General features: G+C 40.7%; 7 protein-coding genes and 1 long non-coding RNA gene across 20 annotated transcripts in view; 6 read left to right on the top strand and 2 right to left on the bottom strand.

The window, feature by feature from the left end:
• PKN2 (protein kinase N2) overlaps positions 1-29896 on the top strand; it is a 54525-nt gene extending 24629 nt beyond the window's left edge. For both annotated transcript variants that reach the window (XM_053984916.1, XM_053984917.1), the window contains 20 exons: positions 7041-7192; positions 11501-11618; positions 13191-13336; positions 13429-13642; positions 16296-16481; positions 16766-16875; positions 18782-18925; positions 19064-19139; positions 19463-19637; positions 19884-20013; positions 20475-20611; positions 20704-20779; positions 20860-20951; positions 21877-22053; positions 22689-22751; positions 22849-22925; positions 24297-24439; positions 25676-25783; positions 27338-27418; positions 27499-29896. In XM_053984916.1, the coding sequence (XP_053840891.1) occupies positions 7041-7192; positions 11501-11618; positions 13191-13336; positions 13429-13642; positions 16296-16481; positions 16766-16875; positions 18782-18925; positions 19064-19139; positions 19463-19637; positions 19884-20013; positions 20475-20611; positions 20704-20779; positions 20860-20951; positions 21877-22053; positions 22689-22751; positions 22849-22925; positions 24297-24439; positions 25676-25783; positions 27338-27418; positions 27499-27702 (2609 nt within the window). In that variant the 3' untranslated portion in view covers positions 27703-29896. The remainder of the gene's footprint in view (positions 1-7040; positions 7193-11500; positions 11619-13190; positions 13337-13428; positions 13643-16295; positions 16482-16765; positions 16876-18781; positions 18926-19063; positions 19140-19462; positions 19638-19883; positions 20014-20474; positions 20612-20703; positions 20780-20859; positions 20952-21876; positions 22054-22688; positions 22752-22848; positions 22926-24296; positions 24440-25675; positions 25784-27337; positions 27419-27498) is intronic.
• Positions 29897-32608: 2712 nt separating this feature from the next.
• Positions 32609-54925, bottom strand: GTF2B (general transcription factor IIB). 2 transcript variants are annotated; one of them, XM_053984850.1, is made up of 7 exons: positions 54155-54925; positions 51588-51694; positions 41156-41289; positions 35513-35659; positions 35247-35376; positions 34388-34669; positions 32609-32801 (listed from the first exon to the last, which is right to left on the bottom strand). In XM_053984850.1, the coding sequence occupies exons 1-7, from the start codon at positions 54169-54171 to the stop codon at positions 32668-32670; spliced, it is 951 nt and encodes a 316-aa protein (XP_053840825.1). In that variant the 5' UTR covers positions 54172-54925; the 3' UTR covers positions 32609-32667. The 2 variants fall into 2 exon arrangements, with proteins under 2 accessions (XP_053840825.1, XP_053840826.1); XM_053984851.1 differs by lacking the exon at positions 54155-54925 and adding an exon at positions 53681-53739.
• A 3332-nt stretch (positions 54926-58257) lies between these two features.
• Positions 58258-80421, bottom strand: KYAT3 (kynurenine aminotransferase 3). Of its 5 annotated transcripts, none has more exons than XM_053984846.1 (15): positions 80287-80335; positions 77890-77925; positions 75897-75988; positions 72669-72727; positions 71318-71462; positions 69997-70146; positions 68695-68781; positions 67189-67311; positions 66977-67097; positions 63060-63136; positions 62188-62277; positions 61422-61608; positions 60333-60406; positions 59871-59957; positions 58258-58550 (listed from the first exon to the last, which is right to left on the bottom strand). In XM_053984846.1, exons 3-15 carry the CDS (start codon positions 75984-75986, stop codon positions 58488-58490), a joined length of 1353 nt encoding a protein of 450 aa, XP_053840821.1. In that variant the 5' UTR covers positions 75987-75988; positions 77890-77925; positions 80287-80335; the 3' UTR covers positions 58258-58487. The 5 variants fall into 5 exon arrangements, with proteins under 5 accessions (XP_053840821.1, XP_053840822.1, XP_053840820.1 ...); XM_053984847.1 differs by lacking the exon at positions 80287-80335 and adding an exon at positions 79628-79913; XM_053984845.1 differs by lacking the exon at positions 77890-77925 and having other exon boundaries at positions 80287-80421.
• A 21103-nt stretch (positions 80422-101524) lies between these two features.
• On the top strand, positions 101525-107685 carry LRRC8B (leucine rich repeat containing 8 VRAC subunit B). 2 transcript variants are annotated; one of them, XM_053985390.1, is made up of 4 exons: positions 101525-101581; positions 102389-102487; positions 103147-105305; positions 106270-107685. In XM_053985390.1, the coding sequence occupies exons 3-4, from the start codon at positions 103173-103175 to the stop codon at positions 106540-106542; spliced, it is 2406 nt and encodes an 801-aa protein (XP_053841365.1). In that variant the 5' UTR covers positions 101525-101581; positions 102389-102487; positions 103147-103172; the 3' UTR covers positions 106543-107685. The 2 variants fall into 2 exon arrangements, with proteins under 2 accessions (XP_053841365.1, XP_053841364.1); XM_053985389.1 differs by having other exon boundaries at positions 101531-101581; positions 102373-102487.
• An 18857-nt stretch (positions 107686-126542) lies between these two features.
• LRRC8C (leucine rich repeat containing 8 VRAC subunit C) lies at positions 126543-149654 on the top strand. The gene is made up of 3 exons (XM_053985388.1): positions 126543-126637; positions 140968-141109; positions 143541-149654. Exons 2-3 carry the CDS (start codon positions 140972-140974, stop codon positions 145809-145811), a joined length of 2409 nt encoding a protein of 802 aa, XP_053841363.1. The 5' UTR covers positions 126543-126637; positions 140968-140971; the 3' UTR covers positions 145812-149654.
• A 19070-nt stretch (positions 149655-168724) lies between these two features.
• LOC128811629 (uncharacterized) lies at positions 168725-181880 on the top strand. The gene is made up of 5 exons (XR_008438410.1): positions 168725-169025; positions 172124-172295; positions 175395-175731; positions 179964-180012; positions 180593-181880. It is a non-coding gene; the product is annotated as an uncharacterized LOC128811629 (long non-coding RNA).
• A 668-nt stretch (positions 181881-182548) lies between these two features.
• On the top strand, positions 182549-232082 carry LRRC8D (leucine rich repeat containing 8 VRAC subunit D). Of its 5 annotated transcripts, XM_053985383.1 has the most exons (4): positions 182549-182629; positions 194050-194189; positions 214233-214299; positions 229215-232082. In XM_053985383.1, the coding sequence occupies exon 4, from the start codon at positions 229217-229219 to the stop codon at positions 231776-231778; it is 2562 nt and encodes an 853-aa protein (XP_053841358.1). In that variant the 5' UTR covers positions 182549-182629; positions 194050-194189; positions 214233-214299; positions 229215-229216; the 3' UTR covers positions 231779-232082. The 5 variants fall into 5 exon arrangements, with proteins under 5 accessions (XP_053841358.1, XP_053841357.1, XP_053841361.1 ...); XM_053985382.1 differs by lacking the exon at positions 214233-214299; XM_053985386.1 differs by lacking the exons at positions 194050-194189; positions 214233-214299 and having other exon boundaries at positions 182577-182629.
• A 21355-nt stretch (positions 232083-253437) lies between these two features.
• On the top strand, positions 253438-276963 carry ZNF326 (zinc finger protein 326). Of its 2 annotated transcripts, XM_053985084.1 has the most exons (13): positions 253438-253510; positions 254014-254088; positions 259582-259708; positions 261763-262168; positions 264862-265060; positions 266808-266842; positions 267741-267828; positions 270126-270240; positions 271285-271432; positions 271756-271855; positions 273073-273203; positions 274093-274188; positions 276147-276963. In XM_053985084.1, exons 1-13 carry the CDS (start codon positions 253495-253497, stop codon positions 276306-276308), a joined length of 1698 nt encoding a protein of 565 aa, XP_053841059.1. In that variant the 5' UTR covers positions 253438-253494; the 3' UTR covers positions 276309-276963. The 2 variants fall into 2 exon arrangements, with proteins under 2 accessions (XP_053841059.1, XP_053841060.1); XM_053985085.1 differs by lacking the exon at positions 254014-254088 and having other exon boundaries at positions 253443-253510.
• The last annotated feature ends 11395 nt before the right edge of the window (positions 276964-288358 follow it).

The following is a 288358-nucleotide window of genomic DNA, read 5'->3' as shown; positions in this document are numbered from 1 at the left end:
TGAAAGCAAATTTCATGAACTCTTCCAGTGACTTTCTCTGAATTACATTTTAGACATCAGCATTGATTCACCTTTTTACTCAATGCAGGAAAAATTACAACATTTATACTTAAAATTTTTCTTAGTTCTTGGTTTTTTAAATTTAAGACATAACTTAGAAAATATTTTTTCAGTTGTGCTGTTTTTTAACTTACCAAACATTTCTTACAGTGACATTTCTTACAATTTGTTTAGTTTCCAGCCTTTTCCACAGCAAAGCTACTATTTTAAAGACAATTTGAAATCGTTTTCACAGAATGGTTGTAGTTGATGGTTTTAATTAGTATTTTCTGTGGCATGGCAGTTAGTCAATACTAATTTTGAATGTATTTTTAAAAAATACCAGGATTGGTATTTTAAGATGGAATGTTGTGAAAGTAAACAGTCTTCTTTCAGCTTTGTGGAATGGCCTGGGAGATACTGCCAGCATGGTGATTTCACATTGCACAGACTCCTCTTGGCAAAATGTTAATAATGTGCACAAGCCGTGTCCGATTCACGTGAAGTAAATGCCAAGCCTAAGGAAGCTTGGGCAGTAGAATAAAAGTCTGCATCATCCTTGTGATGAAAGGTTGGTTACAGTGAGAATTTAGGAAATAGTGGTGGGTGATGTCAGCAGTTTATAGTCTGGCCCAGTGACATTCTGCAAAGGTGTTCAGGTGTCCATGGTGGCCTGTGCAATATTCTTTTTTGCATTTCATCTGTGTGAGGATACAAGAGGTGGAGCAGGGACACAGCTGGAGCTAGTGAGGCTAAGTGGTTGCTGCAGCATGAAATGGAAATGAATACAATCATGTATGCTTCTAGATAGCCATTAGGCTTTTGGTAGGCATGAAGCATTCTGGTCCATGTCAGCTAAAGTTCATGAAAATCTGCTTCAGTGTTGACAGGACTGTAGCTTTTAAAGGAACAGGAAGAGTTGAACAGAAAAAGAATTGTACAGAAACTGTGTATAGACCAAATATTAAAAATCTGTGCAGACATAATTTGCAAAATTCTTCTAGCAGTAGAACTTGAAAAGTGGATAAGCACAGAAATACTCTTGTTGGAATGCTTCCTTCCAGTGTAGCATTTTTAAAAGCATTATCATAAAGAGTTAATGAGCAATATTGTCATTGTGCAGGTCTTGGGAAATGCAGGAGAGATTCAAAGGATAAAAGATCATGGTTGATCTTATGTGCTTCTACATGCTTTTGATGCATGCTGAACTTCTTAGGACTGTGTTTTTAAATTCCATTCTGTTCTAGGTGTTAGTGGTAGATAGATTGTACATTCTTAATCATGGAAATATGCAAGGAAAAACTTGCACATTCTGTTGAGATCTTTATATTCTCTGTAAAGTATCACATCAGGTATTCCCATGCAAGACCCATTTTAATAGAATATTTAGCATAATCTTCTTAAGGGAAAAAAAAAAGTAATCTTTAATTCTGTTAATACCTCTTTTTAGAGAAAAGATTTAGAAGCACCCACCCTCTGAAGTTGAAGCGCTTGAGTTTTTTGTAATGTTTGCCTTGTAATTTAAGTGCTTGTCTGCTTCCTCGTTCATGGTCAGTGGTACGTGGAGGGGCCACACTACCAGAAAATGTTGTCTGTCTTGAGACAAATGGCTGCAAATCATCTTGGTGATATTTTGATTTTTAATAGTGAAGCCTTAGGCTTGGCTTAAGGTATTGGCGAGCTTGGCCTTTGCAAAATAAAGTTGGTAATATTAAAGTTATGACATGCCACATACATACACACACATGATATTGAGGAAGTACGTAGATACATAATACATAGCCCTGAAGGTTCTAAGTAGCAAAGTCAGGATTGAGATTCATTGAGCTGATCCCTTTGACTTGTCAGGCCTGAACTCTTGAAGATTTTTTGACTGTTCTGTTGACTGGTTGAAAGACCGTTTTGGTAAGTTAGAACAGTTACTTAATCTTCCCATGTTCCCGTATCTGAAAAGTGGGTGTGAACATATATTTGTAAAGTGCTCCCAATATAGAGCTGAGAAATGCTGCACAGGCTGTTGTGACTTTTCCGTTGCTTGTGGTATCGAGCAGTAACTTGTATTACTTTTTAACAAGCCACTAATTTTTAGTGTAACTGCTTTGTAATCAGCAAAGTGTAATCAATACATGTTGAAATCATTAAATGTAGCATTAATGAATCTACTGTAGAAAAATCTGTTTTAATAATATTCCGTTCCAAGCAAATTTAGATGTTTTTGGGGTAGTTTGCCTAGAGCTGAAAGCTCACGATTATTTGAAGAATTGGTGCTAAACTTTAACCAGAAAGTGCAGTTTGTCAAACACCTTTATTACAGCATGTAAGGGTAGATTTGACAGTGGGTATGTGATTCAGAAACAACTTTTAGCACAACATAGGTGTACTTTACCTTATAGGGATTGCTGATGAATCTAAGTTTGTTTTAGAAGTGGGACTTTGTACCCAAGTCTGCCCTTGTTTTGCAGTGTATTAGTCATACAAGGATGCAGAATTTAAAAATTTGTAGGTCAACACTTAAAAGTTAAACAGAATCCAGCAACACAAAATGAGTAGGACAAGCCTAGCAACCATTATTGCTGAAAGTCTGAGAGATGTAAGGTGCCACATGGGGATGATTACTTCCGTTTCAGAGATGAAGAAATTTTGTGTCTAGAAAATAGACTTCTGTACAGCAGCAGAGATTAAATTGGTGGGTTTGTGTTTGTGTCAAAAGTAGCAGTACAAATTGTGGTTTCTAACATGACTCAGGGAAACAGCTTACCTACAGCAAGTTAGTGATTTAATTAGACATATAGCTAATACATAGAAAATCTATAAATTGGCCAATTGGTCTTTTTTGTAGAGCTGAAGTTAAGGGGGATAGAGAAGTGCAATGATAGGAAAACCTTTGAGCGAATTGATAAAAGTGAATCAAACACGGACAAAATTAACTCAAAGACAAGTTCATGCCTTTTCTTCCATCCTCCTACTGACATGGAAGCTATCTGCTTTACATCAAATTTGGCTGTAAGCGTTGCAAAGGAAATAAATGATTTTGTTTAAGAATATGATTAGCTGGCTGTTTGGGGGATTTCTTTGTCCTTACAAATGACTAGGTTAATTTGTTAGACACTGAAGTGTCCACATAAGACCAATTACTGGAAACTGGTAGAGGTAGCAACCAAACTGGTAATAGGTAGTGACTTTTTAGACAGCAGACTCCACCTACAAGCTCATATCCATAGGAATTTCGTGATCACTTTTGGGAGCCTCAGAGTAGAATAATATTATTGATGCAATTTGTAACAATCTCCTGTCACTTTTTTAGTAGTTAAAATTAGCTGTTACCTAATGGAAATTCAATGGATCTTCAGAAGTTTCCAGGAGGTCAGCACTGGATGTTTTCTGAGTGCAGGATGTCCACTGCTGCCTTGGACCTACTGATGACTTAGTTCAAGTGCTGATCCAAACTTCTGACTCCCTGAGAAAAGCCTGACAATGCATCTTTCTTCCTCCCTTCAGCAATACCTAAATGCATTGCAGGTATTTCTGTTGGGTATGATTAAAATTAACTGTTTACCAAAGGGTACTTGCTGCTAATTGAGTACTTAAGCAGCACACTGCAGTACCATCTGGGAAACCAAATTCAGAAAGTTATGTGGGATCCTCAATTTCACACTGAGCTTACTGAAGAAATAGTATATGTAGCATCTGGGGAGGAGATCCCAAAGGAATGAGCGGCAGTCTGAGAAGAGTGGAGTTATGTAACTGCTCTTTATAAATATAATTTAGATGGCAGTGATGGGTAAAAGGCAATTTAGAAGCAAGAAGTTTTTGCTGATGAGCACTGTACAAACTCAAACTGAACAGATTTTCAGAAGAGCAAAGATCACAGTTCAGATAAGCATTTCAGACTGAAAACTGCCATTGTCCTCATGTAATCCAAATATTAAATAAAAAAACATCCCTATTAACTTACTTGAAGTCTGGTGGGTATATTTTTATGAAAACAGGGTATTTCAGGTGCTGGGGAAGGAGCACTGCAGCTCTTCCACCAGCATGGATGTGTGCTAACAAGCTGCACAGAACTCAATAGTGTTAAGCAACAACGTTCATAGTTGTTCAGCATAATAAGATGCCTATTTGCTTGAAGTCGAGTTCACTTGAAATGCATCTGTTACTTCACTTTATACTCACTGTCAAGAGGAATATTTGGGCCTAGGAGCCTGAACCTGTATCCCAGCAAAGCCCTTGCTGTCTGATGCAAAGCTGTACTGGAACATATCAAAAATGGCAAGTCTTGTACTGCCCTTATTAACCAATACATAGGGCAAACTGGAGAATCTCTTCTGTTCCCCAGTCCCTACTTTGAGTGAAATATCAATTTGGTATTAGTACTTAACTCTTGTTTAACTTCAGGCATATACATAAATTCCATTGATTGCAGTTACCTGGATGAATTTATTACTTATTTGTACTGTGAAGATAACTAAATGCTTTCAGAGGAGATTTGACCCCCTCTGTAAAGTGCTTTACATAAATAAATCTGAGATAACTAGCCTTGCAAAGTCATTACAACCTTCCAGAACAAAGAGAAAAAGAAACAGCTAATACAGATGCAGCTTGTAGTGTTGCTGCTAAGACTGTCAGTGCTTTCTGTAATAGAACCGGTTTGTCTGGCTGATTTAAAAATTAATCTGAATTCTGTAAGAAGCTGCCTCGAGCTGCTTACTGAGTAGTAATGGGGAGATTGGTTGGGGGGATGGTAGAAGGAGTCCCTTGGAAAGCATCTCTGAAAAGCTATTGGTAAATTTTTTTTTAAACATAATATGTTACGAAGCATGTTGTTCCATATTTGGGAGTTTAGTGAGCAGCCCTTATGCCTGAAGGCAAAAAATTACATCTTCCTAGCAATTAGTCCCTATTGCAGAAAAGTTTCCTTTGCTATTAGTTACTAACAAAGCATATAGTACAACAATTTTAACTAAGTAGTAGAGGGTAGGTTACACCCACAAGTGCAGACCAACTCTTGAGATGACCCAGGTTAAGTGGTGTGGTTACACCTTCACAGCAGAGACATGCAAAAGCAGGTAATAACAGCTGCCTGGGCAGCCTGAAACATGGTATCTCTAATTAGTCCTTAACTTGCAACTTGTATGTTGGTTTAATGCAAAGAAAGGCTGCTTGTGTGCATCTTTAAAAGCTGTGAAAACAGACTTCAGGAGCCCCACAGCCTTCACAGGGGTCATCAGAAGGCTGGGATCTTTAAGTGGTAGAGGCTTGTATCATATATATATCTAAAGTTGGTAAATATTCATTTATGTGATGAATCTACTTTACAAGGAGACTTGGCACTTTTGACTTTCAAGTTCATGTTTGTTCTCATTTTGAATAGATGATTAGATGAGGATTAGTAGAATGTAAAGACATAAGTGATAGAAAAGCATTTTGTTAATATTTGTTTTACTAATAACAGATTTAAGGTAAAGCTGTTCAAGTGCAGTTCCACAGAGGAACCAACATTGAGGAGAGGATCAACGACAAAACAGCTGAGGAGTAATGCAGATTTTTATTTTTTTTTTAAACATCTGGTATTTTCTGTGCTACCTTTAAGTAGTGAGGATGCAGCAAGAGACTTGAAGTGGCTTGAAGTAAAGAGTGAATTAGCAGCAGAGGAAATTAAAACTCCTTACTTGAAATCTGTATGTAGCCTCGGCAAAGATTTCAATTTAGGAGGAAATTACCCAGCAAACTTGGAAGCAAAATGTATTAAATCTCCAGAAGTAGTTATCAGGAGCTTTTACAGAAGAAGTATGAAATGGCAGATAAGACATCTCCCCTTGACACCTCATAAGTAAAAATTTATAAGTTACTAGTGCACTGCCTGTGTTTTCTGATAATTGAGGATTTCAGGATTCCTCATCCTAGTTTTAATACAAGAGTATTACAACTGGAAAAAAGATTCTACTGTTTGTATTCAGTAAATACTGTCTTCCAGGAAAGCAGTGCCATTTTATCCATAGAGAAGGTATTCTCTCAGTTCTTGGGGTAGAAGAAATTTTATTTTTAATTATTATGGTGGAAATAATTTGTCCTCTTTTACCAAAAGGTTGGGAGAGAAGTCATTGGGACTGCTAGGGAAGATAGTTAGCTCTAAGGACAGATGTGTTGAAAATAGTCCAGTGGCCACTTTTTTTCAGTTTACTAACAGTTTGTGTTGCAGAAGCTGAAATATGAAGTTATAGAACAGATTGGTTATGAAAAGTTAAGGGGTTTGACTTTATAATTTAATTGATAAAACTAACTTGCATTCCATGAAATTAATCCAACAAGAGGGAGACACAAACACTGTCAAATGAAAAAGGTTTCTCCTTCCCATATACCAGTCAGTTGTTCTGCCTGCATCTGCCTATATATCCAGTTATCCCAGATTTCTGTTATGGCTGCAGAGCAGAAAACATTCAGCTTTACAATAAGAAAAAGGCTTGTTTTATCTGTTCTTAATTTTTACATAAACAGTGTCTGCAGTATTCACACTAAAATGAATGAGGCTCTACTCAAGAGCTGTATTCAGACAGTGCTCATTAGTACCTAATACTATTATCCATATTTTTTGTTAAAACACTTGGATTTAAAATCGGGAGTATAAGGAAGCTTAATGGAAAACTGCATTTTTTAATTAACTCAAGACATTCTAGAAGAATTAAATCTCCTTTGAAATAAAAATAGGCTTAGCAGCAAACCTGCCTGTTTGCCCACTCCCGGAAGTGATTCATGTGAATTAGGACGTGTAGGAGTCACAGGGCTCTCGGGAGGCTTTTCATGTTAAGGCGCATTTGCAGTGCTGTTGCAAAGTAGCTCTGGACAGGAGGGACACTTAATTCTCAAGTATGATGTTCTGTTCAGTCTGTAACTTCATAGAATAGAGTGTAATATGGGTTTTGGGGGAGTGGTTTGGGTGTTTTCTTCCTGGGTTTTTTTTTTTTCCTTTTTCTACATGCCTACATCTTATCTTTAATTCACAGATTGTCCTAGCACTCCTGATACTCCAAATAGTGATCCTCGGTTTTCTACGAACAACAGATTGATGGCCTTAAAGAAGCAGTTGGATATAGAACTGAAGGTAAAACAGGGAGCAGAAAATATGATACAGATGTACTCAAATGGCTCTTCAAAGGTAAGGCTTTGGAATGCTTAAAAATCATTAAATGAATGTGGGTTTTCATATTGCTGTGACTGTACAATGTATAAACAGTATGCAACTTCAGTATTTTTAGTTTGGGCTGTATTTTTGTTAAACAGTTACATCAAATCTGCAACAAATTACTATACCATTTTTTTGTTGTGGTTTGATACCCACTGAAGTGATTGTTTTATCAGTTTGTGCAGATGCAGTTCAACCTAAATAATAAATCCGGCTTACTAAATTTAGTACATCTAGTAATCTTTGACCATGTGGGACTCACTTAGCAGCAAAGCTTGGTAGGACTGACTGGTGTCTGGTGTTTTCCCTAGCTCTAGTGAAAAGAAAAAGATCCATTAGTTTAACATTGTAATGTGCATGATAATTAAAACAAAGGCCGTATTGCCAAAGGAAAATTTTGAACTTGTCAAAGTTGTAGTTAGCAGTAAAAATATCTGTGCCAAATGCTTCAATAGGATGTATGTAATGTTCTGATAGAGATGTCATAGCCTGCACTGATACACACACACATACACATTGAAATAATTTCTTTTTATGGAAGTGTGGTAATCTAGAGGTAGCAACTGATAGAATAAAGTGAAATTAAAAATAAAGCCACATTTACTATTATATCTGAATTTTAAGTACTTGCACTCACTCTCTTGTTAGCACCAGAATTTTTCCAAGGAGGTGGAGGGAAAGTGTTTGCTAACTTCTAAATGGGTTCGACTTACTACATATTCTTTTCTGTGTAATAAAATTCATCATACTCTAAGGATCCCTTAACTCAAGTGAAAGACAATCCAAAACTTTGAAATGAAGGAAAACAAAGCAAAATCAAAAAAAGTCAACAAAACTAAATCCAGAAACTAACAAAAAAAAAACCCCAGCAACACATTTTGTTGAGTATAAGGCAGTCATAGTTCTCAAATGAGAAAAAAGTGAGGGAAAGATCCTCTACTTAGATTCCCCTTCACCTTTCATTCATTACTCATGAGCTGTTCTTTTCATTTACTTGTATTAAATCATTAAGGAGATTAATTTCCAGACTAAAGGGAAACACAAGAGTAGATCTAACAAATAGTGTGTAGTAGCTCGGTTAGATGTTTTTGTGTCCAGACAGTAGTAAGTAAAATTGAAATGTTTTAAGATCTTAGCTGAGCCAGCACCTATCTGGGTCAGTCAACTTGCTAAAAGGAAGTGTTTGGCTAGAAGAGTAGGAATCTGGGAATTACACTGCTACCCCTTAGAACTAATTTTAACTAGAAATTGTTGGAAAGGATCTTCATGTTTTTATATTTTTCCTTATACCTTGAAAAAATAGCAGGGAGCATGGCTTTCTCCCAGAAAATGAGTTTAGACTCAGTGGACCAGAGGTGCCATCAAGTTCCTTCTGTCCCAGGTAGCCTTATCTGAAAGTGACCTGTAACATAATAGCTGGGGGCAAATAGGAGAAATATCTGGAGTGCACATTATGACTAAGGTCCTGGGAATGCTGTCCATCCACCACAGTCCCTCAGCTCCTGGAAACCCTTCGAGTCTACATCCTCTGGGGCCATGTACTTAACATCAGGTAAACATACACAACTAATAATTAGCTGGCCCAAATGGATCAAAAGACATACATGAATTAGGTTTCTAATAAACCCTTGGTAAGTAACCTTATAACAGGCTGAAAAACTTAACTAAACACTCAGGCTGTAATATTAGACATTGTTAGCAGGCTTTGATCACACTAGGTAGAGAAGATAAATTCTGGTTTGCTTTAGATTGAGGTATGTAATTAAAATCTATTATTGAATCTTTTATTTGTGATTGGTAAATGCTTAAATGAGCCTACCACATTGGGACTATATAGTAACTGGGCTAGAGAGAGCAAACTGGAAAGCACAAAGGCATTGCCAGCCACTTCAGCAAACAGGATGGAAATGGTGGGTATTCATTCTCTCTTTTTTTTTCTGCTCAGTAGTGAGTTATTTAGCAAGTTTGAACTGTAGCCTTGAGCATGTTGATTATGTTTTAAAAAGCAGAGCTTAAAAGAATCCAGACATCTGGATGGGGTGGGCAAAAGGAGCAGAAAATCTGCAGTTTGAATCCAATCCCAGTAATCCAGTAGTTCTTTAAAAAGTAGTCATAGGATCATCTTTAAACATATTAAACTAATTTGTGACCTTTCTTCAAGTGTACTATATGATCTAATTTCAAATCTGTTGCATTATTTTGAGACCTAAATTTAATGGAGGGAGGTTATAATCTGTTTTCTAAAAATGAAAAAGCAGTCTGTTAATAAACCCATCATCTCGTGGGAAGCTTTTCCCTTTGTACTTTACTCGCTTCAGTAACATTCAGCTCAACCTATTTGGGCTTTAACATTTCTGAGATAACGATCATCTTTCCTTGGATGTGTGTAGGTTCTCTGAGATCCCATGACAGCTTTGCAGATCAGTTTTACAGGCACTGTCAGTTCTTCTGTACTCAGAAGATGCATTGAAATACTTTGTATTCAGCCTCCAACAAGAGCTGCTGAGCATTACACATACATTTTGATTTGGAAGATGTGGTCTTCTGTCTCTTTAAAACGTAAGGCTATCTCTGTAATGCTGGACTGCCTCCGCTCTACACACTGCAGGGCTAATGTTGCTCCTGAGCAAGCAGATCCATTCCAGTGAGAGACTATGAGGGATAATCAAGAGCAGCAAGATCAACAATAAGATACAAGTGAAGATACAGACAAAGAAACACTTCCAGCATATTTATACATTAGAATGATGCATGGATATGGTTTCATACAGGATTTTAGAGTGACTTGTAATCTGTTACTTAAATCCTATACTCTGCTAGAGTCAGTGATTATTCCAAAATTTCACATCTGTACTTGAGAAAGTATTGATTTAGGAAAGTCAGTGTGATCATTAATTGGATAAGTAACAGGGAATCTTAAAATATGAAAACTGTGGTATCTCCCTGTAATGTTGACTAATACTCAAACTTAAAATCCAGAGTTGTGAAACTATGGTATGCAGAGGGGGCACAATTTCTTTCCATGAAACCAGTGTCTTTTTATGTTTAAATCTTGGTATATCTACCCTGCAGAACAAAGGGCAGCATTAAAATATCTGAGTGAGTAATATGTCAAGGTGTGAGGTCATAGAGGAGCTCTGGAAGGTCAATTTCTCAGCATACAGATCTTTCTTATAGTATGCTTCATGGTGCCAGTATTTCCAGCTCTGGGATCTGAGCTTCGCTGCTGTTCTTTCTCTTGGTTATGGCAAGGGAAGAATTTCATTTCTTTAACTTCTTAAATAGTTGATAACTTCATTATAAAATTAAAAATACAATTATAAATCATGTCCATGGGAAAGTAATTTATTAATGAGGTTATAGAGTGGCTACAAAATGAGCAAACCAGAATACCCTTTGGGTTGTAAGGGTGATCCACATCTGCCCTGACTGATGTTAATTACTGTGATTGATTGGTACTGCATGGACAGGACAAATACACTGCCTTAAATTCTTATACCTTGTTTTTGTTGTTGTTCATACTGCAAGTCAGATCACCTTTAAGCTATCTGGTAATTCCCAGAGCCACGTGGCAGCCATAGAAGTTTATGGAAGTTCATCTTTAGGAATATTCTCTTCTAAACAGCTTCTTGTGATACTGCTTTTGAAAATGAAGCTTAGTTATCTTAGTTTATTTAGATGAAAAAGTGCTGTACTGTACTTAGATTGCTGATGAAATAGCTAATGAAGTAGCCCTTGTTTGTTGCATGTTTATTGATGCAAAAAGTCTTCAGCTTTCATTTTTACAGAAAAATGTACTGCAGACTTAATGTACCGTGTAAGCAACATCATATTTCTAATTTTAGTATTGAAAATCAACTCAGGTTAAATAGTACAATTACTTTTATGTGGACTTAGTCTAGCAAATTTGTCTATTACAAGAGTTTTATCATACTCAAAGTAAATTGAGACATTCTACATAGTTTTGGAAGTATTTTGCACTTAATATCTTCTCCTTTCTTTAGTATCAGATTACAAAATATTAATTTACACATGTAATGTTTCTAGATCATGCCTCCTTTACTCACCTTGAAACATGATTTCCCTGGGAGTGGCTTTAATCAACCAATGCCTCTGTCCTAACTTAATTTTCACTAATATCCTGATGTGGTTAGGTTGCCTAATGCTAAATGAAATGCATAGATTTAGTTCTTGTTCCTGGGTATGTGTGTTTTGAAACTTTCAGTGTGTCTTATTCCATGAAGAAGTTTCTGATTTCAACTTGTCTGTTTGTTTTAATAGGATCGAAAACTTCTTGCCACAGCTCAGCAGATGCTTCAGGACAGCAAGACAAAAATAGAAGTTATAAGGATGCAGATTCTTCAGGCAGTCCAGACCAATGAATTGGCTTTTGATAATGGTGATGGTGTAGAAAGCAAATATGAATCATTAATGTCAGAATGCCATATAGATATATACCCATATGCACACAAACTTACCATAAATTTCTAGTAGGAACGTTTGATATATCTTGCATGAACCAAAAATAACCAGAGACTAGGCAAAACTTTGTGTGTCTTGGGGTGCCAAAAACATCTGTCATGAAGGAAAATACCTTCATTGTATTGAAGACAAATACCATCTCTCTTTATCATCCTTTTTATACTTTATGACATCCATTTTTGCTTTGTGGTCTACCTTCCCTCTTCATGCATGCTTTCTTTTGTCTTAATAATTAGTGAATTTTTATAGCATATAATCTTTATATTATGATGCTAAAAAAAAAATCTGATGCCAGTACAAAGCCTGCTTGTCATACTATAATAGACTGACCTTATTATTTCTAGTGGTAGGACAGATGAAGGAGAATTTTTCCTGTTTTTTTAGGTATTTAGGCTAGACTGATTGCTAAACAACTACATTTACAGCAAGGAAAAAAAAGTGTTATTAAAATGACCTGGCTTGAAATACTCATGCTGCATTTCAGAAGTATTTTTAAACTTGCATTTAGTTGAAAATCTTCAAATAATAAAAAAAAATTACTCTTGAGCTCTAATAGCATGAGTGTACTTGAAACTTACAGGCATATGGGTATATCTCTAAGTCTTGGACTTTGTATGCATTTCTGAATATTGACATTGTATGACAATGCTTGTAATCAGGGCCTGTATATATCCTAGGTAATGAAAAACGTGTGTGCATGTTCTGTTTTGTGGTGTGTGAGGTGTTTGGTTTCTGTGTTTGTTTTTCCACACCCCTTTTTAACAGCCCATTTTAGTACATGGATTATGTATATAATTTGTTTAAAAGAAAAAGAAATTCAAGCTACAAAGGGCTTCCAAATGCCTTTTTGTGTTCCTACCACTCTTAGTGCTTTAAACAGAAAGGAGTATATTCAGGAAGTGTTCTGGTTAGGATATCTAAGCACTCTAAGATGTGGACATTAGAATGGTTAACCCAGGCCACTTGGCAAAGGCAGTGTATGGATTCTCTCACATCTCTCTGTGCTGGCAGAAGCCAGATTCAATGGGATTTCAAGTGAACCAGGGGGATTATCAGAAACTGATCAGGGATCTAATTGGCTATAGAGCAGTTGAAAAGATAAATGCTCACGGTGTAATTCAGAAGTGTTAAAGTCCCAAGACTTCCTTGCCAGCTGAATACTTGATATATTTCTGTTTTGTCCCTTAACTCCCCTGAAGACATTTTTTTTCACATCTTCCAGCAATTACAGCTCTTCAGGAAGTAGAAGCTGTTTATTGAATTGAAGCCCTGATCAGTTATTTCTTCATTCAAATGCAGATATTTAAAATATCACTTTTTACTTTTATGACATACTTCAGGTTTCTCTTTGGACTACCAAATATACATCTGTCCTGTTTTTTTCCCTTTTTCTTCTCCCCTCTGTTTATATGGAGGAGGGGTTGATACTAAAGAAATTAAACCTGGTTGTTATCTTCAATGAAGGTTGTTTGTTTATATCTCTTTGCAGCAAAACCTGTGATAAGCCCTCTTGAACTCCGAATGGAAGAATTACGGCATCATTTTAGGATAGAGTACGCTGTAGCAGAAGGTGCAAAAAATGTGATGAAATTACTTGGATCTGGGAAAGTTACCGACAGAAAGGCACTTTCAGAAGTAATTTGTCATTACAATTTCTGATACTTTGTTTTAAAGGTTCTTTAAGGAAAAAAACTGAACTATTTCAAATTTCTTTTTATTTAAAAAAGGCGCAAGCAAGATTTAATGAATCAAGCCAGAAGTTGGACCTCTTGAAGTATTCACTGGAACAGAGATTGAATGAACTTCCTAAAAACCATCCCAAAAGCAGTATTATTATAGAAGAGCTTTCATTAGTCTCCTCACCCACATTAAGTCCTCGTCAGAGTGTAATATCTACTCAAAACCAGTATAGTACACTGTCCAAACCAGCAGCTTTAACAGGTATGATTTAAACAGACTTTTTGTTTTTCCTTTTTGATCTTAATTAATGATTTAAACAAGTCTTTAATGCCAAATGTATTTCATACTGGACATATGTAATTGTTGTTCTTTTCCTAGACAAAGGCATTTAGAGTTTCCAAGTGTCTATACACTGCAAAAAATGCAGATAAGTTTCTTTGATTTATTTGTTTACCTTTTTATAATGTTACTGAATATGTGACACTCTGGAATTAAATAGCTCCCTATGGAATGATATTGCTAGCATTTACCAAATACCTTCCATCTTGAGATTATCAAGTGCTTATCAACAAGGTGGATAAGTATCATTATACCCATTTTACAGACAGAGAAATTAAGTTGCAGAAGGGTTCAGTGAGTTGCCCTGATTATACAACAAGTAGGTAACAGAGCTGGAGATAGGCACCCAGCTTTTCTCCCAGTTCCTGTTTTACCCACTGGACCTCAATGGATTTCTGGAAGGTGAGATTTATACTACCAAATCATGCCTTACATTTGTAATCCAAAGAAGGAGGTCCTAACAAACATACGTGAAACCATGGGAGACTCTTGTTTGTTGGTGTCAACTGTTTTCCTTGCAAATAAGATTGGGGTGAATTTTTTAAGAGATTTAACCTACTGTGAGGAACTGCATTTATATATAAATGTGACTTAGGAACGTCTCACAGTTTGGGTTCACCTGGAATTGTCCTTCATTGAAAGTAAGTTTTCAACAGATGAACAATATTTTAACAAAGGTCTTGAACATTTGCCTCACAGCCTTCTTAAAGAAAAACATGCTTTTGACTACTTGGGGGTATGTTGCTGTTCTAAATTTTTTTAGTCAGTGGTCTAGAATTCCTAGGTTTGATTTTATGTTTCCTAACACATTTTGCATGTAACTATTAAGCCTATTATTAACAGAATAAGTTTATAAGGAAAAAAAAACTGTAATTCAAATGTTACTCAGGATATACATGTAGAAATGAAACAGAAGTTAATTTTGAAGTATCTATGGGGTTATATTTTGAAACAAAAATAGGAACTCTTCTGCTAAACTACAATAATAATAATAATAATAATAATAATAATATGGAGCAAGTCTATTTCCCTTGCATTGTGGTTTATCAGGACCTCAGCCAAGAGTCCTTGTAAAGTTGTGTGATAAGAACTTTTTGCATCAAATAAAAACTCAAATGATCAGTGACTGTAGGCAGGAAGTATCATGCCTTGAGTTTAAAACAACTTGGGTTTTTTTTTCTGTTTCCTGTAGCACATAATCAAGAGTCAAATACCTTATAGTGACTGTAATTTCTCTTTAAATGTGATTTACTGATATATATGAAAACTTTTTAATAGAAATTGACAAAGGTACATGCTTATGAAGTTCTTAATAGTTTCACTTTCATATTGCCTACACAAAGAGCTTTTGTATTGAGCTGGATTTAAATGAACAGTGTCTCTGTGTTTTGCCTCTAATGCTGAGAAATAAAATAGAGCAGGGCTACTGTCATACATCTTAAAGTGCATCAACATGACTTCCTGATTTGCATCTATTCCTTATACAAGAGTATAGCTTTTCTGCTTATTAATACCTGTTTTTTTTCTAAACAGAGTTTGGGAATGAAGTATTCTTTTACCTTTTAACCTGTTTCAGAAGCCAATAGCATCTCTTTGTCTTCATAGCCTAATGCTTAGCTGTCACTTACGGCTGTTAGCTTCCTACAGGTTGGGATTTCTTCTTAGACTGGTTTCTTGCTGTTTGTTCTGTGGGCTATGATGTTGCCAGATCATCTTAAGTTTTAAGTTCAGAGCTGCATTTCTAACTGATACTGATTATGAACTGGCTGATTTCACCACTTCTAGTAGTTGATTTGTCAGTCAGTAGTGTCACAGTTTCATAGATGTTATCTTGTACAGGATGAAGCCAGCCTACCATTCTTGTAACCATCTGTGGTGTTCAGATGTTTTTGTGCTGCTGGAGGAAACTCTTCAATTTGAACAGCAGCCTCTATACCTCATTTGGTTAAAGATGCAGAAGATTTGGAATAGCTTGTTGAAGAGTAGCTTCTTGTCTCAGCTTTTATTAATCCAAATTCAGTCAAGTTGGAACAATTGAATGATTTTAAATTATGTACTGACACAAATGTGACTTTAGCATGCAGCAGGCAAATGTGATTTCTAGTGTGTGATTTCTTACACAAATCTGCAGTCTCAATAGTTTGTTAATTTTAATTATATAAAACCCATTAAAAATTGTTATTGCTCCACCTGCAAGATCCATTGCTTTAATAAAAAACTTGAAATTTGTCAGTCTTAAAGTATGACATTGTTTACAATTTGAACCCAAGTCAGTTAGGTTCGCAAGTGAAGAAAACAAAAAGACTTCTGAGACACAGAACAAAAACTTATTTTATGTTATCTTGGTGAACTGTTGCTCTTTTCTAGAAGGTTGAGTCCCACATAGTTGACTTTTAATACTTTTATTTTCAGTATATATGTGTGTCCTGGATTTGTCTTTTGATTTCATCTGATCTTTCTGTTATACCCTGTGGGAGTCAGAATGTGAGCTATTGCCATCAATCAGTCATTAGTCATTCACTTGGTTTACTTAAGAGCAGAAACCTTTCATAAATCATTGTCCATCTTCTTCTAGGTACCCTGGAAGTGAGGCTCATGGGCTGCCAAGATATATTGGAAAATGTCCCTGGTCGATCAAAAGCCACATCAATTACATTACCTGGTTGGAGTCCAAATGAAGCCAGATCATCTTTCATAAGCAGACCCAGCAAAAGTAAAAGTGGGAGTGGTAGAAACCTTCTGAAAACTGATGACTTGTCCAGTTCAGTATACCCTTACTTCTCTTATTTTTATGCATTATCTTTTATTTAAGTTTTCATGGGCATGATATGTTCTGTAATTTAAAATATTAAATTGATTTGAAGCTTTAAACTTTAAATGTTTCTTCACCTGTTAAGCTGTTAGCAAAAGCACAACCACACTATTATGCCCGTAAGAACCAATTAAATATGAGATTACATTTCTAAGGGAAACTAACTGGAGATTTTTTTGTTTGTGGAAAATCCTCTTAAAGATTTAAGCTGAGTTTGTGTACTTTACTTACAGATGAAGTCTGTGCTGTACTGAAGCTGGATAACACCGTGGTTGGTCAAACTAGCTGGAAACCGATTTCTAATCAGTCATGGGATCAGAAATTTACACTGGAACTAGACAGGGTAAAAATGTGGCCTGATTTCATTGACAGCTGTAGTTGATTCTTGTATTAATTTCATGTCACTTTTTTCCCCCATTGCTGTCATTTTGTTCAAATTCCGTAAGTGCAGTTTTCCTGCCTTTTCTAGAAAGAGCTCCCTGGACTCAAGCTGTTGTGCTGGTCCAGCATTCTAGAAAACTTACCTTTTCTGACTTACAAACTGATGTAATATTTTTGCCAAGATGTAACCCTTAGTGGGTTTTCATAGATGGGAGACAGGAGAGATGGTGCTTATCTTTTTATTTGGATTATCAGCTTTTAATTATTTATCAGTGAAGTGTGATATCAGATCAGTTTGGATGTTTTGGTTAAACCGTGTCATAGAATTTTTAGTATTTTTGTAGAAGTGTTCTCATGTAAAGCTGGTTTCAGTCCTTCAGGAATAATAAATTCATTAATAGTTCTTTCTTATAACTTTAAATGTTACTTAGAGGGTACAAGTATTGTGTTGATACTTTTGAAGTAGAATTTATGTTATATAGATTTAATCAAGTAATTTTATTTAGATACCTGATAGTCCTAGTACTTTAAGGTACAAGGTTTATTTTTTTCTGAAAATTAAACTATATTTTAGGAGCTTAAATGTTATCTCCAGTACATGCTTACTCCAATACATGCTTCTCACATGAGAAAAAATAACAGCCCCTTTCCTGTTTTTTTGTTTTTGCTCCACCAAGCCCCAGTCCAGATTCCCTCCATCTAGGAAGGAAGCAATTTTAGACTTGCAGATAGAGAAATTCAGGTTAGTGTTAGGAGTAGTGCAGAAAAAAACCAAGCAGCTGTAGAGCCCTGAAGTCTCAATTATTTTCAGATTAAGACTGGAACTACTCAGTGTAGTAGCTGTTCCTGCCAGCCTCATATGTGTTGTGGGCTCTACTTAAGAACTGAGTTTTGGTGCCAGAAAAGGACTTTGCTTCTGCTGTTCCTGGCCACATATCCTGAGACTGGTCAGAAGGTCAGAGCATGGTGCCAATAACACCAGAGTATGGGTTCAATCCCCATATGGATTATTTACTTAAGAGCTGGACTTGATGATCCATGCAGGTCCCTTCCAACTCAGAATATTCTGTGAATCCTTCTGTGCTTGAAATGCACAATCCAAGCCCCATTAATCTTTAATCTGGTGCTTCTTGATTGTTACTTCTTCTAACACCTATCATAGCTATGGTAGACAGTAAATTGAGGTATCGTGTTGGAATTGAAGTAGTAACGTATGATGGTGCTGTTACATTACAGGATTCACATGTATTGCAGGATTCTTCACTTCTGGGACAGGTTTTTGTAACACACATGTAAGATACTCTAAGAATACATAAATCACATCAGCAAGATAGAGCAGTTGCTCCTGGTAGTTCAGAGTTTTTGGCCTCTCTTTACAACCACGTTACAAAAGGTGTATTCATTTCTAGAGATATTCTGTAAGGTTTTGCATCATCGTGTGTATGCGGGTACTAAAATGTTTGCAGGCATGAAATGAAGTTGGTACTTGTAAAAAAATTCAGAAACCACTAAAATTGAGGTTTCTAAGCATAAGTTAAGGTTTGTTGTCAGAGCTTGAGCTAAAACATCTTGAATAAGCAGTGTTGTTAGACTGACCCAAAAAGTCTGGTGACTGTGGCTCTCTGCTTCTGCTCTCAGGGAAAATTTTACACCTATGCTTTTATTTGTACACTGGAGATCTCATCTGAACTGAAGTGAAATGCTGTGATCATCAGAGCTTCAGTCTGACTGGTTAGCCCTGACAGCCTTTTAAAATAACAGCTCTGCATCTTGATCCTGGAGTTCCTTGATCTTAAAATTGTACTGTGGTAACTCTTGCAGAACAATTACTAATAAGTGATTTCCTGTGTCTGTGTTTCCTGTCATAGTCACGTGAATTGGAAATCTCAGTTTATTGGCGTGACTGGAGATCTTTGTGTGCAGTAAAGTTTCTGAGGTTGGAAGATTTCCTGGATAACCAACGGCATGGCATGTGTCTCTATCTTGAACCCCAGGGCACTCTGTTTGCAGAGGTAAGAATGTTTCTTTGAAGCACTTGAACATACTTGAAAGTATTACATGGCAGAATAGTTTAACAAGTTTTCCTTGAACTTTTAAGAATGCATTTTGTTCTGAAACTTGAACTGTAACACATGTTATTTGAATTGCAGGTTACGTTTTTTAATCCAGTTATTGAAAGAAGACCAAAACTCCAGAGGCAGAAGAAAATTTTTTCAAAACAGCAAGGTGATTCTTTAATATAAACATGTATAGCTTAAAAATTGTATAGATCTGTGAAATTTTTTATACAGAGGTCTAATGTTTATCTGCAAATAATGCTGTTTATAATGAAGGATTTGGCATTGCATTTAGAAATATTTTCTAGTAGAATTCCTTATTATGCATTAGCATTTAATTGTGAATAATTAGAAATTGCCAAGGAAAATTACAAATTTAGTTTGTTTTTCATAAACTATAAATTAATTAATATGGGGTTTTTTTTAATTATTGGTTTTGGTAATGAGTAAGGAAATTGCTTGCACTGTTTTCTTTTTTCACAATATCTATAGGCAAAACATTTCTCAGAGCTCCTCAGATGAATATTAACATTGCCACTTGGGGAAGGCTGGTAAGAAGAGCTATTCCTACAGTGAATCACTCTGGCACCTTCAGCCCCCAAGCACCAGTGCCTGCCACGGGGCAGGTGGTGGATCCCCAGCTCGCTGAACTGACCCTGCCAGCCAGGTAAGTCACCTCTGCAGCTCTGCAGTACCCCAGAGTGCAGGAGGGAGCACTGAGAGCCTCCTGCCCTCACGTACACAATGTGTGCAGAGTCTGGTTATCCTGCAAGGCTGCACACCTTCCCATGTCTTAGTTGTGGAGAACTATCCTATAGCTAGATCCAGACACACAAGGTTTGGCTTAGGAGAAATCTACAGGTATTAAAATAGTCTTTGCTATACACTGAGGAGTTATTTATTTTCTTGTCAGTGACTCTCCTGTAGCCAAATTGGACTTTGAACTTGAGCCTGAGCCTCCACCTGCTCCACCCCGTGCATCTTCCCTTGTGGAAATATGTGAATCTTCCTCTGAGATAAAGGCTTCTGATGTGCCTTCTCAGGCAAGTAACTTTTAAGAATCTTGGGTTATACAGTTTAACATGGTTGTAATATTGGCATCTTTATGATGGATTTCTGCCTTTATAAATCAGCACATGCTCCCTTAACTTCCACACACAGAATTGTGTCAATAGAATGCTCTGATTGCTCTTGGTGGCAAACTGTTTCTGTGGTTGGTGTGTTTAGCACTCCATGTATTAGTTCTGCCACAGAAAAAAGTCAGAGCTCCAAAACTAATATTAGAGTATTCAGGATAAAATGGTTTTATTGAGAAAGAGCAGAATGAGTGGAGCAGTAGGTTTCATCAGTCTGCTAAAATTTTACATAGCTGTATCATCTGGAAATTTGCCATTTTAGCCTAGGCAATGGGTGTATTAAGAATTTCATACGCTTACGGTAAAATGTCTGCATTCATTTGCCTTCACAATCAGTTTTAAATTTTCAGTTTTCTTGTTCTTCACAGGATGAAGTAACAACTTTTGATTTTGAAAATGGCAGAAATAGTATTGTTCCAAAACTCCAGCCTGAAATAATCTGTGAGTCTGATGTTCCCCATTCAGACATGAAATACACCAACACCAGAGAGCCCGAAGATAGAAGGTAAAAAAGCAGTGGTTTTCCTGTTTTGATTTGAACAATATTTCTTAAAGCTAACAAACTAGAAACTTTGTGACTAATTTTTATTTACATAGATCACAACAAAGATTCCAGTTCAGTCTGAAGGATTTCAGATGCTGCGCTGTACTGGGCAGAGGACATTTTGGAAAGGTAAATGTCAAAAGACTTTCAACTGTCAAGGCTTTATCAAAAAGTATATACAGCTCTTAAATTCATCTCCTCTGTTTTAGGTGCTGTTGGCAGAATACAAGAACACAAACGAGATGTTTGCTATTAAAGCCTTAAAGAAAGGAGATATTGTGGCTCGTGATGAAGTAGACAGGTCAGTTTGTACATGTGGATTCCATAAACCAGTTATGTGCTCTACCAGGGAGTTGTTGAATTGAGTGGAAGAGCAAAGTCATTGTCATCTCCCTGCCTAGCAGGCTGCAGTAGATGTGTATTCTTGTTCTGAGGCAAGGAGGGAGCAGAGTAACCCCTGGTTTGTTTTAGTGCCCTTCTTATGCCTGAACTACAGCTCTGACTTAAAGCTGATCCTGTTTTTGATTTTCAGGTTCTCTTGCAAGTATTTATTCAAATTATTTCTAATTACTTCCATCACATTAGGGGATAAAGCTGTTTGCTTTACTAGCAGAATCCTTGTTGTATTTCTGAACCTGTAATCATACTGTCATGCTCTGTCCATCATATTTTCCCTTTGTATACTGTTGGGTGTTTTTCAATCTTTTTGACCCAAAACTCAGGTTCTGTTTTTTTGGGGTTTTTTTATTTGCTTGAATGAGAAAGGGCCATTACAAAATTTTTCGTTTTAGTGCAAGAACATGTTTTTACTGTTGCTTAAGAGTGACTGTATTCATTTGCAGGAAGAAAGATAGCTGTATTAACAATAACCTACAACTTAAACAAATGGTTTAAGGAGAAATAACCAGGAATTACTATAGTTAGATATCTGTAATACTGTCACTGGATTTCCACTTTATGTCTTGTAAATGATTAAAAAATGATTGAAATGAACTGTCAGCACAGTTTTCATCGGCTGCTTGGTTTCCTCTTTTCATTTGGGAAAGCTAAATATAAATTAATGAAATCCTGATATTAAAACCTCTCTCTTGAACAAAAGAAAATGTTCTTATCTAATCCTGAGGAATAGAGTAAAAAACATAAAGTATAATATACCAGTAATTTCTGAGAATTGAAAAACTGTTGTTCGGCACTGAGCTTTATATTGTTCCTGATTTTGTTTGCAGCTTGATGTGTGAAAAGCGAATATTTGAAACTGTGAATAGTGTAAGACATCCCTTCTTGGTGAACCTTTTTGCTTGTTTCCAAACCAAAGATCACGTTTGCTTTGTAATGGAATATGCTGCTGGTGGGGACCTGATGATGCACATTCACACTGATGTCTTCTCTGAGCCCAGAGCAGTGTGAGTATCCCTCCTTTCCTGTGGCATTAAGTGAAGGGTGCTTTGCTCAGTGGATAAGAACTAACATGAGAACTCACTTCATCACCACATGCCACCACATTATGCCACTTCAGTAAATGCCACTTTAGTTTTTAAAAGGGTTGGTTAACTGATTTTGTTGTTTGAAGATGACATGCAGGTTTAATGTTCCTGAATCTAAACTGAATTTAAAATCTACATACAAGTATTCAATTTTTATAATTTTTTTTTGGATTACATAAAAAAGCTGAATGAAGAGTTAAAATAGTAGACAAGGCTAAAATAGGAAAGAATAAGCTGATTTAGAAAACCTTCAATGCTATAGCAGTGAACACTACAGAAAATTTATCCTCCAGCCCAAGCAAACATACTACAGTTTGAAAGCTGCAAGTCTAAGTGTTTTTGCCATCTGGCTTTAAAACTCTGGCCTTGTATAAAACTAATCTGTACCCAAAAAAAAACAAAAAAAAAAAACAAAAAAAAAAAAAAAAACCAAAAAAAAAAACAATTGGTAATCTTCAAAGGATGGCTCATAAAAATATCAATAATAATAGACATCACATTCTGAAAAGCAAGACAAAATTCCATTGAAATTTTAACTTCAACTTTTTCAACAGATTTTATGCTGCATGTGTGGTTCTTGGACTTCAGTATTTACATGAGCACAAAATAGTATATAGGTAAGTAGTCATTTCCAGCAGATGAATTTCAGCTGTTCTGAATAGTACTGAAGAAACACATCAAGTGATGCAATTTTGTTCTCAAATGTTCATTTAGAGATTTGAAGTTGGATAACTTATTGCTGGACACAGAAGGCTTTGTGAAAATTGCTGACTTTGGTCTTTGCAAAGAAGGTAATGGCCCTTAAATTTTCTTTCTAGGGGAATTCCATAGTCTGTCCTACTCTTGACTGTTCCTTAACAGTTTTGGACTGCCACATGTGCATAGGGTCTATTTACCATGTGTCATTTGAAGGAAAATAATACACCTCTGTTTGTACAAATGTGGAGATAGGAAGAAGTTCCTTAGCAGGGAAATACCAGGAGCACGTGAGCATTGCCCTGTTATTTTTATTTATTTATTGTCAGTTGTAAGCATCACCTGTTCTGGCTCTTACTTCATCACATCTCTGCTTGTTAACAAGGCAAACTGCACATTTTACAAGTAGGAAAAGCATTAGGTGGTTTCCTCATTCTAAACATCTTGACACTGCACAACAAAATCGAGTGCCATTATAATCCATCCTGAGTTCTTGCTTTTTTACACATAGATTATCTATTTTTTTAGCTCAGAAACAGTTGCAACTCTGAATATATGGAAATGTGATTCTGTGTGTGATTCTTAGGAAAATGATGTGCAAAGTATGCTACAGCTAAAATTGAGAGATTGTCCGAAAAGGGAAGCCTAGAAAGTTACTTTCAAGCATCTCACTACTGGCAAATACAAATAGAGGTAGTTATTACAGTGTTTTTCTCAAAACCCATTGTGTGGGCAAGATCCTCTTTCAGTTTATCTAGCCTGTCTTCCATATCTTTTCCATTAAGGTAGCCTAAGAGGGAATTGGGTAAACTCAGTAGGTCTTCAAACATGAGTGCCAGGGCAAGTCCTGTGACTGTAGCTACAAATAAGTTCTGTAAATGACAAAATAAGAAGGAAAGTGCTTTCCTTTACTGACTGCTGCAATTAAAGGTTTTCTCAAGTTTTCTGCAGCAGCTCCCCTTGTCATGTCACATCAGACCTGGTGGTGCTGATGTCCCAAACTGTGCCCTTCTGGCAAATCCACAGGGCTTATTTTGCTCCACATTCTTTCACTACACCCCATGTTTTACTCTACTATATGTAATTTGCACTACAGAAGCATCCAGAGGGGCACATTTGGCTAAACTAGTATGTACTGCTTTTTCTTGTGCTAACTGGTAGAAATGGAGCATAAGATTGTATCTTTCCAAACAAAGATAACTGGGTAACAGAGGTGTAACTGGAACCTTAATCTGGCTCATTGCAGATAGCAAGGGTTAGAAAAATTTGAATGGAAGCACATGTGAAACAAAGGTATGGGGAGGAAGAAGGAGGGAATGTTTTACCTTGTTGGCCTGAGCCTTCAGGACACAGGCCCTGGATCTACAGTGTCAGTTGAAGTTGCTCTGGAGAGAGATTCTGCTTGGAGGAATAGGTTGTGGAATGACAGAAAATACTGCTTGCTTTTCATTATCTGTAACTTTCAGGAATGGGATTTGGAGACAGAACAAGCACATTCTGTGGCACACCGGAATTTCTGGCTCCAGAGGTGCTGACAGAAACCTCCTATACAAGAGCTGTAGACTGGTGGGGTCTTGGTGTTCTTATCTATGAGATGCTAGTGGGTGAGGTAAGTTCTAGTAAGGTACAGTGGAGTCATAAAAAGCAATGTTTAAAGGTTACAAACCTCAAGATAAGTCTGTTAACATTTCATATGTCCTACCTGCCACACTATCAGTATTCATTGTACAGCATGCATAGGCATACCCAGCTTTACATTGAGCATCTTAATGTCAGTCACAAGAAAAGGAAGTGTGAAATACTGAGCAGCTACTCACCTGATATTGGCTGCTGTAACACTGGAGAAGATGGCAAGTCATGTCTGGAGCTTGAATTATCAGCAATTGTAGAAGCCAAGTTGTAACAGATTTTTGCTTTACTCTATTTTTAATTACATCATTATGTCTTAAATCAAATTCCAGTAATAGCATATTAATATCAGTATTTCTAAGTAAGAGTACAGTACATGTTTGGGGCAGCTAGGTTTCCAGGACACATCTGTTACCAAATCTGGATGTGCACAGCAATATCAATCTTCCACTTTCAAATGCTTTTGGGGAAAAAATAAAATTCTTAACTGCTGTAGCTTGAACGAAAGCGAACTTTAACACATAAAACTGGATAGCAATGAAAAATTATGCCAAACACACTAAAATAGAAAGCCTCAGTTCCATGTAAATGAGCCGAGGTATAAATAAATCACTGCTGAGAAGTTTATTTGCCATTGTATATACTGCTCTACCTTCTGGTCCATCTTGTAACTGTATCTCCCAGGTGGCACAGTGATAACCTACATGCTAAAAACTCATAATTTTGTTCTTTTTCAAAAAGAGATTGTCTTTCAACTTACTTTCATTTCCTTTCAGGTAAAAAAGGACAAAAAGCTTGTACAATGTCATCTACATCTGTCAGGCCACTTCAAAACAGTTTGAAAACCCTTGAGCTGCAACATGCTAAAGATTTTACAAAAACAAATTAGTCTTCCCCACACTATTTGTGAATGGCAGCTACCCCCAAAAAAGAGCTGGTAGATAAATTCCATGTACATCTTGAGTTCAAAGAAGATCCCAGTTTTAGGTGTTTCTACATCTAAAAGCACATTTTTAAAACACAGTCCTTCAGTAGGAATTATGGGATAATACCAACTTGCCTTTTCTCTCTTCCTTATCAAAAGCCATGTATCTGTTTCTGGGAAGGAAGACATCATTTCAGGCTATCTAATTCCAAATATTCAGCTGAGTTTATGTTGTTTTCAATTGTGATTTTAAGCCTATTTATAGTGTTTTTTTAATTACTTTCATTATAGTCTCCCTTCCCTGGAGATGATGAAGAAGAGGTGTTTGACAGCATTGTAAATGATGAAGTAAGATATCCACGATTTCTGTCTACAGAAGCCATCTCAATAATGAGACGGGTAAGAACATTTTAATAATTATTACAGTATCTCCCTCTTGTCCTTTTCCAACAATTACTTTTGTGAGGAACAAAATAGTTTAGGAACCTGCACTTGGTATTTTTTTTGACAATTAAATTTCAGACTTGCTTCATTTATGCTGTGCCATGCTGCCTGTCACCTTAAACAAAAATTGTCTATGACATTCCACGTTATTAGGAGCAAGTTTTTCTTTTTAAAGTGTAAAAAACACTTAAGGCTCTATTCTCTCTCTGAACTAAATTTCCTAGTTTGACCTAACTAGAGCAGTTCAGCTCTCTTTTCCTAGCCAAACACTGCTGCGTTGACCTATTTGTTAGATTAGCCTTGTCACATGAATATTTTAATTCCAAGACTTCTAAATCTTTTTGGTTTCATTCCAGCTGGGGCAAGGAACACTGTACACATGGCATCTGCATTCCTATTCTTGGCAAGGATCAGCTGATTTTGGTTATGGCTGTTGTTAGTGCTATTCCTTAGTGAGATGTGTCGGCTTATCGAAGGCAGTTGAACCTAAGTTAGTACCTTATCACAGCTGATAGAAAAGGCAGTACTGGAGGTGGTTCCAAAGCCTTTGGAATCAGCCTCTCCACATAAATGCCTGATGCTGAACTATCAGTTTAGCACCCAATTCAGCAATGTGCTGTAGCACAGTAACTACTGTGACATAACTATCTAAGTAATAGCATAAATATTCGGTAACTTAAAACAATTGCTTAGTCCCAGGGAGAGTGTTTGCCTGGAGGAAGCAAGCAGAATACAGTTTTAAGGCAGTACCTGGGGAAGGTATTTTTGCTGTGAAAATTCATGCCAGTGTCCACAGGGGACAGGGTGCTGCTACACCACACCCACAACACATGTACTAGGAACTTAGTACTGGCAGTTTACTAGTTGGAGCTCTGTGCATGCTCCTTCCATCATAATTTCATTCTCAATATACTAGACATTATTTTTCAATGGCTGCATCATGAATGTCAACCCACCCTGCTGCTGGGCCCTGGCCCTGCCTGGAACAGGGGCTTGCTCACAGCAGTACAATTCACAAGGGGGAAGCACCAAACTTCTGGGGGTAACTAGGAAACCCTTTCCTTTGGCTGAATGTATGAAGCAGCTTGAACCCTCTCCAGGTAAATCAACTGCTGTGAAGGAGCTGAGCACTGAGACAGCAGGGTAATTAATCTCTTCTCTGAGCTGAGCAAGAACCACTAGCTTATGTAAATCTGTACCCTCACCAGCAGAGAGGAACTTTGCACTCTGTGACTTGCCCCAGATCACCTCCAGTACCAAGACACGGCAGCACAGCTCTGCAGGGAGACAGATGAGTCTTCTCTGGCACTGGTCCTAGTTTAGCTGCTGCTGAAACTGTACTGACAGGCTGAAAGAGCACTGCTAAAAGCTTTGTCCATTCCTTCAAGGGGCAAGGACTGCCCACAGGTCAGGCAGTATGACTTTCACTGTCCACCTTATCTTGGTGTGGGCTCTTACACAGTAACACTCATCCTTCCTCCTCCTTTTCCCTCCCCCTGAATTTGTCAGCTGCTACGAAGAAATCCAGAGCGTCGTCTTGGAGCTGGAGAGAAAGATGCTGAGGATGTGAAAAAGCATCACTTTTTCAGGGTGAGTACAAACTAGTATTATTTCCAAGGACACAAAGGAGTAGAGATGGGAAACTAAACATCAGTTCATTTATTTTACAGCAAATTGATTGGCATGCTTTACTGGCCAAGAAAGTCAAGCCTCCTTTCGTACCTACCATTAGAGGAAGAGAAGATGTTAGTAATTTTGATGATGAATTTACCTCTGAAGCACCTATCCTCACTCCACCTCGAGAACCAAGGATACTTTCAGAAGAAGAGCAGGAAATGTTCAGAGATTTTGATTACATTGCTGATTGGTGTTAACTTCCACACACTGTGAAGCCCCAGCTGACTGGCTCACAAGAATGCCTCTCTCTGAAGAATACTGACCCTTCAATTGCTTTCTGTGCCACCTGCAGCTTCTGGGTTTTTTTTTAAATCACATGAAGATCCTTTTAAGTACTGTTTTAACACTCTTTTGAAGAGTGGCCTCTTTGTATATTGTTTTTTATCTGAGCACTGGAAAGCAGGTCTATGGCGTTCCTAAGCTGAGTTGGTGAACCCAGGCTGTGCTGAACTTCCTGCACATGGGCGCACGTGGATCTGTACAGTTTCTCTCACCCTTCCACAGCAGATAATACCGCTTCTTAAAGTATCTGCCTTAAGTGGGAAAAGCAGACTTTGAGCTAGGTAATCTCCACTCAGCCACACTGAAGGAAGTTGGGATACCGGTGACACACACAACCTGGTTCTAGTCAGAGAAGGCAAATGATTTCAGCTACATATTGTGCAGTCTTTAAAACTACACATTTTTACGTACACCTTCATCTTGCGTTCCTAAAATAATGGTATTGAGAACAGATATGCCTTGTTTTGTAAATTTTCTATGGTATTTATTAGGAAAAATGTTAAACACCTTGCCTTTGAGATACCAACTGTGTAAGTGCTTCCATTGCAAAGAAAAACCCAGAAAAATCCGGAGAGTTTACCAAAGTCACTTGCCAAACAGTTTTGCCTTCAAGCTCCTTGAGCACGGCTTAAGGCCCTGGTTGGGATGAGGAATGTGAGGACACTGCTCAGTGTAACCCCAGAGGGGAGCAGCTGCAAGGCCCAGGCCCGGCCCCTTCCATACTCACCTCGAGCCTTTCCCGCACCCCGAGGGGGCAGAGAAGTTCCCAGTCCGTATCTAATCCCCTCCATCCTCCTCTGTCTGCTGTACAGTATCACATCACTTAGGAAAAGTAAGCATTTTCAATGTATACATGCTGTGGACATGTATATTTGGATGTTGTAATGTATTCTTACCTCCAGGCAAGTAATTTAATTGTACCACTTCACCGATGTTGCATAGTGGCCAAGTGAACAAAAAAATGTATCCATGTAGGCCACTGAGCTCCAGCCCCTGGATTGGCAGTTACTGAGGGTAAAAAGCAATATATTGTAATAGAATGTATAAATATTTTTGATAAAAACAGTGTATATTTTATAAACCCCTTAACACTAAAACCTGTACCTCAAAAGTTGAAAAGTAATTTAGACCAGACACTGTGTGTATTTGTAAACCAGGACCTATTTTTGGCATCTGCTGTTCTGTGAGCAAACATTGACTCTTGGAAAATAAATTTCCAACCTGGTCCTTACCTGTAGCACTATTCAGCACTGTAACCTCACAGGTTCATCCTGGCCAGGAGTTTGCTGTTCATGGGCTAAGGCAGCGAGCATCGCACTCAAATGAATTAAAAACTGGTGATTTTATTAATTTAAAGAAGAAATGCAAACCACTGGAGTATGCAATGCTAAGGTGGTCGTTTAAAATCAAGATGCTGGACAGACCTGCAGGGTTAGGCAGGGAAGAGGCTTAAGAGAGAAAAAAATAATTGTTACTAGGTCTAAATCAGGCCAGTCCCCCACAGGAATGGGGCAGGCACCTTCCTCACTGCTGCAAATCATGTTGGAAAGAGTGAGTCAACTCCTCAGCATTCCTTGTTTCCAAGTTCTATATTGACTAGAAACAAATTATGTTCCTGTATCTAGCTGAAACCAATACTTTTGAGGTACAGTCAGCTCGTCCTTTTTGGTTCCCAAATATATATACACACAAGCATCTCACAGGGTGCTTAATACTTGCGAAAGTATCCTCAAACGTACCTTTTTGTAACTACATCTTGTACAGAAATCTTTTTTTAATCTAAGCAAATCACTAAAAAAAAAAAAAAAAAAAAAAAAGAAAAATTAGAGGGCAGGGTATGTTGACCCAGTTAAGCTGAAAAAAGCACTAATTTTATCTCTGTAGTTTTTTAAATATTTTTAGGCAGATTAAGATTTAAACCCTAGATTGTAAATATATTTTGCTATACTTTATCTGTATGTGGCTGCTCAAGCACTTTGTAAGGAAATTAGGATATTTTAGAATGGTACACTATGCATTAAATGAAATGTGCCTTTAACAAATGTCATTCTAAGTGTTTTGCAGTCATTAATATCACAAATTAAAGGTCTAAATAGAGTAATTTGTAAATTGTGTCGCAAACATGATTTTGCTGTTTCTTGATTTGCTTCTTGGTCAAGTCTTCCCCACAGGTAACTTTGGAAAAGATCTTATTGTCAGGAGAGGACCCAGTCTCTTGGTGGCAGCTCAGTAGGCTTCCATTTTTTATTTTTTTTTTAAAAACGTTACAAACTGCCTCTGAGCAGTCTCCAGCTTGGAGCAGTCCTGTCTGCTGGGCTCAGCATTCTCCCTCCCAGGCTTCCCCTGAGGGCAGGGGGGAGACAACTGAGCCTTGCTCCTGGGTACTGCTTCATTCCAGTCTCATTCCTGCCCACCATTCCTTAGCAAGCTGTGTAACCAAACCACAATCTGTACCTACCCACCCCTCACTGAGCTCATTCTTTAGACAGTCTAGAGGATGAAGCTTTCTTCTGAGTGCATTCAGAACAGAACTCTTTACTTCTAAGAGCCAGATGGAATTTTACACAGCCATTTGGCCCAGAGATGGACACTTCGTACCTGGCTAAACAATCATTCCAGAAAGGGCTGGCCCCAGCGTTTCAAGGATCTAATCTGAACTGATGTTGAATTAATGCTTGAAGATGTTCCCCACACACTTGAGTGTGGGGAATGCAAGCCTTCATCGTGCTGCCTTCTCCCGGGCTGGCTGCTGAGCAGCCCCCTCAGGCCCATCCCAGCCCGAGGGTGGCCGGTGCCTCCCCCGGGCCCTGCCCCTGGGCCTGGCTGACACAGGCAGGCCAAGAGCTACCACGGGTCAGAGCTGCCTAAAAGTTAATTCAGAGCTAGGCCATATTTTTTCCTGCTATGCTTCACATTAACAAGTATACTGCAGCCAGCAGGAAGAGGCCTTCAGAATATACCTGCCCCTTCAAGCAGATTCCTAATTCTGCCTCTTCGTGCTGCACAGTTACTCCCACACCCTGGGAGATAGAGGAACTGCTTATGGAATTGCAGGGTCAAGGCAGGATTGCACTTCCCTGCCTCCATCTGCTGCACTTCAGAGCTTTGCACAGATGTATTTAAATTCCTCTCCAAGCAATCTTTGCTGTATGCAACAATTTCAACTGCAAACACTCACCCGTCACATGTCAAGTGTCCGTGCCTAATGCCTGAAAGGATTTAAGATGAGCATTACAGGCAATGTACATTTCAGTCACTTTTAACCTTCATGAAGCAGATTTAATCCACAGATCTATGCTGGAAAGCAACACTCACAGTGAAAGCAATTTCCACTTTTGATTTCCCAAGCTGTAGCAATGCATTAATGGTCAGGCCCAGCCCATTCAAAGCATCCCACCTTCGCTCACAGAGGATGCAGGCAGAATAGCTCAGACCAAGACCAGGAATGCCCAGATAATAGAAAATGTTGCAACAAAGTCAAAGGCAATACATCAGACAATGAATACGTGCCCTGCCAACGACTGAGTATACTCCTAACACCTGCACCAGAATCTTTCATGGCTGCAGCCAACAGCTCCTGTAGTGTAACAGGACTGTATAACCTACAGAAAAAAATGTTCTGTTTTCACATTTCCAGTATCTACTGGCAGAAGAGGATTAAAGCTCAACTAGCAAACAAATAGTATGGGCTACTGGCAATTCGTGAGTGCTATCAGCACTGGACACAGCCTTCCCTCTGGCTGGCTTAGGGCCAGATGTGCAGCAAGCTGACCCCTCAGCTGTTGTGTAGTTAAACTGCATTTGCACCTGTGATACAAAATCTCAGGAACCACAAGACTCCCAGTTAACTGGGACATTTGTTGCTTTGTACACAAAGGGACACTGTCAGGAGGCAACCGGTGTTCAAAGCTCTTAGTCTGGGCAGGGCTGAACAACTTAAGGCCTTCACTCAGCACCTGGCATATCAGCTGAAGCAGCAAGTGCTCACTTAGAACATAACCACAGGCCAGCCAGACTGCAGGGTGGGCTGGCAGGTCCAAAATTTAACAAACTTACACTATAAATACTTTTTACTTTTCTTTGTACAGTACTAAGCATCATGAAGTTACCAGTAATTCAACTAAAGTGAGTCCTCATGCTTCTCAGTAGCTGCTTTGTCATTACCTCAAATTCACAGCAGAAAAGCAGGGACAGTGAGAATCAGGGAGACTGTGCCAAGGATGGGATTAATCCTTTTGCAACCAGTTTGGAAATATTCTGCAGCAGTTGTGCAAAACTTGGAATGGCTTTTCAGCAACTGTTTATATTCTGTGTGCAAGCACCCACATTATAGCTCCCTACAAGTACCAGAGCACTCCAGAAATCAGAAATTGTCCATAAAGTGAGCATTTAAGCAGCCTTGTGACCAAGCCCACAAGTATGAAGCTCACTCCCCACCACTCCATGGACTGCATTCCAGTTCTCAGCATGTACAAGAGTACATGCATGTCACATTGCAGTCATACCACAAGATGGTGTTTTTGGAAAAGTTTATTTGGTAATTCCACAATATTTTAAATTCTCCAAAATACATCTTACTCGATCCCTACAAAAGAAATCTAAATAAGTACAACAGTATCAAATTAAATTTGTTGCAACAGATATTAAATATTTACTTCCACTAATATATACATACAAAATGCCACACAATGAGCTTGTTTACCCTTGGAATGTATGCTGCCTTCCAGCAGTTATGCTCCATCTCCATATCCTCCAGTTCCACAACACGAAGACCCAATATTAACACTTTGTACAACCTTTATTATAGGCAAAAATAAAGAGTTTGTTTTTGTTGTTTTTTTTGGGGGGGTTGGGTTAATAGAAATTAACCCTCTGCCATCTCACAGTTGTGGTAGTTTGTCTACTGGGGTATCAAACTTGAAGTCTGCTGGGAAAAGATCTGGAGCTCGAGGATAGATCAGCCTGTATGACTGTCTAATCGTAACATCGGCCACACCAGCAATATCACCAATTTCTACAACAAAAAGCAGAGAAGTGGTTAGTTTTTACTTTTGCCATTTGTATTCAAGAAACCAGCAAGCATAACTTATCAAGAGGCATTGGACACTTGCTTCACTTGCAACTCCCCCAAAAGCCTGTTAGAAATGGTTTTAACTGCAGTGACTAATATTTTGGATACATAAGTCTGTCTTCTTATGTGATACAGTTCAGCTTAACCTATAAATTATGGAATAACAAACTTCAAATTGGAAGAGGGCTAAGAGTGTAAAAGTGATTAGAAACATTTACTATATATGGCCACCAATATTTTAATAAATCATCATCAACTTCTGGATCTTCATTTTTATGCTTTGATTAAATATAAGCAAAAACAAGCAAAAAACTGAGTCACAGACAGAAACTAATACCTTCAGTTAAGCATGAAATATATTTACCTTAAAATGCACCAAGAAATAAGGCAGAGGCACACAGCACTGTCTAACAAGCTGAGGGAACACTTGTTTGAGATGCACAGAAACTTAAATTTATTCAAGAGTTAGTCAAGTCAGGAATTTAAACCTTACACTGCATGAGAGCCTTCAGTAATGTCTGAAAACACTGGAGCAGTGTGGAGCCATGGTGTCCATGGCAAGCAGCTGTATTTTAATTATCACTCTTAAGAGATGAAATCCAGTAGCTCACAACAAGCAAGGATGAAGGTACTGAACTTCCTGGCCTCCAGATCACTCACAGACCCAGCAAAGTGCCAACAGTGCTCCAGGGACATAAGCAGTTACAAATGCAGAACAAAACACCACAACCTGACAGACAAAAGCTATTCTTTATCCAAAAGGAATGCTCCATTAAGAAATTGCTACATTTTCAACATTTCTGATCTGGATAACTCAGTGGAGCACTTGGATCCATTTCTCACATCAAGTTCTACCCCCTGCAGCCTAAACAAATGTCTTTCCCGAGATATTGCTGCCCTGTAGCCTCATTCCCTTGAGCCCCAGGGACTGATTCATGCTGCTCTGTGGCTCAGGAGCCCTGAACTCCTTACTGGTTCCCCACAGGCTAGCCTAACCAGCAGGGAATCTGCCCCATCTGGTCCACAGCAAACCTTGCCATTTCAAACTTTCCATCTTTACCAGGCTCACGTTAAGTCAAGGACCGTGTACTAATGCAGGCAATTCCCTGGCTGCAGGAATGATTAAAGATTCAATGTAAGCCAAAGCCCAAGTGCTCCCTGCAACTGCCACCAAGCTCCTGTTTGGAATATTTTAGAGAAGCAAAATGGACACACAAGAATACTAGCATAGGTGAACTGAAATTATTGTGCTCATTTGAATGCACTGGTCCATTGCATTCAAGAATCCAACTCCTAATACCAGAAGACAATGAACACAGTTTACACTGAGTGTAGCCAATTACTCCATTTCATTCTGGGGTTTGGGAGATCCTGGTTTGGTCCTTGTTGTATGCAGTTAGAATGGAGCTTATCACTGTTTGCACAGACCTCATCCAAGTTTTACAGCAATACTGAAGTTTCTTTCAAGAAGAAAGACATAGCAAACTAAAAACAAACCAAAAAAAGACCAAAAAAACGTCAAGTTTTACCTTTTTGTGTCCTTTTCTCTGAAGAAGCCTGTGATGCCATATAAATAGCTGCAGCTGCTACAGAGATAGGGCTTCTCCCAGGAACCAAGTCTAATTCCACAGCTTTACGGGCAATATGTGTTGCTGCCATTTGTACTTGTTTGGGAAGACCCAGATTAGAACAGAATCGTGACATGAAGTCTCCAGTTGTAATCAAATCAACACTGGTTTCCAGAGCTTTCAAAATAAGTTTAAAACACCGGCCTATTTCTTTCTTTGAAATCCTGGACACTGCACATATTTCTGAAAAAAAGAGTATAAATTAAATCTTAGGCTTCACAACATTTGCTCCTCCCAAAGTAATCAAACTTGATTCTCAGTATAGTAAGACCCATAAAGAGAGCCAATGTCCTGAAGGCCACCATCATGAATAAGCTCTGACCATTTGTGAAAATTCAGTCAGTGCACACTTACCATAAAGTGCTAATTAATACAGCTCACTTAGTATGGGAAATTTGGTACTCAATGCTAGAGAATTGCATCTCTGTCAGGGAAAAGTTGCACAAATTTACTACAGAACTGCTGGTTCAAATTCAGTTAAAGTCAGTTACAACAGTCTCCACCATCCTCCAATCAAAACAATGCCTTTTAAGTTTCACCAACACTCAAAATATCTTTCAAATGCCAAAACCTCCATGCCCTAGAGCCTACTCCACAAATACAACAAATTCCCACAGACCCTTCTACCCTCCCCTCAAAGGTGAGCTACAGCTGAGAACAATTTGACAAAGTCCAGGAATAAGAAAGCCAACCTCCTACAGTGACAGTAACTAAATCTTTCCTTCATAGCAAAATTGAATCTGTATCACTGAAAACTTACCTTTAAATGTTCTTGGAACGCCCTCTTGCCTACAGGCTATGTAGAGACAAGCAGAAGCAATAGCATCATTACTTCTCCCCTTCAGGCTCTTTTGCTCATACACTTGCTTGAATAAATTATTTGTTCGATCCTTCAACGCAAGAAGATGAAATTTAATTAACTCTAGGCCATTTAATTAGCAGCAATATCAAAAATTCATGTGCTCATTATATTATGCTAACTAAGTCAATGCCAGAACAATTTAAGGAAGGGAGACATGAACTTACAACTATATTTCTAGGGAGGTTGATTCTGTCTGCCATGTTTGTAATTTCTTTAAAAGCATTCATCATCGCACGATCAGAGCTGCTCATAGTTCTGCGATTTTGGTACTTTGAATTCCCAAATTCATCAAAACTTGCTGCACCTGTGCCCTGAAAAGAAAAATGTGTATCATCAATAATACAAGCAACTAAGCAACTTCCTGCTCACTTCAAGAGCAAACATCTTCCAGCTTTATACAGCTTAATTCAAGGCATCAGTTCCAACAGTTGTGTAAATAAACAACACTGAAAGTAACTCATTCAATCGAGCATTGTTCCACACAAGTTCTACACTTTACACCAGTCTCAAATTGTGAATTGCTTCCCAGAGACTGTGGATTACACAAGGGTTTTTTCTTCCCTTACATAACAATAGTCACAGAGTCAAAAAGATAATATAGCCAACGTGTGCATCTCAATACTCCTGTCACCAGTGCTGAGGTCCAGGATGATATTCTATGCAACTCTGGTCTGTCCTTTCGGCTGCATCTGTGGCAGACAGGCAAGTCAGAAAAACAATTTTATGGTTAGCTGGAGACCAGTTGTTCCAATGATAACCATCTTAGTGAAGGCATGGGCAAAGAGAACACACAAACCAATGCGCCAGTCCAACCCAACTTGATACGGTGCCTGTTAGAAGCTGCAAGCCTCAATCAGAAAATGGAAATACCCATGTATTTTGACTTTGTGGGAAAATCATTCCTGACCCATGTTCTTGGGAACTGCCCTTCTATTTTTACACAGGCTATAACTCTATCATCTCTGAGGTGCACTTCTGCATTTAATACATGTTTTCTGACAGTAACAACACTCACTCTTGACCATTCACTTACACTTTTCCCCTTCCCATGCCCAAGGCCTCAATGACACCCCACTTCCAGCAGCCCCAGTGGATCCCTCCCTGCTGAGACACCATCTGTGGTGCTCACACACCTTGACTCACTGTGGCAACTGACGACTTCGGCACAGAACCCTCCTCACAAGTCTCCCTAGCTCCTTCAACAGGTCTCTACGACAGATTCCAGAACCCTTCCTGGCTTTTTCCTACTACTCCAAACATCCTTTAATACAAAATAAGCACCCAGACATGATCCTGCCACCAACACAACAGAGGACTGCTCCAAAGACAATCCTACTTCCTTGGCTGGATGAACACCTCCAACTATTCAAAGTTCCCACTAAGATGAAAAGGTAAACAAAGAGCAAGAATAAAGTACAACAGACTTCAGGCCACAAAGAGCAATACTAGGCCCTCCATTCAAAAATTATGCCACAAAGTATACAGAAGTCTCAGGTCAAAAGGCTCCTTGCTGGCATTCAGTCATACCCCTGCTCCCTGCAGTGTGTTACATTTGTGTTTATCATGGCCTCCTAGATCAGTTATGCACATTTGTTATGCACAAATGCTTACATGGAACTGCATGAGCTCAAACTCTTGTAGATGCCAGAAGAATGAGCACGAACAACAGCAAGTCCCCAGGTCCTTGTCTAGTCAGGTTTCATATCAGAGATTAATCTACCAGGAAATACTGCTCTGTCCTGGAGCCAGCAAGGATTCCCCTTCACCACAGGGATTTTCCCTGGTCCACTGGTTAAGGAGAATCAAAAAATAAAATAAAATAAAAATTAAAAAAACCACATCTATTAGGTGCCATGGAGTGAAACTAGACAAGGATTTTACCCTGCTGATGTGAGCCCTCTTCAAGAGCCATGCCCAATACACAACTCACAACTATAAAAAGGGTGGAAAACTCTTCCACCTCAATTGCTTACATAAACCACAGAAATTCTCCCTGCATTTGTTATTTAAATGCACCATCTACTTTCCTTCTGGAGCTTTGAGGGACAATGCTTTGTTGATTTCAGCCCTTGACAACCATGTTAGGAGTTCCTTTCCCTTCATGGAAAAGGACAGAAGCCACAGTTTTAACTGAAATGAAACTGACTTTATGAATCATACGGTTCGCTGTTGTGGCCTTTGAGTCAGGAGTTCTTCCTGTTTGGCTTTTAAACAGAACAGAAACCTTACGGATACAATCCTGGAAACACCCTTCAAGGTAACTAAAGTGAAAAAAATGCAGTCAAGTAAACAGTGACAATCTCTGAAGGGGCTCAATGGATGTCAGACTTACAGTGCTGGCATTCAACAGCTTTGTACCCCAGTATTCCCCTACAGCAGCAGAAAGTGTAAGTATGACCAGTATCATCCACATCACTGATTTGTGGTTAACCACAGCACCAAGGCATGCCCCCAAATCCAGCAGTCTTCTTGCCCAGTACAACCAGCTCATATGGATCAGTCTGATGGATCCTGTCTGATTTTTCAATCATCAGCCTCTGATACAGTCTCATTGCTTATCAATACAGCACTTCCAGATTCAGGCCATGCAGTTTAACAAAAGCCAGCTTTCTTTCAGAGATATCTGATCAAAGGATAGGTATTCTATGCCAAGAGATTGCATTAGATCTTTATTCAACCAATATAAATTCTCTTGCAGTTGCAGTTACTACAAAAAAAGGAATCAATTTAACTAGCAAAGGTGACAAAAGACATCTTCCACAAGATAGGAAACGAAACTAACAGTTTGCTTTTAGACCCCTAGAAGAGAGCTCCCTGTATCAAAACAAAACTAAAAGCTGCTTGTTCAGTTTTTTTCTTTAATTTTATGTTAGAATTTTAGAAATAACTATAATGTTCTGACAATCAAGTCACAATGTGACACCTCACCATGCCTCCAATTGATCTGCATTGTAATCAGATCAACTGCAGCATACAGTATCTAATTTCAGAGTTCCAGTTCTGTGCCAGTGTCCTGAAGACCTGCCTGTGGAATTCAAACCACTTCCACCACTGCCAATTATGCTATTCACCCTCTTCTTCACAGGCAAATCTATCTTTCTTCCAACACAGGCTGCTGCCTCAGACAGATGGGTTCCTTAAGCATTAAAACCAATTAGGAATTAATCCCTTTGCACAGGCAGAGCAGCTAACACATACAGACCACAGGAAGGGGCCCCAGAGCAGCAGCTCCTGCCTTCCCAGAGGAGAGACAAAGCATTCTGTGAAGCAGAACTGACCCTCTTCCTCTACTCTTACAAAGCAATACTGTTGTAACTGGCTGAGACTCTATTTCCACCTCTGTCCCCAGGAGTCTACAACAGATCTAACATGATGTGCCATAAGCATTATCAATATCAATGTCCTTCCCTTTTGGATTTCCCACAACACAGATTGTGTTTTAGGGGTTTTTCTGGTGGGGGTGTTTTTGCAAGGGTGGAGGAGGTCAGCTGTAAAGATTTTATTATCTGCAGTCCTACCTCAAGAAGAAAGAAAGAGCCCTGGTCCTGTCCCATATGAAAGGTTAAAGCCATCTCTGGCACACAAATATGGGGTCCACTCCAGGCCATTCTAACACCTGCTGTTAACTGGGAAGGTAATACTCTTTACCTTGCTTCATCCTCTGGAATTCACAAAGGTTGTTCTGTACTCTGTCAGGTACTACTTACCCTCTTCAAGACCACACCAATTTCACCCTTGCTCAACCACTGAGTCTATCTAGGTCAATCCACATCCCAGCCTACTGCCAGCAGGGACTTCAGATGACTGCTTGAGAAATGTACTACTTTCTTGCTGCAAAATTCATGCCCTTTCTGCACTGACAGCAGATTTCTTCGGCATCTTCTGGTAAAAGCCACTCACTTCCTTCCAAATGACTGAAAAAAAAGCAGCCCCTGATACAGAGCTCACATCAAGGAACTGACAACACAGAGCTCCTGCTTACCAGCAAGACAAACACAGGAACTCCTGTGCAGAAAACATCCTGGTTTGTTAAAGAGACTCTCAATCTCCCATAGAAAATAATGCACCTCTTCTGCAATTCCTCCCTGTGCAAATAAAGTAACCACAGTTGGACTGACTGCCCCCTCTACAATCCCAAACACACTCCTGGCAGCTCCAGCACTTTTTACTCAGTTCTCATAGGTTAAATCATGCCACACTAAAACTCTCATCTTGTCTTTATGGAATGGCACTCTTTGTTACAACAAGTTTGCTTCTGCCTATTCTGGGATGTTCTGGTTCACAGCAAAACTTTAATTAGTTCAATGTCCAGCTCTGAAAGTCTATCATTTTCATGGGCAAACAAACTTTTCATAGAGGTTTGTGTGTGGCTTTAATTCTCTCACTGAGGTTGCTATCCCCCTTTATTCCGAACTAGGATCTGAACCTCCAGAGGGAAGGGGTTAACAGCACAAGTCACTGATCACCTGGACACAAAATCTATCCTTAGCTGAAATGTCTTTTGTCTTTTCCAACATGCAGGTTCTAAAGGAGCTCAGGTCATTCTAAGGACTGAATCAAACGGAGCTCCCAGAAACAAACCTTGTATTTACACAGCCCAGAGTGAGAAACAATGTGAACCTGAAGCAAACAGCCCATTTCTCCATCTGATCTTTATCACAGCTGACCAAATTAGCAACTGAAGTCCAAGCCCTCTGAACTACAATATTTCTGATCCTATATAGGTGGTATTAGAATTCCTGTGACTTCTACAACACTGCTTTACAGAGCCACTTAGCAATGTCAATGTTTGAATGAAGCAGTGCAGAAATCTGTCTGAATGTACTCCAAAAGCCACCTATAATCCTAAAATATGATAGGGAGCAATGCTTGGAATTGTCCAAAACATAATAATCTACTTGGACAATTCTTCAAAGAGAAGATTTCTTTTTCACTAATGGTGAAAATTAACTGCCCCATCAGTATTCACTTGTTGATTTCCTCACTTTGAACAGTTCTTGGATGAAAAGTATGCTGCACACTGCCCTATACATACATATTTAGGCTCTTCATCCTAGCAACATCCTGGGACAAAAACCTCTGAGAAAACACATCAATCAGCAAAATGTTTTTAATCAGCAACTGCACCCCTTTTCACGAAACATTCAGGAAATCTGCAAAAAAATAATTTGGATCTTGCAGTAAAAAATGAAGAAGAAAGTACAACAATTAAAACTTACCTAGGTCACTACTTCATTAAAGGGAATGCATCTGTGTGACTAGTCCTGCTTGCTCTCAGGAGAAACAGCAGGACATAATAGCATCACAAAATTTCAACCCAAGTATAGACTGAATACTTTCCTTTGGGGCACTCACACCATGAAAGAATTCTACATTTAGTGCTTTAACATTAATTGAAAGAACATGTACAATGTGAGAGCTGCAGGTCTCCAACATAAATCTGATACAGATTTTACTACCAAAAAAAAATGGCAGCACTAGCTATTGAGAGCTCAACATTAATTTCAGAACCACTTCAAATACACTTGCTAAGTCAAAGTATATACTTCTTTTTAAATTGCAACATCAGCATTCCTATTTATATCAACATATCAAAAGGTAGCAAGTAACCCCACAGCACTGCAAACTTTTTGCAAAGATTGGCTCTTTCTTTCTATCCCCAGGAAAGGGCCACATTTTATACACTGTTGAAACGTGCAACTTCAATCCAACTTCAAAAATATATATGTTATATAGTTTCTCTACAGACATACAATCTGGTACTTGAAATAAAAACACTCAGCAAAATTTATTATTTCCAGTGTTACCTTGCCAATCATTGTACTCAAGTCGCCATCACTGAGCAAAGGATTCTGGGTATCCCCGACTCGAGATGGGTCCTTGGTTGCTTTGTCATTGCTGAACGTTCTCCACTCCGACCCCACGTCTATGACCCGGTCACCTAAGAACACAAGGCAACACAAAGTCTGCATTGATACAGTGCTTTATAATATTGCATGAAAACATGAAAACAGGTATCTGAGCTGTGCACCGTGAGGAGGCAGTCTGCTGGCATTCCCCAACACAACAGTAACTGGCAGGAGAACAAACCCGAATGTTCAGGATCTACAATGGGAAAAAAAATGCAACTAGAGCTACACAGAAGGCATAAATAACTAAAGAAACACATCCAGAAACCAGGAGCCATCACCTTTATGGATTATCCATTAAGAACATCACGGCATTTCCAATACACAAAGGAATCAAGATCTCGATTTCAAGCTGAAGTCAGGATTGCCTGTGGATTGTTCTCAATGAGTTAGTTGTTGTAACTTAACAAGTTCTATCACACTTGCCATGTGTTAATAGTGCACATATGAATTACCTATCATGCACAATCCCATCAAGCTATAGTAAATTACTTCTCTTGAATCATTTCTAGGTCCTTTGTACTCTCAATTTTGTACCTTCTAACCCACCACTGATGACATTTTGCAGTTCAATTTTTGTTCTTGAAGACAGTTGTGACCCTGTCCAATTTCATGATACTTTACAGTATCAACATAAAATATATATACTCAACTACTTTTTCTTAAACACAATCAACCCTGTTAAAACTAGAAGATTTTCAGTACAGATTCAGAATAAACAGGAAAAGCATCACATTTTCTGAATGAAACAACTTTCCTTGCAGTCTTCTCTTAAATTCACATTCACCTAAACTTTTCCTACAGCAACTTACCAGTTTGAGAAGTAATTCTCACCAACATTCTGATGCAGGCAAAAGCCCTACAGTAAACACAACAATAGAAACTTGGGGGGGGGGGGGGGGGAGGGGGAAAGAAACACAAAAGAAAACACAAACCCCGGCCCCAAACCCAGCATAGTTCATTGTATTCACACATCTGATAACAGCTGCATTGCAAAGGTGTTGCCTCCAGAGCAATACTACAGAATTTTTAAGAACACATGTACAAAAGAACACAAAAGGAACACTTTTCTTAGTGTTCTGCAGTAAAGCAGAATACAGCTCAGAAGAAACTTCAGAATAATTGGTATCCTTAGCTAAACCTGAGGAAAAATTCACCACCTTCATCAATGTTTAAGTTTGTTGTGAGAGAAATGTCTGTAAAAAAAAGTAGCATTGACTGCACAGTTTACAGTATGGAAGTCTTAGAATGAAATCACAGAGGCTGATTCTCTGTCTGATTTTCTGTCTGAAAACAGACAGAAAAAAAGCACTCTGTAAACAATACAAGATCTGAAGCTGGAGAAAATGCAGGTGTTGACAGAGTGATGCCACTGCAGAATTCCTTGGGGGATACAAGGGGACTCTAATTTGACAGAATAGATCAATTTTTAACATCAAATTATGCAAGGAGGATGCTTGAAAGCTGTGAACCCCCAAAGAAATTGCTACAACAAAAAATAATAACTTTAGGTTAAAGGTGTTCTCATCAGTATCTGTCAGACCTGCTCATAACTATGGCTCCACCTTTATTTACTGCTCTAATAAAAACCAAGAGGAAGAAGAAAAAAAACAACCACGAAAAGCTACAGGGTTACAGATAGGATGAATCTGTGCTACCTTTTACTCTTTCTGCTACAAAGGTCAACCCCCACACCCTTGGCAAGCTTGAATTTGCAGACAGTGTGCTCCTCTGACTCCTGGACTCTTTGTAAATATTTGATTCAGTAATGCTCCTTCTATGGCCTAGCAGTAACTTTACTTTTAGACAAACCACCAATACTGTTTACAGCATCTAAAAAAAGCAAAATGTACTTAAAATTCTGGCATGGTATAAATAGAACACTGAGTACAGAGCAATGATGTAATATTTTTCCACACAAGTGGGAATGACCTAAATGACTCACACAGGGATCTGCCTCTTGTGAGTTATGAACCATTCCCGCTCTAACAAAAAAAGTTCTACATCACTGTCTGCTTTGATAAACACATCACAACCAGAAGACTGAGACTACTACGTCAGAGTAAGAAAAGATTAGGTAGAACAAATCACTGAATATAAAGCATTAATGTAATTAAGATGCAGTATGCAAATTTCTTCGTTTTGCCAAGAAATTTGCTACTACAGAAAAGCAGTTTTACTGTATACTGTCAATGTCACTGAAAATATACAAAAATCCTAGGCAGCACATTCCATCTTTCAAAAGCCTTCCACAAACGTGTGACACAAGCTAGAAGTATTAATGAAAATGGAACAAATAAGCCCACGGGTTTCCATAGATGGAAAACGTATTCAGCTACAAGCATGATTAGCTGGATTATCCCATTCTACACGAAACTAAAAGAAACAAAATGCATCATTTATTATCTTTAATTCTTCAATACATAAAAAAAACACTTTAGAACTGTGGTATTAGTACAGATTCAATTAAGCCCCACACTAAGTGGTCAAAGCAAAACTTTAAAATACTAAGTTTAGTCTTACAAAAAACAGTGTAAAAAAGCCTTGAAAATTGGTCCTGAATTAAGATTAAGTTCTAAACTGAATTTGCTAGGTCATACCCTACTGACTGGCTTTCCTAAACAAGCTGGAATATGGGTCCAACAGTCCAACATGAGAGTAAAAAAATCTCCCAATAAGTATACTATACAGTTGTCTCTGCTTTCTCACATTTTATATATAAACCTTCTAAAACTGCAGTAAGGATGGGAGTGCCCACATATTCCTTGGCTACTTCCTTTTGAACAAAAGGGTTTCACCAGATACAGTCACATTAGATACTCTTTTATTTGATTTTCCTCTAACAGATGAGTTCATCTCCTCAGCTTCCTCCTCTGAAATACATACAAAAACAACAGTTTACAGGACCAAATCCTTGTGAAATGCATCTCCAGGCTGATACCCCAAAGCATCTTTCTGAACAGATTAATTTTTCTCCACTGCTTCATTTCTTTTCATAAACTACTCTTCAACTATTCAGTTTCTCTTTAAAATACAGTCTAACAGACTAACACACAGGCTCCAGTGCAAACACACACTGCCAACTTCCCTGGTCAGTAACCAAATTCAGGTTACTCAATCTCAAAAGCTCATTTAGTAAAATGCAGAAGTGCTACTCAGAACGGAAAACCTCAGGCCAAGGTTACTTTTCTTCACAACTGACACATGCAAAGAGCATGTGCTACAGATATTCAAGACCAAACTCAGGTCAGACTCAAAAATTAAAATAGAATTTTGAGCAGTTTTTAAAACATAGTATGAAATATCTACACATCAAAACTTATATATGTTTACTCCTCCCCTAAAAATAAAGTGATATCTCAGAGGAAAGTATTTTTAAGCAACAAGTCCTGAGTTTTCATTTACATATTTGCAGAGAAATAATACCAGCTATTTTAATGCTGCACTCCACTTGCAGTAACTCATAAAACATATGTATTTTCTTCTCCTTCTGCATTTTGCATTATCTGTTATAAGACAAGACAGCTTAAAACTGAAGATTTCTAACCAAAACAAGAAATATGATGACATGCATGAGCAATGTAATCTTCCATATCCAGTCTTGAAACACTTCTGGGAAGGCATGTTCTTAAGTTCCTTTCAGAGGAGCTCTAATGTTAGCTGCACATTGTATTAACTTCTGCATATTATTAACTTATATTTTAATTTTAACATAAACACAGTATTAAAAGTTGATTTGCACTCTGAAGTCCCAAAATACCAACTGTTAGTAGAGAATGCTTCATTCTCACAGTTAATTAAGGAATCTGCTGCCATCTAGTGAGCACATATATTATACTTTTAATTAAAAGCATTTTACAATGCCAAATTTAAATATAAATATGTATATGGATATAAGATTACACTTAAGCTTCAGTCAGCTCCTTATTAAGCAGAGTAATGAGGTGCTGTGACAAACTACAGTGAAAAAACTAATGAGCAGGCTACAAGCTGGGGAGAATCATGAAGACATGAAACTGCACAGAGCCAGGCTGAACAGAGTAGATCAAGCTTCAGCTCTCAAGACTCTCCTAACTCCTAAATCACTTCTGCAAACTGCTTCTGGACTTGCTCCAGCAAGTCTCTCTCTTCCTGATACAGAGAAGTCCAGAGCAAGACACAGTACTCCAGGTGTATCTACTCCACATTCTATTTATTAGCTTACATACTGCCCCATATGGTAGCCCAGAACCTTTTTTTCCATTTTTCAGCCTTAGAACTTCTCTTAAGGACCAGATGTATTAAATGTTACCACAAAATAAACTCATGGGGGGGGGGGAATAAATAAACACACAATTTTACAGTCACCATTTTTTCCACAAAATTTCCAGCCCTTAATAAGACATTAGTATTCTTTATAAAAGTTATCTTGTTTTCAATGAATTGTCACCACCACAAATTTACCATCACAACCAGCAACACCAGCCTATTCACAAGACAGTTAAAATAACTAAAGCAGGCTTTCAGATGGCTAAATAAAACATAAAAAAACCCACAAGCAAGCAAGCAAACAAAAAAGCCACAGGTGATTTTAACTAGTTGCCAGACATCAACAGCATCACACCAGTACCAAAAGGCAACTATGGATTAAAACAGACAGTACAGCACTGCAGGCAAATGGCTGCTACAAGAACAAAGGCTTAGCAGCTCCTGCATATCCAAATGATGACAAATCTAAAAGGACTTACAGGCTTCCTAAGCCATCAGCTTGCATAATAATTTTGGAAGAAGCAAATGAGAGTAGAAATGCTAATGATCAGGTGGATAAGTCTGGTCAACTGAAGTTACACCTCCCCAGGACCTGAAGCCTTTAAAAGATTAACGACTCACATACTTGTGAAGGATGCTCCAAACTACAGAATCTCAATTGAAAATGTTGTGCCTGATCTATTCTACATCACAATATTTGAGACTCTTTTTCCATCAGAGGAGTTCAGACTGTTTCCAAGCCCTTATTTGCCTAATTACCTTGTCAACCTGGTAAGGAAGTAAGTTGAGAACCACTCCCTAAATAGGATGATTCAAAATGTTACTGTTACTTACTAGAAAAATCTAATACTTCACCTAATAGAATCATTAGTGGCCCTCAAATACCGTAGGTCACTAGCCAAAAACCCACTAAAGCCTCCTCCACCCTCCAGGAAATTTCATGCTAAGAGCAATGCTTATTACAAAGCCTGACAAAAGATGCTAACTTTTAACATCTAAAGTCTGTTTCCACTCTTACAAGCATTACTGCTAAACACCTAGAGGCATCACCCTTTGCCTTTAAAGCTGAAAAGGGTTAGAATTAAAACAGACTATTTGAAATGCTGGCTGAGAAAGGCAAGCAGGTTACCTTCATCATATTATAAATTTCCCCTATAACGTATCTGTGAATGCTTATGCAAGAGTCAACTATTCAGAATGGCTTTAAGCATCAGTATCCTTTATAATTAGCTTTCTTCTGAATGCAGAGAGTCTTTTCCAAGGACCAACTTTTCAGACACTTTTTGGTAGTCTGGACACCAAGCATGTAACAGCTACTAATACACATCCGTATCTAAAGATTTTTGCCTACTTTTTAAGCAATACTTTGAATAAAGAATTACTGTTTTAAAGATTGACAATACTTGCAGAAAGGAATAAACCTGAATGTACACCCAAATATTAAAAGATTTTTCCCCTATTGATGTAACTGCCCTCTACTGGATGCAAGTCAGAAGTACTTGAGCACCTTCCCCACTTACTGGATACTACAAACAGCTGCAAAAATTTTTTTTTTTCATTTTCAGAAAAAACAAGCAGCTAACAGAAGCAAGCAATCTTATCCCTAATAACAGACATCCTGAGTAATGAACCAGCCAGTTCATTACTGAACTGAGTAATTCAGCTGAGAGGCAATTGTGAAACCCTTTCCTAATGGTTTATTATACTGCCAAGAAAAAAAAAAAACAACCCGTAGTATAGTCAAATCTCACGTATTCTTCATGGACCACATTTGAATTTACAATGCACCATTTTGATCTCAAACTTGTCAGAAATATCAGCCAAACAAATCCTCAGACAGATTTTTGTAACGGCCTTAGTACTGACAACAGCCTATTGAATATTTTTCCCTAAAATTCTTCAACTGAACACCCAGGTATACACAGAACACAGCAGAAATGTCTGAATATTGGTCAAAATTTGATTTAAAGCTTTAACGAGCTGATATGTGTCCAAGGATCCTCATCAGCTGGAGACAGACTTCTGCTTTTTTAATCAAAGAAGGCTCCCTAGAACAGAACCACACAGGAACACTGTTCCTCTCAGCCACACTTGCCTAGTGAAGCAGACAGAGCTAACTAGTTAGAGAAAATCACTTACTACGCACTGAAAATAAATTCCTCACTGCTTAATTCCTGCACACTAAGACAACATTTAATGAAGCTATTTATACAGAAGTTTAAGGAATGTCTTCAAAAGGTATTCCTAACCTGAGGTATTCCTTATACCTGAGATACTACATAGCACTACATGCCACCAGACTTGTTCTTATCCTCCTCTGAAATTCACATCATCTTGCAACATCAAGAAAATTCAGTGCTTTGTCTTCCACTTTCACTCTGCTTTCTTCAGACCCTTCTGGCATATGAGCTGATTCCCAGCCTTTTTTACTGCCTCTAAGGTAGAAAGCAAAATATCTGCCTGTCAAGAAAGAGGATTTGCTAGCCTTCTGTTCTTGAACAACACGCTTCTCCCTCCACCAACCCTGCCAGGAGAATGAGATATGGTGAATGTTTTAAATGAACACAGAACTAAGCCCTAAGAACTCTGTCCATGAACTCTCCCACCAGCCCATGAACCCTTACTGTAGCACATAGCTTAGAATGACTGGAGAAAGGCAGGGATAATAAAACACTATTCTTGTCACAGCAAATAAACCTGGACAGAGTTGTTAAGTCTCAAATGCATGTCAATCCAGACTAATGTAAGAATTTCTTGGATGATTATAATTTAGGTCTCCAAGTGCCTTTCAAGCAAAAAGCAAATAGCAGAAGGAAAAGTTAACAAGTTGGAAATAATTATCATGAGAAGACAGAACACAAACTAATCCACAAAAAGTAGTAATGAAAAGGCAGATGAGAGGTTTTAGTAGAATGAAGCAGTATTTTGAAACACTAATACTCTCAACACCACCTTCAGTCATAATGACATTACAATATTAAATTATTTTAATACTGCACAGTAAAACACCAGTTTATTTAGAACACATAGAAAATACTGTGCAAAAAAACCCAGCATACTAGACTTAAATTTCAATCTTATTGAGACTCAGAATAAAACCTGTAAGTAGAAAACAACTTTGATAAAAAATCTTTCTCAAAAATCCCTTTAAAAAGTAGAACTTGCAACATACAGCCCTGCCTAAAATATGGAATCCACTTAATAAAGAGATCAGCTGCTCTGTGTCCTGGCCTCCTGCTACCCCAAAATTTTCTATTGCTTTACCGTTTCAACTGCAGACCTGATAAATGCAAGATCATTTATAATAATACTAATTTAATCTCCTATTCCCAGAAAATTGATTACAAACCTGAAAACTATCTATGCATCAGCTATTTTATCCTACAATACAGTTTTACACATAATAGTCTTACACTCTTTCCATAAATAAGCAACTTCAGTACTTTAACATAGCAAGCAAGAAAAATATCAAATGCAAATACTCTTAGTTAAGTCAAAGACTATTAGCTCTGTCTACAGCTAACCTGCACATACACACACTTAAAAAAAAAAAAAACAAACCAAAAACCAGTGAACTCACACCAGTATGTACTTTATAGCAGTAATGCAAGAGCACAAATTCTGCATTTACCATTTACCATACACCAGCAGTGATCTGCAGACACTAAAAACCAGTATTTTTATATAAACCTGTAGCACTTCTTTGGCTCCACGGTATATTGATTTTTGCATGAGGGGGGTTAACTGTTCTAAATTATCCCCTTCACTGAAGGATCCCAGTAACTTTTAGTCCATCCCAAACTGTATTTTCAGTGGGCTCTGCTCACATGTGATCATGACGCATGCAAGCCCTGAAACAAAACTTCTCAATGTAAAAACAGGAAATGAAATCACTACTCTCTTAAGGGGAACGTGTCCCATGGAATCTGCTACAAATACACAAAAGTTGCATTTGGAACACACGAAAGCTAAATTTTGTTTTCACTCCTTTAAAACATCCCTACTTCACAAGCAACTCCAGAAAGCAGGCATCAAGGATTGGATCTGGTTTACACCACCTCTAAATTTCTTATCAGACCAGGTGAGAAAATATTTAGTGCTCACACTTCTCTTTGGTCACTTCCCTTCAATTACTTATCATCACCCTATTTAATTGGTTTTCTAAATTACCTGCTGGATACCCTAGCTAAGGAATTGGACACAGAGGCAAGCTGAACAGCTGAAGGAATGCAACACAAAATGAGAACAATCAGCACAAGGCTGTTAAAGCCTTTTGGTGAGAAAGCCACAGAATGCTTACCTAAAAAACATTCTTTATCCTACCAGTACTGTAGGCAGTAAACTACGCTAAGACAATTGCAAACACATATTAAAAACTCAATTCAGAAACAGTTTCTACTAATATTCTAATGATCCTGCTCATTGAAATTGCTAACATTCTGAACTAAAGAATTCACCAATGCTATTAATTCAGAAAAAAACAGGATAAACTCTTCAGGCAAGAATTCCTTGTGACTAGGTAACAGAAGGTACATGAATTGAGACTTCTGACAAACTCCAAATTCCAAAAAATTACATTTATGAAGAAAAAGCTTTTCCTCTTCTCCCAATACCAGAACTATCTTAAGTTATTAACTGATCAAGATGGGCTTTTCTAAACTTTTGCTCAATCTCTGTCACAGCCACGCAAAGAGCTGAACATGCACCAAACTATTTTTAAGCAGTAACTTAGAAGCTCACGATCATATTTCAGTAGGAAATACTGCTGTGAATATTTGAATTTTTAACTAGCAAATTTGTTCTGATTAACTGACCTTTATCAGAATTTATGCAATTTAAACCTGCCCTTCTTTTTAACAAAGCAGTTATAAGCCTTCCTTTACAGGTTTTAAACAGTTTCATAATTTTAAAGAAAACTGGTACTTAAGTTTAAATGTTTTAACATTTACTCCTACATTTATGTAGGAGTTTGCCTTTGTATAAAAAGGCATATTTTAGTTGCTTGGCTAAACTAGTACTACCTTCACCACAAATTCCTTAACTTTCAGCTTTTTATGAAAATTTTTAAATTCAGCAAGGCAAAACAAAACCACCAGAGTCTAGGAAAGAGAGGTATAAACAATTTGAAATATTTAGCACCACTGAATGAATCACACAACCATGTACCCTCAAGGAGGATTTTTTCACGCAATGGCCTAAAACAAATTAACAGAAATCAATGAAGTTTAAAGGATGATCATAATATAAGCTTGTAAAGTTTCCCATGATAAAAGGAATAAATACAGTAAGGTACAGTAAGGTAAGGACATTAAGGCAAGACGCTGATCCTAGAAAAGATACATAAAAATGTATGTAAAAGATACATAAAAATATATATGCAGCAGGTTCTATAGCAACTTCCTCTTTCTCATTCAAACAAAAGACAATGCTTAACAGGCCTTTCATTTTAAATATTCCATTATACTTTAAAATATAGTTTAGTCTGTGGAATTGCTGCTACACAAACCAAGTAAAAGAGTTCCACAAAATTCCAGTGGGAAAACTTAGGATAGCTTTAAAAGCCTCGGGAGAAGTGATTAACAAACACGCATGCTGGCAACCATATAAAGATAAATCTTTCAGGGCAGAAGATAACTATAGCTACTGGGAAACTGAGGTTGATTGGGGTTTGGTTTTGTTGTTGTGTTGGTTTTTTTCCATATAAGCAAGTTATTTCAACAGAGAGCTTTTATAACATCTCTTACACTTTCCTGAATGAAAGAAGAGTCATGAATAAAGACAGGACATGGGACTGGACAGCACAATACTCTAATTCATATTACAGCACATTTTAGATTTTCAGTCTTTAAAGAGAGCTTGATTATTTTCAAAGTGCAAGAAGTTACTGGAAGACAGGCTACGCAGAGCAGTAAGCTTTTAGCAAACAGACAATCACAGAAGAACCTAAGCCCCACACAGAAAACCAAAAACAAACACACACCCCATCAAACCTACCACTCACACCTGGACATCAAGAGGGCACAAACCTGCACACACCATTTAGGTTACGTGGCAATTTATAAAAACATGAATAATTACTTACCTACTACTAGCCCACACTCAGAACAAATCATATCACCAGCTCTGTAATCCTCCACTAAAATGGAATCTGGATGATTTGGGCAAGTCACCCTCGGAAGTACATCCAAACTAAGAAATAAATGAGAAGTATTCATTACTATTAAACAAGCAGGCTGCATATCAAAAGCAAAAGAGTTCCTTGATGATAAGAACACTTGTAGGATAAGTGCAGTAATACAGCACTTAATGATTTAAATTACAGAATATTAACTTGATTACCTGAGCTGCACTTTTTATTTGAATGCTGTAACACTACATTTGACAATCAAGACTTCAGATCACCTTAAATTCCAATTTTTTTGTAACGTATCTTGTACCAAAATCACTTCAAATCAAAACATTAAAAATCTACATAACACACTTGATTAAATGCAGTGTAACTCAAACTACTGCTAAATGAAGTTTCCCAAGAAGTTAGTGGCAATTTCTTCATTCCAAACGAGCACTTTCACTCCTCCTACTCAGAACAGTATTATTTACCAGGATCTTAACTCAGGAAGTAGTGCACATACAACGTGTATGTTTGGAAAACTCCCAATTCAAACACTGGTTTATTTTAAAGTATTTGAACAATAAATTCCATTTTAAATTAAGCAATTAATAGCAAAATCTTAACAAAAAGTAATCAGCTCCTAAGGCAATTACATGACAAGAAGTTCTGAAAACAGGGATCTCTTTCACACCCATGGATCTTCAAGAATTACAGCTTCCCATAAAGCATTAGCATTACTTAATACAACAGCTTTTGTTCACTGACTAAAGTAACAGCCAGTTGCTTCTAACCAAACATTTTTAAAGTAAATACTTCATATTAACAACTGTTACATAGTTCTATTAAAACCAATTATTTCAAAATTGTAGTAAAAAGTGTTTACAATTGTGATCCATGTATTCCACAAAGCCATTCTGGTCAAGCTTAAAAGCACAAGAGTACAGAAGTTGATCTCAAAAAATTTATCATGACTACTAACTTCCATCTGATTAAACAAAAAAACAATTTGTAATCCATTCAGTTGTAAAAAAATTCCCAACAGAATTACTGTGAGTTCCCCCATTTACCACTATTATTTTTGCTATTAATTCAGCCTAACCTATACTTCCCATCTTAATTTTCATTTTTCGATATTTCTGATGAGTCTAGAATACAAAAAAGTCAGACATTTTAATCCACTGACTGTTCACAAAAATGTCTGCAATCCAAAACCAAAACTGAAAATCAACATAACTATTAATATTAAAACTTCCAGAAAACACATGTCAACACAAGACCTTCAGGTGTAAATTATGTTCAAAACAGTACATGAAAGCTCTTTAAACGACTTTCCTTCTATTCCCAGCCACAAGTTTCATATGACAACACTGTTGACAAAGCATTCACAATCATCTGACATTTGGTATTACATAAAAGGCAGTGACACACCAAGCAAAAGGAAAAAAAAAAATCCAGACACCCCAAAGAATACCAACCATGTTTTGTTTCAGACTTTACCTTTGTAAAACAATGCAAAAATTTGTCTTCCCATCCCCATTTAACTCGGTTTATCTACCTACACATATATATTGTACCCCTTGCAATGGGTTCAATTTAATAAGCCAGCTACACGCAAGGAAAATGCATGGCACGTGTGTAAAGGCCCATCTCAGCAAATAACTCCCGAGACGCAGCAAGATCACTCGGAAGCACTTCCGAGATCCCAGGACAGGTTTAGCAGGAGTTACAGAGTCACTCCAGTCTGCTCCGTGGGCCTTCCTGACTAGAAAGAAAAACTCGGCATGTCTCCAGGAGGCAAGAATTCAGAACCCGAAACCCGTCTGGTCACCGACTAGCGCCCGTACGGATTTAGGGTGGGAGCCTAAAAGTAGTTTCCAGGCCCCGATAAGGCGGAGTCAGGCCAGAGAGCTGCACCTCGGCTCAAGGCAGCGCTGAGCAGGTGGGACACGGGGGCCGCACCAGCCGGTGCCCGGCCGAGGGACACGGCAGGACGGGCTCGGTACCACCTCAGGCCCGCAGGGCACGGCACGGCCCGGCCAAGCCACAGCCGCGCTTGGACAGACCGGGCCGAGTCGCCGTTCGCGCCGAGCTATGGCTGACGAGGAGCCCGGCACTCAGGTCATAAATCCCCCAAAAACCTCGGCGTCTCCTCAGAGCGCTGCCCAGCAATAGCGACACGAAGACGCGAAGGCGGCGAGCTCGGCCCCTTAAAGGCCGCTCAGCCGGGGGCCGCCCGGCCCGGCCCGCACGAACAGACGCGAGCGCCCTGAGGCCGACCGCCCGCCGCCCTAAGGAACGGCCCTGACAAACAGGACACCGGAGAGGGGCCGGTGCGTCGTGCACTGCGAGAGCCGCGCTAAAACGGCAGCACCGGGGCCGGGCAAGAGCCGCGATGGCCGCCGGTCAGTCCCCAGGCGGTCGCGGGGGCGACGCAGCCATCTTCTGTCTGTGCCGCGGGAGCGATGTCGGAGCGGCTCCCTCTCCTCCCTCGGGCCCCCCGCGCCCAGACCGCCCCCGTACCCAGACCGCCCCCGTACCGGCTGGTGGACGCCATGTCGGCGGAGCTGCAGCGGTGCCGGAGATCGCGCGGCCGAGTGGCCCCTGTAATTAAATCCCGAGAGCGGCGGGCGGGGCCGCCGAGCGCTCCTACGGGTGCCGCGAAGGGGCGGGCGCACGCGCGGGGCCGGCCCGGGCCCGTGCGGCTGCGGGCCCGCAGGGCGTGGGCTGGAACGTTCCCCTCGGCTCGGGCCGCAGCCCGCAGACCCCCCCGCACAAAGCCCACCGTGCCGGCCCCGGGGCGTGGCTCAGCCGCCCTTGTGCACGCTCCGGCAGTTTGGTGAATTCACACAGAAGACAAGCGTGAGCAAAACTGCCCCAAGGTTGCGCAGAAGTACATGGGGTACAACGCGTTCTCTTAGTCTGAAACTAAGCAGACACCAATTCCCAGAAAGGGGAAGGGAAGTTTAGTTCCTCCTTGCTGCCATCGCCTGCCACAGCTGTTGTGGTTTACTGGGCTGAGGATGGACGAGGAGAAGCGGACGCCTCTCTGGGCAGGACCCGCCGGTGTCGGGCCGGCTGTGACTCGGATGCCCTCGGCAAACAGGCCGTGCTCACCCGCCCGGGCTCACTGCAGCAAACACAAAGCCCGCAGGTGCCTGGGGGCTTCCCTTGTTCGCCGCACACCTGCGTGGTGTGATCAGCTCCCCTTCTGTCTCTGCCCCTCGCATCCGGTTTGGCAGAGAGCGTCAGGCCTAAGAGGAGGAGAAACCACAAAAACTGGTCTTAGCAAGACCAAAGCCCTTCAGCACTGGACTCGAGTCCTGGCTTTCACTGCCCAAGAGTTTATCTGTATGCAAAATTAGTCTGTAGAATGTGCAGCAACAACTGCTTTTCAAGCCCAAGCTATAAAACAGTGGAAAATAAATTTATTCCTTCAGAATGAGCCTACCCTCACGGAAAGAGAAGCATAAATGGCACAGGAGGGCCTATAGATTTTGTAAAGTGCCATTATTTCAATGCTTTAAAGTGATGAGTATTGAAATCTCTCAACAATTACAAATTTGCTATCTACTAATCAGATACACAGAACTTTTCACACCAGTTAAGCCAATATAACAAGAATATTTTTCAATTTACTAGCTCAAAGGAAGAAAATCCCCTGTGGTTGAAAAGATCTCTAATACTTGGCTAAAATTGAGTCAAAATAATTATCACACAACCTCCAAACACTTCTCTACCAACTGCAGTTCTATTTGCTGGTTGAAAATGGGCAGGTTTAAACTTGATAGCAAATTCCTTAGGCTAAAATAAATAGAAACCTTTTGGAATATAAGAAAGCTGAACTATTAGAAAATAGAGATGCTGAGATACAAACTTAAAAGTTTTTTTCCACTTGAAATAATATTTTTCAGAAATGCTCAGTAAGCCCAAAAGATGAAAGAGTAGTGAAAAACAAATCACTGTAACTGTTGGTGTGAATACAGCACGTGATATAAGGTTTCTCCATAACCTCTGAAATATGTGTGGACCAATGACTGCAGTAGATGTGCCTCATCACCACAATGAGTCCCTTTCAAGCTTTCCAGGTTTGTCTTGGTTTCTCCTGCATTCTGTTCTACAAAAAAGATGTTCTGCTGGCAACCACTGTCAACCCTCCCAAGCCTATTCTCATTAACTTAGAATTGGAAGAATTTCATTTTCACCACAGAAGGACAGTGATTTTCAGAAATGTTGCAAAAATACAATAGATATATCATGGTTTCTTTATTCCTTGTCTGCAGCAATTTTTCAAGTAGCAGACAAAAAGCAGTTGATGTGGCAGATGGAAATATCACCATTAACACTCTCTGTCAACAGATCATTTTAATAATACACAAAGTTTACCTTGTTGTCCCCAGCTGTTCTTTCCCATCACTGTAGTCACACCAATAATTCTATTTTAAAACTTGCTTCATTGGTCATTCTGGAGTTTCTCAAAATTTCACACCAAGTTTCTCACGCTGGTTACTGTCAGTAATAAAAGTGTTTCATTAAACTGCAATTCTTGCATTGCTAATACTACCAGCATCATTTCAAAAAGAATGCACTGGGATATTCAGACTCCTTTGCAAACACAATGAACAGTACATTAATGAAAACAAATCACTGGTTCTTATTTGTATGTCTAAAGGACCTTTGTAATGGTTTGTTGATTTACCATGTAGTTCAATAGCCTGTTGCAATCTCAGTTCCTGCAACACCAAAGCTCCCCAGTGCAACTTGCATAAACAGATTTTAAACTTCTTGTAAAATAGAGTGTAGGTTTCACAGAAATTTAGTATCTAAAAAGAAGTTTATCCGGTAATTTAATATAGGAATTTTTAAATTAAATTAATTCTGAAATTTCAGCTAAGTAAATCTAATTACTGAATTGATTTTTCTACACAAAGACTACACACCACTTTCAAAATACCAGCCAATCATCTTCTGCTGAGATTTGGGGAATGGCTGTGCAAGACAGCTACAAAGACTACGGAAGTCCCTGCTACTGGACTCCCAAAAGCCCAAGACCAAGAAGTATTAATGAAAATATCTAGCAGCTCTTCTCTCAGGCCAGTTTCTATACCTTTTTTTAGGTCCTGGCCATGATTACAGTCTTATGGAACACAGTTAAGAGTCCAGCTATGTGATCACAGAATGAGTAAAATGCTGGCAAAACAAGTTAGTGAATTTGTTCAGGCTTTGCACCATAAGAGCTGTGTCATTGTTTAAGCCCAGGTGTTCACTCACCCACCACCCCAGACTGGTGGAATGGGGAGAAGAATCAAAAGTAAAATCTGTAGTTTGAGATAAAAACAGTTTAATTATTGAAACAAAGTAAAAAAGAACAACAATAGTAAATAATAATAATGATAACAAAAAGGATTAAAAAAAAAAAAAGAAACACAAGTCATGCACAATGCAGTTGCTTACCACCCACTGACTGATGCAGACCCCATTCCTGAAGCCCCGGTCGGCTCCCCCTTGCCATAGCTCCCCAGCTGATGTACTGGCCATGACATTCCATGGTGTGAATATCCCCTTGGCCAGTTTGGGTCACTTGTCCAGCTATGTTCCCTCACAGCTTTTTTTAGTTTTTTGCTCCTCCTCACTGGCAGAGCAGGAGACACAAAAAAGTCCTTGATTTAGGATAAATGCAACTTAGCAACAACCAAAACATCAGTGTGTTATCAATATTATTCCCATGCTGAATCCAAAACACAGCACTGTACCAGGTACTGAGAATAAAATTAATTCTATCCCATCTGAAACCAGGACAAACTGTGAGAAGAACATGGAAAGACCATGGAGGACATAGCACACAGCCTTAAAAAGTCACCTGGATTGCTTTTGATAGTGGAAAACCCATCCACAGATTAAAAGATTGCAGAAAGAAGTGAAAAAGGAGGAAGCTGTAAAGGAATTCTCCATATTGACTTCTTTTGAAACAAGTCCTTTATCTACTGTGCTTGAAGCCAAGCTAGTTGAGCTCCATAGAACAGCATTAGGCCCACCTCGATGGCCCCCTAGATCTACAGAGTTTGAAGTAAGTTTGGTGTTGACATTGCAAATGTTGTAACATGGAAAGAAACCTAATGACACAAATAATTACAGCACTGTACATCTGATTGTAAAGGAGCCTCTAAAGTAAAGTAAAAGTAAAGTTTTGCTTTGTAGATTCATCCATGTAATAAATACAAGGTAGCCATAAGTAAATAGAATGCCTATTCCAGATGCCACTTTTATAATTGTATTGAGGACTGAATACTTTCAGAACACCACACATGACTATTGTGGGGAATAAAATAGTAATTATGTAACTTAGCACTTTTCACTTTATTTAAACTGATGCAATTTCTGCAGACAGAGAAGGTAGGCAGGTATGTAGAGAGTCACTGCAATTATCTAATATGAGCCATGGGTCTTAATCTTTCTCTACTGCAGCTCATTGGTTTCACAAACTAAGGTGTTTCCAAGTCTCTCTCTAGTTCCCATACTATTTCATACCAAAAACACCTCCCCCTTTTTACTTGAAAGCTTTAAAACATCTATATAATTTATTTATTTTACACAGAATCCTATAAATCTTTTCTTTCAGTAAAAGAAATTAATCCCCTTGGAGTTTCTTTAAGAGAAAAGCAATTTATTTTAAAAAGTCTGAAAATAACCTCTGAGTTGCATTACACATATTTCAGTAAATCATTGCTTTAACTCCACAGCAGGTATCAGTAAAAAGTTACTTACAATGTCATATTAATTCTGTACTGTATGAAGTTATTTTTTCTTAAATTTCCAATTTAAAAAACCCTACTATTAGATAGTTATACTATATGGAAGAGTTAATAAGAAAAATCAGCCTGTCTGTTTATTCCAGTTCTTCAGGATCACTTCAGCTGCATCTAGTGTGCTGTCTTTCTGCAAAACAAGAAACAACACTATTACTGCAAGTATGGAGTTCCTGAAAAGAGTCAGCCATGATTGTATCATCTCAAATCAGTATTTGGTTGTTTCAGTTGCATCCTGTAAATATCTTTTCAGCCAGTTTTTCATTGACAGTTGTTAGCTACAAATCTGAATTATATAAAGAATTCAATGCTGATTCCTTGAAAATATTTATTAGATATATTTAAAAGATATCATCTCAGCATTCATTTTATCCCATTTAATGAAAGCAGTATTTACATAAATTCATGGCATTAATGCAGTGATGTAACTTAGCAGCTCTGGTTTGGAGACATGCTAGCACACTTTCCTAATCCCTGTGAGTACAGTTGGGATTTTTTAATCTCCTTGCAACCATGTTATGCTGCAAACTACTTAAACATAACCCCTCCAAATGGTGTAGCTTGGCTCCAGCCTGGTGAGTCATACAGGTAGTCTAACTTGAAACCATTAGTGCTGTTTATCACCCACAGGTACAACCAGTAACTGCATCCTGGTTGTTACTGGTTCAGTTTTTACCATAGACTTTACACCTCATCAAAAGAAGTAACACAAGGAGAAACTCCCCTTCATTACTGTTTCAGGCTAAGGCTTTGATCTTTGCACAGAACAGCTCAGGATTTGCACATGCTCCATTATGTTGACTCAGTTCTAGAACAATGGGGAAACATCTTAGGGCTTTGGGCTAGTCAAGTTTACATACCTGTCCCCAAAGTCTTTCAGCCTTTCAAGAACACACTTAACAAGGGGAAGAATATGTGCAAAGAAGGTGCTCACAAAATGGCAAAATTCAGCCAATTCACAAAAAAACATGTTTTCTTTTGTACTTTGGAGCGCATGTGAAACTGTGTATTTTCAGGCAAGCGAGCTAAATTTGAAGGTGACCTCTTCACTGTTTTTGCTGTTGGACATTGAATGGGCACGGGGCACACACTCTGTGTGTGTACAGTTATACTCTGCTCTGGATTATGGGTATCACATTAATTGATAGCTTACCTGTCTCAATAATTTTCACTGTCACCACTGGTCAAGAATGTTTTTAAAAATCAATACAATAAGCTTAAAAGGGCTACCCATCCAGTTATTTTCTGCCAGTTGCCCTTCCTAGCCATGCCACATACACTGATGGTGTAAAGGCAAAAAAAGACAATTGAAGATACTTTCTGCTGAATTTTACATCAAACTAAGTTTATGTTCCTAAAAGCTTTCAATACAAGAAATCCTGGGAAAAAATATAACAGTCAGTCTCTTGCAGATTCCTGTACTGCGTTGATTTTCAAGACAAATTTTTACCTTAATGAAGCAAAAACGTATGTATTTTTCAAACTGTTTCTTTGTCTCAAGACCACAGAATGCTGAAAGAGGAATTGCTGACAGCTTCTGAAATATAAAACAAATAGCATTTACTTATTTAAATGTGTATAAAAAATCTGGTTTAAGCATGACAATTTTACTGTTCTGTTTCTAGAACTCTCCCTCCCAACACATGAGGGAAAGATAAGGCAAAATATTTCAAAGGTACTTTTGTACAACTAACACTTAAGCATACTGAAAGAAAAGTGCTGGGATGTAGCACAAACCTACAGTGTACAATTTCAACATACTTAAAATATTTTAGTCACACTATTATCAGCAACACCAAATAATATTTTGAGTGGAACATCTCTACTACATTATTTAATAACTACAGTTGCACTGCTCTAGCTTTCAATAGAAAAGCATTTCTAAAACTAGAGTATGACTAAGACATCTTACCTTAGATGCTATCATCCACTTGACAAATTTATAATCATAAGGTTGTTTCTCATCTACATCAGAGAGATCCACATCTAAATGTAAAACAAATATGTTGTAAGATTTCCTAAACTCCAATGGAAAGGCATTCATTAACAGCATTTCATTACAGTTAATACTTAAGAATGAAGATATATGTGTTATTTTAATATATCATTTTAAAATTATACTCTAAGAAGAAAAATAGGCCAACATATTGAACCTTTCCCTTCTGATCTGAGCATTTTTTTCCATCCAAAGCAAATTCAGACATGTAGCTTGGAAGAAAGCCATGTAATACTCCAAGTAGTCCTGAAGTCTGGGGTACTGGGGGATCAGGGCTATGAAGGGTACTGAAGAGTGCATTTATTGCATGGACAGCAATAATCCTGAAAATGCAGTTTTCTCATCTGTGAAATCAGGTACCTACAACTTCCTGACACATGATTAAACTGTGATATCTTTCTGTGTTTAAACGTTTCTGTCTGAATGACAAATGCCATTTAGAACAGTTAGTGAAAAAATGTGGAACTAAAAAAACCATTCCCCTGTGAGAAGTCTTTCTCTAAAGCTACCATAGCCTGAATTTTCAAAAGGTTTGTAAATTTTGGTAGCATTTTACAGTGTTTAGAGGTCAAAATGCTTTGACCTCTAGAACCTTTAGGGTGTGACTTCAGATTAGGAAAAACAAAGAAATAAACAGAAAAAAGACCAGAAAGAAGAAAATACAAATGGTATGAATATAATGGTATATTATCCAGGTGCTTGGCTCTCAAACATTTTCATAATCATAGATGTTTTGAAAATAGGAATGTTTATCTACCTCCTTTATCCTCCCTAAAAACTTGTCAAAGCTTTGCAAAACATGGACAAGCTAGGATCACAAAGCTCATAAAATCTACCTTACCAGCTAAGGTGAAACTGAAAATGTCAATCCCAGTTAGTACTCCTCACAACATTATGCACACATATGTGTGCATATGAGATGAGAATATAGTTTAAAATCAAAGCTGAATTTTCTGATTAACCAAATTTACTTTCCATACGCTCTTTAATAAACTTTATACTGACTTAATGTGGAAACATCAACAATCATAAAGTATCCTCCATCTGGAATGACAGGCTTTAGTCCAGCCTCTTTCAGTAGCTGAGCCATCCGATCACGCTTGCTCTCCAGCTCTCGAGACAGGGAGTAAAAATAGCAGTCTGGGTCATCCATGCGCTTGTAGTCCATCCAAAATGCTTGTGCCAAAGCCTCCTGGAAACATAAGGTCCAAAGTACTCATTAAACACTCAGTAAACTCATAGACACTCCCACTTCCTGCTGAAATCACGTGGATTTTTTTTTTTTCAATCCTGGCCCATATTAAGCAAATCACCACACAAATTACACAAAATGCATCTGTAATCTGTTTGTTACTTTGTGCTTTAGTAACACCCAAAACACCCAATCTTTTGCTAGGCGCTAATCATATACAGAAGTCAGAGTCCTGGACACAAGGGTTTACAATCTGAAGTTAAATTTAATTGTTTGATAATAATGTACCAGAGAATACTAGACACTAGTAGACAGAACTTTCATTTATATTTTCTAGGAAACCATTAAGATTGTCATGTTTTATGCAAGAAGTAGTTTGTAGGTACAAGATGACAGAATCTGCAAGACTGATTTTTTTAAATGTTTCTGGTGAGCTGATCAAATTTGTTTACTCTTCTTACACCCTAAAATATGTATCTTGACAACTAAAAATTCATTGTTGTGATTACTCTTTTATTACATGAGGCCAACAGGTTTCTTACAGCAGAAAACAATCTCCTTTGCTCCATCTGTACCTACCTGTAATGGAGTTGGGCAAGTATATAGTGTATTTTGGTGAACAACTTGCAAATGCTTAATCAGGTACTCAGGACCAATGGACCAACCAAGCTAAGGGAGGAAAGCATGCATATATTACATTTAGGGGCAGTGGTGCTAGTAAAAGATAACAAATAGTAAAAATTAGCCAATGTCTCGAGTTTTTCTATTTTAAGAATTTGTTTTGATAAATTATTAAGAAAAAGCTGGTTTACACGAAGCTTCGCGTATGACACCTTTAAAAATGGTAGATTTGAGACAACAGTTATAGTTTCCCTTATCCCTATCTCTCATAGGATACTGAGCAAACTTATAACTCTTCATATAACAAGGGTTAGAAATCCAACTGAACATTTATTAGAAATGTTCTTTCTAATTGGTTTAGAACCTTTCCATCTCTTAAGCTCCTGTGTCAAAGCCAGTTTGAATATAAAACAAAAGCTCACTACTACATCATATATGCTGTGGTTCCCTTTGAACACAGGTGATGAAGAATTTAGTTGCTAAAAATAAAATTTTTTCCACTTTCTGATACATATTTAAAAGTCAAGATGGGAGAACTGGGAAGTTAAAATATCATAATATCCATGTTTTCTCCAAGAATCTTTACTGATTTTGAACAAATCATAGTGTGGTGGGTTTTTTAGTAATTTATGCTCACAAGAGTTAATCAATTAAGAGACAAGAAGATAATTAAGACATGGGTGTTAAAGACAGGTAATTGCTTCAACTGAATGGTGCTATCACATTTTAGAGTCATGAAGATTTGCCAGAAACTTTCAGAACACAGGTCATAAAAACAGGTGTTTTTAGAGTAATAAATGCATTCTGTCATTTATATTGATTCTTCTTACCTTCCAGCCAGTTACACTGTATGTTTTCCCAGCACTTCCTATAGTTACTGTTCTTTCCCACATACCTGGCAACGTAGCTGTACATAAAATAAAATTAATTTGGTACAGGTGCACTCACATATTCCATGTAATTTGAAGAACTGCACTGCCCCTAGCTCAGAGCTGTATGTTAATTGCAGCATCTTAAGCAAACAACAAGAATATTCTAAAATTGTAGCAATTGTAACAAATGAGAAAGGATATATGGGCCAGTGCATTTTAGCATGAAAAGAAGGTACGGATGAATGAAAGAAGAAAGAAGAGACAAAAAATAAGAGATAAATTTTGAAAACTACTTGTTACTTATCCTCAGCAAAAATGCACAATTATCCATAAGAAAAATATGATCTAAGGCTACCCATTCACCCCAGGACAGATTGTTTCTGATGCCTGGTAATAGTACTATACACAACATTAACTCAGGCACTGCAACCCACTTTGCTACAATTGTCCAGTTCAGTGTCACTGGCTGTCTCAGACATCAGAAAAAGAAAATAATTACCCAGAACCAAACAACAAAACACCAGAAAACTAGCAGAGTGAGTAAATAAATTATGCTGTATTGTACAATTTGAACAGGCCTGAGACTGACTGACAATAGCAGTTAGCTAAAATGTCTGCAAGAATTAAGGGACTCACAGAGGCCTGTCTCTGTCTTTGCAGTTGTATCTGACAGGATACCAAAATCCTTTGTTCCCTTTCCAAGCAGATAACAGAGCAAAGGTCTCTTCCAGTAGTTTGAATTCTTTTTTCTCTATACAGCTTCTGCAAAGCTCTACTTGGACTCTAACTTAATTAATTTCAAGAGAAACAGACAAATCCAGACTCACGTAAGTCTGAGACACAAAATCAGACAAGGCTGCAATTACAATAGTCACCAACATCTGACCACCTCATTTGCATACTAGAACCACTACCAGTGAATCTGTCAGTTGTTAAATCCCCTCTCTAGCAAGACCAATGAACAAAGATTTTCCAAATTAAACCCCTGAATTTCACAAGGAAGTTTTTGCAGCAGTTATCGGCATTAGATACAGTATAAGTCTTTCAGTTATTTGAAAACATGTATTGCAATTTTTTGAACAAACTTAACAAGAGAGACCAAAAAGCATGAAAGAAAGTGATTTTTCTATTAGCTTACCCATACTCATCTACTCTGTGACCTTGAAAAGAAAAAGTTGGAACAGATGTGTCTTCTACCAAGCTAGGCCAACAGTATAGATCACTTCCTAGAGGCACCCAAACTAGCTCTCACAGACTGCAAAAAGAATTGCCTTTCAAAGCTAATGGCCTCTAGCAAGCCTGTTTTGCCACATAGTCACAGGAATTCAACCTTGGAGATAGAATGTGACAGCATTTCAAACAATAGCAACAGTACAAGGGCACAGAGAAAGAAGCAGCTCCATTGCTTTTACAAACAAGTTTTAAATAGAGAGGGAAATTTCCCCATGCCACTTGGCAACCATATATGACATCATATGACACCATAACCAAGTCTGACTACAATTTAAAAACTAATGAAGTGCAACTAACATATAAGTTGCACTGGGATGGTACTCAGCTTATTGAGTGACTTGTTCAGAATCCTCAGTTATGAGGTGCAATCTCCAAATCTGTCAGTGCAACCCTAATCATTATGCAGAGGAAGTCCACGTTTTTACAGAAGTCAGATGATGGGAAACATGATGAAGTGTTATACGCTACAGAAAACTGCTTCAGTGCCAGCACAAAGACTGTACTAATTTTATGAGCTGTGGCTAGCAAGCCCTGCTAAATTGTATGAAGGAACAACTATCAGATCCTGTAAATTGATGTAATATCCATTTTGTATCTCCCACAAAAAAGTGTCTCTGCATTGGATAGAATATGTAGAGGTTATTATGGAAACACAAGAGTTTATAGAGAAATAACATACTCATTTTTATTGTATTATTTTTGTAGACTTAAAAGTAATAAGGAATATGAGAAACTTAAGTAAAAAAAGAGCAGAGTCTGTTTCTTTCACTGAAATAATGTTATTGTTTACAGTGTTACCCTGAAAATTCTAGAGTACTTTTAACAATAAAGTTAAAGATGATATCATGGGATCCGTTAAAGAATCTGTATCTAGTTGACTAACTTTCTGGGCTTTAATTTGCATTTTCTTTATACAGTACTTTTACATTTTATGTTAAATTACAGAATGCCTTTGGTTTGGGGCAATGTTTGGTTTGAAGCATTAAGATGCTAATGACAATGGAGATACTGCTTCTGAAGAATTCACCACCTGTCCATAAGATGAAGTGTAGCTGACAATGTGTTTGGACCTGCTGCTGTTGAAAGGAAAAGGGATTACCTTACACCACACTCAGAGATTTTGATTCTGAAGACAGCTTTGCATGAAATGCTAAGGCCATGAAACACCTGCTAAGCCCACGTAGAAATCTTTAATCCAACTGACTTCACTTTGCTGCTGGGACACGTGATCAATTACTGTTAGGTTACCTGTTAAGATGCAGTGACTCAGATTACTATCACATTAATGTACCCAAAATGTTCTCCTTCTTCCATGTCTGAAGGTCTTTGAGACAGTATCACTACCAAGGCAACCACAACAGCCATGGAATTAGGTCACCCTCAAACCAGACTCACAGCCTATGCATGGCCTATACAATCAATGTACTGCAGCTGGATGATCAGCAACTGTGCAGCTGAGCTAACAAGTATTGCAAGGACATTTAGATTTAATTTTCTTTCTATTACTTATAAGATTCAATTTTCACAATGATGTAGCCCCCACCAATGGATTTTATTGTCACTCTACAAATATGGAATTGAAGCCTAGAAGCAAAGTTATTCAGCATTCAACCAGTGGCAGAGCTAGGAAAAAAGGTAAGTCTTTTCATGTCCAATTTATATGTCTTGATTTCATTGTTTAATCTTAACTAGATGCCTCCATTGCACACGACTGAAATGTGCCTTCAATACAACAAGAAGTACATCAGAACAGGTAGTTCATGCAAGATGCTACCATCAGAAACAAAGTATCTGTACATATGAGAAGGAAGTTTTGGACTTTTCAAATACATCAGCAGAGCTAACCCAAGGCCACCAGACTAGAAATTTTCACAGAAATACATAGCTGTAGCATTATAGAACTGGCAAAGGAGTTCAGTAAACTAGGTTAAATTGTTAAATTGTTCTGAGGCAGTGGGAGTGATTCCACTAACTTCATTGAAACTTGGATCAAGTAAAACAGGAGGATCAGGAACCCGGCATCATTATTTGTTTTTCTGGTTTGTTCTTGCAATGGTGCTTTACCCCTGTAGCAACACTACCTGAAGATTTAACAGGCTTTCATACTGCACTTGCAGGACTTACTTCACTGAATTCAATGTCCAGTATTTAACCCTGTCTCCATCCTTTGGAGGGACAGTGCTCATGCACTATTTTTTAGTTTTTTATAATTAGTGGAGCAAAAATAAATGTGTTCCTCATTGTCTATGTCCCTTATTGATTATCTCTACAAAGCTTTGAGAAGGAAGTCCTAATTCCTGTTCCTTCTATTAGTTCTTCAGCAAAGCACTGTCTAATACACATACAGTAACAGCAGCTATACTTGTCATGACCAACAAAATAACTGAATAAGGATGGCAAATTCATATGATCATAACTGACTTACAAGCATCAGCCTCACTGGTTTCTATTCTGAAAATTCTATTTGGAAATTATTCTTTAAAATAATTTTTAGAAGAAAGAGGGCTCTCCTTCTTAGAGCCTAAACATTGAAAAATTTCAAAGCCTGAAGTACGAGCTTCTTCCAGCAAGCATTATCCTTGGGAGGCAAGTTCACAGCATCATTCCACAATCACTTCAAAGATGCCACAAAAAATCAGTACCTATTTTAATGTGTTTATTCCCTTTATACACCAGCCATTCATACACCTCATCGCTGATGCACAGGGTGTCATGTTTAATACAGAGATCAGCTATTACTTGGAGCTCTTCTAGGGTAAAAACCTGGGATACAGAAAAAGTAAAGGAAAAGGCATTAATCACAGTATTTAAGACATTCTTTGAAATTAAAGTGGGGTTAAAGCAGGACTCTTACCTTGCCTATTGGGTTATGTGGGGTATTCAGAATAATTGCTTTTGTTTTGGAATTAAATTTATTTGCAAGTTCAGCAGGATCTAAGACCCAATCAGCACTAGATGCAGAGTTTCCATCATTTTTCTAAAAAAACAAAACAAACAAACAAAAAAAAACCACAAAAAACAAAACCACAATAATTTTATCCGTGACTTTAATACATGTTGCAGCCTAAAAAGTGCTGCTTAACTTACCACCCTCAAATACTTTCATAACCATATGTGACAACCTATCCAATCTGTCTTGCTCACCTAAGAGAAGGTAGTTCTAGGAACAGGCAAACTATTATGACAGTGACTGTCCTGGCCACTGCCTGTCTTAAGCCCCTGCAGGAATTGGTTTCCAGGATCTTGTTGCACACATGCTGATTATTACAGTGTGTAATGCAGAAAGCCCAGTCGCATGGCAGGAGAGTTTACAGACTTGCCAGACAGTAGAGCAAGTGTGTGCTTGCTTGACTGAAAAGACTGATCACCACTGGGGATTCAAGGTCTTTTCCTCCTCCTTAAACTAATGAAGATGACCAAAGAGCTAAAAATCTGCACTACTGAGTCTTTGGAGCTTATATAATACACAAGTATCCCTGAGGTATTACAAATGGTTAAGAAGTTTGGGCCAGTTGGTACAGAGAACACAGAGCATGGCCACACTACCCTTGTGACACCTGCAATGACTGGGAGAGGGCCAGACCGAAAACAAGGGTGTGAAACAGAAAATGCTTGGACGTGCCCCATGATTCGAAACATCCCTAGAAGATGGACTTCCAGAGGAATAGTCTCACCTACTCCCACTGCAGTCCTGGAGGTTTTGTCACTCTGTGTTGTTCTGATTTCATGGCGTTGCCCAAAGGGCCCCTCAGCCCTTCCCATGCAAGGCTGCCAGTTGCACACGGCACAGTTGGCAGACAGAACAATCCTTGCAAGCTGTGGGCATAATGCCAGCAGTACTTGTTTGACAATTAACCCATAGCCTATTTAACTATAAAGGAAGCAGTAATTCTTGTATGTATAGCAAATACATCTACTACATGATCAGTCCTTATTTAGCAAGCATATTTTGGAAAAGAAACTGAATTCTGTCATTGTAGGAATTGCTGCAGGGATCAGGAATCAAACCTTTTGAAAACCAGCTGACAGAGAAATTGCACTGATACGTGAATCCCCCTTCCATAATTTGCACTGAAAACTGAAGAAAGTAGTTTTAATCAGCTTTCAGAATGTACAAATTAAAGCAAATATGACACATTGTCGCACCTTCTCCAACACTAATAAATTATTCTATCTCTTTTGGATTACCATTGTCTCAGACTTACATTCTAGCAATCTATCTCATTTTTATGTAATTTGATATTACAAAAAACGATACAGGAAAGCATCATATAGGTGCTTTCATATAGGTGTTCATCAAGCTGTATTGAATATGGATGAGAAACTTTATATAATTAGTAATTTTTAAAAAGTTACTCACACATCTTAGTGGGATAAAAACAGGCTTTGCACCCGCCATCTTTACCATTGGCTCATAACAGTCATAAAATGGCTCTATTATTATTACCTGAAATGACAATCATCAGTATCAGAAACAAAGAGTTTACCATGCATGATACCATCATATTTATACATTTGCCTTGGTGCCATAACTTGATCATGTTTCTGGCACTCCAGGTTTAATGTTATAACATTGCAGAATATTCCTCCTTTTAGAGTACAACACAATAATGCCCTCAGGCTAAGCACCACTCATTTTTGACAAAACACAGAGGCTGTTTTTCTAGTTACACATTACAACTATTGAGTTATAATCATAAGAATGTTTGAGTTCTACACACAGATTTGAAGGCACAAGGCAAAGATGCAAAGATGGGAAACAGCAGTGGCAAATTACTGAACCACAGCAGAGCTGCTCTAATTATGCCCATGAAATTCCAGGATTTCCAAGTATCTAGAAATCTCAGAAGAACAGTTAAGTCTTCAAATTTTATCCGACAAAAATTCTCAGGTAAAGAAAGAGGAAAAACTCAAGAAAAACTGCACAGAGGCTAGACAATAGGAAAACAAAACAAACAAAAAACCTACCAAAAGCAAAGGCTTATAGAACTAGTCCAAACAAAAGAGAAGTGACTATCAGAGCAATAGAAAAGCAAGATGAGAATACAATATACAAGTGAAACAAATGAAACACTGAAAGCAAAATACATGACAACACAAAAAAAGTTTTGTCCACTATGGAAAAAATATTCCTGTAAAATGACTTTTTATATCATTGTCAAAAAGGCAGACATCAGTAATAGTGAAGAGCTGAGTCACCACAACTACCACGGTACCTAACATGCTTTTTTACTACCTACGCTGCCACCGTGCAATGGCCCTAAACAGAGCCTGATACACAATGGTTACCCAAACACCAACAATTCTTTGTGCCACCCTTAGTTGTCTGTTGCAGACAACATCCCACATGTTTTCTCAAATAAGAAATCAGTGTGTATTGTGTCACCTAACAGTAACAGTGATAAAGAAACTGCCACAGATACCCTAAGCATCAAAAAGGGTGCTTTTAATAAATTGATGAGTGGTAGGAAGACATCCAAAGGACAGTCTCCTAATTGCAGCTTCTGAAATCATAAGTCAGATGTACAACAGTAAAAAAATCAAACCAATAGGGACAGAAAGAAGCCCCAACATTAACTTATATTTAGAAGTAGACAAATAAGAAAAAGAGAAAGATTCTCATGTCTGCGAATATATGTGAATATTTCCAGTAAAAACTTACTTCATCTCCCTCTTCAATAAGTGCCTGTATTGTACTAAAGAGAGATCCATAAGCTCCCACAGTCACCAGGATATCTGTGAGAGGATCAATCTTTCTTCCACAAACTTTCTCATAGACTTGAGACAAGGCTTTCACCAGTGATGGATGTCCCTGTTCAAAACAAAAAAAAAAGGAACTGATCACAGTGTGCCTGACAATGTATAAAGCCTGCATTTGTTTTTTTTTTTCTACATGTATTAAACTATTACATTTTGAAATAGAAAAATACAACATTAGCCCTCAGTGTTAATGGCTGTTAAAAGGTAGCAGGGTTTAAACTTTTTGCACACTAGGAAAGAAAAGTGTTTTCAATTTATTTGTATCTACTTGGAAATTCTTTTTCTATCTGGTGCCTTTTAATTTCTTTCATATTATCACATCTCAGAGTAGGTCCAGATAGCCTATAGTCTAGCTAGGACAAGAGACAGAAGGAGAGAAGGGAATACTCTGACATCAATTCACCCTCACCTCCTTTTGAGTCTCTTTCAGCTCCTTCTGTTTCCTTTCTTATCTTTCAACTAAAAGTATTTGGTGCAAGGAAAATCTTTTTATTATATTTATATATTGCTGATAAATAGCACTTCATAAATAGCACTTTGATCAAAGTATTTATTCATATAGTAACATCCCAAATCTCAGAGTACCATTCACCGTTTGTGTCCCCTCCAGGGACATGGCAGTTAACATACTCTTCTCAAAATGTGCAAATAAAAAGAAAACAAACATGAAACAAAGAGCATATACAACACAGAAATAAGAAAGCACAATTCCGCTTATTCAGGAAAACTGCAGGATTCCTACTTCAAAAATATTTTTTCTTTTGGGATGCCAGGTAGAAATAGAAAACAGCTCCTTGAGAAAATGCAACTATGTAACAAAAATCCTCTCAAATATTGAACATTATATCTTGATACACAAGGCATTAAATCATGAACCCTTCAAGTGGTACCAAGTATTTCTTTCTCATTCTCCCATTGTACTGTTTGATTCATGTTCCCATTGACCAAAGTCAGAGGTAAATGTATAACCTACATTCTTTAAACTGAATCAACTCCTCAGAGACAGTCTATGCCAGACTTGCTCTACCATTCTGCTCTTGCTAAAGGATTCTGCCTCAAAGAAGCCTATACAAAGGAAGTTCATTAGTAATAGACAAGGCTACTAGATGAACTTAATTTGGGACATAAGACTGTGATCTATAGATAAAACTAATTTAAAGTCAATTTTTTCCCTGTGGCACATTTTCCACTGAACTTGGGTCCTGGAGTTCCACAATACTTACAAAGCCTCGGGTGTACTGGTTCAGTCTGTCAACTGCTGCTACCTTTGCCAGCTCTTCTTTAACATAGCTGGGAGGGGATATATCAGGAAGGCCTTGACCCAGATTAACAATTGAGGGATCTGCTGCCACTTTTGTAAATTCAACCCTGGAGGGAAAAACATCTTAAAGTTAACATACCAGATAAAACTATCTTTTTATTCATTAACACTAGAAGGCAAAATGGAAGTATTTCAGTTTGCCAAATTTACAGCAATGGGAACACTTTTAAGTAGAATGGAGAGCTGAGGGCTGAAATAATGTAAGTGATCACAGGAGTCAGAGGGCACCCAAGAAAAGGTTGATGTTCTGCATCCATAGAATTACTTTGCTGGCAGAATTGTGCTCAGATGTGCAGATATACAAACAGATATACAGTTACTCTGGATATATGCAGAAATTGAATAACAGGACATTAAATATCTTAAAGATTAAATTCAGTCAATTGAAGGTGTTATTTAAACTACCCAGTCACCTCAGAGTGCTATAGTTTTTTAAAGTAATTTTAGGCAACAGACTGTTTCAGGCTGCCTTAATTAATTGTTTCTAAAAGCCTGCAGGCTATTAGAACAATTTTTCCTTCCTTCCTTCACAGGTCAGCTTTACATTTTACTCCTTCCTCCATACTGAAATGTCAACAAGATTTAAAAAACTAAACACAACAACCTTCTCCCCATCATAACCCTCCCCACATAGCATCACAGTCCTGTCAAAAATGAATACAAATTGCTAAAAATTAGCTTGAGGCTGAATAATCAAAACACCTTGTGTATATGTACACACAACTAATGCATCACATACATACAACTAAGTTAAGACCAAAACAGTCTTTTTCACCAACTAAGAAAATTCCATATTTATCAGTGATGGCAATATTGCTTTAAGACTAATTTAATACCTAGAAAAAGATGCATTAAAAATAATGAGCTAAATTATAAAACAAGTATAATGGCTTTTAAAAAAAAATCTGACTTGTTTGGTAAACATAAATCAGGTGTAATTGAAACACATTATTCAACAGAATTAACATTTAAATTTGAAAATCAGCTATACTACCATGCCCATGAGTTATATTTGTCTCACATGGTTTAGTAGATGAAGAAAAGCCTAAGCCTAATATTTAAAGCTCAAAAATAACAATTAATCATACCTTTAATTGAATTTAATTCACTGCTTCTAAACAGGTGCCGAATGTATTCCAGCAGAGACAGCAACTGCCATGTACCTTATTATTACCAATAATTATCTTTTTGGAAAGAAAATACATCAGCCAAGGACATTTTCTGAAATTTGCAGATATTTTCCTCTTACTTACCACACATTGCTATCAAGGCCTTCAATTCGTTTTGTATTTTTGTGTCTGAAGGGCATTGTCTGCAAGATCAAAACGTACAGACAGAAGGGTTTTGTTAAGAAAGACAAAGTATGATATTGTCGGATTCAGCATGAAAACCCTCATTCATGCTTTCTCAAATAAACCACTGCCAGCTGAATTCGGTAGTTACACAGAATTAGAGACATGTTTTTTCATTAAAGCTTCCATAATAGCTTGAATTCAGACAAACAAGAAAATACACAAAAACGTCCTAAATTCTCATTCATCATTATCTAAATCCACTAAACCTTCAGCAAGGATGGAGGAGGGGCATAATTTAGCTCAATAGCTTTAAAAGATGACCTTAAAAGAAAATAATTAATGTACATACTTTCTTTTTCTTTTCTACAATATGCTAACAGCTTAAAGACTATGCTATTTCTACTCCAATTCCTGCTCAATCCAGTTTGGAAAGTATGCATTTGCAACGTAATTTTATTTGTTAAATTGATGGGTAAGAAGAAAATAGCAAAGACATTTCCTATTTTCATTCAGATTTTTTAAGCTTTAAATATCTACCTTAGAGCACAGCAAAACCAAATCAGAATATGTTTTTTTCTGTGTATTCAGACCTTAAATTAAGGAATTGGAAAACTTCTGTAAAATAGGTGTATAATAACTACTCTATATGGAGGCAGAGAAAAACCTACTGATAGTTGTGATATTTATAAGCTAAAAATGGAAAGAAAGTTAGGAAAAATAAACACAAATTTATTTCTATGCACAAACAAAAAAGGTGCAAGTTCATCTCTATCTTTGCAAACTAGCTTGATACCAGAGAAAACATTACATATAAATTACATAGTCCCTCAGCATTCCAGACACTCCTGTTTCTTTGAGTCATGCTACAGATTTTTAGTTACTTTTACCACTGCCAGCTATTGATATTACCAGAAAGATTCAAAAACCATATTCTCAGCACATCTGAGATGAAAATGTCTGCATTACCACTACAGTCAAGTTTCCACTTTGAATCCATAGAAATGACTCCTAGAAGACACAGTATGCAATGCTTGCACTCAACCTGCTTACAGTAATGAAGCCATCTCATATGTTGTGATATGAAGAATGGGAAGCTATAAAATTAAACAGAATCTTCTCTGCTCCTATGTCTTGTCAACAGATCTGATTCTGACCTTCTTGTGTGACACGAACACAAGAGGAATCAAACACAGAACACTTTTTAGTTGTCCTCAGGAAGAAATCCTTTAAGATCACTAGACAGTTCAAGTCAGATTTCTTAACACAGAACAAGAGGGAGTTAAGGGAGAGTCCTGACTAGGTAATCTGTATTGCATTCATTTAAAAACACACATATATCTTAGAAGATTAATCCAATTTTACGGTGTACATTTTGGTAAATATGATTAATGTTCAGCTGTACTTTAAAAATACAAACAACACAGGTAATACTTACAGTAAGACACACGTCTTTTTTTACATGCTAGGCTACTTCTTGTAGAGGGAGGAATAAGACTTACCTCAAATCCTGCTAATTAACAATGACAATTCTTTATGCTGCCATAAGTAAATTTGTTCCATGCACTGCCTCTCCTTAAATTGTTTCAATTTGCTAAAAAGCTAAAGGCTTATCAACTGCAGGACTTTGATAATTAACTATAATTTAAATCTTAACTGCATTGAGTCAGCTTCCCTAGCTAAAAAAGTATTGACAATAAAATAAGCCTTCACCTTACTGTTCCATACTATACAAGTTTAAATATATTTAACAATTCAAGTCTTTTTATTTCTTTCTTTCTTTCTTATCTTGGAACTTGTTTTAAAACAGAATAGCAGGACTTGCATTAGTTTTCAGGTTTTCACAGATTCTGATTACAGTGGTGTTCAGGTCAATCTTACTACTTTGGGGAAGCCAACTAATTAAGTGAGATTTTAAAATGAAACCTTCCTTGGTGTTCTTTTTTCCAGAAGGTCGTGACAAATCTTAAAAATCTTTTTCCTTTCAGCCCAGTTATGTCATCACCTGATAATTTCCAATCCATTTTCAGGTGCAGGGCTAGGATTTCCAGGAGTCAAAAATGGGTGTTAAGCAGGAGACCCAGGTCTTCATCAAGCTCTAACTGACCTCCTACTTTCCCTAACACTTTCTAACAAGGGAAGCACCTGATAGAAAGCCAGGTGCTGCTTGTATTTATCTTTTTTTTCTTAATTCAGAGAAACTTGTAATGAAATTGAATGTCAGTAAGTTTAATAGTGTTGAAAGCAGACACTCTGACATGGTACATAAATAAATTGTAGAATACACTGTCAAAAGCTACAACTTAAGTCAAGATCTTAAGAAAATTAAAAATTTTTTAAAAACAGAAAAACAACCAGTATTAAATTTGAGGACATTTAATGTGACTATCCAACTCAATTAAATAGAATAGAAATACATACAGCATATGAAAAACTGACTCAGGCAAAGGCTGACCTACAAAGTGGCTTGCACACTAAAAGAAACTTCTCATATGGGCAAAATATGTTGCAACTTTCCAGTATAATGACTCAAGCGTCTATTTTGAAGGATCTGTCATTGCCTTAGTTGACCCAATTTGTTGACTAGATGACTGGGAACACAATTTACATTCCAGTGTTCTATATGGAATGCAGAGTGCCATCTCCAGCTGCCTGCCATGTTGCAAAACTGTTTTCTCTCAACATAACTGGAGGCCTTAAAATGAATTTACACAATCTTATAAGCAGTTAAGCTGGGAAATGGCAAAGATTCTATATAAAATTAAGGTACTTATAGATCCCTTGTTGTTGCAGCATCAAGAAGCAACATTACTGTCATATCATTAAAAGGAAAACTGAGATAAAAATAAATAAATTGTCTTACCAAAAGCCTGTGATAAAGCTGAGATTGAACCTGTCCCCTGTATCTCAGGCTTCTCTCTAAAAGCTAGGGAGTCTTTCGGGTGTGATATGTGCTAGATGTGACTTTAAAGACTGAAAAGGATACACAAAGCAATAATCACCAAATTCTGTTATGCTAGTCTGGTGAATATTTGACTGATTCAAATACCTTATTTTGTTTTTTATCTATAACAAGAAATAAACCACAGCTAAAGCATATATATTTACAACATTGCAAAATTACTGCATCTCTAAAACATTGCATGAAATATGAAATAGTTTTCTCTATGGAGCTGAAGGAATACTTACTGCAGAGGTGGAATGTTTGATGGATTTGGAAAGCAAATCTGTTCTTAGCTTAATGCCACAGCAACAGAAGTTTCGTGAAGCAAGAAACATGCCTGCATAATAAATAAGTGACCTGAAAAACCTTACAGATTCTAAGGAGTTCCTACACATCACTAAGCAATTTTAAGATAAGATCATCTCCTCTTTCCCCCAGTGATTTTGTTTCAATTAAGTAAGTGCCACTAAATTATTACCTTGTCACAGATGTAAGCATAGAGGATGAAACTCTCTTAAGTGACAGGGCTGAAAAAATGTTTCTGAGTGTCATCTCAAAGGAAGGTTTCCTTTATATGACAACATTGATCTTATTTTCTTTGAATAATAGCTAAGACTAAATGCAATTCAAGCTTCAAAGTCTCTGTTAGAATTCTTGTGCAAATGTGTTTGTGTAATAAAAATTGCTATTAAAATTGCTAATATACAATAGAAAAATGGCCCAATTTTTTAAAAGTTACACATCTTTAAAACTTGTCTCCATTTCCAAGTGTTTCAAATCAGGTATGCTGAAATCAGGATAATTAAGATGACCAGTCACAATGGCAAGGGAGACCTAGGAACATTATGTAACTACAATAAGTTTTGTCACAGTGACTTGGCAAACATTAAATATCTCCCACAGCTGAAAAGAGCTAGAACAGAGACTTTGTGTAGAGTAACATCTTTCACAGACTGGAGAAAATGAAAATCAAAAAAGAAGTAAGAACTGGTACTTCATGCAACTATTTCCAGAGGATACTATAAAACATATATATTAGATTACATTGCACAATGACTGAAATGTGTTAGACACACGTAACCTACAAATCTAATGTAAGAAACACAGTAGCCACAGCAGTATAATTATTAACTTTGTTTTCCATCATTTAGTCATTAAAGGGTATATAACTTCTGTTTCCCCCGACTTTGCTACCTGAGAAGGGGAAGAGAACAAAAAAAGAAGAAGCTATACTATTGGTATTAGAATCAAAGGAATGCCATTGCCTCTTAAAACGATACCATGCAAGCCTCATGAACAGAAAGAAAAAAGGTAAATCAATAGCACAGTAAAATATGATGTCTTCATTAAGAAGAATGCTTTTAGTCCAACAAGAAAGTATCTTTTACACTTATTAACTAATAGAAAAGGCCAGTCAAAGATGCCTCAATACGTAAGTTTTAAAAGTATGCTGATTTTGCCTTTTTCTTACTGCTGTGCTACAAACTCACTCTCACTTCTGAACTTAGGGTCTTTCTCACACAGTACTGAGTTGTGGCTAACTCAATTAGACCTTCAAAATAGCCCCATAATCCCATTGCATTTGGCAATCTGTAAGTAAACAACTGATGTTCATTTACAAGAAGAAACTCTGCTAGTCTGAGGATTAAAAAAAGTAAACAGCAAGAAAGTCTTTGACACTACTCAGCAGATACTCTGAAAGACACAGAAGAAACACATGTGCTTAAAAAAGACCAGAAAATCCATTTTAAGTGATTTCTAATAATACCACTTAGCATATTCAAGGTTATCTTTGGGAATAACTATGCAAAAACAAAAAGATTATGAAGGTCTCTATTGCTCTCCTTGTTTAAGGTTACAAAAACTATTTGTGTAACATACTGATGCTATCTTAAAACATGACCATGGCATTGGTGCTATTCCCCAGGGTAAGACCAAAGACAGCATAACTCTTGCAGCCCACTGTGAACACTTGCAGTAGTTAGTGCAGAGAGACAAACATGCATACACAAGTCTCTGAAAAATAAAATCTTTGCCTGTTTCATTTTGTATTGAGAAATAGAAAAATTAAACAAAAAACGTGCAAGCCTTACATGCAGAACTAACTTTCAAGTAAGAAAAACTACTGACAGCTGTAAATAGTTCCAGCATTAGTGCCATGGTGCACCAAAAAACAGAACCATTATTTGACATGAGGCAATCACACAAACCCAGCACACTGCATGAGCAGCAACACACCTGTGTAACTGTGATGTGGTCAATCTCTGCAAGTGCCTAAAATACATGAAGAAAAAATTATATCCCCCTTTAATACCACAGAAATGTAGAAACTGTGAAAACTTTATGAGGAACATAATGGAAACGACTTTGCTGAACAGCCTCAGTAAGAACAGGCACTGGCATGTAACACTTCTCCCACTGTTTCTATCTTTGTGACACTTTTCCAGTGAAAACTGAACAGCATTTGTTCAGACTCAAGAGACAAGACTACTGGACACTAAATGAAAAAGTCTCCTAGAAAGTATTTTTACGACTTCTTTCATTTCTAAAAATGTCTCTTTACTCATCTCTAACTGAGTACCTTCACTTAGACTTCGAAGATGTAAAGAGAAAGGCCTCCTTAATATAACCAGATACTCTCCCACACACTGATCTTAAAAAAAAAAAAAAAAAAGCAAGGCCTACTCCTACTCTTTTACTCTTTTTTTCTAAACACATTCCCAGTATAATTTATATGACATGTTAAGACATACCACAGGCTCAAGAGAATTATTTCCTGTTATTTTTAAAATGAATGCACTCTCATTTATTACCCCTGTACGTGTTTTAGCACAGCCAAGTATGTGTAAGGCACATCAATCGGATGGTTTATATTATCCTAAACTGAGTTTTTATCATTGGGATACAAAGTTTCTTCCAGATCAGGGGAGTTACACAATGCCAGGTAGCTACAGAAGTACTGCAAACCCCATTTCAACTCTCTTCAAGATCTGTAAGGTTCTTCAAACACTGAAAATGCACTGATCTTTGTGGGGGAATTAAAAGGTAATATTAATTTCTTGCTTAGTCTTATTAATGTTTCTTTTTTCAATCTTGGAGTCAGACATCAGCATTTTGGCCAAGAGTCATGTCTGCTAAACCCAGAAATTAAATTAGGAATTCTTTTCATCCCATTCTAATTCTCTGAAGCATTCATGTAGTCAGTCCTCCTGGAATTCGGGCTTGCATATCCATAGAGAAAACAGGAAAATTAACATGTTAGAGGAAAAGGGATAACAAATGACTACTCCTACAGCTTTCTATATTTTTAGGGGAGTGAGAAGCAAACAAGGCTACCAGAAAGATCAGTGCAGTAAATGTTTTTTAGTGGGACTGGTAGCAACATTCTGGTTGCTAATTGGGCTGAAATTCAGGTTTGGTACTTAAACTAGACTGGAAGATACAATTTAACTTGGTCGTGGGAAATAGATGAATACATCTGTGTACTAAGAATCATTTAGTTCATGCTGTGCTTTTTAATTGTTCCAGCATAGATAAAATCTTTGAGTTGTAGGCTCTTCTGCTCCCTTCAGAGCTGCCCAACCTCTTGGTCATACAGTACCCTGACACTGGGATGCTGCTGAACCTCTGGGGCATTTTTAAAAAGTTACAATTTTGTAATTAATTCATTTTTCTCCTTTGAAACAAAAGGCCAAATGCTACTGTTCCTTCATTTCTAAGCTTCAGTTATTCCATCTCTAAAAAAAAAAAAACACATCACAGAGCTTGAACGACACTTGGTCAGACCCCTTAAGCTGCTGCATTTTTTCAGGTAACAAATAGCTTCATTTTACTGTGGAGCCTCAGTGACAAACATTACCACAAACACTGAAAGCCTGTCTGCCACCACAGTAATATCATAATGTAAATATAATCCCTGTTATATTTGTGCTGGGCTTAATATTTTTTGGATAGGAAAATCTGGAAAATGTTATACCTCAGCTAAATGCTGTCAAGTCTTCGAAAGACTGTCTCTTCTTATTGTCTAGAGGATGAAGGTGCCATCTTACCAGTGGAGGGCTCCCCAGGACTTTTTTTCCTACCATCTATATGCAATAGATGGCTTAATGAGCCAAGAGAACTGTTGCCAAAATCACTGTACTCAGGGAAGTTGGGCAAAGGCACTGAACTTAAAACCTTCTGTATGAGATAGATTCATCATAGTAGTCAACATTTTGTCATTTCTTCTTTCATAATCAAATGGAGCAAACTGTGTGCGGAGAAATGAATTTTACCATACGGATTAAGGAGCGGGATGAGGTTGTGGGTTTTTTTCTCTACTTTTTTTTTTTTCCCCTCGTAGAGCATCTCTACCATGTAGTCACACTGTGTTGCACTTACGATCCCACCCACACGTGTTTGCAACCTGCAGCACGGGGTTGGGGAGGCCGGAACCTGCCGGGCACCAACGCCGCCCGCCCTCACCCACAGGCCCCTCGGTCACAGCCGGGGCTCCCCGGGCCCGGCCCGGCCGCTCTGCGGGACAACAAGCGCGGCCACCCCGAGCTCGGGCTGGGAGCCGCCTCCCCCGCGGGCGCTCGGCAGAGAGAGGCCCGAGGGCAGCGCCTCCGCCCCGGCCGGCGCCGCCACACTCACCACCCCGACACCGCCTCCGCCTCCGCCGGCCGCCGCGATCGCTCCCGACGGGGCGGGGCCCGGGCCGCCCGTCCCGCCGCCCTGAGGGGCGGAGAGCGCCCATCCCTCCCGTTCCTCCAGTCCGAGGGCCGGAGAGCGCCCGTCCCGCCCGTCCTGCCGCCCTGAGAGCGCCCATCCCTCCCGTTCCTGCAGTCCGAGGGCCGGAGAGCGCCCATCCCTCCCGTTCCTGCAGTCCGAGGGCCGGAGAGCGCCCATCCCTCCCGTTCCTGCAGTCCGAGGGCCGGAGAGCGCCCATCCCTCCCGTTCCTGCAGTCCGAGGGCCGGGTCCGCCCGTCCCGCCCGTCCCGCCTGCTGAGGGCGAGAGGACTTCGCGCAGTGCGGAGCAGCAACGGGGCAGAACCAAGGCTTAGAAATGTCTCTCCCCGGTACTTTATGGAGCTACACACACACACATGTACGTAGCATCTCCCAAGTATCATAAAACTTGGCGCTCTCTTGGGAAAGCTGAGCTAAATGGTTGCCTTTGTTGGGCTTTGGCCTTTCTGGATGGAATAAAGTGTCAAAATCGTAAAAAAAAAAATCTCATGCCTAAGTTAACCACTTATAAGGAAAAGAATGAGATTTCCAGATTTCTTAAGGTATTTAATAAACTAACAGAATCGGCATTTTTAAGGTTCCCCTTCACAATCAGGACAGAGACTTACTCAACTTGTAAATTAAAAAGTTCCCTTTAATCAACCTATCATCATCACCAAATCTGATTATTCAGTTAGAAAAATGTATATATTTGCAATGTCTTTACAGCCTACTTTTCCTGCTCTTAGAAATCTTTATAAAACTGGTTTGCCTTAATATCAACACCTTTGTACTGATTGTTTACATCATTGTACATCACTGTTTAAGAGAAAGGCCATACAACTCCAATTAATTTTTTATTTAAGTCCCATTGTGATTCTGCAGAGCTGAAAGAGCCACAGGCTCAGATTTTACAAGGGCCTGGCATGACATAGTGTTAAATACATTTCTTGTTCAAAAATGTCCAATAATACAGAGAAATATTTTTGAAAAAACTGTACAAGCCAGTGAGTCTAGCAGGTCTTCATTGTTTCCTTTTAATGTGGATACTAGAAAGTTCTCTGATGTGTCAGTAAGAATCACAAAGATAACAATTACAGGCAGAATGCAGATACAAAATGGGATGTATACACTATTTCCATATCATTACCATATGTATTGTGTTATGTATATAATCATTGTATATATTCATAGAAAATGAAAGAGTAAGAGCTGATTGAAGAGAACCAATTTCATAGAACAAACTAGAACACTACGTGGATGTAGAAATACTCTGACAAGGCCAGAACAATACAGCAAAATTGAGAAAAAAGTCCTAAGACACACAAAAAATGTAACACTTTCTTCTTCTTCTTCTTCTTTTTTCTTTTTTTTTTTTTTTTTTTTTTTTTTTTTTTTTTTTGGTTTGGTTTGGTTTGGTTTTGGTTTTGGTTTGTAATGCTTCTTGAGAATTCTCATGGTCTCCAAATGCAGTCCTCTGGACATCTGCAAGCATGCACTGGAGGGCAGCAGATCCCAACCTCTGCTATGCCATGAGGAGCTTCAAAAGGGGGAAAAAAGAAACTTTAGCCTACCATTGGCCTTTTGTTCCATTGATGCACATATTTTTCAGAGACTTGTGTACAAAGCAGATGTCAAGGGGTAATCCATGAACTGTGATACTCCCCAGGCTTCTGCATCATCCTGTCTGCTGTAGGCCCATGACACAGACAGCTGAAGGGATGTTGGTGAGATTCTCCTGATTCATCCTCAGATGATGAAACAAGCACTGTTTGAGTTCTTACCCTAAGTGCTGCTCAGTGTTTACCAGATCAGCAGAGACAGTCTGCTGGAGTACAGGAGGTTTTGAGTCTTGTCTGCTCCAACTGGCACCGACATTTCCTCTCTTGCAAGACTGTGACTCTTGTAGGTGTAACAGAATCTTTAATGTGAGTTAATGGGATCCACTGCAGCTTAACTAACGTGGCAAAGACAGTAGTGTCTGTTCATTTAGTTACAATTCTGTAGCCTCTGGTGCAACTGTTTTGGTTTAAATTTCAATAGAAGTATGAAAATCTTATAAGAGGTCCAACTTCTGCAACAATCAAAGTCTGCTGTAGTTGTGGATGACTGTGAAAATTGTTGTTGCCACCTATGTGCAGTAGCAATTTTTCAAAATGTCCTCCCAAAACGACAATTTTTTTTAATGTAATGGTATTTTGTGCTTTAAGCAGGAAATCCTCACCTTGCATATCAGTCAGATGGTCTTGAAGAGTCATCAGTGTTAGAGAAACTGAGTAGGCAGTCCAGCTTTCCTACACTTTGAGCAGTATGTAGGTCCAAAACTTCTGTTTCAAAGATCACTAGCTTGAAAGAATTTTACCAGTTCTGGCACAGCAGGGAAAACAGGAACACTGAGCCTAATGATTAAATACATTGTCTGATGAATACAGCATGCAACAGTTTTCACAAAATTAAATCAGTCCTGAAACCCATGGCTCAGCTAAAATAATAAATTTAGGTGTGGTGAGGTATTTGCTTTTTTAGATTTATCTTTCATACATAAAAATAACATCTATTTCTATATTTTAGAAGTATCTTTGCCATCACCCAAATTTAATTTTCCTGACCTTTTTTAAGGACCCCAAGTATTTTGTACTGAGGTTCAGTTTGGAAGCATCTCATTCATTTTGTAAGTGCTTAATAATACCTCCTCAATTTTTGATAGGAGTCTACCATGGCAACTTAAGACATTCTCATTCATTAGAATGAGTGCATTTTTAGTCTAATTTATTTTCATATAATCAAGCTCCATCTTTTTTTTTTTTTTTTTGTAAATAGGAAAGGAGGTCAGAAGTTTCTCCACTTCAAAACTGATTAGTGAGGTTTTCAATTGAACTGATTTCAGTTCAATTGAAAAGGACAAAATTACTTGACAGAATTTGGGTGCCCAAGTACACTATTAACAGTCCATAAAAAATCAGCTGACTTCAGTTATGTTTTGTTCATCAGAGTTTTCAGCCCCAGCTGCAGTAGATAAAACTCGAATAAACCTGTATCTTGGGCAAATCAAAGTAGAAATGAAAAACATAAAAATTAAATCAGCTTTCCCTTGGCAGATAGCCAATACTTTCCAAAGCGGTATTATACAAATCATAAAAATAAAACCCTATATGTGGCAGTTCCAAAAGACAGGTATGTGTGGCAATTTCCTTTTTATATGAATTTAAGGCCCTAAAGATTTTTTTCATCAACAAGAAAAGACATTTAATTACTGATGGGACACACAAGTCTTTGTCACAGATTTGTTTACTAACAAGAAACAGACAAAAGCCTATTTTTCTCATTATAAAATCAACTGGACAGCAGATGAGAGAATCTCTTTGCTCACAATTCCTCTTCTTAGTATTTTCCTCAATTCCTTTGCTCCCTCAGAATTGCCCAGCTATGCTTTTCAAGTCCTGCTTTTCAAGCAAAAGCACAGAAAGGCAGGCTGTGCAGCAGCTCGGTGTCCTGCAGTCATGCCTGTGCAGTGGATTAGGCAGGACACCCACACACCTCTCAGCCATGGATAATTTGGAGTCTCTTGGGTGGGAGGGACCATCTTTACCCTTGGCCCATGGCCCTGCTGCCACTTCACAATCTGCCCTGCTGTGGCTGCAAGCCCTGCACAGGAAAGACAGTGAATCTTGTCTTTTGCAAATCCTTATTTGCGGACATGAGGAATTAGTGTGCCATCTTGAAAAGAATGCATGATAATACAGATGAAGAAGTACAGCCCAAATATCTCTCAAGCCCAGCTTTGTTCCTAAAGGCTGAATCCTGACAGCATCTGGATTGGAGAAGAGGATGTGACTCTGCTCCCACACTGTGTGACTAACACTGGATTGCATAAGGGAAGTCTAGGAAGCTGGAAGTACTTCAGTGAGAATTTTCCATATTACTCAGAGTATGGAGCATTAAACAATGCATAGGATTTTTCAGTCATTTGGGGTGAGCTATATGACTCATATCTGACTACATTGTTTTGTGATTAAACATTCCAAATATATGCCAAGGAACTCCCCATAACAGGTTGTGCTGTATTTTGATTCTCATTAAAAAATAATGAGTTTTTCTTTTCTTTCCTGGTAGGCTGCACTGTTACAATTTGCTTATCAGATAGTAGTTACTGTATAAGCTTGGCACTGTTTTAAAAAAGGCATAATGGCCAATTAATGTGATCCTGGAATTCAGATTATACTTGCTTTATTGCCTCTAAAGAGATAATCTTAGAAGGTGCTGAGAGGGCTCCAATTTTAAATTACCTCATACATTTTTAATGAAAGTATGAGAAAGAAAATTGAATGCAACTGCAGAGTGAAGCAGGTGTTGGAAAGCTCTAGCATTTCTTAGCAGTATCCACAAACAATTAATTTATTTGGATATTTTTCATACCGCCAATGCTGATCTTATATTGTGTCTATGGATCTTTGACTTCTTTATAAAATTTAAAATTATTATAAAAAAGCATTTTTATGTAATGAGGGTTTGTGGACAAAATTACCTTTCTCCCACCGTAGAATCATGCCATTAATAAAAATAAAAGAGGGTATGAAAATGGAAGTATTTTCTGACATATTCCAGAGGTACCTTCCTTGTATTTGAATTGAGGTAAAGATACTTTGGTATAACAGACCTTCTTGTCTTATTTTTCCCATGCTCTCTAGAAGACATAAAGCAAGTTTCTGTTGAGATGTAGAAAAGACATTTTTTTCTTATGGGTTCCTCAAGTTAGCAGAAAGTGATTCTGTGACATTTTTTCTGGCGTGGGGGGGGGGGCTTCAAATAGTAAAGAATTGATGTGTACACTCTCTGGAGGGATGGCCAGGTAGGAAGTGTGGCACTCAAATAAAATTCACTGTAGCACCATCTTAGTTTTCATAGAGTCACAAGAGGTGCATGCAATTTTTCTTAACTGTCCTTTTCCTTCTTCTTTTTTTTTTTTTTTTTTTCCCTGCATGGCCCTATATATTTACACACTATAAAGAAATAAACGCCTGATGATTTGGGTAAATGGTATTTTTAAATATTGTTCTAATTTCATCTGGCATAAAGCTGTCAGGGTTTTGGAGGGAATATGAAATACCAGACCCTGAGACTCCCAGTTTTCACATTATCTATGGCTTTGAGGTACTCCTGTCTTGAGAAGAAAGTATATTGATATTTCTGTCCAGTTGATACTCAGTGAAATTTTTATGATTATTCTATTCATCGGATGAATTATTTTGAGCCTTGCTAGTTTCGCACTGTCCCGCGCAGTCCGGGAGGAGCAGGGGTCTTGTCGGAGCGACAGGCAGAGGAAGGCGTGCAGGTCCCTCCGGGCAGGCAGAGCTGTGACTGCCCACAGGTCCGGCAGAGGGAAGTGTTGTTCTAAAATACCTGTCCCTGCAGGAGAGCCTTTGTTGGTCACTGCGAGCACTAGGAATCAATGATCTGGAGCGTATGGAACATGTGATTTATAAATTGTCAGTAGAAGACAAAGAAGGTTTAGCAAATGCCAGAAAGAGCAAGTGAGATAATAATAAGGATGTGCCAGGGAATTAAATGAAACTATATTAATAACTATGAAGCTTGCATGTTTTTTATTCTCTTGAGGAGAATAAATGGTAGTATGGAGTTTTAGGAGTTAAAGAGTTGTGGTCTGATTGTTCATGCTTCACCTAAACATGCAGCTATAGCCTTTCATATCGAAAGACAGGATCCTGAGAATCAGATAGACAGAAACATACTTGGTGATTGCAAGGCAATTGTCATAGGGTGCTTTATTTGCAGAACAGGCTCAGCTTCAGATACTGCTGCCAGCATGATCACTGATCAAGATGCTGCTGCTCCTGCAACTCCAAGCACTGCTGGAAGGCTAAAAGACAAGAGAAATATAATCTCTGTAATACTAAAAAGATTTTTCAATAGAAAATATTTTTAAGTTAAATTTTGACTGTATTGCCCTTTTAAATATACAGCACTTTCCTATATAGCTTTCCTTTTCTTACTACATGGGATTTCCCAAAATTGCACAAGTGAAGGGGTTGAAGCAGATGCTCTGGATACCCAATAGTCAAGTTGAAATAATTATTTTTCATATATATATTCAAAGTTGTGTTTGTGACATCTAAATAGCAAGTTTAAAAAGATCAGGGGACAGCAGGATGTGTGAAAGGAAGCCCAACGTTCACAGTATTGTCAAGCTGTTGTTTTTCAGTACCTAATAGATGGCTGTCACAAACAAACAGAAATGGGTGTTGGAGCTTGAAGAACATTTTCCAGATAATGTTGCTTGAAAAAGACTGGAAGAAATTCATCCTGAAATAATTGTCACTAAGCTAACCTTAAAGATGAGCTTGATTGGCTAGGTATACAGTGAGTAGCTGCACTGCTAAAACAGTGCTGTTTTTGAGTAAGATGTTAACAAAATATTTCCTTTGCTCAGAGATTGGTGTGGTGTGACTGATGGGTTGAGTCCTCCCCTTGTGCTTCCCTATGAGCTACTCAGTATCAGAGTATAGAACTAAACCTAGATAATTGTGCTGCAATCTTCTGCTCAAGCAATTATGAACCTTATGAACATTAACTTCCATGTTCTGACTTAATTCAATCTTGGCTTTATAATTTAGTCAAACATTAATTTGTTGTCCTCGTATATTGCTGACAAAACCAAAATATGGCAGATCCCAGAGAAAGACTTTTCATTTTTGTGTTAGTAGAAAGCAAGTTTATAAAACAAGATGTACTTTTATTTATTTTGCTCATGGATGGGGAAATAGTCCCTGTAAAACGGATTAAATAATTCCTCAGGGAAACCCTAATTGAGCAGAAAATTTGTCTTGATGATACAGCCAGCTAAGGAGGGCGGCAGGTCATGAGACAAAAGGGAATTGGTCTCCTGGGAAGAGACTGGCCTGCTCTCTGCTGTTTACCAAACCTCACCAATGACTCTTGGAGCGGTAATTGCAGACAATGCCACGATGTTGACATCTTTGTGGTGACAGAAGCTGTTTCTCTGAGGTTAGATTACTATCAGTGTACATACCCTAAGTAGAAACTCTGAGCCTAAAACAAATACATTCCCTGCTAGGCTACCACCGGGACTGCAAACCAGAAAAACAAATGGTCTTTTTTTTTTTTTTTTCCCAACACACCTCTTCATTGGTATTTCTAAAAATTTGCATTAAAAAGTGAAGTCCCCTTTGGTTTTAATTATTTTCACTTTTGGCTCCAGTGCAATGCTGGTGCTTCCTCGAAAGTATGATATATTTTAACATCTCATTTAAATTGAAATTAACATTACTAGCTAAATGTGTACTGAATACATATTTGAAAACTGTGAATACAATTTAAAAATTGTTAGCTTTTGTAAAATTTAGTGTCTTTACTATTTAAAATGAAGGCGGTTTTGTACAGCTGCAGAGAAAAAGGATTTTTGCATTTCACAGAGGAAAAGCAATATTTTGAAAATAGTCTTTTTTTCCCACGAAATTGATGACTAGACAGAGAATAAACATTACCATAGCAGAGCCAGTGTAAGGAGTAAATAGAGTGTACTGTAAATAGAGTTTAGACTAGGTCCTTGCAATGACGTTACTAATAATGAAAATATGTCAGGACAATTACTTGAATAGATTGAGCTGTTTGCACGACTAAGAGGAGGGAGACAGAGCCCATTTGTCCCAGTTTTTGTAGAAATCTAGGTAGGAATCAAAATGTTCCTTCAGGCTTTCATGCCTTTACCCAGCAGAACTGGCCTCTTCAGACATCTGGAGAAGGGAGCTGCACTGCCCACTGGAGGAGGTGAAGTAGGAAAGTCCAATGAATTATGACTTTTTTAAAAACGTTGTGTTTAATTGTGAACTTTGTAATATCGGGATCAGGTTTTCGGTGGAATTAAGAGCCATAGAAGAGTCTGGCCGCACAGACTTTTGACTGTTCCTGTCAGAAAGGGTGGCCGGCGTTGGGTGTCCCTGGCCCGGGAAGGAGACCCCCGGTGCAGCAGGACGGCGGTACCGCGGCTGGGGCGGGAGCTCTTCCCGAATGCACCCGCGCGGTACCGCTCCCCAGCATCCCCAGCATCCCCAGCATCCCCGCTCCTTCCGCCCGCCCCCAGCGGGGGTCGGGGCCGCTCCGGGATCGGCACCCCGTCCCAGCCGAAGCCTCCGGTGGGATTAAATTGCATTTCGCGAGTGTCACCGTCTCTATTTTTATTTGCTAACGGCCGGCGACAATGGCTTTCTCACTTCCTCCACCTCTTCCAACGGCTCGGCTTATTTAAACGCCGGCACGGAGGTGGGGGTTGCTGCCTGCGGACCGGCACGGCCGCGGCGCCGCACCGAGGGGCTCTGAGGCGGCCGGGCTACCGGGAACTCCCCACACGGCCGGGCGGGGCAGTCAGGCAGCGCCGCAGGTGAGCGGCGGGGCCGGGCCGGAGCCGAGAGCGGCGCTTTTGTCCGCCGCAGCTCCCCGCCCCGGCCCGTCAGCGGCGCCGCCGGCCGCGCCCCATTGGCTGCGCGGGCGGTAACGTGACACCGGCGGGGCCCGCCCCAGACGCGCCGGTTGGAGCCGGTGCCTCGCGCTGCGCCGGCGGCTGCCGCGCGGACGGAGCGCGCGGACCCAGCGCCGCTGCGCGGGCGGGCCGGGGGGCGGCGGCGGCGGCGGCGGCGGCAGGTAAGGGAGGGGCGGCTGCCGCTGACAGGTGCCCCCGGCCCCGGCGTGCGAGAGACGCACGGGCGGAAGGAGGGGGAGCGGCGCGGAGCGGGGCTTTCCGAGGGCAGCTCTCGCGGTCCCCGCTTTTCCTGGGGTTCCCCCTCCGCCAGCGGAGTGGGAGGGCGCTGCCGTCCTGCGGGGTGCCTGGCGCCGCTCGTCGGGCGACCCGGTGAGCCGGCGTGGCGGCCGCCCCGTCCCTCGGCGGCGCCCGGCAGCGGGGCCGCTCACCTGCCGTGGTCCCGCGGGCCAGCCGAGGCAGATGGGGGACCGGGCGTGGGGCGCCGAGCGGGTCCGTGGCCGCCCCGGGGCCCGCGGGCGGAGCTCGGCGAAAACCGCTCTGTGGTTTGCGTAACCGATATCTGCGCGTGTCCTCGAGTGACCCGGGCGCTACAGGTCGCCTGGGGCCGCTCTCCGCCCCGGGCTCGCCCGGCTGGGCGGCAGCTGCCACCCTTCGGCCCCGGGAGTGCAGGCGGCACCTGCCCTCGAGCAAGGGGCAGGCGGGAGCCAAGTCCCAGCCTCTGCGCAAGGGGGAAAAGAGTTAACTGAGTGTTGAGGCCTGACAGCTCTGCGTGTCGAACAAAAACCGTCCTGTTGTCTTCCTTTCTCCTGCCTAGCCAATGCGTTTCTTGTTCCAGCTAGTCAGGGATCTTGTAGCAGCCCTTTGCGTGGCAGCCTCTCTTTGTGCCCCGGCCGAGTTGTGCAAGTGGCGCCAGGCTGACTTTGTGCCCGTCTTCTCAGGGAAACTGGGGCAGCTTCCTGGCTTTGGGTCAGAATTTGGCCGTAGTGAATGCTGCAGTTGACCAGTTATGTAGGACTGATTAAAGCAGATTTCCCTAAAGCTTAATTTTATATTAAGAATGTAATTAATTATGCTGCTAAGATAAACTGTGTTTGAATTGACCCCCAGTGTGGTCATTTAAAACTATACCTGTGAGGTTGTCTTTGAACAAGCTAGAAGTGATGCGGTTTATTGTGGTTTCAAGTATTTATGCTATATCTTCTGCTTTCTTTTTTTGCTGAAAGGATAAGGTAAGGCATCAGTTGTTCCAGGTATCTTGGAATCTTTTTCTTAAGTACCTTCCTAGCAGGAAGGGCAACAGATTAGGCCTTACTCGCCTGTCTTGTTTAACTTAAGGAGAGTGGTGAAGGAAAGCCCATGAGGTTTAAGTAGTGAAATCTTACAGTACTTGTAGAATTTATTAAGTATTGTCCATCTATATTGTGCATGTTTTCTTCAGAATCCATGTAGCTCAGATGACAGTGTGGGGAATAGAAGAGGTAACTTTCCTTCAGTATCTGTGGCCCTGAGCAGCGCAAAGGACATGAAATGAAAAGAGAGTGGAAATGAGAATGATTATAGCAGAGAACCAGTAGTTAATATATTATACAGGGGGGATTTTTAAAGAGTTTTCTTGAGTGTTTAAAGCATTCTGTTGTAGCCAGATAACAAATGTTTATTGGAGAGTTTTACACTAACGTATATTATTACATTCTGATGAATTTTACAGTCACATAATGCAATTGACTTATAACTTCATTAGGATTCATGTAACTTTTAGAAATTGTGCAATATTAACTTGCTAGTTCCCTTACACTTTTGAGAGAAGGGAGTTGCTGGTCTGGCTTGTATTTGTTTCCTCTTTCGGGAAAACATGGTTTTTATGGGGAGAAAATTGCCTTTTGTTTATTGCAAGTTACCAGTACAGCTGTTGTTTGAAGTTAATGAAAACATGTTGAATAATTTTTAGAGAGGGATCAATAGTGCTAAAGAAACATCCATCAGTATTTCAGCATTGTAAAACAAACCTCGTAGAGCAGTATGTCACTGTCAAGTATTTTTCTAAGGGGTTTCTGAAGGGGGATGGACGGGAGATCTTGTCTTGCTTCAGCTGCTGCTGTGCCTGCTCTGCCTGATGCGCTACAGGTAGCAGAAGAGACTGTGGCACTAATAACACTACTTCAGCTTACAATACCTACTGCTAAAGCCATAAAGCTTTACTCAGCTAGGATTAGAAATGGATGTTTCATGTGACTGAGGGGATAAGGTGTGGTTTTTATGGGTCTCTGTGCTGCCTATCTAATGTTTCATGTTGCTCTCTGTATTCTAAGTGCTAACCTGTGGGCCATATTTATCCTTAGGCATTCTTGTAACAGCTGTTCAGCTTTTGTCTTGTAAATAGTGTTACTCTGCCAGTTGCTTTTGCAGTTACTCTTTTTAAAGATAAGTTAGCAGTCTGTGCTGTGGTCATGAAGCTATTTGGTTCAGATATCATGGGTCGCCATATAGAAGGTTGAGAAATGTAAAGTGGAATTAATATTCTAAAGTTTACATATGCTCTCTTTAATGTTTAAGTGGTATAGGTTATAAAATTCCAGTTAGAGTTTTACCAGACTTGGTGAGTGGATTTCAGTTTATTGTACTTATGCTTGGGTTTGGGGATTATTTTCCCCAGGAGTTGTTAGTCTTCTACCAATGAGTTCTGGATTTAATTTTTAGCTTGTTGAAATCAAATTGTAATTCACTATTGAACTAAAGGGTCATAATACTTATGAATAGTTTCCCCAGATATTTGATTTAAATTTGCCAATATGAAAATATGTGCTTTGTAGTGGTGTAGTACCTTGGAAGGAAGGCAGATGATGCAGCTCTCAGTAAAGCTGTTACAAATGCAGTTCAAGGGACAGTGCTGACATACTCTCTTCTGATGTACAGCCATGCGGATTCTAGGGTCTTTCAACAATCAGAAGAGAATTGTGGAGAACTTGTAATGGACTTTTTCAATTTAATTCTCATTGTTGTTGCTCTGTTTAAAAATAATATATAAATTATGTGACTGCATTTCCACCGTAAGAGCTCAGCCTCCAAGTACGTTTAGATGCTGTAAACTAAAATGCAACTTCTTATTGTGAAATTGAGAATTTAGTTGACTGTGAGAAACTAAAGGGATTAAAATGCTGGAAAGGGGTCCAGTGATACCAATAAGAATATGGTAGTAACACAATCTGGTTGCTACTAATTATGAGTAGTATTTAGACATTGTTACAAACACTTTGTTTCTTTGTGAGACAGTAGTTTGAATTGTGATTTTAGTTAGCAAGGTTTCAGTTTTGTGACATAACTGCTACAAAACCGTGGTCATGTAGTTTGCTCAGGCTTAATTAAAGTGACATTGATTTTTAGAGCTCTTATTTCAAACCCCAGAAAATGTAACCCCTTATTTCCCAGACATTATTGCCTTAGTTTTCTGGGGAAAATACCAGTATTCTGTGACTAGTTCAGGTTGTGGAATATTTATTTAGCTACTTTCTAGTAGCTAAAAAAATCATCTGCATCCAAATATGAGGAGCTACTGAGCTGAAATTTACTAATAGCACATTGTGATTTTAATGCTGAAGTATTAGTCCTTTGAACTAATTTTTCCATCTGAATGAAAGCAAAATCTTGGTGTGCATTTATTGTGTAATCCAAAATATTTGAAGAAGGGAGGGAATTTGAAAAATTTTAACTAAAAACTGTTTGTTTCTAGCCTGTTTTTAAATTACTAACAAGATAAACTTTAATTTCCAACCTATGCCAATGCAAGTGTGAAACTGATTGTTGCTTTTCCAGTGCCTTTTCCAAGTAAACACTTTTTATTAAACATTAACATTGTTTAAATACTAACTTTGCAGTGACACTGACTACAAAGTTGGGAAAATTATTGCTTAATTGAAGTGGGATGGTATATGTCAATACTCAAGTGCTTTACCGAAGAGGAGTTAAAAGCAGTGTCTGCTTTACTTCAAATTATTATTTAGTATCTTACAAATATGGGGCTCGGGGTTTTTTACTTCAAAGTTCTTAATTGATTCAGGTGATGATAAAACCTTGACTCTTGTTTTTGTAGTTTTTAAACTTGGCTTCCTACCAAAGCGTGTTTCTGATTAATACTGCTATCTGAAAAACCTTCCCAGCTGTTGGGTCCCTTCAGACAGCCCGCTCAAAAAAGGAAATTTTGCTCAGTTGGAGACTTGCACAGCACACTTGGGTTTGATGGAAGCACAACGCGTGAACAGAGGTCCTGAACTAACTTTGTGTTTGTTCAGGAAACAAAGCAGGATTACTGTGGATTTACTGTAGAATTCAAGTCTGATCACTTGTTTGTGGTTCTGAAACTTAGCATTGTTCTAGGAGATGTGACTGATAGGTACAACACAGCTTTCAGCTCTCCTGATCCCATGCATATGTGCAGCTCTGAACTGTACAGTTATGTTTAGGCATGCAATTTGTACATACACTACCACACAGGGTGTGCAATGTGAAATTTGTCTTTCAGTCAGTTCATTTTATTAAAAGAAGAGATGCAGCTGGTTGCTTTATCCAATTAGTAAATACATAATGCAGAGTAATATGAATAGGAAGATACTTAAGAGGCTGAGGGGGTTGTGCAGCCAGATTGCACACTGCTGGAGGATTCGTAAAGCCTGTTCAATTTCCATTTCAAGCAGGCTTGTATTTCACTCCAGTCTCAAGTTTTTCTTTTTCTTACTTTGGGGTGGGGATATTCTTTAAAAAGATAATAAGATGAGTTTCAGGAGAGCTGGCATACAAAAAGAGTGTCTGAGTTTGCATCAGATATCAATTGGAAATCAATTCATCTGTTCTCATTATTCTATTTTAGCTGTTTAGACCAAACATCTAGAATCGAGTGTTTCTGCTTGTCAGGCTGGCATTCCCAAGTAACTGTCTTTCTTGTTAAACAAGATGAAAACCTGCTCCTTCTAAAAGGAGATATGAGCCATTACTGAAAATCAGCTTTCTGATGTCAGAACTAATAGAGTGAAATGTGTTTCTGTATTGCTGCCCTGATAATTATATTTTCCTAGATGCAATTAAGTTCTTGTCTGTGGAAGTAATAATATTCCCTTATAGAATGTTCTCCTTTAATCTTACGCAGCATCAGGAAAACTTAAAACTAAAAGACTATTTTTTGACCACTCTTGAATTTTGTGGTTATATTTGTACATGGTAATAATTATCTTGCAGAGACAGAATACATTTGGTATATATTTTTTGTGACCTCAGTTGCTGTTTCCATTCTCGACATCTGCTATCCTGAGAGAATGCTGCTTAGTCTTAGCAGTCTATAGATGTTGAAAAAACTTTGGTATTGTTTTTTCAGCCAAATGTTGAAATTTTAAGTTATTGGACTAGATAACTGTTCACATTTTAGAAACATCAGAATTATTCTAGATAGAATGAGGACTGCAAATACAAATTAATATTTCTGAGATCGAACAAAGGTGATAACTGTTTGACCACTATTAGGAAAAGGAATAGCATGTATTTCCAGCTCTCAGAACCAAACAGAAGCTTAGTACAATCCAAAACAGCTAAATACCTAGTAAGAAATTATTACTGTTTAATATTCCTCATTTAAATAATTTTTAGAGAATAGCAGAAATGTTACCTTAATTTTTCTGTTGAGAAGTTTGAGTTGGAAAGAAATAAAATTACTTGCATGAAGCGATTCAGCTGTCAGAAGTAAATTATTAACTCAGTTAGGTATGGGTATTGTATTGGAAAGCAATGTTTGAGCTAGGAAATTAATGTAGAATGGAGGTTCTGAATAACTATAACCACTGGATTTCAGTATTCTGCTCTCTGCAGAAGTAGTATGGAAAATGTTGGCACCTTCCATCATTGTCTAAATGCAGTGTGATTGAATTCCTTATTCCTTTACTTAGAAGAAGCAAATCAGAATATGAACCTGCTTTAGTTAATACCTGAGTACGTGTGGTATTACATTGCCATGTAACATCATTTGTCATTACAAATGATGTTGATAGCCTAGTTATAGCAACATGATGACAAAATTGACCCAAATGCTTACCTGACTTCTTAAGTAGGATTTGTAGTCAGTGTACTTTATTCTGCTGTGACAGCAGCACTCTTGATGGTGCTTGAGAAATTAATTCAGAGCTGCTTCAGGTTTGTGGACATATTTTCAAGTTCTTCCTTCTGAGAATATTCTCTTATTTTAGACTGGTTTCCAGTAAGGTTACTGAAGTTGTCTTGGCTGTTTCAAATGTCTTTGGCCCTTTATGGTTTTATTGAGAAGAACACTGAAAATGGAAAGAGGGTATATGAGCAATTCCTTGCCTTTTCCCAAGGAAAGAGGGTCTCTTGTTATATAATTCTTACTGTTTTATGCTGCTGGGTCCTTTGTATTATTATTGCTCTGGAAGATTGAAGAAAGTAAGCTATACTATAAATAAAGAATCTGCTTGTAGAAAAATCTAATAGTATTTAAGTTGTGAATATTCTCTAGTGTTCTCTCTGCTTTGTTTTCTGATGTCCTGAGCATGGCAGCACAATGAATTGATATCATATCTCTCTGACTTACAGAAACTAAAGGGATAAAAATTAATTTTCTATTGTAATACTTATCTTGGTGTGCAAAATAAAATAGATACCATTGATGCCCATTCAGAATGCTGGAGAGATACTGCTGATACCATTGTCTTATGGTTATGTAGTCATACTTCCCAGCATGACAGAGACTCAAAAACATGGTTACAAGAATAAAAAGGTATAATAAGCAAACTTGAAAAATCTTATTTCATGCAGTTGGAAGGTGTCTGTGTTAGCTGTGTTAGTACTGGGATGAAGGACTTGATGTACTGTTGTGTAAGATGGTTTCTGGGAGAGCCACCAAAGGTGCAGTTAAAAGACCTAGGCTGGAACTGATGAGGTTGCTTTTGGTGTCATCGTGCTTGTTTAGGAAAGAACACGTGAAGAACCAAGGAGGCTTTTCATATTTAATGTTCCAAACTTGCTCCAAGATTTCTTTGGAACTTGGAAGTAAAGACTGTAGTATCTTTAGAACTAAGTTACTGACTTTAAAAACTAATTGGGAGATGAGGGAATGACAAAGGAGGCCTGTTCTTCTAGATATCACTTGAGAGTGTGAACTGTGCCAATTCCCTGATATCTTCCTTGACACATTTGGGCTGGAATGCTTGACAGCATGGCATGCCTGCAGTCATCTCTGGAGAGTTGTCTCCTGTGGTTTAAATTAGCATTAGCTGAGCACCAATGGACTATGTGCTTCTGTCCTAAGAAGGCAGATGCATTTCCAATACAATTCTCTCCCCTTCTCTCCATCCCCACTATATTCTTATTCTTCTTTCTCTTATGCTAGAAAGCCCCTTCCTTTAGTCTCCTTTCTTAAGTCACCGTTCCTTTGAGCATTCTTAGTCTTGCAGTTCTGATTCTGGTTTTGTTGCCTTTTTTTAATTGAGACAATAAGGCTCTTTAGACATCCAGATTAGGTTTGTATGAGGATGGTGCCTCTTGTTGCTGCAAGTATTTTTTTGGGGTATTAGTGGACAGCCTTTGCTGCTTTGAGAGCTGCATCATTGCTGGCAAGTTCCTCCAATAATTTTCTTTTCAAAGTCGAATATGTGAAATATACAGCTGCTTGGAGAAATGTTAAATTAATGGAGAAAACAAGAGTGCTAGATTTTCCAATGAACACAAATTATCTAAGTTATTAATTAAATATTGGAATGAAACTAGGTAAGTATCTATTGTATGATCAATATAAAGCACTCTCTTCTGAACAGATGCTTGCATTGATATTTATTGTAGTCAGTATTTTAGAGGCTGATATGTCTCAAATTTTAAGTTATAACCTTAATTTATATATTTTAAAAATGCGTCTCTGAGTTTGAGAATAGTACTGAGACAGCAAAGCTGTAAAAAACATTGCTTACTAGAAATGCTCAGATTTGATTCAGAGTCCAGATTCTGCTTGGTTCATTAGTGATCTCAGAAAGCACCATGGCTACAAATGGAGTTATAGACTCTGGACAAGTAGACAGCTTGTTCTCAAAGAGATCAGCAATGTTGATGCAATTACATGAAAACAAAACTGGTCTACCTTTCATTTTACTGTATTTTCTTACCATTAGGAGTCTTATCTATTTAACTCTGTAACACTTTTTTTCAGAAACTTAGGTTTGTACCTACTTACCAATTTTTCTACATTTTATTTTGTAGGGTTTTTGTGTAAACTGATTGTCTCACCGATCTCTGGTTTTAAATTTGGGTTTAAACTGAATCTTCTTCTCACTTTCTAGGAGCATAGGTTCTATCTCAGATAGAACATGATCCTTCATTAGAGGAGAAGGCTGGAGAAAGTGCTTTTACTAGACAAAATATTTATATCTGAATGTGAATTTGTATTTGAAATTTCTCTATGGGCTAGACTAGAATGAAATAAAAAGCACACTTAACTTTTAAATGCAAATCTTATAATGCAGCTTCATTACAGAGTTTAATCTTCAAAACAGTGGACTTGTTTTTACCCTCCCATCTGCTAGTGAGAGTTAAGCTCAGGTAACTTCATGCACTTGGGCAGAGCTAACCAGTGTGGTCCGTTATCTATTGTGGCTCACAGGTATGTCATTTTGGGCAACTGGAATGTTTGATTGTGGTCCCTCTACCTAGTGAGTGTTTGAACAGTGACAGCTTTTACAGCCAAAGTTTATCTCTTGAGTGGCCTTCCTCGAATAGAGAAAAGGTCCAATACTTGGATATCAGTGATATTTAATGAGAAGTTAATATGGCTCAAGGAAGACAGTGGTCTTTTTTGGAGGCTACAGGCATAGGAAGGAAATTCATAATGTAAAATATCTAATCCTGCACAGTCAGATTTCAAGAATAAGTCTTGTGCTTGTAAAGCAAATCAAATTGGAAAAAGGCATATTTTCAATTTACATTAGACTGCAACTTTATAAAGACTTTAGACTATATGAAGTATTTTTCTTGCGTTAAGTGTACCAGAGAGAAAAAGAAGGGTGAAACTGCCTTTTTTTTTTTTTTCCCACCTAAGGCCTTTTGTGTTGAACTTGGGAATGTTCAAGCTTTTAGGTAGTTCAGGAAGCTGAGATATATGTGCCATGTTCTACTTTTGTTTTCTCAGCTTTGTGAAGATATGGTAGTGGTAGAGGTAGTAGTTGCTTGATTTTAAGATTTTTTTTTTATCAAATTATGGGTTGTGCAGTTAACTCTGAAGCTGTAGCAGAGAAGGGTACATCTTGTAAAATAAAAATGTTAGTGTAGCCTAACTCACTAAATTTTAAACTGTGTTTACAATTCTTTTCCCCCAGAAATTACTTGGCTATATAGATTCATGTAAGCCTTCCCCAGAGGGCAAAGACTGGTTTTTAAGCAGTGTAAAACTTTGCTGTTACTGTTCTACACCTTATGTTCAGCTGTCTTGAGACCAGGAGTGTTTAAGATAGGCCTCTAGCCAGTCCAGGTACACGTGGTTGAAATTATCTGTAGTTGTAATTTCTGAGTATTTGGAAGGATTTTAGGTCTTTGATTATTTGAGAGATTGATATGGCAAACTTGGAATAATGTTAATGTAGTGTTGAAGATCCACTGCTTGAGGAACATGCTGTTTATTGTAGGGTGTGGGAATGTCTTTGGATTTGTTTTAAATACAAAAGGATAATCACTTATACATGTTTAATTGTCACCTGTGATCTTCTTCAGAAGGAGATTGAAAGAAGCTTTCTCTAATCTTGTTTGTGTTGTTCAGCATTCAGTGGAATACAGATTCAAAACCACAATCCCTATCAAAAAGGTCCTACAACTGAATCTGTGTATGCACACAGGTGACCAAAGTACAGATTCTGAAAGAATCACAGCTTGAAAAAGGGAGAGGTAGTCATGTAAATCCTTCTGCTAAGACTAAGTATGGCAGCATCATTCTTTATGGAGCCACCTGCACCAGAACTCTTGCAGTACCTCACTGTGGTTTTACAGAATACTTCAGAAAAGAAGCAGTAACATGCCAATAAAAGGAAAAGGTTTTGCCAGTAAATATCTGGTTTGGATGATGAGTGTGTGTATGGGTAAAGTTTGTTTATTTTTGTTCCTTTGGGAATTTTCATGAGGGTTTATTTGTAAGGCTCAGGCTGTGCATGTGAAACCATAAGCAGGTACTGGGAATCTCATAGGGGATTCTCAAAACTGCCTATGAAGCAAAACTGATGATGTGTTTAGTTTATTGTCGGACTTGATTTTCCATCCAAAACTTGAGAAGAAAAAGTGATCTATTTAAACTAGCTAGAAGCTAAGTTGGTACCGTAGTTCAGGAATGATTTTTGATAGAAAATTGATAAAACAGATACATTACTTAGTGTGTCCTCATCTCCTTCTCTAGGCTGAGAAGCAGCTGCAAGATTCTAAAGAGACTGCCTGAAAACTTGGTGTGTGTGTTACTTCGAGGGGGAGGGGGAAAAAGCAAGACAGAGGGGCCAGGGGAGTATCTGTTAAGTAGTTGTATAAAGCTTTAGTTGTATAAACCTATTTTGATTATATTAGTATGTCAGAAACACCAGCTGAATACTCTTTAGGGAGGGCAAGCAAAGTAATTGCCTTCCTGCAAAGACATCTCTGCCCCCTGACTAAATGTGCCTAAAATTCTGTGAGCAATGACCAAATGACAGAGTAATGCAGTACTAAGTACCCTTTTGGCAGGTGGGGGTGGTGGTGGCTGTCTGATGCTTTTAGATAATATTTTTCAAAATGAGAACCTTTTAGTCACATTCTGGATATGTTTCTGTTGCTCTGATTTAATAAGTCTTGAAGTAACTAAAAATTACCTCGATATTAGTGATCTTTATTACTTTATTTTTCTGGCCTGTGTCTCTGCATTGGTCTGGAGTAACTCTCCTGAAGTCATCATTTTGCCTGAAGCTAAGCTTCATTCTTTCTTCTTGTAAGAAAGATTGCCAATTGAGTTAGGCCACTTTGAAAAGCTTTTATGGCTTTGATATGGGTTGAAAGCTGCTGGAGATGAGGTTTATCAAATCCATTACAGTTCAGCATAATTCCATTTGATTAGCCACTCTTGGCATACGGATAGGATTTGAAAGAAAAATGTCTTCAGCAAAATTATCAATAATTCACATTTATGTTACAGTTGTATATACTGCGTACTTCTCCCATGGGAAGCTTTATTTCATAAACATAGACTTGTAATGGATACACATTCTTCATTGGAAGACTTCAAAAAGTAGCCATTCACCAGACCAGCTTTCAAATATTTAAATACTTAATATTGTGACATTTGCTTTCTGCTAGAAAGCGTTGTAAAACCACAGCAAGAATGTAGTCTTTTTTCTAGAATGGGGACAAACAGCTTTCCATTGCAAGGCAGAGAGGTGACAAAGGACTTTATAGAAACAGACCTCACAAAGTTACATGGGTCAGCTTCAGACTGAATTCATAGTCTGTACAAAAACAAAGCATTTTGGTTTTTTAGCATTATGTCATTAGTTGAAAAAGGTGTATTGAGTGATGCATACTCTTAAGTATACCAGCATGATTTTCACAGAATTGGCTTAAATTTAAGTTTCTGTTCTTTTTGTAAAATTTAGGGAAAGTGCTTTATCAAAGAGCATTAACTGTTTTATTGTACTCTGAATTTTGTCCTTTGTACTGAGCAGGTATACCTTATTCCCCAAGAATACTCCAGTAAACATTTAGTTATATGAATCATCTTGAAACATTAGTATCTCCCCAAGTCCCTGATGAGGTTTACACATTTGTCAGGAAAAGAATTGCTCCCATCCTCATGCACATTAGACCTTTCACACTATGTTAAACTCTCAGCCAATTTAATGATAATTTTGACTTTTCAAGTGCTTTTCTTTATTAAAAAATTGCTATTTTTACTTTTGATCTTACTTTGTTCCATCATTCAATATATTAATCTTAGTGTGTTCTTTACAACTTTAACAGAGGTCCCAAGTCTTTCATTTTTATAACATTTTTATAACAAACTTCAAGAAAGAAAAATTGACTGTTTTAAATTTTAGGCTGGAAGGGAAAAAATGTTTTTGATTTTCTTCTGTTTACATTCAAATCAAGCATGCTTGGCTTGAGTCACGATGTGATCCAGGTATTCTTTGCAGAATGAAAGCCTTAGTTTGAATGGGTTTACTATCTCTTTGTGCTTTTATACCGACAAATTTGTATTCAAACCACAAGAATTATGTCAAAAGAACTCATTTTAAAGGCGTTTGAGATGTGCTTTTGGAAGTCGAAGTGGAGCGATTAAAGAAATTGCTATTTTTCAGCTGTGTAGAGCATCTCAGCTGCAGAACTTGTAACTTTATGTCAATGCAAAAACTGTTGAGCTCAAATGGCTTTTAGTGCTTAGAAGGGGCACAGTGAGAGAAGCCATTACTTTCTCTACTTTAGGAAAAGCAGCTTTTAGATAGTGAACAAGTAGATAATTTGAAGGGGGTGGCATCTTGTAGCTCTTTCGATCTTTTACTCATAGATGTTGGCTCTTTGAAATGCTGTTGTGGAAGCAGTAATGAACTGCTGTTCTAATACTCACAGTTTTTGGAGTCCAAATATTTCACAATTTATTTTCCTTATAGGAGTGTATTGTAACCATCCAGTCCTTCTTCAGCTGCTTTCCCTTGGGTGGGCCTGGTAAGTTTTTGTATTCTATTATAAATAGCTTTGTCATTGCAAGAAGGGTTAATTTATTTTCGGTCATTCTTTCCACTTGAATGTGGAGTAAGAATCAGGTTCAGCTACTGTTTGACTTTTTAATAACAGTTTGTCATCTCTGTTTAAAATCGAAATGTACAGCATCAATATATTATAAACAAGAGCCAAGTGTGCCCAAGTAAGGCCAATGGCATCCTGGTCTGTATCAAAAACAGCGTAGCCGGGGGACCAGGGCACTTCCCTGTGCTCAGCACTGGTGAGGTCCCACCTCGAGTGCTGTTTCCAGTTCTGGGCTCTTGACTACAAGAAAGGTATTGAGGGGCTGGAGTGAGCCCAGAGAAAGTCAGTGGAGCTGGGGAAGGGTCTGGAGCACAGGTTCTGTGAGGAGCAGCTGGGGGAGCTCATCCAGGAGAAAAGGAGGTTTGGGGGAACTTACCAGTCTCTACATCTGCCTGAAAGGAGAATGTAGCCTGGTGGGGGTCAGTTTCCCAAGTAAAAAGTTCATAGTTATTTGGGGGAAAAAAAATTACTTCCTTGTTGAAGTGGGGCTTAGCTGTAGGCAATTTCCCTGGGTTTTTGGGGATTTTTGTGTTGATGTGACTGCAAAACTTTGACTTTGCATGCTGCATGATCACATATATACATCCTGTTCCATTTCATGTAACTGTAGTAATGCAGAGCTTAATGGAGGCATAACGAGGCAGCAGTTGTAATGAAAGCTGAAATGTTTGCTCTTTGTTTACATTAAGCCGTTAAATAAGCGTATTCAGTGTTTTCTCCATCCAGAATGAAGACAAATGTAAAGATGGCATGTCCAAGGAATTTTAAAAGGTGTAGACCTCCTGACTGAGCAGTGCTGTGTTTTTATTCTCTTTAATTAGTAAAGTAAGTATGAATAAAACCTATGCTTCTGGGAGTTAAATATATATATAACAATACTGAACAATAATACATTGTGCCACCTTAATTTTAATTCTGCCAATACGCTTAATTCTCTTGATAGGAGATGTGGAATTATGTATAAGAATATGTAATACACAAAGGCTTTTTGGGAATTTGTGTATTTTTAATTGGGCAGAATTATTTAATCTGGTAGAAAGTTCTAAATTACAAGAGCCATCATGTTAATGTACCACTCTGATTTTGGAATTCTTCATAAATAAGAAATCACTTATGTAAGTTTATGATGGTAGTGAAGGACTGCTAATAATACATCTGCCACTTCTTTGCCTTACACCTATTTGTTGCTTATACTGCAGCAGTACCCAAATGTTTGGTTTTAATATACCTTCTCTCATGCTAGTTTCACTCTTTAAGTTTTTGCACTCCCGAGAAGCTTTCCTTAAAATAAATCAATGAGAGGATGGCTGGGGTCAGGTCCCAGAAGTTCTTGGATCCTTTTGCTGTGCTCCGGAGTCCAGGCCACATGTTACACATATTTAGAACTGTGAAAACAATAATAAACTTCAAGTATATCATGGTGAGATAAATTGCTTTTAACAATTCTCTAAGAATGTCTTTTCTTTTCTTTTTTCTTCTACCAGCTGCTGTTCTCTCACAGGTGAAAGTCATGATCACGCTAACAGAACTCAAATGCTTAGCAGATGCCCAGTCATCCTACCACATACTAAAACCATGGTGGGATGTCTTCTGGTATTACCTCACCATGATAATGCTGCTAGTTGCTGTGCTTGCTGGGGCTCTCCAGCTCACTCAAACCAGAGTATTGTGTTGTCTTCCTTGCAAGCTAGAATTTGACAATCATTGTGCTGTGCCTTGGGATTTAGTTAAAGCCAACCTTAACATGTCAGCTAGCTCGACAGCACCGATAATCATCCCGCTTAAAATCCAGAATTATCTCCATCGGCAGCAGTATTCCTACATCGATGCAGTATGTTATGAGCGACAGCTTCACTGGTTTGCCAAATTTTTTCCATACCTAGTGCTTTTGCATACCTTTATTTTTGCAGCTTGCAGTAATTTCTGGCTTTACTATCCTAGTACAAGTTCCAGGCTTGAGCACTTTGTAGCTGTTCTTCAGAAGTGTTTCGACTCTCCCTGGACAACGCGTGCCCTCTCAGAAACAGTTGCTGAGCAGTCTGCGAGGAAGTTGCCGATAGCCAAATCAAAAACAGTGATTTCATCACCTCAGAGTTCAGGAGACATAGGGGCCAGCAGACAGTCCCTGCCATATTCACAACATGGCTTGGAAACAACTGGAAGAGAAAATTCCAGTGTTCTTGACAAAAAAGAAGGGGAACAAGCTAAAGCTATATTTGAAAAAGTGAAGAAATTCAGAGTACATGCCGAAGAAAAGGATGTCGTATACACAGTGTATATGAAACAAATTATAGTGAAAGTCTTTGTAGTTGTCATAATAGTAATTTATGTCCCCTACTATTTATCGTTTATTACACTTGAAATTGATTGTGTAGTTAATGTTCAAGCCTTTACAGGCTACAAAAGGTACCAGTGTGTTTATTCGCTAGCAGAAATTTTTAAAGTTTTGGCTTCATTTTATGTTGTTTTAGTGATCTTCTATGGATTAACTTGTACTTATAGTTTGTGGTGGATGTTAAGAAGTTCACTTAAACAATACTCTTTTGAGAAGTTGAGAGAGAAAAGTAATTACACTGATATACCTGATGTGAAGAATGACTTTGCATTTATTCTTCACTTGGCAGATCAGTATGATCCTCTTTATTCCCAGCGATTCTCAATATTCCTGTCTGATTTGAGTGAAAATGAACTCAAACAGATAAATCTTAACAATGAATGGTCAGTGGAAAAACTGAAAAATAAACTAGTAAGAAACTCCCAAGACAAGACTGAACTTCACCTTTTCATGTTAAATGGTCTTCCAGACAGTGTCTTTGAACTGACAGAAATAGAAGTTCTAAGCCTGGAACTTATTCCTGAAGCCAAACTTCCTTCAGCTGTGACCCAGCTTGTCAATCTCAAAGAACTCAATGTTTATCATTCATCACTAACAATGGATTATCCAGCAGTCAGTTTTTTAGAAGAAAATCTGAAAACCTTGCGTTTGAAGTCTAGTGAGATGGGAAGAATTCCATTTTGGGTCTTTCATCTAAAGAACCTACAAGAATTGTGTTTAACAGGATACTTCATGCTAGATCATCACAACTCCATATACAATGACGGCTTTCAGGGGCTAAAAAATCTGAGATCAATTCACTTAAAGAACAACCTTTCCCGTATACCTCAAGTGATTACAGATCTTCTGCCTTCTTTACAACACTTGTCTATCAACAATGAGGGAAATAAACTGATAGTGCTAAATAACCTGAAGAAGCTGGTAAACCTGAGAACCTTGGAACTAATCTGCTGTGATTTAGAGCGCATTCCCCATTCCATTTTTACCCTAAACAATTTGCATGAAATTGACTTAAAAGAAAATAATCTCAGAACAGTGGAAGAAATAATTAGTTTCCAACATCTTAAGAATCTTTCTTGCTTAAAATTGTGGCACAACAGTATTTCGTATGTCCCAGTGCAGATTGGCGCATTATCAAACCTGGAACAGTTGTATCTAAATTATAATAATATTAAGAATGTTCCATTGCAGCTATTTCTTTGTAGAAAGTTACACTATTTGGATCTTAGCTATAATAAGCTAACCTCCATCCCTGAAGAAATCGGTTATCTGACCAACCTGCAGTACTTGGCTTTGACAAAAAACCATGTAAGTAGAACTTTGAATTACTACTCAAAACCAAAAACAGACTTAAGCTGCTATTTCTTCTGGAATAGACTCTAGCTTTTGTGATGTTCACGCTTAAAGTAAATTCAGAAAAAAGGGGTGGTGCTTTTTTAATTACTAAAGCTTTGGTATCAGCAAAGCTCACATAATACTGAATAAGTACTATCCTGATTTGTAGCTGCTTAAGGGCTTTGATCCAGAGAAGGTATAGGGTTAGCATGGCTGCAGAAACAGATCTTCCCTTTCCCTGCAGTTGTCAATCCTATGTAGTATTTTAGTGGAAGTGAACAGTTTTTAATGTTTACCTTAAAATGTCAAACTGAAAGTTAAAGTAAATGAACAGGTGGTTGATTAGCAGCTCAGGTGTGTGACAGGGAAGAGGGAAATAATTATGGTTGGTAACCTCACAATCAGTGCTAAACTGTCTGGCTTGTTAGTGTGGAGCTCAGGCTTGTGACTTTTTAGTTTTCATTGCTGAAGCTGGTTTTGGATGTTAGGTGCCAGTAGGGTGGGCCAGGACGACTGTACTGCCCAGATAACTGCTTGTACAGCTTTCACAACACAGCAGCTGCTAATGTCTCTCCACAGTCTGTGCTTGTTCTTCATTAAGGGATTCTTAGGAATAGTAGGCTCTTCCTGTCCCCTGCCACCTGCGCACGCCTGCGTGCAGTTCTGCGTGCATGCGTGGATGTGCTCCTCCTTCCAGGCTTGGCTTCTGCCAGGAGCTGAGCAGCTTTGTAAGAAAACAGGGATAATAAAACCATTGTAGTGCTCTCAAGCACTTGATCACATAATGATAGAGGAATTACACTCTTCCTTTTCCTTTCATAAACTAAGAGGGGTTTTTACCCTAAAATAAAAAGAGGAAATGTCAAAACGTGCAGCTGCACATAGGCTAACACCTTCTAATGTACTTTATTTTTCTTCTTCTCTTTTCTTTTTCTAGATTGAAATGCTGCCTGATGGATTATTTCAGTGCAAAAAGCTGCAATTTCTTCTTCTGGGAAATAACAGTCTGATGAATTTGTCCCCTTTTGTGGGTCAGCTACTGAATCTTGTTCAGTTAGAGCTCATTGGAAACTATCTTGAATCACTTCCTGCTGAACTGGAAGAATGTCAGCTCTTAAAGCGAAATAATCTAATTGTAGAAGAAAGGTTGTTAAAAACACTTCCACCTCGTGTAAGAGAGCGTTTGCAGGCATGCTCAGATAAGTCCTAAGTTTAAAATGAAACTGCATTGTTGCATTCTACAAGTCTTGCTTAATATCTCTCTAAAGATCTGTATAGGTAGAGAGGAGTGAAGGAGAGAGAGCAATTTAAAAATCAATCTTAAACGTAAATGCATTGAACTGAGTTGATTGTATTGGAAAAGAAAAAATTATCCAGATTCAAACAAAAGATGCAGCCTTTTACAGGTAAACATGTTTGACTTTTGGAACTTGAATTGTTGGTTAGGTTCTACTGATTGAAATAATTCAGCTAAATTGTTATGGTAGTATTGAAAAAGAAGAGATCATTGCCTGGCCATAGTGACAGTGTATATACTTATTTCCTATGAGAATTTTTTCTGTTGATAGTGATGATTTAAAGTAGTTTTATTCCTGCCATATGAGGTCTAAGAACTGTCTGGAATTAGTTTCTAAATATGAACTCTTCTCTAACTTAGGATTTATTAAATTAAAAGTTTAAACTGTTTGAGCCATTTAATTGCATGGGGTATACTGAAAGTAATTTTTCAGCATAAATTAATTTTTAAAAGCTTTTGACAAATACTAAGCATTAATTCTATAATTGTGGAAGATGCCATTTGAATCTTGCTGTTAAATACCTAGAACTGGTTTCAGCATTTTGTCTTAAAAATAGTAAATACAAAATTAATTGTTGCCTAGAAATTGGGAGGAATCAGAAGAATCTGAAGTAACTGTTGTGCGCATGTCCTAGAGAAGCAATCTGACATTACTGATTTTCAGAAACAATGATGGCAAACAGAACACAGTATAGTTGCAAAGTTGTCTTCTGTATGTTGTGAGCATCCCAGGTGTTAGTGTAGTGTATGTTGCTGGTTAATATTTTTATAACTTCTCATTACTGACTGCCTCAGTGCAGCTTCTCCACACCCAGTTATTGGGGAGAGGATGAAGGAGGTTTGAGGTTTGTATTAGATAGGGACAGAAAGACACAGATAAAACAAGCTAAATAATCAAACAAATTATAAGTATTTGGGAGGAAAAGACAGGAAGCATTATAAGCTTTGCCTCTTCTAGGGATGTAATAATTTCGTAAATCATAGTGGTGAGATAAACTCTTATGCCATCCTTAATACTTGCAAAACTGGATGGAAATAAAATGTTTCCTGACTTCATTCTTCTGCTGTGCGCTGTTTTATTATATTTGAAGTCTTAATTCTCATTATGTTTATCATGTTCACCAGAAACATAAGTTATGCCCCTGGGGAAAGGTTAGCATTCTTTAAAAAAATACATTTTAAAACTTTAACATAATACAGTTTTCAAAAACCAATCTCAGTTATGGGTTAAGCAGATGAAGTAAACTGCCCATAATGACTTTGTGTTCAAGAAGTGTGCTAACAAACTGCATTCCAGTTTGTAATAACAAATCATAACAGATAAAGCTAGTTTTAGTGCTAGACTACTTTTAGTAATCTCTTGCTCCCATTCCACTGCCAGTTTTGTGGAGTATAATACTATTTTGAATGAAAATGCCCAAACAAGTCTGATCAACATGAAAGTAGATGTCTTTGCAGGAGCAGTGCAAGAGGTGCATGTTTATCCACTGTACTGATGGCATTCCAAAGACCTTTGTAGTTGGAGCACTTTTCTTCTCAGGGAACCAAAATGGTAAAACTAATTGCTTTCTATGTAGTTCTAGAAATGTTTAGTTTAAACTGGTTAGTTGTGTTTATGTGCAGACCAGTGCTGCTTGAACAGTGTTTCCTAATGTCCATATGTAACTCCTCCAAACTCTGTTAACTAATTTGAGTTGTATAACAGTCCCCAGGAATTGACATGGTTCATCAACAGAGCTAGCTGTGGTACATGTGATTAAACCACAGTGCATTGACTTACACCCCTGTGGCAAGACTTGTGTTAATAATTGCAATAGGCCTATCTGGACTTCATAACATAACATTAAAGAACACTTTATTCCAGAATTTGACACTTAAGAGTTGCAGTCTAATAATTTTTATCAGATTAAATGAGCATTTTCTTTAAAGCTTTTTTCTACTTTAGGAAGCTGTGTTGAAAAGTTAAATCAGCAAGTAATTGACTTGGCCAGTAGCCTCAAATTTTAGGAATGCATCAGTCCTTTTCCATAATCAACCAAACTGATGAAGATGAAAAATGATCTTAAATGTGCATTTTTATACTAGTTCTGTCAGGAGTGAATTAACAGAAATAACTTTTGGAGAAAGGTACGTAATTTCTAAAATGGTAGAGGATTTGAGACTCAAATGTATAATTAATAGTAATATTGTTTTATAGGCTAAATGGGTTACATTTTTTGCAGACTTTAATTTGTTCACTCTTCACCCCTTCAGGAGAGTTGGATTATTTTAGCTGCATGTTTTGGTGTTTTAAAAACACCCAGACAAAAGCCAGAACATGTAAAGGCTATGATATCTAGCCTTGTTTTCAAACCACAGTGTGCCTTTACTATCCCTTTTGTACCATGAAACCTAATCCAAGTGCTTAGAATTGAGGATGGAAACAAATGTAACTCTGAATTCCTTGAATTTGCTTCAGCCATTACCTTAATGTTCACTATTTCTTCAAAACAAGGGAATTTTCAGGGAATCAATTTATGAATCCACTGTCAAACTTTGTACAATAATATTGTTGGCATCTAGTCTTTGTATAAATAATAATTTCCAATCAAAAAAAGGCTTTTCAACTTGTTTGTGTTATATTGTGTTTAAGAACTTTGTATTGTGACCTTCCGTATCATGAACGTTTTGTTTAAAGATTAAATTTTTGTTTGCATTACAATTCTATGAACTGTTCTTTATTTTTCGTCAGAGATGTTGCATTTAATGCAAAGCTCAGAAGTTTGCTTCCAGCTGTCTGTATCTATGTGGTAGCAGGTCTATCTTCTACAGGATAGTGTGGAGAAAATGAAAAACGGTGGGAAATGAACACTATGGTCCATGTCAAAGGAGTTTTCATATTCTGGATTAGGGGAGAAGTTCTTGTGTTGATTTAGAACAAAATTTCCTTCTTAATTGTTGCTACAGAACCTTTTCCAAATCTCCCACTTTAATTTTTGTGAGCTGGGTAAGTATCAAATGCAGACTGGATTTGTACTGGGGGAAGCAGGTGGGCAATGATTCTCTCCCCAGCTTGGCACATACAGTTGTTGCATGGCTAAACTGCCATAAATAATGCTGCTCATGGTAAATCATGAATGTATTTGAAGTATTGCATGTGATGTTAGCTCAAACATCTAATTTCTCTTGAAATACAGGATGATACCTGATGGCTTTTTCTGCAGGCCTGGGTTTGACTCCATGTTCTTAAAATAAGGGAAAAAGCTCAGACTTGCAAGTAGTATTACATATTCAAGTGAAAGTAAAGTATTTTTATTTTTCAAAATGAGAACCTTCCTAGTAAATTTTATGGAGCTGTGGCCCTTTTTTCTTGGGCATGAAATGAAATAACTAATAAAATTGATGCAGCTTACCTGTTTTGAGGAGGTAGTGCTCATAAAATAAAGCAGATGATGATTTTAAAAAATGTTTTTTCATGCTTCTACAGATTTGTGTATTTTGTTTTCATGGCAACTTATTGTCACTCTAATAGTTAAATTTTTTTTAGTTGATAGATCTTCATCATATTAACATACTTCCTTGGTTATGTGGCTTTTTCATCTTCAAAAATGTAATCTGAAGTTTGTTCTGTAACCATTTCTAATAAGTGACTCTTTCTCTCTTCCCTTTCTACCCCCATAAATCCAGGATTATTGAAAACAACGTGGGAGCAAATATATGGCTATAAGTTCTGAAAGCAGGAGGTAGTTCACATCATCCTGTGGATGGTTTCTAGGAAGGATTTTGCAGAACTTTTGACTATTTCTGGACATCAGGAATTAAAACAAGCTCTCACACTTTATTTGGCCTTGTTGGGTGGGCAAGTCCTCAAATGTGCAAGCCTAGTACTGCATTTCCCAGAGGGATTGCAGAGACTGCAGTGTAGCTCCAGCCCGATAGCGAGTAAAGTAGGCTGTGGCAAGGGAGGGGGAATGGTAGTTGTTAGGAAGAAGTAAGCAGTGATACATACTGTGGTCCTTTATGCTTACAGGATACAGCAAAGTTTCAGGAATTCCTGTGTCTGGGGAAGTCTCCTGGCACTGCATGAAGAGTTTCTCCCAGTGCTCCATTGCTAGGACATGTAGGTGATGCAGGGGGCAGTAGCAACCCACTCTGGGGCTGGACTGGCATCTGAAAGGGTTCAGGCATTATCTCAGTCTAGTGTGTTTATTAAAGGACCATTACATCTTTGTCTTGTTGCTTTTTTACGTTGCTCCATTTATGTGAATATCCATTCTCCCTTTGTTCGACTTCTAATAACCAATAATCTGTTGTTGTTACTTTGTACAAATGTGCACTCTGCTTTGTAGGAGCCAGCTAAAAGACTTGGGTCGTATGGATATGCAAGTCATGTGCATTTAACACTTGGAGATGTGGAGAAGAGAGGATGAAAATGAGTCCACCTTCAGAGAGAGGAGAGAGGAATAATTCCTCCAAGTACTGGGAGAAGTGGTTATTACTGCTTTGCCCAGCAGGCTCTTGGGAAGTGTTTCCTGGGAAGTAGAGCTTGCCTGTAGGCAGTTCTGGCAGTGTGGTGCTTAACACAGGGAGGTATCAGTCTGTAGTGCTGTTAAACAAGTACATTTATTACTTGCTATTGCTTTCTTCCTCTTATAAAAATGCTATTTCTATATTTACTGCTACCGTTTATAAGTGTTACTTATAACACCCTGAACAAAAGTTATTTGTTTTCATTTCCCCTACCTCATACTTGCATATCTGTCTATTGCAGAACCAATACTCTTGTCAGAAGATGTTGCAAAGCAAGTATTTGAAAAGTGTGGAGGGAAAAAAGCCAGTCAGTGCAATCTCCCTGGCAATGCAACCCAAAAATCTCTCAAGTCAGGTTTCAGGCTTCTAGTATATGGATGGCAAGGGGAAGAAGGAATGTAGCTCATTACTCTTCATTGCAAACATAGCTAACCTACAAGTAAATAGTGAATTGATTGATCATTTGAAATTGTCCTTGCTCAGTAGCAAAAATGCATAAAATTGTGATGAGACAGTTGGGTGGGGTTTTTTAGAGAAGCTGTTCATTATAGCTAAAGGTTTTCATCACTCTGACCTCTGTGCTTTGGCCCTCTGGTCTAACCATTGTTTTTGGCTTTGCTGGACCTTATGCTGAGCTGATTCTGTGCAAAAGCCTGGCAAAATGCTTTAGTGTACTAGTTTTCTCCTGGTTTAGCAAGCTGAATTAGCCTGGTACCATCTGGCAAGTACCAAAAGCAGCAGAACAGGACAAAGATCAGTACCTCTCCTTATGATAACTGCTTAGGGTGCAACTTTGTATTTGCTTGCAGAGTATCCTTGGCTGCCTCTTTGGTTTTGTTTGCTTTTTTTAATTAGAGTGCAACATTACAACCGAATGGGCATGGCTTCTTTACATTGATCATAATACATATATATAGCTACATATTTGCACATACATAGATACTGAATGACAATCTGGTATTAAACAGGCTTAGGACACACAAATATACTAAATACGTTTATCTAAAGTAAAAATCTTAAGAAGTGGAAAGTGTAAGGATAGATGTAAAAAAACTCTTCAAGAGTTTGTAAATAGCATGTCTTGAACTGTTGTTATCAGATAACAGATATGCTCAGTTGCTATGGCTGCCTGAAAATTTAGGAACAGAATGGAAAATAATCACATTTCCATGCTGTGTAACCCATGATTACTGGTGAATATGTGGGCTCATTAATCCCTAACACTCTGTTTTCCTCAGGTTGCTTGTGTTTTATCTAGATTAGTGCTCTATTACGGAACAGTGATAGCAGTCTCTGTGCTCTGTATAAAACTTTCTGCTACTTAGGAATGATTCTGGTTCTCCAGCAGCAGTTGCTGAATTGTATTTCAGTGTGTGTTAAGATGACCCAGAGTTGGCATTGCTTTTTTTGAGATGGACAAAGTGGCTGTGTCAAAGCAACAGAGTGTAGTGTAGTGGAGGTGGGAAGCTGAAGAGGGGAGAAAAGCTAGAGCAGGAGCTAGTCCAGCTGTTGTAGAGAAATCATTTGCACTGCTGAATCTGGCTGATGAGAGCTACTGCTAGTTTTTCCTTCAAAGCAGTCTGTCTCATTAAGGAAAACTGCTGAAGTAACTTGAGGGCTGTGCAGGGGATTGATTCTGTAAGGTGCTGAGTTCTTCAGTAACTGCTTAGTGAGTGTACTTGACTCCCACCCAATGCTAGCAGAAGTTCACAGTATTCATACCATTCCAAATAACTCTTTCAAGTTATTCAACTAATTCTTTAAGATGTGTTGGTAAAAGGATCTTGTAAAACAAAGATTTTTTTTTTTCTTTCTGTTCTGTGGTTGTAAATTAAAACATATGCATGAAAAGGAAATAGGTAAGCTTTCTGGTATAAAAAAATAGCTAGAAACAAGCAACAATGTCAAAGGCAAGCACTTATGAATCTTACTTGATTTAAATCTGTTTTTATGCCAAGTGGGTGTGGTTTTGCTGGCTTGAGAAATAAATCCACTAAAGAGTCTGAACTGATAACGTATTCTTTCCTGCATTGCTTCAGAGAAAACTGATAAGCTTATGTACAAAATTTTAAATTTGCTGAGTCTTCCTTTCAGCTATAGCTGCCTGTTTTTCTGGATTTAGTAATGCTAGCATGTTATAACAACAGGTTGATTTTCATTGCCATAGATTTACACAGATCCACCATGATATAAACCGAGCCTGCTATTCCATAGCAGAGGAGACTGAAATTCTACATAACATTTCAGGTTGCAGCAGGCTACCATACATAGTTACATTATTTATTATATTAAAATGGAGGCATTTAATAAGTTAAGCTCACAAATAAAAATTAATAGTCAATAGAGTAGTTCATCTGATACCTTGATGAAAAGTGGTGCATGTTTTACACTGCCCTGCACTTAGTTCTTAATATATCAAAGATGTTTGTTCTGGAAATGCACAACTGTCAGAAGCTGAAGCAGTGAGCAGATGGGGAAGTGGAATATGCACACGAGCTGAATGTTCTTGAGTCAGCAGTGAAGTAGCAAATAATGCATGACAACTTGTCTTTTAAGACTTCAGGGGTAATCTGTTCAGATCTCAGTCATTTGCTTCCTTGGAGTATTGCTCCAAGACACTGCAGACTCAAAACAGAAGTGGAGCAGAGTACAAATTGAGGTTTGGGATTTTTTTTTTCCCTGAAAAAAGCTGCTGTTTTGTTCTGTTTGGGGTTTTTAACAGAAAAAATAGTTGTGCAGCAGAAGTCTGCTATGGTTAATAAGGCTTTGAGCTCCATTAAGTTGCAATCCCTCTTGCATTTTTCAGAGGTTTCTGTCTTTAACTGTGTGCCATTTGATTTCAACTGCCTTTTCTCATTAACAGCCCACCCCTAAGTGACTTTTAATCATAATAATAATTCCATAGGGCAAAGGAGTCCCCTAAAGCTTCTAGATGACAGAGAAAATCATCTCCTGTGTGTCTAGGTAAACATTCCTTTGGCTTCTGTATTGAGGTCAGGGAGATACTAAATCACTGTGGTTGCTGTCTCTCCCTTAGGGTCCAGCTGATGACAAAATTACAACCTGGTATGTAAGAGAATTCAGGCTTATGCTGGCATGAGAGAAGGACTGGGAAGGGCACAGTAGGACTGATTATTTCAGTGGCTGTACCATTTCTGATCATCCATAGATAGAACCACATAGTGGCCATGCATAGTGACCTACATAGTAGCCATATCCAACTGTAAAACATGGAGTAAGAAACATACAGACTGGGAGGAAAACTCAGTCATTCTAGAGGCTGTCCCTTCTATATGCTGAAAGAATTGAGCTGGCAAAGGGTACTGGAAAAATACTATTTGGAAGGGAAAGCTTTGGTTGTAGGTCAGAGTCTCCCCTTACCAGTATTTCTTCTCGCATCCTTAGCAGTGTTTAGCTAACAGCTGTACTTTTTGCCATCTTCATACAGTTAAGTCAATGGCTCCTTGGCAGTTATTTAAGTCCAGAGGTCAGTGGGGAGGGAGTAACATTTACCTGAACTTTTTCTCAGCCAAAGTATATGCTAGAGAATCAGAAGCTTTTTAGTGTAAACTGAATATACTGATACTGAATCACATTGCCAGTGAAGCATGGAAAATTCATCCTGTGCAACTGGGGACCTGACATATTTGTCAAATCATGTCTTTGCCTTTCCCTCCCAAAATGATAATGTATCCTAAGAACATCTCCAGTTGAAAGAGAAACTATTTGCTGAGGAACGCTAACAAAAGGATTGCAGTCATTTACGAGCAGTTACACAAATGTAAAAGGTATGTGTATATGATAATTAAAGATTCAAAAATTAAGCTACTAGTAAAGTGTTCAGAAATGAGCAGATATTGCCCAGGAAGCTAAAGCGAGCATTTGAAAGGCTCTGCAGTGTTTTGTTGTTTCTTTTTTTTTTTACTTTTTCATCTCCTATTGAGATGCCAATTTATTTCAGCTTTGAAATGCTCCAAGAGCTTGCATAAGGCGTTTCTAGTGCATTCTCGTACTTTCCACCGCCTCAGGCAATTGTACCTCGCGTCTCCCCCTGACGGCGCTATTGCCCGGCTGGCAGCCGTGGCAGGGCTTCAGGTACCGGCATCTGCTTTGCAAAGACCGTCTGAAAAAAGCATTTAAATGAATTAAATACAAATTATAAGGTAAGCTTCTTGAGGTTTGACTGTAAACACACCCTTGAGTTCCAGTCTCTGCGGTATGGAGCAGTACACTAGAAACCAGAATGGAAAGCTTATGTGGGGGCAGCAATACCAGTTTGTCCTCACTGTGTGCAAAGCAAATGCACTACCCAAATAGCAAACCACTAAGGAATTCCTTATTTTCATGTGTGGATTTGAATGAAGAATGTGCATTTTTAGTTTACTTTTTCCTGTCAGGGTGTCTGCCCAGTTTTGATGCTAACCAGTCTAAGCTGAGAAATAAGCTGGGTTATTAAGATGGATGTTACTATTACAAAAGTTGTATTAAATGGAAAACATCTTGGGAAATGAGAAATCCTTTTCTACTGAGAAACAGCTTAATTTTGGAGGGAATATAAATTCTGTTAATCTTCTTCCCACTTCTAATCCATGTCAGAATGGTTACCTGGAGGCATGCTCTGCTCACCTAATTTCCCTTTTGCTGGTATCTCTTTCTGCATGGGCCACAAAGTCACTACATCGCTTAGGCTGTGTCACTAGGTTGAAATGTACTCTCATTTCCAGTTCTCAAATAATTTTTGTTGTTAAATCTTTTCTTGAATATCTTATTTTCTTCAGATATCTTGAGTGGCTCTGCTGGAAAGTGTTTTTTCCTTCATTAATTTTGAGTAAGTGGGAAAATAAAACACTTGCTGTTTTGAATCTGTAGATAAATTCTGAGTAACTTCCTGAGGTATCATGTATTGTCTTTGGGTTTTATTCTATGAATGTGAAATATAACATAAACTACATGATGTTCAAATGTAATTGAAAAAGTGGTTTCATTATGTAGAATGAATGAGACTTAAAAATCAAATGCATAGCTTGTTGGTGATGAATTTTTAAGTGTCTAATAATACTTTTCATTTTCATTACTATCTGGCAAAATGTTGTGTCTGTTGGGTTATGTCAGCAAACAAATAGACAGTGGGTTAGTTGGGGTGTTCCTGTGCTGTTTTGCTTATTTGCAGTGAATCCCAATTGTCATTTTTTGCTTCATTTCTCCAATTGTCATTTTTTGCTTCATTTCTGTGTTTTGAGAAATCTATTTAATACATTGCTGCCAGCTAAGGTGCTTTCTTAACTGACTCCTCACTCTCTGATTTTCTCCTGGATTATACCATAATATAATAGTCTCCATAGACTGCTTTGTTCAGTCCTTTCACTCTGTGTGCATTTTCTCTTTTGAGTTTGCAGCCACTGTGCAGTTGTCCTCTCGTTACATTTCTCTGTGTACATATTTGAGGCTATAAAGGAGACTTTTGGGGGTCTTTGTTTCAGCTGGGTGTTTCTGCTCCATGGAAGGGATGTGTAACTCCTCACTTCCATGAAGAGGGTGACTGTGTTCATGTGCCAGCTTCAGTGAAATTGTTGGCTAGCTGCTCCCAGAAATCTGTGATCATGCCACCAGGCATTGCCAGACTAGTCACTAGAGGTCAACATCATCTTCAGCTGGAGCACCAACTACCACATCGTTATAGGATGGTTGCTTGCTTGTAGGAGAACATGCTCCAAAATGCTTTGAATGTTCATGGAGGCATATTCCTGATCCTGCCACTCTCCAAGGTTAGGAGGACAGAAGATGAAAGACTGGGGTTAGTAATTTCTCAGTGTGAGCTTTTTAAAGGTACCAGGAGCAAAAAAATAATAAATCTGAAGGCCTTTGCCTTTCTGTGCCTGAGGCAGATTTTGGTGAGGGCCTTGGGGAACAGTGGCAAAGCCAAGAGGATGGAACAATACGACTGGTCTGGAGCCATAGCTGTGTGTCAGAGTTGTAGGTCTTCAGCCAATGCGTGTAGCCAGGGGCTCCTGTCAGTACAACACATGCTTCATCAGTGTCAGGATTCTTGGGGATCCCTAGGATTTTCAAGACACACAGGTATTGTCTTTACATTCCTACCTGAAGATGATTTTTACTGTTTCTAGCTTGGAGATGCATGCAATCAGTCTGAAGTCTGACAAACTATTTCATAACTGGAAGGAAGCTGAGAAAACTGAAACCCAGGAGGAAAAGTCTAATACTGCATCATTTCATAAACAGCTGAAGGAATGAAGCCTGGTCTACAGATCAGTGTCCCTGAAGATTTCCTCATACTTGAGTTATTTAAAAGTGACCTCCCTTTTACAGGTTTTCTGGTTTTTAACTTAATTGTTGAGGCTTTTTCTTGGCTGGAACACTTTGGAAATACTGTCTTCCTCCCTTAGGTAGCCACTTATCTCTCTTCATCCAACTTGAAGGAACTCCTGTATAACTGAGACTTCTTTTGGTATATTTGTTTGAAGTCAACCGGCACATTCAATATTTTCTAGAGAAATGACAGAGATTGCATCATTAATGTTTATGCTTTACATAATTACCTCTGGGAATATAATGTAAATAGTGTTTCTCCTAAGAAATCTGCAGAAACTGTATTTGTTACTACAAATGCAGTAACCTCTGCCTCAATGCATCCATTCCATATTTAATGACCTTTGAAAGAGGTGAAGAAAGCAATACTTTAAGTGAGAAGATGGATCAGAGTTTCAAGTGTGCATCTATACATACCAAATCTCCTTTCAGCTTTTAACTTTATCAGCAAAGTCCAACATAAACAGATGGGAGAAGAGAAAAGGAAGATGGACCTATCGAAAGGCACAAAACAAGATTGCCTGGGTGATCTTGGGTGTAATTAATCAAGGCTTTAACTAATCAGGGGTTTTGTTGTTGCTGTTGCTTCTGCTGGAAGGTTGCTCATCATTTCCTGTCTTTCTGTTTTTTCATAGTGAATTAATGTTCTTGTCAAATTCATAGAATTTGAGCCAGTAGTGTGGTTTTATTTGTTAGACTGGAAGAAAAAGGAACTTAAACAGTAATTGACAACCTTTTTTTTTTTTTTTTAATCCTGTAGGAGTTCTCTCAGTTGTTAACAAACATGCCAGAAGAGGGAATGCAGACTGCTCTCCATTCTGGCTGCCTGCATTGCTGTCTTCCTTTTCAGCTAATGCAGCTTGACTGTTTCTGGGCTATAAGCAAAGGCCTGTGGGCTGTGCCAGGCAGCTCTCCCAGCTCCTCAGGACTGGCTCAGTACCTCTGCACAGTGGTGCCTTGTGTGGGGGAATTGTACTCTGATGCATGGACTGAGGGCCACACCACTGAGATGCTGTGGAAGTAATGGCAAAATACAGGTGCAGGGCAAAAAAAATCCCTTCCTGTTCTTTGTTCAAAGCTGGTGTATCACTTTTGGTAGGCTGGCACTGCTGCATGTTTTCCCAGTGTAAGCCTGGAGGAGTTCTATCTATCTGGCATACAGTGCTGTTGTCAGGGCTGAGCTGAAGTTCCATGAATAGCAGAAGCTGGCACAAGCTGATGATTCTGCTGAGGGAGGTGGCTCTGCTGCCCTCTCCTCCCTCCTTCCCTCCCTGCAGCTATTCCTGCAGCTGTGCAGAAATGCACGGGTAAGCTAAAGCAGCACTGGGCGTGGGCCCAGGCGCTCGCACGCTCCCCATTCATCCTGCATGTTGTGGTGCAGCCATGGCACAGCTCTGGGCTGGGCTGCACCCCTCCCTGTCACACTCTGGGGCACAGAGGCCAGGGACTGTGTCCTGCTGGAGGTTTGGGTGTAGCTCTGTTGGTGGCAATGAGGGAGTTTAGCTGTATGGATACAGGCTGTTCTTGGCAATATGTGAATATGAAAAGTAACTCCAGTATCATATCCTTGTTTAAATTTTGATAAGCTGCCTGTGGCTAGTTGCTCATCCTTGGATGCACATAAGTGGGCTTTTTTAAAATTCCTGCATCTCCTCTTTGCTGCACCAAAAAGTAAATAAGTAATAGAAATATGAGAGCATTTGAAAACCTGTTTCATGAAGTGCTATACGTTGCTTCTGTGTTCCATCCAAGCATCTTTGTACATTCAAGTACCTCCTGAAACAGGAGGAACACAAACACTGAACAGTAACCCCAATGTCACCTGAGTTTGACACCTGATGTCTAAGTAGAAGCTGCAGACTTTACTCACTAATGACCAGTGTCAGGACCTGAGTTCTGCTTGATAAAGCTGAGAAGCAAACACTTCCAGGGTTGAAACCATACCAGATTTTGTACTTGTAATAGTCCACTTATTTTTACATCAGGCTTCCTCCAGTATGTCTCTCTGAAGAAAAAGAGCAAAAAGCTCTCCTGGAAGGATTGCTTTTGTTAGATACAGAGGCCAAATTTTTGCACATGCTATGTGGTACTTTCTTCTGAAAGTTCTCTACATAACCTCTGCTTCAGAGTAGGTCCTAGTCAGCAGAACTGATTTCTTAATGAAAATGAATGGTCAGATTTCCTGTTGCTTGTGTGCCCCAAATCAATTGTGCCAGTTTCTCCTCAGAACTGCAGACTTCACCTCTTTCTATATAATTATTGCCTTTTACCTCATCATTCTTTTATTACTGCTGAATGGAAGTATGGACATAAAGCTCCTAACCTATTAGGACTTCATTCAAGCTAAAAGTGGATCTGGTTTATAAGATAAAATCACAGAGAAGTTATATTTTATGCTGAGATAATTTTGTACTGCTTTGTTTCAGAGTCTGCTCTTGACATCTAGGCTTCCTGTTAGCCTAGCAAAGGTCTTACAGCATGTCTATTTTCTTCATTCTTCTTTTCACAAACTAAAATAGCCTGGTGGTGTAGACACTGTCAGCATTACCTTTGTTCCTTCTTTATACTTGTATTTTACACAATAATCTCCAGGAAACAATCCTATTCCTGGAAATTCATCGCATTCCATGCAGTTGTGTGGCCTCTCTGATGGAGTTTTTCAGCTGCTTTAAGTGAATCAGTGGAACTTCAATTTGTGTTTGAGATTCCTGGAAGGTTTGTCATATACAGTGCTCTAAAACCACAATACAGCAGATGAAGGCAGGCAAAGAAAAATGCACAATTCTGTCTCTTAAATTATTATTAACCAGACTATAGGGGAAGTTGTTTGAAGCATTGAGTTTTAAATGTCTCAAGTGTAGGTATATAATCAGCCTCTTGCTGAAAAAAAGAGTCAATATACCACATCCCCATTTCAACCAACAGCTAGACCAAAACAGCTTGCATGGATGTTTCATCCCCTTGTATTTGTGCTATAGTGAACAACCCTATCTCTTATCCCAGCTGTATGAGGGCTTGTTTTATATATGTATATGGAAATACAGCCTTAATTCCGAAAAATGTGATAGTTGTTCATATTGATAGAAAGTTTTGGCAATGCAGCCTGGACTGCTTGTACAACAAGTCTGCAAATCACATCCACCAGAAACACCTCCAGCTGTGAGAAGGGAAGACTGGAGCCCTCAGACTATCATATTTTACTTGTTTGAATGGCTTACAGCCAGAACATGGAGGATACAAAAGCACTTCTAGAAATAATGATAGAGACTTTTAAATGTGAAGTCACTGACTTGGCTGAATTTGGTATAGTCCCAGGAGAGACCAAACCACTGACAATCAAGGAAAGGTGAAAGTAAAAATGAAAATATCAGGTGCATGCTGTGTGTATGAGGTCTGAATAAACATGACATTGGACTGACAATTAGTGCAGGCCACAGATTGCTATTACTTATGCCCCCTCATCACAAAAGCTTATTCCAAACAGTGTTCCCATACATGGTCTTTTTGGCTGTTCCCCCACTGAAGTAGAGGGAAGTAGCCAGAGCTGAAATTGTAAACTATCCCAAAGCTTTTTGTGGTGGGATGTTTTTTCCAATAGTTGGATTCAAATTGATTCCTAGTGAACTGCCAGGAGCAAATACATGACTGAAAAACAACAGTGGAAGAAAGCCCTTTTACCTGTGAGCCCTGAGATGGAGGCAAGTCTGAACACAGCAGACATAATTGCAGTGGGGTCAGAGGCATTCCACGTTAAGCGGCTGACGAAAACGCGGGAAGCGCAGTGCAGGATCCAAACTGACTTCCGCTGGCGAAGTGCAGTTGACCTGGATCTGTGTCATGGATAAGTGGCAAACCACGTTGCCACTCATCGCTGCGTGGGCCGTGTCCCATGAGGCAGGAAGTGCTGGCAGCCGTCTGCTGCCGTGGATCGCCCTCCTGATGGAAAGAACGACTCCAGTCCCAAAGGAGGCTGGCGTGCCCCGATGGGGCAGCGTGGCCCACGGACTGCGCCTTCACACCCAGCAGGAGCGCTGACACCAGGACATGCTTTCACTGCTGACTGCCTCAACACTATGAATTCAGAAATACTATTAGTTTGATCTCAACAGCCTCTACTGTCTTAGGAATCTCACAATTCTTAAAGCTACTGAGCTTATACAGAAACCACCAACACATTTAATTCCTTATCAGCTATGTCTCTATCAGATAACCCCCTGTGCAGGTAAGTTATGGACTAGCTCATCCCTGATCCCCTGAGACTTCCTCTCCTGCTAATCAAGAGGAATTTCAGGGAATCATTTAGATGTGTGGTGTTTTTTCAGTGTTGTTATCTTCTAGCAATTAACGCAAAACATTGTTTAAGTTTAGGCAGCCAAGACTGCTGCTGTATTTTAGTGCTTTCTAATTTTGAGAATCTATTCTAATCCTGACCCTTTCCCAGCTAACAAGCATACCATATGTCTGATTACTCAGGTTCCCATGCAAAATAGGAAATTAAAAATTCCAGATGATTAACAAACATTTCTTCTTGTTTATTTTGAGATGACTGTTTTAAGATACCATGAAAAAAATTTAGAGACTTCTTTCTCAAACATTTACTTTATCATTTAGATGTGTAAGAGATATTTTCGTTAAGAATGTGCTGTTTGTGCTTTTTAGAAAATGATTTATTGACACAGGTTTGCTACCAGTAAAAGATAAACAATTAACTGTTTAAATACAGTGGACAAAAGGGTGGATGATTCCATGGTGGAATTTCAGAGGAGGGGAACTAGGCATAGACATTCTAAGCTGGTTTAATGACAGCGGAATACTTGAACCCTCTGCAAAAGATTCAAGCCCAAAGCATGATGCAAGTTGGAGCACCACCAAGAGCCTGTTATCTCTGCAGGATGTCAGCCAGGGAAGCAGGTCATGTAACAAGTGACTCCATCCAGTACAGCACAGAGCCAGGATACTGGTCAGGAGAGGTCACTGCTCTGGCAAGTAGAGACTCCCCTAAAAGTAGAGCTTCTTTGTACTAACGTAGAGACTCTGTGCATGAGTTTGGTTATGAGCAGACTAATTTGGTGAGAGGCAGAAAGCTGTTGAGAAAACCGAACACTTGAATTAAGCCATCTCTCTGTGAGTGCTTGAATGAGGGGAAGAGACGGTTCCCATGCAGAAGAAAGCCTGTGTGTATGTCTGATCCAGCTACAGCATTTCAGTAGAGAACATCACGGGGGGAAGGCTGGGGCAGCCTCAGCTGCCACCTGAGGACACCAAACCTGCTGCTTGATTCTTGTCCTCATATCCTCCACTAGAAGTGTTTGTCCTTGCTACAGCTACATTATTCAATCACACCCAAAAATGTGCATTGGTAGTAATAAATGCCTCTGTTATTTTGAAAGTAGCAGTTGATAATTATAAAGTGCATGCTCTGAGCTTGAGCTGCTGGGCTTCATCCCTCCTGCCTCATGTGAGCTACCCCCACTCATTGCATCACATCTAAAATTAGATAAGATGCTGTATCCCGTGAAGTGCAGGGCTCAGTAGCTCAGGGCTGCAAGAGCTGGACCAGGCACAGCTGCACAGCTCCTCAGGAAGATATTTTCAGACAGATCACTGAAGAAAACTTAATGATGATCAGAAGTGTTACAGAGGTAAAGCAGCCTTCACGTCCAGGAGCTCCAGTTCAGCCAAATTAAAATGGGAGCTAGTTCTGTTTCTTTTGGTATGTCTTTAGCTCTGTATTTTCTCAACAATATGTGGGGACAGCTGTCAATAGCTCTAGAGGTCTAGAGACCAAATTCTTCCCTGAGGTGGTTGCACTGCTTTCATTGTAATCATACCAGTGATGAATGTGGCTCTTCTTTACTTAGGAACAACAAAAGAGCTCATAAGATTAAACATTGTTTCAGTGCTTTCCTTCTCATTAAAGCAAGTTTTAGAACTTAGAAAATGCTCTGGGCTTAAGAAATGGCTGTATTCTTCATCCTGCTTTGAAGCTTTGCTTCAGCTTCCCAGACTGAGCCCATAGCATCCATGCAATTTATTTTAGAACTCTGTATTCCCAGTGCACTGCTATTCTTTAAACATCTGGTGCACTTAAAAATCATATTTCAAAAACACTAATCTGGGGGGAGAAAGGTTAAAATGTGAAACTAGAGAAAAACAAGCTAGGGAAAAGAAATTCTGACAGAAACTTCAAGCAGCTAAGAAATACTAGAGCTGTCAAATCATGCATTTTGGGTTTGAGCTGAATCAAATCACAGAAGCGCTTTTTCAGTGCTTCGTCTGAAAGCAATTTAGCTTTTCTGTGTTAGCAGATTATGCTGTTTTCAACAGTTGTTGGAAAGATGACTGATGAAAAGCATTTTCATTGTGGGTGTGCTTCCAAGTAGAGACAGAGCTGTGGCACTCAAACCCTGGTTTTCTTACCCAGATCTATCCTGAAGCTGAGGGCAAATGGTCTGTCAAGCTCTGTGCAGCCCTATTCCCTCAGACCTAGCTTCAATGTGGGTCTTGGGACCCCAGACTTCAGTGTATGGGATGGCTTTGTGTTTTTCCAGGGTGCATCCTCAAATCATGAAGGGATTGGAGAGGGGAAAAATGCCCTCCAGAACTCTGAGCAGGAATCAGTAGAAGATGAGGGCTGTATCCTGGCAGTTGGTCCTGAGAAAGGACTTCAGGATTAGGCATCCTGAACCTGGATCACATGTGAGAATCAGCCCATGGCTCTATGAACAGAGGATAACTGCAATGTAAGCACTGGCTGTGCAATATGTCCCTGTGTTCAACTGAGTTTGGAGGCTGCTCTGTGATAGTTTTAACTTGGGTGCAAATCAAACCCTGCCCCTGGTTCTGCCACAGTGTAAGTACTGCAAGGTAGCACTCAGTAGCAGCATTGACACTTGGAGAATCTGAAGTTATGAATGACAGAATAAGCCAATTGACAGTAAAAGGCAAATGTAATAAGTTTGGAGTAGTGACATTTCTTATGTGATTTGTCCTGCATTCCTCTGGAGTCAATGAAAAAGAGGCAACAGTGAAATCAAAGCATGTCAAAAACTTGCAGTCATACAGATGGTTGAATCCAGTTACTGTTGCCTACCATTTTAGTGGTAGGCAGTGGTAGGCAGGTAGAAATACTCCAAAGTTACTTCAGATTTCACTGGCCTAGATGGTCTTAAAATAATGCTGGAATTTGCAAATAAATTACAGGCAGCTGAATTTTTCCACTAGAGCAAAGGTATTTGGAGCTGCAGTTGTGTGTTTAGTATCAAACGTGTATTTTTGGGCCTTCTTCCACCAGAACTGCACTAAACCTACATCCCCAAACTCAGCAGCTATATTTATCCATGGACCATGTTTTCTACTGCAGTATCAGTGACCTTGCCTGTAATTATTCTTCACAGGGGAAGCTTAGCTCAGTCCTCCAAGTACTGCAGTAACTCTGAACAAAAATAACCCAAAAGTCCACAACAGGAAACGTTAACAATGGCAGGATTACTGGCCACCATGTCACCATAAAATAAATGAGCAACTGAGAGGGAGTTCAGGGAAAAGCAGCACCACAATTAAGTAACAGGAGGGACTGACTTATGAGGAAAGATTAAATGAGCTAAGCGATGATGAAAGGGTGAACAACCGCCTCCAAATGTTTGAAAGAAGAAACCATCCAGGCCAGGGAGGGATTCTCTAAGCTGCTGCCAGGAGTTAAGAGTAATGGAAAGAAACCAATAAAATGAACACAGCAGTCACCATAACTATTTCTTCAGCTCAGAAAAAGAAACCCAGTGCTTTTGTCAGTGTGGAAACCTAGCTCATTTGTCCTGTTTTATTTCTTAGCCATATCCCACAAAGCATGGGGGGAACACTTAAAATTATGTAATGGTGCAGTATTGCTGAAATATTTTAGGCTGGCAGCTCTGAAGGACTGTGAGGGAGCTGTGCTGACATCCTCTTCCAGTTCCTGTCAGACTCAGACCCTCATTTCTTGAGGTGCCCCAGAAAGCCTTGAGGTTTCAGTTGAGAAAAGCAACTCTGCACAACAAAGCACTTAAGCGAACACTTCAGGCAAATGATGAACTGAACTCCCACAGCTATAAATCACATCCATGATTCCCAAATGAGGAACCTGAGTCTGCCCTCACTAGTCCCTGTAGCAGACGGTCACAAAATACACGAAGTCAGAATTCCCTACAGCTATCCCTGGCAGACCTTTGGTTCACATCCTAATGTAGTTAATATTTTTGCAGCAAAACAGCTGTGAGGCATCATGTTGTGTTTGTTTTCATTAACTCCTCCCCAGTGGGCTTATATATTTGTATTTCCTTGTTTACATATTTGCAGTGTCCCTAGGGGGATATACACACTACCCCTAAGGTTAGGGACAAGTTATTGGAGGGCAAGTACCTCCCTCTGATGCAGAATTTGTCCTCTTTGTTCTGCCAGAGATGTAAATCTTTCTGGAAATGTTAGACCACAGTCCCTTTAAACATGTGGTTTCTTTCAGCAGCAGTTTTCAGACTGCACTTTTTGAATTGCTGGGCCAGAAGTTTGTGTTTCCAATTGTCACTCTCTGAGACACTTTTCCATTGTTAATACAGTCCCAGGCACTTTACAGCCCGGTCTCTTTATAGTCGTTCCACGGCCCTGCGTGTTGAGGTCCAGATCATTCCATCACAATTTGTGCTGTCATTCTCCCGACGCGGCGCGAAGCCGCCCGCGACAGGACGGCGACTCGCGGCTCCCCCCGCCCGCCGCTGCTTCCCACGGCACCGGCCCGGCCCGTCCGTGCCGCGGCTGCTCCGCCGGCCCCCGCCTCGCCGCTCCTCCGGCCGGGGATGCCGCGGGCGCGCCCGGAGGTCGCTGCTCCCGGGTACCGTTACCGGCGGCTCCGGGCAGCGGGCGGAGCGCGGCCGTGCCGCCCATCGCCGCCGCCGGGCCCGCGGGGGCTGCCGGGCACGGCCCAACCGGCGCCCCCCGGCACCCGCCGCGTGCGTCACACCGGAGACGTGGCCCCGCGGCGGCGGGGGCGGAGCGGCGGCGGGCGGAGCGCGGCTGCGGGCGGCCTCCCGGCCCGGCCCTGCCCGCCGCACTGAGCCCCGCACCGCGCCGCGGGATGTTCGCGGTGCCGCCCGCCCGCCGCCGCCCGTGACCCCGAGCCGCACGCCCGGCCGCACGCCAGGTAAGCGCTGCGGCGCCCGGCTGCCTCTCCCGGGGCGCTCCGCTGCCCGCGCCGGGGACGGGGCATCGCCACGGGGAGGGGACCCCGGGGGCCGCGCGGGAACGGCGCCGTCCTGCAGGGCCCGGTGCTGCGCCCCCGCGGGAAGAAGAGAAGGGGCCCGGCCCGGCCCGCGGCCGCCGGGGCCCCCCTTTGCCCGCCGGCGGCACCGGCGGTGCCGCTTCCGAACCTGGGCAGTGCCGGAGCAGCCAAACTTTATCTGGGATCGCCGCTGGCTCCTCTCCTGCGGAGGGGCGCCGGGAAGCGGCCCCGGCGGCCCCCCACGACCCATCCATCCCACCGCATCCTCTGCCGGGCGGGGCAGCCCCGGGGGTTCCCGGCACGGCGGCGGCCCGGAGCCAAGCGGGGCTTCCCGGGAGCGGGGCCGCCGAGGGGGCACTGGTGGGAAACAGTCGCCGTGGAGACGGGCGGCTTGGGAAAGGCTTTGGGGAAAAGGGCTTGGGGAAACCCATGGCCTTATTTTCCCCGAAAACAAGCCGCAGACCAGCCCGCATTACGGGGAGGATGCGAGCAGGACTGGGAGGCGGCGGTCCAGCCGCGCTGCCACCGCGCCCGCCGGTCCCTTCCCCGGGGGCTGCTCTGGCGTCCACAGCTCCGTTTTTGAAGAGATTAAATAAATAAATAAATAAGCCCGATTTTGTATCAGTTTAAAACCAGCTCTGCCTTGTCGCAGAGTGATGGGCAGTTTTGCCCATTATTCACCAAGTGCAGTTTGTCCAGTTCATTAAAAAGAGTTGACCAAGCAAAATGAGACGCTTACGAAAGACCACTGAATGTATCCTACCAGAATTTCATGAGGGTTAGTGTTTAAAAGTAAGGAACTTTATTGCTCAGATAAGTATGTTAGCTATAGTTTGGCTTTTTAATTATTTCTTTTTTTTTTTTTTTAACCTTTGCAGTTAGTACTTCCTGTGACAAGAGATTCAGTATTATTAGCACAACTGTTTGAAGACAACCATGTAATGTTTGCTCCCACAAAGCACTGTAGGTTTGAATGATGCTGTAAAAGATTGTACAGGCAGAAAAGTACTTTGCAAGATAGTGGAGAAAAACATGACAACATTGGAAATAAATAATAATTTTTAAATCTTCCTTCCCAATTCAACCAGTTATGCATCTTATCTTCTCCCCACCAATTCCCCCCCTCCACTGCCCCCGGGTGTATTAGACCTGCTTTTACTTTTGTTTTTGGTGTGATGAAAGCACTCAAGAGGGTAGCACTCCCCTGGGCTTACTCTTCTTCTGGAAAAACCTGTTTGCTCCTGTTCCTGTGGTGCAGATCAGCGTGGAGAGCTGGGCTGAGCACACTTCTGAGATGATCCCTAATTTTAACCTGGCCTTGTATTCCTGCTGTCTCACAAGTGACTGTGTCCCAGGGCTGCCAGCAAGGCACAGCAGCCTGGTGCTGAGCACCTGTGGTTTCTGAATCATTTCCTTTTCCAGTTACTTTCTGAGTTTGCTAAATTTGTGGCATCTGTGCTGCTGTTTTCTTCCAGTCTGAATACTGACAGACCCTGCTAGAGGTTTTGCCACAGTATAACATTCTGTGTGTTTTATTTGTTATTATTTACTCTTGTAAGCAGTTTTAGAAATAGCTGTCTGATGGAAAGGCTAAAAATCTATTTGCTTTGTATGCCCAGTATTGGAAAATGCTAGTGGTGGATTTCGGTGAAAAATGAAATCAGAGACTGCTAAATTCTCCTTCCAAGTGCTCACTCAGTGCTTCGTGCTATCTTGCAGTCAGTTCCTGTACCAGTTGAAGTTAATTTCCTGAGGCAGCCCCATCCCACCTCGGTGTCTGGCTTTTGAGGCCCACAAGAAGGAGCTCTGACCAGGAGGGGGGCAGCATCCGGGCTGGGCAGGCCCGAGCATTAAACAATGCTCAGGTGGCCTCAGCGCCGGAGGGACAGCACAGTGAGACCCAGAATAATGAACTGGGTCAGAGTGCTGGGAGGAGCAGTTCCCCTGATTGTCCATTGACCTCAGCTGCGACTGGTTGAAGTGGGCCATAGTCACCGCCAGAAAGGCACTTCCCAACCCAAGGCTTTTGGAGAGCTGTGGGAAGTAAAAAAAAAAAAACCTCTATTACCATCCAAACAATTCACAATAACAGGAGCTAAAGTTTAATTTTATAGTTTTTTCCTCTTTAAGGAAACCTGGTAGAAAGATGCTGTCCTCATTGTCAGAGATGTGAAGGGCAGGGGAGGCCTGGCTATGTAGTAAAGAAAACACTGAAAATGAAACAATTGACCTCAGGAAAAAGAAACCTTCTAAATATTTTAAAGCCTTTCTTAATAAGTCAAAGAAGCCATTCTCCTTCCAAAATGATTTGTCAAAGGGCTGTTAACAAGTGTTGGATTTCACATGCTCAACATAATGGAAACTTTACTCTCTTCTTCATCTTTGAGCTGTTCACCCAGGGATTTTGTGCAACAAAACTCTGTTGCAAAATCAAGCTATAGTGCAGTGACTTTTGTTGGGTTTGTGTTTCTAGGACCTCTTTCTGGCTAGGAAGATACTAGGTTTGATTCAGCCTCTTGGCCAGGTGTGATTATGACATTTGTTCCATTCCAAGGGCAGGCCCTTCTGTCTGCCTTCCCATCCCCAGGTAGGTAAAGTGTTAGAGCTGTCTTTCGACCTGTCAGACCCTACATGAGCTTTCTGTCACTGTATTCATGTTACATTTTAGTGCCTGGCACATACAGCTAATCAGACACAGCATAAACTTTACAACTGTATCATGCAGAGAGTCATAGGTTTGGACCAGTGTGAGGGTTTATTCAGAATTTTTCCAGTACAGAGTTTCTGTACAGTCTCCTTCTCCCTTGAAGGACTGATTTACAATCTGGTGTTTGATCTGGTCAGATTTTTAAAAGGTAGGATAACGCCATGTGCTTTGCACATTTCCCACTTGTTTGGGAGAATCCTACCTTAAGATACAGTGCATGTTTTTCCTTGGTTTTAAAGTAAAGCAAAGGCCTCTCCTGAAGCACAGGATGGCACCATTCTCCAGGGCAAGTTGCTAATGTCACTGTTATGATGGGTGTATGAAGTTCCACTGAATTTGAACCAGAACATGTAAAAATATTTGGTTCTGTACCATAGTATTAAAAATCCATTTCTGACTGTCAAAGTAAACTGTAACTTTTCCATTGACTCCTAGGTGAGCAGAATACAGCCTTTTATACCAACTTCTAATCCTGGGTTGACCTACCATCTGCTGAAGGTGGAGATGCTAGCTCACACCTCCCTTCGGTGGCAATAGTACATAGTGACTTTTTATTGATGGGAAACCTAAATTCAACAACCCAGCAATAAGACTGCCAACCTGCTGAGAACATTTCCAATTTAATTTACTTATCACTGAAAGGAAGGTGGGAGTTTGGACTAATTGCTTGGTCTGGAGCATAAGGTGAAGCAGAGCACAGGTCAAGCCCTGCCCTGAGCATGCAGCAGTGTAAGATCCTGATACATGTGCCATTTAGAGCACAGTGCAGCAGCTCAGAAGTGCAGGTTGCTGTCAGAGGGTTTGGTGCTCGGAGCAAGGACCATTATAGATCACATTTTCCAGTTGATGTGAATGTTTGATGAGCTATCTCGAGGTAGGTAGTTTTCACCAGTGTTCACAGACAGTAGTCTCGGAAAAGCCCCTTTAACTGTAATGTGACAAAAAAGAGTATTTGCTCTTTGCAGTCATTTAACCATGATGATGTAATTTCAAAGACTTGCACACCTGCTGTAGTGTTGTCAGAATCCCCTCCAGCAACTGCTTTTATCTTACAGTTTAGGCTTGATGGAAACAGCCTTTTTTTTCTGTTTTATGCAGCAACAGACTTTTTGGTGGAATGATGTTAGAGCTAATCCCTCTTTGATGGTCTATGGACAGACACTGTCCTGAGAAGATCCAGTAGAGAAGGCAGTCCTGGTTTTCCAGTTCATGATCTTTGAAGGTCATTCTATGTGAACACAAATTCTGATTCTGTAGTTACTAGTGTATTGTTTTGAGTGTGTATAGATCATGTGCAATTTGCATGCTTTAATTTATCTATTTTAGTCTTTCTCATTCTTTCAGGGGTATGGATGAGACCATGACTTTATTGTCAGGGATTTTTGTAACAAAGGATGGTTTGGGGGAAGAAAATCCACCAGCTGCTTCAGGCTGAGAATACCTGTATGTTTATCAAGGTGTTTTGGGATCCATGTTTTATGAGACTATCATGAAGTTTTAGAAAGTTCTTTTGTGTTGCATGCAAGTAGGAGCTAAAAAGATTCTTTATATGAAAAAGTCTCCCAAATCATGAAAACAGGAATTCTTTAATGTTTTTGGCTCAGTCACTGCATAAAATGTTTTTAACTAACTTGTCAGATGACTGAGCTGCTTAAGACTCAGAATGGACCTTTTGTGCTTCCTGTCCCAATTAGGAATTAATTTTTAATTATATCAGCTGAACATTTTTAAATATGAGCACTTGTATTAGCCTCAGGCGCCTATTTCTTTGATGATGAATGGCATTGATTTGTGTAACCTTGTCTGTTCTGAGACACTTTAACAGCATTGTTTCTGTCTTCATTATCTGAGTATCTTAAATAGTATTTGTGGAAAACCTGGTATAACTTTGATTAAAACTTGATGTGATTTTATTTTCTCAATTGTTTAGATTTATTCCTCCAGGAGTACTAAAATATCACTTACTGGATAGTTAGTTGCTTGGTTCTTTGGTTTGCTGTTAAAGGCTTTCACTCACATTAAAACCATCTTGCATCTCTGGAAAGAGGGCAGGCATCTTGAGTGATAGCCCTGATAAACAAAGAATGTTACTCCCAGAGCTGAAAAATGGTAAGTATTGCCTTTGAAGTAGGCTTTGACATGGAAATGTGTGGAGTGTACTTCTCTTTAGATTGGGAGAAATAGCTCAGCAAAGCCAAGTCTCCACACAGGCCCATGTGCTTGGTATGGAAAGAACTCCTATTGATTTCACTGAGACTTTATCTGGCAGAATCTTGCACTGAACATTTTTTTGTCTTTAGTCCAACCAAGCTGAAGTCAAAGAGCTGCTGACAATAAGAAGTCTTTTTGGTGTGTAATACATGAAAAAGTGCTATGACTCAGTTGGAACTAACAACAGGGTTATTGTCTAGGATTCGTTACCAAAGCAGCACTTGCTGTATATGTAGGTGGAAATTGCAACATATATTTTGAAATGCAGTTTATTAAAGTTGCTTCCTCTTTATGTCCTTTATGTCTTCTCTTTACAACCCTTATGTCTCCTCTGAGTTCTGGGTTCAGGTCTTTGAGCCTCCACTGCCACAGCAGATGGTACCAGGAGCAGAGCAGGGGGGTTTGCTGCTGCCTCTCAGTGTCCCCACGCTGTTAGGCTCCCTCCTGGCTGTTAGGCAGGTGGGCAGCTGAAACCCAGTGTACACTGGATGCTTGCAGTGTGGGCCTCAGGAACCTGAAGGGAAAGGAGTGGACTAGGTATTCAGCATGTTTCTGGAAGTTACACCCTTTCCAGTTCTCTCCAGCACTAAATCCCCCGCTGGCATCTTGCCCACGGTTGTGGTCCTGCGGAGCTGCGGCTCTGGGGAAGCTGACATAATGGAACACAGCTTTCCAGCTCTTGGTTGGGACCTTGCTGGAGTTCAGGTGGCACAGCCTAGCTGTCCCCAGTCAGTGCACCTGAAAATGAAACCCCTTCCTTACTCTGAACAGCTGTCACTCAGGGAATACACGTTTTGTAGAACTGCAAAACTTTGGGTACTGGAATAATGTCTTCTGTGAGCTAATTGTGTTTTGTCTGTTCCCCAGATTGGTAAACTAATACCAACTGTGATGTTTAATTTTGGTAATGTGTAGTATGAAATCACTTCAGTGGCATTTTAGGGGAGTTTTGACATGCTATCAGTTTGGTTTCAGGCATTGCAGAAAACTGGAAAAAAGCTATGTTATGATTTTGTAGTACTATTCATTCATATTTCCCACCAAAGTACTAAAGAAAGTGGATACCTTTCTGTTGTGCAGCTAGAGAAGAGGTGGCATGGCGGGTTGATGTGGCGTGCACAGTCTGTGTCCCAGTGGGGACTCCTGACTCATTCTTTGTTGTTCCTCCAGGTCACATTTCCTCACCAGCTTCAGCCACAAGGGCATGGATTTGTTTGAAAATACAGTAAACTCATAGACTGTTAAAAATAACTGTTTGGATGCAAATGGTTTGTTTTTAATGTCTTTCCAGTTCCTTTACATGGGATTTATGTTTAAGAAACTGCATCATTTGTTTGTACTTCTTACTTCAGAGTGATGGTATTTCTTCCTGTGAAAATCTCCGTTGCAGTCAACAGAACAAAAAGGGAGCCATCATGTTTCAAACAGTGGCAATACAAGCCAGCGTTCAAAGTAGTTTTTCCAACCAAAAAGTTTATGCCTTTTTAAAAATTACTTTTTAAATTGAATTTTATATTACAGGAAACACCAATGGCAATAAAACCTAGCAGGGAAACTGGTCTCCTGAAATGCTGCAAATACCAGAAGTCAGTAGCAGAGGTTTTATCGTATGTTACATGGGAACTGATCAAGCACCTACACTTATCAAAATGCTGGACATTTTGGTCAGTGCAAACATGTAGCAAAATAATTACCAAAACTGAATGTCCGGGTAGTTCAGACATTATTTCACTGTGTGTACAATGTGTGTGAGAATACATAGATAAGAATGGAACATACACCTCTTGGGAATTAGGAGTTAACTAATTCCAGTTCTTATCAACATATTTCCCCCTTAGTCTAATCTTAGTTTCCCTGGCTTGGTGTCTTGTCCCTGTATCTACTTTTAGTCCTTTCCTGGTTAAGTGATGAAATTAAGCAGGTCCATAATCTGTCATCTGTGGTGCCAGCATGGGCAGTGCCAGGAGCTGTGAGGGGTTTCTGGGCACATGCTGAAAATGAAGTGTTCATCTGCTAACATCAAAGGACACAAACCCACAGTTTCCAAAGGTTTATAAATCAGCCAGCTGTAGGCAGCCGTTCACACTGCAGTAAGAACTGCGTTCTCAATAGACAGGTCAAATTTTGGGGCATGAGTGATCTGAAAAGTTTTAAATAAAAAGACCACAATTTTTGTAGGGTTCACATCCAATTTGTTTTCCTAAGCTTGTTCCTAGAATGATTTGAACAATTGCTGGCTAGGTCTTCATTCAAATTTTGGTTTAAATTACACAGGTTTTTCCTTATGGTTGTTTTGGGGACCCAGTCCCACCTAAAAATACAAATTTAGCAAAGTTATATTTGATAGAATATGTGACTGATGATAGCACCAAGCCATTTTCATGCCAGGCTGTGTCTATCAGCTGTCTAGAGGAGACTGTTGGCCTGAACCCTGGGGCTCTGCAGAGACCGGTGATTTTGTTTAAATATCCTCTTTGAGAATATATCACCATCAACCTGACTGCAAAACTCCCTTACTCATGCTTATTTAACTGTCTCAGTGTGCACTTCCAAAGCAGGTAAAATAGGAATGCAAAATTCTGCTTTTCAGTGCAGCCTCAGGCCCTGTGCTGAGAAGCACTCCAGCTTAACTTCACCTCCTGGCCCATGACAGCCAAGGCCAAACAGCACAAAACACTTGAAAAGTGGCTTTATGGTATTTGTGCAGAGTAACAAATGTTTACAATGATGGACGGAGAGATTTGGAGTGTGCAATGCCTTGTCCTGTGTAAAAACCCACTGGTGTGCAGCCCTTGCACACGTGGCTCACAGCCCTTGGGCTCTGCTGAGTCCCTGCTGCCAGGTCACAAGTTTGTTTTGTGTTAAATAGGAGCTGTGCTCTGTTCCTTTAATGAAGATGAATATGCAGTAAATCATGTTTGGGAACCAACGCAGAGACCTTCTTGAAGCACTATTCCTGAAAGGCATTTCATCATTTACCCTAACATGAAGTATGCTTAAAAGAGCCAGGAGAGCAGCGTTGGCCTAGCATTTTCTCCTTTCAGTAGATCTCTGATGTGAAAGACCAAGCAGCGCCAGTCTGAATTGGCTCTTGAGGACATCTCAGCTTTGGCCCTTCTGTTATACTCAGCTGGGCTGCAGCTGTGGTCCTGCAGCCTCTAGCCCAGGGCTCCTCATGAAGAAAGCTCCTTCCCTAGTGGGGCTCAGGGCTGTTCCCCTACCACTGGGGCTTGGTTGAACTCTGTGCCACTCTTGGGACGTGGTGATGCTGATCCTACATCTGAGGAGGATTGATGGGATGTCAGGGAAATGAGGTTAAATGTCAGCTGGCTAATCATTTAAACATCTTTTCTAGTCAGCTTAAGAAATCCCACCAACTTTATGTGCTTCCCAGCTGCCAGTATCACTATTTCTTTATTCTCCAGCTATGTTCCTTTTCCTTTTTCCCTCTGGTGTATAATTCATACCCTGGCCTTGCCAAGCCAGAACTTTCTGGATGATAGTTGCCTGTCTGACATCCAGGGACCCTGATTCTGGTGCATAGCTTTGGTTGTTCCCCCAAAACAAGCAATGGATGACACTGATTGCTTCAACACATGTGACGTGATGGAGTAACCAGTAGTGGAAGGACAAAATAGCCAAGGGCTTGACTTCTGGTGAGTAACAGCTGTAGCATGGCAAACAGCTCTGGCAAGTCCTGGTCTCCTGCCTGAGCACATGAAGCAGCAGTGACTCCACTTCTCCGTCACATGAGGGTCAACAAGGCACGGAGAGAGGCTCTTGGGCTTTGCTGGGCAGGGAGGCCATAGCCAGGGCAAAGGGTGGCTGCTGTCTGTCACCCATAGGGTGACAGGGAGCAGTGCCTAGGGAAGGGTGCGGAGCAGCTGGCAGCTCTGCCAGCAGGGCGCAGGCAGGCCGCAGGCCAGCTTGTCATGGTGGGGAGCGGTGGCGGGAGCTGCTGGGGCTCTGCCTCAGTGAGGAACACATGCTGTCAGACCTGCCTGGCTGAGATAAGCGCAGAGCCTCCCAGTTATTCCCTTTGTTTTGCTCACTGTGCTGCTTTTAATTGTCGTGTCTCTACAGGCTGTGCCTTGAGAGCTGAGGTGGGGCAGTGGGAGTGGCACGTACTGGTGTCACTGGTGGCAGAGCTCTCCCAGCAGCGTGACCCTTGAATTCTCCTGAGGGTGCTGCCAATCTGCTCCATGAAATGAATGAAATGACTCTGAGAATCCACTTAAAAATAGCAACTGTCACCTAGCAAGAGCTTGGGCCTGGGGCCTGGAAGGTGCTGTAAGCCAAAGGCAGCTTTGTTCAGCGTTGTACCAGAGGACCTGTTTTCTGAGCATTAATGTTTTTGCTTTTGAAGAGTCTCTCAAGACACAAGATGAATGCAGCTTAATGAGGGGGAGTGTCAGCTTCCATGTCCTCATGTGTTTGCCCATCTGGCACGGTGCGTCCTGGCTCTGACTGGGTCCCTTGTTGCTGCTGCAAGGCAGAGCACAGCACCTCGGTGGACACGAAGCCGTGCCGAGCAAGCCACAGTGCCGACCCGTGGAGCGCTAAGCCTAGGCCAGGGCTTGTCGCAGGGCTTTGTGGCCGTGCTGTGACAGCGAGCAGTGCCGGCCGGGGCACCGCGGTCCCTTGGGCTGCTGGGGCTGGTGGCAGCCCGGCCCACAGACCCCCCGGGCTGCCCGCCCGAGCCGCCCCTTGAGCTCCCCGTGGGCAGGAGGTTCGGGCATTGATTTCCTTTCATTCTGCAGCGGACATCACGTGGATTGCCCGCTGCCTCGGTTTTCTCTAGCTGCACTGGCAAGAGCCATCCTTACTTCCAAACTGTCCTCACTGCTTTCCTTGATTCACTCTGATACAAACCAATTGCTGAGACACTGCTTTGCTCCATGCTGCAGCTTTTCACAATCAGCCTTTGATTCAATCTGTTGATTTATTAAGTCTGATTTGGTTCCGATACTTTTGTCTCTGCCTCGCATCTATTTATTCTCCTTAGCTCTTTAAGTCACATTAATTTGTCATGTCTCGCCCCTAATCTCCTATGCATTAGCTGATTCCTGTAGTTGGGTTTTCTGATGGAGTAGGTATCACACTTACACCTGGACTCAAGTATTTAATCTTAATATGACATATTCATTGTCACTCACCAAGTTTTCTACATTTCTTAGAAATTTTAAAATAAGAATCACTACTGTTTTCTCTCCCCTCCAGTGTTCTTGTGGGGTTTTTTTTCCTTTTGTTTTGGGAATTTTTGTTACTTTTTTTTTCTTGTTTGGTGTTTTATTATTATTATTATTATTTAATCTGGCAAACCCACAGCTCTGTTCTATGACACTGCTTAATAGCCAGTACGACTGTTTTTTAATCCAAGTTCCTTTTTTATTTCCTTCTGGTAGCTGAATAGCAGATGATTTATCTCATGTACCATTTTATTTTCTGTAGGGTCTGAGGATTATTAAAAACACAAGAGAAAAAAAAGAACGAGTTCTGGTTTTAATTGAAAAGAATATCCAATATTTAGAACTCTAGTATTTACTAAAGTAGGTTAGAATAATGCTTTATGATAAGTCAGATGCCATATTTCAGCTACAATGTACTGTGCAATGAAATAACATTTTGAGTGTGAGTGAACGCAAATTAGTAATGCAGTCTTAGTCTTCACCAGCTGAAATGTTGAACTCCTTGTCTTTTATCTCCTTGTTGCAAGGAGAGATAAGAAACTACAGTGCATGGTGTGCTGTCCCAGAGATGGTGTCCTACAGTAAATGGTGTGCTGTGACTTGGGCTGCAGTGTGACTTTTTCACATCCCTCGATTTGTTCAAATTGATGATTGATTAAATCCTTTTATTTTGTGCAGACCTGGTTTCTGTGTGATTATAAAGGAGTCTGGCAGTGGTCTACCTTTGGGTGTAGCAGTGGGAAAGAGCTGGGCTTTGGACATGGCCAAGGAGGGATTTTTCAGGATTGCTCTCAGCCAGGTGGACCTGCTGTCTCTTTTCTGAGGTCTGAGTTGCTGCTGATAGATGTCCTTTCCATCCCTGAAGAAGCCAGAATGAAAAAAAAAGGCTAGAGGGAAGTGGGAGACAAATGAAAAGTGACTTGGTGTCATTTTGTTCTGCGTGCAGATGTCAGCAGTGCTGGTTAGCCTAGGCTGCTCTGCAGTTCTTTCCAGCATTTTCCTTGATTCTTAACACAGCAAGGGGAGAGGCAATAGGGTTCCTCCAGTGAGTGTTGGAAAATGGTTTTCCTACTTCGTCACATTCAATTGCCATTTAAAGTTTCTGCGATTATCTTTTTTCCCCAAAGCTAAAAAATATCATCTCTCAGTAGACGTTGTTGGGTTTTTTTACTGTTTCTTTATGTGCAGCACTATTATCATCATTCAGTAATGTTTGTTTTCTTTCTTTAGCAATATAGGAAAACGTTAGCGGCAGACAGGTTTTGATGTCTGCTGCTGGACAGCAAACCTTCCACCCCCAGAGATGGGTTTTCTAAGATGGCTCAGAGGGGCTTTCTGTGTGCAGCTCTGCCTCTGCTTGGCCCATTAATCGGGGTAACAGTATGTGCACTCTACTAATGAGGAGTCACACTATGCAAAGAACAGCCTCTGAAAGGAACAAGGGATCAGGGCAGCATGTGTTTGTGGTACCAGAACCTATCTGCCTTCATCTAAATTCCACACATATCACTTTGGAGAAATAAAGCAAATATATGATACAAAAAAGACCCCTAAAAATACATAGTGAAACCTATAAAAAACAACAGCCAAAGGATTTTTTGGTCTGAAAGCTGTCACTGCACAGTAATTTGCAAGATAGTTTCTAGTCCCATCTGCTGTCAGGCACTGCCCCTGATTCAGTGCTGCTGCCTTTCATAACACCGTGGCTCTGATCTACAGTTGCTTGGGTGTCTAACCAGCGATTCCTGGGTTTCCCCACATTTCCGTGCATGTGAGCACTTGTGTTTTGTCAAGAATTTCCACTGCAGGAAACATAATTCTGTCTTCACCTGACAATGAAATTGTTTATCCTTTTGAAAAAAAAAAACTTTACAATTAGGATTTCTAGAGGCTGTGCCATCAGAATATGAAAAAGCACTCCTAAGCCATTATTGCAGGGGTGGGAAGAAAATGTGGTGATTTTAAAGCAATCTGTTGATAGGTATTCTTATGGCATTCCACTCAGCCAGCTGGCCTCAAAACCTGAGCCAACAGTAGTATATGTGTTACAAAACTTTGAGCAGGACTGTTGCATGGCAACTGCTTAGCTAACATTTGTATTAATGGATTCCTTTGAGAATTTTCTAAGTTTTTCAGTGCTTGATTAAAAAAAAAAAAAAAAAAAAAAGAAGCTCAACAGCAGCTACTCAGTCACCTACATTTTATGTGGAAATGAAATAGAGAGGGGTAATTCCTTACCAGTGGCAGTGAAATGTGTATGGGAATGGAAGTGAGATTGTGTATGATGTTCTTCAGCTCAGGTGCCACTGGGAGCTGCCAGCAGAGGTTTAGCTGAAGGAGTGCTGGTACTTAAAACTACATGGGGCACTTCTAATTGATGAGATCCACCTTTCCCACCAGTATTTATAAAAGAAGAGTAAAAGGCAACAAAGGTTCGTCCCAGCAGGCACCCATCTCTTCTCTGCTGTAGAGGTATATCTTCCCTGATATGTCTGCTAACATTTGCAAGACAAGCACACAAAAAGCAGAATTGTGGTTCCTGGCTGCCTGCCATTTGATAACAAAGCTGCATTCCTCTGCCAGCACTGCAGCAATTCAGGCCTGTTGGCAAGGATGCCACCAAGCCTCTGACCTGGCTGTGTGAGGTCAGGCTTGCATTGCCATCATTTTCACTGATGGTCTATTAATTTGAAAGTGGTATGGAGGACAGCCTGCCTTCATCTTGGGGATTGCCAGTTGTGCAAGAGGTGTGTGTGGGTTTCATCTGTCATTATAGCCTGCCTCCTGGGGATAGACTTCAGAAGGACAGGAGGCTGAGAGAGGATTCTCCTGTCTGGCCAAGTAGTGCTTAAAGCAACATAGAAAGGTTGCAAGAGGAGAGGGCAGCAAGAAATAAAAGTTTTTATGGTACTCAGCTGCAAAGCCCCAGCCTAACTACTACCACAAGTTCATTTACAGACTTCATCTTATGCCTCTGGGGACTGCAGTACCTCCTGAGGATCAGATGGGCAGGCAGAGACAAAACAGTCCCTGAGAAGGTGCCAAAGTGAGCATCCTTCCAAACGTGTATGGCCAGTTAATCAGGGTCAGTTCTTAATCCTTAGGATGGCTGTATACTTGCAGTGAATTGCAGCCATTAGGGCTTGAATCATTCCCTTCCTGTTCCCTGGCTCTGAATGAACTGAATCCCCTAAGTTCCTGAGCAGCCTCTCAGCAAGTGTGTGCTTATCACTAAGCCTGCACAGAAATGGATGTCACCAAACCCACATTAATGGGTCCCACTGTGCAGCTGAATCAGGATTATAGACTTCCAGTGTTACTGTGATATGAACTGATTGTGATATGAACTGATTGTGATGAACATTTGTGATGTTAGTTAATGGACAAATTTTGTTAGTTGCCCTTGGGAGTATTTTTGTTACATTCCCATCTGAATTTATCTTTCCACTGTAACTTACTAAGGAGTTTCAGTCCTGGTTTGATCTCAGGGATTTAGTTACACAGTATGCTGTAGGCTTTAATATCAGTTGCTTTGCCTGTACATGCTCATGTGTTAGCTGATTTCTCAGAGGACATGATGATGTAAGCCTACACATCTGAGGTGAAGATAAAGCCCTTGATCTGGCTGTAGTTTTGGTTACCTAAACCACTTCAGGAACTTGCATTCAAAACACAGTAGATTTAAAATTGCAGTGAGTGTGCACAAAAATACTCCAAAGCATTCCTGAAAGCACTATGAATAAAATGGAAATGGATGAAACATGGTAACTAAAAAGGTGTGTGAAGTTTGAATGCAGGACAAGCATTTCAGCCAGATCTTTGAGATCAAGGCTAATGCTGAACATCTCTATCTACAGAATGGGCTGATTTTCAAGGATGCAAAAGGCCTCACTGACCCATCAGAGATGGCTGGAGTCAACAGAGGAGAGGGATTTGCCTGCCTGCATGGATGGGATTGCAGGCTCTCCCTTCCAGGAGCTGTGTAGTGACAGCACGAGCATCCCTCTTCTGAGGTGGGGAGTCAGTAGCTGGGAACTTGTATGCCACGACTGGGAGTTCCATTTATAGAGGAGGTTTTTTCACTTGCTCGCACAGGGTGAGGGGTCCGAGCTGCAGGAGACTGAGCTGGCCTTGCTGTTTTGCAGGACGATGATCCCTGTGACCGAGTTCCGGCAGTTCTCGGAGCAGCAGCCGGCGTTCCGCGTGCTGAAGCCCTGGTGGGATGTGTTCACGGACTATCTCTCGGTGGCCATGCTGATGATCGGAGTGTTCGGGTGCACCTTACAGGTGAACCAAAGGGGCAGAGGTGTGGCGGGTGCTCTTGGGGCTGCTGAAAGAACACCACAAATGAGGAAGGGCCTTGGAAGGATGCTGTCCCATCTTGTTTTATCTCTTGGGCTCATCACGAACAAAGCAAAAATGTGCTGGTCCCAGGATTAAAGCTGTTTAAGTAGCAACATCAAATAACACAGACCAGACTTTTAGCAGCTGTGAATCAGCAGACTTGCACTAGAGTCAATGGAACTGTGCCAAATAAGATAAGAGCTGTTGGTTTGGCTGGTGTCTGGATCACTGTTTTCACCTTAGTTTGGCATAACAAAACAGATTATCAACTTCAGTTCTTTTCTGTTACCATTTTGCTGTTTGAAAGTTTAAAAAATTGAATTTTGTAATTCCTGTTTTTCTTAATTTGGCAGATGTTAATATTATTTCTGTCATTATGCTTTAAGAGATTTGAAATGAATGTGCTGATTTTATTAACAACACCCACAGCTAATATTATGTCTCTTCCATTCCAAAATGTTTCTGAGGATGCTTACACATAAACAATTGACATTACTGTCAGTCACTGTTAGTTACATTTTGCCGAAGAGCCAAAAGCAGAAAAGAAATGAAAAACACTGTTTGGGATGACTCCACAAAAATATGAAGTTACACTAGGGATTCAAACATGGATCTCACATTTCTTGGCATGACTTTGAAATAGAGCTAAAGTGACACATTGACAGAGCTCTTATTTCAGAGGAATTTGCTCACTTACATGACCTAGGATTTAGATATGCTATGTCTCAAACTTCACATGAAATCAACTGTAGTTTTGCCTGTATTCTCCATTCTCAAGTATTTTCATTTGATACAACATTCATGTTTAAAAATCTCTTTATATAGAGCTAAATTTTGCATTAGTAGATGTTTGCTTAACCCCACAAAGTAAATCATCTGTTATATCTGTTATCTGTTTTAAGTTTACCTGCTTGATTGGAGAAAGCACACTGGAAAAAAATGTATGGAAAGACTGAAATAATAGACAAATTGTTTTTATTCCAACTTATTGTGAGATACATAAATCCAGAACGTAACTAAGGGTGTATGTCACAGTAGCAGACGCTTTACAGACATAGATTAACTACAGAACTTTTTGATGTGTCAACAGTTGTGGCACTGATACTGTTCAAAACATGTGTGGTCTTATCTCAGCATCTCACTACACCAGGGTGGATCATCAAGGATCGTCTGATTTTGGTAGCTCTTGTTGCATGCCTTAAATTTAGTGCTTTCAACAACCATGATGTCAAAGAGTACCTCTACACTACACACACATTCTTAGTTTGGGCTAATTGCAGTTAGTCATTCAGGGCAAGTAAGATAGCTCCTTGTTTTATCACATGGATTAGCATTTTAAAATCAGACCTGTAGGGAGCCTTGCATTGAACTCAGAACTGTTATCCCAAATTAAACCAAAGGTTATTGGTCCCTAGAGGCACTTTGACCTCAGTTTGGCAACATGGATGACCATCTAGGATCAAGAAAACTTCTTGTTTGTTTTTTTTTTACAGACAGACTCAAGAACAGAGCTAGATTATTTCCCCCAGGTGTGTAGTCCATCCTACAGAAGCCCCCCATAGAGAGGGACTTTGGACAAGAGCATGTAGTCATAGGACAAGGAGTAAGGGCTTTTAGCTGAAAGTTTAGTTTAGATTAGCTATTAGAAAGAAATTCTTCACTGTGAGGATGTTGAGGCAGTGAAACAGGTTGAAGCTGCCGGAGAAATTGTGGGTGCCCCATTCCTGGAATAGTAGATGATCCTTAAGGTCCCTTCCAACCCAGATAATTTTATGATTCTGTGAGGACTCTATGTATTTGTGTGAGAAACTAAATAAAATTTATGTCCATGCACACACAAGTGCCATCAAAGAACTGTCCTTATCGGTCTTTATTAAGACTGAAGATATTAAGACTGCATAGATAAGCTCACATTAGCCTTTTGTCAGCCATTTTTGGTGTGATAAGACATCACAGTGTGGGAGTGTAGCCACATGAATGCAGTTGTGCTGCTGTCAAGCCTAAGCAACCTCTGAACATCATGTAGCCAGGGTGAATACACCTGGCATTAACAGTCTGTCTCTGGGGACAGCAGAGCAGGAGTTGCCTGGTCTTTTCTGGAAGCATTCCCCACATTTCTCCTATTCCTGGATTGTGTCAATGCCCTCTTATTCAAATTATGGTAAGCTAGCCGTAGCTAGAAAGGGGTGGCCTAGTTCTTGGCATACAGAACAAGTGTCTTGTTGAGAATAATAATAGTGCAGCCTGTGGGGACAAGTGGCAGGCTGTGTGGAGGAATGCCTGGCAGCTGGAGGTACTCCAAGGACAGCTACCCATTGGTGCTGCCACCATTGTTTGTACATCAGTTCAAAAGATACCTTTTTGTGTGTTCCAGGTCATGCAAGACAAGATAATATGCCTTCCAAAGCGTGTCCAGCCTTGCCAGAACCAATCTAATAGTTCAAATGTGTTTAACACATTACCAGATACCACCCCCCTTCCACCACCAAAGCCATCCACCCCTCCAGCTACAGTTGAAATGAAAGGACTCAAGACTGACTTGGACCTTCAGCAGTACAGCTTTATAAATCAGGTGTGCTATGAACGGGCTCTGCACTGGTATGCCAAGTACTTCCCTTACCTTGTCCTTATACACACACTGGTCTTCATGCTGTGTAGTAACTTCTGGTTCAAATTCCCTGGATCAAGCTCCAAAATTGAACACTTCATTTCAATACTTGGGAAATGTTTTGATTCTCCCTGGACAACAAGAGCTTTATCCGAAGTGTCAGGGGAAGACTCTGAAGAGAAGGATAACAGGAAGAACAACATTAACAAGTCTAATACTACTCAACCAAGCACTGAAGGCACTTTGGTCAAGACACAGTCTTTAAAATCAATCCCTGAGAAGTTGGTCGTGGATAAGGGAACACCTGGGGCATTAGATAAAAAAGAAGGTGAACAGGCCAAAGCACTGTTTGAAAAGGTGAAGAAATTTAGACTGCATGTTGAGGAGGGTGATATACTCTATGTCATGTACGTTCGCCAGACTGTACTTAAGGTAATTAAATTCCTTATTATTATTGCTTACAACACAGCACTTGTCTCAGAAGTTAATTTTACGGTAGTCTGTAATGTTGATATTGAGGACATGACAGGATACAAGAACTTTTGCTGTAATCACACGATGGCACATCTGTTCTCTAAACTTTCTTATTGCTACCTGTGCTTTGTAAGCATCTATGGCCTGACATGCCTTTATACACTGTACTGGTTGTTCTACCGTTCACTGAAAGAATATTCTTTCGAGTATGTTCGGCAGGAGACGGGAATCGATGATATCCCAGATGTCAAGAATGACTTTGCTTTTATGCTCCATATGATCGATCAGTACGATCCTCTCTACTCCAAGCGCTTTGCTGTCTTCCTGTCTGAAGTCAGTGAAAATAAGCTGAAACAGCTGAACCTAAACAATGAGTGGACTGCAGATAAACTGCGACAGAGGCTGCAGACAAACTCCCACAGCCATTTGGAGCTACAGCTTTTCATGCTTTCCGGACTACCAGACACAGTGTTTGAAATTACTGAGCTGCAGTCTTTAAAACTTGAAATAATTAATAATGTAATGATACCAGCAACCATTGCACAGTTGGACAATCTCCAGGAGCTCTCATTGCACCAGTGCTCTGTGAAGATCCACAGTGCTGCCTTGGCTTTTCTGAAGGAGAATCTCAAGATCTTGAGCGTTAAGTTTGATGACATCAGAGAACTTCCACATTGGATGTATGGCCTCAGAAATTTGGAAGAGCTCTATTTAATTGGCTCCCTAAGTCATGATATTTCTAAAAACATTACACTGGAGTCTTTTCGGGAGCTTAAAAGCCTGAAAGTTCTTCACATAAAAAGTAATTTGTCCAAAATCCCACAATCTGCAGTTGATGTTTCAAGTCACCTGCAGAAATTGTGTATCCATAATGATGGCACTAAGTTAGTGATGCTCAACAACCTGAAGAAAATGGTCAACTTGACACAGCTGGAATTGGTTCATTGTGATTTAGAGCGCATACCTCATGCAGTCTTCAGCCTTCTCAGCCTTCAGGAATTGGATCTAAAGGAAAACAACCTCAAATCCATTGAAGAAATAGTAAGTTTTCAACATCTGCGAAAGTTGACAATTCTAAAGCTGTGGTACAACAGTATAACCTACATCCCAGAGCATATAAAGAAACTCACGAGTCTAGAGCGGCTTTCCTTCAGCCATAACAAAATAGAGGTTCTTCCGTCCCACCTATTCCTATGCAACAAAATCAGATATTTGGATTTGTCTTACAATGACATTCGCTTTATCCCACCTGAAATAGGAGTTCTTCAGAGTTTACAGTACTTTTCCATTACTTGCAACAAAGTGGAGAGTGTGCCAGATGAACTGTACTTTTGCAAAAAACTTAAGACTCTGAAAATTGGGAAAAATAACTTGTCAGTCCTTTCACCTAAAATTGGTAATTTGACATTGCTCTCCTACCTGGATATTAAAGGCAATCACTTTGAAATCCTCCCACCTGAGCTCGGTGAGTGTAGAGCTCTGAAGAGGACTGGTTTCACTGTAGAGGACAACTTGTTTGAAACTTTGCCTTCTGATGTCAGGGAGCAAATGAAAGCTGAATAACTTCTTCTTGCTCAGTTTTACAGAAATAACACTTCTACCAAAAACGCTCTAGAGAATGCATACTCTGAATATGCATTTAATTTGTCGTTATTTTTTTCTTTTTCAAATCCTTTCTGTACAAACAAATTTGGAGTAAGGAGTACATATATTTTTAAATAAAATTTTCTCATATTTTTTCACTGTTTTAAGATATTTTTAGTTTGTTTTGCCCTGAGAACAAGGGCATCTGTAAATTAATTTTTACTGGTAAAAGTAAATGATTTTGTCTGTTGGTTTTTCTTTCCATTTCCTAATCCCACTAGGGAAACTGTGTTTAAGATGTATGCTTTGGGTTGCATAGTTTGTAATAGATGATTATATTGTCTTCCTAGTTATTGTTAATCCCTTGGGACATGGTCTTCAACAGGTGGTGCTGCAGGTGTTGAATGCCTTTGTTTCCTCTTCAGTGGCAGTAGAAGGTGTTCAACATCTAACAAGATCAAATCTAGGCTGACAATCCCTTTTTACTTACAACAGGGTTTTCTCAGATGGTCAAAGCAGGTAGAAAAGGTTCTTTATGCATTTTAATGGGTGAGAGGGAGCATGCAGAACTCCGTCAGGGCCTGTTGGCCATTCAGTCTGGCTGTCCATTCACACTCTGCACTGAGCAGGAGGCACTTGCTGCTATTTCCTCTCTGGTGCAGGAGGAGTAAGGTCAAATTCACAGTGGAATCGGGACCAAAGTGACTCATGTTAAAGGTTTTCCTAACTGTGCAAAGGGATGTGGCTGCCCATTTCCTGCTAACTTGAGTGGAAGGGGTGCAGTGAACTCACTGCATTGGAAATGCCAACTCAGCAAGATGAAATGCTCTCTTGAAAAACCCCATCCTCCCTTAAACACCAGTACTGCAAGAGAGAACGTGCCCTGTGCCCCCTCAGCCCACTTCCCCACCAAATTGCTTGGCACCTTCTAGGAATGGGATCCAGAAAAAGCGCAATCATACTTAGTTTGTAAAGCTTCTGACAAGGAAACAGCCTCTGCTATGTCCTTGATTTAGCCTGGGTGGCATGAAACCAAGCTCAGCACAGGAACATTTGCAGATTTGCAAAAATTAGATTAAATGAATACATTAATTTCTCACAAGTCTCAGCCTACCCAACATACCCAAGGACAGTGATGAAGGCTATGTTTTCATCTCCCAGAGTGTAATTAAATTTGAAATCCTATAGTTGGAAGTTTGCTTTTTAAAAGAATGTAATCTGTGATGATTGTGCATCACATTGGGAACTTTATCCTCCGAAGCCATGTTCAGCTGTTTATTTAATCCAGCCATTTGATTTCTTTTAGTCAGGTTTTAAAGGGATGTGCTGCTCACAAGCTAATTTAAGCTAATCAAAAGTAGTAAAGTGTTTTGCTGGGAGGAGATCTCTTCATTGTATCCAGCACACATGTTTGAGTCAGATGCAGGCACTCGATAAATGTTTCACAAGAATATCTAGAAATAAATCCTTATTTCTCTAGGAGGCAATGCTGTTCATAAATTGCAGAGGTTGAATTGCTGTTTGTTCAAATTTATGTAAAATATTTGACAGCTGTCAGATTGGTTGCTCTTAAATGTTTTCTAACTGCCATTGTGTGTCTTGAGCTACAGTTAATCTGAGTTCTTGAGCTTGGTACAAAAGCTTACAGTTGGTTTAAGAGTATGACTTCAAAAGGTGGGGAGACAAACAAACTACAGTGATAACTTTCTCATTAATCCAGAGTGTGCTATGCAATTTGGTGTGTGAGCTTGCCACAGTACCAGGTCAGACTTACATTTTGCGCTTGGCTGTGTTCTGGAGAAGATCCAGATTAATGAAAATGGGTCAGGCATGAAGGAATCAAATCAAGATTTTTTAAATGGGTTTCATTTTGTTCTATTTAAGACCTATAATTGATGTAGCTATTGTAAGAGCTTCCCTTACTTGTGTGTGGAATGCACTTATTGGAACAGCTTGGCAGTATATATATTCTAAATGTATTTCACTTTGATGTTATGTGAGGAAGAGAAACATTTCATTGCTCATATTAACCTAATTATGTAAACCAAAGTGCTGTTGTGTCTGATGAATGTAAACTGTTTGAAATGTCCAGGTAATTGGTGGAGATGTATAGTTCTCTTACTTAGATTTTAAATATGGGATTACATTTGAAGTTTTTTTAAAAGTCTTTATATTCTTAGATGTAGCATTTTAACCCCTAATTTATTTTGTGTTTAATGTTGTTTCATGTGTAGTCTGTGGTCTTGTTTCTGAATGGAAGTTATGTACACCTCATAACTGAAGGTTGGAGACATGTTCTATGCCATTTTTGTAAATACATCACTTAGGGGATGTGGGGTTTTGTTTGTAACTGATTATATTTATACCAGTGCAACCCCTCATGTGGACAGTTACATGAGTATAAAGTGCCTTGTGCTGGCATATTTTTATTCACTTTGCTAGGAATAAACTATACCAGTCTAAGCACTTTCACACTAATAACTGTATCTTCTCCAAGGGTTTGGTGAGCTGAGACAGTGTCCTCAATCTGACAGCTCATTGTCACCAAAAAGGGGCAGCTTCCTCCTCCTCCCATGCTCCCTATTCCTGCCAACACATTCCAGCTGCTTCTCATGTACCTTTACTGGTCTGGTGCTGGTCTGATCCCTCCACAGGATAAATCAACTTTTTAAGCCAGCAGAAAACTATGCCTGTCTAAAAAAGGGACTAATTTTCTGCTGGATCAGCTCTCTAAAGGATTGGATGGACACCAGGATGGGAGTAACAAGGGGACAGGACTCTGCAGCTGGGGTCTGTACAAGAAGAAGAGACGGCAAGTCCCTTTGGAGATGCTAGGTCAGTTCATCATCTTGTCGAGCCACGTGCTTGGAGAACTGTGCTGTTTTATGTATAGCAGGGTTGGGCAGCTTGGCTTTTGTGAGTAGACAACCCTCAGGCTCACAGTGGATGATAAAATTCCACATTACTGTTAATTTCGTAATGAAACAAACTCAGGTAGCTGCACTGTTGATTTTTCTAAACCTCTTACTGGCTATTCTGGGGTGTATTTTCCAAACCCATATTACAGTAATTTAGGAATGAGTCAGCTGAGGGAAGATTGTTTCCTAATTCTCTATAACATCCAGGAAAATATGTAAAAGTGCCATATTTACTCAGTGAATCATGTACTGCTCATATGTATATTCACATGTGATTCATACTAGACTTTTCTGCGACCAATAGTATTTGACTTAGAATGGATGGACATTTTGTGGACAATACTTTAGCATGGTTTGTATATATACAAAGAGTTTCTAGAACTACTTATATTAATCAGGTGCCTAACAAGTATGACAGTTCCAGAATTTAAGCAAGGCATTTTTTCATTATTGCTCAAAAATAATAATCTTCCTTGGTAACAGAATTAGAGATGACAAAGCTTGCATCAAAAGTAAGAAGACAACCTTCATAGCACATTGAGCCTGACAAGCAAATCTATTTTGAGATCAAAATCTGGAGATGTGCATCTCCCCCTTTGTCAAAATTAGAATGGATATTTGTGCTGACCTCGTGCATCCAGCCAGCCCAACAACTTTTGCAAATTCTGATTGGAAAGCGCCTGCTCCAAGTCTTATATCACTTTTCTGGCATGTCAGTAATTCATGTGCTTAAGTGGTGACGAGTCCTGCAGGAATGCCAAGAAAAAACTTTGAAATTTGACCAAATGGACAAACTTAATTCTGTAGCAAGAATCTTAATATGATAATCGACCTGCATAGTGTTACATTGCAATATAGTACACCCAGAAAAAAACAGAAATAAAATGCTCTTTTGTCATAATGACCATTGTCAGACTGCAATGTGATTATTTGTTTGGGAAACACTTTGTTTCTGGGTTACCTAAAGATCAAATCATCTTTTGGGTTTGGTCCCTCGGGAGGGAGATCAAGAAAATATGCTTAAAAAACATCGTTATACTTGACAGGATTTACAGCTGCATGGTCTCGCTTCCTGTGCACCTCCTTCCATTGCCTGACTCCAACAGCCAGCAAAATGGCCAGGCAAAAAACCATTCCTGCTGGAGCAGCTCCCCCACTCTGCTTTCTGTGCTCTGCCAGGGCTTGGGGGGTATTTTGGGAGCCCTGCCAGCCCGCAGCCAGGGGTGTGAGGGCTCCTTCCTCCCACCATCATGTGCCTGTGCTGCCAGGGGAGTGGTGCTGATAGTCCTTGTGTCTGACATACTCCCCTATAAATCTGAAGAGATTGCTCCAAAGGCAGTTGGGCTGCCTGCATTTGCTATAGGATGCTTTCCTCATTTCTGTTTCTTTAAGTTATAAGGAATAATGTGTTTCAGTTTTGGTGTTTCATACCAAGACAGCACTGTCCTGACAAAATGGAGCAGGAATTACTTCTCTCTGGTGCTTGTGGTTCCAGTGGAGGGAGGAGAGTGGCAAACACAGCAGCCTGAGTCGGCTTGGCCTTTGGATAAGCCCTGGCAGGGAGCTGTGTTGCCCCTGGGGCATGGTGGGCCTCACAGAAGAGGCAAAGGAGATTTCCTGACAGTGCCTGCTTTTATCTTCATCTGTTCCTTTTGAAAATGTGGAGGGCTGGGAAAGCTGGTCCGCTCCTCGCAGCATTGCTCCTTCCCACCAACTTGGAGATTCCATCTCAGGGCCACATCCAGTGGGATGGGAGCCATGGCACAGGTGTAAGTGCCAAGGGGATCCTGTGGCAATGGCAGCTGCTGATGAAGATGTCACCCTGTTTTTGGAGTGTGCTGGTAGTAGATGTTCATGACTTGAGATAGCTGAGCCCTGAAAACCTCTTCTTGCAGTTTCCTGAATATGTGTGCTTGGGAGTGGGCTTTAACTGGAGCAGGTACTGTGCCCAGGGGACTGCTAGGGCACAACCCCACCAGCAGCTGTGTCCTCTCCTTGCCAGCAAGCAGCAATGCTAGGGCCAGTGTGTCCTTCAGTTTATGCCAAATAGCTACTGGAAATTCCCTGTGGCCATGAGTCTGTACATCTTCATATATTACATTTGAGAAATGCACTATATGCTTTGGTAAAAAAAATGCATGTCTGTCCTTTTTTTCTCCTTTGGATTGTACATGAAGCCCTGAAGATTCAGATGAAAAACAGTTTCTGTTTTTCTTATTTGTCCTCTGTGATAGCCTCAGAAATACCCCTCCTACCAAGGGTGCAGGTCTCCCCCGCTGCTGCCTCCATCCTCGTGCAGAGCAGGTGCCTGGGAGCAATGGCACACAGGCAGAGGCTGGGAACACTGCAGGAGTATGGATACAGGAGGGGCTCTGACAAGAGCGTGAGGATGGGCCCTCAGTGTCTTCCCTGCTGGGGCAGTGGCAGGGCAGGGACGGGCAGGCAGTGTCCCACCAGCAGGGCAGCTCAGCACAGCAGCTCTCTGCAGCTCCACCTCTGCAGCTCCACCTCCACCCACAGATGCCTGGCACACCAGGCTCAGCTCCTGATTTCCCATCACACGGGCTGCCCATCATCATGCTCTTGTCTGTTACACTGGATGCAGAGGACCTGAGGGACAAATCTGGGCTGGACCTGCCATGTTCCCACTGGGATTGAGAACTTTGGTGTGTCATGGGGGAACATGAGATTGGCAGACATGCAGTGAATGGCAATGGCCCCAGAGCTTCTGCATAAGGAAGCCCAGACCAGCATGAGGACCTCACTCCAGTCCTCTGGCTTCAGGCACACATTTGAAGGAGCTTGTGCTGGCAGGGAAGTTGTTTTCAAAAATGCAATACCATCAAAGAGTGAATTAATCATGAGCAGTGGGATTTGATGGCTTTTGGTGAGGGTCAGATTTCCAGGTACCACCATGGGGAGCACTGGCAAGGTGTGTGATCCCAGGGGTGTGGAGTAAAACACCTGCATTACAGGCACGCTTGAACCATTCTACTGTCAATTATGATTTTATCAGTCCATCCTCTCCCCTGCTGCCAAGCTCATGAAGATGAAGCAGTGGGTATGGGGACCACATCCAGCAGCATCCTTCTTGTGATAAGGTGGCAGTGGCATGGACATCAGGAATGGTCACGGCAAGATGGTGCTTCCTTCCAAACCTCTCTCAGTGGGACAAATGGGACATGAGTGACCACGTCTCTTTACTGTGCTGCAATTATACAAAAAGCGGACCTGGGCTACTTCAGACAACTGTAAGGTCCCCCAGGAACCTGACAGAAGTGTCAGGGGAATTCAGGACTTCCAGATGCACCAAGAGCCACAGAGCAGCCAGAGATTTCAGCAAGGAGTCACTTTGAAGTGCATGTGTTACTGCTGGCCTGATATGATACGCTGGAGCACAGGCTAACTTGGTTTGTTGTGCTTTTACATTGCTGGAGTAAGAGGGCTACTAAACTGTCTGTTAGAGGAATTTTGTCACATGAATTTTATGAACTGTGGTAAATAAGTGTTGATGTTTTCCTGAATTAAAACTGAATTTAAATGTAACCCTTGTCTCCTGCCAGCTGGGGTCATGTGGCACTGTTGGACTGGCTTGTGGAGACTGCCTGCAGTTCTGTTTATTCAGTAAAATATTTTGGCAAAGCTCTGGCATTCTGTTTCCTTGCTGTGAGCAGAGAGAAGAAAGTAGTTTAAGTAGCACAAAACTCCAGTACAGTCACAAGGTTATCCTTAGGATCAAGTTTTTGGCTACATCTAGGAGCTAGATAGAGTTCAGAACAAGTAACAAACAAAACCACAGAGCAAAATAATACCCTCAGCAGAGTAGCATTGGGAAGCTGAAGTGGAGGAGCAAATATAGGCAGGATTAGTGCTTGGGAGACTTGTGACCTCATTTACCCATTTGTCCCTCTCCCAAGGCACGTGATCCTCTGCAGTGCAGGGGTGGAGAGTGAGAGGGGCATCCTTAATGTGGTTGGATGCAAGACAGCTGGAAGCAGCAGAGCACTTCTCACCTGTGTTTTGAAGGTGATGCTACCCATAAGGCAGTTTATTTGCCCACTTGACTGCAGCATCTCTGTGCTGGATGCACTGAGGACAGCCTCAAAGGGACGGAATTTATTATTTTCTTTAACTATAAGAAATCTATTGCCACATCCTCACTGCAAGATCTCAGTGTGCTGCCTGTGTCATTTTGGAAACACTGACCCTTCTCACCGTCACCAGCAGCACGTCAGAACCTGCACTCTGCATGGGGTAGGACATGGTAAATGAATCCTATCAGAGATGTGCTCCTAGGTGGTGGCTACAGTGCTCCTTGGAAACACAGCCTAACCTTTGGGGGGTTTTACCCCTGTGCCTTCAATAAGCTGAAAGTTTCTACAAAGTCATGGGCCTGGACATATTTTTTCAAACCAGAGAGCTTATCAGGGGCGTGAATCAGTAGAATAGACAAGAAAAGAAACTTTCTGAGCTGATGGAAATGGCTTTGCAAGGCCTGGCACTTGCACAGATGAGGAGCAACCAAGTGGTCCTGCCAGTTGAGGGCTGGATTGGCCAGGCAGGCAGGGCTGGTTCCTCCTGCCCAAGCAGCCCCTCCCAGGAGCTTGGCACAGCCACCCTGATACACTGCCGGAGGAACTGCCGAGCACATGCTGTGCCTTTGCCAGCAAGTATTTCTGCAGAGGTTGTGAAAATGGAGAGGTACTGCTTCCAAACTGCTGATAGCATCCATTATCAGAAACCAGCTGAATAAGGGCCTCATCCCTGCTGGCACCAGCATCCAGGCACCTTGAGCATCAAAGATCCAGCTCTGCCATGGTGCCTGTGCTGTTCACAGCTCCTCCAGAGCTCTGGGACTCTTTTCTTACCATCATAACTCACACTCTCCTGTGAGCAGCCAAGTACTTGTAGTTGTTTTCTTCAGAGAAATGAGGCTGGGACTTGGTGAGTCCAACTTGTGCATCAACAGGAGCTTAAGCTTGTACCTGCTGCAAGTGGAGCTTTGCCATAAATCTTGCAAAGCAAAAGATTTTTTTGGTCGGAAACATGTGAAAAGGACCTGAAAAAAAAAAATTAGTGCTTATCAAGAGTCTGAGGGGGGCAAATAATACATTGCATGCCTGAAAAAAAGTGAGGTGGTGAAGCAGGGGGCTGCTGCATCTTGTGGGGTGTGATGATATGCAGGGTGGGGAGGGGTGCTCGGGTTCTGCTGGCCCTTGTGCTCCAAGGGCTCAAGGGTTATGGTGCTTTTTCAAAAACAGGGCTGCAGCAGCAAGGCAAACTCTTTGTAAGAGAATGTTCTGTCCATGACAGAGTAAAGGCTTTTACAGTCATTGAAGAGAGGCCTGTGGCCTGGGGAGAGAGGGACCAGTGAAAAGGTGTTTTGTTGAGAGTTGGATTTTTCCTGGGCTTGTGTTGATGCCAGAAGGGCTGGGGCTCTCCCTTGGCAGGAATGGGGAAATGGAGGAAACAGATGTGTTGCCATGGCAATGCAGGGAGCAACTGCCATGGGCACAAGCCTCCTTTTCTGCCGCGTTCCAGCCCAAACTGAGAGCTCACATCAGGGACAGTCAGCCCCGCAGGCACACAGGCACCCTCTGACCCCACTGACCCCGGACAGAGGGGTGGGACAGGGTGACTGCAGCACCCACACCACCAGCCAGGCTCCCCCTGCTGCCCACCAGCACCGGGGTTGCCAGTAGGACACTCAGGGCTTTCATTAAAAATAAAAAAAAAACTTTGTTTACTTAAATGTCTTTTTTTTTCCCCTCAGCTTCATCATTCCAATTCACCTTAGGGAGGCTTCTAGAGTCCTCATTCATAAGGGGGCAAGAGGTAAGTCAGACTCTCTGGGGGAAGTTACACCTAAATATGAAAAATGTGTCTGCTCAAAACTTGCAGGTTCCAGGCCTTATTGTCTCTGTGTCCCAGGTTTTGCAATTTTTTTTCCCCCCAGAAAAAATACTTAATGGGCCAGTAGATGACTGAAGTGGTGAGGTTCCCAAAACTGGTCTTTCCCTTGTTCTCCTTGGACCCCAAGGCTGAAGCACAGGGCACCAAGGATTCCTATGCATTATCTCACCAGAGAGGGCAACAAGCTCTGAAACAGCAGGAATGAGGACGCGTGGCACAGGGCAGGTGGGGCCAGTTGAGGTGCTCCCAGTGTCACTGATAGCTCTCCTCTCCATGCTGCAGGTGTGCTCAGTCCTGGCAGGAAGAGGTCCCATCTGCCTTAGTATTTGGCCCAGGATATTTAAAACAGGGATTAGAGGAAAAGGAATAATCATTGGCTGAATTAATCAGTAGGCTCCAGGGGTAGGATGTTCAGTGGTACAATTAGGTCACTCTGCCTCAGATCTCTCATGTGGCACAGGCTCTTTCTTCCTCCTTCAGCTCCTCTTCTGCATCCTTTGGCTGGAGTTGGAAGGTGAACAGCAACAACTGTGTGATGCTCAATCCCAAGCAGCTAAAAGGAGGTGAGAAGTTCCCTACCCAAATGACTTACAGCAGATACCACCATCCCTGGGTGTTCAAGGGTGCTTGATGCCATTAGCTGAGTATAACCCTCTATACAGCATAGGCCAGCTGAAAAATTTTTGCCAGGATTTTGATGTGTGCTAAGACACTATCCAAACAAAAGTGAGCAATGTCTCCCCAAGTCAATCATTTATAATGTGTGTGTGGATGTTTTCCCTTGACAGCAATACATTTGAGCCTTAGTCTTATCTAAATCTCATTTAACCAGCTATCCAAGAAAGGTTTAAAAAGTAGCTGGAAACTGCATCTAAATCCATCCATTTGAGCTGTAGTTTCATCCAGTACTTGTTTAGAAGAAGTTATGCCTGAAAGAGCTGCCTAATGTATGAGGGTGCTTTCCTTACACATTGCCTGCCTTGACATTTTTCCACTGGAGATCACTCAGCTGCTGGGGATCTGCAATAATGATGATTTAGAAACAAGGCCAGCAAGGAATTCAGACAGAGTACAAACAAATGGCCCAAAGCTGCCTCCATGCCAAACGTATTTCCATTTTTCACACCCTTTTTCTCTACAGCATAGAAGGCCCATAAGTACACATTTACAGTCACTTCAGGCCTCCAAGGGCATCCCATATGAAAACAGTTCTCATTATACAGAAATGTTTCCAGTTTAGGAGCCTTTAAAGTGAATTCCATTATTGTCATGATTCTATGAGTCCTGCAGCCCTCTCAGTAGGTTTTGATCCCATCTTTATATGTGCCTTGGATGCTTCAGTTGCCTTCCAAGACAGCAAAATTGATTCCCTGTTTTTTTTAGTTGCATGATGTCCCCAAGCCCTTTGTTTTCAGGCCTTTAATGTATTATTTGCCATGGATGCACAGATAATGCAATGGATGCCAGATTTATTACATCTTATGGAGACACTGTGAATTTTCTCCCACTGCAATCTTCATGAAGAAGTTTATTTATTCTGCAAAACTTCAAAGCATTCAAATTTAAACATTTTGCTTTCCCTTTTATGGCTGTGAAAAAGAGAGGTGAGACTTCAGAATATGAGCCTCTTCCACAGTGTCACTGGCAGGCAGCAGATACTAGAGGCCAGGGGAAACTGAGGACACAGCAAACAAGATCTTATGGGGGTGCAGGGCAGGGTCTGAGGTGAGGAGCTCACTGAGCAGTGCTGTGGTGGAGGCAGCAGGAGCTGAGAGGCCTCAGCCCTCCCGCAGTGCTGGCTTGTGCAGCAGGGGCCAGGTGATGTTCCCTCTCTGGATCATGCCCCTTTCTGTGGTGAAAAAAGTAGAATTCACTAGAGATGCTGCTGGGGACAGGCTTGGGGAAATTTCTCTCTTTGCTAATTAACTTGCTAAGCATACACTGAGCATGATGCTGGCTATTGCCCCAGGACTGGGGCTGTGTCTGGTCCCAAGTGGGGGCTACCCCAGAATGCTCCTGCCAGGGCTCAAGCTATGTATGGAAGTTAGAGCCTGGTACCCAGCAGCTCACTTGCTGCCCTAAAACACCCTGTGACTTTCTGGCATCTCCATCCCCTTTGGCATGGGGGGAGCATTTAAAGGAGTTTGTCAAGCTGACAAGAGGTGATGTAAAATACTCTGAGATCCTCAGGTGAAATCCATTGATGAAATAACCTGTTATTGCTGTATCTCATCAGACTTCCCTGAAAATTGTTCTGGCAGTTCCATGTGAGTAATGCAGGGGTGTATGCAGCCAGCAGTGTTGGTAAGGGGGTTTTCCACTTTCCAGGTGACATAGATGCTGGTTTGATCCTGGTGACAGTTACACATACAGCAGATAGTAGTTATTCTGTGATCCTCCTGGGGGTTTATAGCTGAGTGAAGCTCCTGATCACTAAAGTAAGTAAAGCCAGGAGGTGACAGTGCATTGCAGGAGACCTTGGCAGTGTAGATGCACCCCTTGTCAGCAATACATGAGTTTGGTTGGCTTGCCTTTGGACTTGTTTCCTCTCCTTCAGCCTCTGCTGCTGAAATCCTGTCTGTGTCCAGCTCTTCACTGCCCCATGGAGCTGAGGGGCTGTGGCTGGATCCCTTGGGGTAGGAGGGCAGCAGCTGGTGGGCTCAGGGAAGGCAGAGCACAGCACTGAATGGGTTCCAAGGCAACAGGGCTATGTGGATTTCTGGGGGCATTGGGCCCACGTCCTACCCTTAGGGTGTCCCTGCCTGGCTGCAGGTATCACAGCAACCCCAGCCCTGGGGTGGGCACCAGAAAGGGCTACAGGGACCCAGCTGCAAATGGCAGTGCTGAAAGCCTGGATAGAAGAGGAAGGAAGTTTTCCAGCTGTCTTGGTTTCTGCTCTTTCTTCAGAATTAAAATCCGATGGATATCTAAAAGGTTTTATCCTTGATATTTGTTCTCTTAAATCCTTCTCTTCTGCCCCTGTCTTTGCTCTGAAAGATTTTTTGTTCTCTTGCCTGTTTCCCAAAGCTTTTCCCTTTCTTTCTTTCCCTATCACTGAGGGGGAAAAAAAGTTCCTAAACACAAACCAACAACAACAAATTAAATAAATAACTCAGACTTACAGGAAAAGCTTGTCTATTTTTGAACTTCCTCTGCCTAACTTTTTTTCTGACTCCTTCAATGCCCAGTTTCTCCTGCCACCCACCTCTGGGCTTGGGCACATTCACAGGCAAAGCTGGAGTGTTGCAGAGTGGGAGCCTGCAGGGACCCTCCTGGGGCATGCTAACCTTGCTGCCTCATTGGGTGGTCAAAGTTCTTCCCTGAGGGAGTGGGGAAAGGGGGGGTTTAGCTGTTTTTAAAAAGCAAAGGAATTACCTTGTCTAGCCAGGAAATTCTCATACATGCAGGGTACACAAGCAATAGCTCAAATTCTCACCAAATCAAATTACCCAAAAAACTGTGCCATAAAAGCAGCTCACATCACCTTAATGGGAGTGCTGCATTCCCAGGTTGATAACATAAAAATGAGCAACTAACATGTAAAATAAAGAAATACTGTATTTCTCTGACTGTTTCTAAGTGCTTACCTACATGGCTCTTTTTCCTGCTTTTGGATCCTATTTTCCATAAAACCAGTTTTTAGGCAGGATTATCATGGCTCATTCAGTGAATGCCTCACTCCAGTTTGCTTTCTGCAGCTTTTCTGTGCTTGTTAATAAACAGCCTCTACTGTTTACATCCCTGGGGGGCTGTGAGAGAGCCTGCAGTCAAAGGGGATTGAAAACATCATCTTTCCTCTGCTATTGAGCTTGCAGAGGAGAGAAAAAGCCTTCTGAAAAGCCTACAGGACACAATGTTTATAGGAATCTCAGACGAGGCCAGGAATAGCACAGGGATGAAATGATACATAGGGGGACCAGGGACACAGGTGGCTGCTGGAGGAGGGGTTAGCCAGAGGGATGGCTTCTCCTCCAAAAGCTGCTGGAGACCTATCATACAACTCCTCCTTCATGCACAGACAGGGAGAAATCTCTCTCAGCTGCCACAAGTGACTCATGTAGAAGGAAGAAGGTGGATCTAAAAACCAAACTACAAATCAGGACTAAAGGGCTGCACCTTCCTTCTCCGTTACTATGCAGAAGAACATCAGAATTGAAAGGCAGATTGCTTTTTGTGAAACAAATTGCAAACAACTGGAGGGCTTCAAGTGCCTGATCTATTTATAATAAAACCAGTGGGAAACTTAATTTGCTTATTTTCGTAACACTTAATAAAATAGCTGGCAAACAGAAGTGATAAACCACTTAGGTTAAAAATTTTGTGTTTTCACTTCTTCAACAAGCCTTTGCCTGTAGACTCTGCTCACCCTGGGACACCATCAAGGGAGACTGGAAATTTGAAGAGTTGAAAAATAAACACATAAGCTAAAACTCTGTGAACAAATATTTCATTACTTATTTCTTGGCATTAAAAGCCAATACCTCCACTTCTTCCAAGATAACTTCATATCACTTTAACAAAGATTCAAAGAAATAAAAAAGGGAGAGGCCTTTAAATGTATAAATCCTCTTCCACTGCAGTCAGCTAAGCTGCTGACAGTGGAGCCATTCACTGTGGGAATTTCTATGAGGAAGCCCTGAAACAAGCTGAAACTACTTGGTGAAGGTGATATTTTTGATGAATATCTACACTCACAGAAGCCTACAAACCATTTCACAGTGCTTGTGAACAAGGCTGGGAAGAGGAGGATGCAGAGAATGTGTGGGTGGTATGCTCCTCTTTACAGTTGTTTTCCAAGATCTTACCAAATAAGATTTTTAAAAAGTGCAGTTGAGGCTATCTGAGAGGTCCAGGAAGGCTGGTGGCCAGGCAGTGCAGGCCAGGAGCTTGGTTTGGAGGCAGCAGGTGGGCAGTGGAATGGCTGCTATTACTTGCCTGGTTTTGGCAGCCCTGGGTTCCCTCCAGGCAGCAAAGGGGCAACACTAAGGCAGCTGTGCCCACCTGAGTGCTTGCTGCAGTTCTCAGCTCGGGGAAAATGACTCCTGGGAGAAAAATACATGCATTTATTTATTTGTGTATATTTTAAATACATGCAGGACCTTGAGCCTTAGAAGCAAGAAAGAGGGTGAGAAGGATTTAAAGTGTTACTATCCTGCTTGTGAATTGTGCACATATTTTCCTTCATGTATACCTCACAATAAGGCTTATAAAGAATGAGTGTCTTTGCACTAAAGGAGCTGAGGGTCATGGTGTTGCTTACTGGAGAAGGCTGTAGCCTCTGTGTTGGTACAGATTAAATCAGAAAGCCAAATTGGCTGATGTAGGACACTGGCCTAGGATCAGGGCTGTGCTTCCCTGGAGCTGGGTACCAAGCTCTCTGCCCTGCATGGCATATGCAGTCCATGCAAACAGGACCCTTTGTGCCTGATGAGTGTTTTTGTGGAGGATATAGATGTGATCTTGGGATAAGCTCTGGGTCCCCATCCTATTCTAGAGTAATGTGTTCTATATTCCTGCTGCTGGGCACTCTCTTCCCCCACCTGTGGATCCCACCTCTCACTCACAGAAGCCCTGCAGCTCCTGAGTCCCTGCTGCTGGCTACCTTCAGTGTAAGGGCTTTGACTTTCCATAGGAAGCTAGAGCAGAAAATGGAGGAAATAGTTATAAGCTTGTGGTGCTGCTGATGGGGAGAGTTGATGTCTCCTGGGCACTGAGTGCTCTGTGTGTGTGCTGCAGTGCTGGTAGGCACTGACTAATAAAGGTGCATGTAACTGAGGCTGAGAAGTGTCAAGGATGGGCAGGTGATCCTGCTGGGGAGGTGAAGGGAGACTGTGTGTCTGGGTTTTTGGTTATTTTTTTCTGTTGTTCATGTGCTGTGCTCCCTTAGGATGGTCTTTTCTGCTGAACTCTTTCAACCATTGGTTCCCACAGTATTCAACATTTTTCTAATGTAAATGAGCTCCTTCTCAAAGTCTCCCTTGAACTGCACAATACTTGGGAAGTTCAGAGAAACAGTGATGCTCTGAGGGCAGGGAATTTTCAAAACCCTTATATAAGTAGCTGATGATAAGATCCTTGCAAGTTATTTGTCTATATCCTCATTTTTCTCATTGACCTGACATTTACCCACACTCTCTATTGGTGCGGCAGCGGCTGGAAGAGGCATCTGCTCTGTGTCAGCTTTTATCTGCCTTTTTTCTTCCTACTGTGCCTCATTATGCATGCTCACTAATTAAATTCAGATTTGAAAGGAAATACATAAGAAATTAACTGGCAAAGCAGCAGCAGCTGCAGAAACTCCATGGGAGAAATCTATGAACTAATGGATTTAGTGGCAATGTAATACCTAGACATGACTGCAAATTGCTTCAGCACATGTGAGTCTGAAAACAAAGAGAGGATCCAAGAAAATGGAAAGGAGTCAGAGGAAAAAATATCTGTGAAGTGGCATTTTCCTTGCTCCTGTCGAGGCTGTAGATGTACTCAGAACACAGTAAGGCACCTTGCAGAGCAGGCACAGGCAGGACAATACAGTGGGCAAAAACCTCGGTAGTGCACTGGCAAAGTACATCACACTTGCTCACAGTGCCATGGGAGCTGCCACTAGGACCATGCCACCAGGGCATGGTGGCAGCAATGTCCCAAATCCCTAGGAGCACCTGAGGCTGCATTCTGGGTGCTTGCATTCCCCACCTGTCTGTCCTGTGGAACAAGAATATGGCTGTGAGGAGTTTGCCATGGCTGTCCTTCACTTGGCACCTGTGGGATGGTCGGGTCTGAGTAATTACACACTTTGAGCAGCCTTACTACAGATATAGAGACAGCTCTGAAAAAGCACTCTGAAAATTACAGATTTCAGTGGTTGATGTCAGAATTAAAAGAGAGACACTTCCCCTAGACCTGTGATGCCCCCCAGTTTCTAAGAGTCCACCCCAGCCCTGGGGCACTGTGGGGCTGGGGACATCACACATGTTGTGTTACAGCTGAGGGTCCCCTCTGCCTTTCTACCTTTTTTTTTTTTTTTTGGGGTGGGGTTTTATTTTGGTTTTGAGTCAAGTGACATAAATATTCCCTAGCACTGGGGAGCCACATGTATTTTTATAAGACTGAACTTGTCTCACCTCAGTGTTTAGGGCAGTTTCCTAAGAGAACTGTGCTCACACAGACTTCCTGCCCCTTGCTGGTAGCTGGTTCGATCAGCTGGGTCTCCCAGCCTGCCCTCAGGCCAGGAGATGGACTGGGAAAATGCCACAGAGGGATGCTAGGCACAGTACAAGTGACAACAGCCAGCACACAGAAAGCCAGCTTAAGGTTACAGGTTCTGTGCTGCAGCTCTGTCCATAATGGGGAGAGTGTTTCAGCTGCTCTCTTCAACCAGAGTTTGCATTTGGACAAAATGGAAAAACAGGTACCCACAGGCTACTGGGATGTGGTTCCAGTGCCCAGAACCAACATACAAAATGCTGTCAGCATGAGGTAGACTCCTTAAATAACATGGCTGAAATTAGCCCTAGATCAGCAATTCTTACAGTAGCCCTGTGCTGTAAGGCCACTATGAATTGCTCTTTTTATCTTGCTGATTATAATAGCAACAGAAAAGTTTTTCTTGGTGTGTTGTATTTGTTTTGCTTTCTCAGGAAAAGAAAAAAAAAAAAAAAGATGGACCAATGTTCTGCAGGCACTGTGGAAATAAGTGTGTGTCCTTGTCCACAAAATGAAATCTCTTCTGTTTTTTTTTTCCTAGTCTCTTTTCCTGGGGCACTTGCCCAGCTCAGCTGGTCAAGTCCAGTTTGATGAACTCCATTCTATGTGACAATCTTGCCAGGAGGAGAGGCAGTGGGGCTAAGCATGGGGAAAACTTTCCTGAGCAAGTGTTCCTGCTTGATGCACTACAACAGGAGTCCTGGCATGGAAGCCACGGTGGCATGAGGATTACAGCTCCTGGAAACCAGCTGGCCTCCAGAGCTGGGGTGTAGAGCCACCATCCCCACAGCCCACAGGGCATTTCCATGGTGTCAGCATGGCCCAGGACAGCCCTGCCATTCTCTCCTCTCCCTGTAGGTTTGGGACAAGTGTCTGGGGGCAATGGTAAGTACAGAGGTAACTGAGGCTCAGCTAGAGGCTGTTTAATTGCCCCAAGTGTCCCAGGCAATCCCAGAACATACTAACTGCTGTGTCTCACACTGGGAACCAGAATACGGGAAGCTACAGAGGTTTTTAGACCTCTACCACCACACTCACCTTTCCACTCACCCTTGTACTGGGATTGCTGATTGCTAGCATTGCCAGCACCGTGCAGTTATCTACAGCTGTAAAATTAGGTCAAATGCTTTGAATGTAATTACAGAACAGAGGTCAGGCCCATCTTACAGTGACTTTGGACTATTCAGTGAGAAGGATATTTTGATTCCAGTCATCGATACAGGGATACAGATAGCACAGCAGGAGCAGAACAGATGTCCACGAGTCTTTAAACAGTAGGAAAAGGAATTTAAAACAGACTCATTGGAATGTAACTTGAAAAACAGATGAGTAGAAAAAAAAAAATAAAACAAATGCAAATAATTTCAGGTTTCCAGTTCTTTATAATGGTTCAGGTATGTGATGAGCAGCTACTTTCTCTGAAAAGCAGGCAAAATATTAAATCAAAGAAAACAGAGAATGTATGTACATATGTATGCACTTTGAAAGCTTCCTGTTGAATTATGAATACCTTCAAATCATAAAATATAGAGCCTGTCAATGGTTTCCATAGAAGTTTGAACATGCAGTTTTACTTGTTCACAGTGCAGTCTGTGTGTGCTATCACATTAAAACCAGAGAGAAGCAAGAAAGACACAGAATCATCTTGTAGGAAAAATACAAAAAACCAAAAAAACCCACAAACCTGACTGACAGACTGAGTAATTATTAATGAGAAATTCAGAGAAGAGAGGCATGAGGAACAAACTTCTCTAGGAACTGGCTTTTATCATACAGTCAATAGATGAATTGCAAGAGGAGAAGTGCTTCCTTCCCTTGGAAAAGTGGGGAGGTTAAAAATGCAAAGGTTCACCTGTAGCAGCCAGCAGCTGCACCAGTGCAGTAGAGGTGCTGCAATGGGACACTGCTCTTGTGCTGACAGAGGCAGGAGCTTGCACAGCCCTCCATGGGCACCACCAGTGTGAGGACTACTGGGAATACCCAAAGCTGTCATGGGGTGGAGGGCATGACCCTGAGGAACAGTATATTAGGGACTGACAAAGCACCCAGAAGCTGTGGGTTTGGCTGAAGCCCTTCCAGTGCTTCCTCCACACCATGTGCCCAGGGTAGCTGGAGAAAGGATGTGCTAGGATGGGCTGTCACAGCTGAGCAACTGGGGAGATCTATGGAATGAACCACAGGGGCCTTGCAAGCGGCTGTGGAGCCACAGGCAGGAGGGCAAGCAGGGCTGAGGATGTCATGACACTGGCAGAGTGCAGCCAGGCTGGCTACAGGCACGGGGCTCTTGGCAGCAGCAGGCTCTGCCCATCCTGGACAGTCAGTCCTTGCCCCAGACCAGCAAGATGGGATCAGCTGGGACTGGATGTGGCCCTGCCTGCAGTGGCAGCAGCTGCTGTTACTTGAGGGATCTAGGAAGAGTGTTGAGGATGCTGAAGACTTCCTCACATGGTGGAGGATACAGGATGGGGGGTGGCCCCACTGGTCCACAAAGCCTCCACTTATGGTCACATCGACTGCCCAGCTTTGGGCTGATGTCCTGGCCCAGTCCCATTCCCAAGGAAGTGACTGATGACTGGGATTAGGGCTGTCCTTGGTGCCTCCTGGCCTGCCCTGCTCCCTGGCTGGGATGATGGGACAGGTCCTGCTTGCTGGGTCCTGTTCTGCTGCCCCAGGGAGCCCACATGGCTCCCACCTCCCAGACAGTCTAGGGTCCCAATGACCTAGAAGCCCATGGAAAATACAGTCTCATAAACTGCAAGCAGAAAAGAAAAATTTCCAGTAAGAATTGTATGACTGAACCTGAGGTCCAGACTGTTGTCTGTAATTCAGGGAGGAAAACCATGACAGGAGCTGGAGACAGGATGCCCAGAGCAGGAGGGAGGTACTGGATCTGCAAGCACAGCCTGGGAGTACAGGGATCTGCCCAGGAAGGAAGAGCTGTGAGCACCTCAGTGAAGAAGGAGGAGGAAGCAGTTCTGATGGAAACAGTGACCTAGATTCTCAGATCAATGAATTGCAGGAAGGCTAGGAGTCTAATTGAGCAGCCATTTAAAAATCCCCAAACCTGAAACAACAACAACAACAAAAAAACCCTGAGTAGAAACTCACATTAGAGACTGAGGAGAAATTTGAGATGCTTCATACAACACCAAAGCTTTCTGGAAGGAGAAAAAGGATGACACTGTCTGAGAAAGCAACTTTGAGGTCAAGCTGGACAATAGCTGAGGCTTTCCAAAACACTGAGAAAATAATTCAGTTGAACAAGCAGAAAGTTTCTCAGCTGGATAATACACAGAAACAGACCCAGTAGGCAAACCTCAATGTGTGGCCAAGGTAGGTGGAGACAATTACATTGCTCTGGAAATCATAGAATAATTTGGATTGGAAGGCACCTTAAGATCAGCTGTGCCCTAACTCTATGGACAGCTGTGTGCAGCATCAGTAAGTGGGAACTGGGTCATTCAATAATTATATGATTATATATATAAAATCATATAATCATATAATTATATAATCATATAATATGGGCATCTTCTATGGATTTTCTTTGCTGCTAAAAAGGAAGTAGTTAGAAATGAAGCCATTAATATAGGGAGATACATAGATTTCTGGTAACAATGTGTAGAGATCTGAACAGAGTTCCACAAAGGAAAAACCTTCCTCTGGAGATTGTGTTCATGAAAGGCCTTGAAAGAAGGAGTCTGAATGACTGGAAGGCACAGGCTGTAGCACACCATCAGAACTCTACTAATGCAAACCCTTATGTGGATGCCCTTGCACTAGAGTGACTAGAGAGATTTCTGTCTAGTTTGCGTTTATGGGCATAAAGAGCAAGTTAAACCTGATTATTATTATCTGGATTTGATACACATCAGAGTAAGCTGGCTTAAAGCAGAACCCTGAGCAGAACCCAGATCTCCTGCAATGTTCAGAGCAAAGTCCTTTCAGGTAGCCATGCTGCCACCAGGCCCTTTGCGGCTCAACCTGCAAGCTGCCTTCTTTCTACCACCCTCACTTCTGGCAGGGAAGTAATTCCTGTTACCCTGTCATGTGCTGAGGGCAGACTGTCCTTGCAAATTGCAGCCAGCACCCCCTGTGTGTGATGGGCACCTTCCTGCCCCATCCTTGCTCAGCACGGTCCCTTTCACCCCTGCCTATGCACAGATGGGAACTGGCAGGGAGAGCTCATTTCCCCAGGCTGGGTGCCAGAGAAGCAGGCAGCAGTGCTGGGGAAAGGCAAAGGGGGCTCTTGGTTATGTGTGTGCAGAGGAGACTGCTTGTGCTGTTCACTTTACAGAAAGCATCAGGAGACACTGAAGCTTGTGAGCACTGTGTGACCCCAAGGAAGATGTCAGAAGTACTGAGGGATCCATCAGGAAAAAGAGACGTAGCTGAGGTAGGTGACAGCAAAGGCAGAATGCCTTCTGCACTTGTAGAAACCTGGCCAGCAGCAGAGAGTGCTGTTGGCAAGACAGTGGAGGACATAGGTAAGCATCACTTCATGAAATGCTCTGGCTAAGCAGGTGAGTGCTGTCAGAGATCCCTCACACAGCACTAGAGGGGGTAACATTGCCCTGTTCAGTCACAGCGCATCTGCCTTTGATAGCAAGGAGTAGCACCCAGTTTTCATCTGTCACTTTGCAAGTACAGAGAGATTCTAAAGAGACAAAAAAGAGACAAAAAAGAGAATCTAGAGAACCACAACACTTGCTTATACTTTTTTTCTTTTCCTTCCTTATGGATCTCTGAATTCACCATCTCTGGTCCTCTATTCCCACCTCTAAGACTTAAGGTCTCCAGTACATCCTTACATGCCCCTCTGCTCTCTGGTGGTTGCTTCTGCATGGGCCCATCTGCTGAGGCTCTACTCTGTGTCTGGAAGCTCTGTGCAGTCTGAGGTACCTTGGGGTGTCTGAAGTGGCTGGTGGGCAACTGCTTATCTGCCCTACTGCCAGTACCTCCTCCATTTCCTGGGGGCCCTTCCTGTCTTCCACTTTGGCTTCCATCCTAGCCTCAGAGACATATCAAGAAGTTGAAAATAATCTCCAAAATTTCAAGCATTTTGCTAGAGTTGTGACTGCTGAGAGTTCACATTAAAGCCAACAACTACTGCAGCAGTGAAGAGAGCAGAGGGCTGGGTGCTGGGTCTGAGAAGTGCGTAGCTCACTGAGACATTGAGAGACCGTTTTCTTCCTCTCCTTGAAAGAGCTGGAAGGAAAATGATCAACTGGGAAAGTATGTTTGTGGGGGAAGGAATCTCATGTTTGTGGGTTCAGATGCCTAGTACAAGGAATTTTCATTAGCCTTGGCAGGTAGGGGCACAGCATAGTGTCACTTCTTTGATTCCACTGGTTATCCAGCCCCACCAGGTGAGTGAGGCCAAGGGTCTAAACAGGTTAGGTCCAGTAGAGGACCTCCCATGAGGGAAGGAATTCCATGAACTGAGAAGTCCTTGCAACTTCTTTCATCCCTAATGTTGTTTGGGTTTTTTTGTTGGTTCTGGTGGGGTTTCCCCTCCATGCCTTTGCTTTTCCTTCTCTTTCTGCTAGTCTTTTAAAATATTCCAGTGTGTAATGCTTTCCTGGCCAAAAATGTCAATAAGAAAGGAAAAAGAAGTTAAAAACCTGCCACCAGTCTGAAGTTCATTCATGGTGAGGGTGTAAACAGACTCAGCTTTAATAACATGGCACACTTTCTCCCGTGGCTGCCTCTCTTACTGGTCATGGAAACAGGAGAATATTGGCTTTTTCCAGAGCGTCATCATGAATCCTTATGAGTAGCAATGACGGACACGGAGTGCAGTGCCAAGGTGATCTTTAAAGTGTAAAGCCTTGCGTGCCCTCCAAGAAAGGAGCTGCACTGTGACCTGCGGCGATGGCAGGCGCCGCGGGCGGTGCGCGGCCCGGGCCGCTGCGGGCTCTGCGCCCCCCGCGCCCCCCGCCCTGGGGCAGCGCCGGGGCAGCAGGGCCGTGCCCGGGGCCGTGAGCGGGGCGGGATTGCCGGGGCTGGGCGCGGGGTGGCGGAGCGCCAGCACTGCCCTGTCCCCGTGTCGCTGCCCTCGCACGGCTCCCGGGTGCCTCCTGCCGACCGCCGCTGCCAGGCCCCGACCCGGGCGGCAGCGCCTCGCCAGAGCTGCTGGCGCGGCCTGCCGGAGCCCGCACGGTCATACCCGTGAGCGGGGCCCGGCGTGAGCGGGGCCCGGCGTGAGCGGGGCCCGGCGTGAGCGGGGCCCGGCGTGAGCGGGGCCCGGCGTGAGCGGGGCCCGGCGTGAGCGGGGCCCGGCGTGAGCGGGGCCCGGCGTGAGCGGGGCCCGGCGTGAGCGGGGCCCGGCGTGAGCGGGGCCCGGCGTGAGCGGGGCCCGGCAGCGGCCGCAGTGGCACCTGCTGTAGGGCCGGGTAGCGCCGGGGTCCAAACGCCATTTGGCAGCGTTTGGGGACCGTTTAGCACACTCTGCCCGCCACCCTCTGATGGGATTTCGGCTGCATTGCGAACCCTTCCAGCGGTAGTTCTGCCTGCCTGAGCACTTGGCCCGTTAAGCAAAGGGACAGATTTCTGCAGACAGCTTCCCAGAGGCTCAGCACACGGCTGTGCAGCACTCACTGGGGTGGTCTGTGTGGAGCCCTCATTCAGGGCAGAGAACAGCTGTAGCTTGAGGAGAGCTTACTTCCCTAGCCTGACCATCTTCAAAGTGTCTTTGCAGTAATAAAAAGGAAACATTTTTCCTTTGCAGTTTTTACTTACTCTACTCATGCTGCAAGAGTGACCTAATGAAAAAAAAAAAAAAAAAAGAGTGTTTCTTAGTGCTAGATATAGCAGTCATTTTATCACAAGTACTGGAAGATAGCAGTAACAGGCTTCAGTCATCTCTGATGGATTTTGGAGCACGACAGAAAGTCTGTTACTGGTTCTCTTTGTTCTTCCAGATCAGTTATTCATAGCCAGGGCTCCCACGGCAGGTCCTGAGCCCACTGAGGCCAGGCTGCTCCTTGTGGTGGTGGCCAGCTCCAGCTGTTGTGTTACCATGAGGCCATGGCTGCATTGTTTAATAATTTTGCTTTTGTTTTCCTTTGCAGAACTGTTAAAACCAGCAGACATTCAGGCAAGCAGACCAAGACTGGGAATGCTAAATGTTGCACACTCAAAACCATATGAGCAAAAGGTTTGTTTGCCCTCAAACCTAGGGAACAGCCTACTAACACAGGTGATGGATGATGAAGGGTGGGCTGCAGGAACTGGAGGTTGCTGGGAGTCTGGGAAGGGCCAAGGGTGTCTGGCTGATGAGCTTTTAGCCTCTTGGGTGCTGCAGGGGGTGGCCTCCCTTCTTCCCCATTTCATGCAAGGGAAGGTGGGATGCTGGGTAAGGATCTGAGACGGGGAAGAAATATGTTCGTGGGCATCCTCCAAAGACAGATTTCATTTTCTTTGAAGATCTGTGCTCTCTTTTCTGTTAAGGCATATGGAAATTGAATGCTTTGTGGCCTACAGTCATGTGGATGTTTTCTGTTGTGACTAAGGATTCAATACTGTGTAGCACCCTGTAATGTGGTCTGATAGGGCATCTTCAGTTTGCCACTGTAGACAAGTTTCTTTGATTGCTTTGTGACTAATGCAATTGGAAACATATTCCAAACACAATGATGGGAAGAAAGGGAGGCCTGTATTTCCCTTCAGTGCTCTCCATGTGATCTCTCTGGATCGTGTATCCATGCAGTTTTCTGTGGTTCTTTTGCATACCCCAAGTGAAGTAAAAGAAGCTTTCTTGACCTAAAAGGAGCTATTCTTTCAAAGCATGGGGTTTTGCAGGTTTGTAATAAAAGTATCATTGTGTTTCATAAAGGTAGAGCTTCTGCAAGTGCAGTTCATAAACAGTGTCATGGAATGTTTTCAGAGCTACTCAAGGTTTGCTCAACTTCCACAGAGATCATGAAAGTCTTGCTGTTGACAATATCCTGCTTTACCTCGAGTTCTTATTCCAGCAGAAGAGAGATCTCTCATGGTCCTATGTCATATCTGCAAGCCCTTCTGGCTGCTGCCCCCAGCTGTGCCAGGCACTGATTTACCAGAGATGCAGTAAAATGCTGTTTCCTACCTTCAAATTCCTAGAGACAGAAAGTGAATTCATAAGCTTTGGTCTGCAGGTGTCAATGCACAATTGTGTCTGTCCAGGTGGGAGAGTTCAGTCTTCTCCATTGGCTGCATTCAGCGTTTTCAAAGACCTCTATCAGCATTTTTCAAGCCTGTACACACTTGAATCAGAACAGAAAGAAAACATCCACAAAACAACTGAATGGACTGGGGAAAAATCTTGAAAAAGTGGAGATCAAGTAATTGTGTGTGTCTGATCCATTCTTGCTTTTCTATGTTCTAAAAATTCTTGTACCACGTTGAGCTGCAGTGTCCAAACCAGGAGGGATCTGGCAGATTGGCATCCCAGAGGTGCACGTACCACTCCCCTGTAATGCCTACTGCACTTGAAAGGCAGATTTTGTATTAGCTTTGAGACAAACTGCAAACTCCAATCCAGCCATGGATTTGCTACACAGAACACAACAAGCTTGTCCATGGCTATAGTGACTTACTCTTTTCCAGATGATCCAGCTCTGGGAAAGGAAAATACAAGGATCTTACCACTAATGCAAGCTCAATGATCTGGGAATTTTGCTGTATGTAGTGGCTCTGCTAATTGAGTTGAGTGGAAAGACCATCTCTCCTCTGCTCCTCCTGTTCTTTCCAAGCCCAAAAGAAAGAGGTAAGGACACAGCCTACCTGCTGTGTGCAGGCAAGCAAAAGGGGAGGAGAGTACCCTCCTTTGCTTGTGCCTCCAGCAGCCTGGACACCAGCAGTGTGGAGCTCACCTTGTCCTTCCCCCTGGCAAACCAAGCAAACCAGCTTACTATTTCTGAGACACATTCTGCTCACCTAGATTTAGGAAATCCCCAGAGGAATAAATAACACAAAAAGAGTGAAATGGGTCTTAATTTAAGGGATCTTCACCTACCCCCAGCCCCAGTTTCTCAAGTTGGGAGTTCATCCCTGTTTGTTACATGCTTAAAGCAGAGATCAGCTCTTCCTGTTCATGCAGCTCTGGGAAAACTGGTTGTACTTTGTTCAGAGAAGAATAAACTGTAACTACTAACATGGTCAGCTCATCTCTACCATCATCACCGATCTTGATCTGTCAACTCCTTTTGCTGCTTATTTGCTGGCAAAGAAACTCAAACCAAAGGTCCTTTGGGAGATGCAAAGACAATAGAAGGAAACATTTGCCTGATATCTGATGTTACCACGAAGAGCTGGCCAGTGCAAATAGAAATATTTGATTTATGATGGAAAATTTAATCGGGAATATTACAAGAATAGAACCTGCGCTTCAAAGGGCTTATCTGTTCCCTGACATGTACTCCAATTGTCTGTCCTTTCCCAGCAGGTACTAGTCACAGCATCTTTCCCTGGAGGAGGGTACTAGTCACAGCATCTCCCCTAGTCCTTCCCTGTTTTCGATTCCCAATCCCAATTTCCAGACTTCCAAATTTAGACAGTGCTTCCCATCTGAGTAGTCATGATGTGGAGTCCTTATTTAATCACAAGACACTGACCGTCCAATCCTTCCTGGAGCTCTTCCTTAGGTGCATTTTGGCTCTTCCTTCTTGCACAAGAAACATCCTGGTTCACTCACAAGCTGCCTGTGCTCTGTGCAGCTGCTGCTTGTTATCAAGAGGTTTATGAGTGAAACAGAACCTAGTTATAAAAGAAGGGAAAAATGTGGATTCCCTGGGGCTGGGCATGAGGCTGTGGGACTGTCTTAAACCCCTGAAGATTAATTTCTGGTTCTACAAACAAGCTCTGAATGAAAAACTTTGCCTGCTGGAGCCAGCTACTCCCACCACAATTAATGTGTAGGAACTCAACATATGTGAAGGTTGTGTCTCTGGAGGTATTGTGATGGACCACTGTCACTGCAGGAAACCTAGAAGAAGTGGCATAGTAAGTGGGCATAAATTAAAAAATTAGGCTGTTTTCAGTAAATTTACTGTGGATTTAGTAACATTTATTTGTCATTTTATAAATATTCAGATTTACTGATTAGCCATCCAAGCAAAGGGGTTTGCAATGGAAGCAACTGCAGATCAGGGGGACAATGTATGTGAGTACCAGTAGAGCTCATGCCACAGCAGTATCAAGCATAGGGTTGTGTAATTTGAAAATTTGGGTACCCACTCCTCACCCTCTATTGCATAACTTGAATTTGTTTTGCAGTGGAACTCATACAGGAAAGATAGGAATGGCTGATTTTGAAGTAGAAAGACAAAAGAACTTATTGATAGCACAAGGGGAAAGACACACACATTGAGGGTGTGCAAGAAGTGTTTAAAGACACGTTCAACAACTGGTATTCAGACGTGAAGAAGAAATTCTGCAGTAAACACAGGTAAGACAAGCTGTTCTATATAAGGAAGAAAAAAAACAAAGGTGGTTGAGAGCTAACAGCACAGACAGTATCTTTTTCCAGAAGTTTGGAACTAAAGTATAGAAATTTCATACAGGGAGTAGTATGGAAATTTCATATAGAGAAAAACCAGGAACATAAAGCTGCCAGTCTCCTCCAGGCCAGAATTGCCACAAAATGGCATTTTGAAACTACATAGATATAAGAAGCTTTCTCAAATACTGGGAAGCAGGAAAGAGATGGTCACAAAGCTAACTTCAAGTGTATCCAGGATGCTGTTCCAATGGACAGGGAGTGTTCAAAGCTGGAAATTTGAGTCCAAAAATATAGATAGCAGGACAACACAGTGTGCAAAAAGCACCTAAAGGAACACTGCAAACAAGCAAAAAAAAAAAAAAAAAAAAAAAAAAAAAAAAAAAGACTTGGTAATGTACTGATCTCAGGGTCCAGAGGTGACATTACAAAATAATGAAATGTGGCCTCACTTTTCCTTACTTGAGAACACACATGGAAATTACTGCAGGCTGCATTAACAAGCACATGTGTACCTGAGACTACAGAAAAACGTAACACATGCCAAGCTAGTTGCCAAATGTGGGTTTAAGAGTCACAGATGGTAGGGGAAGATGGGGTCACATTAAACTATGAGACCTTGTTGTTGTTAAAAGATGAGCAAAATTGGGAAATGCAAGAAAACTGTTCATGTTTTGCTGAGTTTTCAGATCTGAGACTGCTAAATTAATGTTTTAAATAAAATAACACAATTTTATAATATGTTTCCAACTAGTCATTTTACAGCTTTCCCCAGATGGTCTGAAGTATGTATGAAAATATAATACAAGTGGAAAATTACTTGCCTTTAGAGCATCCTTATGTGCTCTCTCATATGCACCTCCTGCATGTCCTGCCGCAATAGTTTGAATGTTACAATTTCATGACCACTGGTAGTTTTGTGGTGGTGAAATGAAGCTGGAGAAGTGGAAGCAAAAGAAACAAAGCAAGAAAGAATGATGTTTCTAGTAGGAAAACAGAGTGTGTAAATGCAAGGGACTTGCAACGAAAAGTAAAAGAATCAGAGGAGGTGATGTGAGCAGCACTCAGTTCATCCAGGAAAGGATAGGGGTTGGCTGAGATGCAAGGTGGAGAGACACCCATCAGGAGTAGGGACCTGCAGAGCTGTAGATGTTAGCTGAAGCCCTCCAGGCAGATGAGGTGGTCTCCAGAAGGTCACCTAGGAGATATTTTGTCCTTCACAAGGGAGGAAGGAGTAGATAGGCTTGCTGGAGACTCCCATGTGGAGAGGGCAGGGAACAGATGAGGGCAAGGAATTATGAATAATGTGCCTGGGGTGGGAGTAGAAGGAGGACACTGGGGTCCTGGTCCAAGGGTCTTTGTGGAAAGAAAGAAGGCAGCAGAGAAGAAAAGCAATTCCATAAGACAGAAAGGAATACAGCTTCAAAGGGAATTGTAATTAATGGCACCAGAAGCAGTGACACAACCAGAGGATTGAGGATAGAGATGGAGGAGTGAAAGGCTGTTAAACTTAATGGTGCAAGCACTGGAATAAAGGTATAGATCAGGGTTGTGAGGGTAGAGTTAGCTGTGGTGCTGGCTGGATTCTCCCATTCAGAGAACAAGGAAGAAGAAAGGTATGTAAGGGTGGGATTTAGGGACAAGGGGAAATTATAAGATGCTTACCTTGGAAGTCTTGATAAAGGAGCCTGGAGGACAGTGAGGATTTGGAGCTGTGAAGGATTGAGTAAGGCTAAAGGAGGAGGCAGAAGATACAGTTTCTGGGGTATTTGGATAAGTAGGAGCAGAGTAACGCCGTTGACTGTATAAGAGCCAGGGAGAGTACAGGAGAGGAACAAGGCTGGCTCAGACCTGGGAGAAGCTGGCAGTACCCTTGCCCAGGGGTAGAAGAAAGAGAAGACCTGTGTGAAGCAGTAACCTGAGATGGTAGGCTGGGGGTCTAAAGTGAAGGAAACTGTAGGAGGACTGGGAGAGAGGATGGAGCAAGAGGTGTTAGGAGAGAGCACAGAAGATGTGAGTAGTAGGGAGATAAAGAGGAAGGAAAGGGTAGAGCAGTGCAGCAAAGCTTTGTGTTCCTGAGGAGTGCAAGAGAAAAGGGGATGGGAGTCAAACAGCAGAGGTAGTGTGAAGGTGGAAAGGATGGAGAGATGGAATTATTCCAAGGTGGGAGGGAAGAAGAAAGACAAATGAATAGGCAAATTATAACTAATGCAATAATTAACTGCTACAGCAGTAATCTGATTGTCACCCAAAAAAGAGGATGAGGCAGGGAGTTCGTGAGTGAGGGGGAGGCATGATCAGGCTGGCAGAGAAACAGAAGTGGGCTGAGCCCAGTGGGGTGCAGAGGCAGGGAGCAGCAGAAGCAGATGCTGGGGCTGTAGTTCCTATGGCAACATACCAAGGCAAACGCAACAAGTGTGCCAGTGTGGCGGCGTTGGCAGGGCACAGCTCAGTGCCTCTCTGTGTCACACTCCTCAGGGTGGGAGTGGAGCTGTGCACCATCCCTGGCCACCAGGGCAGCATGGCTCTGCCCCTGCAGAAACCAGCACAAGTTACTGGCAGGTTTTGAGGCCTGGCCCCATCGCTGCTGCTAAATGGATGTTTTGTGCTCTCTTTCTCCAATCCTAGGAATCCCCAAGCACAGCAGAGTGAGAGCTGCTGAGCATCTTGCCAGCAGTGAGGCGCCTGTGTGCCACATGGCGAGGGGATAGCTCTGCAGGAAGCAATGAGAGTGAGCATCACCCCTCCTCGCTGCCATGTGCCATGGGCTGGGGGCTTAAATCTCCCATGCCCTGGCTCAGCATGGCCTGGCACATACCTCCAGGCACCTGCAGTGTGTAGGTGTCCTCCAGCACACCTGGAGTGTGAGGCCAGTCTGCCTACAGCAGGCAGAAAAAGCACATGGCTTTCACAGGCTAGGGCCTTTTTTTCCACTCATAAACTTTGGCTGAGTTTTCCCTTCCTTTCCTATAGTATCTCTTGTAATTAATCAGCAGTTTGGGTCTGCAGCTAGTCCACACCATTGTGCTCATGTCCTACTCTAAACAGCTGGAGACAGAACATAAAGACAAATGTCCCTATTGCTCTGACACTTGGATAGAAAGAACAGCCCTGCGGGCTGACCAGCAAGGATGCCGCTCGGTTTATCCTACCCCCGCCGGAGATCCATCCTGCCCCCGCCGGAGATCCATCCTGCCCCCGCCGGAGATCCATCCTGCCCCGGCAGCAGCGCTCGGGCTTTCCGCGGGCTCGCAGCTGCGTCCAACAGCAGAGGGAGCTCCGGGAGAGGAAGAGGAGCAGGCGAAGCTTGGCAGGAGCAGCCCCAGGAAGGAGGGAGGAGGGCAGGGGTGGACGGAGGTAACTGCAGGCTGCTCTGCTGCACCAGGTAGGGAGCTTTTAACAGCGTGAATGGATGAGGGGAAAAGGGGCCTGAGAGCGGGAGTAGTTGAAAAGCAGCCGCCATGGAAACAAAATGCGAGGAGAACTTTAGGTATAAAAAAAACAAGAACGAGACAAGCAAAAGATGTGTCTGGGTGCTCTTTCTAAGATTTAAGACTTAGGCTAACTTCAGGGTATCTTGTGCTAAATAGCTGTAAGAAGGAGGAGGGTATCTTAGTTACTTGGAGAGTGTTTTTTGTGTATTGAAGTGCTAAAACGTCTGGCTGTATTTTTTTTTTTCCGAGGAGAATGCCCCGTGTTGAACACTGTTGTCATGTCAAAATTAATTTCAGAAAGTTTCAGTGACATTTTGAGACACTCTAGTGCCATGGGTTCACACTAGGATCAAAGGAAAGCAGTGAATATTGCCTCTGTGTCAGTGGAAATGCACCCATTGGTAGTTGATGGCCATTTCTGCCACACTTGGGACGACAGCAAAATCAGCCAGCCACATCACAGCCCCTGCAAAGCCAGATCATGGCTATGACTCTCTAGCCACAGGGATCAGAGCAAGGAAATAAATATGTTGGTCTTTCCATCCCTTGTTCTCCGTGGTCCCGGGTGCAGCACAAGAGCAGGCATGATTCATTCTACGGTGTCTGGGCAACCCAAGGGAAAATCGTCTGCTAATTTCAGTTTCTGATGTCAGAACGTATAATTAACCTGACAAAGCAAAACGTTATTTTAGGTTAAGGCATGATCAGACCTTCCTTCTCCCTCTACCTATTTCTAAATGGTAATAAGTTGAAGGTGTTTGAGGCTGGGGGAGGTATATGTTTTGTGGTGGTTATACAGTGTTGGCAGTGCATTTGCTGCTCTTATGCCCTCTAATATATAAAAATATAACCAGTGCTTTCTCCAATTAATTTATATTCGAGTTGAATGCAGAGAAAACAAATTATTTGGATATTAGAGTAACCTCTGTCATTGCATGTGTGTGCAACACTCCTCCTTTGTATCATCAGTCTTTGGAACAGGAGATGAAGTAGGTTTTAAATTAGCAAGCTGAATGCCATGGTGGCTGTGCACAGGAATCACAGGAGTACTTGGAATGTTTAAGGTGTGTTTATGTTAGAGTGGATAGTGTGATGCTAGACTGACAGTGGATATCTAATTGTAGAAGCTTTAGTGACTGGAATACTTTGGTTTACAGTTACTGTATTTTAAAAAGTGTTGGGAAGAGGATTTCAGAGGTGGATTTATATCATGTTGTTGCTTGGGTAGAATTGATAGAATGGAACAATTGATTTTGTTTGATCTATAGTATGTACACATGACTAGCAGAATGTGCTGTGTTTAAGGTAAGAAGATTAATATAGCCCATTTCAAGTAAAATCGACTTCTTTTAGTGCTGTATTGCCAAGTCTGGGTTCTGTAGGCTTCCAGGCACAAAAAAAAGCAAGCAGCCCTTTTGCAGTTCTTGAGGTGGGAAAAGAGCTCTGAGTACCTCTGGGTTTCTGATTAAGGAGCTCCATTTTAAAATAAGAGTTCTGTAGTCTCCTTCTACAGAGTGACTAGTGGTTTCTTTGCTCCATGGTAGAATAGGAAGGCAGAGAGAAAATGCAGCATGTAAGATATAAATATTATTCCCTTTTTTTTCCCTGTTGTTTTTGCCTGGTGTTCCTCAAATTTGGTAGTTTTTTGGTGGTTGTGGGTTTTTTGTTATTGTTTTTGTTGTTGTTTTTGTTGTGGTGGGGTTTTTTTGTTTGTTTTTGTTGGGTTTTTTTTTTTGGGTTGGTATTTTTTTTGGGGGGGGAGGGAGGTTGTATGTCTGGATTTTTTCCTGATCTAGTTGGGTGAGTCCTTAATCTTTAGCCATTTGAATGACTGGAGATCAGTCATTTGCAGGCTCAGAGCATTTTGGTCCCACATATGTTCTTTCTTTTTCCTCCTGCTGCTCAAAAAGCTTTGCCCAGCTGTGCACCTCACTATGCCCTTGTGGCTAGGCTATTTTAAGGAAACTTATTCCAAAGGAATAACAAAATCAGCAAGGTCTAACTATTGTACCTGTGTGATTGGGGAAGTAAAGGTTAAGTGCTAGCACAGGTACAACTCAGCACTCTGAAGATAACTGGCTTGCCATTTCTTTAAAGGCCACCATTGTCCTAGATTCAGGTAGGGCACTTAGGTTTTGTGTCACTCCGTTTGCACATGGAGCCACAGCCATTTCACTGAGAAAGCCAATTGAGATCTGAAGGGGAAAGAAGGGCTTTCAGGCATGATTTGAAGAAAGAAATAACAGACTGAAATGTCCCGGGGAAAGCAGGGAAACTGTACCAGAGAGCAGGGCTGGACAAAGTGTGACTCCTGAAAGCTTCTTTTGGTCTTACCCTGCTAATTCTGATTATGACAGCTTTTTAATTTTTATTTCCTGTTCAGTCTCCATGTTTACCATTTAGTAATTGTGGAAATGGTGTTGAGCAGAAGAGGCAGAGATCATAGAAGCAGTAAAGTGCAAAATTAAGAAAATAGGAAGAGCTAAGTAGATTAAGTGGACTGGCACAGACTAACCCCTTCTCCCAGCCCAATGGCTCTAGAATCTGAAGGTACTCAACATCTCAGTGGTGATTCCTGCCTGGGCACTGAGTATACAGATCCATGTTACCAGCCAGTACATTTGACTGACACAGGCTTTATCTTGGGCTGGCCAAGCAATGCACAACCACATTTTTCCTTCTGCTAAAGTAAAGTCCTGCCCTGGCAAGCTGCCAGGGTGAAGGGCAGGTTTGCCTGCAGCTCAGTTTATGGCCTTCCTGCCATGCCTCCCACCTCATATGATGCTGTGTGTTTTGTGACTTTATAGTCCATTATTGATAAGTACAGAATGAAACAGATTGGCCATCTGTTTGTATATCCACTGGATGAAATTTGAGAATTCATCAAAACTAGGTCTTCTGTGTAATCAGAAGCAGCCAGCACGTGTTCCTCAGCAAAACTTTCCTGAGCTGCAGTGTGATAACACACGCTGCTTGCAAGGCACACCATCATGGCTGCTGCTCTTGTTTCAAAATACAAAGGTATTTGCTAAGAATGAGGCTTCATCCCCCAAATTTTTAGAAATGGAACTGCACATTGGGTGGCTGACATATTATCACAAATGAAACAAAAGAACTGGTGAGAACATTGTGGAGTTCTGGATGTAAGTAGAAACTGCTGTTTATGCAAAGCAGTCTTTCATTCCATTTTTCAGCACAAAGACAAGGTAAGCAGTGATTTTTTTCATCCAGGAAGTTCAGAAGCTGGGAGAATCCCAGCCAGAATAGGCTGGCTCTCAAGGCCTTTAAGAGTCACTGTGTTTTTAATACAGAAGCTGTTGTGCCAGGTGTTTGAAGACAAGCATAATATCAAAGTATCTTCAGAAAAAGTGGTAACACGGGTCTGGATAATTGTTTATAAAGGAGTTATATAATGGCAAAGAAAGTTGGTTAGCAGGAATTAAAAAAAAAAAGAAAAGATGGAATTACAAATGAACCTAGTAGGGACAGGGTTTTGCAATGCTTTTTATATTGGAAAAACATGCTTTTTTTCTTTTCTTCAATATCTTTGGGATTGTCAGTAAAAATGTATCAAAAGGAGGACTGTCTGATGATTTGATTAGACTTTCTGAAAGCTTTGGCAGTTTGCCCTGGTGATGGGGTAGACTGAGCTGCAGCCCCATCATCCTGCCCATGTATCTTGGGTGAACACCACGGGCTGAGCTGTTCAGCACTTAGAAACACTCTTTCTTGAAAACAGGTGGCCAGTAGCCAAGAGAAATGACTCATATGCATCCTCCCCCTTATTTAAACTAGAGTTTTCCCCTTCATGCTTTGCCCATTCCATGAAGCCAAATTGCCGTTTCTGGAGAGGGGAAAGCCAATTCCCTGCCTGTGTCTCTTCTATGTAGCTGTTCACACTTCTTCCTGAGTAACTGCTACCTCAGCTACTTCTTAGAATACTTCATAGAATAGTTTGGGTTGGAAGGCATCTTTAAAGGTTATCTTGTCTAATCCACAATATCAAAATTCCCCTTCATCTTAAATTGGCTTGGAAGAAAAACTTGTCAGCCCACTCAAAGCCAGGACTGAAGTATTTCCCAGTGAGGAATTTTCTCACCATTTTCTGAGGAACCACTGGTGCACTCTGTTTTTGACACCATCTCTTCCTTATGTTCACCTTCTGCTGGTGTTTCTTTTGCAGCTGGCTTCCTTGGACTGAACTTGGACACCTGCTGGACAATGTCATGCAGGTATATATGAGATGCACAGTATGGGTGTTTGAATGAAAGAAGGAAAGTACTGGAAATCATCTCAGAATAAATGGCCAGCTTTCAACCTGGCCAAAACCGTAACTCTATTGGAGGGCTGATATTTTCTAAAAATGTTAATGATATAAGAATGAAGATAACAATAAGGTTGAAAAATATGACATATTTGGCTACTCAAGGTTATGGAATTTGAAAAATTGAAACTAAAATGCAGTTGTAAAACCAAGTAGGATTGGTTTATCCTGTAAGGCATATAGCTGCACTGCTATTGCTTGTTAATATAATCACTAACTCAGTTCTCTGAGCCACAAATCAACAATATTAGTTTATTTAATTGTAGAGGGCCAATGTCAGAACTGTGCAAGTGGAAAAGAGCTATTTTCCCCCCACAGCCTCCGTTTTCTTGCATCTTTTTTATCACATGGAATAACTTGGAGTGGGCTGATTTGTATTTTGCCTACAGACTGTAGCAGGATAACAGAACAGCTGGGATTTTTATTTGCCCCAAACTGAGCTCTTTTAGATTTGTAATTTCCCTCCTCTCCTTTCTGTCCCACCTCAGCATGTCCTAGGTGGTCAGAGCCAGAAACAGCAACCTGGGAAGAGCTGCCCAAAAGTACTCAGACTTGAGCCTGGGGAAGACCAAACCTGAAACAGTGGAAGAAGTGTCTACTGGAAAAGTTTGAAAGAGGGTATGGAGAGGTTTAAATTAAAACCCATTTGGGTTACCTTTAAATACATACCAAAACAAGCTAAAGAAAAAAACCAAACCAGCAACCCAGCATATGTTCTGTAGGAGGCAAGTCCTTCACACTTGTATTTGCCCTGTTGGAAAGAGAATCTTAATTGGATCCGGATCTGCCCAGTTCCAGGTGTCTTCTCTCTCAGGTCCCCAGAGCCATTTGTTTGTTTTGCTGGTGTGCCTCAGCTTGGCAGAGTATCTTGATTGCTAAGCAAATGTGGATTCAGCCAGCTCTGACCAGCTCTGGCATCTAAAAAAATCCTTTTTTCTTCCGCTTGAATTTCTCTGCCAGCTGCCTTCGAGTCAGGATTTCCCAGCCAGCAGCTCTTGTTATTATCTGTTTTCACTTGCCTTGATGTTTACCAGATTGGACTGCTTTTATCTCTGCTAACCCTCCCTCACTGTGGAGTCCCAGTATTACATACCCTATGTGCCTTGGCCACTGGGTCAGAGCAGAAATAAGTAAATAGATAATAAAATCACCTTATTGAGAAAACAGTGAGGTCTAAAATATTGGCCAAAAATAACACAACTGATGATGATCTCAGGGAAGAAAATAGCTAGAAGGCCAAATGAAGGTATTAAAAATCAAAGCTTAAAATAATTGACTCATTAGCTCATTAGACTAAATCTGAGCTCTGCTAAAATTCCCCACCAGATGAAAACTCGGGTATGAAAATAGTGCCAAACAGCTGAGAGCAGGACAAGCTGGCCTGATTTTTTCTGGTCTCAGAGTGAATTGTTGCTAAGAAGTGCTTTCATTCGCAACCTTAGATACATCATACAGTCATTTAGATCAGAAGGTCTGATTAAAAATGCATCTAAAAATATAAAGGGGAAATTCTCAATCTTTAAAGGGCCATAAAGCTATTCTGAACAAGCACCAAAAATCACTTCCCATCTCTTCCAGTTCTTGAAAACGTGGGGAGGAAATAAAATATGGAAAAGATAAGCTCCTATTTTTTTAAAAAATCAGTTCTTCATCAAGACCAATACACTTTCAAAAGTAATATATTACATCCAGGTAAAAAGACCCGCAGGTCTGGTCTCGTGACGGTTCAGTGTTTAAGAAATATTTAAGGATATCGGTGGCTTTTCAGTTAAAGGAGGAAAAAAAAATTTCTAGTGGCTTTCAGGGTGAGGATCAGGGTCAGTTCGGCTTCTTCCTCAGTGTCCTGTGTTTAGCCTTTGGAGCCGCCGTGGAGGAATCCATCCCTGCGGTCCCAGCGGTGCCGCCCCCCGCCCAAGCTAAAGCTGCCTTCGACTTTTTGGTTCCCTCAGGGGCTCAAGATAAACAAATAAAACAACTTTCCTCCTTCCCCATGATAATATTTTAATAATTAAGCCATGCAATTTGAACTTGTCGCTGCTTTATTTGGCTCACGCACTGCGTTCCATTTACCTGCGCACCGAGAACACCCCACGGGCTTTGCCGCCCGCCGCTTCGCTCACCGCGGCGCCCCGCGGACACGTCCCGGCGCCCCAGCGCAGCCCCGGCGGGTCCCGCCTCCGCCCCCGGCCCGCGGCACCTGAGCGCGGCGGCTGCGCGGGGGGCGAGCGGGCGGGGCAGGCCCGGCCCGGCCCGGCCCTCACATGCGCGGCGCCGCGGGAGCCATTGGCCGCCGCCCCGCCGGCCCCGCCGCCGCCGGCAGCCGGTGCTGTCCGCACGCCGAGCCATGCGGGTGCGCGCTGCAGGACGCTGCTAGGAGCCGAGCCCGCCCCGCCTCTGCCCGCCCGCATGGCAGCGCCGTGGGACTGACCGCCGCCGAGAAGCTCTGCGCCCCCGCCGCACGCACGGCTCGGCTCGGCTCGGCCGGGCGGCTCTCGGGGTCCGCAGCCCGCAGAGCCGTCCCTGAGGTGAGGCGTGCGCGGGGCCGGCGGGAGGCGGTCGAGGAGGAGGCGGAGGGGCCGCGGGGAGGGGGCGGCATCTTCACCGGCACCCCCGCCGCTCCCTCCCCGCGCTTTCCCTCGCGCTTCTCTTTATCTTTTTCTGCGTGCAGACCGGCCTGGGCCGGTTCGCTGGTGCTGCTGCCAGCGCCGGTGCGCCTCGGCGGGACCCCGGGGGCGGCTGCGCTCGTCGCGCTGTTCTCCCGCGGGATGCGCATCCACGCAGGACGTGCCCGCATGAGCGGGGGGCCAGCGGCGGGAGCGGGGCTGGGAGTACGGCGTGGTGCTGGGGAATGCGGCTGGAACTGCGAGCCCCTTCCGAGGCCAGTGGGCTTGGATCCTGCCCCACTGGGGGCTGCCAGCTGTGCGGCTTTTGTACGGGGTCAGCTGTGCGTCGTGTTGCAGCACACGCAGATTAAAGCGGCCCAAGGCGGTCAATAAAGCACATCTTCAGGGCAGAACCAGCCCTTGTCAGATAACCATCTCTGTTTTTTCGAGGCGCGTCTCCTCCCTTCCCCCTGCTCCCCAGTACGTGGCAATACCGACTCCTTCTCCTTTAGGATCCCTGAGCTTGGCACAGCAGCTCCTGTCTTGCAACCTGCATTTCCCCCCCTCCCCGTCACAAGTGCTGCCGCTGCTCTTAAACAAATACGAATTCAGGCGCAGAAGGCTTGTGGCTTGCCCAGCATCCTTTAGGGGAGCTGATCTGCGGTCACTGGGGGGATTCAGGCTCTGCGTTTTCAGCACGCCTGCAGCCCGTGGCACTTTCTCCTCTGGAGGTTCCCAGCGTGTAAGAGCCATGAGATAGGTTACTCAGACTTGAAAATGGAGGACGGTAATGGTGGTGGTGTTGTTTGGTGGATAAGTCTTAGCAGTACTTCCTGTAATGGTGGTGCTGAAAGTGATGTTTTACTTGACTTAGCTGCTGGTGCAGAGAGCACTTTAGGGTACCTGCTACTCGTAAGCTTTGCCAGTTACAGCTTTAAAAAAAATCCCCAAACACTACAGGGAAGTATTTGGTGTTTTTTCAGCATTATGTCTGTCACCGTGATATGAAAGGATAGTATTTTCTGCCTGTAAAACTGAAGGTGGGGAGTGACAATGCCCACTTGTTTGGGAGAGAGGGCTTCAGGATGGGAGAAATTTGTATGAACAGGGCTGAGATTTTAAGCCCACAGCTCTGAGCTATCAAAAAAGCCCTCTCATGCCAGATGGGGTAGCTAAGTCTCTTTCTCAGTGGTTTTTTTTTTTTTTTCTTTCTTTTATTTCTGTCTTGTTTCTTGTTTTTCGTGGTGGTGCTTTTTTTTTTTCCCTTACCTCTTCCTGGAGACAAAGGAAACCATCTTTCTTCAAACTTAGGGTAAGGTTAGTGTTGTGTTATTTGCTCTTGATTACCATCTTAAATTAATTCACCAAGCCTTACTTGGGGCCAGGATCCTATTCATTCTTTGTGCCTTACAAATGCCCTATAAACCTTTTATTGTTAGCTGAAACTGATTTATGAGGTCCTGACCTAGGAATATGCTTCTGTGGCTGTATTTTTTATACAATTTTCTCCTGTGTCTCTAGGCAGGCATTGCCTTTATAGTAAACTCATTTGGTGCTTTGCCTATATCTTGCTTAGTGTCAAAAACACTTGTCTGTTTGCTGTGTCTGTTTTCTTGCACATAATAGCAGGGAATATTAAATAGATGCTGTTATTTGTAATTGTGATTACTTCAACACAAAATATTAAAACTTTACAATGGCTATGTGAGGTTATGCAGGGAAGGGAGCAGCATTAAGCTGTCATTTGTTTTGTAAGATCCAGGTATGCACAATAGATATCTCTACCAGTCTTGACATTGTTGAGGGGATGGTAATCTGTCCGGTGTGTTGAGATTTGGAAAAGGAATTCTAACCAGCACTACCAGCAATGAAGAAAGACTGTGTGCTGCAGTCAGAGGAAGGTAATCATTAATAGGAGCCAACCTCTATAATAACAATGCAGAAAGAGTGAAAGCACCTGGGTGCTTGCCCTGGAAAGATTAACTAGTGAACATTGTACTAACACATAGCTGTACACCTGAAATGTAGCTCTTGTATTTCAGTTCCTTCTTAGCCCTTTGTGCCTGTTGTCTCCTCTTGTGCAGCAATACATAAGTGGTGGTACAGAGATACCACAGCTCTGCCTCCTTTTTATGGATGGTTTTCTTGACTACATGCCTGGGTAGGGATGAAAAAAGCTAGTGCTGTTTGGGCTAGGCTTGCAGGAAGTCCTACCAGTGACAGAAGGATAAGAGAATAAAGGCCAGTGGAGAAAAGGGTATGTCCATCCCTGTGGTCAAAAGCACTTCCAGCTATGTGTGGTGTGGCTTGGCACAATTTAAGAAGAGACTGTCCTGAAGTTTCCTGGGTTGAAGTTGGTTCTTTTAAGTTCTCTAGGTCTTCCCATTTCTTCTGTGTGTTGAGGTCCCATTCAAAGTCTGTTAAAGCCAGTGGCAGTAAGTGGATTTTGAATGAGGCCCTGTAGGCAGGCTGAGTTTCTTACCTGCTGTGTGTTCTCTGATGGCTCCAGCGGCTGTGTCAGGTGCTGCTTGCGTGGCGTTCTCCAGGGTTGGCTTGGGCTGCCGTGCAGGCACAGTGCTGACTCAGCACCTCAGCCCAGGGTCTCCCTTGGCTTTCTCCCGCACCTCTGAGAGCCAGAGGGCAGTTTTGCTGCAGGTACATGGACACTGTGATCCCTGAGTTAGTGTCCTGAGGCTTAAAGCACTTGAGGCTGCTGAAGGCTGTTTTGCTGAGAAGTAGCTTGAGTCACAAAGGGGGAACATGAGGGAACTCAGTAAACAAGTTTCTCAACTGTATGCAAAAAAAAAAAAAAAAACAAACCAAAAACCAAAAAAAACCAAAAACAACCCAAAAACCTGGAGTTCCAGTGTAAGTATTTTATGAAATAATGAACTCTGAAAGTTTTCATTTCCTTTCAAAAAAGCAGTCTTTATCTTCCAATTCACAAAGTTGCTGTAGATCCCTAAATATTATAAAATACAGTTAGCAATTTTTATTATACTTAGATGTTATATATAATAGCACAGTAACATTAAGTGGAAAGAACAAAACCTGTTATTTCAGTTTCTGCTATTTAAATTCTTCCATTTCTTGCTAGCATTGAAATAGGGCTGTACAGTTCTCCTTTTGTGGTTTTCTTTTCTTTCTGTTTTATTTATTGTCTCTTGGTGGTGGGGAGATTATATCCTAACTAACATAAAAAGAAAAAGGTATTGCTGTGTTAAGAAAAATGGAAATATTTTCCCCCAGAAACTTCACATTTAGATAGAGACTTGCCTATGCTTTTGCATAGTTGATGTTTTAAACATGTTTTTTTAACAAGCAGTGAAAAGTCTGTCACTATGCAAGGACTTGTGTCCATGATTAATTTCCCATGTATGTATAGTTTCCTGAGTCGACATGCATGCATGAGGATCTCTGGGGTCACACTAGTGCTGCTTGATCTTGGAAGTGTTTATTCTTGGCTATGATGATGAGCTGCTGTGACTCCACACGGCGCTGAAATACGAAGAAAGGTGTTTGTGAAATGCAGTTTTCTAGCAGTTACTAGCATTATGTTTTTTGAAAGCAATTGTAATTAGTGTTTCAAGGCTATCCTGTGCTTCTAACCTTGAGAAAACTTTGAGCTACGTTTTTGAAGTTTGACTTGCTTGCGTTGGGGATGGGTTTGGTTCAAGATCTTTTGGTCAGAGCAAATTGAGTACAATTTTCTTTTAACCATATAACAAAGAACAGGTACCAATTGCTTGCCAAACAATTTCTTCCCTCAGAGATTACAAACAAATTTAGGAAAGAAGAAAGCCAGGATTTCTAGTGTTTAACTTCTTGAGAATCATCTTGGTTTTGGCATGTTAGAAAGAAAAGTGCGTCACAAGTCAAGTTGGCACCTAATACTGTCAGTAATACTAATTTCCACATCATTAATTTTAACTGACACTGCTTCAGTCTTTCTCTTACCACAAATTTATTTCATTTAAAAAATTGAAACTCTTTTCATTTATTTCTGTATTCTCTTCAACTGTAGCAAGAACAGGTTCTGGTCCCCTTTCAGGAAATGGATAGGAAGAAAAGTTAAAAGACATTCATGTAGCAGCTGCCAGAACGTTGAGGGAGATATCCTTGGAAGGAGAAAATTTGTTTTCTTGAAATCAAGCCAGCAAAATGCCACTTTTGCCCAACACTTGGAGGCAAGCAGTAGCATGGGAAGTGAGTATGGCTGCACCAAGGACTTGTTTGTTAGAACTGTTTTAAAAGAAATACCTTAGTTTTTCTCCTCCCTCTTCAAGTATAAATCTGCATGCAAAACCATATTGTTCATGTAGCCTCAAAACTAATTTTCCTTCTTTCCACTTGAGCTCTTTCCTCAGAAGTGATTTGTTCCGAGATCGAAGTAATTGCGACATTCAAGACTTGAGAAGCAATCATGGTGTAAAATACAGCCACCCTTAGGGAGGAGGAAGGATAGTTGTTGCTCAGATATTTTTTCTCTTTGGAGGCCCTTTTTTGTTAAAAGTAACTCTAATTAAGAAGTAGAAAGAAATAACAAGGCTGAAAGCGTGTGGCATCCAGCAGTGAGTGAGGATAGCATTTGTGTTTATTTATCATGGTCTTTTTGTACTGTGTGATCAATAAAAGAAGAAATAGTCTGATTCTTGTGATCTGCCTTGCTCCTTGTTAGTGTAAAAAAAAAAACTCAAAAACCCTCTGTATATGGTCTTCTTGTGAAAAGTTAGGCATCTCAGTTGTTCTATCTTATGATGGTCTACTCTGAAGACCAGAAAATTGCAGTGGAAGATTTCTCAGACCTAAGGGGTGGCTGCTACAGATAATTAAATGCTGTTGTTATCTTTTCCTATCAGATACCTCTTCAAACTGTTTGCTGTGCTTATAAATTTGGAAAAAAAATGCACAGTTCTCAAACTGGAGTTTCAAAAGCTCTCTATTCATTTGCCCAGGATTTTTCTGAGTCATATCTCCTGATGATCTCCCCTGCATGGCTAGACCACAGATAAGGCAGACTAAAGTATCTGTTACTGTTTTAGATGTCTTACCTGTGACACTCATATGGAGCTGGTAAATATGATGAGACCATCTGCTGGAGACAGTGATGCTCAAGATGAGCCCCCTCCCTGCATTCATGATATAAAGATATATAGACAAAGGAAAAAACCCATATATGAAGGTTCTTTATAGTCCTGATGAAGCACTGAGACAGGCTCCTGCCTGTCCTCATGCAACCTAATGGCTACAAAGTCACAGCCAAGATACAGGTTTGTCTTTTTTCCTCTCTTGAACTTCATTCTTTGGGAGTCAGCATTGAGATAGTTTCTTTATAAAAGTATTCCTGGTTGCCCTCGGGTCCTTCAGAAGCCAGGCTGCCACACCTATAATGTTTTCAAGTCTGGCCAACTGCACAGATACCAACATGCCTGTTAAAACCAGGGATTTTTTGGTATGGAAAAAAAATTTGAAGCACTTTACTCTTGCTGCAGTGATTTTCCAACCTGAGATTATAGCTTTAAGTAGAGAATTAGTGCACAAGATGTATATATGAATATGATGTCTGAATATTTACCTGGTCTTCATCCGTTGCAGGATAGGAAGGAAAGGAAGCTTACATGCTATCAGCTGGTTTGAGAACTTGTATAAAAAATTTGGATGCCTGCAATTACCCCACTGCAGGCTTGCTGAATCTGTGTGTGCTAGGGATGGATATATTTTGATGTGTGCACATAAAAAGTTGATTTTTTTCATGTTATGTCAGTAAAATGTATGGTTTGTTGTCTGTCTCAAATAGACTGATTAAATAACCAAGCTTATACAACACTGATTTGTTAATCATTGAAAATAACCTTTCGGTTCAAGAGCTTCCTCTGTGAGAATTAATATTTTATACAGAAGTGTTATGTAATAGACATTTTGTTGCCTTTGCAGTCCTGCAGAGAGGAACATGGTGTTAAGCTGATGTAGTTTGGATTGTTCTGTATGAATTTGTCCACTAAACCAATGCAAATATCAGTGAATAAGGGGTAAAAAAAAGTCCATGTTGCATATTTGTAAATGATGGTTTGTGTACAGATCATGGAAAGGGAGGATAGGAACTGCTTTGGTCTGATAGTCTCTGCATTAAAACTTGAGGGAGCAGTGTTAGAGGTAGTGCACTGGCTTGCCTTGTTTCCAGGCACCACTGTGGTTACACATGCTTTCCACATGCATTAGCAATTGCCTTCATCAAGGATGCAGGGAGCAACCAGACTTGACGGTTAATCTGACTGGTGTTTCAAAATACAAACTGAAAGTCCACATACAGGGTTCCTCTCAATGGCTGCCATACAGAAACTTTTATGTACTTACTTTCTGACTAATTAAATTAAGAAACAAAGCCTAACCTACCTAGTTTAGCAGAGGAACTGACAAAGGGGAAATGAAACTTTTCATGCACTTGAGTTTAAGTAATATTTGGTGGTTTATAACCCATACTAAATTTCTTCAGAGTTTTGCCTTGTTGGCCTTGATAATAGAGAGAAAGGAAAAACTGGTTTGATGGTTTTGCTCCTCTCCTTTTCTAGCCTTCTGACAACAAATGTATTGGCTCTGGAAACAAGGAGGTGGAGGAATGCAGATACATAAAGGCTTGTTGGTGCTGCAGAAATTGTGAGTTTAACCAGTGTAGGTGTCCCAATGAAAAGTGAGTAGGAAAGTGTCTAATAGAAGAAAAGTGTTCTTAGAAAAAGGAGTGGACTGAGGGAAACAAAATTGTGCTAATAATCATTCAGAAAAGTGAAAGATGCACAGGTTTGGACAAGAATAGTTTTCCAGTGTTTAAAACTTGTATTTATGCCATGTTTATTTTCAGTGAAAGTTAATTTAATATGTAATTAGATTGAAAGGTGAATTTAAGACTGTCTTTATTAGCATTGATCAATTTAACCCAAACAGATTTTAAAGAAAGAAACCACTGAGGCCCAAGTTACAGGAGTAAAAAGATAGTAAAACCTGAAAATAAAAACATGAGAAACATGCAAAAATACAAAAGACAATAGTAATATTGAGGAAAGAAAATGAGATAACAAAACTGTGGAGAGAAGTGTGTGTAAATATAAAATAGAATTATAAAGTATGAGGTTATATATGCTGTTCTGCAAGTGGAAAGTGTATAAATTCTGTTTGTTTGAGGGTGCCTCATTCCAGAAACAAGGCTTTTGTGGTCACAGTGAAATGGCCAAGTTTTCCCTGTTTGGAGTTAGCTTGAAAGCAAAATATTTGAAAAAAACTCATTGCATGAAATGTAATGGGTGCCTGAAGCTTATGGGTTGAATTAGTACAAGCCTGATTTGGGCAAATGAGGCACGTGCAAACCATTAGTATTTTAAGATTGCAATCTGCCCATGTGCACAGTGGCCCAGGGCAGCCTGGAAACAACCTATGTGCAGCTGGTCAGTGTGAGGAGCAGAGTGCCCCTTCTCTACTGTTTCTTCTGTGTGTGAAGAGAGGATGGTGGCCCTCCACACTCCTATAGCTGCTGATTTCTGTCACCTCATTCATGTTAATACTTCTTCAGTGTCTGATTATTTACCCATTTGCTGTTTGAACTTGTAAAATCTTAGATCTGGTTTACGCTCTGCGGAAGAGTGTAATGCCTGAGCTACCAGCAGCAGCTCCCTCTTGTACTGCCTGTGGTCAAACAATGAGTTAGCTGTAGCAGAGAGGAGGTTTGCCTGTTTGACCAGCAAGGTTTGATTTGTTGATGTCTTTGCTCTATTCCTGCTGTCTGCAGCAGAAGAGAGGAAGTGGGGAAGAGTTTGCACACAGCCTCCAGCTCATGGATGGGGGAAGAGGAGGTGGCCACCAAGAGAAGGGAGGAATTACAGGGAGCTCCCAAATTAAACTGGGTGTCGGGTGTCATGTGAACAGCAAGGCCTAGAATGGACAATGAACTCCTCAGGGAGTGGCAGTGGGATCCTGTAGGCTCCCATGTAGCAGGAGCAGTGCCTAAGGTGCTATCCAAGGGGAGTGTGGTTTCAAGACCAGCTGGAGCAAATTTGAACTTGCACTGCTGTTGAAAGGGGAAGTCCTGCCTTCCAGCCCACCCTCTGCTTTGGGCAAGATGCCTTTCCCAGGCACATACCATGGAGAGAGCAGGAATGTTAAGTAGCAGAGTGGCCACAAATGAGCTTCAGCTAATTGCAAAACTTACTCAGAGATAGCAACAAAATCTGGTATTTATCTGGTTAGGTTACATGCTACATTTGACAGTATTTTTACAGGTCGTATCTGTGCTGGGGATTTTTCTTCTCTCTTGATGGCATGACACTTTTCCTGTGTGCTGGTTTGTTGTTTTTCTTATGCAGCAGCAAGGGAGGAAGATGGCATTTTAACTGAAGAGATTGTCAAATGTCTCCTGTTGTCTGGGTACTTTGAGATATATGTAGAACTGAGAATTATTCAGCTGTGCTGAAATTAAACCTCTAATGACTGGAACTGCTTACTTAATTAGCTGGGGTTTTGGGTTTTTTTTTCCCAAAATATCTACTTCTTCCTCAAAATACTGCAACTTCTCTCATTTTCATTTCTTTACAGAATTCATAATGATTTGTTCTAAGTGAATTGTTTGGGGTTTTTTCAGTCTGTTAACAATGATTATTTCCCTGTTAAAAGCATCAGAAGTATTGTTTTCCTTAAGGAAAAGGTGTTTGATCAAGTGACTGTACAAATGGAGGCAGCCACTGTATATAGGACGTGGCATTTGGAGGTTGCATGTGTTATGCCTGAAGTGCCAAGTGCTTGGCTGTGATTCAGATTAAATTGGCACTGGCTGATGCCAACACCCCAATGTAAATGTGGTGTCTTTCCCTATGCTGTAGGGCCCTGAAAGAAAAGTATTGAAGTGAATGAGTGCCAGAGGGGACGAGGTTAAAAGAGAAGTGGTGCATGTGCTCCTTATTTAATCTCCTTCATAAACACAGTACCGCATACTGACTATACCAGTGGGTGTGTATTCTTGTATCAAAGCAGATGTTTCTGTGAGAAAGATGTTGCTTTGTTTTAATAAATTGAGGTTGTCACTTCAAAAGTGGGGGAGGGAGGTGAAGGAAGTAGCATAAAGTGAGAATTTGTCAAATGGGATTTGGAACAAAATCCATGAGAATTTTTGTGGTAAGAACTGCAGGGAAGAATCCTTTGCTGGTCTTGGCATTGTCCAAACATCTACTTATGCACTGCTGTGATTTATATATGAATTTCTGCTTTTAGATTGGTTTTTGGTTTGTTTTTTTGTTTTCTTTTGTTTGCTTTAAACTAAAATTTTGTAAGTGTTTTGTCATTTGTTATCCTTCACATTTCTTCCAGGTGTGATCCAATCCATGTGCTCAGCCTGTTATGGGAAGGGGAGGGTGGTGGTGATGGACCTCAGCAGCCTTTCAGATTGTGATTCAGCTCGTGAAGACAAGTTCTCCTGTTCTTCCCATGCCTTACCAAGTGTGGTGGTGGTGCTGCTCAGCCTCTCCTGGCCCCATTCCTTAAATGTTGATACACTCTCAAAACACAGTCCTCCTACTTCAAAGGTGGGAGCTGCCTTTGCCTGCTGCTTTCAGAAGTGGTTTGTTGCCTTTGGAAGTGCTGCTGAGGAGGGATTGGAGGACATGGTGAACTCTGTTCGGGCCCTTCTTACATGGCTCCCTGACCTCGTGAAAAACAGGGGTTACAGAAGCAGCCAAAGTGAATGGCCTTGCGGCTATGAGCATTTTCTCTTAGACCTCAAGTATGATCCAAAGGTCTGTTCTGAAGCCTGCTTGCTCTAGATCCTTGGAAAGTATCTAGTCACAGTTTTTTTCCTCCATGTATTTAAAAACCTGGAGTCTCTGAAAACTCATTCTGCATAAAAAGATTTGCTTCTCCTGAGACCACTTGAATACCCCAAGCCCTTTCAAGAAGAAAAGTCAATGAGGCATATTTTATTTGAGGATTTGACAGTGTTTTCCCCATCTCCTTATCATGGTCTCTACTGCTAAGAAGAAACCTGGAACAGCAGGTTCCTGCTGACCTTTAAAATTATCTCAGTGGAAGGCCTGACACAGGGCTTGTTCCTGTGTGCTTCTGAGTGCTGGTGGGTGACACCCCTGAAAAAGCCTCAGAAAAAAATTAAAGGGAGATTGTGGGGGGAGAGGCTTGTTTGCATTTTTTTTCTGCAGTGGTTTGGGAGCAGCTCAGGTGGGTGAGTGCACTGCTCTTGTTGCTGGGTGCAGACCCTTACGGCAGATCAGCTCTGCTGCAGGCACTGGTGGGGTGGAGGCAGTGGGCTGGGGCTGAAGCAGGGGGTGCAGCTGGTTGTCCCTGCCTGTGGAGCATCCTCTGCCCCTCCAATGTGTACCTGGGGCTTGCTGCCCTTGCAGTGAGCACCTGCTTGCACTGGTGTTGGCACCCTGGCACAGTGCGCTGTGGTTGGCAGTGCTAGGAATGCCTTGGGCACACAGCAGTGCTGCTTGGGGGGCAGCAAGGCAGCGGCAGCCAGCTGGCTGCACACTGAGAGTCATGTAGAATCTTGCCTGTTGCTAAGGGACTCCTTTTGCATATGGAACAACACTGGTTTACATAGCAGCTTTCCCTGTGTTTGTTGATTGGAGGCAATTACTGTAAAATACTTGATTTATAACAAGGCATACTTAATAAGCAGCAAACTAAAATAAATATTCATGAATTACCTGCTGGAGTCTGGCTGTTCTTTTTGCTGAGTTGTTGCTTTCCATCTGTGTGCTCTGCACAGCCCTGGAGCCTCTGTGTCTCTGGAGGTGAAGGCAGCCATGCTGGGTCTTAGATGGTGGGAGTTTTGGGCTGAAGAATGAGGGGGACAATCCCACTTTTTCTCTATTTTGTTCATCCCACAGGATAGAGGTGTTTTCCTGAGATTTTTCCAAACAGCTCATTTGACTCAAAGTGGTCTGCTTGCCTGGCATAGGGCTGTAATGCAGTAGTTGAAGTGTCATCAAAGTGTTTGTGTGCAACATGTACACTGTACAGCTGGGATTTGGTCTGGCTTTTGTGGTGCTGTAGGGAGGTGTGCTCTTGATTAAATTAGGATGAGCCAATATGTTTAAGAATACGTGTGGGAAATGACAAATTGCTCATTTGGGATCTATGCTCTTCGAGAATAGGACAACTCATTTAGAGTGGTTCCAAAATTATTAAAACAAGGATGTGCTCAGTCTTCCCTAGAGATGAGGCACAGTCAGCAAAAGGATGAGTAACCTTTGTCTTCTGTGTTGCAGAGTGGCATTCCTCTGACCCCTGCTACCATGACCACTTTATTTGGCCAGTTTGATTCACAGGAGTTTGTTTTTATTTAGGAGGAGTCTGTGGCGCTTGTCAAAATGAGAAAGTGATCATCAGAGTGTGGCTTGGTATTCCTGCTGCTGGAGCCTTCAGGAGCCAGCACTCAGCCCTGCTGAAGCCAGAGGAGGAGGGCAGAGAAGCACAGCCTGATCAGGTACTGAGCCAGTAATGGGAAGAGTTGTCTGATGCAGAGTTTAGTTGTGGATGATCATTAGTTATAAAAAGTTACATTCTTTAGAAGGTCTTGTTAACATGTGTGATGCAATGGAGGCCCAGTAAAGACAGCCACATCCATGGGCTTGGCATGGGTGCATGTTATGTGTCTTGAGTTCTGTAACAGAACTCAAGTGAACGTAAACAAATGCAACACGTTTTCTGGGGTATTTGATTTGCACATCTAATGTGCAGTACAGCTCAGTACGTGTTTGCAAATACGATTTTCAGGCTTCATGTAAATGGTAAAGAATGGGCTGGGAATACTCTTAACAAATGCTTGAATGTTGAAAAGCAGTTTGATGTCTTGAGAAGGTTTTTCCTCAGCTTTATTATTTGTTCTAGTAGGGAGACTTCAGTGTTAGCTTTTGATGAGCAGTATGTTATGTGGAAACTGTAGAGCACAGAGAGGTAGCAGACTGATGGGTTTTAAGACAAAACCAACTGTCAGTTTGCTTGTTATGTTTTTATTTGCTGAGATGTCCGTAATCATTCCTGGGAACTAGTACTTATTCTTGCATTCATATCTTTCAGATTGTCACACTTGAGAGGATTTAGTTAGGTTCATCTTGTATGAAGACAGAGAAGTTCAAGATTTTGATTTATTGTATTTGATTTGGGCTTTTTGTCTTACGTAACTGTACCTTCCAGTTTATGTGGAACTCCTGCTCTGAGGACCATCTTTTGAAAAGACTTTGCATATTTTTATATACCATTAGAGATCCTTTAAGAACAGGGCTAGTACTTATGTGGGCTTGTACAAGGTTTGGGATGGCAGTGGCATGCAGGTCACTGTTAGAGGGAGGATTCTATGAAGAGGCACAGTGTTTTTGCACTCAGGTGATGCTTTCTCTCCAGAAATACCAGCCTCTGTAGCTTAGACTATCTGAATTTATTAGTCATATTTTTGTTATTTTTTTTATTTATTGACTCAGGTGGAAGCAGTGAGGATTTGTTTAAAATCTGTTAAGAAAATTACTCCTAATGTTCTAGAGGTAATTTCCAGCTCTGATTATATCTTTCCTAGTGTGGTTAAAAGATAGAGACTCTTTTTCTAGCATCCATTATGAATACTTCACTTTTTTTTTTTTTTGTCTTGGGAAATAAGAATCAGCATTTATTTGATTCAACAACCAGCTTCCTGCTTCCCAAGGAAGAGATAGTGACTTATTTGCTTGCAAACATCCCTCCTGTGGAGAGTCTTTGTTGGGGAGTTAGAGGAAAGCTAGCAGTTCCTAGTGAAATAGCTGTGTAGCAGGATGAAGAGGGATTATTGAAGCATTACTAGGAAATGCATGGCTGTGTGGAAGACCTTATGTACTCCACAGACGAGCTGACCTAAATTCTGCAGCCAGGCCTTACTGGTTTCTGTGTTGATGTGATGTGGCAGGCTGGATAACCTGCAGCAGATCTGGAGTTAAAGAAAAACAACAAAAGAAAAAAAAAAAAAAAAAAAAGCAGAGGGAGTACAGAGAAGATTTGTATTTGAATGGAAACACAGACAGACAAGTCTTTAAAAGTGTGCTGAATCTGTCTTAATTTTTTTTTGTTGTTTTCTAACCCATACTTCTCTATTCTTAGTATTGAGTAATTTTCACATAGCCAGTCTGTATTAGAAGAATGCTCATTAGGAAAAGTGGAGATATTGTTTACTCCTGGATGGGAAATACTTGGATGGTTTTACTCATAAGAGGCTTGGAGTTCTGTGATAGGTTTTAGCAAAGAAATTGTGCTAAGTATCTTACCAGTAGTGTAACAGTTAACACAACTGACACTTGAACTCTTTGGGAAAATAGGATTAGTATCCCCTTGACATAAATGGAATGGCTTATGCTTGAGTTTCTAGGCGATGTTTGTTTCCAAGATTATACATTACACAAAATGTGACACAAAAATCCAAATAGAAAACAAATGCCAGGTCTGTCACAGTCAAGTTGGTCAGTCTGACCTGCGTGCAGTGTTTTTGTGCTCTTACTTCTTGTAGTAGTGTTGTGACTTTGAAGTTTAGTTTCTGCTGGCACAGATGTGGTGTGAGGGCAGTTACTACTTCCTGCCTTTTTCTGTACACATAAACTAGACTGATGCAATGCTCTCCTTTGCTTTCACCCTTCCTGCTTGCACACTTTTGTTACCTGGTCTCACTGCTTCCTTCTCAGGCTCCTTTGCTGGTATGAGAGGAATTTTTTTTGCTAGTACTGCTTATACCATGTCCTGTGAAAGGAACAGTTTATGCAGGCAGAAAAATTTTGCAATCACTAGAAGGGCTTTTGCGGTAAAATTTTTGCTGGCATAGTTGGGAAGCAAGAAGAAAAATATTGGCTGATGCAGTTCAATGAACAAAATGTTAAAGTGTGTCTAGGGGCTTTGCTGTGCAAGTGTTCTGGTCTGGTTACTGTGATAGAGTGTGTGAGTGTGTGTATTTATAAAACATTTCTGTCTGGAAACCTCTTTTTTGTGGCAGCATAAGCTTTAAGTCTTGAATTGTTTTAGAGGAATTTCTGCAACTGCAGCATCCTGAAGTGCCAGGGAAAATAGTGATATTCTGAAATATTGTTGGCTTATTTTATATCACATTTCATTTGATGTGCTTTTGAGTTGTTTTAAGAACAACTTGTCTATATAAGCTATTTGTTTACTATATGCACATAATAAGCAGCAATGCTGACCTTCGACTGGAAACCAGAATGACTGCTGGTCCTGCTGCCCCAATGCCAGGAGCAGGTATGGTGAGGGGATTGGAGAGCAAGGGCTGTTTCCCTTGTGTGTGTTTCAATACCAGAAGCAGTAATTAGAAGCTTATTATTTGACAGATAAATTAAATGGATTGAAATTTCCTCCAAAATGATAAACTGGTTTTTTGCTTACATTTGTGTTATTGCCAAGGCCTACCTCAAAGCAGAAGCAATGTTTTCCTTAGTGCAGATATAGATGTCATTTTGAGTAATTCTTTGCAATGAAAAGAACTTCTGTGTATCTCGCTCCAATGTTACGATTTTCATGTTGGTTTATCTTTTCTTTCTTCCTATCCTTCCAGCAGAATTTTCAATGTTATCGTTAGAGACAGAAACTGGAAAATAGCTGGAAAACAGCCCCACTTAGATGTTTTTTTCACTCTTTTTGCTCTCCTATTTCTTTGCCTAGACAGGAGACTTGTCTATTACTGATAGCAAAAGCCAGTCCTCACAGCGACGGGTCAGTGAGCTGAACTGCTTCCAGCTTGTCTTTCTGGAGCCTGAGCCCAGCCTGGCTGCGGGCGGTGGCACCGACACAGCACGGGGGAGGAAGGGATGGCCCTGGCAGGGCTTGTCACTAGCTTGCTATAGCAGAGAAAAGTCTGAGCAGGGTCAAAATGCAGCACTGCTCTCTTTCAACCTTCCCTGGAGTACTGGCCTGTTGCATGGTTTTGTATTCACAGATGTGTTTTGTACTGGATGTGTATCAAATTCAGTGGGCTGCAGTATTCTTAGCTATGTGTTTTGACATATTATGATGTTGTTTTGAAATACCTACCTGCTCTCAGTTCTCAACTGGAATCTCAGAAGGTGCCTTTTGGATAGATGGGAAGTGATTCTAAATATGTTGCTCCCTCAGGCTTCATCTGTTGTCTTTGGTAGGTGATGCTGTTTTGAAGAAGGCAGCACCATGACAATTCTTGTTCTCTCGGAGGCTGGTGAACACTGGAGCACTATATCAGTGTAGCGGGGTGCAGCATCAAACAGTAAGGTCTGCCTGTCCTTGTCCATACCCAATTTGCTTTCAGGAGAGACAAAACACTTCCAGCAATTGAGAAACCACAGGAGAGATTGGACTGGGGAAAAGTTGACCTTTTCAACACTAGGTTTTCCTTGCATAGATGGGCGCAACACAACTCACAGTGCTGTATTGCACACGATGGTAAAAAGGACGTACCATAAGATGTTGGTGACATTATTGCCTTGCACCTCAGATAGTAAAGATGGGGGAAAAGAGAGAGATTTGCAGGGGAAGAAATGAACAAACAGCTCTTTGTTGCTCAATTATTTTAGTGCTTCTGTGGTTTAGCTGTTATATTGTGTTACTCTGTCCACAGCTTTTTATGGACCTCTTTTAGAAAAATTTTTAATTTACATAAATAATACGTTTCTCTAGTTCTCTTCATTATTTCAAGTGCTAGAATATGCTTGCAATTATAACATTCCACTGCCTTTGGTGACTGGATATATAAAATCTGGCCTTTGTTGCTGAGCAATGAGCTCCCAAACTTTCTGCTTATCTGACTACATTTCATGAAGTAGGTTTTGCCCAGTGTATTACTGGAAACATGGAAAAGTCTTCTATGTGGAATTAGAATTGGTTTGATCAATAAAGCATCAGTCTCTTTTCCATTCCATTAACTCTTACATTCTGCAGGAGCTGGGCAAAAAAAGTGATTTTTTTTTTTTTCTCCTGCTCATAAATTGACTCTAATACCTTTTGAGGTAAAATATTTTTCCAGGCAGACTGCAAACAATTTTCATGGGCAGTTCAAGTAATTATTTAAGGAATAAAGTGATTGTTAACATTACTGATATTTGAAACATTGGGGGAAAAACAATTCCATGAAAAGAAAATTTTGAGAAAGGAAAACACCATACAGCCCCTTCCCCCTGGCCCTGCCATGTGCTGTTTTGAAGTTCTGTGGTAGTTAAGGGGAGCACTGCCCAGGTTTGGGTTTGGTTTGTTTTTTCCAGTCTTTACGGTGGAGGAAGCAGTACCAGAGCTGCACTCTGGTGTCCAGCTGTCCGGTTTGCAGCTGGATCTGGCAGTCCCACATGCTTTGCCTTCTTGGCAGGTTGTGTGTTCTGGTGACTTGCTGCCTCCCATGACAGCAGCCTGAGATGCTGGTAGTGCTGCAGAAGGCTGGGAGCAGCAGACATCCCTGTGCCATGGGTGAGATGGGAAGGACTGGAAATAGAGATGCTGCATGGGTTTTTCTTTAGATGCAAGAAGCAGTGAGCTGTGTCAGAACCAGACAACCACCTCTCAAGTCACCACCTTTTGGCTGATGACTGTTTTTTCCAAAGTCTCTGTGCTCTCTAGTCCTTGGGCAGTCACTGATTGGTGGTAACTTGCAGTCAAGTTCACAGCAATGCCAGTTTTTCCTTTTCAGCTCAGGGAACAGGATGGGGAGCTGCAGTTAGCCTCTGCGGGATCTGGGTGAGAAATTGTGAAGGCAGATGTGGGTGGTGATGGAGCTGGGAGGTATCAGAAGGGAGAACATGGAACATAAAGCACAGCCAATCTTGCAGGAGTGTATTGGCCCACTCCTCTGGATTGTGCTGTCCTGGTATGTGTATTTAAACTGAGACAATCTGAAATTACTGGCTGTCAACTTGTTCAAATAATCAGGTTGCCAAGAACTCTGTCATTTTTTTAAGCTTCATTTCAGATTTATTGCATATTTTTTCACCTTTAGCACAACTAATTCAGGGGATGCAAATGTGAGGTTTAGCACACTAGTTCCACTCCCTGCAGTCCATTTAAATTTTCTTTTCATTTGCTTTTGCACCCCTGCTCTTTCTCAACCAGGGTTCAATCTGAAGGCAGCAACTGAGAAACTATTCCCTTCACTGAAAGGGTATGTCTTGGTTGTAGGAGATGGGGAAAATGAGAATTGGAGGTCTCATCCAGAAACATTAGACAAAGCTTATTTCAACAGCCTCTTCTGTCTTTGTTAGAACAGCTGGAGGTATGCCGACCTAAAAAGCCCCAAACCTGCTTTGATTTAACTTTCACCTAGGTCTTTATGTGTCATATCCTAACACGGGGCAGAGCTACTTCTGTTTTCCTTGTGTGTTGGATAGCACTTTCATACATTGGTTGTGGAACTTGGGTGGGTTTTTTGCAGTGCCATTGAGTTTCTTTTCCTTGTGTGGGCTGTTCAAATAGCTATGCTACTGGGAAGACAAACACTTAAAATTGAAAAATACGATGAGGCAAGGCCTGTCAAGTATTATGCATCAATTTTGTACTTTGCATGCTGAGGTCTTGACCTACTTGCGGTCTCTAGGTACTTTGGCAGTGTAAGTGTTTAGCAATGATAAACTGCAATGTCTGGCAGAGGGATTTGGTGTGCAAGGACACCTGAAAAAACAACCTTTAATCCTTTCCCTGAAATGAGCTGGTTTCCATGTTTCTGTTTTTTCAGAGAGGTTGGACAGGGTGCTTCCATTTAGTGTGTGCTGGCATGATATTTAGTGCTCAGCACCTTGCTTTAATAGTTGTCAGCAAAGTAATATTGATAGAGCTGACTTACTGGACTTCTTTTTCCCTGCATGTGTGTCGCATTAATTCTTTGAATGTATTTTTTTTTCTCATAAGTAATCAATATACCAGGAAAAGACCTGTTCACCTATAACATCTGAAAACAGTAAAAAGAGCAGAAGACCAGAAAGCCCCCAGATATCCCTAAATAGCAACAAGAAAATGAGCTATAATGTGGTCAGGGGGAGAGCTGCTTGTTGCCAAGGGCACTTGCTAAGAGGGAGACAGATTATGAAAGCCCACCATTTATTTTGGATTTTTGAATGAGGGAAAATGTAATTGTGCTCTCTAAATAAATGAGTGCAGTAGTTATGTTATGTATTGTTCCTTACATTTTAAATGACTTGTTAATATTAATAGTTTCACAGCTTGTCACAAAAGGCCTTGGCGTTTATTCTTGGTTTTCTAGATAGTCTGATTACAGATGATGGAGCTAGACAGGCTAAAGGGTCATGGCATTTTAGAAAGAGATCCTCTAAATTAATATCTCAAGGACCTTTTAGAGTTAGAGGTGTCTCCAAGATAAGCTATTACTGATCTGAGGCCACGGATATGAGTATTTCTTGATTATTAAATGCCCCAAACCTGAGTAGATGTGTGTATAATTAAAAGGCTCTGTGGGTCAACACTGGCTAAAAATGTTTTTTGAAGTTTGTATGGGTAAACAGTGTTACTGATGTTTCTTGACACCTTTTCTGCAATGTCATCTACCCTATTAACAGCATATTTAGGGATGGGTTTGTTTCATTCTGTACAATCAGAGTGCGCATAAGGAATGTGCATCTTGCTTTCATAGCAGTCACAGACCAGTCCTCAGGAGCTGACTCACTGCTATTTTGTAAGCAGGGTTTGCCTGCCTTTTATGTGGTTCTGCATTTTTCCATTCCACAGTCCATGGTAATTTAGATCTTAAGTGTGCTGGTGTTAAAAAGCCTGCTTCCTGGAGTAGATCTTATCTCCATGTATGTGGTGTGTACTTGGCTTAATTTGATACTAACAAAAGTAACTTTTGATTATTTCACTTTTTCTAGTTGGGTCCTAATCATGTTATGTTACAAAGGCACTTCCCCTGCAGCTAACACACATGTTCATTAACAAAGAATTATTAATGATTTGGAGGGAATTGTATTTGGTCTGATAGTTATTGTTAAACTGTTGCACTTGTAGGGGCTCGTTTTCAAATTTTCCTGCACAATATTTGACTTCCTTGAGTTTCAGATTGTCTTGTTCTACTTGCATTGTAACTGAGCTTTGCTATTGGGATGTCGTGGTAGGGTGGGAGTGGTAAAAATGGGCCACTGGAAAGATACAGAAGGAAGGCGATGGCTCCCTATAACTTGAGCATTCAAGTTAGAATTTCTAGTGTGTAGCATACCTTGGGTAACAGTGGATTCCATTACTGACTTTCAAAATCACTTAAACTCACTCTCACACCTTAGTAACACTTTATTCATGGTAAGTCAGATATTTTCTTGTGACTTCTTACTACTTGCTTTTACTTGGCTCAGATTATTTTTTTCCACGCTGGCACATTCAGAGGAAGTAAAGTGCCAGAAATCTTCAGTGCTGTCATGATTTTTATTTTTTAATGAAAAGCTTTTCTGAAAATAACTGGATACCAATGTGTAAATCAAAGTTTTCCCAAAATACTGCTACCTTTGTAATTTTTTTTATAGTTTTCCTAGGTAAAAGTTGGAAGATCAGATTGTTTTAATTGATGTTTTTGCAAAAATTGTGTGGCTGGAAAACTGACAGTAGTCATGTGAATTTCGTATTACTTCTGCATGATTAAAATCAACAGCAGCACTCTGGGCTACTACTAGAAATATTTCCAGAAAAACCATACAGGACAGATTAGGGGAGATAACCCAGCAGAGACTTTTTTCCCTATTCCTCATATTTTGTGATAGCTCCAAGGCTGAGCATAGTAAAAGGGAAAGATGTAAAAGGGAAAGATGTAAATCATTCTTAGGGAAAAAGGGTGAAGTGATACTGGTTTTCCTGGCAGTAGCCAGGAGGCTGCAGAGAGGAGAGAAACAATAGGAAGCTTTTTGTTTGAAGTTTCACATTTGACACTGGTAAGTGGGAGCCTGATCTGAAGGCATCGGGTGGGTAGAACGGCAGCACCTTCCCTGGGAGCTGCTGGACTTCAGCCTGGGTGTTCCTGCAGGAAACTCCACCCTCTCCTTCTATCTCTTTCTGGTACGTTTTCTAAGCCTTGATGTCGTCTTGTTACTGCTGGCAAAAAGTGACATGTGTGGGAGATATGCAAATGTATTGTAGTGTTCTGATATAATTTTAGCACAGGAAAAGAGCAAGCTCTGTACATAGGTATCACTAACTGAGCTGCAGTCTTGCAGCTCAGTTTGTTTAGTAGAGCTGTCAAACTTTGAAAAGAGATTTGCATGGATGTGGGGTATAGGATCAAGTTTGTAATGTTGTAAACTTAAAAAGTAGCTATCAATCCACAGTTCTCTAAATTCCTTTACAGACAGTAGAAATTGTCTGAATGAGTGTAGAAGAACTGTATAGTTCAATGACATGATAATTGAGGATTGCTGATGATGTGAATCCTCTTGTTATTTACAGCATATACTGTCACTGGAAGAATACTGGCTTTGCAGTGAATAACTGAGGTGGACTTTATCTTCTCTTGCTTCTCTCAGTGTAAAATTCTAAGTACTGTTTTACCTTTTCTCTTTTTTCTTTTTTCTTTTCTTTGTGGTAATTTTTCTTTCCAGGTATAATGAGGGCTTGATGATCTTGTGGGAGAAGAATGAATCTACTAAAATCCTGTCTCATAATGTACAGGGTTAAGTAGCACACTCAGGAGGGTAATGTTCCAGTGGAATTGCAGTCTCCCCATAACAGTTTAGACTTTGGTAAAGCAAGTGGATGAGTCATTGCAGGGATTTGATGGCTGAAAAGATTGATTAATAATTAATTTAAAAACAAGATGCCCTTTCCTCTGTGTCCTAGCTTTCAGCCATTCAAAAGATCATCAGATTCCCACATATAGTTTAACATTTGAGTACTAAGGATGTGTTTACTTTGATGTCTTTCCCTGAACTGCAAATGTTGCTTTGTCTTTGCTTTTGCTCACACATTATTTATAGAGATATAAATGTCAAATTTGACTCAAGTGTTCTGATGAGGTTACTGCACTTAGAAGGAGCCAAATGTTCTCATTTGGTGTGCTAGGGTTATACCTGCCTCATGACCTTTTTGAGATACACTGGTATACCAGGTGCTTAATGGATAATGGCATTCCTGATTTCCAGGAATTCTTGCATACAGGTTCTTTGCTTTTCTTCAGTAGACATTTGTCAGTCAAGGATTTGTATTTCTAGAGGTCTGCATTTAAGCTGGGTGTCTAATGGGAAACCCTGGGTCCAGGGTGCTTTCTGCCCTTATGCTGGGATAGTGGTAAAAGTGAAGAATGCTGCTGACTGCAGTGTAACCCTGAAAGGATGACTCAAAATGGGCCCTTTGAATTCAGTTAAATCAGCATAAACAATGTCTGTTTGAGGGGAGTTCAACAGCAGTAGGTCAAAGATGTGGGGTCAATCAAAACACAGGCACAGAAGCTTCAGCAACATTTTGGAATCCTTTAAGATAAATTGATACCCTCTTGAGTGTTCCTGTCTGGGGCAGATCTTTGATACGAGATAGGTCTTGTGACTCTGCTCTTAGAAGAGGTAATAACCTGTATTTTGTCTTTTTGGTTAATTAAAAGCACGCTATGTGCAATCCTGGGAAATACAGGTACTGAATCTTGAATATTTAGTGCATGGTGAATGTACATCAAAACATCTGTTTGCTGACAGTGTACAAAAAGCCACTGTCCAAACTTTCATTTTTACTTATTTATAAGAGTGAATGAAAATGTGTAATAATCTTACCTTGAACTGTTGCTATCATTCATAATTTAAACCTGAAATGCTTCACATTTTCAGTGTAATGGCCCCATCAATCATTAAATTCCGAACTCTGGCTTGGCTGTAGTCTTCTGATCAGGCTTCTGTAAAAATAAAAGGCTGCCTGATATTTGGTACCAAGATGTAGCTACAACCTTCTGGCGTTGGTGTTTGTGACATTACGTGTAAGGTACAGCAGCTGACACCTCGCATTTGCAAAGCCTCAGTCTTTGAAGATTTGTCTAAATTTTCCTGCCTGCAGGTGATGAAATACTTTGGACTCCTTTATCTGTGAACATTATTTTACTGTAGTCAAAAGTTAAGATTTAGATGCACTGCTTTTTAAATGCTGTATAATAGTTATTGCATACTGCAGAGTTATTATGAGTAGGGATTTTGCCTTTGCAAGGATAGCAGCATTGGAGTTAGACTTCAGGAAGTTTTGTAAAAATAGGTTGTTTCTTGACCTTTGTGATAAAACCACCATTTGCCTGTGCACAGAATATGGAAGGAGAAAGCTCTCCCTCCCACTACCTCTTTAATTTGTGTTAAAAGCACTGAAAATAGGAAATGTGGAGATGAGATTTTAGCTGCAGGGGAGAATATGTAATCTGATTTATAAAACTAGACCTTCTTGAATGCTTGTTTTACTCCAGCAAAACCTTCTTTGGTAAACGTCATGTGCAGGATTGAGTGGGTGTTCACCTGCTGGTTTGTCGAGAGAGGAGGACAGGAAAGCAGTTTGCTCTTGAGGGGTGTTGGGAAGAAGTGGATGATTTCACAGCTTGCAGTATATAAAACTTGCTCTGGTGTCAGTATGGGCAGTGGAATTTGACAAGAAGTGGGAGGGGAGAAGTGTGTGTGACTAGAGTGGTACTTTGCCTTCTGGAAGGAAGAAGCAGGGTCTGGAATTCATAGTTTGACATTTTTGAATGTGGGGAAGAAGCCAAAGGAAGCTAGTGGCTGTTGGGACATGACTGATTTGCTCCAGTTTACAAAGTAGGTGTGGACAGCAGAAATCAGGACAGCAAGAAATCACCAGGTTTTGTTTTAGCTGAAGAGGCAAAAAACTGCCAATGGAATGATCACCCAAGGCACCCTGGCCTGCTCTAGGTCCTGATGTTGGAGCTTGGAAATGCAGCTGTTTGCAGTTCACAACTTGAGAGCCACTTTGCTCTGGATTACTGCCATTGGGAACATCCCTAAGGCAGAGAAGTCCCTGAAGAGAAGTAGTTGCAGTTACATTAGCTTTTTCTCTGGGATCACTGGGGGACTGCTGGATGGATGAGACAAGGGGTCAGAGATGGACTGGTGTTTCCTCCAGGCCTTATCAGATTTGCCTGTGGAGGGAGTTGAGCAATGCTGCTGTAAGAGGATTCCAAGGCAGAGCGGGTGAATCTGGCTACTGGAACTTGCCCTAAGGAGCCAGACTCACCAGGGCAGCTTGCCTGAGTGTCTTGGTCCAGAGCCTGTGAAGTGGGAGTTGACATACACAAAGTATGTGGCTGGGCAATCCTTGTGCATTAACTTTGGTAACTTTTGTAAAGTATCTCCTGTTAATTACCTCGCTGTTGAATATGTGAAAAGTAAGATTGGGTTTTTTTTCTTTCTATTAAGCTGAACTAGAAATAGTCCCTATGGGTTTTGAGGCTTGGACACAAGAACATTATTTATCATGTGGTGTCACATCAGCTGAAATCCTCAGACAGTAAGGCTGCTGGATTTCCCGACACTTGCCTTTCTCCTAGTCTGTCACAATTCTTCCAACATTCAGACTGGCGTTTCTTGTATGTTTGGGTTATGGGGGTAACAAAGCTTGTGAAACATGACAGTCTGTGAAAAATAAGTCTGTAATGTTCCTTCAGCTTTTCCACTGGGATAATTTTTCACATGTACATTTGCATTAATAGCAGTTGGCTTCTAGTTAATAAATACAGTGCCCTGTGAAATTAATGGGTTATTAGGGTTGGATGGGTTCCTGTGGTGCCCTTAGTGCTGCAGCTTTCACTAGCTAGCTGTGCCTTTGCTTGTGTGCACAGCGGAGTTGTTTACATGTTAGGAATATGCTAGAGGCAAGGAGAAAGGAACAGCTTTAATGTGATGCAGCTTAGATGCTCTGTGGGGGAGGCCTCAGAATTGTTCATAACAGGATCAAATGTCAATCAATGTTTCGAGAAGAATAAAGTTACTGTTTGTGAGAAAATTAAAGAATAGTATATTACATGCTTTTCCTCCATCTATTTTTGACCCTGTCTAGGAAAATGTCCTTCTCCTGTGGTTCTCTTGAACCCTGTAAGAGTATCAGTGATACCTAGGAGAAACATCTGTACAGACCTCTCCTTTTGGCTCCAGCCACTCCTCTGGACTGCCTTTGGTAAGGAAACAAGTAATATGCCAGCCAGCTTCTTTCAGCTCTTGCATGAAAAGCCTGGTGATCATGTTGCTGAGGATGCTGCTGGAAAATTGTGGCTACTATTAAATTTCTTTTACAGGCACATCTGGGGATTTGCTGCTCTATAGAGTAAGAAAACAGTTACTCTAACATCAAGCCATGAACATGAGAAAATGGCTTCTCCCTCATTGCAAGGGAGGAGAGAGAAGTGGAGAGGAAAACAGCTGAAAATCTCCTCCTCTCTCTCCAGAGCTATTTTTTGCCAGTGACAGAGAACGGTGGGATGAGCAAAGCTGATCTATATCTGCAGCAGGCTGTGGCTCTGATCTGAAGATGTATCCCCAGGAAAAAACAATGAGAGATTAGCTGTGGGGGAGGGAGCATCCGAAGTCAAAGCACTTCTCTGCTTGTTCTGCACCTGCAGTTTCTGTTCCAAGCTGCTTTGCATTGTAGGCAGGTGATGCTTAAAATTTGTCAAGAAGGGGCTATCACATTTTGTCTTAGATTATGCCCCATGAGTCAAGCTGTTAGGGCAGCAGGCTGGGGTTTGCAAGAGCAGCTGGGGAATGCAGCTTGGGGAGTAAGGGTAGGAATAGGGAGGGAAGGTCTGGAGAGGAATCATGCATAATTGTGTCAGAATAAAAGGCTTTTCAAGCCAAGGCTAGGTGCCTGCTAGAAATGCTTCTCTAAATCCTGGCAAATACAGGAATTCCATTTACCAGAAATTGAGCTTTTCTGATTGTGTGGCTTCTTGCATTCTTCTTAGAATGGTTTGGTGTTGAACCAGTATCCTGATATGTTGTGTTGTCTGGGCCTGTCTCCCAAGGGAGATATTTTGGACAGTTACTCCCAAGTAAATTGTGTGTCATTCTGGAGTTAAGGGCTTGTCTTCACATGCCATTAGGAAATCATTCAAGTCAGCTGAAGATGTGAATTTAAAGTGAATTGTTTCAACTGTTCTACATCTTTGAGTCAGAATAATTGAAAGTCACTTTGATTCTGAAGAAGAGCATCTGCAGAAGGTCTCAAAGAGTTTAATCAAATCAGTTTTTTAATTTGCATGGTTTTTGTCTTCAGAATTAATCCAAAGTGCCTTATGTAGGCAAAGCCTCCAAGTGGATTATATTATATAGGAATGATTCCTCTTAAGGATTTGGGAGGGTTTATGTGGATGTAGATGTATTACTAGTCAGGAATAGCACTTGTATTTTAAAGTCACCTTGTACTTTCATCTGAATTCATTTTTCAACCTTCTGACTCTGCTAACCTTAAGCAGAAATTATGAGAGGATGTGAACTGACTTTAGTCTCTGCAGTAGACCTTTACAATGCTGCTGATGGCATCCTTAAAGCTATGACTAGCTATATAATGACTGAAAATTTCAGTAGAAACTTCTAGTTCACATATTTAATCTTTTATAGTGAATGGAATGCACTTTAGTGGATAAAGCTGCTGATTTCTTCTGAGATTTTCTAAGCTGATGGGAAGAGGGTGAAGGAAATTAGAGGAGTACAAGCCCTCTGAGCAAATCTTGGACTTCCACCCCAGACTGAAATTCTTCCTATCCCATACAAAGTTTTTTTTCAGATGTGTGTATGAAACAGGGACCTTTAGCAAAATCTGGGTAATAGAAAAAGGCTGAATGTTCTGTTACCTGAGGCTTTTGGCAACCTGCATAGTTAGGTTTACCTCAAGCCTGAGAGGAAGAGACAGAGGAGTCTGGCAAAGGGATTGTGCACTTCGGACTGAACTGTCTGTGCAGACTGGCAGTTTTGAATATTTGCTGCCTAATTCAGGAGGAATTTATTGGAGAAGTTACGGACAGAGCTCTCCATTTTGCATTTTAATGTATTGCTACAGTCTTCTTTTCTTCCTTCTTTACTTCCCTTCCTTTTTAATAAGAAGAGGAATGTCTGAATTACTGTAGGTATTTTTCCTTAGTCATTTTCAGTTGTGCAGAATAAGTTGCAGTGGCTGATGTACAGCAAGAACACAGATTATTGCTTCTTCAGTTACTGAATTTAGACTTTTAAAACATAGCAAGGAATTTCTAATTTAACTAAATTCATGCAAGTATGTGTTTCAGCAGGCGTGTGAGATTAAGTGGAAAGGTCCATTGTGTATGTTGAACTGCAGAATTCCATCTGTAGACTGCTACTGCCATGCTTCTAGAACACATAATGGATCACTGTGTGTGGATAGTTAGCATATTATTTAAATAAGGCTGTGAAAATTGAAGGTTCTGAATGTTTTTCTTACTGTTGAGGCAATTAAAAAGTCAAATATTGTCATTTTCTTGTTGAATACTTTTATTGCCCTGTGAAAGACTTGGTTCTAGAGACTGACTGATTCTGCCCGAAGGTTTAATTGACAGGATGGGCAAATCCAGGTAGAGCACAGATGCCTTCACCTTGGGCAGATGAGGGATGTTGTATCTACGCTCTGAGTGCACGTGCTTTGCACTGCCTTTCTTGGCTGAGGAGCAGTGCAGTTTCTGTGGCAGTGTCCCACTGGGATCAGACAGAGGTCAGTTCATTTTGCCTTGTTCATCAAACAAGCAGCAGAAGGCTGGGCTGTGCAGAAGCTGTTAACCTGAGTAAGTGTCAGGCTGATGGTAGGAGGCTGAATTTGTGTGTTGTCCAGTGTGGTTGACTTACCAGATTGGTTACTTGGTAAATACCTCATCTTTACAGTCAAGGACTAGATTTTGAGGCGCTTTTTAAAGATGTCTGAAATGGCTGATCAGGAAATGTTAGGTTTGTTTCCCTTTGTACGCTCTGTTTAGTTTTGTTTTGGTTGCCTCCAGAGTGCTGAACATCCTAGTGGCATCATGGAAAGATGTTCAGTGCCATGGAAATTTAGCCCACTGCAGGTCAATTCTTGTTTCAGGTCTTCAGCTGACAAAGCTACTGTGGACTTTATCACACAGCTAGAAGTTGGTTGGTTGCCATGGGACCATCGAGTGTGACCCATTTATGTAAAGGATAAGCAAACAGCAAACAGCCCCGAAGAAATTACACTTAATGCTTCAAAAGAGCATATTTGTCATCACAGAGAACTCAATATCATTGTAGGAAAAAAGAAAAGTGAACAGAAAACAGATCCTTGTAAGAAGATACTAAATAGTCCCAAAGCTGAAATTCTGGTTTAAAGAAAGAAGACATCTACACTAACAGCCCTCTGGTTTCAGGACACATCTAGAAATTTAAAAGAAAAGCCAGTAGTAATTAAGGGGAAAGTGGATATATGAGAATGCAAGTTAGAAGTTAGGAAGTAAGTTAAAGAATTAGCTGAATATTTTCTACAGTTCAACTATGTTAGAAATAATTCAAATTACTAGACAGAGATTAATAAAGTAGCTCATGCAAAAAAAGTAGAAATATTTGTTAATACTCTTCCATATTTGGGAAAGTGTAGAATGTGATACCATTAGTGCAATTCCAACAGAGAATTAAGTTTGATTTAATAAATTAAGATTTCTTCTAGGGATGTCCATATGCAAATCAGCAGTGCTGTGACTTGATTGTTCTAAAGACCTTGGTGAAATGTCTGTAGGCATGCAGACAGTTTTTAATAACTGTTGGTATTGGGGGTCTTAAAACCAACTGTGCCAGAATAGACAAGGAAAGAGTGGGAGACTGACTTAATCATGATCCAGATAGCTTGACATTAATAGTCACCAAAATACCGAACAAAATTAAAGCAGCCAGGACTCTGAGATGTAGTAAAGCTATGTCTTCAAAGGCATCTGATGCAAGGGGGCTGGAGCCAGTTCAACCCATTATGGGACTCTGCTGCTCCCTTGCTCCTTCCAAGTCCTGTCTCTCGTTCCCTCTCACAGCAGCAGCAGAGGTAGTCAGTGAGGGCTGCTGTGCCCCCTGGGGGCTCTTGTCCTGACATGTTACTGCTCTGTGATATTGCAAAACGAAATGGATTAAGAACTGACTAACTAATGTTTGAAAGTTAGTCACTTGTGGTGAATCATTGTCAAACGAGAATGCTTCTAGAAATCTTGTTTCAAGGATTGAAGTGAGGGCATATTCCACTGAATTTTTTCATCAAGTAGCTAGAGACAAGGGCAGAATTGGCAGGCCACATCACTCTAGGCAGCGTGGTAAACAAGGACAAAGCAGCTTGGACACCGGAATTCGCACAGCCTGGTGAACTGCAACAATCAAAGGTGCAATTTAATGTAATCTGTAATATCATGGGGCTGCAGGTGTTACACTTCAGGGTAGTGACAGAATAGGAGCTTGGGGAGAAGACTACTTGGGGGTACTGTAAATCAACAACTGGATGTGACTGCTGTCTTGCAGGGCAGCAAAGGGGTATAACTTTGGGTTTAGGAGGGGCAGTGGGTGAAGGAAGGTGAATCGTCTGCAATTCTGAGATCAAGAGGAGCCTGTTGAAAATGGGAGTTCACATAAGTCAGAGGAGATATTTGAAGGCTGACTGGTGTTCCACAAGGTGAGCCTGAAAGGCTCATTCTGTTGCTGGGTTTGTTGTTTCTTGATAGATAAGTGGAGGCACTTGATAATTGGTGGGAAACACCTTCTGAGGGAGAGCACGCTGGAGGCTAAAACGCAAACAGAAACAGGCATGACGCAGAACTGATGGCTGGAAGCCATTGCAATCAGGCAATTGGAAATAAGTGCATTTGTAATGGTGAGAGAGCATAAATGCTAGAACAAATAAATAACAGAGGGAAGTGGTGGACTCCACCCAAAATGTTCTCAGGGCTGAAAGATTCTCTGGAAGTGTCCTCTGTGCTAAATACAAGAATTATTGAGAGTGGTGGTATGTGATGTCAAACTGACTTCAGTAAGTCCTAGATGGGACTATACAGACCTGCAAACCAAAATGTTCTTCACATGTGCTGCATAGCTGAGCATCAGCTGGCCTCTCTGCTAGGAAGTGTGTGTATATATATAAATATATCTATAGCATATGTGTATACTTCAGGAGAGGCATATAGATGGGTGGCGCCTCTTGGCGTGAGATATGTAGCTCCTTTGTTAAATATTTCAAGAGCAACTGAAGAAACTGGAATCCAAAAGTGGTGACCAAGAGTTTCCTAACCATGCATATGGTTCTTCATGGACTCAAACTGGGAAACGTGAGTGCGTTTCCACTCTGCTTATGCTAGGAAATAATTGCTGTCTGCAGGGTCGACTTACTTGTGTGTAATGCTGTCTGAACTCTTCTCTCTGGAACTGACCTTTCTTGCATAATAACCAGTTTTGGAATCTTTGTGCTGCTCTTCTCTTGCAAAGCAGCAGCTTAGATCTTTCTGTTCCCCTTCTTGAAGGTGCATCTAAAGGAGTGTTGAGGAAAAGTAGAATGGAATGGAGTAAGTGTGGTAGCAGGCTCACAAGCAATGAGTTTATGAGTAATATTTGGGTGGGGTGGGATGAGTGTGGGTTTGTTTTTCTTTTTTAAAGTGGACAGTTAATTTCAGAGCTCACTGCTACACGATACCATTATGGGTAACAATTGACAGGATTCCGGGAAGGATTAGACACCCAGGAAATTATTTAGTTAGTTTCACATAAATCTGTATGATTCTGTTCTGCACTTAGAAAACAGTTGCTAACAGTGGGGTCTAATGTGGTGAACTGATTATTGCATAGCTGTTTACTAGGAAACTTTTTTTGCTGTATCTGTTTCTAGCTACTTTCACAACAGGGACTGGTGATTCAGAGTTCTGTTTCTAAATTTAATATGAGAAGGAGCGTAATTTGGGCTGAAGGAACACTGAGGGTGTGTGTATGAAGGGGAGGTGGTGATAAAGGGAGAACGCACCCTGTGTGCTAAAATGTGTCATTTGTGCCTCTGATTGCAGGGCATGCATGCTGATATACAAACAGAATATGCATGGATCAGAGTAGCAAACTGCTCTTTGAACACTCAGCTTTTCAGTGATGATACTTGTACAGTATATCTCTGTTGTATTAAAGTAATTGATCTGCAGGGAAAATGAAGCATCTTTGAGGACTGATACCATCAGAAATGGAGAGAGAAAAAGAGCAAGGAGACTTAAGTTATGGAAAGAAGGAGGTTTAGCTGTGTTTTTGTCAGGCAAAAGTCTTCCAATTCCTTTGTAATTACCTCTTGATATTTGTTTTGGAGAAAGCTTCTCTCTGCTCTTAAATGAGGAGTTACAAATGCTGTAATTATCATTACTTTTTTTCTTTTCCTTTTTTTTCCTTCCCAAGGTTACATGTAGGTGAGACAGGCACACCCACAACTTTATTTGGTGTGACAGTTGCATCTGGTAAATACAAGCGGACAGAAAGTATTGATTTTTGGGAAGCATTGATATTGGGAAGGTGCAGGTACAGGCATGATGACTGTGAGGGTTGTTTCACTGTTGCTTCCCTTTCATGGTTTCCAAGCCCCGGGATAGCTGCTCAGCACTGTTAACAGTGTATGCCTCAGAGTGCTCTTGAGATGTCACCTGAAGAGCAGAGAGCTCCTCTGTGTTTGTCACTGTGTCCACACAGTAACATATGTAATACGTGATCAAAGAAAACAGGTCAGCTCTGCATGGATCCTGCAACCCATGTCTGTTCACCACCCAAATCTTGGTGGAAAGCAATCTGCAGGATTATAGAACAAGAACATGAGAAAAATGATGTAGTTAAAGTTTTAAAACTTGAGCAGGTTCAAAAGATGAAGCATTTTAGCATTGCTGTCCTTGTAGATGGGAATGTTATTTTGTTGTCATGCCATTTGTGGCTCAAAGATGGAGACCAGTGAATAGATTTTCTTTGAAGTTCTTTGCAAGGATAAAAGGAACACATCAGTCCTACTAGCTCTAGAGGCTGCCTTTCTAGCTTAATGTAGCACTAATCTGGCAAAGAATCAAGTAGGGATAATGGACTGTGAACAGAGGAGAACATGATGAAGCCATAGATGCTATGAATTGGCTGCATCAAGAAACACAGTGAATTGTGATATTTTGTGGCTTTTGTATGACTGCCATATTTTTCCCTGCATGCAATCATTCCAACACAAGTTAAATTCTTTGTTGTAGGAAAGCTAAATATTTTTGAATGCTGAGTCTGAAACACAGATGATGTACTGCAGCAAAAGACTCTCATGGGATGTTTTTACGAGATGGCTTTTATTTGTTAAATGAGTTTTCAGTAGTTCTTCAGTACATGCTATTGTATTGTTTGTGTGATGTCTTACAGTGTCACTGGTCTGATCTGGACTGTGATGACTGAATAAATTGCATCATTTGCTGACTGTGGAAAGATGGCTTGATCTGCAAGACACATTTATGTATATGTGCATTTTGTAATGTAATTGTAATCATAAATTAAATATGTTCAGTTAATGCCAAATACAAGCTGTATTCATAACTCTTGCTGTTCTTGTCTACCCACAGGAGTTCCAAGAGTCAGAGGGGATCACAGAGGAAACTGAAGCTGCTTTTGTACTTTAAGGGGGGGAAGGTAATGAAATAAGTTATGTAGTCTAAGACATCTTGAAAAGGGAGACTTTTAAGTGGTCTTTGGGCTTCTACCAAGGAGCATGCTGCTGGCATTTAGGTTTTGTGCATTAGAGGAAATAAAACACTAGAAATCCCTTGGCTTTCATCTACAGAGAAATAGCTATACTTTGCTGCTGTGTTTTGGCCATGTTGTGTTTTGGCACAGTTATGGTAATTTATAATTTTATGTCCTGTGGGTTTTCAGTGACTTAAAATTACTAAGAAGAAGCAGCTTGCCCTGAAGTGGTTGGTGAGATGGTTTTACAGTTGGCAGGGAGACCTTCTCTAGGAGTTGGAGGATCAGACTCTGTAGTGTGTTGTGGCTTTGACAGTGACTGATGTCACAGAGGAGGACTGGAGAAAACTATAGTAGCTGGCTGTGGTGTTGTGATGTGGTTGATTGTTCCTTATTGATCCTTGCCTTGTATGATAGAGGTGTAGACCTTGTAATTAAAAAGCTGAAGTGCAAGTCTCATTGGGAAAAGTTGAATATTTTATGTTAATATGATTATGCTTTTGCTCATTGCTAAAAGACTTCAAATTTTGAGTGTGTTATAGTGAAGATATATTGAGGTCTCTGTTCAAATTGCAGCTATTAACAAACAGCAACTCAGAGGCAAAAAATCATTTTATGTAACTTCAAGTGGTGCCATCAGCACTTTTTTTTTTTTTGCTAACTGAAGGCAATAAAGATTCTCTAATAAATGAGTCATAATATCATTATTGCTCTTATATAAATAACTTGAGATCTTGTAGTCTAATCCTGTTGGCCTTTACCTGCATGACTGTTTTAATTTTTGATGGGGATTTTGTTTCTGTTTTAAATCACTTAATGATTACTCAATTCCTACAGTCAGTTGTTTCTCCCCCTTTAGGGGTAGAACTAAAACTTTATTTACAACTTGCGTCTTGTAATTTGACAAAATGAGGATAAGTGAATATGGCCAGCTTCAGCAAGTAACTCATTGCAGAGCGCTAAGAAGCACTATACCCAGACCAACTATGTGTGGAAAACTTGGCTACACTCCCCAAGGAAGAGTTTCAATAACTGGAGAGAAATGGTTTTATTTGTGAACTGTACACCTGCATAGAAGTACCAAGATTTCCTGCTACTTTGTATCTTTCAATGATACCTTTGTTCAATCACTTTTCATAGTAGAATTGCATGGTAAGGAATAATTCCAACACACTGCCAATACTTGAAAACTTTGTTTAGGATGACTTTACTTTGTGATTACTCCTGAGATCAACATGTTGCTAATGTAGAGAATAAAAGATTTATTCCAATTTCTAGCCCATGGCAGAAACTTGAAGGTTCTTCCTTTTCATAACTGGTCAGTCTTGAAACTCTGCCTTCCTCAAACACACTGCTGTGTTATACAGTATGAAATCTGATGCAATTCAACTGAATTTTTGGGCCATAATTCTTTTGAAACAAGATGACACACTGTATAATGCAGTAAAGCTTTGATATAGATTAGGGAGTTAAACCTTCTATGCACTATAAATATCAAGTGCTAGCAGAGTCTAAGTCAGAAAAAATCACTTTTTTTTGTTTGTGTCAGTTTGAAGAAACTGACCAAGACACAGGAGGTGGAGACACAAGGCACATGGAACGTACAATTCAAGTGTTGTGAAAGGTTGTGAGTGGCATCTGAGGCTTGGCAACAAAGAGACAGACAGAGTGTCCCTACTGAGTCAGGAGCAGGATTGTCATAGTGCTCTGTCTCATGCAGAATGCTTTAACCCAACAGGAGCTCTGCCACTCACAGCAGAGGAAGCAGCACAATAAGCTCTTAGCCATGTTTCAAGACTAGGCTGTAACAACAGTGCCTGCTGATGTGTGGTGAGCCAGGATCCAACTCTGGTATTGTGATCCTGGGCTTTGTCACAGTGAGCATGGACATGACTATGTCCATATGCAAGAATTTCGAGCTCACAGCAGTAGCACATCACCTGCCTTTTTAGAGTCACATTTTAGCTCTTACCTGCTAGGTCAGTTGATGCTATGTGTGGATGTCCCAAGCATTGTGATGAGAGAGCAGTACTTCATCTGGCTTCCGAAAGCAAATCTGTTCTTGGGAAATGGAAACCAGTGCAGGCTTACAGGAATAATTTACTTAAATTTTCATTGATCCAAAGTTGCTTGGTGGTTTTATATCTAAGAGAAAGGGTTTTTCTTTTAGCCTTTGAGGAACTTGAAACTGAGATTAGAATTGCTGTTTAGTCTAAGAGGGAACAAAAACTATAACAGAGTTCTGGGCCTTGGTAAAATTTTTGTTATTTAAAAAAAACGTACTTCAGGCACGATTTGGCAGGCAGAACTCTTGGTGAAAGGCTGTTACAAAACTTTATCTTAAATGGATGGTTTCAGTCTGGCCTTGACAAATCCTAAACTCTTGACTGATGGCTGATGGGTATGTAGTCATATGTATATTATTGCTGTACACCCACATGCACAGGCAGTTGTCCAAGTGTATGATGAGATAACAGGAAAATGTAAATAAAGCAGTTGGCTAGTTGTCCTAATGTTCTTGAGTAGATCCTTGTGAAAATAATGCCAGTCAGACTTACAAATAGGTCTGTATGGAAGATGACTTGTGTTCAGCTATGACGTGATACAGGTCACTGTGTGGGAAACTCTGGCCATTTTGTGTTTTATTTTGTGTTGAGTCAACAACCTGAAATGCAAACCAAGAGCTCAAATAATCCCTGCTGTCCCTCCTAGCTGCAGGATTTCTCCAGGCTATCCTGTTCTGAGAGGGGTGTTTGTAGGCCCCTGTCACCTGATCACTGTGAGTGCCTGGGGATCTCTGCATGCCTGGGAGGAGATCCCTGTTCACTCTCTCACCACCACCGCTGCACCAAACTGGTGTTTCCTCGTGCTGCTACAAGACAGAAACTCATTTGCTCCACTGGTCCTGCTTTGATGGATGCCTAGTCCATCACACATGCCTGTAGAAATGCTGCTGCATGTGATGTTAAGAGTTTGCCTTAGGACAAGTTGTTCTGCTCAGGGCACCAGGGCAGTCAGGGGGCTGGACTGTACCTCTTTCTGAAAGCCTTGCATTATGCTTGATGGAAGTCACAATGAGAGCCAGGATGCTGAAATCACTGATGTACAAGTTCAGACTTTCCATTTCCACTTTTTTTTGAAATCTTGGCATGTTGGTGGAAGGTGATTTAGAAGGTAAGGACCCTCCTTCTGCCAGGTCAGTGTGATGTAGTATTGTGTCCTGAACTTGCCTTGCTGCTTATTCATGCTTGCAGAGAATCTCCTGGGGACCTGACTGGGGCCTGCTGAAGGATGTGAAAATTGCTTACAGCAGCATCAACAAAACCTGATTGTTTTGTTTTCCTCCAGTTAGTAGGCACTCTGCTTTTATTTCTGTAACAGCTAGGGAGCAGCTATCGTGCTACCCTTAAGTGATGTGAAACTTGCTAAAACGACTTCAAATGGAGAGCACCTGGGATAAGGGGAAGCTGCCTGCAGAATAAAAAAGCTGCCTCTGCACTTATTTTCTGATGTGGCCAACCAAGCAGATGTTGACTGTAAAAGTCAGACAGTGACATGGTACATGGGAGCATGTCTGTGAAGGTGGCTGCCAAAAACTTTATTGCAAGTGTGTGTAGAAGCCTGGAGTAATCATGGAAAAGTCATAAGTGCTGGAACAGGAGTGGTATCTCTCTGTAAATGGGATTGAATAAAGTGTCCATGTTTTTATTTTAGCTGATGTGAAATATACACTCAACTTCGTTATCTATTTTAAAACAAATTTGACTGGAAAGGAAAGCTTCATTGTCCATTTCACTGGAAAGGTAGGATTCAAGAGCTTTAGTGCCTTATTTTTGAGATAGCATCATCATCAAACCAGTGGGAAGGAGTATGGCTAAGTATATAGGAATGCTGTAATTGTAAAGGGATTTATCTGGACATAATGTTAAGCCATCTCAAAGATTGCAGTGCATTAAAATGTTAAATTTGATTATACTTTAATCAGGCTGTTATCCCACTTTTTAAAATCTTTTTCTGGAAGCCTGAGGGAGTTTGGTTTTTTGCTTTGAATGTTAGAGCCACAAACATGCTTATCATTGCCTAACAAATAATCACTTTTAGATTGTGAGCCTTCAGGGGCAAGGGTTGTCTGCCCACTCCCTGCTGGAGGGCCCTCAGTGCAGAGGTTACAATTCCAGCTGGAGCATTTGAGTCAAATCATAATATAAATTTAGCAATAGTAAAGATTTAAATTGGAGGTTGTATGGATCTGTTAGTGCTGGTGAATGGCATCAAGCAATACAACAGAAACCTTACTGAACTTTTTTGCAGAGCTGAAAGCTTGCTTGTTAGAGCAGGAATGCTGCAATCACTGGTAGGACAGCAAGTTTTGGAACATTCTTTCTGTTCTTAAGGCAATGTTTTGAATGGGGTTTTGAGAAAATAAAGCATAAAAAGGAAGGAGGTGATCTGAACTCATCAGCAAAATTTCAAAAGAGCCCCCAAAAATGTGTTGCAGTGCAATTTCTTTTTATGTCAAAGTACTGAAGTACACACCCTGAACCAAACAATTAAGGGACTAGATGGACTAAGCAAATAGCTTATCTCTTACAGAAAGCAGCTTAAGTTTAGAAGAGGAAAAAGAATTATAGTAAACTTAAATAAATCCCTTTAAGGATAAATGCTTCAGCTGCAGGCATTTTTCCTGGCATGAAACCACTGGAGGTTCAGCTATTGGAAGCTTGGCAGGGATGTGGTAACATTAATAACTCATCTTTCATCTGCTGATCAGAGTTTTATGTGAGAAGTCATAGTTGTTACCCATCTGGCAAGGATGTCTGAGGTGTAGGAGATCTCTGTGCTTGATAAAGAGCAGGTAGGGTTGGCAGCAGGCTGTCAGTTGTGTGGTGCCTGCCCTGGGTTGGGGGAGACAACATGCTGGGGGTGTCAGGGGCTGCTTGGCTGGTACCTAGAGGAGTTTCTGTGTCATGGCTTTACAGCTGGACCTTGGCCTGAGTGAGGAAGTATCCCCTTCTCCCTGGGGATAAAAGAAGCTGTGTGACATTTAAGTAGGAACAAAGTTAGACTGTTGTCCCATAAAGAGTGGAGAGACTGTGTATTTGAAAATTGAGAGTGCAGCCTATTTACTGCACTGTAAACTAGCATTTTAATCTTTTCATCAAAGCAGCAGAGTGGATAAAAGGAAAGGTGGACTTTGAGTGTGTTTTTTCATATCCTGATTCTCAGCTGCATGTCATGCACCTTCCTACTGCTCTTGCCACAGAAAAGGTCTTGGCAGAAACAGAGGAACTCTGATGTATGACTAGGAGGCTTGTGTTTACATGTAGCTTCTGTGTCACTGGGCACTTTTTTGTGTGTATGCATATGTGTCATTTGCTTTTGTCATTTTAAGTTTTTGATTTAAGTGTGACCTTTCCTAGTTTGCTTTTAGCTAATGGGTATAATGAAAGTGCCACTGCAGATATTTGAAAATACACTAGCCTGTATATGTACAAATCTTTATGAAACTTCTGTTCAACATGTGAGTCACTGTGTTTGCAGGCTGAAGAGATGAACCAGCTAAGATAGGGAACAATGGAGCCTCTACTTTAGTTAAAGGAACTTTTTGTCTGTTCTTGTGTCTAGATCTCCATGAGGATGCTGTAAATGTTCCAGTTCAAGGTTGCTGACATGTCCATTAAAATAAAAGGAAGGAGAAAGTATTCATTTAAAATCATTTACTTCAGTTACTCAGTAAACCTGCTTCCATATGGATGGGAATGCAGTTTAGAAATTAAGTAAAATCAGACTTTAGTACCGTGAGCTAAGGTACTAAGGAGAGTTCATTTTGCCCTGAAGAGGGGCTATTAAAATCTGCAGTAAAGTGAACTTTAGCAACACATTTCTTTCTCTTTGGTAGGCATTCCTCCTTATTCTTTAGGTACATTTAGGGTGTGTAGTTAGAGCTACTAATATATTTTGCAATAAGATTTGTATCTTTACATTCTGTGGCTTAAAATCACCATACTATCAGCTCCATGTATGCCAGGTTCAATTTTTTAACAGTTTGAAGTTGCCCTAGTTCCAAGTGAATTTGGAAGAAGGAGACAGACAGACTGGCAGTGTGTGTGGCTGTGCATCAGAGAAGAGTATTTTTCAGAATAATTGCATGAGTTTCTGGGTGCTGTCTCTATCTGAGATAAAGCAATTTCATGTAACAAGCTTTGTAGCCATGTGAACTTATTTATGTAAAAGGAAATTTGAATAACTTGGATGTAAACCATTGTAAACCATTTTTAACTGTTCTGTTTTTCAGATTTCTAAACTAAAAAGGAAATAAAAGTTTGTTATACTTTTTTACTTTTTTTCTCTTCCAATCCTTTAAATTTATTTTAATTGTATTGCTGGGTTGTTTTTTAGTGATAAAAAGCAGCCTCTAGGGACAAGAGTTACCAGATGTGCTTTTATTTTGGTGCAGCTTGCTTTTGCAACTTGATAAATTCCCAAAGTGCTCTGGTTAGTAGAAGTGCCAGATGTTTACTGTGTGTTCCTCTACTTCTGATAGTGGTCATGAAAACACTGCAGAAACCTTGTGGCCTAAAAGATAGGGGAACAGCAGATTTAGAAATGGCAAAAGGATTAAATATTTACACTTGAGTGCAAGCAGCTGTTAGTTTATTATATGGTGTAATTTCTAATTGCATTGTACATCCATGCCAGCTCAGGTTAAATGCACTTCAGTAGCTTTCAGTTGTGTCTGCACTTGAGTAAAAGTGCTTGGTGTTAAACTGAGAGGCCTGCACACACAAGTTGGGCTTTCTTTTCAAGATTACTGGTCTGGCTGTTTTGGGAATTCTGTGAAATGAGATACAAAGTGTCTGCTCACTGTCTTTTCTCTCTGGGTAGGTGAAACAGAAAATGCTGTTGGAGATTTGGTTACTCGGCTGTGGCGGTGTGACTTTGATCCCTGGGAACGTGCTGCCTCAGATCAAGGAAGGATGAATTGGCATTGCATAAATAAGAGGGACTGCAGCAGCAGTGTAAGAGTGCATGTGCTAGGGTACATCCAAGGCATTCTCTGCCTTTCTATGCCAGGTCCTTGCCACTCTGCTGTAGGATTTCTGTTCTGGCAGCTGTGCCCCTGAAATGCCTGTGTGTTCAGGTAGAAAGAGCATCTTAAATTGAGTATTTACCCTGCTGGTGTCTCATTAGCCACCTCTTTTGGTTTCTTGCATATTGCCTTGCTAGGTGGTTTGTTTTGGAAGTGTAAATTCACATGTGGTTAACTGACTTCAACTGGAACACATCTAATCCTGACCTCTTTACCAGAGAGGACCACTCTCTCCAGTCTTGTTTGCTTCTCCCATCTCTTCTCTGCTGCCCTTCATGGTCTCTGACCCTGCTCGCTTGTGAGAAGTGAGGATGGAGCAGTGTTGCTGAACATCCAGCTCTGGGTCTGCCTGAACTTTCTGAAGTATACTGGGCACCAGCTCTGCACTCTGAAGCCTGAGGATAAATGTCAATAAAACCTGAAGCTAGCACTTTTTGTCAAAGCAGCTCTTTCGTAAGAGCATGCTCAGGAGTACTGCACCAGGCAAAGTGAGAAGTTTCTCATTTTCTGTGCTCCATAGACACAGAATTTGCATGCAGCAAATACAGAGCTAATTGTGTTAATAATTTGGGGTTTTTTTTGGGAGCTTTAATTGTGTTAATAATCCTTGGGTGGTTTGGGGAACTACTCAGAAATGTAGAAATGGGCTCCTGTTTTGAAAGTCATCTTTAAACAGACCTTTCCAGTCATTTACAGCAAGGCAAGAATGAGGCAAGATTTGACAGTTTATTGTTAGGGAAATAATGGCTGCTAATACTGCTTTTTAAATATCACATTGATTACAAAACCATTTGTGTAGGAGTGGTGTATGGCACTAGACCTTCAAAGAACTGGTAAACAAGGAAGATTCAGTGTAAACACTTAAATAGCAGCATCCAAAAGTAGGTTAGAGTGTTACACAACCTGAAAAAGCCCAGCTTTGAAGGACAGCATTTTTGAAGACTTTAAAAAAAAAGAAAAAAAAGTGGTTTTTATAGATTTCATTTTTGTAAATGGTATTAATTTTACATTGATTATGTAAAGAATCTTATTTTTGTCTCCAGCTTACTGAAGCCTAATATTTCTTTATGCAGTCTTAAGAGAAGTAAGATTTGATAATTTTTTTGTTTTGCAAGTTACTGTCAGTGAGGCTCATGTTGTTCATAAAGGTGATGCTTCCTTAAGTGGAGAATGTATTTGCAGACTATACCAGAGATTATATATATTATGTATATAGATATATAGACATATACAGAGAAAGGCATTATATATCCACCTTAAGGGAAAGTCCAAAATTAGAGCTGTGCAGTTTGGGCAGTGGGATGGGGGAACTGGGGACATAAGTTAGATGTGGGGGGTTTTGTTTGATTGCTTTTGTTTCTCAAACAATCAGTGTATGAGTTATTATTTAATTAAAAGCTATTGTAGAACTCTTGCTCCTTAGTTGAAATGTTTTTCTCTATAGGAAATATCCTTTCAGCTTTGTGTTCATTGCTTTTCCTTATCCAGTCATCATCCATTACAGGGTAGGCATACAAAAATAAACCAAACTAGATCTTGCAGATTAGTTTCAAATTGGTAGATTTGATTGCTGTCAGGTGTTTAGGGAAGAAACAGCAAGTGGGAATTCTTGTCATTCTGATTGGGTGGAAAGAAATAATGGAAATCCTTTTCTATGCAGTTTTTTATATTAAATCTGGTTTTGATTTTCCAGAAATAAAAGCACTGATCAGAAAGTATGTGATAACATAAGCCCCATCTTGGTGTTAATGTTCTGCAATGCCTTCCATCACTGAAGTAGCACCAAAACATTTCCTCTAATAGAGTAATACTATAAAAACACCCATGTTATGTTTTCCTGTGAAATGTTTCCTGGACTTTTCAGGCAATAGAGACACTCGGTGCACAAATTTACACTTAGCTGAATTTTGGGGGTTTGTTTGCAGGATGGTTGAGAGGAGGAGCAGTTGTACCTTCAGCTGGTTTTGTAGCTTGAGTGGGCTCAGGTAGAGTAAAGCACAATAATCCCTTGTGAAATAAAGCAGCAGAGAGCTAAGTCCTCTTAGCCAACATATTAGGAGCTGCAAACCAGGCTAGGAATAGTTGTGATATTCCCACCTACTTTAGCAGGGCAGTTTCCCTCTATTACTCGATCACAAAGCCTACTGGTGGTTAAACCTTCAGTTTGTTTTAGACTTCTCATCTCAGAAACTGAATAACCAATGTGGGTATGGATGTGTCTGTATGCTTAGAATGCCTAACCTGATTTGTAGACTTTCCTGTATGTCTTTGGGCATTATTTCACAAGGGTCCTGGGGCTCCTTATACTTGGTTCTGTGGAGGAGAAAAGGAGGGAGGGAAAAAAAAAGAATAGTGCCATCTTTTTGACCTTTGCAGATTGTCTATGGAACAATTGATATTGGCAGGGTCCTGGCTAACAGGAATCTCATAATCCATTCTTATCACATTAAGGCCTGATAGTCTGCTTTTATAGGATATTGCTGAAGTAGAAATGGTTGGTGGAAAGAGACAACAAAATATACAGTGGAAATTAAATTTAAACTTATGGTCACTTGATCAAAAACAAGCTAGCAAAGCCTTTTAGTTATGGGAAAACTTTTCTTCTCCTTAATTTCCTGTGGGAAGGGAGAAAACAATTTTGTTCATGGTAGCACTTTTTACTAGAAATGTTGAGGTTTTTTTAGGAAATTCTTTACCAGATGCAGTAACAAGGCGGATTCAAGAATCTTTTTGTTTCCTGAAACAAAGTGGACTTGTTTGGAGTCTTGGGAACCTGAGAGTAAATGAGTGTATCATGTGCTACAATTCTCCTTTTATTTGTTTGTTCTGACTTTGAATTTGCTTTAACTTTAAATATGCTTTTAAGACAGGAGGGCCAGTGAGTTACAGGACAGACAGTTTTTATCTGTAAGTACAGGAAGAAGTAGGATGTAAATAAACATTAGTGACATACCAATCTGCTGCTTCCTTTTCTGCTAACTTCTGTATTTAAGCTAGAACAATTTCTTAGGAAATATCCCAAATGTGTCCATTTTGTATTTCAGCATTCATAGTCTGAAATGTGTCAGAAACTCACCAGGCTAATCACATTCTGACCTCTTTCCATTACTGCTTTTGTTAAAGACTAATGAAATTATTGTAGTTGTTAAGAAGAATGATTTAATAAAATTAGTTGCTACCCTTGCTGATTTAATGTGGACCTATGACAATTCTATTGTCATTGTTAATTTTTTTCTCTTTATATTCCAGTTTCACAGTAACTTGTATAACTGCAAAACAAACTAAGTAGGTTTAATTCTAGAGCTCCAAATCACACTACTGCACGACTTTCAGAACTTGAAGTTTTTCCACCTAAAATCTTAGAAGGTAGCAAGAAACAGCTGTGCTTAGAACAGTTGCATTTATTTAGGCTAAAAATGTTGGGTTTTTTGTTTTGGTTTTTTTTTAGGAGAAAGAATACACCCAGGAGATATCTTGAAGTGATAGATGGAGCTGAAAGAAATTGTATCAGTTTCAGATAGAATGTCATCCATGTTACAGAACTGGAGACAGGGTTTGGGAGGAAAAAAGGTTATTTGTTAAAATTAAAGCCTTTATGTAGCTGTGCAGCCCTAAGGATCATACTGCAATATCTTTGAATTAAAATCTATGCTTATTAAAACTAAACAAAAACGTGCTATTTAAAAAAAAGGAGTCTGTCCTGACATTCCATATTGGGAATGAGAAAATTTCTCTTCAGGAACCTCACTTTTCTAGTGTGGCTCTCTTTGGATCTTGGGTATGTCAAAGCCCCATATTCTGCTGACCCTCAAGGTTCGTTTAGTGCCTTGTAAGCCCTGAAAAGGGCTGAAAGAAGTGCATGTTTTCACCATGAGAAATCAGGTATTTTAACATTTCAGCTGCACAGGACTTTGTTCTTCCGTTTGACCCACCTGCTCGCAGATGTTTTCTGCATTGGGCTTGTGAGTAGAGCATGCCATGACTGGTTTTGAGGGGAGACCACCTATGGCAGGGTGTTGCAGGCTCTGCCTGCCAGACACAGACTGGCATTTGCATCTTTCTTTTTTCTTTTATTTTCCTTCCTTCCTTAGTGTTATCACTGTAACTTAGAATGAAACTCAAAGCCCAATTTGTCACTCTTCAAAGGAGTTGAAAATTAGCAGTGAAAATACTCTCCACCTGCTCTAAGGAATATTCCACACAGTAGGTTTCAAAAGATTTGAATAGTTTAAATTCAAATGGAATAAAGAAAATCCAAACCCATTACATACTGTACAGACTCTTTGTTCTGAGTGCCTCTTAATTGTTTGATTTCTAAGTGTGTGCAGAAATATAATAAAAGTTAACTTCTATGGTTATTAGTTTAGTAAAATCAAACACCAATACATGTTAGGATGGATTTAAGAGAGAAAATATCAAATTTATTTGCAGCCTGTCAGAATGTGTCTTATAGTGTGTCTAGGTTTATAGTTTTTCATTTTGGTTCTTAAGACTCAGAACATTAAACATTTTGGATATGTAAGGAGACAAATCTGTTTTCAGCTCTTGGAACTGATTTTTGCTAGCTAGAAAAAGGTCTGTCTTTTATGAAACAGTGTTAGTAATGCCACAGAGGAGTTTTTTGTGGTTTATAACTGCTAATCTCTGCCAAAACAAGAGCTCTTCTCTGAGTGTCAGTAACTTGAAAGAAAAGATGAATTCAGAACATTGTATGTGGTACTTCTTGGTGTAAAGCTCCTGTTACACCATGCTGCCTACAGCCTCACAAAGAGGATTACTTAGGCTCTGTTGTGTCTCCTAACCTTTTTGGCAATGATTTTGTGTATGCAAGACAGAGGTCTGGTAGAGGTGATTTTTAACTTCTGCTTTTATAGCTGTTCTTTCTAAGTCTTCAGCTGGAACCACTTTGTGCTCCGTCATTTCTTTTCCATTATTTCAGTTGTTTAGAGCAGTCATGTCTGCAGTGCCTGGGTTTCCATGCTTTATCCACGTGTTCTCATGGCAGAAGCAAAAAAATCACCTTCTTTCTGTGAAAGGAATTCTGGAGGCCATGTCCCAAACCGCAGTGAAGTAACTTCCCACGTAATTAGCTAGTGCAAAGTTGAGAGAAAGGCTAGCCCCAGAGGAAGAAGCAGTAGCAGCTAGCTGTGTTTGTTCCAGCAGTGAGCTCGTTCCTCTCCCACCCCGCTGCCCTGCTCTCCTGCACCGTGCCTGGCTGCCTGCGCCCGCAGGACTCGTCCTTGCTCTGCCTTTGCCTTTGTGCTCTCCTGCTGAACTCGCCTGCTGGGCGAGAAGTTCTTGTGGCAGCCAAGGTAGGTGAGACCACTGTGAAAACAGTGTGGAGATCAAGAGTATGCCTTCCAGAGAGCATCCTAGAAAGAAAAAAAATCCATTCGGGGGAAAAAAATCACTTCTGCTGTTGCTTTGTGGTTTTCCTGTTCTGGGCAGGTGACAGGCAGTTGGGCCCTAGGAGTTAGGAGGGTCCTTTTTTATCAATCTGTTCACATTAGCACAAATAGCTAATGCTGTTCATGTGCACAGTTATTGTTTAAATGTCAAAGGTAGCAATTCCAGGGCAAGCAGTCATGCTGTGACTCGGTGTAGGAAAAGCACTGGGAGACATTAAAGATGGGAGTTTGTAGCTAACTTCCAGGTAAGGCACTGGAAGCTTTGATAGCTGGGGTGTGTTACTGGTCAGTGTCCTTCAGCACTTTGTACAGCAGCTGCAGCCCTGGGGAGTGTGTGGGGGCAGGCTCAGGAACCTCTCAGGAAGGAGGTCCTTGTGAAGCTGGGAGGACTGTTAAGACCTCAGAACCTTCTGATGAGGGAGGAGTGTTTGACATTCATTTGCCCACTGGAAAATAAAGAAAGTGAGAACTGGAAGCTCCTTTTGCTGGTTCCCTGAGAAACTCAGCCCTAACTTTTAAGTTTTGGCAACTGTGCCAAGAGCACTGAGATGAGTGCTGTTGTGAGATAAAGTCCTTTCCTCTCTGGCTGCCTCCACCAGATCACAGGCTTGGTATGCAAGACTGGTAAAGCTTCTGGGAGGAGTGTGGGAGGGCAGGGGCTGGGTATCTCCCTGTGTTGGAGGAGACACTTTGATCATGAGCTCTGTGGTAGTAAAGACAAGTGCTGGCCTTTCCCACCAACTGAGATGTGGGAGCTGCTTGTACTGGTGTGGGGAAAGAGGGATGCTAGTGCATGACTTCCACTATATAGGCAATTGCTGGTATTTGAACTGTGTGTGTGGAAGAGTGTTATCCAGAAATAATTAAATTATCACGCTGTATATATGTTGCCTCTGACATCTCCTTTACGATGTGTAAGGTGCAGGTCTTTATGAACTGTTATGCTACAAGTTAAAAATAATAAATCTAATGCATCTTGTTACTGCCTGCTTTGATCTCTTTGGGCTCTGCTAAGCTGTTCTTGTCCCCAGCAAAAGGAGACAGACTCTGTGGGATAGTGTACATACTATCTCCTTCCCAGCTGTGTGTGTGCACACAAGCTAGATATTTTTCTGTAGAAATGGTAACTTTGGGTCACACGTTCAGAAGCAGTCAAAATGATGATTTTGCCACATCCTGCTTGTGCAGGAAGCTTATTTTTTTTAAAGCTGATAAGTTGATTCCTCCATATTTTGTCAACACAAAAAGCGAAGCAAGTTATTTAAAGCTGTAGGGAGGTTTGGATTCTCCCGTGGTCAGTTTGCTGCTTTGTCTCACATGCATGAGTTTAAGACAAAGTGAAAGCCTTGCAGTAAGCTCCTGTCCTACATGTACTAAGTGGCTTCCTGTGATCACTAGGATGTGATGATAATCTGAAAAAATGTTTTCCCTATTATATTAAGAAAGATTTGTGGGGTTTGTTCTTTGTTAGCTGGGTTAAATCATTTGGGGAGAAAAATGTGTACAGTACCAATATTTGGTCCAATCATAAAGGAAATGGTTTGGGTTGGAAGGTTCCTAAAAATAGCATCTAGTTCCAACACTCCTGCGTGGGCAGGGATGCCACTCACTAGATCAGGTTGCTCAAGTCCCCATCCAGCTGTTTTTTACTTTAAAACATCCAAGTATATTAAAAAGGATTGTGCCAAATGTTCACATAGTGGCTACAAGGCTTTCGCTTGTGCTGCAGTGATACTTAAAAGGGAAAGGAGCCAATCAATCTGATAAGACATGTGGATGCTCAGTAGGAAGGAGTGGAAGATACTGTGTTGTGCTAGAGGAAAAGAAATGAGAGACCTTGCTGACGATGAAACAAGACCTAAAATGTGCTGTCCAAGTCATGAGCAGAGCACAAAGTATTTAGAAAAATGCTGTTTTGTTTAAATGCAAGGTACTACAAAATACTGTTAGTAGTGGATTTTTTGTGCTCAGACTCAAGCAATCATTTTTACAGAATTGGATTTTGTGCTCTGTAGTCTATTGTTGCTCTTTCCTTTTATTAATATATATCAGGTACAGTATTATACCTTTCAGATGCTTCACTTGCATAGAGCAAGCTTCAGTGCTGTGAAGTGGCAAAGATACGTAAACATGATGTGGTCTTAAGTGAGAAGCCTTTTGTTTTGCTAAAATACTTCATTGTTCTGGTTATATATCCTTTGGAAAAACTGTTAGTGGCATGATGGACAATAATGTGACAGGCAACAAAACATAAGAAAAAGCGAAACCTTCTGAGGTTGTGTACGTCATGCTGGGATTGTTTTTAAATGGTAAAATTAATGTCCCCAGTCAACAACAGTGATTTTGTCTTTGTTCTCTTGTAGGAATGTTTACCCTTGCAGAAGTTGCATCGCTCAGTGACATCCAGCCAACTTACCGTATCTTGAAACCATGGTGGGATGTATTTATGGATTATCTTGCTGTTGTTATGTTAATGGTTGCCATTTTTGCTGGAACCATGCAGCTGACAAAAGACCAGGTGGTCTGCTTGCCAGTTTTGCAGTCTACTGTAAATTCAAAAGTGCAGCCTGATACAGCAGGGAAGGCTGACTTCACCACTGTTGAAACAACCACTGGTCAAGAAGAAGCGTCAATGAGAACTGTTTCCTTTGCCCCTACTGTAACACCTGACATTCTTCAGAGCAGAGCTACCTCTTCTCAGTATCAACCCACTGAATCAGACCAGGAGCTGAAGAAGGAGCAGAAAGATTCCTCAGGCCGTAAAACAAATTTGGATTTTCAGCAGTACGTATTTATTAACCAGATGTGCTATCATTTGGCTCTTCCTTGGTACTCAAAGTATTTTCCCTATCTTGTTCTCATCCATACTATCATTTTAATAGTTAGTAGTAATTTCTGGTTCAAGTATCCCAAGACTTGCTCAAAAATTGAGCATTTTGTATCTATACTGGGGAAGTGCTTTGAGTCTCCTTGGACTACAAAAGCGTTGTCTGAAACGGCATGTGAGGACTCTGAGGAGAACAAACAGAGGTTAACTGGGGCCCAGTCCCTGCCCAAGTATGTTTCCACTAGCAGTGACGAAGGAAGCCCAAGTGCTAGCACTCCCATGATAACCAAATCTGGCTTCAAATTTTCAGCTGACAAGCCGATGATCGAGATTCCCAGTGTCACGATTTTAGATAAGAAAGATGGAGAACAAGCCAAGGCGCTGTTTGAGAAAGTCCGTAAGTTCCGGGCTCATGTGGAAGACAGCGATCTGATTTACAAGCTCTATGTTGGCCAGACTGTCATCAAGACTGTCAAGTTCATATTTATTCTCTGCTATACTGCAAACTTTGTCAACACCATCAGTTTTGAACACATCTGCAACCCGAAAGTGGAACACCTGATTGGCTACACACAGTTTGAATGTACACACAATATGGCTTATATGTTGAAGAAGCTGCTTATCAGCTATATTTCCCTCATCTGTGTCTATGGTTTTATCTGCCTCTACACGCTTTTCTGGCTGTTCCGGATACCTTTAAAAGAATACTCTTTTGAAAAGGTCAGAGAAGAGAGTAGCTTCAGCGATATCCCAGATGTCAAAAATGATTTTGCGTTTCTCTTGCACATGGTAGATCAGTACGACCAGCTGTATTCGAAGCGATTTGGTGTCTTTTTGTCAGAGGTAAGCGAGAACAAACTGCGCGGGATTAGTTTAAACCATGAATGGACTTACGAAAAGCTCCGGCAGCACGTCTCCCGCAATGCCCAGGACAAGCAGGAGTTGCATCTCTTCATGCTGTCGGGAGTCCCCGATGCAGTGTTTGATCTGACCGATCTGGATGTGTTGAAACTGGAGCTGATTCCTGAAGCGAAAATTACAGCCAAAATATCCCAGATGACAAATCTTCAGGAGCTTCATCTGTACCACTGCCCTGCGAAGGTCGAGCAGACTGCCTTCAGCTTCCTCCGGGACCACTTGAGATGCCTTCATGTGAAATTCACAGATGTTGCAGAAATTCCTGCGTGGGTGTATTTGCTCAAAACCCTCCGTGAATTGTATTTGATAGGCAACTTGAACTCTGAAAATAATAAAATGATAGGGCTTGAATCTCTTAGAGAGTTGAGACACCTTAAAATTCTCCACGTGAAGAGCAATTTGACCAAAATTCCCCCCAATATCACAGATGTAGCACCACATCTGACAAAACTAGTCATTCATAATGATGGCACTAAGCTTGTGGTACTCAATAGCCTTAAGAAAATGACAAATGTTGCAGAGTTGGAACTGCAGAACTGTGAACTGGAGAGAATTCCCCATGCCATCTTCAGTCTCTCTAATTTACAGGAACTGGATTTAAAGTCAAATAGCATACGCACAATTGAAGAAATTATCAGTTTCCAGCATTTAAAAAGATTGACTTGTTTAAAGCTGTGGCACAACAAAATAGTCAGCATTCCTTCATCTATTACTCACATAAAGAATTTGGAGTCTCTTTATCTCTCCAATAACAAACTTGAAACTTTACCTGCCGCAGTGTTCAGTTTACAGAAACTTCGGTGTTTGGATGTAAGCTACAACTCAATTGCGGTGATTCCAGTGGAAATAGGTTTGCTTCAAAATCTTCAGCATTTTCACATCACAGGAAACAAAGTCGACGTTTTGCCAAAACAGTTGTTTAAATGTGTTAAATTGAGGACTTTGAGTCTGGGACAAAACTGTATTACCTCAATCCCAGATAAAGTAAGTCAGCTGTTGCAGCTGACTTACCTGGAACTGAAGGGAAACTGCTTGGACCGTCTGCCAGCTACACTGGGGCAGTGTCAGCTTCTCAGGAAAAGTGGGCTTGTAGTGGAAGATCACCTCTTTGACACTTTACCCTCAGAAGTTAAAGAGGTGTTGAATCAAGACACAGGCATTCCCTTTGCTAATGGGATTTAGACTGAGGTGAAATGCTCTGGTAGCTGACTTCCAAATGGTAAATGATAAAAAGTATGGCAACTGTGAGATCATGTGTTCTAGAAAGCAGAATTCCTTGGAAGGCAGAATTACTGGCAGGATTAGAAGTGCAACTGAGTGTTCAATGTTTGCAGTGTTTTAAAAGTTCCATTTCCAAAATTTTTGAGAGGATAAAGAACCTTAATAATCCCAATTCTTTTTTCCTTAAATTGTTTGTAACTTGGATGCTGCCGCTTTTGAATGTTTACAAATTTGCTTGCCTGCTTAAAGTAAATGATTAAATTGATGACCTTTTCTTACTATGCAAGTTATTCCTTAAGGTCTGGTTTTACTTTAGTGCATTATGGGGAGACAAACCAAGGCTAAATGTTGTATGTGGTATGGGCCTAACAGCACTTGAAACACAGGTTGAATTGTGTTGTTAGTATTTAGCTATCCTTGGCAAATAAAACCAGTTTGGCTGTGATTTGAACTGCACCAGAACCACCATTTTCCTGCATTAAGGTATGAGGTTTCATAGAATCATTTAGGTTGGCAAAGACCTGTAAGATCATCAAGTCCAACCATTAACCTAACACTGCCAGGTCCTCCATGTCCTTAATCACCATGTCTGCGCTTTTGTTGAATGCCTCTGGGGATGGTGATTCCACCACTTCCCTGGGCAGCCTATTCCAATGTTTGACCATTCTTTCAGTGAAAAATTTTTCCTAATGATCTATCCTAGCACAACTTATGTCTTTTTGTGCTATTGCTTGTTACCTGGGAGAAAAGACTGACCCCCACCTCACTACACCATCCTTTCATGTAATTGTAGGGAGTGAGGAGGGTCCCTCCTGAGCCTCAATTCTCCAGGCTCAACACCCCCAGATCCCTCAGCCAGTCCTAACAGGACTTGTGTTCCAGACCCTTCACCGGCTCCACTGCCCTTCTCTGGACACTGCAGTACTTCAGTGTTTTGCATCAGGCCAAGTGTGTTTGCCTTCATTCTTCTCCTCAAGGCCTCATGTTTTTGGGTGAGATTCCTTCTGTGGTCTGGTGGCTAGTCCTTCACCCTGGCAAAGGCCGGTCACCTTCCTGCAGCTGGTCTCCCTCTCAGCCTCCATAATGCTCCTCTGTCCCATGCAGCAGTGGGAGGCAAAAGGGAGAATATTGCCACGTGGCTTTCAAGATGGAGATAGTTTTGATGTTTGAGCTCTTTTGGAAGGTGACTTTGAAAGCCATTAAGCACCAAGTGTCTTTACTGCTCATGTTTTGCTCGTCTGAGTTTTTATCTGGAAAACTCAAGGCCTTTCATGAGTTGGTGATTGTTGTGTTTCACAGCCCTTGCTTAGGATGTGGGGCGTCATCTCCATTTACTAGACTAATAACAGACATAAGATCTGCTTTTTCATTCAACCATGATTAAGCTTTATCATCTATTGTGGTGTCTTCCACACCTGGACTTTACCATATCCCAGCCCAATGAATCTAATGTCTTTGAAGACTTACTGTTAGAAATCCTAACTGTGTGCCAGATAAGTAAAGAGAAAAGCAGACAGCAGTGAGCTTGGGTTTGGGTTTTTTTTTTTTTGTTTTTTTTTGGTTTTTTTTTTTTTTTTTTTTGGTTTTTTTTTTTTTTTTCTTCCTTTTTGGTGGTGTTTTTTTAACTGATTTTACATTGCCAGAACCATTAGAGAAATATAATCCATTAAATCTGCAAAATCATCAGTTGTAAATCTCAGTCATTTACATTCCATGTGTGCAGAAAAGAAGTACTATGCTGGGAGATGATTGCATGATTACTCATGGTTTAAACACAATTCCCTATTGTAGTGTGGTCAGGACTGAACTAGTCTGTAGTTCAAGGGACTGTTCTTCTCACACAGAAATCCTCATGCACAGTGATTTCTACTGTAACTTCACCAGAGCTGCCCTGACTTACACCACTATTAATGAGCAGATAGTTTAGGCCTAGAGGCATTGAGCAGGCAGGAACATTTCAAATACTGCTCTTAGAAGTCTTGCATATTTTATTGTTAATAATTTACTGTTAGTCATGCTGGGAGAACTGTTCTCAGCTGTAGGTAGCAGTCTCTGAATACATACCTGCACCAAATGTTTATGTATCTCAGAAGACCAGTTTATGAACAGTGGTTTTCCTATTTCTCATGGGGATACAGTCTGTTTTCCACTTGCCAGCAGGTAGTAAACTTGGGATGTTGACAGTTTTGCAACACCAAGTCACAGGTTAGGCAGAGTACTTGGAGTTACTGATCTGTTCTCCACTGGGAAACTTAGTGTAAATCCTCAGATTCTTTTTTTTTTTTAGTAGAAGTTAAGGCTGCAGCAGACTTTTTTTTTTTTTTAAGAAACTCTTTCATTTGTTTATTTTTTGCACATAGATCACTTTAAAATTGCTGGACTATTGACTCTTTAGAAAAACTGTGGACTATACTATTGGTGTATGCTTGTATTTGCTGTTGAGTGTCATTTCAGTTTCCAAGAAATTGTGTGTAGGAGGGAGGAAGAGTTGGAGGATGACAAAATGATTAAAATATTTAGAAAAATAGTTCTATTTTTAATCTTTTTCCCCCTTTTTTAATAGCAGAGTTGCACAGAACGTGGCTGTGTATTGATCTAGTTTTTAAAAGGTGTTTTTGGTGTTTCTGATTCTCCTGCTGGCCCTACTGTTCAAAAAATAAACCCATGTCTAATTCATATGACTATGGTATACTCAAAAATTAAACCCATGTCCACTTAATGAGTATGGTATACATAACTGTGTTGACTAGTTAGTAGCCAACTGTACGTCTTTAGACAATTTCCTCCAAAATAAGTGTATGTTAAAATTAACATACTTCTAATGCTTGCTTAGCATAAACTTTTTTCTTGTTTTTAGGAGATCTTTCTCAGAGTGGGGAGGAACTTCCCAGCACCCCCATGTCACCTCTCCCCAGTCCTTCCTCCTCTTTGTGACTGTTTATAATGTTCCTGTTTCCTGCGTGTCAACTGACACAGTTTTGCTTTAAAGTCTTGGAAGTTCATCTCTTTTCCATGTAAGGCATGTGAAATATATTTTGCATTTCTATTTGATTTAATAAATAAGATGTTTATATCTTCCTCTAATCTATTTTTTTTAATGGGTGAAAAGTGTGTTTGCATAGTAAAAGCTCTGATTTCAAGTACCTCATGCTGAACTTGTTCTGTGGTGCCTGTACTCCAAGAAGTATGAAGAGGTATGAGTTGCTGCTCCCAATAAATCCCGTAGGTATGTTTCTATCTAGAATACAGTACTTCAGATTTTTTTTTTTTTTATGTACACAATCTATATGACCTACCACTGTTTTTATTTGGATAATCAAATTCTGCAGAACACATGTACGGCCCTGGAAGAAAAACCTGTGTTTGTTCAAATGAGAGGAAGTAGGAAATTGCCCATTCTGTTTGCTTCTGGCACTGTAACTCGTTTTGGTGAAGATCCTTTAGTTTTCCAATAAATTGACCTTTTGGAAACTGCTTCCAGTGATGCAAACTGAATGATTGCATTTCTGGGCAGGCATCAAGCCACTTGGTGTAAGGGAAGATGCTGACACTCGTGAAAGGCTCTCTGCTGCTACATTAATGGCTTTGCAGTCCTGAGCTGCTTTCTCTGGTAGCAAAGCAGGATGCCCGGGTACTGTACATCATGTCTGACTATGGGGGTACTGCTTTGTGGGCTGCATTTTTAATAAAAATCTTCCAGAAATAGCTGTATATTGTGATTCCATGGATGTGCAGAGAAATTAGTGGTGTATGGTTACATGAAGGCAGTGGATTAGAGTGTGATTCCTTTAGTTAATGTCAAGTTAAACAAAGCAGGTGCTTCTATAGGTGTGGTGTTGACTGTCATTCTCATTTCTTACACAATCTGGCTTTCAGACTTCTCAGTTCTCAAGACAGGGAGTTGAGCAGGAAAACCTGACAGTCCCACGTGTAACTTCTGCAGCTTGTTGTGAACATGAAAAATGGGGCTTCTGTTTAGTCTTTGGGTTGCAACCCTGTGAGGGTGCTAAACATGAGAACTGAAGTCTCAGATTTGCTGAGGGACCTTAGTATTGGTAGCAGAGCCATGGGGCACAGTAGGCAGAGGGGAGCTGAGCCATGGGGCACAGTGGCACTGGGCTGAGGGGAGCAGAGCCATGGGGCACAGTGGGCAGAGGGGAGCAGAGCCATGGGGCACAGTGGCACTGGGTGGAGGAGAGCTCATCTGGGCAGCTGTCACCAGTGTGATGGGATTGTTTTCTGTGCAACAGCTGGCCTCAAACTACGATGGACCATGGCATTGCTTTTCAGTCCAAAGCAAAGAGGGAGGCTAAGCCTGTGATTTGAGACCTACTTTACAGTTTAGTACAGCCTTCTCCTCACCTGGGGTAAAGGATATTGAAAACACTTACATTTCCTGTCTATAAGCTGTGGATTCGTTAAAGGAGGTAAAATGACTGAATGATTGTGAAAAACACAAATCATGCAGAAATTACATCATGTAGAAAGATTCAAGAGGCAGAGGCAGTCTCATCATTAGCTGCATGGCAGAGCCGTGTCAATATGTTTCTAATATGTGATCACAGCACAATTTGATGTAGACAGCAAATCATCATCAGTCTGGGCAGGACTAGAAGATACCTCAAGATGTCTTTAAGCCTGCCACCCTGCCTCATGCAGAAATAAGGTTCCCTAACTCATTACTCCCAGATGTTTGTCAATATTAGCATGGGTTAGACAGCGATGGAAATTCCACCCTCTCTAGGCAAGCTGTTTACTTAATCATGTCTGTATTGAAGAAGCACAGCAAGAGAACTGCTAATGCTCTGTTTAAGCCAAACCAAATGGTTAGAAATATACTGACCTATTAGCTTTCAGAAGTACAGACAGACTATGTGGATATGCTGTGTGGATATGTTGCATCCCAAGCAGTTTGGGCAGACTTGAAGTTTAGGATTCCTTTGAAAAAAGCCCTGTGGTACAGCTTTCATCAGTTCAGTTACAGATACAGTGCAAACAGTTGTGTTCTCCAGTAACAGCAGGGCCAAACCACAGTGCAGTGCATCCATGACTGGTCTGCCTTGTCTTAGGCTAGACTGATATCCTTGCCCTTGCAAAGCCTGGGTGATTTGTTTCTTCAGAAAGACATTTTATAAAGGCATTTAAATAAAATTTCTTGAGCAAGTTTGCTGTAGGAACATGCAAGTTGATCCTTAAGATTACCAAATTTGAAAGATTTGAGACTAATTCTGTAGTGATTTTGGCCCTGGCATTAATCCCTTGCCTCCCTCTGTGAACTGATGAAATTACTGCACAAACTAATGATTAGCTTACAGCATTACCCAAATGGTTGGCATTTCAGCACTACAGAAGAGTTCCCAGCTCAGGCTGTCTGCTTGTGCTTATACAGCGTGTTCAGCACTTAAACCAAAGGCATCAAACATTGAGGTTGCAAAACCCTGTGGGTTTATGCTGTTACCAATTTCCCAGGACAGCAAATCATTCCCCATGCTGCTCAAGGGAGGGTACGCTCTGTCACTGAGTACAGTTGTTTCTGTAGCAAAGATGAGGCTTTAGAATTAAGCTCAGAAACAGATTTTCCAAGCTGATTACAAACACACACTCATTCCATGATAAAAGTCATGAGAGATGTCATTTCTGGCTGAGATGCTGAAAATAGTTCCTGTAACTCAGCCAGGCATGGGTGCAGAAGTGGCAGCTCTGTAATGCTGCACATCAACACAATACAACTCAAGTGAGGATCTTTAAAACCACACACCCTGGAGTTTAGCCAGGCTGCAGCTCTCTCCCTTCCCTGAAGAGAACAGCCCCTAAGCCCTTTTGCAATTACTATCACTGGGACCTTTGTTCTGTCTTGCCTCCAACAGCACATAGCCCCTTGATGCTGGAGGTAACACAGGGTTATTGGTTTAATGATGACTGCTTGGGAAGAAAGCCATCTTCTAAATTAACACCACAGTTGCTTGCAGGAAGTCTTCCAGCACAGAGCAGGTCTGTTCCCATAAAATGAACATGCTGTGCCCATAAACAATAAAATTTCAAGTTAGGACTGGGTTGTGTAGACCATTAGGAATAAATGCATGGACATGTTGCTGTTCTGCTAACCAGTTCTGGGATATTTTTGCTGCTTCACATGGTTTGTAAAAATGAATTTGAAAACCATTTTCCCTAACACCATGCTGCAGCAACTCTGGAGCCAATGTTGCTGGCCTGGGGAAGGCAGGCTTACCTCTGAGGGTGTTGCTGGAGGTGCTCTGGCAGAGCTGAGGTGGGAGAAGGTCTGGGTGTTGTGGCTGTTGCCAGCACCCCGTGGAGGGTTCACTCTTCTTGGGAAGCCAGATTTACCTCACTCCTCCTGAGGCATCTATGGGAGATGCCATACAAGAAGGAGTGTGCCAGTAACTACAAAACAAAGGGAATACTGGTGAACGAAACATGTTCTGAAAATGGGGACGAAACGAAAATGTTTCTGAAAAATGGGGATCGTGATAATAGGAGGAAATGCAGAATGAGTGAGAATAAATGGTCCTGAGAGGAGGTAGAGCCCCCACCTCTGGCTTGAAATTTCAGAAGTTTTAGAAAGATAGTGTAAAATCTGGAATGCAAGTTACAAGTGCTCCTGCCTAGAGCCAAGTTCAAATTCTCAGAGCACTGTATGACTTCGCCTTTTTTTTTTTTTCTATTTTGTTTCTTGATATCTGTCCCCTCTGCCTCTCCGAGCAGGCCCTCAGGGTGCCCGTGTGGCTGCTTACATGCTCTCCTTCCCCTCCTGCTGCCCTGCAGTGTCCGCGATAAGCTCATCTTGGCACTTAGCCCAGCAGGGCCCTACCCGGAGCCGCAGCCCTGCCCTGCTGCTGCTCGGCAGCGCCCTGCAGGGGAACCCCGGCACTATCGAGGGCCAGAGCCTAATCTGGGAGCTGCAGCTGCCCCCGGGAAGGGATTGTCCCTCCTCTGGCTGGCAGGCGATACCCGGGTGGGGTAGAGCTCTGCCGGCACTGCAGGGCTTGAAGCTCCCCCCAGCTCCCCACTGCAGGGCTGCTGCATGGGAGTGCTGGGGCAGGCGGGGTCCTGTCCGCTTCCAGCTCACACAGCTCGGGGGAACCGTGTTCTTCCTGCAGCCCTCCAAGGAAAGGGTTGCCATAATATCTTTAAATTGCCATTTCCATAGGCATCCCCGTGGCACCTACAGTTTTGTGTATCAAGAGCCTCCCGTATCTTGCTGGAAATTGGGTTGTGTGTTTCTAACCCTTTTCAGGGAGGATGCAGTCAACACCTGATGAGTGTCACAGCCTGTTCTGCAGTGAGTGCTTCTCCACCCTTCTTATTTTTCTCTGCCCTGGGTTAAACCTCTTCCTTCAGTAGTTTGTAACTCCTATTTCTCTCCTCTCAATCCTCTCAGTTTACCAAGATGGATAGAAGTAGTGTTGTCTGTAATGGGATGTGGGACGTGGGCTGAGGCCTCCCAGTGTACAGCCCTGCCCCCGAGGACGGACACACAGCCAGAAGGAGATTCCCCAGGAGCGACAGTGTCGCCCAATGTCTGGTTTGCCCAGCCCTCCATCTGGCCACGACCTCCTGGTGGCCTCCTCAGAAAGGGAATTCCAAGGCCATTTTGCAAGGTTTCTTTGGTCTGGTGGCTGGTCAGGGCAGGGGCAGGATGTTGCACAGGGTCTGCTGCCCTCGTTTGCTGTTTGGCTTTTCTGAGGTCCAGGGGATACATCTGAAGGCAGTGGTTGGTCTCGAAGCTCTCCAGGTTATTACCTATAATGAGAGTTTTATTGTGGAGTCTTCCCACGCTGTAGCTACAGGAATATCCTGTGGATGTAAAATGCTGGCAAGTGGAGACTCTGAGTATGTACCCAGGTCTGTAGGGCTGTAATGCACAGCAGAGCTGGAAACCAGCTGTCTTTCAGGGCCTCAGCGTTTAAACTATTGTGAATTGTGAAATGTTCTTAACAAAAAGCAAAGGCCAGCTGGGTTGTAAATTGCTGTCAATATCAGTTTGTGTATTTGAGACTTAAGAAAATGCCAGCGTGATGTGACCCAGGAGAATGAGATAGGTTTCTAACTGTCTTTGTACTAAAGTCTCGTTAAGTAAATTGGCTTTAAAATTGAGTGTGCGTGCGGTGGCACTGTCCCTGCGAGTCAGCACTCGTGTGGATGAATAATAGTACTTGGGAATGTTCCTCAAACCTTCAGAGCTATCTGTGGCTGAGTGCATGTTCCTCTCACCAGAGATTTCAGCCTTCACCCACAGCAGGGGTGTTTTCCCCAGGTGCTGCTGATCTGAAACCCCAGTGATTCAGTGTCATGTCTGCAAGACAGAGGCCAGCTCCAGGAGTCCACACAGGCATTGCACAAAGGAGCTTTAGCTTGTCTTCTATTAGGGACCTCCTCCTCTTTCAGTTTAGGACCAGTAAAGCTGACAGGCTGCAGTTTTGAACTAGAACTCTGCAGAAGAGGTCTTAATTAAAACATTTTTCTGAAGTAATTAAAAGACTGTAAAATAATCATGTAGACAGCAGCTACAGCATAGTTTGAAACCTGCCTTTCTCCTCCCTGCCAGGAAGTCAAGTGAATCTTGGCCACGTCTATCCCAGAACAGCAGGTATGCTCCCAGCCAGGGTGTCTCCAAAGGAGTTGCCCCACAGAAGAATTACACCCACTGTGAAAGGTAATTTCAGAGGAAGGCAGGCAGGGTTGTTGCCCTATGTACAGGTCCTTGTACCTGTAGAGCTTTGTTTGTGTTTCTTCTTGCATTGATTATCCTTAGCAACATCTTTAACTCTGAAAAGATTTGTTTAATTAAATGCTTTTAACATTCTTTAACAGGGCTTCTGACTGCTGAGTGCCCCAGAGGAGCTAGCAGCAGACAGCATGGGTTGTGAAACACTGAACAGCCTTGTTGGGGCTCTGAGGGTCCAAAAATGAGCATTTTAGCTTTACATTCTGCTGCTCTCTCCTCACCAGATTGAGAAGGGGCTGGTAATGGAGGAGACCTCAGAGATGTGGCATCACTGTGGTTTTGTTAGGCAGCATTCAGTGCTCCTGACAGCCTGAAGGGCTGCTGCTATTATTAGCGAAATGATGGTGGTGGTGTGATTTGCTCTGTGCAACACCTGAGTTAAAGAAGCTTAAAGGATGGACAGATACAAACTGGGCTAGGCATTGGATATTATAAAACTATGTCAGTCCTGTGTGATGTGGAAAAAAGTGTGTAGATGCTGGTTCTCTACTTGTTATCCTGCTGGCCACAGCATTTCCAGTGCTTAACAGTAAATGGGCCTCAGTGTGAGCTGCTGCTCCTCAATGTATGAGAGTGGAACAGGTGGGATGTCTGGGATGGATTTCTCATGCTGTGATGTGTAGTAGGGCTGGGCCATTTACAAGGACTCAGGTTAAAAATGCCCTGAGCCCCAAGATCATTGGCCCTCAGCAACCCCACTGCCTGCAGGGGTGTCTCTTCCTGTCAGTAACTGTGGATGATACATTTTGGGGAAGAAAAACAACTCTAAACACTCATTTTAGTACAAAAGTATTTTATTGTGGTGCTGTTTAGGAGGCTTAATGTGAAATGCCTTGCTACAGGATATTGGGGATATGAGTTTTCTTGGTCTCAAGAGGATGCAAAGGAAATTAATGGGAGAGAACTCCAGGGAAGATTAACAAATACATGGAAACTACCTCAGCTGTGGCATGGCCCTGGCTTTTGCCCTGATTTCTCTATGATCTGCAGCACCTCCTGTCAGGAAGGGAGGTTCTCCCACAAAATGCCCTGGTGGAAAGCATCTTCCCATCAGGAGGCACCACAAGTACAACGTGCTCATGCTGCAGAGCACACAGGATGGCCACCAGCCTCAGGCATGGCTTCAATTCCTCCATCATGACACCTTTCTAACAGGCTGCTTGGGATAACTTTCTGTGACAGGAAAGCTAAATTCCCTGTCCTTCTCATTTTTGTCCATCCTTCAGAGCACATACATATTTTGCTTTTTCCAGACCAGCCAGCGCTGTCATCTGGGCACACAGGCACCATCTGCTCAGAGGGGAGAAGCTTTACTCCTTGGTGTAAGCCACAGCCTTTGATAGATACACACAACAGACCCAAGTGTGCTCCCTGTTTGGGGGCTTCTCCCTGGCAGGACCCATCTCCTCCCTGCTGCTTGCAGGATGCTCCATCATTTGCTGGTTCCTGAGTGTTCTGAGCTTCCAGGACTGGCTCCAGCATGGGCTCCTGTGCAGGAGACAAGGATGGGACTTCAATCACTGCTAGCAGAGGATATTTGAGTTCTACTCCTGCTCACAGAGCGGGAGAAGGGACTGCCAGATACCCCCATCCTCCCTGATTTGTACTGAAGACAGGCATATCCCTCTGGTCTGACACATGGAGAGGAAGGGGTGGATGGGCAGTGCCTGGCTTTTGCTGATTTTGTCTCTACAGAGCCCTGTCCACAAAAAGGCCCAGATGGAGCTCCTCCTCCTCACCTGCGTGCTAGGGGGTGCTGAGGGGGGTGCTGATTTTGGGGCAGAATGAGCCAACTGTTTTGGAGCTCTTTCAAGCTGACTTAAAAATGCAAAGGTTTTTTCAGACTAAGCAGACAGAGACTCTTACTGTCTCCTAGAGCAGGCACGACATTTGGAGATGCAGCTCTTGTTTCCTTCTATGAGCTTTTGCACAAAGGCAGTGGCAAAGTGGCTGTCAAAGGCCAGGGGGGTGGAAATTTCCTGTTTCTAATGTTGCAGGGCTGAAGTGAGGCACAGCTTGTGAGATTAATGCAATGATTATGAGGAGTTTGGAACTGGTCCTAACACATCACAGAAAGCAAAGAAGTCCTGCAGTTCAATGTGCTGACTGTTCCCAGGGCTGGTCTGCCTTTTCACTGCTCACCTCCTGAAGCTCTGTCATACAAAGCATATGGTTGAATGAGCTCCAGTGAAAAAATCCTCTAAAAAAACCTGGTCTGCTTCTCAGAGCTTCATCGCTAACTGGGGTAGAGGTGAACTGCTCCTGCTCAAACCCCTCTTAAAGGACTTTTTTCTTTTACCAAAATGTTTGTTCTTAATTCCTTTGGCTTCACATTTAAAATTAATTGAAACCTGTTTTTTTTTCCAGATGCCTCTTTTGAAAACTGCAGACTTGAGCCATTGTGCATGATAGCTCTGATTTCAACCTGCCAAAAGTTTGACAACAATATCTGCAGTTTTTATTTTCTCTTCCCTGTGGGTTTTGTTTTGGTTTCTTCTTTTTTGCTGCTGATTTGGAACAGGAAAAATTCTGGCTAAATTCTTCTTCCCTAATAAAATCTAGTGCAAAAGTTCTCATCTGAAGGAACTATTCTACTGTATCATCCTGTTAGTATGTGGGGAACATTTTCTTCCTGAAAGGATGTTACTGTACATTTATGCTAACTTTATCAGGAAAAACCCCACTCTCTAAAATTCAGGGCCGTTCTGGAGATGCTGCTATCCTTCATTAACTAATTTGCTGTTTTACTGAAACCACAGAATTGTGGGGAGCATTCCTGTGCCAGGCCTTCTCAATGGGCTGGTTGTGCTCAGGTAAGTGCTCAGTGCTGCAAAGGTTGTACAGCTCAGTCCTTCAGCTTCTGTAAGTATCTTTTTAGAAGCTCTAGGATCAGGATTCATACCTGCAATGTTTTTGCTTTGGTGCAGTTCTCTTAAGTAGTAAAGCACTGTGTATGGGGTGTTTATTGGGGAAACACCACGGCTTCAAACTCCTGCAAGTGAAACTTTGTTTTATTGATTTTCACTGTTCCAGGCATACCAAGAGAAAATACAAATACCGTATACAATGTGGATCTTCAGATGATAAATATTTACAAAGACACGAGTTACAGGTAAAGAAATATGCTTGTGGCTGAAAAGAAAGTCCAATCTTTATGTTGTCCTCCTGTCTTTGCTGATCTGGCTCAGCCAGGGAAATAGCAGTGAGCACCTGGCTGGTCAGCCCTGCCCTGGCACCCGGACCCAAAGCTTCACAGGGAGCTGAGAAGGGAGGTCACTGCTTTGCTCTGCTCTGTGTGTTTAGCTGAAGAGGAGAGCCAGATGGTGTATTCATTCTGGTGCACAGAGCAGTGGACACTAGCCTCCTGGGAAAAGTTCCAAGCCCATAAATTCATTTCCCATGAATGGCAAGCGTATCGATTTAATCCAAGAGCTGGAATTGACAATGCCATATCCATGGTTGCTGATATATAGCTTTGCTTTTCTTGTGACTTAGAGCATCTGGAAAGTAGCTTTAGACAAACAGCTTGTATATCTTCTTTCAGGAGGGAACTGGTGAAAGTTCATGGAGAGACAGTTGCTCTGGCACAGCCCTCATTAGGCTGGAGGAATCCTGAGCAGATTGGGAACTACCTTGGTTTTGGTCTGCTTACAAACATCTTTAATTTGCTGAAGGAATCATACCTGACAGGGCTATAGGACTTCACAAACTTTAATTTTCTTTTTCCCTATTCTTACTTAAATCCTCAGGCAAAGAAGACATGAAGTTGTAATTCAAAACCCCACATCCTACAGTTGATCTCCTAGGTGTCCCACATTTAACAACAGGTTGATTTGGCTTCTGTGTTTTAAAATATACATGGAGATCTCTGACCTTCTCACTTGAGCTGAACTTACATGATAAGGCAGGGTATGATCACTGCACAGTTCCAGTGCTGCTACCTTTTACTGGCTTGACCAGCAGTGGCATGGATGTCAGCAAAGGGTCTTGAGACTTTCTACTTCAAATGTCTGTAAAAATACCTCTCCTACTGTTGCTGGCACAGCCCTGACTGTGTGCACAGGAGCTCCACCTTCACTGGCTAGTAGGTGGCTCTGATTTCCCATGTTTCTGGTGCCAAGGAATTTTGCAATTTTTTTTGTGTAACTTGGATGGAAAGTGATATTTCGGTTTTTTCTGTTATTGCTGATTTTGCTCTCCTTCCCCTGGTATATATCTTGGAGAGTTTATACATCTTAATGAAATTATGCAAAGGGAGGTGGTGCCCAGAGGAAAGGAGAAAGTGGGAAAAATTATATAAGCTTCCAGAAATAACACAGAAATACCTTTTTTTTTTTTCCCTGTAATACTGAAAGCCTGTTCTAGCTGAATAAATTAAAAGTGTTTGTTAGTAATACACTGAAAAGACAATATAAGTGTATGGCTGTCTGTTAGGAATGCCTACTGGAACAGGATTCCACCTCCAGAAGCACTGCCACCAGAAAATTCTGCTGGTACATCCAGGGGTTTTCCAGGGGACAGAAACTGGGATGGTCCCTTTCAAATGCCATCTGATGAATCACACCTTTCTGGGGTGGTTGTGGAGCAATCTTTGGCTCTGCATACAAATTCCACTGCACAATGCAGGAAAAATTCTTTGAATGTAACACAAGGATAAAGCTACGGCCAGTCTAGCCCGCATCAGTTCCTGGGGCAGCCAACTCCCACATGGACTCTGATCCACATGGAATCTGAACTGGCCTTTGCTTGTGGGTGTGGGCTGAGCAACCAGAGTGCTTGGGCCAGTGTGAGGCTTTGCCCACGGTATATACATTTCCAAAACCTGGTATTTTGTGTGCAGGAATGCTGCAGGAGGCAAGGCAAGCCCATTGCTTCGTGGAGCACTAACCCTGGTGTTCTGGGTCTCTGGGCCTAACTTTATGTTAGATGTATATCTCTGCATTTGATTATTGCCTCTCACAGAAAAATACATAAACAGATATCCCTCACTCTGTAGCTGTTAGTTTGCCTGCAGTTGCTGGAGTCATTACTGTGAAGGGAGAAAGAAAAAGGAAGAGAAGTGTATCTCAGCCACAGGTTGGATCTGGTTCAGAGCCCACAACAAAACCAGTTAACCAGTGCCCCTGTCTGGAGACAACTGAGCTGGGTAGAGAATTGTTGACAGGAGGGGGGACTGTATGTTTTTGTTTGTTTGTTTGGGTTTTTTTTGGTGTTTTTTTTTTTTTAAGAAGGTTAAAATACTAATCTTCACAGTTCCCTCCCAGAGCTACCTAAAATACTTCTGGGATTTGTGCAGGGGAATCTGAGCAGTGAAGGGGGTGAATCCATTAACCTAGCACTACATGTCCCTTGGTAGCAAAATTAGGTGAGAAAAACTGCCTTTGAATCCCCCATCACCACAATACTCACTCCTGCCCTCTCTCAGAAATTCCCTTCAGGAGTGCTGATTCAGCTATTTGCATGACTGCACATAAACTGGATGAAAGAATGAGATTTTCAAAAGCCCTCAAAAAGGGGGAAGTTGTGCACCTGTGCAGAAAAACCATGTTGTGCACCCACATTAAGATCTAGTTGTGGTTATTTGCTCTTAAAGTGTTTCTGGATTGGGACCACAGATGATGAATCTTGCTGGAACCACGTGCCCAACAAATATATGACCCTAGAGCACAGAGCTGAGTGAAATCCATGTTTCACAAGGATTTTTGAGAGACAGCCAGCACTGTTTTCAAAGTGCTCTCAAATATTGTGGAGGAAATGTTGACAGATACTGCAATACTCATACTGATGAATATGCTCAGGCTCTGTAGAGTATCTCTACATTCATGCCAGGACTTGAGACCCAGAGTAGCAAGTGCAGTGCAAGAGGAGGAGGAAGGAAAAGCTGCTAATGAGCAGATGCTTTCTATCATTTTCTGGATGAGCTGCTTTGGCCTCAGCAGAAGCAGCTGTCTCCTGGCAGGCAGAGCTGCACTGCAGAGCAGAGCAGGCAGAGTTACCAGGGCACAAGTCATTTTCAAACCATAAAGAGAAGTTTCTTTCCCAGGGAAGAGCTGGGGGGATGCGAAACCTCCATCGGTGCCAAGGCATCAATACCCATGACACCTTGAGGGCTGCTGCCCTGGCTGCTGACACATTGGAGGGTGGCTCAGCAGCCACCTTTTGCAGTGAATAAACCTATCCTGTCTCCAGACCAAGACTTCAAAGTGAGTTTACCAGCACAATTATTGAGCTAGCAGAGTGTGTAATCATCAGACATTTCACAGAAACCACAATATTTGTATGTGAGGCTCCTCACTGTAGAAAACAAATGGGAAGCACAGAGAACCATTGTTTTCAGCATGAAATTTTCATGTTGCACTACATACAAAAATCTGATTCAGAAACATGTGCAGCATATATAAGTTTTATGAGCCTTGAACAGTAAAGGGTTTGCTGAAACTTCTGTCATGTGCATGGGAAGTAAGCATGAATGCAGTGTGAGAAAGAAGCTGTAGCTATTTTCTTCTCTTACAGTTTTAAAGGGTTTTGCATATGTACCTTGTTTTCATAAAACTATGCAGCAGTTCCCTATAAAGTGTCAGTAACCTGGAAATAAACTGTTACATGAAAGTTTGACTGTGCTCCATGATGTACACACTGTATCATAGACCCAGCAAAAACACAGGGCAATTTTCCCTTCCTGCACTATAGGAAAAATCCTTCTAGTCCTTCAGTAATACTCACCAACATAAGTTAAAGGAAAAAATGCTGAGCACTCTCATAGCAGGATGTATTGGGCCATGTGGAAATTGTTCCTGGCATGAACTACTTTGGAAATACAGAAAAAAATATGTGAAATGTTATGTCAAATCATATGCTGACATTCTGGTGATTCTATCACATGTCTTGTATCAGTGTTTGCTGTACACCTCTGCAGTCTTACTCAAGAGAAAACTTGAGCTTTAAGTAACAATAAAAACTATAAATTTAAAATGAGAAAAAATGCGACTGCTCAGTCACACTGAAAAGTCCAAGAATAAAACTCAAGAGCAAAGGCTCAGAACTGGCCTGCGAGTGTAAATATATATACACACTCAACCTTTTTTTGTTCCCACCCCATCTCTTTTTTAATGTATTTTTAAAGTCTCTGTGACTTCACGGCAGTTTTGAGGAAGGAAGCACAGGCGCATGGGCAGTCTTGTACCTCTGTGAACAGTTCCTGTAGAAAACCCACATCCAAGCCTACTGCAGAAGGAAAGAAAAGGAACTGGGTTTGTGCTCTTTCTGACACAGAATTACCTATACAGAAGGTTTGAAAAATCCTGGCAATAAATATGCATGTTTGTGTTAGTTTATTGTCTTGTTTGGCTTTTTTTCTTTTTAAGGAAACAGGAAGGGGTATGGCACAAGCATCTCTAAGATGGGAGCAAATGGGCACGTAATAAGCAACTGAAAGAAATGCTGCAGGGCATAAGTGGGCTGACTGAGAGAGAAAGAGCAATGACAACTCCAGTTCTGTTCCACTCAGGGCACCTACGCAGCTCTGCCTCCCAGTGTGGAGGCTATAGGGCAAAGAGCCTGACCAGAGTCCCACACACCTCTTGCAGCACTTTTCTGCATGCTTAGATAATAACTAGAGCTGGACGTCAAGGAGTGCAAAGTAAAAGCAAGTTGTAAATATAAAAAGCAATAAGCATAATTGCTATTTTTTTTTATATTTGCATTCAAGAAAAGTAAGGCACTTCACTAATAATTTGACAATTACTAGAAAGTTGTTTTGGAAAGATCCTTTCTCCTCTAGGGCTGTATCATAATGAAGCTGATAGCCTGTCTCTATTCCCAACTAACCAGCGGTTGGCAAGCATGCCAAAAACCAACCCAAAACCTGAGATGGGTTTTGTTACCCTAACTTAAGTGTTCTACTGTGGCCCAAGAGTTACAGCAATGACTGTCTCTGGCAAATACCCAGTGCTGCTGGTGGGATGCTGATGAGGCTCCAGCAGGGCCACCCAGCCTGCAAGCTCCAGCAGGCCTGTGTCCAGCACATTTGAAGGCTTCTAGTCTTTCCTCTAAAGGAGCTACATAAAGAAGTTTGTTAAGTTTGGTTGATTTTTAATCTATATTCTAACTGGGTTTTTTCCCTTGGAGGAAGGGAGAACATTATTAGTTTTTGCATTAGGATGTTTCCACACCCTCCTGTTGAATTTTAGGGCCTCTTTTATGCTTGTATTCTCAATATATGCATTCAGAGAGCATATTTGAGCTTTGGAAATCCATATTATGGCTCTGATTTATGCTGTGATGACAGACATAAGAGCCCTGAAATCAGTGTGGCTCTGGATGGTTGCCATGGTTCTTCTGTGAAGCTGGGATGGAAGGATCTGCTTTTATATTAATATCTAAAAAGAAACAAAGTGGATTAGATTTCATGTTCTAGAAAGAATCAAGGTAATTTTAATATTTCTGCCCTACTCCACATCATCCTAAAATGCAAAGAAGGTTACTTCCTGAAAATGTCAAGTGTCAGTGGACATTGATGTTAAATACATACATACATACATACATACATACATACATATATATATATATATATAGCCCTGCTGTGAACAGTGCTTTAATGGTACTGGAGAGAGGTGCTGTTGGAGAGATGTACTCCTGTAGGTTTAAATATTATGTCAGTCACACCTGCTCTGAACAGGGTTAATAGACAGATTCCATCAAAGGCCAGAAGAACCCTCTCTCTTATTTTCAGTGAGATGTAAATCAACTCCACTGCAATTAAACTGTGTTAGTGTTAGGTCTCCACAATTGTTGGTACCTGGTTGCTAACCCCTGTTAGCAGCAATTGATAGTTATTTGACAGAATTTCTTCAGGTTTTAGACAATGCTTTAAAAGGAAGGGCAGAGGAAAACACAGTGCTTGGGAAGAGGAGGAGAGGGTGTGGGCAGTCACGATACTGAACTGCAGAAGAACTGTATTTCACAGTAACCGTGCTGCTGTTTGTTCTTGGAAAAAATCACTCATTGTTCTCTTATCCCTGTACTGCTCTGAAGAATCTATAAAAAAAACCCAAAAAACCTGAGAAAACAAACCCAATGAAGCAGTAGAACATGAATACAAGAGCAGAATGTGATTGCACAGGGAGATTCGACACTGAACTGAAACATTCATGTTTTGATCATTGAGAACAAATTAAGTACAATGCTGGTCTGTTCCCCTTCTCTTCTTATGTCTCCATTTTGTTTTACTTTGCTTAGCTTAGATTTTTTTCCTTTTTGGAGGCCTGCAGGGAGGAAAGAAGGAGTCTTTGTTTTAAAAAGTCTGAAACCAACAGTGGCCCATTGATCATAATTAAGTCTAAAATAATACGCTTTTGCTGACCTGTTTGTATTGAATCCAAAAAATTGTATGTTATACCTGCTGTATTCTTGATCTGCCCCTAGATCCAGTTTCTTCTCCTTGAGCTTCTGGTTGTGGGACAGTAAGCGCAAATAAACCTCTGTGTTTTCAGGGCTATACTTCCTCTTCTGTATGAAACCAAATTTTTCATAATCAGGTGTTCTCTGGCACATACCCTCATTTCTTTGACAGATGTCTGTCTCTATAACAACCACCTCTGTTGTCAATAACTTCTTCAGACCATGAAAGGACACAAGTAGTTTTCACAGGAACCCTGGGGAATTGCATACAAATTTTAAGTAATCTTGACATGATGTGCATGGGCCCAATTCAGAGCCTCCTGAAGTCCATATGAAACTGCTGATTTCAACGATCACTCATGTCTTCAGGGGCTGCTTCTGACCTTTTGAATTCAGATTTTTAACATGACAAACTATAGAGGCTTAACTCCATGACTCTTGGTAGTCTAGTATACTCTAATGAGTAAATTTGTTGGTGATTAGTCACAGAATAGATGTGCTTTAGGAGAATAGTGGAGAGGTTCACAAAAATATGTGAGATTCACAAAATTATGCCAAATTTTGGCATGATTTCCTACGAATGAGGAGTGTTAGGTGCCGTGGACCTGCTTCTGCCCATTCTCAGTCTTGGTCTTTAGAGACTCCCAACATGCAGGCAGGCAGCATGCATAGCCTGATCCTGCTTCTAAGGATGTGTGCACGGGACGGGGGGGCGGGGAAATCCTTCAGAGGTCTCCCAGCACTTCTCTCCCAGACTGCTCATGTGACTCACCAAGTTGACTGACTCAGAGTTCATTATCAGCTCATATGCATGGACCCAGAACAGAGGACACAATCAATCACATGAAAAACAGATAAAAAGAGAATTTGAAAAGATCGGACAGACAGTGGCAATTAGCCATGGGGCTCAGTCACACAAACATACTGACCAGCAGCCTGCTTCCCTGCAAATAGTCCTTTTTATTTCCCTTTTCCAGTGCATCTCATTCTTTTTAGTTTTCCCTGGCCTACCCTTGGTTGTCCCTTCTTACGGCCTTTTGCCTAAACATCTCGTAATAATGTTTATCATTTTAACAGTCTCCTGTTCTGAGTTTCTCTCTCAGAAACTTCAGTATAAATATTCCTCTCCTTTAAACAGTAGTCCCCTTAGATTGTGATAGGGAAGATGTGTACTAATGTCTTTACAAACAATTTGATGGGTGAAGGTATGGGTGTTTACATCTTTGAAATAGGTCTTAATGTCTCTATTAACTTCAAGCAGCAGGTTTGCTACAGAGCCCAGAGGGCTTGGCTTCTGAAACAGACAAGTGAGTCTGCACAAGCTTGACTTCCTGAAGTTTGGTGTAAAATGACAGGTTCAAGGGGGGATATGTGGAAGGCAGTTTGGGAAGGCTGTACCTTCCTGGTACCTCAGCAATGGGGAAAGGAAGAGGGCAACGTGCGGCCGGGACTTTAGGATAAAAGGAGGCTGCACCTTCTGAAATCTCAAGAGGGAAAACTTGTGGGCATGTGCTCCAGTGGACTCTCTCCCTTTATTCAAATAAAGCAGGACTCCTCTGTCTCCTTTATGGACACTGGCTTTTCATAGCGTGATTTTCCATACAGTGGAATAGCCAACCAGAGACTTTCAGTTGTTGAGTCTCTCAATAGGTTTTGTGCCAGGGAAACAGCTAAAACATTCTTGACAGACTTGTGGGCAACTGATTCAGATAAATCAGGTTTCCTGATTTTTTGTGTTTATTCTGAGTAACAATTATATGCACTGATCACAAATCAACCTATTCTGCCTGATTTCTTCCCTTTGGAGCTTTAGGGCAGCGGGATGCTGGTCCATGTGTCTGTTCACAAACACGAGTCTAAGGATCAGGCTGGACCATCACAAAAGGCTGCAGAAAAGAGGCTGCTGTGTTGCAAACACGAGATGTACAGCCCCGGACATTTAGGAAAATCTCACGTTCAGTGCAAGAAACTCTGTCTGGTCTGCACGTGTAGAGGGATGGGGGCACAGAGAGGGCTGTGTGAGGGGTATTTGCACCTTGGAGTCATCGCTCTGCCCAAGCACACGGTGTCTCTGGAGGAGAAGCGGGAGGTGAAGCCGACGGCAGGGCTGCCTTGGCGGGGATGGCCACGGCGCTCTCCGGCGCGGGGCACATGCGCTCGCCTCTGCTGCCCTCCAGAGCCCGCCGGGCGGAACTGTGCCCGGCATTCACCCGCTCTTGACTCTTCCCCTCGGCCACTCACATCATCCCTGCCTGCAGTGGAGCTTTTATTACTTTGCGGACGGCGAGAAACAGTTACAGCCACCCGAGGCTGAAGGAAGCCCTGATTCCCCGGCAAAATCAAACCCCATGAGAGAGTGGCTTTGCTCGCTTATACAGTCTGGGATTTCACCCACAGCCTGTCCTCAGAGACATTTTCACAGGTTTTCTCTACCAGATCTGCTCATTACCATCTATGTTTTTTTTTGTTTTGACCCCTTTTCTTTTTGTTTCTTTCAGGGTGGTATAAAGCATTAAGAAACTCTAAGGAGTGGCATACTCCTCATGTGAACTTCACACAGGTCCGCTGAGGATTTTTTACATGATCACGTGGCTGGGCGAAGTCTGTTTCTTCAAATCTTTTGGCTGCGTAGAGGAGCACAGTGTTACCTTATAACTAACCTCAAATGAAGTCTGTGTTTAACATCAGCCATTTTAAGTGTTTCAGTGCAGCCTGTTACAGACACAAAATACTTTGCCTGGGGACTGATGCATCACAGAATCACTGAATCATAGAATGTTAATGGGTTGGAAAGGATGTCAAAGATCATCTAGTCCCAACCCTAACCCCCTCCCCCACCTCGCCAAGGGCAGGAACACCTCCCACTAGACAGTGTCTCATAACCTATGCAGTAAAGAATTTCTTCCACAAGTGAACTAGTGGTGTTAGGTTCCTCAAAGGGAGGCATCACAGAGGGCATTTCTTAAACAAACAGGTTTATTTCGCAAAGCCGCTTGGTTTGCGTAACGCAGCAGCAGCCCTCAGTGGGAACTGGCAGGGTCCATGGACGGGGCACCTCATGCCCAGGGCTGTGCAGCTGCAGGGATGCCATTGAAGGCTCAGTCCCGCCAGGCACTGCCTGACTTCAGCGGAGCGTATTCTGAGCCGCTTCACCAGGGCCCGCTGGGCGTGTGTGGGAGGGCGATGGCGTGGATATCTCGCCACTCCTCGTCCTGCAGCGACTTCAAGCACGACAGGGCCCGACGCCAGGACAGAAAATGGCGGCTGCCAGGGCTCAAAATGGCCGCCGCGCAGCCTCCCTCGTGACCCAGCCGAGCCGGGCCCCGCGCGCGGCGCTGTGCGCGGCGGGCCCGGGCTCGCGCTCCCTGCAGGCCGGCCCGGCCACGTGACGCGGCGGCCGAGCCAATCGCCGCGCGCCGTGGCCGTGCGTGCAGCGCGCGGGTCCCGCCTCGCCTCGTTGTGGTGGAAGGCGCCATTGGGAGCCGCCGCCGCCTTCCCGCCAGCAGCGCCCGCCGCCGCCGCCGCCGCCGCCATGGACTACGGGGAAGGTGAGGGCGCTCCCCCCCCCCGCAAGGGCAGGGCCCGGCCGCCGCCACCGCTGCCGCCGTGGGGCCCGGCTGTGACTCAAAATGGCAGCGGCCGCTTTGTTACGCGCAGGACGGAGCCCCCCTCACCCACGTCCTCGTCCTCCAACCCTGCCGCCACTGCCGGGCTGGGGGAGCTGCGGCGGCGGCCGGCGGCGGGAGGGCTGAGCGGGAGGAGGGCCCTCCCCGGGGGTGGCGCGGGCGGGCGGGCGGGCAGCGCGGGCGGGGGCGGCGCTCCGCGGGGCGAGGCGCCCTGGGGGCGCGGGGCGAGCGGGGGGCGAGGGGGCGGCGGCGGGTGGGGGGCGCGGGCAGAGCCGGGGGGAGCTCGGGGCGAGCTCTTTGAGGGGGTCGTGTCAGGAGCCTGGAGATCCGACAGGAGAGAGAGCCGCCTCTTGTTGCGGCTCCCTGTCTCTCCCCTCCAGCTCTTGCTAAGCACTAAGTCATTCTCACTGACCCATCCTCTCCAGCTGAAGACAGAGATTGGAGATTCCCAGATACCCCCATGCATTGTGGTGTGAACATGCCCAGTGGGTCAGTCTCAGGTATGAGCTATAAATACGTCTAACCTGTAAAAAGAGTTGGGGCTGAACGATCAGTGTTAACAAAAACGAAAAAGGAAACGGGTTTTTAAAAGTGCGTAACATGGTTTGAGTGCTCATGTTGTTTTCTGGAGGAGTTGTAACTGTCTGGGAGTGAGACTTGATTTTCATCTTGGGCATGTCAACATGAACTGCACGTTCCAAATGAAAAATTGTGAGAAAAGGAGTGGGGATGGGGGGGTGGGGTAGAAAGACTTTTCTTAAGATGATGCTTTTTCTTACATAAACCAGTATATTCTTACAGAGTACTATTTCTGTTGAAAAGAAAGGATATTTTCCTTTTTTATAAAAACCAGAACCTGTAATTGCTTGGGGTTTATGTACTTTCCCCCCCCCTGTAGTTTACTTTAACTAACAGTTTGGAAAGGAATATAGAAAAAAATATAAAGCCAAGACCAAAAGCTACCTCTTTTTTTTGCACTGTCAAAAATACTATGTAGATAAAAAAAAAAAAAGGAATGCACATGCTTTGGTAAGATGATTAAGGTTATGAGTTTAGAAAAGACTCAAGAAATGTTTTGACATCCTTTGCCAGCATGCGAGCAAGTGTTAAAAGGATCTTAATATAAAAGCTTTACTGATACTGTATCCAAGCTGCGTTTACAGATCTTGTCAAATAAGTGCTTGCTGTTGGATCTCTTGGCACTCTTGCTGGCTGTTATATGGAAATAACATGTTATATTACAGATGCATTTTTGATTGCAATATATTAATTTTTGTGACACGTTTCTCGAGTCTTAGCTTTTTTTTCCCCAACTATATTATGTTGCATTTGTCTTTCTGCATAGTAAAATTAATGAATAGTAAATAAATAAATAAAAATATTGCCCCATGTTTTCATCTTCTATATTGAGTCCTAATTAAATGTCCACTTGATTTTTAGAATGAAAGGTTGTTTTTAAGTGCCAGTTTAAGTATCTTATTGGAATATTCACTTTAACTGTTAACCAGAACTTGCTTTTCTGAGGTGTGATGACACAAATATTAAAGTGAATCCAGGCTCATTGTAGGGGAAGTAACTAATCAAATGTGTATTGTACAATTAGTGTTCCTTTCATGTACCTCTGTAATAATAGTTTTCATTGTGTTAATTAAACTTTCTGTTATTTGTAGTTATTACAAAAGCTTAATTATGATGTATGCAGCTTGAAACTTTTACCATGACTGTTTATACATTGTATGTACATGAGCAAGGCATGCATAAAAATTGTTTTACCCAGATTCTGTACAGAACATGGCTGTTTTGTGAGGTTCAGAAGACGGGCAACAGAGAGGAATTCTCATCTTTGCCTAATTTTCATTTGAGCTCTTGGCAAAGTTCTTCCTATTGGAAACTTTCAGCCGGTGGGAAGCACTTTGGGTTGTATGTCTGACTCCTGTAATTGCAGCATTGTCCCTTCCTGATGGCTCAGTTTGAGCCCAGAGTTGATATGCTCTTCAGAATAAATGGTTAGCATGGTTAGCAGAAATGTTAATGTTAATATTTTAGTTACTGCAGCTATTGTCCTTTTAATCTAGAAGGGGCCTAATGACAAGGTTGTGATCCGAACAACCTAGGCATGGTTTTATGAAAATGTAATGTGGAAAAAATACTGCTTCCTATTGCACAACGGACCCTTAAGTTCTGGTAATCAAAATTTAGCTTTTTTAATTTATAATTTATTTTGCAAGATCTTTCTCATTTCCCATTTTCTTAGCCTTTTCATCTGCTTCACATGGAGCACACTGTTTAAAATGATTTCTCGTCTTTATGCTGTGACTATGATTTCAATGTTCTCTGCTCTAAAGCTTTTTCTTTTAAATGGAGTTCTTTGTACCAAGAGATTCTGAGTCTTACCTACTGTTTGTTTACTTTGTAGTTCTTTTCCTTTGGAAAATTTGATTTTTCTTTACTGGCTATTAAGATTTATTTTGCAGCTATTTTAAATGATCTCTCCACCAAATATGACTTTTTTTTTTAATTTGAAGAAATACATATACATTAGCATTTTAATTTTTAAATTAAACTTACGTTTTAGTATCCCATTCTTTTTTATTTTAGAGGTAATATATTATTTTCACCTTTGACGTAGCTCTTCTCTCTTTTCAATACAAGTTCAATAGAATCTAGAAATTAAAAACCAGACAGTTCTTTGCAAGTTCTTGTATTTCCATACTTAAGTTCAATGGCTCATTCATCCACAGGGTATTTATGCAAGAAGCTGCAGATGCCAAAACCTGATTTATTCTGTTAATAAAATCTTTGTTTCAGATGCTTTGATAATGTCTTCATCTCAGAGGTTAACTCTCTTCATTTTTAAGCTTTAAGAGAAAATCTGGACCACTGTTTTTTAATTTCTTTTTTAGTTCTGTCGTTTTCATAGATACACAGATACAATATTTCTTCAAAGGTTTCTTTGATAAGCAGTTACTATTTAAACTTAAATGAACTACTTACTCTTTTGAATTTTCAGTTTGAGACACTGGGATACATCCCTGATGTTTTTTCTCTAGTGCTTAAATACATGTTCTCTCAGCATGTGAAACAATTTCACATTTAGTCTGCACAGACAGGGAACTTCTCTATATCTCTACTGGTGGTGACAATGATGATTAATCATTTACTACACTAAAGTCCTTTCTATTTTCATTTATCTAAATGGATATTTACTGTTGTCTTGTATGTTTCCCCCTTTTTAGGATAAAGCTTTTCTGAAGAACATACTTTCAGAGTAAAGTTTAATACCTGAAGAAATACTGTACTTGTTAAGTTGAATGCAGTTTTTTGGTCATGCTCTGGGCATGAAGTTTAAAATGTAGGAATCTTTGGTAAAGTTTGCAGCTGATGGTTGAACCAGGAGGGCAGTGGTTGGAATGATAGGTTAACTGATCAGCAGTGTGGAACAGTTAATGAAATAGTTGGAAGGAGATTATAAGGTCACCTTCAGCAGATCAGGTCACCTCACCAATATCCTGTATGTCACTCTCTTTGGAGGCATGGAACAAGTAGTACAAGTGCTCCTTTGGTGTATTTCTATGCCTTCACTGGTTTGCAGCTAGGACTTTCTCAGTCATAGTCTGTGTTTGACATGGTTTGAATTTCTTGTCAGTTAATTTATCCAGTTTCTGTCTTAAACCCCTATTAATCATTAATAACTTAGTACTTTTAACTCAGTTGTGGGACTTGTATGTCTGTTTTGTGAAAAGTGACTTGGATTCTTCTTTAGCTTGTTATTTGTAAATTTCATTTGCTCCCTCCAGTTTCTTGCAGTAAATCATTCAAGTCATCATCCCTCTTTGTCTTTGTACTTTCTGTATCCTGTGTTAGCCATTTTCAAATGTGAGTATATTATAATGTAGGTAAATGCAGGGCAGTGAGCCTGGAAAGGGATGAATAAATTGTTCAGTGTTAGGGAGGAGATGGTGGTGATGTCCTGAAAGCAGGGGTTTGAGGATTCAGGGACTGGCATAGCTCTATAGCAAGACTGCTGATGTTATGTAGGATGAACTAAGGAGTGTTAAGCAAGTGTGTTATCCTGTGATTGTAAATTGTATTTTAGTGTTTGCTTTCATGCTAAAAATTTTAGACTAAAAATATTTTTCAATATGTTGCTTTTTAAACCATTTTTTGGAAGAGTTCTTTGCACATGAATGTTTTTGTGTTTTTCCAATGCTGAACTGCTGGCATATGCATAACACTGGTCCTTACTTCATGTGCTGTAGTAGAATTGCATTGCAGTGGCAGGAATCTTGACAGTATGTTGTGTTGGATGGTTGATTCAGTTCTCAACTCTTAACCTCACTGATTTAGTGGCATCTTAGAGCCTGTAGAGAATAGGGAACAGGTGAAACTAAGGTAAATGATTAGGTGCTGTCAAGTACGACAGTTTTCAGAATGTCAGTATCTTTTGATTACTTGTCTTGTATTAAAAACCTAACAACCTGGCTCTGAGGTTAGATGATCCTGTGGTCAGTCTTAATTTCTGTGAAACTTGAGTTTCTTTTCTTGACTATCTTCTCTTTTTGCTGGTCTGAATCTTTATGTATACAGTCTTGAGGGTAATGTGCAAATCATTCAGAAACACCAGAGAGGAACATTAGATGTTTTTATTAGCCTCATCCATTTCTTTTTGCAGTAACTCTTTGCAATTTAAGTTGGTGATGGGTGGTGCTACATAATTAGTATTTTGAAAAGGTTTTTTTGTGCTTTGCTTTTTTGAATCTGTATTGTATGTTCAGAATATGAAAAGGTACAGTGTGACTTCTGTGTTAGAAGTTTTTTTCTTTTCCCAGAAGTATAATCTCTAATTTTTTGGAAAGTACCTATGATCATTAGAATAAAAATCAGCAGTAGGTCTTTATTTGTTGGAGTCTCTGTTCAGGCATGCTAGGAATATCTATGTGAAAGTGATACAGTCACATAATTAAATTAATATCATTTGCAGAATTCTCATTGTTGACAGATACAAAAAAGTAAATTAAAATTACTTGGTGCCGACAAGAACTAGGTACAAATGGGCTAGAATTTATATACGTATTTTCAGCACTACAGTTATTTTCGTTAAATGATATGCACAGAGAGTTACTGTATTTCTTTAAATAGGACAACTTGTTATGACTTCAAGAATTGTCCTGGAAAAGTCAGTGGTTTACATGTGGAGATACTGAAATACTCTCTTGTCAGAGTAAACAGCTACTTGGTTTTATTTTTATCCTTCCTGTGTTCATTGTGTATTCCTTCTCTGTGTTACTTTTTCTGTGAATCTTGACTTGCCAGGTTTTCTTGGTATTACCCAAACCTTGGTGTTGGTTGGTACTGGGAAGCAGTTTTGGTCTCCAGAATGCCAGTGAAATGCAGATTGTGTACATTACAGGAAAACAGTGGATCATACTCTTTATGCAGACCTGCAGCTTTGTTTTAGTGCTTTAAATTTGACTGATTATTTGCCCAGAATTTTTACATAGACCTTCCAGTGCTGAGGAGGAAGTTGGTTCTTTTGCCAGACTTCACTACAAGATGCTGAGATGTCATGAAGTGACATCAGTTCAACTGTGAAATACCAGCACCTTAGCACAGTTAGTGAGCTGCAGCTCAGTGCTGATTTGGGTGGATTTTTTTTTTGTGCTAGATGGCAGAAAATTCTTTTGTTTGACTGTAGCCTATATACAGAGCCTGCACTGCAGCATGACAGCTTGTAACCTTGAGCTAGGGTCTCTCAATGTGAGTGAAGGTTTCTTGGGGCATTGGATAGAGAGAGCTCTTTGTATTCTTAAAGTGTTGGAAGTGGTCTTAATTCTCTGCAACTTCAGACATATTCTACATCAGGTATCTCCATTTAATTCTCTTAATTTAATTTATGATGATTCCAGCTGATGGAAATTAAGAATTTAAACTAGATTACTTAATAAGAATTCTCACTTGCTTTCTTTATAAACATTTTTCTGCTCTTTTTTTAGACATGGACCGGGATTATGGGCATGGAGGCTATGGTGGCCCACGATCCATGGACTCTTACCTTAACCAATCCTATGGGATGGAGAGTCATGGAGGTGGAGGCGGAGGAGGTGGTGGTGGTGGTAACAGGTAAAATAATCCTTCAGTTGTCCCAAGAATCGATCAAATCCAATTTAAGTTTTTAAATCATTCTTCTAACTTAAGTGTTCCTGAGGCATGTTGTTATGATTTTGTATGAACGCTTTCATTCTGAGTCTTCATGTTTGATAAATACTGGCAAATACTAAACCGTAAGTGCTAGATTCTTGTAATAATCAGCATTTTTGTGGAAAAGTTTGACAGCGGAACAGTGCGTCTGAATGAAAATAGCAAAAGTTTTATTTTTTCAGTATTGTCTAGCAATTTGTAGCTGATTGGCCTGACACACCATTTCTGACATAGCAGACTAGACCTAATTGGTTTAGTGTCTTAGACTGAATCTATCAACATTCCGTTTTCAAGGAACATTTAGGGTATGTGTTCTTTGGTTTAAATGTGTAGTGGTCGAGTGATCTTGGTATTGAATCTGAAAGTCATGTCCAGATTATTTCATTGGAAGGTACTGAATACACTTGAAACTGTGTGCATGTTCTAGGCTGCTTTGTAAGATGGAATAGTCTAAAACTAAAAATTCTGATGCAGTGGTCTGAAAATTGTGTATTTAATGCTAGGGTACTATGCTCTTTCAGATGAAAACAATAGGGAGCAGCTGATTTGATTTAGGTCTTAAAATTGCATTCAAAGAAGCATGCTTTTCAAAGTAGTGATTCTATCTTGGAGGACATAAAATGTGAAGAAAACTTAGATAATCTGATGGTTTTCTTGTGTGCATCCTTGAAGTTTTGTCTGGCTGTTGCCAGATTACTGTGTGGTTCCTGTCTGTAGTTACTGTGGTGCCACTGGGGAAGGACAATACTAAAGAGGGAGGCTGGAGAAGTGTTGTGTCTTGCTGCTCGGTTCTATTAAGCATTTTAGTTAAGTATAACTTGTTTAATAATGAACATTAATATTGATTTACAAGTCTGAACAGAGATTCAGGAATGAGCTGTACCTACCATATAGTAATCTGCATATGATGGAGGTTGAATGACTATTTGAACACCAAAATGTCACTTGCTATGTAACCTAATGTTATGCATGGACCTTTTCTAGTGTCATTTTCTGTGTATCTTTGAGTCTTCTGAGATGAGCAGATTTTAAAATGAAGGCATTCAGTTTACTGTAGTGCAGTTAGTAAGTTGAGTCTCTTGTAGGTTGTATTGTATCAGTTAAAGGATTGTCTTTCCCAGCTGCTTAATCACCCTGTTATAACCCTGCAGGGACACTAATGTGTTTCCCTTCCAAGCAGATACAGATATTGATTTCTAGCCTGACACTGCCCATGTCCCAGGCAAAGCAAAGTCTTGATAAATAGCTGAAGATTGTAGCTCCTTGTTGCTTTACTCTGAAATTCCAAGGACTCTTTTTGTGTCCACTGTGCATGTGTTGGGGAGACTTTCAAAATCTTGAGTTGCTAGACCTAATGGTCTGCAAGTGAAAGCTGGATACACTGAAGACCGTGAACTTTTTTGATTGTGAGACTGAATTTTACAGGGAAAAAAATTCCAGAAAGAACAAATGTGAACAGAAGAGCATATGTATTTTTCCTTTAAAATGAGAACTGTGGGGTACTTGAACTCACAACTGTACCACTAAAAAAGCCAAATTTTTTTTTTTTTTTTTTGCTCAGTTCAGAACTAAGCTGCCTCTTAACTGCTGTTTAACTGTTAGACTGTGAGGGTATGATTTTGAAGAAAGGGGAGTTTGACTAGGCTTTGAATGTCTGCAGGTCATTATTTTTGTGAGACTAGGGCTGGGCTCCAATAATGTTTTAGTAAATAAATATTGCTGAAAATTTAAGTAAACAAAGTTCAGGTATACTGAACTTTAGAATTGTTTGTAGCAAAAATGGCTCAGATAGCTTTCTGTCTGGTCATAGTGTGAATTGCCCAGCCCTAATCAAGATTAAACAATAACACAACTGTACAGATCAGTATAGTAATACATTTATTTTAGTTGATAAATGTCAACTGATAACTTGTCTTTTGAAATGTATAACATTAGTAAGCTTACTTTTTTTTCTCCTCACTGTGCAACTTTTCCAGGTTTGGACCTTATGAGTCTTACGACTCCGGGTCTTCTCTGGGTGGGCGAGATCTGTACAGATCTGGCTATGGTTATAATGAACCCGAACAAAGCCGCTTCGGAGGTAGTTATGGTGGTCGATTTGACAACTCCTACCGGAATAGCCTTGACTCTTTCGGAGGTAGAAACCAGGGCGGGTCTAGCTGGGAAGCACCTTACTCCCGTTCAAAATTGAGGCCTGGGTTTATGGAGGACAGAGGAAGAGAGAGTTACTCTTCCTACAGCAGTTTTTCTTCACCCCATATGAAGCCTGCACCTGTAGGCTCTCGGGGGAGAGGAACGCCTGCTTATCCTGAAAGTGGATTTGGAAGCAGAAACTATGATGCTTTTGGAGGACCATCAACAGGCAGAGGCCGAGGCCGAGGAGTAAGTACAGAATCTTTTCAGATTCTTTTCACTAGACACTCTTTTAAACCCTTTCAAGACCACTGCTTTAAAATGAATGCACTGTTCAGTACAGTGTGGGGGTTTTGTCCAAGCAAACGATCATGGTTGGCAATATTGTTTATCCCTTTGAAGCTGTCTTCAAGTAGAACCCAGTCCCTCTTTCTGCTGAAAGTAATGAGTAATAGACTAGTTGATAAGGTTTGTTAACAATCTCTCCTTTTGTTTGAAAGGTGAAGATAAAAGTATTAGGTTTGGTCTAAAAGGGATTAAAAGGACTTTCATTTTTCCTTGTAAACACTAGCATCTCTGCTGCTGGTGGGAAAATTTTTGAATATTGTGAAAGTTGAATTCAAAGTCTTCTGAAGTTTTGAGTAGGTTAAAGGTGCAATGTATAAGCAAAAAATAAAACCTAGGTTGTGAACGCTAGAGCAGTTTTTGGTTCATGTAAAGGGAAAGGTTGAGCTAATTCTTCACTATGTTGAGTACATGTTTTATCAAACATCAAGTCGTCTTTTAAACTTAATTCTTACTCTGACTTGTTTACTGGAAGGGTGATGGGGAGGAAATGGCAAAGGTGAGTGGTTAGCAGTTACAGTGATTCTTTCTCAGAATTAAAGGATGGTTAAAGGGGCATCATCAACTTGAAATCAGGTCCTTTCACAGAACTGAAATTAATTTCCACACAGTGTGCCTAGTCCTCTTACTTGTATTCGTTTTGAAGACTGAAGTTCTAAGTGCTTCTCAGTGGATTCCTTTCCAGTATGGGATGTAAAAAGTACATGTCCTAGAAACAGCATTATTAACTGTATGCAAAATAGTGGATCAGTTTGATGAAGTTAATGCTTGAGGTTAAATGAGCTAGGGGAAAAAAATACAACAGAAGAGAATAAAAAACCCCAAACCTGACAGAAATACTAACTTTAGGTTGATGGTGTCCCTTTGTCTTGGTTTTATAATCCCAATTTTGATTATTTTTTTTTTAAGCACGAAGAATTCAGTGAACACCTTTCTGCCCGTGCCTCTAGGTGTAACTTACCTTTTAAAATTCCTGAGCGTGCTGTATTTCATTGGGAAATGATTCTTTTAAGTTTAAACTATACAGCTTGAAGTGTAGAGGCAAATTATTTTTTAATGAATCTTTTATATGCTTTAACATGTGTGGTGGTTTTGTTCCAGAAAGTCTACTTTGCAGCATTCTTGAGTATTGTAGTTGCCATATTCAGCTTTTAGCTCAGATTTGCAGAAGGCTGTTAGCTAGCATGTAGCATGGTATGAGAAAAAGATTCTAATCTTCATTTCTCTGCTTGTGAAGCTGAAAATGTTACATTCTTAAGCCTTTATGCTGTTCTTTCAGAACTCATTTAGATCTGAAAGCTTTGTGCAGAGTTACAATTGAGTTTTTTTAATTTGCTTCTGAAATTTATCCTTTTAGTCTTTTATGTAATGAAGGAGAATGTAAAGGCTAGACTACTTACCATATGTAAAATGCATTGCACCTTTAATAGGTAGATTGTCTCTTTAAAAAAACCCGAATTTGAAATTATCAAGTGCGTACTTCATGTCAAATTTGTCTGATGTAAATGTACGTGCTAGGCAGTCTGTAGCTATCTCAGCTAAATAAATTAACATGGAGATCTTGTGCATGGACTTCTGATTATGGAAAGTGCCTGTTTCGGTACATTTTGTCTATCATTTAAAATCTGCTTTTAAAAAGTCATACTTTTCTTAAGGGTTTTGAAGTTATTTTTATGTTCTTTTAAGAGTGTAATATTAATTCTCTTCTCATGGAAAGAGATATATTTCTGCTTATCCAAGTCACTCATCCAGTCTGTGGGCTCTCTTCTGCTCCTTATTAATCAACTAATTGAGTTAATATTAAGATGTTAACACTTCTGAAAATATTCCAGCTACCTAAATTCCCCTCTTCAGATTACTCGTTTATTCCATGTCTTCAGAGAGGTAACTTTCATACACACGTATCCCCAAATGACTTACATTTTGATTTACATGACTTACATAATTTTAGAAATAGTGTAAAGGTTTAGTCTTTCAATGGAATTTTCATTCCTGTTGCTGAACTGTTTTTATAACATTCTCTCCAGGCCCAACTTAAAAATTCTGATTTTATTGAATTGAGTGGAAAGATAGATAAAAGAAAGAATGGGCCTCCTTCAATTAATCAGTATTCCACACTGGGCAACCTTCTTTACTCAGTTCTCAGATCACTACTATATAATTTTGCATAAGATGCAAAGCAAGGAAGCTTTTTTTAAAGCTTCATTTTTTCCTTAGTGTTGAAAACTGAGTTGTTAGGCTCTTTTTTTTTTTTTTTTTTTTTTTTTTTTTTTTCCCCAGAGGCAGATGGAATTCATTATCTAGAGAATCTGAAGAGAGGAGCCAAGATGTTAGGCTGAGATATGACAGATATGTTCATTGCCTGGACAATGGTTCTGAATAAGCAGAAACACAGTTTATGCATAAGTATTAGTTCTACTGGACAAGCACCCACAAAGCCATTGCACAAATGAACATCAGACCAGGAGCTTAAGTTTCGTCCTGGATTTTGCTCTAGCACACAGATTTTAGGTCACAGTCATATTGGACCAAGTAGTTGTTTTATTGACATTGCTTTCATATACTAATGCCTTCCTCTTGATTTCACAAATTTTCAGCATATGGGAGACTTTGGCGGAATGCACAGACCTGGAATTGTCGTTGACTATCATAACAAACCCAGTCCTGCAGCAGTTGCTGCAAGAGGAATAAAAAGAAAAATGATACCACAGCCATATAACAAACCTGGTGGGACATTTATCAAGAAACCCAAAATGACAAAGCCTATTTTGAAGCTGAGCCAGAAAAAATCACCTAGTAAGTAGCAAGTGTCAAAGTTTCTAAGTTAAAATTACAGATTTTTTTTTTCATTAGTAGTTACTTAGTTTTAATATTCAGAAAGAAGGCTGCATGTGCTGTTTTGTAATTCTTCATTTTCTACCTTTCAAATAGCCCACAGTGAATTTTAGGAATTTACATGTCTAACTTTTCTACTGCAAAGATAATTTGCGAAATGATGCTGAATATTTTGATGTGTTCAGATATGTACCATTGAAGACTATCTCCTTGAGACTTCATGATGATACTTCCTGGAGGCAAATTTTCACCACTAAAAATAATGTCAGAGCTCAGGTTGTCTGAAGAGACAATGCCTGACAAATACTAAAATATGCTCTTGCATGAGCCTGGGCCCTGCTGTCCAAATTCTTTGGATATAAAAAGTAGTGCATCAGCTGCGATGCAGTTAAAATAAAGATATAAGGCGTGGGTGAAGAGGAGAGGGAAAAGAAAGGAAACTGCAAAAATGGCAAAAACTGTTACATAATAATTTATGAGAGGCAGAAAGAAATTGCTCCCACTTGTAAATTAAATGCTCTAAGGACAAGAAGAACTGTAAATGAGATAGATTAAACTAAATACAAACTACAAATTGTATTAGTGATGCTTGGTTTCTTTAACTTCCGTAAACATATTCTACAACTCTAATATTAAATTTCTGTATTGCAGTCAAAGTTGGAGAAAAAAGTCACTAGTGAGGTTTGAATAAAGTACTTGCTTTGAGGGAATGTAAACTCAAGTATTACTTATTGCAAACAGTGTGTACAGCAATCAGATTTTAGTTTTTATGCTTATGATTTCCTAGTAATTTTGATCTGCAGTGTTTTATATAGTTTGGTTTTAAATCACCCGTGAAAGTAGTTTAACGTTGCTGTAGTTCATAGCTTGCAAGGCAAATGCACAGACTTGGCAGAGACTTTGAGGCATAAATTCTGGTTTTGATTTTGTTATTCTGTATTTTACATTATTATGTATTACATAACTGTTTCCTTAACTGTAATGTCAAGAGTACTGTACAGATTCCAGGAACTGGCTATATAAAACATGCTCCTGTGTCTTTTGTATAGGGAACTTTAATGGTGGTCTTGTCAGCTTTGTTCTTATGAAAGGGGTCTCTAAAATGCACATCCAAGTTCTTTCAGTACTCTTGCACATTCTCCTTTCTAAGCTACATTCAGGCAGAACGCTTCTAATTTATTATTACAGCCCCTTCACTGATTTCCACAGTCCAAAGACCAATATATAATATTGGTGTTACTTTAGGAAGTGGAATAGATAGTGCCTGCAAGAATGCAGCCTGTCCTGTGGCTCTGAGATTAGTGGGAAGAAAATGTTGAGTAGTTTAACACAGTTTCTGAAACTTGAACTAAAATACCTAAGCGGTATCATGTAGTTGAAAACTAAGAAGTGGGTTACAACTAAGAGAAACTTCAATGCATTTGGTATCTATTGTATGAATGAAAATATATCTGAAAATTGTATTGTCCTTTCAACCATTAAATTCTTGTTTTGGATTTAGATACAGGTGATTGCTTCTAAAAGTGTTTCGTTTGTATTTCTAAGGGTAACTGATTTTACATTTAACAGTATTACTAAACTATGATAAATTGTAAATGTAGACAATTTTCCCTGTATAACAAGCTGATTTTTTCCTAAATATCTTATTGTCTTAAAATTAATTGTTGGTGACAGCATTTTTGCATTGTTTCTCATTTTATGTTAATAGACATGAAGACATCTTACCAGGATTCTACTATAGAGGTAAAGATTCCCAGAACTGGAAAATGTATTGATTCTTGAGAAGTTCACATAGTATACCTGAAGACACATAATTCTTAAGCTAGAGTTACCAAATTGAACACTAAAGTAGATAAGTTTTTCTGAACATGATTTTGGTTTTATTTTCACTTTATCTAAAACAATCTTATTTTGGTGGCAGTTGATTTTGACTGAAAGATGTAGCTTGTGCAGATAGCCTGGAAAGTGAATTTTAAGATGTATTTTATAGACCCTACCTGTTCATGTAATGCACAAGAGAGCTCTCATATGAACACTTCTCCTGTTGCCACAGGTAGACAGCTTGAGCTCATGCAGCTATGACCTGCTTGGGTGGGTACAAAGGAGATCACTAAACAGAAGTGAGGAGGAATGGCTAAGACATAAGACACATCAAGGAGAGAGGGTAAATAAAAAAGGGTCAGTGCTAAAAGGTGTTGTCTGATAGGCTAGGAAGATTAGCCCCTTCCTTCAGACAGATCAGTTGCAACACTGTGAGAATGTTACTAGTAAGCAAAGCATGTGTGTATATATGTGTGTATATATATATATATATATCCTGATTTAATGTTACAATACTGGAATGGCATTTCCCTTCTTTTTGAGGGAGGGTATTAACACCTTCTCAGCTAAGGAAGAGTCTGGATTGGAAGTCAAAATGTTTATATAGAAAACAATTTTGATTGTGAAAATAATTTAGTAAGGCATTACAGAGAAATGCAGAGCTAGAAGTGTTTGTACATGGAGTTCCACAAGATAATTCACTTTCTTTCACTGTCATATTTAAAAAACAGCAAGTAGCAGATCATTGGAAGTAATGTAAATTATGCTGCCTTTCTGGATGTAGAATGGCTTTTTTAATTTATGGATTTGACTTTATTAGGAAATTGAAGTCGATACAAGTGGTGCAGTTGTTATATATGAAGACTTTACAAGAGATGCTTATGATCTTGGATATCAGACTTTTGGAGGTAAGTCAGTTTGCTTTGTCAGGTAAAGTATTGTAGGTATTCTGTTTGTGAGACTTTGAGAGAATACATTTTGTAAGCCTGTATTTATGACCTCTAGTAGTTATTTGGTAGCATGGCTGCCTGTTTTTTGTTTAAAGAGGTAAAAAATTTAGGCTGTGGAAATATGGTTGTTTGTAACAACCATCCATTACTTGGTTGGTTTTTTCATGCTTACTGTGTCTCTGCTCATTCCAATATGTTGTTGTTGTTGTTTGTTTCTTTTTTTTTTTTCTTTCTCTTTGTTTTTTGGTGTTTTTTTTTTTTTTTTTTTTTTTTTTTGTAAAAAAAATTTGTGGTCTTCTATACCTGCTACCATTCCATTGTTTTGGATGTTGTTCATCCCACTATGGTTCCTCACCCATATGCTGCTATTTATCCCACTAGCTGATCAACCTCACCCTTAAACCCTAGGTGAGTCACTTTTAATGAAGTGGATTCAGTTACCTTGGAGAACTGCTGTCAGGAATGCGGGGTCTGTTTCATGTACAGTCTTAATGAAACAGGTTTATTTTTAGTTTTCATAAAATCAGTTCAAGTGTGTATTAACTGTAGTGATTCCAGACACATAGAAATCCAGTGATAAGGCTGAAATTACTTTTAGTTCCCCCTTTCCTTGTATGCTGCCCTGTTTGCATATGGCATAGTCTCATTTGATGGCAAGGTGGGCTGGAAATTTGCAGCCAAATGAGTATTTCTTTTCTTGAAGTAATAGTAAATATTTTGAGTTTATTTTTAAATTGCATGAGTTTCTTTTTGTTTTAAAAGTTTGCATAAGTGCACTGAAGGAAAGAGGGAATTTTTAGTTTATATATAGATTCAGGTCTCCATTCCTCAGCTTCTCACAGGACAGGCACTTCAATTTATGAGCTTGAGGGTCAAAATAGAGGCCATTTCATGCCACAGAATATCATACCAGATAGTTTTTATAGCAGTAAAACAAGTGATCCTTTGAATATTTCCAGGGTTAGTGGTAATGCACTAAATGAAATTTAAATCCTGAGATCAGTATGGGAATTGCCTCTGTGGGTAGGTAGGTGGTATTTTGCTTTCAATTTGATTTTTTTTAAAAAAATAGTCTCATGGACAGGAGTTTTTCTCTTCTCTGGATCACAGTAAATTTTGAAACTCTTTGCTACAAAATGATAAACCTTGTGATAATCAGGAGCTGTTAGTCACAAAGATGTTTTCAGTATTCAGTGACACTTCTCGATCCACAGGGTGCTTCGCAGTCTTGGTCTTTGTGCTTGATGCTGTTTTCTATTCCATTCTGTTGCTGTTTGGATGAAGGTAGATTTCCTGGAGGATGACTTCTCTTCTAAGGTTGAACTGTAAAAGAAAACGAAGTGATCCTCTTTTTCTCTGGTCTAAAACTACCCACTGAATAATATTCTAATGGCTTCCCTTTGTCCATAGACTACTAAAGCAGACATAGGAAAGACAAACATAAGTGCACTTGTGCAAAAAGTTAGTGTCCTTGGAAGTCTTAAATGTTGTAGAACTAAATTATATTCATTTACTCATTGACACTTTTACTTGTATGCCAGGTGGTAATTTAATCAAGATCTTCACGGAAGGTCTGCTTGGGTACTTTGTTGTGTGGTGAATCTGTCCATCCTTGTCTCTCCCTCCCCTGCCCCCATTAACTGGTTTATTTCTTTGGCTGAAAATCTTTGGAATATTTTTCTGTGAAACCAAGTGAAATCTAGTGGGTAAAAATAATAAAGTTGTTGAATTTCAATTTGGGTACCATACCTTGCAGCAACACTGTCTTATCTCATTTATGAGAACCTTTGCTTTCACTTCTGGGACCTGCCTTCTCAGTAGAAGAGACAGCCTTTAGATGGTTTCCTTTTTTGTAAGGGGACTGTAGCAGTAGTGTTCTAAAAACATGGGAGAATTTTAAACAATGTGTTTTTCTCTATGCATTTCCAGTTACTGTTTTCTGGTCACTTAACTTGAAGAAGCCTTTAATAGCTAAGCACAACAGGGAAGGAATTGCTTTAACTCAGAATTTTTTTTATGACTGTAAACTAGAGTGTAAAACCTTAGCTGCAAAGTTGAAAGCAAGTGTTTAAATTGGTTGTCTCTAGAGGGGGAAAACAAAGCAGAACTTTCAGAACATTTAAGAAAGCCATAACCATGTTGTTACAGGAACTTTCTCTGCATTTTGAAGTGTTTTTGGAGGAGACAGGGAAGACAGGTATTTCTGCTGCTGTTTGTTTTGAATTTGCTTTTTAATCCTTCAATTGTATGTTAAGATGGCAAAGGAGAAGCTAAAAGTGAGGAAGAAGAAAAGCGGCGGATTGAGGCCAGAAGAGAGAAGCAAAGGCGTAGAAGAGAAAAAAACAGTGAAAAATATGGTGATGGATACAGGTTTGTACTGCAACTTCTGTGTTACGTACAGTGTTTTTCTTGTCCTTAATGCCTCTCTAAGAACACATGGGGTTTTTTTGGACTGATTTTTAGGAAAATAAAATGCAAGAAAGAAATTATGGAAAAAAACCACCTCCTTCCACACCCCTCAAATTCCCCTGCTCCCTAGCAAAAGCAAAAAGCTAACCCAAATAAAGAAAAAAAACCTCAAGCCAAATCCTGGCACCCAAATTCAGTGGCTTAGAAGACTGGGTGTTTCATTGGACCACTGTTGTATCAGAAAATACACAATTTACTAACCCCTTTTCCCCCACAAGCGCATCAGTGCACACTGGAGAAGCAGATTATAATTGTACTGCTTTTGAAGTATATGTTGACTTAAAAAGCTCTTAGAAATTGGTGTTATTCCGGTTTTATATGTGTGTGTGTATATACATACATATCTGTGGTAAACTGTTTCATAGTAAAAATAGGTACAAAAATAGGTTTGTAACTTTGTTAGTCTTGCCCAGTTGCTGCACTGTAGAAAACTTTTCAATGTCAGTGCAGTATATGATCCTAGCTAATGATTAGTGACTTTTCCTCATTGTACTGAGGAGTTTACATTTACTTATAAAGATTATGTAGCTTTTGTATGGAAAATGAGCTTTAAATGATTTCTTCTAATTACTTGTAATTAGGAATTCATGGCCTGGCTGGACTATGATTCTGTGCCTACGAGACGTACTACAAAATGTGACAGGAAGTAGAGAGCTGCAATAGATGAAGTCACACAATAATGTGGCTTTTAAATGCCTGGCTTCTGATTTCAGCAGTTTTTGTCTCCTGAATAGATAATTTGTTACTCTGACACTGGCCTGATTTATATTTGATTCATGTAGCACTTGCCCTTTGTAATGGAAAAACTCTAGGGTTTTTTTTCAGTTCTTTTTCACTTAGGATTCTTCAAAGAATGCTTTTCCTGTTCCCTTTCTGATTGGGTTTGTCTAGTGCCATCATTTTGAGGAGTTATAATAGCAATATTTAATGTATTTCTCTTGATAGAATGGCATTTACTTGCTCATTTTGCAAGTTTCGAACGTTTGAAGAAAAAGAAATTGAGTCACATCTGGAGAGTGCAGCTCACCAGGAGACATTGGATCATATCCAGAAGCAAACAAAATTTGACAAAGTAGTGATGGAATTTCTTCATGTAAGACAGCTGTTTTTGATCTGTATAATGCTTTTACATGAGAATATAGATACAATTTACCATTTATTTCCAAAATATGCTTTATTTACCGTTAATAATTTTGTAGATGACTTTTGGTGAAGCACATACTACTAAAAGTTCAAGCAAATGAAGCAAATTAAAAGTCTGTAGTGTTACTTTTACAGTTGAAAGTAGTGACTTAAGAAGTAATAGCAATTATTTACTGTTTATTATAAACTATATTGAATTTTAAAAATCTAGGATAATACTGGAATGTAAACAATTGTACATCATAGGTATTTACAATTTTTTCCCCTTTGTAGGAGTGTATGGTGAATAAATTCAAGAAGACAGCAATGCGTAAGCAGCAGACAAGTAACCAAACGGAGAATTCTCAAGCTGCTGAAAAAGATATCATGGAAGGTGAGTAATCTGGAGCTCTCCTGGTTGTCTTCTCCTTTCATTCTTCTTTGAATCTGATAAAATGCATAAAACCAGTTAGTTTTCACATCTTTTCTGGACCTGGTTGAGATTCCTTTCTTCAGTTCTGATACAATGTGGAATGGAAGCACAGCAGGAGATGGTAAACCTTGTTTGTTGGGTATCCAAGTAGCCTTGTCAGAAGGTGAGAACATCATGCTAGGGACCTGACAAACAATTCTGCGGGCTTTGCCACAGTCTCCTTCAGTACAAGGCATGAGGAGTGGTAACAGGTGGATGCAGTAGATTGAAAGAGAGTGTAATAAAGCAGTAAGGTGATAGTGGTCAAATACAATGGTGAGGATTTGGAAAAGTGTAAGTATGAGAGTTGCTGTGGTTTGGAGGGACAGTGTCAAAAGGAAGAGTTGGAGCATTTTTTGGTTACCCAAGATGCATCTTGGCCTGGAAATTTTTTCCCCTTGGCTGCCCTACAGGCAGTTTTCTGGAGCAATTCATGTGTCCCTGCCTTGCTGTGCCATATCCTCCCCTTCTTTGCTTGAGGGATTTCAGAATATGAGTTACAACCAGACGAGACATCTTTGACTATCTTTATTTTAGGCTATAACTCTATTTCAGTATTACCTAATTTGAACTTAAATACTAAAAGCTGCTTAAAAATGGATATAGGCAACATCTTAACAATCCCACAAATTCTTTTGTACTTTCCTTAAGTACTGGAGGGCCTGTTTTCCTTTGTGATAAGAATGTTCTGTTACCAAGCTAATACTTAAAATTGCAAGAGGAATTGGATTCATGTGCTTCTTCCTGACAGTGAGGGAGGGCAAGGAAGTAAATTAGTTTTTATAAGGGGTAAAGTAAGTGCAATTACTTCAGTCAAGCTTTGTTTGCTGTATCAAAATGTGTATTTTTAAGGATATTGGTTATTGTTGATTGAAAATAGATGCATTTTTCTACTTTGCCTGGGTCTTGTGTAGTCTGTGAAGAGGTGAAGTTGGAGTATTGAAGTGAAAAACTTCAATATTGCCCTCAGAGAGCCTAATTGTGATGCCTGAATTTAGGTGACTATTCCTCAGTGGTTCAGTTTGATGTGTTAACAAATGAGAGCTCTTAATTTTTGGGTAAGAAACAAACAAGCTGCTTTTCCAGTTGCCTCGAGTAACACATTTTGTGCTAATGATGTATTGCATCTTCTTTGGCAGGGGTTACGGCTGATGACCATATGATGAAAGTTGAGACTGTTCACTGCAGTGCTTGCAGTGTCTATGTTCCTGCATTGCACAGTTCTGTTCAGCAGCACTTAAAATCTCCTGATCACACAAAAGGAAAACAAGTAAGATATGACATATTATTTAAAAATAAGTAGATGAAAAGTGTTACAGTTCTTGGTGCAAGTAATTTCTAAGTTCTTGTTGATGTGGCTTGTTCTCTAGACTGCACTTTGTAAATTTAACACCTCAGGAAGTAGCCAGCACTTAAGCACCCCAGATAATGAAATATTGGTGTACTTAATAGCTGCCAGTAGAAAATCATGACAAGGTTACTAGAAATCGTTTCTTCATTTGATGAGGATTTGCTTTACAGAGTTCAAGTATTGGAAACATTTTGTTATTCAGATTGAAAAGCAAAACACATGTGTTTCTAGTAAGGTAAATGTACTGTCTCCTTTCTTGGTGATTATCTTTTTAATTTGAAGACAACTGAGAGTAGTTTAGAATTAGCAGTCATGTTGTATTTATCATTATAAATTGTAACAGGGACAAACTTTAGGGCTGGTAGAAGGGTTGAAAGAGTATCATGAGCATGATAGTAAGCAAGATTGCCAAAGTTACAGGTTTTTTTCATATGAGCTTCTGTGATTGTGGAATGTTGTAGAATGTTTTGAGTTGGAAGGGACCCTGAAAATGAGCAGGATCACCTTCAACAGTATGTTAGACTGTGATGGAGAAGCCTGGATGTTGTCTGTAGATGAGAACAGATAACTGGTTATAGTCCATTATATAAGCAAGACACATCTTTTGATCAAGCTAAAGCAATGAGCTATAAACACTCCTAAACCTAATTGGTTAGGTTTATGTGGTTTGGACTTAGGTGCTGAGAACAAGCAGTTCATGCTGTAGTATATTCATTAGTTTATTTACAGAAACTGACCTTGAATTCAAATTCATGTGACAGTTGTTATAGGAACGTGATAATTATTCACTGTCAAATTTGTTTCCTAGGCCTACAGAGAACAAATAAAAAGGGAGAGTGTGCTTACTGCCACCAGCATCTTGAATAATCCTATAGTCAAGGCACGATACGAGCTGTATGTGAAGGTAAGATGCAAATGGAAAGAAAATAATTGTTTGCCCTTTTCTCCATGTTGATAGAGTTTAACCTCAGTCCTCTCTTTTAGATAGCTCACAGATTGAATATACTTTTAATGTATTTTGCCATTCAAAAATCATTGTCTCAGATAAATTGTTTTGCAGCAAAAATTACCAGATTCAGATTCACCAGCTTTTGGTTATCATTTAAAACTTGTATTTAGGCAACTTTTAATTGGATTCTCTAATAAAAAAAACCCAAAACAAACTTCAGGCATACATCAGCAGTGTCTTTATATGTAATGTTAACTGCAGAGCACAAAACACAAATTACTCCCATCTTTACATTTAGAAGCAAAAGCTCCAGTGTGTGGGTTTGTACTGAAGTACAGTGTGCACACTAAGCTACTTTTTATTCTGTACAATTTTTAGGGTTCATGACAAATACAAAAGCTTACAACAGTAGTTGATGGGATCAGAGCATTTAAAAGGCATGGAAGCCTGTGTTGTAGATAATGTGGCCTGATAAACAGGTGAATTCATTTCAGCAGAGTGGAGATTTTTTTTCTGCTGGGCCGCTTACTTTGCTAAGTGACTCTGTAATACTGTTGTTAGCTATTTCTGGATTACCTTTAATTGATTTATGATTCTGCCTGTGCCATAAAAATAAGACTTTCAGACAAAACAATACTGTCTTTTGGAAATATGGCAAGGTATGAGCCAGTGGCCAAGTTAATTGTGATTTAAAATGTCAAATTAGTCTTGTCCTGAAAAATTATGTATGGATGGGTATGGGAATCAGTTTCAGACAACTGTTGTATATCTGTTAAGGAAAGGTTGCAGATGGCCAGGTAGCAGAGCCTGGAATATCTGCTGGTGTTTCCAGCCACCTCTTCCCAGCTCCTTACGCCTGGTATGTGTTGTCCAGTACAGCCCCCTAGCGGGAGACTGCCAAAAGCGAGAATGGAAATTTGCCATTCATCAGTTCAAAAACTGAGGAGAGAAGAACTTGCAAGATTGTCTTCACAAGGAGACCACTGACGTTTTTACAATGACTAGCACTGGTATTTTCTGTGGTGGACTGAACTTAATACACTTTCACCAGGACCTGCTCAGTAAGATGTATCTGGCTCCTGGTTATGCAAATCCCTTTCATCCTTATTCAAGTGTATAATTAACTGAGACTGAAGTAGTTCAGTTTTCTTATACAGCATGTGATGGAGCAGAGCACTCATGCATTCAGGACCTGCAGTCTTCCAGGAGAGTAGGAAATCTTTGTTATAACATGGTCTCAAGTCTACTTTCTTTGGGTGAAATCTAAAAAGTATATGAACAGGGGAAAGCTGAGGTATGTCATGCTAAACAATTGCATGAAATGGAGAAAATGTGAAACCAGAATGCCAGTGTGTTTAAAATACTGAGAAAACTGATAATTTTTCTAGGTTGACAATGGAATGAATTTCAGGCTAGTCAATGTAATAAATTCTAGATTTCTTTTTCATTTTTTGAGGAGTATGCCTTTTTTCATAGAAATATTCAGAGTGCGTGAAGACGGTAATAAGGAAAAGCAGAATAAAACTCTTCTGTTCCAATTTGGTTTTAATTGAGGAGAAAAAGGAAGCAGCTGTAGGTCTTAATTAAAACATGTTGAAACTTAAGCATGTAATTTTGATTTCTGAATGTTGAGATGAAATCTGTGTTTGGCATACTTGGCTTTTTCTCAGTGCCATTTCTACTTTCATTGAACAAGTTTATTGGGATTTCAGTTTCCCATGTGCATAAAGATGTGCTGTTGCTAGATTTAAATCCAATGTGTTTTGATTTTCTGGCAAAACAAACACAACTAAAAAGCTGTATAAAATAATGTAGCATTTCTTAGTGGCTGCCCCTTTCATCACTGAAATGAGGAGTATGATTTGATATTTTAAATAAATATCAAGGTGTTTGTTTTCAATCTTCTCATTCAGGGTGAAAATCCTTTTGAAATTAATGATCAGGCTCAGGAGCAGCAAACGGAGGAAGAAGACAAAGCTGATGAGCCAGCTGAAGGTGAGGAAGAGGAGGAAGAAGAGGAGGAAGAAACTGAAGAACAAACTGACTTCACTTTAGACCACACTGAAGATAACTAAGTGCAAGAAAATGAAAATAAATTAGTGGGGACAAACCAGCTTTTTATTTCTGCTCTCAAGTGGTTCAGACTTTTTAATAGTCTCAAATGGATCTGAAGGTTCCCCACCATATGCATGCATTCCATTCCATGGAGAACTTGTTTATATAATTCCTCTGTGTTTCTGATTTTGTTTAAAATGAAATTAAGACTATTTTAGTTGAGCTTTTTATAGAAAACTGACTGTTAAAGCTGATCAAAACATTGTGTTGTATATTTTTTTAAGCATCCTATTTTTTTGGTGTGTGTACTGAAAGTTGGACATAATAACTTCTGGTCTAATCAGTTGAAAAGGAAGGTGTGTCTGTGGGGTAAATATTTTAAAAGCTTTATAGTGTAAGCTTAGAAATATTTACCTCATGGTACAGGATGAGTAACTTCAAAAATTGTGCTGTTGAGTGTGGCTGTTTGGGGGACTGCATTGCACTCTGTATAATAGAGTATGTGTTTATAATATGCCTTGTAGCTTTTTGTGATAAGATGTACCAGTTTGTAGCAATAAAATACGTAAGAAATATTACTGTTTTAAATGTCTGTAGTTTAAGTATTTCAAAAATTTCCCCATGCTGACTACTAAACTGGTTTCAAATTAAATCTTGATTGATACTATCATTGAAGTTTGTAGTTGCATCTTAAGTGACTCATTTATTGCTGAGTTTTTATGTATTCAGACTCCACCTGCCAGGATAGGTAAGTACTTGGGCCCTCATGGTGTGCCTGGGGGAAGTGTGCTTTGTATGTGTTTACATGTGGTGTACTCTTGTCTGTCTTAGGAATTACAAGTACACCTCTGTTTTTTCTATGGTTCCTGCTGATGTAGCTTTTGACTAGTAAGAACTGAAAATGTCTGATTTGACTGTTTCTAAGTGCAGTGAAGTAACTTACACCTTTTTTCCCTAAATAAGGTAACTTGACACAAATAAGTACAATCTGCGGTGGTTACAGGGATTTTTTTTTTTTTCCAAAATCTCGTAATGTGATGATGTACATTTCTTTTGGAGAGCCATTGTGATAACAAGTAGTCATTGCTGTGTAGAGGTGGTAAATATTTATAATACTTATATATATAAATACTTAAAACCTTACCTGCAAACCAATTTGCTTTTTCACTGATACATTTTTGAACTGGGAAAGGTGTGCAAGTGTTATGGAGGAATACTTGATTCAGATATCAGGCCATCTGAAATCCTAATAGCAGTCAACTTTGAAGAGCGCTGTATAGTGCTTTTGTGTAGCTTGGAGAGTAGAAAATATGACAGGGAGAGGAAACTGAGTTTGGTGTCTTGACTTCTTGTTTATGGCTTTACAACTTTTATTTTATATTTTAAAAATCAGCATGATGTAAACTAGATTGTTACACCTGTAAGTATCAGCTTGGAACCAGAAGTTAGCATGGGTTGGTTGGAAGATGTGTTAAGCTTGCAGCTGTTCTAGATCTCTAAATACCCCTATTCTCCATGTTAAGGCTAGATTCAAGATTCAAATTTACATTGCTTTTAAGGTATAATCTCTTCTGCCTTACAAGCTGGTCATTCAGCTATTTCTGTTCTACTTGAATGTCTCTTGCCTTACAAGGGAAAGATGCATCTTATAATCTCTTCCCAGACAATGTAACAGGAAGTGTATCAGTGTTCTAGGAACAGGTGGGAGTTTTAGCATGAGAATTTGAATAGTTAAGAGAATTGAGATGCTGCCCAAATTTTGGCAAGTGGTGAGTTTTTTTCTTTTTGTCTATGGCTCCTTTAGTGAAGAGAATTAAGTTTCTTCTACTCAGCTAAGCCCTTCCACTTAGGATCTTAATACTTTATTTCCATTGCTGCACTGATTTCATCCATGATGAGTTCAAGATCTTTGAATTCAAAGCATTCATGATTTGACTAATACATAAAATACATAATTTGCTACTTGTGCTACCAGTTCTCAACTGTAAAGTGTGTTAAGTGATACCTTAAACTTAGATGACAGATTTGAGGGAGTGGGGGCACAACTGTTGATTATAATGGACAAAATCAATCTATTCCTTAGGCTTAGGAGGAACTTCAGATGGAGTCCTTGGGTCTCTTTTGTAGCTAATGTTTTATCAAATTAATTTTCCTAGGTCAGTGAGGTATGGAAATGACTTTAGAGGGACTGATGGCTGCCCATGCCAGGTGACACCATTGGAAAGACACGTAGACACACACACAGCCTCATTCCAAATGGAGTGGAGATTGCATTTCTTTGTTACAGAATCTCAGAAATGAAGACCATGGCTTTAGGCAGTTGTGGAGAAAAATGCCTTTGGATTTACACAGCTCTGCTGAGAGACCTTTATGTTTCCTTTGCATTCACCAGCAATGTGTACTGTTCAGAAGTATTTGATTGCAGTAGGGTATGCCTTTCCCTATTTCTAAGAACCTTGAAATGTTGACTATTGTGATTGATACAATTTATAAAACGACAAAAAAATTGGGAGCATTTTTGTAGCCTCCATCCCTAAAAACCACTTTAGATGAAAGATCAGTGAAGGACTGGACTTGAAATGTAGTTGATGTTTTGCAATCACACAGATGATAACTGGTTACTCATGGTGTTTCTTGGAGAGTCGATTAAGGGAAAGCAGTTGGAGTTTAGGCAGATAGGTTCTGTTCTGAAACTAATATTGAGAAGTTCAAAAAAATTTTGGAGATGGTAAAGCAACATCAGGTGAGAAGTACTTCAGGGTGTTTAAAAACACCTCTTGGGAATAAAGGCTGTCCTACATGATAAGAGGATTAGAGAGATCTTGCCTTTCAGTGCATGAGCTGTATAACTTTTTAGGGTCTTGAGTGGAATCAATAGAGAGGGTTTGGTGCCTCTTATCTGAGAAGTCAAAATGGTATAGAATGTTTCAGGTGGTGATTTACATTACACAAGAGTGGCAAGGTTTTGACTTGCACAATGATACTATTTTTATTTCTGCTGGAAACATCCTGATGCATTTTTAATCTTACATGGGACTGAATGGTGTTCTTGGTTTATAGTTGTGCTGAAGAGTAAATACAATTTGTCTCACATTCTACCTACCTCAGGAGCTAGAACTTCAATCTTTTTTCTCTGAAAAATGTTGACAAATACTATGTGGAATATTGTTTGTGTTTTTGTTTTGCTCAGGGTTGAATTTACAAGGTGGTCAGTAGAGTAATAAGAAATATGGGCACTAATCCTTGCAATTTACCCACAGGGAATAATTGCCATATATGTAAGCTCTTAAGTGTGTTGCAGCCAAAATGCACTAGGCTTTTTACCTACAATTATTTTTTGCTACACAGTATAACTGTAGGATGAATAGTACCATACTTGTGTAATACTTGGCTTGATTTCATGCTGTGTGAAGGATGGAAACCTTGAAACAAGCCTGTAGATTCTCTTGCTTTGGCTTTTCCTGTTTTTCTTACAGTTAAGAATGTGAAAGATGTGGAGACTTACCATCTTCATTCCTATTTATCCTGGACATCTTCCTTGTGGACTCTAGAACATGTGTTCCAAACTGTTGCTGTGTTTGTAGAGTGAAATCAGTTTTCAGTTTGCTGACTAGAAGCTTTACATTTTCTTGCTGTTGTCCATCAGAATTTTACCAAAAAAATGAAGCTTTTCTTTAAATGTATTTTTCAGCTTCTAGAATGTCTTCTGCTCTAAGTACCCCTAAAATAGAGGATCCAGAGCTTTTCTTCAATTGGTTGTCCTACTAACTGAAGTCCTCACCCACTCAGAATTAAGACTGTAGGGAGAAACTTTATTTTAAGGAATGCCCCTAGCAAGCAGGGAGTTGGATCTCTCCTAGCCTTGCTAAATCCCACATCCTCAAGTCAAAAGCTTGCAGTGAAGTCCCTCGAATCATGTGAGAGGATTAGAATGTTACATTGGGTTTGTTATCAGTGAAGTCTGTTCTAAGTGTAAAAATGAGTAACATGCCATCTGCTTAATTTCTTAAAGTTACTTTCTAAAACTGTATCACGTTTTTAGGCTTACGATAATGTACTTCTCTCTAAAGTTAAGTCCTGCACCTCAGTTCTAACAGATATGTCTAGTTTAAAGTACATATATATTCTGTAAATTCTGTAAAGTACATATACATTCTGTATAAATAAAAAGGAGTATAAACTGAAGTCCAACATCTAATACAAAAGAGCTTCTGATCTTACTCCAAATCTAAGCTTTCCTCATCCCATTCTTTGGTACTTCAAAGCTGATGCCAACAGGGAAAGGAGTAAATACCCAGAGGGTAAATTTGAGCATCAAAATCTGCTGAGATAAAAACAAAAGAGAAGACTTCTTAAGACCCCACCACCCCTTACTATCCTTTGATTCTGATTTAAAATAATGTCCTTTCTGTATGCAGAAGTGTGGTTGTGGGTTTTTTTATGTTTTTTTTTTTTTCTCCATGACTTGAAGATTACCAGGTGTTACAGGAGAACAAGGAATAAGTAACCATCTTCATTCCTGTTTACCCTGGATATCTTCCTTGTGGACTCTAGAACATGTGTTCCAAACTGTTGCTGTGTTGGTTGAGTTCTTTATGTACCCAAAGCTGTGAAGGGAAGTCAGCAATGTTGGGAGTTTTTGTGGGTCATCAAAAAAGCTAATGATGGGTAACATGGTGGCAGGAGCAGTGCGTGTACTGTGAATAAGTACAGCCTACTATGTATATAAGTGAATATTTGTCAGAGCTTTTGAAGAGCAGAACAGCTGTATGGACTTAGGAGAAGCACCACAAGTGTTAATGTGCTCCATTTAAAAAGGAACATCTTGTTTATTGTATAGCCCTTCTCAATCCTCTCACTTCAGATAGGTCATAAGGTAGATGTCCTTCATCACCAGCTAATAACATGGTTGTCCACATCCTTTTGTTTTCTTCTGTTATCAGTAAGGTTGCTGCATCATTAACCATCAGTTGTTAAAGTTCCTCCAAATGTACCTGTAAATCAGTTTTCCTCTTTTCACACCAAAACACATCGGAGCCTGTTTGAATGTCTTAGAACATAGCTAAGCTAATTAGCTAGTACACATGTGGGAGTAGACAATTAACAGTTGCCTTACCATCAGAGTTGGGGTCAAGCAGTGCTGAATGTCCATCTCCTTAGAGCTTCTTATCTGGGCCTGCTCTCCATTACGTATCATGGGATACTAGAGTCATTGGGATGGAGCAATGTTTATGGCCTGTCCCTCTTCTTGCCTGCAGACATCTGCTGAGTGTCTGGATTTTGTATTTCTCCCTGACTTTTTAACAAACTATGTGTAGCATTTAGAGTCAGGCCAGGTTGCAGACCAGTGTTGTAGCATGTCCTGAGAGAGACTTCACAGGATCTCTGGGGTATCCCAGTTCTGAATCTGACTGATTGAACACCCTCTTGGTAAAATACAAGTGCTGTTGAAATGGGTATATACAGAGGATGGTGCCTTCCTACTTTTGTGTCCAGTCCCTGAACACTGCATTATAAATGTCTTTCAGTGAAGGGTTTATTTCTGCAAATGAAATTTGCACCTTTTGAAGTATAAAGATTTCTATATATTTCTATATAAATGCTTGTATCAATACATTAGCAACAAAAGGAGGGATAAGGAGACTCTCCATCTTCTATTGAATGTAGGAGGAAACAATGAAAATTAGGAGGAAAAGGCTGAGGTACTTTATGCCTTCTTCACCTCAGTCTAATAGAAAAACCAGTTATTGTCTGGTTCGCCAGCCTCCTGAGCTGGAAGACAGGGACAGGCAACAGGATGAAGCCCCCGTAATCCAAGGGTAAATGGTGAGTAAAGGATCAGCAAGAGCTACCAAAGGCTACTGAGGGAGGTGGCAGAAGTGTTTATCACTACTTTCCATTGCTGACCAGCAGCCCTGGCTAACAGGGAGGCCCAGATGCTGGAAGTTAGGTGTCACATTTGACATCTACAAGAACAGGTGAAAGGAGGATCTGAGAACCTACAGGCCTGGCAGCCTGACCTCAGTGCTGGGGAATGTTATGGAGCAGACCTTGAGTGCAATCACACAGCACATGCAGGACAGCCAGGGCGTCTGCACCAGCCAGCAGGGGTTTAGGAAACGAAGGTCCTGCTTGACCAGCCTGGTGTCTTATAACACAGTGACCTGCTTAGTGAATGAGGGAAAGACTGGATGTTACCTGTCTAAACTTCAGTAAGGCCTGTGACGCTGTCTCCACAACGTTTCCCTTGAGAAAAACCTGGCTGTTAATGACTTAGATAGGTTTGCTCCTTGCTGGGTAAAAACTGGCTGGATGGCTGGACCCAGAAAGAGGTGGTGAGTGGAGTTAAATCCACTTGGTATCTGGTCACAAGTGGTGTTCCCCAGTATTGGAGGCCAGGGCGTACTGGGACCAGTTCTGTTTAATATTATTATCACTGATCTGAATGAGGGGATTGAGTATACCCTCATTTTGCAGGCTTTCTACCCAAATTTAGCAGGGGTGTTTCTCCTGGAGGGTAGGAAGGCTCTGCAGAGGAGTCTCATCTGGCTGGTGTGCTGAGGCCAGTAGTATGAGGTTCAACAACACAAAGTGCCAGATCTTGCCCTCAGGTCACAATGACCTCATGCTGTACTATAGGTTTGGGAAAGACGGGTGGAAGATGCCCACAGGAAAAGGAGCTGAGGGTGCTGCTTGACAGTGGCTGAACATGAGCCAGTGTGTGCCCAGGTGGCCAAGAAGGCCAGTGGCACCCTGGCCTGTATCAGCAATGTGGCCAGCAGGACCAGGGCAGTTGTTGTCTCCCTGTACTTAGCATTGGTGAAGCTGCCCCTTGAATACTATGTCCAGTTCTGGGCCCCTCACTACAAAAAGGATGTGGAGGTGCTTCAGCATGTCCAGAGAAGGGCAACAGAGCTGGTGAAGGGTCTGGAGCACAAGTCCTACAAGCTGCAGAGGGAGCTGGGGATGTTTGGGGTAAAGGAGGCTCAAGGGGAACCGTGTCACTATCAACAGCTTCCTGAATGGGGGTTGTAATGAGGTGGGGGGTGTCAGTCTCTTCTCCCAGGTCACAAGCAGTAGGACAAGCAAGAGGAAGTGGCCTCAAATTGCAGCAGGGAAAGTTTAGATTGGATATTGGGGAAAATTTTGTCACTGAAGAGTTCATCAACCTTTGGAACAGGCTGCCCAGGGTGGCTGAGTCACCATCTCTGGAGGTATTTAAAACTCTTGTAGACGTGGCACTTAGGGTCATAGTTTAGTGGTGCACTTGGCAGTGTTAGGCTAGCTAGATCTGAAAGGTCTTTTCCAACTTAAATGATTTTATGATTCTATGACTGTCAGTAGCGTATGTTAAATAATGTCATAACATTTTGTGTACAGCAATTATAGTTTAAAGAATATCCCTCATTCCATCTATTGCTTGGCTGAAGGTAAAACTTTGTGCAGCCTGTTACTACTGTTAGAGTGCACAGCAGTCTTAATGCTGCAGTTCTCAACCCACTGTGTATCAAGGGGTTAATCTATTTCCATCACTGGGGATTTGAATTCCTTGTCTGTGCTGAGGTCACTGTCACTGTTAAATGACAGATGTCTTTCTGAAAATCCCTTGCATCTTTCCTTGTGTTGTAAAGTTCAGTGACTGCAATAACAGGGTGTTGTTCTTTAATAACTGTTAAATTTATTCTTTAGAGAATTTACAAAGATGTCCTATTGCTCTGGGAGAGCTCCCTTGATGCCAAACTCTGCATTTTCTTTTTGCATAATGCCTACAGATTTAGAGCCACTGTACTCCCAGTTGTATAGCTGCTGTATCCCTTGTTTAGTGCTGCTGAAATACTCGTAAATCTCCTTTCTTCTAGTGGCTTTGTGCAGCAGCTGGGGTATGACAATAAGGTCCCTGATCTATAATTCCAGACAGCCCCAGAGGGTGAGCAGATCGACCAATCCTCATCCCCAACGTAAGCCCAGGGAACTCACTGTCCCTGGGAGGTAGTTGTCTAATGCTTTCTATTTGTATTCTGCATGAAGCTCTTCTTGATGCTGGACTGTTGTTCACTTAGAGAATTATCCAGTGCACAGTATATAAACTCCCACTAGAGATTGAATGCATGTAAATAAAGCATGCCTTAAGTCTAGCATAATGTAACTTTAAGTGAGAAGAAATAGACTCAATCTAAGCACCTTGTAAATCTGCATTCACTGCTAAGATCTGCACAATGCAGTCACAATCTGCATTTCTATGTCACATGGATAAGAGGTAAGGAGGACAGCTGTATAGGTTTTCTAATTCCAGGGATTTCCTGGCTTTTTATTGATTTAATGAGAATACAACACTGGTGTTATTAAATAACATCTGTTTTTAAATACTCCTGTGAAATAGCAACATTTATGTTGTAACAAAGAGACCTAGTTTGGAAAATGTGATTAATTGACCTTTATGCTACACACGCTTCATGAAAATGTTACTTTATACTCTGTTTTCACACCACCTAAAAGCCTGGCAGGCATTTCAGAGTACAGACAGAAGATGATCCCTGCCCTATAGCTGTTGCTATCTCCTTGTAATCTCTAGCTATATTCACCTCAGCTGCGTGATTTTTGCAACTTTCATGTCTGTGTAGTAGCATTGACATGTGTTTTAACTCTAAATTATTTAGAACATACCTACTTGAAAGCTAGTACTTGTTTACTCCTAAACCTCCATCATGTGCTTAAACATTGATGTTAATGAAGTGTAAAAGGCTATTTTTAGGTGTGAGGTGTTACATACATGCTATCAGTCTTTGATTGCACTTGGTTTATCCAAGCATCTTTAATGCTGACAAAATTGTCATACTAATTTTATTTTCTGCAACAGCTTTAAAGGAGATGAAACTGCTTCTGTTTAGTGATTTCCTATTTGCCCGAAAAATATATTCAGTATATGGAAAGCAGTCACATTTTTATAGAAGTAGTGTGCTCTGTGCCGAGGCCCCCCTGCATCGAGGCCAATGGCAGCAGCACAGGCAGGGCAGCTCCCAGCCTGCTTTAGTAAGGTTGAGTGTTGGATGCCTCATCAGCACTACTCTTGCAAAACTGATGGTTCTGCTGATACTGCAAAAATACAATTCCATAAATGTTCTGTGAAAGCTAATCTCTAAGGAAAAGATGGAATTTTTTATTGTTTTCATCTGTAATTTCACATTAGTTTCTTGTGCATATTTTTAAGAACTGGTAGTCTTCTCTGGAATTCCTCCAGAAAAGTAATGCACCACTGGTCTGCTAGAAGGTGTAAGAATAACTTACTTACAGAGAACAAACCATGCAAGTCATATTTGACTTGTATTTCAGTCCCCTTTGTAAAGATAGCTCTACATTTATGGTCTTTAACCTGTCCTTTCTCAGACAGGAATTCAGGAAGGCTGAGAAAAAAAAAAATCCTATTTAAAGCATTATTTCAAACAAAGGATTCAGTTTCTCAAGTTAAATATCAAACCCTATAAATTCATCCCTTATAAACTGGATTTGGACTGAGTTAAAGATTATTAAACTGCGGCCTTTTTGAATTAGGGTGGTATTTGTTTTCAGATGATCTAAACAAAGAATATCTCAAGCTCTGAAAGTAAATGTAAAATAATAAGTCTCTTTAGTCTTAATTAGTAGTTAATTGCAACAAAATTTAATTGGGACAAAGTCCTTGTGAATGTAAGAACGTTTACATAAAACACTGTTCAGAGCACTCAAAGTTCCATTCCAGAGCACAGTGGTTTCCTAATTACTTTTGCATAAGAGCTAAGCATTGTGCTTGTTGTGGAGATGGACATTATTGATTACAGTATTTGTGTAATGTATGATGTCAATAACATAGTCTTGGTTAGCTAAAATGAACCTCATATCAACATTAATTCATATGTGTTTTATCTTTGCTGCTTTCAGGAGGTTTGTTTTACCTGGAGATTCATGACAATATGATTTTTTGGACATTAAATATGGACAAAATAAGGAAAGACCTTCATTGAAGAGAACTAGCTTGCTTCCATTTCACAGAGTTTTCAAACAATCCCATTATCATTTTGTTTCTTATCAAAAATGCTCACAGACCTAATAAACTTCTTTAACAGAGTTTGAAACATTTTTCATTATGATTGAGTGTTTTTTGATAAAGTACAAGTATTTCAGAATGTTTAAGGTATGAAAGATAACAGCATGGGACATTTTAAACGCAGCAGGGCTTCTTAGTGGAAGTTTTATTCTTACAAAAAGGCATTATTTCAAGCAAAAAGCCCCCGACTTCCTACCTTACAGAAGTTGTGGGTCTCAGAATGTGAATTTTTCTTGCTGTTTTTCTAGATGCTGTAGCCTTTACTTATTTTCATCCATATCATAAATACTCATTTAATTTCCATGGAAGTAAGCTGAGAGAACGTGTCAAAATCAGAGGCAGCTAAATTCCACATATTTGTTAAGATATACTCTACATTTACTCTTTTGCTCTAAGAGTCCTTTGCTCCATTCAGAATCTTTAATGTCTCAAGCCTGTGGAGGGTGCCATAATGTACTAGGGTACCCTGTTGTGCTAATTGTTGTTTCTATAGATTAGCTTTGTCAAATCTCATTTCTTAGGTTGATGTCATTGTTGTAAATCAAGACTGGCTTACTTTCTCTTCTGCCTCTCTTTTCTTTCCAAATGGAGTTTGGCCATAATTTCCCCCCTCCCCCAAGTTATTGGGGAATTCTTTTTCCTAGCATAAGAAAAAAAATCCCTATATATTTTTATTTTTCATAAGTTTAAATCAATGTTCATATTTTTTAAAATCCTTTTGGAATTTTTTGGCAGACTATCATAAGCTCAACCTTGTTAGCCTTTTTTAACATTACAGTAACAGTGTACAATGCAGAATGTTTAGGTTTATGAATGATATTCCCTAGCAATAGTACATTTCTACTTCTAGTTTTGTTGCACTTGCATGATGGAGTACAGTTGTGATGATACTACTTTAAAATCCTTAACTGTCCTCATAAAACTTCTTGTATTTGTTCCTTTCCTCTGAGTGGGTCAGAAAACATAGCCCTTCACTGGAGAACAGGCTTCAGGTTGTTACTACCTCCAGTTCTATCAGTGGAGGTAAATTACATTCTTAAAGTTGTATGGGTTAGGTCCTTTACATTGACCCCTCAATTTGAAGAGCTGTTATGGGTTGGGAAAGGATTGCTTTGATGAAGTTTTGTTGTGGACCTTCTAGTTTCTTATTTGTTTGCCTGCTGTTTGGGAGCACTGGTACTTAACAAAACAAGACCAAACAAAACAAACAAACAAACAAACAAAAAACAAAAACAAAAAACAAACCCCAAACAAAACACCAAAGTGTTCTTGAATGTGTGGTAATATCACAGTGAAGCATTGCTTTAGAAGTAACTGAATAAGAGTCAAGCAAGGATTCTCTGCTTGTGGTTTGCTCTTCCAAAGACTTCTGATGTTTTGTGGGAATTCATTTAGTAATGATTAATCTTCTCTTTTGGATAAGGAAATTATAAACGTTAATAAAGCAGCTGAAGATATTTTGAGATTCCAAGTGAGCGAATCTACCACAGAATCACATATTTTGTTGCTACCATGACTTAATAACCCCAGGACTTCTGTGTTCTTTTCTTGAAGAAGACGCTTTCATTTAATTCCTCTTTCATGAGCAAAATTTAATTCCTTTTTCATGTGCTGGCTCACTGTTTCAGTCCTTGAATTTCCAAAGTGGCTCTCCATGGTTTCCATTCAAAAGCTTGTTACTTCTTGCATTTGAAGTTCATCAGGTTTTCAGATCCTCTTGAAAGACTTGGTTTTTTTGTTTTTTTTTGTTTTTTTCCCTTTTCTGGGAAGTTCACAAAAAAAGGAGTTGTTGTTCTTTAAAACAAGCTCAGGATTAAAAAGAAACCCCAACAAAGTCTGAATTGCTGAGTCTGTCTGGCTATCTGTCTTTAGACTTTATAATGGAGCCCACTGGTGTAGTTTCTGTGCAGCAGTGTGGTTAATAAAATGAGATCCCAAGTGAACTTGGAGGCTTTTTATCCTCTGCGGTGGTAGACAGCAGAGCCTGGT

The sequence above is a fragment of the Vidua macroura genome, chromosome 9, assembly GCF_024509145.1.
Source record: "Vidua macroura isolate BioBank_ID:100142 chromosome 9, ASM2450914v1, whole genome shotgun sequence".
Taxonomy (NCBI): Eukaryota; Metazoa; Chordata; class Aves; order Passeriformes; family Viduidae; genus Vidua; species Vidua macroura.
Note: the sequence above shows the minus strand (reverse complement) of the source record. Positions and strands in the feature narration are given on the sequence as shown.

Excerpts from the sequence above, each read along its gene's own strand:
- GTF2B (XM_053984850.1), bottom strand. Across the intron at positions 41,290-51,587 it reads TGAGTGTGGGCTAGTAGTAG|GTGACCGGGTCATAGACGTG; the intron begins GTAAGTAATTAT and ends TTGTGTTCTTAG. Across the intron at positions 35,377-35,512 it reads ACCTCCCTAGAAATATAGTT|GATCGAACAAATAATTTATT; the intron begins GTAAGTTCATGT and ends CTTGCGTTGAAG.
- KYAT3 (XM_053984845.1), bottom strand. The coding sequence starts at position 80,389 with ATGGGCGCTCTCCGCCCCTCAGGGCGGCGGGACGGGCGGCCCGGGCCC. Across the intron at positions 71,463-72,668 it reads GGCCTTGATAGCAATGTGTG|GGTTGAATTTACAAAAGTGG; the intron begins GTAAGTAAGAGG and ends TTTTCCCTCCAG. Across the intron at positions 59,958-60,332 it reads AGTGGATGATAGCATCTAAG|AAGCTGTCAGCAATTCCTCT; the intron begins GTAAGATGTCTT and ends TTTATATTTCAG.
- LRRC8B (XM_053985390.1), top strand. The coding sequence starts at position 103,173 with ATGATCACGCTAACAGAACTCAAATGCTTAGCAGATGCCCAGTCATCC. Across the intron at positions 105,306-106,269 it reads TGGCTTTGACAAAAAACCAT|ATTGAAATGCTGCCTGATGG; the intron begins GTAAGTAGAACT and ends TTCTTTTTCTAG.
- LRRC8C (XM_053985388.1), top strand. The coding sequence starts at position 140,972 with ATGATCCCTGTGACCGAGTTCCGGCAGTTCTCGGAGCAGCAGCCGGCG. Across the intron at positions 141,110-143,540 it reads TGTTCGGGTGCACCTTACAG|GTCATGCAAGACAAGATAAT; the intron begins GTGAACCAAAGG and ends TGTGTGTTCCAG.
- LRRC8D (XM_053985382.1), top strand. The coding sequence starts at position 229,217 with ATGTTTACCCTTGCAGAAGTTGCATCGCTCAGTGACATCCAGCCAACT.
- ZNF326 (XM_053985084.1), top strand. Across the intron at positions 259,709-261,762 it reads GGTGGTGGTGGTGGTAACAG|GTTTGGACCTTATGAGTCTT; the intron begins GTAAAATAATCC and ends CAACTTTTCCAG. Across the intron at positions 271,856-273,072 it reads TGAAAAAGATATCATGGAAG|GGGTTACGGCTGATGACCAT; the intron begins GTGAGTAATCTG and ends CTTCTTTGGCAG.